The sequence below is a fragment of the Mustelus asterias genome, chromosome 20 (genome assembly GCF_964213995.1).
Source record: "Mustelus asterias chromosome 20, sMusAst1.hap1.1, whole genome shotgun sequence".
NCBI lineage: Eukaryota > Metazoa > Chordata > Chondrichthyes > Carcharhiniformes > Triakidae > Mustelus > Mustelus asterias.
In genome coordinates, this window is record NC_135820.1 from 41127349 (window position 1) to 41415706 (window position 288358).

The 288358-nt window shown below is 44.1% G+C and overlaps 1 protein-coding gene, 1 non-coding gene and 1 pseudogene across 5 annotated transcripts; all 3 read right to left on the minus strand.

Annotated features, from left to right (window-relative positions):
- Window positions 1-60642: 60642 nt before the first annotated feature.
- bcas1 (brain enriched myelin associated protein 1) lies at window positions 60643-164081 on the minus strand. Of its 4 annotated transcripts, none has more exons than XM_078236429.1 (12): window positions 164003-164081; window positions 153461-153530; window positions 141353-141412; window positions 121424-121968; window positions 101517-101681; window positions 90073-90135; window positions 86614-86781; window positions 85103-85123; window positions 83142-83315; window positions 78962-79015; window positions 64897-65139; window positions 60643-61065 (listed from the first exon to the last, which is right to left on the minus strand). In XM_078236429.1, exons 1-12 carry the CDS (start codon window positions 164072-164074, stop codon window positions 60991-60993), a joined length of 1710 nt encoding a protein of 569 aa, XP_078092555.1. In that variant the 5' UTR covers window positions 164075-164081; the 3' UTR covers window positions 60643-60990. The 4 variants fall into 4 exon arrangements, with proteins under 4 accessions (XP_078092555.1, XP_078092554.1, XP_078092557.1 ...); XM_078236428.1 differs by having other exon boundaries at window positions 153446-153530; XM_078236431.1 differs by lacking the exon at window positions 141353-141412.
- Window positions 164082-195838: 31757 nt separating this feature from the next.
- On the minus strand, window positions 195839-196037 carry LOC144508792 (U2 spliceosomal RNA). The gene has a single exon (XR_013500348.1). It is a non-coding gene; the product is annotated as a U2 spliceosomal RNA (small nuclear RNA).
- Window positions 196038-196312: 275 nt separating this feature from the next.
- LOC144508800 (U2 spliceosomal RNA) lies at window positions 196313-196483 on the minus strand (annotated as a pseudogene).
- Between the last annotated feature and the right edge of the window lie 91875 nt (window positions 196484-288358).

Sequence of the window (288358 nt, forward strand, 5' to 3'; positions counted from 1 at the left end):
TAACTGACTGGCAATGGCCCATGAGTAAATGCAATATGATTGAGCTAAGTTATGTGAGCTACTTTAACAAGATTTGCATTAAATGCCTTAAGAGAGTTTTGACTGAATAAGTCTGAACATGCCAACGCCCTATTGGGTTCCACACCGACAGTACATAGACTACTTGTTTCCCTACTAGTCACTGCTGCCTGCAGTGCCCACAAGGACAAGGGTGTGGTGATCTGGCATGAAATTTTGAACACACCTCCAACATACAAACTGGTCACAAAGTCATGCAGTTTGCTGACAGCTTGATAACTTCCCCACTGTGAAACAAAAGCAATTTTTAAAAACCAGAATCAGATCCCAGCAAAGATGACCAGGTTTGCAAATTATAATGAAGGCGTCACTGCAAAATCTGATTCAGGATCTCACTTGTGTTGGTTGCCAACATGTTATCGATTTGCAAGCTTCACTCTTGACCTATTTAAATGAGATCTTTGTGCAGCCATATTTTCAATAGAGTCAGGATCCAAAAGTAGCGAAAACAACAGCAGAGTGATTTTATTTAGGTGGGATCTGTATCTTGTATAGGAATAGGAAATAGTTTCATAATTTACAGTACAAAAGCAGCATGATGTCACCAACAAGTCAGAGCTGCATTCCAGATAGTGAAAAATCTAGTTGCCAAAACTGCGGGCTCTATTCTACTGTCACTCCTTCGTTCATTCTTCCGCCCTGTTTCCTTTTTTTTCCCTTTGTCCCTCTTTCTCGTCCTTTTTCCCTCTTGCTAATGCAGGAATGCAGTCAAAAAGTTAAACATTAAGCCTTTGTCAGTGTAGTCTAGAGGTTAGGCTGAGCAGTGTCTGTGAAGTATAGTTGCTGATATATGATCTCTGAGATTCAATCCAACACTGACATTAAAAACAGGTGCTCCTTGCCTAAAGGCAATATGCCAGTCCTCTCGTAATTCTTGTCAACATTTTAATTTACAAAAGATGTAACATGCCAGGTCTATTGCATTCATTCGAAGCTGAAACATAAAGGAAAACTTTCTGAACTTCAAAAGTTTTGGTGCGAGCTTAATGTTGACCGTTGGCGTTAACAATAAACTAAAATTCCCTGCCTAGTTGCTTTTGGGGCAAGACAACATGAAGATTCCTCATGACTGATTACATGAGATCCGATCGGATAGTTTCACCAGAAAAGGTCTTCAGTGCCAAAACACTGGGACTGTTGTTGAAGTTTCAAGAATATATTGGACCATGTGCATGTACTTAACTATGTAATACATACTAAGAATCTAAAAATAGCTAGCTGCTGTTTCAGACTCGGATCCTTTGTCAAGAAGACAGTATCCTTTTTCCTGGCCTGCATAAGCTTGTACAGTCAAGAGTATTAAATATAGATTCACAATATTCTTTTTGAAACACGAAAACATTATGTGAATATTTTACGTTGGCTTAATTTTACATTAACCAAACAGATGACAGGGAATCTTTAAATGCTGTGATGGCCACAAGCTGTAAAATTCCTTCGTTGAATAGCAGTTAGAGTCTCTGTGTTAGTCATAACACAGACGTTTCACCAAAGTGTTTGTAGAATATATGCATGTCTGAAGTTTTAAAGCTCCGTCCCTCGCAATGATAAATTGGTTATCAAGCAACTGTCTTACAAAGCTGGATTTACATTTGAAAGATACTTGCCTGATAACTATTTTAATAAGAAAGAGATATCTGATGTTTTGGGAACACCGCATGAACTTTAGAAAAATGCCAGTTCCAAGATAAGAATCTACACGCAGTGTAAAAATAGTGCATTTCAGAATCGTTTATTTGAATAGCCTCAAAGGACAGCCATAAGTTAAATATATTCAGCTTAATTATAAATGTGAACATTGTCGGATAACAGAGGCGCTCTTTCTTTCTCCATACGTTAATCTTAATGTTCAGTCTATAATTTTCCCCTTGATACCTTGTCACAGTAAAGGCTTGTTTAGTAACTAATTGGTTACAATGCTGCATTGTATAACAATAAGGCCAGTCTTTTGGACTGCAGAGGTAAGACGCAAAGCATATTTTCACCAAAATATAATAGCATTGCTTAAAGAAAAGGAACTATAAATGTATGATTTGTACAGTCGCAGACTCCGACGCAGTGAATTTCAGGTTGTATATTTGAGTTCAGGCTGTACAGCTATTTAAAAACATTACAGTGGTGCGCCAAATGAGAATGAAACAGATCTCTGTGCATGTGACCACTTTCCCTCTATCTTGGTTTAATTTAGGTTGCAGGAAAAAGGCTTTGGCCGTGGCTGTAGCCTTTTCAAAATTACTAAGTAAATTCTATGTTTTTCAATTTTCTCTCTCCCTAAGGAAACGGTGCGAAGTTCCACATGGAGCCAAGTGCCCTTTCATGCCACACCCAAGTAATTATTATTCATGTGTGAATCCTGGCACTGATTTTTGGCAAGCCATTAGAGTGTGAGAACTTCAGAGCCAAAATGACTTGGATCCTCATCTGGTATCTATACACATGCACATTCATTGTTTTTTCTCAAAAATATACCTTATTCATAAACTATCTGCAAGAACATTCCAAACATTTCAAAATGCCATCACATGAAGTACAATAATATTCAGGTTCTTTGCTTACATCAACAGGTCTAGACAGGGTAGATGCAGGGAGGATGTTCCCGATGGTGGGGGAGTCCAGAACCAGGGGTCACAGTCTGAGGATTCAGGGTAGACCATTTAGGACTGAGGTGAGGAGACATTTCTTCACCGAAAGAGTGGTGAGCCTGTGGAATTCATTACCACAGGAAGTAGTTGATGCCAAAACATTGAATGCATTCAAGAGGTGGCTGGATATAGCACTTGGGGCGAATGGGATTAAAGGTTATGGGAAAAAGCAGGGTTAGGATAGTGAGTTGGATGATCAGCCATGATCGTAATGAATGTCGGAGCAGGCTCAAAGGGCCAAATGGCCTCCTCCTGCTCCTATCTTCTATGTTTCTATCAAGTAACATTCTGAGATACTTCAATAAAGGAAACATTGCAGACATTTTACAATGGTCCTTACAAATGGTGCAACTATTTTTGAAAGTTGCACTCTGAGGTGCTTCAGCACAACTGGGATACATGTAATAGTCACTGTATACATTCAGTGAGTCAATCAGCCCGAGAGGGTTCTGCTCACCTCAGTTCACTGTGGTTGAATAGTCTTAGACAGTGATCTTCCCCATTGCGCTTCTGTGGCAGCTGCCCCAAGCTTTAGTACACCCCCAGCATATAGTCCTGTGCTTTGGAACATGCTGGTCTGCAACATTCGGTCAGGGACCGCTCCTTGTACTGGAAAACCAATCGGTTTCAGGCAAACCAAAAAGCACCTTTCACCGTGATCTACGTGTACATTCATCAGCATTCACAGGATAGGCAGCAGGACCACTGGTCAATTCCACCTGGGGCACTGAAGCTACTTGTAGGTCCTTTCTGACTAAGAGCAGCTAAAACAGCACAGAATAGGAATCAAGCCTCTGCCCTTCCTGGCCTCAGAATCTCGTTGGCTGGGGTCACTGAACATTGAAAAGAGGAAAAACAGTAAGGTGAAGATTTTAAACAATATCTTATCCACCGGCTTACAACCTGCTGAGATTCGGGATGTAGAGGACATGGAGAGTTTGAGAGTTCCGATATTCTAAGTTCCAGCAATTTAAAGAGGTAAGTGCTGATATAGTGGAATTGGCAGGGATGGAGGAGGGGGGAGGCAAGGAAAGAAAACTGGAGAAGAAGGGAGATCTATTTATCAGTGATATGCAAGTACGACTATGGGTGTGTGGGTTTCTACTTGTCAATTTGCTTCATCAGATTGAATATAAAACAAGAGACAGCGATGATGAAATGATTAAACTATGTCTGGATTATCTTGCTTCGTTGCATCATCGTAGCTGAAGGCATCAGGCTCTTTTCCATGGCCTAGACACGTTTTGGAATAGAAACCAAAGACATTATTAATAATAAATGCCACGATATCTAATGTACAATTCAGCCCTTGAGGTTTTAACTTTCCTGATAAATGCTTATTAACAATTAGGGTTTTCCCTTCAGATTAACAGCAGAAATATTGAAGCTTTTATTGAAGACTTTCTTAAAACTGGTTTCTGTCTGAAGACCAGCAGACAACTCATTGTTCCCTTTCCTCAGGTACCGCTCCCCTCCCTTTCAAAACTGATATCATCAGCCCCTCTGAAAAAAAAAACATCCTGGACCCCTGTGTCCATTCCATACCCAACTTCCGTTTCTTCTCTAAAAGCCTTGAATGTGGTGTGACCTCCCAGAGCTGTGCTCAGTGTCTGCATAATGTTTGAGTCTCGCCAATTAGGTTTCTGCTCCTACAGCCAACATCACAAATCCCATTCCCTGTGATGGTGTCCACGGTGCATTTTTCTTCCACACCTTTTGTGACCTCTCTTGTAGTCTTTAACAAGTGCTTCTCCTCTGTTGTGCTCGATCACACTCTCAGCAATTTGATTATAACCGAGCATCTCCAGCAACATCATGTCTGTGGAGTTCCCAAGGATTTCCTTCCCCTTTCCCAACCCCCTCCCCACAACACCCAGGGCTGTGCTATCAACCGCCTAGAGCCCACAAGTATCCCCCTAAACCTCTATGCCTCCCCACCTCTCCCTCCTCCTTCAAAATCCACATCTTTCTGATGGCTCTCCTTTTGCACCTCAACATTTATTTGTGTTCGACCCTTCAGTGAAATGCCATTGAATGTTTTTCTACATTCAGTTTCTACATATAAATGCATGTTGACGTTGTACTGTAGTTCATATTGGATCTAATTTCTAGTAACAGCTGTACCAGAATAACTCATACACTGAGTTGAATGAGCGAGATCTGCCATTGCACCAGGTATGTTGAACTGTACATAAAACAGCTCTTTGTAATTTTATGACTTCCTCCTAGTGGAAACATACACATAGTTCAAAAATGATACGCAATAAATCATTCATTACACATTTTGGAACAAAATGAGGGGGCAAATGCTTTCAATGTTTTTTTTTACCATAATCTTTCACTGAAGATACTTTCTAAAATATTTGAAGTGTTACATTATTTTAAAGTTATGTTTTTTTAAATGTTTCGCCCTCCTCTTGTGATGACAGAGGTTCTTGGGGGCCAACGCATCTACACACCCTCGTAACAATCTGATTTATTGATCAGGTCTTATTCTTTCTCTAAAAGATGTGTTGGTTGGGCGCATGGGCCATGCTAAATTGTCCCTCAGTGTACCCAAATAGGCGCCAGAGTGTGGTGACTAGGGGATTTTCACAGTAACTTCATTGCAATATTAATGTAAGCCTACTTATGACACTAATAAATAAACTTTTAAAAACTTTAAACTTCTCCTTGCCAGCTCAGACAACAAGTGCCAGAAAGCTGATCAACCATAGGAAGCATCAGAGGCAAAAGGTGATCCCTGCCAAAATCCAAAATTTACCCATTCTTTCCTGCAGACTGGGGACCCCCATTTATTTTATTCGCTTTCTCAGCAGACTTTTGAGATGAATGATAACACCACCACCAGATGAGGTATGCAAGCACAGCAAAGTCCAGAGATCAAATGTAAGCCTTCGTGACCTATATAATTCAGCATCACATTGCAGAAGTGTTAGAGCCTTCAAGACAAACAGCAGAGATAAAGCAAGAAACACATCGGAGGAAGGGGGACAATGGAATTAGCTGGAAGCAAAAAAAGAAACCATCGAAACAGCAGACGGAAAAGGAGCAAAGAGAAATGTCACAAAGAAAAACACAACAGGAGCGAAAAAGATATAAATAGCAAATTATAAACTAGGCCTGAAGTATTTCCTCTACACGTGAGAATTAGTATATTGAAAATAGTTTTATTGTGTCTTTACTTCTGTTTGGTTTGCATGAAATACTTAAAAATAAAAAACATAGGCCAAAAAGAAGTGGACTCAGTATATAGACTTTTGTGTAATGAAATACTTTACTATAAAATTTAAATCAATTGGCAAGGTTAATGTGTAACATGTGTTCAACATCTTTTAAAATATTTATTTTAGTATCAGTTTTTCAGCGGACTTAAATGATTTTTATTAACAGCCTCACGTAGTGTGAGGAATATACTGTTATTAAAGCGTTTACCAAATCAATTTGCAGTGAATAAACGTAGTAACAGAAACATTGCAGTGTTTTTGTTATTCTTGGGGTTATTGATATCACTTGAGCTCCAAAATTGTAACAAATACTTTCCTGTCACATTTTATGTTTATCTTTTTTTCCCTCTCATTTGCAATTCCTCTCCAACCCCCCACCGCCACCACTGCTGACATCTGATTCTATCAATGCAGCTCTGTTGCTGGGCATCAGAAAACAGCTCATAAAATCTTGGATGACACTGGGTGCAATTAGACCTGCTTGATGTGAGGCACACCTGTAAATGGATATTCAGAGTTCTTGCCCAAAACAGGGCCAAGGCTGCTTTAATTTGTAAATTAGGGTATACCAATGGTAGGGCTGTATGTGAAACTCAGAAACAACATAGGGAAGGAAGCACACTCTGCCCACATGCATTAGGCAGTAGGAAATCTAACCAACAGGCCTTAAATACATTGCTGGAAGTTGCTCCCAAAGCTGCCTGGATATCTTTCAAGGAAAATGGCATCAGGTTGATTTTATGCACAAAAAAGTATATTGACACACTGCTGGGCTCTGGGTGTTGCCCCAGCTTGATGAGCCACCCCCTCCTAACCGTCAACATCTGTCCTGATTCACTCATGGAGCTGTGATTTGGTGAACTGCTCCCTTACTCAGTGGACTGGACAGTTTACCAATTGTATTCTAACATGGTTCGAATGTGACAGCTGCGGCAGCAGAAACAGCACTGCCACCTTCACCTCTTCTTTAGTCTTAAATTTAAAACAGTCCTTACAGCAATCGATCAACCCCTGACATGCAAGTGTTATCCTGTCGGTCAAATCTAAGCGGCACAATCAAATCAGGTACTCGTCAATACTCGATAATATAGATCTCAAAATGGGGCTGTATTTGTTTCATTAGAACCCAAGTGATCATCGCCCCCATCCTTTTCTCCATCTTCATCATCACTATCTGCCACCTTGTCAAGAAGAAGCTCAGTAAGAAGTCTCACAACACCAGGTTAAAGTCCAACAGGTTTATTTGGTAGCACGAGCCATTAGCTTTCGGAGCACTGCCCCTTCATCAGGTGACTCACCTGATGAAGGAGCAGTGCTCTGAAAGCTAGTGGCTTGTGCTACCAAATAAACCTGTTGGACTTTAACCTGGTGTTGTGAGACTTCTTACTGTGTTTATCTCAGTCCAGCACCGGCATCCCCTCATCAAGAAGGAGCTTCCCAGGAGAGTGGACATCGTCTGAAAGTCACCAAATGCCAGAGGACATAAGCTGTTCTCCTCCTTTCTGAGAGTGAGAACCGACTGGTGGCGATTTAACCTGAGGGTCATCACTCCTCAGGCGAGGGGCAAGCTTGCGAAGGCACAGCCTGCATGAATAACCTCAACCAGCATAGGAACTGAGCCTGTGCTGTTGACATTGTTCTAGAAGAACCAGTTGGCCAGTCAACTGAGTTAATTGACCCTGTCTACAGGATGGATGGAGTGCTTTGCAACTTCAACCAGTTAAAACCCAAGAAGAAAACGACACTGACATCACTCATAGAACTTCAGTAGGTGGATGACAATGCCATCTCTACTCTCTTAGAAGAGAATCCCCAAGCCATGCTTGACGCCTTTGCAGAAGCATCCGAAGATCCAATCTGAACTTCAACCTTAAGAAGGCTAAAGTCCTTTACCAATCCTCCCCTGGGCAAGATCCGGTCTCTCCCTCTATCAAGACCAACGGAGAAATACTCCCAAATATGGAACATTTCTCCTACCTGGGGAACCACCTCTCATCTAAGGCTGACATTGATGCGGAGATCCAGCATCATATCCAATCCGCGAGCGCCACCTTCGGAATCTAAGGATGAGAGTCTTCAATAACTGTGACATCCATGCTGAAACTAAGATCCTCATGTGAAAGGCACTCGCCCTCCCAGCTCAGAAACCTGGACTATGTAAAAATGCCACCTCAAGGCCCCAAGTGGTACCATCAATGCTGTCTGAGTTGGATTCTCTGCATCAGCTGGGAGGACAGGCATACTAACATCAGCATCCCTGAAGGAGCCAAGAGCACCAGCATTGCGACCTCGATCATCTGAAACCAACACAGCTGAGCCAGCCATGTACGTAGGATATCAGAGTCCCGACTGTCAAAAAATCTTTTTAGCTCATTTCAAGGAAGGGTCCTCAACAAGAGGAGCCCAAAGAAACACTTCACAGACATCCTGAAGGCTGTTTTCTCTCTCTACAGATGCTGCCTGACCTGTTGAGTTTCTCCAGCATTCTCTATTGTTATCACCCTACCCACCTGCCAACCGACCCACCAACTACCCTACCCACCAGCCACTCTACCTCCCTACTACACTATCCATCTACTACCCTATCTACCTACCAGCCTACCCACCTACCACCTTACCCACCTGCCATCCTACCCACCTGCCACCCGACCCACCTACCACCCTAACCAGCTGCCACCCTACTCACCTACCACCCTATCTATCATCCTACCTACCTACCACCTCAACCACCTGCCACCCTACCCATTTACTTTACCCACACTTTCAGATACCTCATTTACCCACCCTAGCACCCTGCTCATTCATCCATTCACTGACATCCACATTGGATTTTTAAACTTACCTTATGCAGTTCGGGCCGTAAAAAATGGGTAGATCCTGTCTTCCCCTTGATGCTGCAGTCGTTCTCCCAGCTCAGAAACCTGGACTACGTACAGACGCCACCTCAAGGCCAATGCTGTCTGAGATGGATTCTCTGCATCAGCTGGCAGGACAGGCATACTAACATCAGCATCCTTGAAGAAGCCAAGAGCACACTGCATTTCTAAAGAAGCCAAGCTCAGAAGCCCTGGTCAGAAATGCAGAGCAGCATCGGGGTGGATAAATTTAGGAGGGGAGAAACATTCCAATGCTGATTGCTGCCTCTCGGAAGATGCAGGTCACAAATTTCCCAGTGACCAATGCACAGAATTGCATGACAAAATTTCAGGTTTTAAGGCTTTTACTGTTAAAAGAAAACAAAAAGCAAAGTTGAGCAAACATTACTTAGTAGGAAACAAATACACTAAAATACAGAAAAGGTATTACTTATTAACTTCTTAATTAACTGTAAATCCCACTCCACATTTGTATGTTAGACAGCATTCTCCAGAGAAATGTAATCTTGAACTTAAAGTCCCAAGTCTCTTCCAAGTTTAACAGGATCTCTTCTGCATGCCCCACCAGAATGAATCTTCCAGTGTCCCTTTAAAACAAAGTCCCTTTCACTCAATCTTCTGAGCATGCTCAAATAGACTTCCAATAGCAAGGCTACCACAAACGACTTAGGTTTTGAACATTCCACTACAAGCTTAATATCTTTGAATTAGGGATCTATTCTCACCAGCAATTCGTCTGGGGGTTAGCCTGAAAATGGTCTATTTTCGCCACAGTTTAGCACAACAGCACCTGTTGTGGGTCTTCTTCCTCAAATTTCCATGACTGACTCTGAGGGCTGGATTTTCATAGACTTGGGAAAGACGGTGGAGGGTTCAAAATGGCAGGCGGGACCTAGATCCAGACATCCTGGCCCCATTCTCATGATTCAGATATTGAAGGATGTGTGAAAGGGGCTGATTTGATTTATTATTGTCACATGTATTAGCATACAGTGAAAAGTATTGTTTCTTGTGCACTATATAAACAAAGCATACCATTCCTAGAGGGTGCGGAATGCAATGTTACAGTCATAGAAAGAACAACTTAATATAAGGTAAGTCCATTCAAAAGTCTGATGGCAGCCGTGACCTCAGATGTTTGCATCTTTTTCCCGATGGAAGAAGGTCCTTGATTGTTCTGGCTGCTTTTCGGAGGCAGCAGGAAGTGTAGACAGTCAATGGATGGGAGGCTGGTTTGCGTGATAGATTGGGTTACATTCACGACCCTTTGTAGTTTCTTGCGGTCTTGGACAGAGGAGGAGCTATACCAAGCTGAGTAAAGTGCACATGTGGCACTTACAAATCATCTGAGCCATCGAAAGAGATAGGGCTGGATTTCCACCCTGAAGGTTGGAAACAGGAGATGGGGAAAATTTCCAGTTCAACCCACCGTACTCAGGAGTAAGCACCCATTTGGACAGAATTTTCATTGCGTGGGTGGATGGGTGTGGGCTGCAGTCGGGCATGCTGAGCTGGGATAATTTTGAGGCAGCTATGGGGCTGCGAGGTGTGGAAGCGGCATGGTTAAGAGGCTCACCTCAGTGCTGTGAGACTCCGTCCCAGTTGAAATAAAAACAGGATGGCCTTCTAGTCCTCACCCCTCACCCGCTCCCCATACCACATCCATGCCACCTCATGCCACCTCCCACAGTCCAAAGATGTGTGGATAAGTTTGATTGGCCATGTCAATTTCCCCTTAATGTCAGGGGGATTAGTGGGGTTACGGGGATAGGGACTGGGTGGGATTGTTGTCAGTGCAGGCTCAATGGGCTGAATGGCCTCATTCTGCACTGTAGGGATTCCATGATAAATGGGAAATTCCCTGTGGCCACTTCAATCTATTATCATAAATACTTATTCAGAATTATGACATTTTGTATTGTAATGAATGTTAGGGCTTCAAGTGAAATAAAGTTACCTTGCTCACCGTACAGCCTATCCATAATAATTTAAATATGCATTACAATTATTTAAAGGTTACCCGATATTTTAAACAAGAGTCTGGTTACATTTTTAATATATATATTTTTAATTAAAACCATCTGCTCTATTTGTAATACTTAAGAGATCATTGCCACATCCTCTGATTCTAATTAGTTAATTGCTTGTGAATTTTCTTTCCCTGCAGGCCAGTCCTACTTTTAAGCAGATAAACTTAATTTGGTTAAAAAAGGGCAGTCTTACAATTGTAATATTTCTAAATTGTCGTCTTTTAAAGGTTTTCTGTAGCTGCAAGCACCAGTTCAGACCTTTTATTTATTATTATTCTTACATCTGAAAACAGCATGAGTTAACCTTTTGCACAGAGATAGACACGGCGTCTTGTAATTCTGCTGAGGCCATACAGAGTGAGCAGTCATTAAAGGGATAAATACACGAAAATGGGAAGTGCACAGCAGATCAATTGATATTTGAAAGAGGAAATAAAGATGTTAAATATTTGGATCGCTCTCTCCATCAGACCTCTTCTGTGTATTTTTAGCATTTTGCTGCTATGTGCTACCTCAACATGTACCCTACTTTGTAGTTTCAACAATGGGGTCCTATTTTTCTCATGCATTTCATTGAGGGTGGGGTCTGGCACTGTGTTCTTAAATCTAACCAGAAGTGGGAATGTTGAAACCATTATCTGGTGCTATTTGCTTGGAAATAACTTTGAAGCATCTGGTTGCATTCCAATGATAAAGGTTTGTTTTGGCTCTTCATTATGGGAAACCGGCTAACCCAAACACACAGCTGATCTGCTGCATACAAGTACAGAAAATTCGCAGAAGAAATGTCTGCATTGTGATCTCTTTCCTGATTTGTAAAATAGTTTTGTAGTAGTCAGGGTAAAAAAAAACATTAGCTTGTGCCTACAATACCCGCAGTGCCTTAATATCCTGGCATATAATGACGTCACTTCTAATCTTGTATTTCTCCATCTCTAGCCCATTGCAGTATCTTTTCCTGAATAGTTTCAGGGCTCTCTGTGGAGTTCTGCCATGTAGGAGCCTCACATTCCTCAAATATAATCAAGTAACAAGCATTGTTCGTGAAATTGTCTGTTCCTCGAAATAATTAAAGAGATCATTAAACAAGATTGCACACTTTCCTTGTCACCCTCACTTCAAAATAAGGGGGGGAGAAAATGTTCCAAACGCTAAAATCTTATGAAGTGCCTTCTGCAGGAAACAGATTGAATCATACAATGGGGAGATGGCTGAATGTTTTTCAAATACAGTGTGGTGTTTGGCTGACAAAAACCTTGGTTGATCTCGCTCAAAGGTGGTGGGGAAACAAGAAGATTGATTTTGTTTTATAATTAGGCGACATTTCCTTCACTCTCCGCCGCGGGTTAGGCTGAGTAATCTGCCTTTTAACTTGCTTTCCTTGAGTTTTCCGTTAGTTAGTCACTTATATGAAACTCCTCCTTTCACATTTTGAGATGCAGAGGGGAAGCTGTTCCTGCTGTGACAATGAGATATAATTAAATGGAGGGAATTATTTAACTTGTAACTGCAAAGTGATAAATGGTTGAAGAAAACAGAAATGAAGCCATGTATGTAATAAAAACAGAAAAAGATAGAATTACACAGCAGATCCATCAGCATCTGAAAATTGTAAAAATGGTTTAACATTTCAAGTAAGGTTCTGACTTGTTTGACTCGGAGGAGCAGTTATAATGAAACTTACTGCGTTTTTGAGGTAAATAGCACAGATGCATTTAAGAGGAAGCAAGATAGGTTCATGAGTAACAAATAAAAAAAATACTTCAGGAAGATGAAGTGAACTAAGTAGAGTGAGAGGAGGCTTGTGTGAAGCATAAACATTGGCATACTGATGCGCTGAATGGACTGTTTCTGTGTTGTAAATTCTACTTTCTTGTATGTAAAAGCTGGCCATTTCGGATTTCAAGCTGCATGTTTCCTGAGTTCCATTAGCAAGTCACTAAAATGTGGAATTCTGGGCCACTTCCCATGTTAGTGAGAAAGAGACTGTCCTTTGCTCACCTTCCTTCCCCCACAGTGATAAGGCCTAAATTGAATATTTTGCCATATGGAGAATTGCAGCCTTCCATTGTTGAATGACGGAACACTATGCCACATTGTCACCTTGAAGTTTGCATAATTAAAAAATTTGCTCCATCATTGGCAGCCACACCTGCCTGGGCCCCAATCTCTGGAATTTGCTTCCTCACTCTTGCTGCCTCACTAACTCCCCTCCCCTCTCCCTCCTCTATTAAGATATTCTTTCAAACCTATTTCTTTACCAGGTTTTTGGTCACCTGTCCTAATATTCCTTATGTTATGGCGTCAATTTTTTTTGCAAAAGTATACTTTATTCGTAAAAATCTAAAAGACATGTTACAAAACATTTCCAATTACTATAACAGTAATGTACGATAATATTCACATTTTCTTTAGAGATCAAGAAGCACTCTGAGGTGCTTCAGTTCAGTAATGAGGATGTTTCAATGTTTTCCTTACAGAGAGTAAAATTCTTTACAATTATATACATTTGGTCATGTTCCACTCTGGGGTACTTCAATACGTTAGCATGGAGTTAGCATTAAGCACACAGTCTGAGAAGTTTTACCCAGTTACTAGCCGCTCAGTGTATATTGGCTGAAGGCCTTACTTTGTGTCAAATTTTGTCTACTGTGAATCACTTTGGGATGTGTTACCATGTTAAGGGCATTATATAATACCAAGTTGTTGATGTTGCCTAGTCCAACCTTTGACTGCACCTAGACACTTCAGCAGTCTTAGAGGGGAACTCTTGAAAGAAACCATCCAAGGTCAAAACCAGGTTAGCAGAATTCAGAGGAACTAATAAATATAAAAGAAAGACTGTGGATTAACTAAACTCTACATAAATAAATACATTCCTGAGGCAGTCAAAGCGTATCTTTTTACACTTTCTGCCATTTACATATGGGAATCTCAGACATGCTATTGAAAACATAATAATTACTGCTATGCACTTTCACTCAGGTCTGGGTTGAATTAATTAAAATTGGATTGGACAGGAATGAAACAGTTATGCCTCCAATTATCTTATGGTTCTGGTATATATCTCACGATATGTTAGGCTGCAGAATTGTTGCAGCAGTTAAAGGTTGATGATGCATAGAAGCCTTTAGTCAGCATTTGACACTGACACTCCTGTTAATTCTTGTCTTCTGTCCCATGTTTAACTAAGGGGTCAAGGTGGCAAAGGGCAACTAGCATTCCTGGTATAATATCCCAGGAAATTGTCAGTGTCTTCAGGAAAGGAGAAAAAGGGAAAATATTCTCAAAATACAATTGTTTCAGCAATTACTGCAGAAATAGTTAGATCAACAGAATTCCTTGAAAAACAGCAGACACTTGGTTGTTGCTGATCTCTGCGATTTCTGGAAGTTTCCAATTTGACCTGGAGGATTGGAATTTTCATCCACTTCAGGGAAAGTAAACAATGTGGAAGGAGTTAATCCAGTTTTAAGAGGGTTTTAAACAGGGAGTTCCTGTACCTGATCCTCAATTGTGGTACATTGGGTGAGTTGAGGCGCACCAGTCCCCACAAAGATGCCGTCGATTCTACTGCTGAACTCCTGGCCAGGCAGTGACCCCGACCCGCAAAAACATTTGAAAGAAGTGCTACTGACATGCAACCAGTATGGCCTACTTTCTCAGAGACTGGCTGGACTTGTGCTGTGACGGAGCACGAGGTGGATAAGGCCCAAGGCTAAACACATCCTCCCCCTGGACAGTGAGAAGCAGAAATTGGGTGCAGTGCATGCCAGCAGCGCTTGTCCCATGCTAATGATGTGCTCTCCAACATCTGCATGTTGTGGTGAGCTCAGTACTGGGAGAGATCATCAGGTGCGGTCCCAGTGTGACTGGTCAAATAGATAACCGGAGCAAGTTCAAAGCCAGAATCTTCATTATTTTTGGGAAATAAATAATTAAAAAATATTTCATTGCCTTTGGGCAGTGTATACTTTCCTCCACCATATCTCAGCAATCCTTTATAGCAGTATACCCCTTATCACCTTGAGAATCATTCAGCGGATCTATTAGTTCTTGTTAAAGATTGAGTTATAAAGTTTTAATAAAATGGAATGTCCAGCAAGGCAATGATGAGGGTAAGCATTCAGGAACTGCTTCTTTAATGTTGGCTCTTCATACAATGGGCACATTATTTTCAATACATTTATGAGCATGTTTCCCTCATATATTTTTAGTCTTTCTTATTGGCAGGTGTTGGTCTCAGCAGCTGTTAAGATATGGAAGCAGCTTTGTTCAGCAAGGAGAAACACTAGATGGCAATGTCAGAGGTCATACTGGTGGCATAGCCAATCTACATGCCATGAGAAAGTGTATTATTACTGGTGATAATAGTTACTAAGCACTGAAGTTTTTAACACATATGCTAACTACAATTTAAATTTTTCAATTAAAAATGTTGATAATTAAATATCAGTTATGGTGACTACATTTCCCAAAGTTACAAAGAAAATGGAGTTTTACTAATATCCTTCATCCCATTTGATCCTACGTATGTGACAGATCTAGCAGTCACTAAGAAACAGGCTGGAAGATGGAGAGGGTCAGGCCTAACCCTCTCCTCAATCACCATTGTGATTCTGTGTGAACAGCTGCCAGGATACACACTTCTTGTTACTGACTCCAAGTTGTAGCCTGGATTGATGAAGCTCAGGCCAAGAGACTTGCCTGAATAAAAGAAGCCTCTAGATTTGAACTGACACGTTTTGGTTCAATCTTTTCCACTTAAAAAAAGTGGCTCTGTTATTTTGACTTGGTTCTGGACGCAGTTGTCATTTTCTAATATAAGTGCAAGATATAAACTACACAAGTGAACAAATGATTTGAAACCTATTTTTAAAATTAATTCATGGGACATGGGCATCGCTGGTTGGCCAGCATTTATTGCCCATCCCGAGTTGCCCGAGAGCAGTTGAGAGTCAACCACATTGCTGTGGCTCTGGAGTCACATGTAAGCTAGACCAACAAATTTCCTTCCCCGAAGGACATTAGTGAACCGGATGGGTTTTCTGACAATCAACAATAGTTTCATGGTCATCAGTAGATTCCAGATATTTTTTATTGAATTCAAATTCCACCATCTTCCACAGTGGGATTCGAACCCGGGTCCCCAGAACATCTGGATTAACAGTCTAGTGATAATACTCTTCTACACTTATTGAAGATCTGTTGGGGTGTTGCTCCTGTAGTCTAGAGAACACAATTAAAATGACTAGCTGCTCAGATGGGACCATGTTTAAAATGTCCTCCTTTACGTCACTGTCCACACACTCTCTTGGAAAGTGATATAAATGAGAAAATCCAGGTAATTATTTCTGACAGCAAACTCCTAAGTTATAGATCATGATTATGGCTGTTAATAAATTTCTGGCTCCAGGTTAGAAGAGTATAGCATATGCTGACGACACTGGGTTTTAACCTAGGGGTTGCGTCTGTTCGAGGGGGCTGTTATGAAATTGAAACATCCAGAAAAACAGGACACCTGAATGTTCTGCAAGGTTCAGCACAGGCCACAGGCTGGTAGGATGTAAGTGCAGAGGATTTGGTCATTGGTCAAGACAGAGTGATGGTATTAAATGTCAAAGTGCTATCTAGATTCTAGAGACTGAAAGGAAAAGTGCTTTTACAGATTAAAATAGAGTTTAAAACTAAAATACAAATGTGCAGAAATAGTGTGAATATGGGCAGCACAACAGTCAAATTGACTGAATTGGAAGTCAGCGTGGATTCTCCAAGGTTTTATCACATTACTGGCCAATCTCCTGTGACATTCCCCAGGAGCGCTCCGAAAGCGAATGGCATTTGCTACCAAATGAACCTGTTGGACTTTAACCTGGTGTATTAAAAACTCTTACTGTGTTTTCCCCGGGAGTCCAGTTGAAGTGCAGTCTTCAGGTGACGTCCATGCTATAGCACCTCCATCAGGGCAAATGTATAATTGCAGCCTTTCAAGTCCTTCATAGCAGCAATCAATGTTGGGGACACCACCAATTCCATGTCACATGCTCTCCCAATCTGGATATACAATGCCTTTCCTTAAATCATTACTTGGCCAGAATCCTGCAAACCCTTCGCACTGTGGGAGCACTATCATAGATTCATAGAAACCCTAGAATGCAGAAACAGGCCATTCGGCCCATCGAGTCTGCACCAACCACAATCCCACCCAGGCCCTACTCCCATATCCCTACACATTTACCCGCTAATCCCGCTAACCTACGCACCTCAGGACACTAAGGGGCAATTTTAGCATGGCCAATCAACCTAACCCACACATCTTTGGACTGTGGGAGGAAACCGGAGAACCCAGAGGAAACCCACGCAGACACAAGAAGAATGTGCAAACCCCACACAGACAGTGACCCAAGCCGGGAATCGAACCCAGGTCCCTGGAGCTGTGAAGCAGCAGTGCTAACCACTGTGCTACCGTGCCGCCCGAACATCAATGAAAAGACTTAGTGGCTCATGGACAGAATCCTCCACCATATTCTTGGAGCAACAATAAATGGGCAATGCCTGCCTGTTTCAATCACATTCCAAGAACACTTTTTAATATAAAAAAAGTTTCCATTACTAATTTGGACGTAGGAATTTACAATGGAAAAACTGATGGGTGGGCACAAAACCTTAAACATATTAATTATGTAGATAACAGTCATCATTGGAAATCCTTTGACAATGATATTTGTCTTTTTAATTCACTATCAATTTTCATAAAATCCCTACAATGCAGAAGGAAGCCATTCAGCCCATCGAGTCTGCACTGATAACAATCCCACCCAGGCCCTATCCCTATAACCCATGTAGTCACTCTGCTAAGCCCCCTGACACTAATAGACAATTTATCATGGCCAATCCACCTAACTCACGCATCCTTGGACCGTGTGAGGAAACTGGAGTACCCAGAGGAAACCCACGCAGATACAGGGAGAACATACAAACTCCACACAGACAGTGAGCCAAGCCAGGAATTGAAGCCAGGTCCCAAGCACTGTTGAATGACAATGAAGCACCACACATCGCAGGACAGTATCATTTCAGTTGCGTTGCTACTGAATGTAGCAGTGCTAGCCACTGTGCCACCGTACTATCCTTTCTTGTGGTGTCTTCTACCTTGCTCTACACTAACGAGAAAAGGAACAGAAATAAGAACAAAAGTAGCATTGACAAAGGATTTATATTTGAGACATCTATATTTTCTTTTTCAGAATTTGTACAAGTGCTGTGTTTTTACTCATTACTGCTTTCATTTCAAATCTCCATTGTAGAGTCGCTTAAAAAAAACTTTATATCTCAGTTCAATACATGAGTTGCCTAAACCAGCGCTCAGCTTGAAAAAACTATCCAACTGAAAAGACAGTTTGATTTACAGGCATGGTTCTCAACTAGTGCTGCAGCTAATCTATTATTGGATTAGCTGACATGCAAATACAGCTGGTAAAATTGGTGAGTAGATTTTGCAGAACTTCCTGCTTATGCAACTGAATTGATACTGTCCTGTGGTGTGTGGTGCTTCATTTTTACACTTCCTTATCATCCAATGTAATGGCACCATTTGGGATGTGTTAATAATGTTACTTCACAGTTTCTACAGGAGAGGCTCAAGCAAAACATGTACTTTAAAGGCTGAGGAATTTTCGCATTGACATTGCTTGCCATATTTCTCTATTTTCTCTGCCAATCTTTCCCCTCATCACCTCGACACACTTCCAGATATCACAATCAGTTACGTTGCAAAGTAATCTCAAGTGTATAAAAGAGAGAAAAAGGGAATCCAGCATTTCCTGCTGTGACCAATTGGAACTCGTTGTACTCAGGATGCGCCCAAGAAGAAGTTGTCTCGAAGTGACCTCAGGATGTGCCTAATTACGGCAATTAGATGGTGGCGTCTGAAAGGGGTGGCTCACATTGCACACTATTAACAAAGCAACACTGTATTAAATATCACTCCAGCCCTTTAAAAAGAAAGTGTGCTCACTTACTGAGTATTGCCACATGAGATCTGGTAGTCAGAATAAATAAAGAACATGTATTTGATATAACATTTTTAATGACATTAGAGCATCCCAAGGCTAATAAGAACCAATGAAGTAGCCACTGTTTTAATTTAGGAATCTTGGCAGACAATTTGTGTACAGAAGTCCCACACTATGAGATAAATGATCTTTTTACTAATGGCTTCATTAAAGGGATAAGTGTTAGCCAGAGCACCAGGAAAAGCACCACTGTTCTTCTTCAAATATGGGATCTTTTGGATCTAACTGAGTGGGATGACAGGATTTCACCCGAAGGACAGCACATCTGACAGTGCAGCCTTCCTTCAGTACTATGCTGCAGAGTCAGAATCATACATGAGTTTCTGCAGTGGGGCTTACCCACAGTCTTGTGCTTCAGAGTAGAGGATGTTATCACTGAACGCAGGCTGACACCATGAAGTGGAAATCCATAGGTTAGATAGGATAACTAATACAGAGGTTAAAAAAAGAACTTTTTTGAAAAAAGAGATAAAGGAACTTTTTTTAATAATAGTGCCTTGAAGTGATTACCTAGCCTGTGAATTGAATCTTTTTGAAACACAAAGCCTTCTTTCTGCATCCTTTGAAGTCATTCTGTTAAATAAATGCTTTGAGTTGTAAATTACTGAGAGCCATTTCATCTCATGTATAGCCAATGTGTTAGAAAATGTTATCTGTTTCATTTCTGTTGGAGAAAAAAATGAAAAGATCACTGAATTCAAAAGAACTTCAAACCATGCAAAAAAAGCTTTCTGAACAGTCAGCATCATTTTGGGGCATCTGTCTAGCAATTCCTTTCTTTTTGTTAACCTTACTGAAGTCATTAAAAGCTGTTAGGAATATAGTAAAGCTGTTATCAATAACTGGGATTTTCCGGTCTCGCCCTCCCCGAGACTGATAATTCCCGCCTGAGGTCGACGAACCTTTAAATGGTCTGTCAAATTGTTCGTCCCGCCTGGGACGATTCCTGTGGTGATCGGGACGGGAGAATTTACCCCTCCACAGACAACAATGCAATGCATGTGAAATGTGATGCCGAAAAGTTTAATGTGAAATGTGGAGAAGATAATTTTAGACAGTGCAAATGATAGCAAGCAAGTCTCCCATGGGCCAAAAGGTTCCTTCACAATAGCATGCACTGAACTGCATGAATCTTTGCCACTTGCAGTCAGAGGACAGATTCATAGCCTCGGGAAGGCAATGGCCTAGTGGTATTATTGCTAGACTATTAATCCAGAAATTGAACCAATGTTCTGGGGCCTGGGTTTAAATCCCACCACAGCAGAATTTAAATTCAGTAACAAATATCTGGAATTAAGAATCGACTGATAACATTTGTCGATTGTCGGAAAAATCCATCTGGTTCACTGATGCCTTTAGGGAAGGAAATCTGCCATCCTTACTTGGTCTGACCTACACAATGTGGTTGACTCTCAACTGCCCTCAGGCAACTAGGGAAGGGTAATAAATGCTGGTCAGCCAGCGACGCCTATATTCCATAAATGAACTTTAAAAAATCTCAACCAGGCTGCTGCATTTTCTTTCCAAGTGTTCTTCTGACCTCTCTGTTTCAAGCTGGGTTGTAAAGTAGTAAAGCTGTACATAGCCATGGAGAAACAGGGATCATGTTTCCAATTTTGTACTGTCAGCGAAGAACTTCACCCACTGAAAATGGATCTGCAAAATTGGGAACAGAAAGTCGTAGGAAATTACCCAGATGCATTCCTGTTGAAACGTGGAAGATAATTAAGGAGAAGGTTTGAGAGGAGTTAGCCTAGCAACAACAGATTAAATTAATTGCAAAGACAGGAAGTAGCTCATGATAAAAGACAAGCCCAGGCATGAAGGAAAATTACTGAAGAGGAAGCAAATATGAAGTCATGTGGCAAGGGGTAGGCAATAAGGCAGAACAAGGGACTCAGGCAGAACTCATTATCGTGTAAACAGGCTGCAATGTTTAGATTTTAGTTGTACGATACAAAATACAGGTGTAATGTCTGAATCTATTTTAGAGGACATATCGGTTTGATTGTGCTCTGCTTGTGTAATTTCTTTTCACATTGAGCTTAATAAAGTGTAAGAAGAAAGCTCTGGCGCAGAAGATCTGTGCTTAATTCAACTTTGTAATTAATCGTACATAGACGGGTTAACTCTGATCTGTTTTTTTCAAAACCTAGGACAGTTGATATCTGACTGAAATGAATCCTAAACTATCAAGGACTTGCTTCAGAAGAGTCTTGTGACAGCAGTGTTATCACGACCACCTTCCATAGAACCATACTGAGTCTGCACCAACATTCCAAAAGAGCATCCCACCCAGGCCCTCCACTTTGTCCTTACCCCATAACCTAATACATTTACCATGGCTAATTCACCTGACCTACACATCTTTGGACATTGAGGGACAATTTAGAATGGCCAATCCACACTCTTTTTATTCATTCATGGGACATGTATGTCACTGGATGACCAGCATTTGTTGTCCATCCCTAGTTGCCCAAGGGCAGTTGAGAGTCAACCGCATTGCTGTGGCTCTGGAGTCACATGTAGGCAGACCAGTTAAGGAGGGTAGATTTCCTTCCCTGAAGAACATTAAAGCATCTCCACATCATAACATTAGTGGACCAGTTGGGTTTTTCCGACAATCGACAATAATTTCATGGTCATCAGTAGATTCTTAATTCCAGATAATTTTTATTGAATTCAAATTCCATCATCTGTTATGGCGGGATTCAAGCCCAGGTCGGCAGAACATTAGCTGAGTTTCTGGATTAATATACTAATGATGATACCAATAGGCCATTGCCTACCCAAACCGCACATCTTTGGACTGTGAAGGGAAACCGGAGCAGCCGAAGGAAACCCATGCAGACACGGGGAGAACTTGCAAATTCCACACCGACAGTCATCCAAGTCGGGAATCGAACTCAAGTCCCTGGCACTGCGAGGCAGCAGTGCTAACCACTGCACCACTGTTGCCACCCTTCTATTACCCCCAGCAACCATGTAATAAGGCACTACATAAAGAACATGCAGATGTGAGTAGTAAATTGGATGGAGAAGATAAAACAAGTGCAAAGTTGTTTGGTGCTATAATGTCCTTGAGGAAACTATAAACTCATTGCACAGTTCCCAGCTTTTATATAAACTTATAAACTTATTTATATAGCTTTTATATACTATGGATGCTGGAGATCGAAAATAAAAGCAGAAAATACAGGAAAGGTTCAGCAGGTCAGGCAGCATTCGTGAAGAGAAACAGGAGTTAATATTTTAGATTGATGGCTGTTCATCACTTACTCACCTAGACATGGGGAGTTGTAAAGGCTAAAACCATTGCTGAGATTGATCTGTGTGATGAAGGGGATTTGTTGCATTTGAAGGATCCGTGAGGATCTTTGTGACCCAGAAGATGTGTTTAACAGAGAAGGTCTTTGGCTTTGAGAATCTGTGTGACTGAGACGGTGTGTTTGGCCTTGTGGGTCTGTGTGACTGAGGTCAAGAAAGCTTTACTTAAGAAATTGGAGAAGATCGGTGTGACTGACCTGAGTCCCATCCTGACCAGTGACAACGGTAAAACTTACAGAGAGGCTGAGAGTTTCTTTTAGGAAAAAATTCCAGTGAGATAGCCTGGAGCCGGCTAAAATCCGATCGGAATGAGCAGGTCAGATGCAGTCAATGGCTGTTATTTACACTGAGGATTTAAAAAAAAGAGAATTTGCAGAACTGAGCAGAGATAATGCGGCAAAGTTAATATCAGGGTTTTTACAGCATACACATGCTGTAAAGGAGTTCCTTAAAATAGCCTGGGTCAACTATTTTAGGCCGCAAATTAATTATACCCAAAAATGGGGCTCACACAATTAACCCGAACCCACTGCTTCCAATATAGGCTGCACGCAAACTGTATTGCGTGCACAACTGAGAGTCACAGAATTGTGAAAGGCATGACTTAAAAGCTACCAATTTGTCCTAAAAGTGGAGTGCATTCTGGCTGGAGCAGGCGCTGCAACTGGTTGTAGAAACCTAGAAACATAGAAGCAGGAGTGGGCCATTCGGCCCTTCAAGCCTGGTCTGCCATTCATTTTGATCATGGCTGATCATCAAAATTAACATCCTGATCCCACCTTCCCCCCATATTGCTTGATCCCTTTAGCCTCAAGAGCTACATCTAATTTCTTCTTGAAATCACCCAATGTTTTAGCCTCATCTACTTTCTGTGGTAGTGAAATAGAAGAGGAGTGTGAGCAAGAAGAGAGACATTACAGATCCAAGTTGACAAGACAGGACCCACTTTTCCTGTCTTGGGCTTGATCAACAAGATTAAAGCTGATAGGAGCAGGCATTACACCCACTTCTGGGCTTAATCTGAGCTTCATCTTAGCCAAAAGGCCTAGATGGTGTTTTTAAAAAAATACTTCAAATGAAGCCTCAGTGTAACCTCATTTACTTCAATCAAATGCAAGACCAGATTCTACACTTGATCTTAGCCAAACATTCCTTCATTGAGCAATTTGGGAATATCAGGATGAGTTTGATATTTTCAGAGGTCATAACCCATGATGCGAATCAACGTTTTTAAGGTGCATGCATATGTGAATGTCCTTGTCAATGTATGAACAAATCCCTGGAAAGGGAGACTTGAAGGAAAATTCCCTTTAAACACTTTAAATTAAAGGCATGTGGTGTGGAGTCATTTTGAATGAAATCCAAGTGCTAAGTTCACAAAAGAGTTTTCAAAGTTTGTTTTTTTTGAGAAAGCTTCTGCAAACTGTTGTGTGATTCACTCCACCCCGCCTCCACTCCCCTCCCCAACTGTTTCACAAGTGGAGTTAATTACTTGCTGTACTAGTTTTTTCTAAAGAAGTTGATCTCACACTTTTAGAGCTTCTCCCAGTTAGATTTGTTTTTGGCTGAGGATTTTCTAAATCATAATGCCTCATGCAATATGTAGATGCTGCAAAAGGTGAAAAAATAAGGAAGAACATCTCCTTTGTCGAAGTCAGCTGCTTGAATTGGCAAAGTTAGGCGAGGTTAGAATCATCATAGAATCCCTATCGTGCAGAAGGAGGCCATTCGGCCCATTGAGTCTGCACCGACCACAATGCCACCCAGGCCCTATCCCCATAACCCCATGCATTTACCCTAGCTAGTCCCCCTGACACTAAGGGGCAATTTAGTATAGTCAATCCACCTAACCTGCACATCTTTGGAGTTTGGGGGTTTCCTGGGAAACTCCGCTGGAAGGTTTGTATGAAATCATGGGTAAATTAGAAGAGACCAATCTCACATTTAGCCATTCAAAAATAGGAAAGGAAAATTCAAAATGCCGTGGAAACCTGTAAAAAAAATCTTGAGAGGCTGTTTAATGGAAGTTGCTCTTGTGTTCTCAGGTAAATGATGTCCATCAGTATGAAGAATACATGTGGAAGGAGAAAAGGTGGAGAAAGTGCTGTGAAGACAAATTTTGATTTGATTTATTATTGTCACATATATTGGGATGCAGTGAGAAGTATTGTTTCTTGCCCACTATACCGTCAAAACATAATGTTCAAAGTGTACATAGGGGTGCAGTAAAGGAGAGGGTGCAGGGTATAGTGTTGCAGTTATAAATAGGATAGCTCTAAAGGAGATAGCTGAAGAAATAGTGGAGGCGTTAGTTATGATCTTTCAAAAGTCACTGGAGTCAGGGAAAGTCCCAGAGGATTGGAAAATCGCTGTTGTAACCCCACTGTTCAAGAAGGGAACAAGAAAAAAGATGGAAAATTATAGGCCAATTAGCCTAACCTCAGTTGTTGGCAAAATTCTAGAATCCATCGTTAAGGATGAGATTTCTAAATTCTTGGAAGTGCAGGGTCGGATTAGGACAAGTCAGCATGGATTTAGTAAGGGGAGGTCGTGCCTGACAAACCTGTTAGAGTTCTTTGAAGAGATAACAAATAGGTTAGACCAAGGAGAGCCAATGGATGTTATCTATCTTGACTTCCAAAAGGCCTTTGACAAGGTGCCTCACGGGAGACTGCTGAGTAAAATAAGAGCCCATGGTATTCGAGGCAAGGTACTAACATGGATTGACGATTGGCTGTCAGACAGGAGGCAGAGAGTTGGGATAAAAGGTTCTTTCTCAGAATGGGAACCGGTGACAAGCGGTGTCCCGCAGGGTTCAGTGTTGGGGCCACAGCTGTTCTCTTTATATATTAACGATCTAGATGACGGGACTGGGGGCATTCTGGCCAAGTTTGCCGATGACACAAAGATAGGTGGAGGGGCAGGTAGTATTGAGGAGGTGGGGAGGCTGCAGAAAGATTTAGACAGTTTAGGAGAGTGGTCCAAGAAGTGGCTGATGAAATTCAACGTGGGCAAGTGTGAGGTCGTGCACTTTGGAAAAAAGAATAGAGGCATGGACTATTTTCTAAACGGTGACAAAATTCATAATGCTAAAGTGCAAAGGGACTTGGGAGTCCTAGTCCAGGATTCTCTAAAGGTAAACTTGCAGGTTGAGTCCGTAATTAAGAAAGCAAATGTAATGTTGTCATTTATCTCAAGAGGCTTGGAATACAAAAGCAGGGATGTACTTCTGAGGCTTTATAAAGCACTGGTTAGGCCCCATTTGGAGCACTGTGAGCAATTTTGGGCCCCACACCTCAGGAAGGACATACTGGCACTGGAGCGGGTCCAGCGGAGATTCACCCGGATGATCCCAGGAATGGTAGGCCTGACATACGATGAACGTCTGAGGATCGTGGGATTATATTCATTGGAGTTTAGGAGGTTGAGGGGAGATCTGATAGAGACTTACAAGATAATGAACGGCTTAGATAGGATGGACGTAGGGAAGTTGTTTCCATTAGCAGGGGAGACCAGGACGCGGGGGCACAGCCTTAGAATAAAAGGGAGTCACTTTAGAACAGAGATGAGGAGAAATTTCTTCAGCCAGAGGGTGGTAGGTCTGTGGAATTCATTGCCACAGAGGGCTGTGGAGGCCGAGACGTTGAGCGTCTTCAAGACAGAAATTGATAAATTCTTGATTTCTCGAGGAATTAAGGGCTATGGGGAGAGAGCGGGTAAATGGAGTTGAAATCAACCATGATTGAATGGTGGAGTGGACTCGATGGGCCGAATGGCCTTACTTCCGCTCCTATTTCTTATGGTCTTATGGTCTTAGGATGAAGAGAAATATCAGATTAATATATGATAGGACCATTCAAAAGTCTGATGACAGCAGGGAAGAAGCGGTCCCGTTGGTACGTGTTTTCAGACTCTTGCATCTTTTTCCCGATGGAAGGAGGTGGAAGAGAATATTTCCATGGTGCGTGGGGTCCTTGATTATGCTGGCTGCTTTTCAAAGGTAGCGGGAACTGTTAACAGAGTCAATGGATGGGAGGCTATATGAGAATATTACTGAATAAAAGAATAAATACAACTGGAAAAGAAGAAACCCATCTGTCCAATTCAACAAAGCAACCAGAGCATCAAAAGACTAGAAGGAATAGAATCTATGCTTGGCAATTGTAAGGGTTGTGCTAAACATGAGTTTGAATATGTCGACAGAATTATGTCAAGTGGTTGTTCACAGTTAATAGATAAATTGATAGGCGAATTAGTAAAAGAATTGTGAGTGAAGAATTGGAAACAGAAGCTGAGACTTGATAAAGCCTGATGGCACTAAATGGCAAACAAAATAAGGTTTGACAGAATGGCTAGAAGTGGAAGCCATGGCAGTGTTGGCAGGAGTGAATAAGATAGATGTAGAAAACATGTGAGAGCACAATTAAGTAATGAAGACAACTAAAAAGAATCTTGACAAAAATGCACCAAAAAGAGGATGTCAACCTGAGGGAGCACCAGAATATACTATTGTACACCAATAAATATAATCCAAAAAGAACACAATGATATGAAAAATAACCATAGCTGGGATTTTGTGGCCATGTTTATCACAGGCGCAAAAATGGTGATGTGAGTGCAAGATTCTTTGAGTGGCCTAAATCGAGAATCTTGCCGGCAAGACCTCGCAATGTGATCGTGGACCCCCCTGACCCTCCATTGATGTAATGAGTTTCCAGCCCAGGAAGGTGGCGAAACTCATTAAATACATTTATATCTCATTAGCAGGCTTCCCCGCTGTATCATCCTCCCACATTGCGAGCATGTCAGCAAGGTTTACAACAGGTCTGGAGCAACATGAGACAGGGGGCACACAGGAAATTACAACCCCAGGGGGTGAGGGACATGCCCGGACAGTACCTTAGCATTGCCTGAGCCAGGACTTAAAAAGAAAAACAGGAAATTCCGCCTCATATCTCCTTCATCCACAAAGGACAATTAAAGAATTGGTGGTTGGAATTATATCACTGAGTACAATAAGATGCGCCAAAAGAGAATGCCTATTTTGGTCCAATGGATGAATGCAAGGATAGGAATATTACCTCAGTGGTACTGAGCTTACCCTTCCCAATAAAGAATGGAAACCAGCTTTGCAAAGTGCACCAACTCGAGTCCGCCAGATGATAGAAGTTTCTGAAATATGTCGGATTGCAACCAATAGGTTGAAGACACACACCATTTTTTAAAGCATGATGAATGTTGGGTAGAACTAAACATGGAGACCTGTGCCCCAAAAGGAACCATTTGGGCATGTTATTTTGGTATCGTACTGCAAGGATGTGCAGGTTAGAGGGATTGGTCATGTTAAATTGCCCATTAGAGTCCAAAGATGTTTATGTTAGGAGGATTGACGGGGTCAATACGTGGAGTTACAGGGATGCTCTGTCAGAGAGTTGGTACAGACCCGATGGACCAAATGGCCTCCTTCTACACTGTAAGGATTCTAAATAGCGCTCCAGCCTGTGGGTTCAGTATTAATGAGGAATCACCTAATTGTAAGATGAATTGAGGATTCTGGGAGGAGTGACAGACTATAAAGGCTACAATCGCAAGTTTGATCTGATTTATTATTGTCACATGTATTGGGATACAGTGAGAAGTATTGTTTCTTGCCCACTATACAGTCAAAACATAACGTTCATAGTGTACATAGGGGAGAAGCAAAGGAGAGAGGAAGCAAAATTGCTTCTTTTATTGTTTCATGGGATATGGACATTGCAAACAAGGCCAGCATTTGTTGCCCATCCTTAATTGACCTTGAACTGAGTGACTAGACCATTTCAGAGGGCAGTTAAGAGCCATGTTGCTCTAGATCTGGAGTCACATTTAGGTCAGGTAAGGAAGGCAGATTTCCCTCCCTCAAGAACATTAGTGAACCAGATGGGTTCTTACAACAATTGATGGTAGTTTTGTCGTCACCATTAATTCCAAATTTTTTATTAATTAAATTTAAATTCCACCAGCTACCTTGGTGGGATTTGATCCCTTGCCTAGACCAATGACAGTGCCACTCTATACTTGTCTCCGTACCTCAACCGCCTATATGACTGTTGGATTGATAAAGTGTCGCATATTGGAACACCAATTCTGCTGAGCCCCAACTGAACAAAACAAATGGGATAAGATACTGGTGCTAGTGCACCATCATAATGCAACACATCTCCAAGTGAAACCACCTTAAAGAATGAGATGATCCAAGCAATCTTAGATATTGTATACCCTCTCTATCACCCAGCCCAAAATGCCTAACCCACAGAATAAGTGCATTGCAAAATCTTTTGCGCATATGCTACAATAAACAGAACATTCAGTTAAGAAATAATGAAATCACAAATGATGGAAGAAAGTGACAAGTGTAGAATTACATCCTTGGATTGGACTGACCCAAATTGTTAGTATGAATTTTAATTAATTATCATAATGCTTCCAAACAGAATAACTTGCATTTATATAGTGCTTTTCATGGCCACCAGGTATCTCAGTGTTTTACAGCCAATGAAGTACTTTTTGAAGTGTAGTCACTGTTGTAATGTAAAAACACTGGCTGGAATTCTCAGATCATTGCTACCGTCATATAGGCGGTTGAGGTACGGAGACAAGTATAGAGTGGCACTGTCATTGGTCTAGGCAAGGGATCAAATCCCACCAAGGTAGCTGGTGGAATTTAAATTTAATTAATAAAAAATTTGGAATTAATGGTGACGACAAAACTACCATCAATTGTTGTAAGAACCCATCTGGTTCACTAATGTTCTTGAGGGAGGGAAATCTGCCACCGTTGCTAGCAAGAACGGTAATTTGGCACTCAGCCAAATCTCCATTCACTGCAGCGGGACCAGTGAGGCCCAGCTGGGGACGAGGTTGGAGAATCCGGCTCACAAATTTGGACTACACACACTCCCACAAACAGCATAATTACCAGACAATCTGTTTTTTGTGATGTTTATTAAGGGTTGGACATTAGCCAGGACACTATCGACAACTCCTGTGCTCTTCCTTGATTTATTATTGTCACATGTCTTGGGGATACAATGAAAAGTATTGTTTCTTGCACGCTCTACAGACAAAACACAACATTCATAGAATACATAGGGGAGAAGGAAAGGAGAGAGTGCAGTTACAGATAGGGTGTAGAGAAAGACCAGCTAATTTATGGTAAGTCCATTCAAAATCTGATGCCAGCAGGAAGAAACTGTTCTTGAGTCAGTTGCTACAAGTTCTCAGACTTTTGCGTCTTTTTCCCAATGGAAGAAGATGGAAGAGGATATATCTGGGGTGCATCAGGTCCTTGGTTATGTTGGCTGTTTTTCTGAGGCAGCGGCAAGTGTAGATGGAGTCAATGGATGGGAGGCTGATTTTCAGAATAATGCCATGGGATCTTTTAGATCCACCTATGGCAGATGGGGCCTCAGCTTAGCATCTTGTTGGGAAAAAATTGCACCTCCACCAGCAGTGCAATGTTTCCTCAGTACTGTCAGAGAAATTCCCAAGTTTGGTTGTGAAGAAGACACCGAGACTAAGATCCTTTGGTGGAGACTGCTTATTGCTTGCCTCTCCACTCTAAGACCATCGTTCCAGTGCTGGCTGATTTTCCTATGTATACACATCTGAGTATAATTAATTAATCAATACCCAACATCACTTTATTACTGTAAGTTACTAGGTATTGAACATCCATCATCTGAAGCTGTTAGATACCAACCAGTACTGCACTGGAGTGTCAGCTTTGGATTTTAGCCTAATACCCTGAAACTGAACTTGAATCCACTGTGAAAGCCTTGAGACATTCAGATTGGCAACCAGTGCAACACAACAGAATTGTCAAAGAAAACAAAAGGAAAGGATAGGTTTTATTGTTGATTAACATGCAAAACAAAAATGTAAGGAATGTGAATTGCAACATTGAAGATATGAATACAGGTTGAGAGAGTTAATCCAGCTAATTTCATAATTAACAAATAATTCAACAACTCTTGACAGATGAAAATTCATGCTGGGAGCATGAATTGGTAAAGTGACCTTTTGTATCCCAGCATGAGACACAACTCTGAAAAGAGAATTTTCTTTAAAGGACTAAGAATACTTGAATATGTCCCTATTCTTGCCAAGCCTTGCCAATCAAATATTTATTCACAAACTTTTATTTTCCAAACGTGTTTTAACAAAGAACAAAGAGCAAAGAAATTACAGCACAGGAACAGGCTCTTCGGCCCTCCAAGCTTGCACTCACCATGCTGCCCGACTGAACTAAAGCCCCCTATCCTTCCAGGGACCATATCCCTCTATTCCCATCCTATCCATGTATTTGTCCAAACGTCCCTTAAAACTCATTATCGTATCTGCTTCCACTACCTTCCCTGGCAGAGAGTTCTAGGCACCCATCACCCTCTGTATAAAAAGTCTGCCTCGTACACCTCGTTAAATCTTGCCCCTTGTGCCTTAAACCTATGCCCCCTAGTAATAGACTCTTCCACCCTGGGAAAAAAACTTCTGACTATCCACTCTGTCCATGCCCCTCATAATCTTGTAGACTTCTATCAGGTCATCCCTCAACCTCCATCGTTCCAGTGAGAACAAACCAAGTTTCTCCAACCTCTCCTGATAGCTAATGCCCTCCATGCCAGGCAACATCCTGGTAAATCTTTTCTGTACCTTCTCCAAAGCCTCCACATCCTTCTGGTAGTGTGGCGATCAGAATTGAACACTATATTCCAAGTGCGGCCTAACTAAGGTTCTATAAAGCTGCAACATTACTTGCCAATTTTAAAACTCAATGGCTTGGCTGATGAAGGCAAGCATGCCGTATGCCTTCTTGATTACCTCCTCCACCTGCGTTGCCACTTTCAGAGACCTGTGTACCTGTACACCCAGATCCCTCTGCCTATCAATACTCTTAAGGGTTCTGCCATTTACTGTATATTACCTATCTTTATTAGACCTTCCAAAATGCATTACCTCACATTTGTCCGGATTAAACTCCATCTGCCATCTCTCCGTCCAAGCCTCCCACCGTTTTATATCCTGCTGTATCCTCTGATGGTCCTCATTGCTATTCGCAAATCCACCAACCTTTGTGTCATCCGCAAACTTACTAATCAAACCAGTTACATTTTCCTCCAAATCATTTATATATATTACGAACAGTAAAGGTCCCAGCACTGCTCCCTGAGAAACGTTATTTGTCACAGCCCTCCATTCAGAAACACACACTTCCACTGCTACCCTCTGTTTTCTATGACTGAGTCAGTTCTGTATCCACCTTGCCAGCTCACCCCTGATCTCATGCGACTTCATCTTCTGCACAAGTCTGCCATGAGGGACCTTGTCAAAGTCCTTACTGAAGTCCATGTAGACAACATCCACTGCCCTACCCATATCAATCATCTTTGTCACTTCCTTGAAAAACTCGATCACGTTAGTGAGACATGACCTCCCCTTCACAAATCCATGTTGCCTCTCGCTAATAAGTCCGCTTATTTCCAAGTGGGAGTAAATCCTGTCTCAAAGAATCCTCTCCAATAATTTCCCTACCATTGACGTAAGGCTCACCGGCTTGTAATTACCTGGATTATTCTTCTACCCTTCTTAAACTAAGGAACAACATTGGCTATTCTCCAATCCTCTGGGACCTCCCTTGTAATGTGGAGATGCCGGCATTGGACTGGGGTGAACACAGTAAGAGTTTTAACAACACCAGGTTAAAGTCCAACAGGTTTATTTGGTAGCAAATACCATAAGCTTTTGGAGTGCTGCTCCTTCGTCAGATGGAGTGGAAATTTCCACTCCATCTGACGAAGGAGCAGCGCTCCGAAAGCTTATGGTATTTGCTACCAAATAAACCTGTTGGACTTTAATCTGGTGTTGTTAAAACTCTTACTGTACCTCCCTTGTAGCCAGTGACGATACAAAGATTCCTCTCAAGGCCCCAGCAATTTCCTCTCTTGTCTCTCTCATTATTTTGGTATCAATTTTTCAGAAATGGGTCATCTGGAGAATTTTGATTTGATTTGATTTATTATTGTCACATACATACATACAGTGAAAAGTATTGTTTCTGCGCGCAATACGGACAAAACATACTGTTCAAAGAGAAGGAAAGGAGAGACTGCAGAATGTGGTGTTACAGTCATAGCTAGGGTGTGGAGAAAGATCAACTTAATGCAAGGTAGGTCCATTCAAAAGTCTGACGGCAGCAGGGAAAAAACCGTTCTTGAGTCGGTTGGTATGTGATCTCAGACTTTTGTATCTTTTTCCCGACGGTAGAAGGTGGAAGAGGTCATGTCTGGAGCGTGTGGGGTCCTTACTTATGCTGGCTGCTTTGCTGAGGCAGCGGGAAGTGTAGACAGAGTCAATGGATGGGAGGCTGGTTTGTGTGATGGATTGGGCTACATTCATGACCTTTTGTAGTTCCTTGCGGCCTTTGGCAGAGCAGAAACCATACCAAGCTGTGATACATCCAGAAAGAATGCTTTCTATGGTGCATCTGCAAAAGTTGGTGAGAGTCGTAGTTGGCATGCCAAATTTCCTTAGTCTTCTGAGAAAGTGGGCTTTCTTAACTATAGCATGGGGGGACCAAGACAGGTTGTTGGTGATCTGGACACCTAAAAACTTGAAGCTCCTCTCGTCTCCATTGATGTAGATAGGGGCATGTTCTTCCAGAACTTTGAAAGATTCAGTTGAGATTACGTTGTTCATCATGTCGAACAAATTGGTTAGGGTTTACTCTTGCATAGTACTTCAGTGGAATACTGTTGACAGTGTCATCTTTTGTATGGGGCATTGGTCCTATCTGCCCTCTCATGATGTAACTACTTGCAGAACAGACAAGTTCTCCCTGGTGTTTTGGCCAATGTTTATCCCTCAATGCACCATTAAAACAAATCATCTGATCATGATCATATCGCCGCCGTTTGTGCATGTGAAAGTTGGCTGTTGTGTTGCTCCATGTTGCAACTCTCTCTCCACCTCACATACTGGGATTGGCAATACGCCAATTGGATGAAATTAATAAACTTTTCAGTTGTTACATTTTTGTTGGGGTCCCATAAGGGTCTATTTCTGGGCAAACTTCTATTTCTCATCTGCATACTGTCCCTCAAAGACATCATTCCAAAACATAAGGGCCAGAATTTTCCAGCTGTCCACACCCCGTTGCCGCTGCAAGCGAGGACAGAGAAATTGGCGTTCAGTCAAATCTCCAGAAAGTCCCCCTGGCACGACGGGCAGTAAATCCCACCCAAGATCAGGCTCCACACATATGCTGCTGACACTCAGTTCGACATCACCACCATCTTTTTTTTTGGCCCCTCTGCTGAATCTGATTCATTACACAAATTTTCTGACACCCAGTAGTGGATGAACAGAAATTTTCTTCGGCAGAATATTGGGAAGTCCAATATTGGCTGGGATTTCCCGCTCCTGATCACATTGGGCAGGTTAGGTGACAGGAGTGGAAAATATTGTGAGAACAGCCAAATTGTGTTTTACGTCGACATAAATGAGTGATGTGACTGTTCCCCTCCACCCCCCCCACCCCTCGTCAGTGACGGCTCAATTTGCAGTGTTCAACATTGGGAACATCATTGCATCATTAGCATGGCATAATCAGACCCCCTATGCCTGAACTACCCTCTTCGTCAGATAATCAACTCACATCAGCATGAGGGCGCGAAAGCCAACTGGTCTCCCAAGGCGTGCACTGGGGAAGTTCAGGTGAGTGCAGCACCCAGGGGGAGAGGCCCGTGCCTAGGCACTGTCCTGGCACTGCCCACAGGCACTGCCTAAGCAGTGCTGGGGTAATGGTAATGCCAGGGGAGGTGGGTGGTGATGAACTCCTTTGCACTGGGGCAGCCTTTGAAATGGTGGTCTGATCTCCGAGAGATGAAGTTGTTGGCAGGGCAGGCTGAATCAGAGGTCGCTCCGCTAGAATTATGTCGCGGGACCCCTTGATTTTTGCTTTCTATGTGTTGGGCTGTACAGTGGCTTCCATGTCGCGTTTCCGACTTGCTTTTGGCCTTTGCTGATTTCCAGGAAGAAGTAACTGGAGGTGATCTTACCATCTCGTCTCGCCAGTTGATTGGTGAGGCAAGCCAGTAAGATTGGGCAAGAGGGGAAAAAACTGGGTTTGCGCCCGGTTTCTCGCCTCTTGAAATCTTACCGCTCCTGATCTGCTGATATATTCAGCCTTGTGCCTGGGACTGAGGCTGATGTAACTATTTATAACTTCATTTAATTGCTGCTAGTGAGCCTGGGACGCAATAGTCTAGGCTCACTTGCCTTAACGATCTCATTGGTTGAGGTCCTCACCAACGAGGATCGTGTATGATCCCCACCAATGGGGACCAGGCGTGATGGTCTTGCCAGTGGGACCAGAGGCCATTGAAGCCCCTCAGGTGGTTGGAGATAGGGTGGGCAGTGCCAATAGGGTGGGGCCTAAAGGGGCCAGAACCATGATGGAGGTAGGACCATGATGGGGATGGAGCGATGATGGCGAGGCGGAGCATGAACTTTACAATGACGATCATTCGGGGGGAGGGGGATTATTGGGGCCAACAATCGGCCGGGTCTGGTTCTCGGGGTCAGCGACCAGCTGGGGGGGGAGGGATTAGTACCAGCAATTGAGGAGCCGGCGATCGGGGGGTTGATGTCCAGGGGCAGAAGTGTGGGGGGGGGGAAATGTCCGGTGGAGTGAGAGATCTCCCAGTGTACCATATACACTCCCTGTATACACTTGTATACAGTGCACTGGGAGATCGGGACGCATGCGCAATTATGCCCCTAGCAGTCAGTTTCTGGCTTCCTTCCAAAGATGTGCAGGTTATGTGGATTGGCCATGCTAAATTGTCCCTTTGTGTCAGGGGGACTAGCTAGGGTAAATGCATGGGGGTAATGGGAATAGAGCCTGAGTGGGATTGTGGTCGTGCAATCTCAATGGGCCGAATGGCCTCCTTCTGCACTGTAGGATTCTGTGATCCTATGATTCTATAATAGGCTCTGTCTACTCCGACTACTGGCAAGGATCACACTTTGTCTCTTTTTTTCTTAAATGCCATAAGATAGCATTGGGGAGCTTAGCCAAAAAAATGCGATTCTTTCACGTTTTCACGCTCGTTTGGCATTAAAAAATTTTTTGGTAATATTTCTCCCATTGTCTTTGGTTCCTAACACAAACTTCATACCATTCACTCTCTTTCTTTCTCTCTCTGGTAGCTTCCGAGGCTGAATGCTATTATTTGCATTTGGTGTCATATTAGACCCTGATTTTGACCCCATATTCTCTCCCTCACTAAGATTGCCTCTTTCCATTGTACCACTCTGCAGATTCAAATTTATGAGAGTTTGTAATGTGTCCCTGGGTAAGCAATTGCTTTTCCATGGTCTAAGCCAAGAACTCTGGCTGATTTATACTTGAACCTGGAGGAGGATTTCCTCTGTATGTTGTTTGTAATGAAACGCTGCATCAAAAATACATTTCTGGTTCTACAAACAGAGGACATCTTGTTCAATGTACTTATGCTAGTTTCCTGATTATTAAATCCCAATTAACAACAAACATAAAATTAACGCTAAGTATCATTCTTTATTTTTCCTCTGCATAAAATTAAAGAAAAATCCTTTCACTAAATTGTTTTCGACGTAATGAGAGCTTCATTAAAGAGGAAAGAATATCCTGTAATGTGTTCAGGAGGAAATGACATAATTGCCTTACTAGTCAATGACCTGATTTACTTCTTTATGAGCCTTACTTGGCACAGGACCCCACTCCAAAGTGTACGTGTTTACCTTTACACATCCATTTGATTCTTTTGAAAGCTCTTTATCCTGGTTGATTCTGTTCAAAACACCCATGCCTTTCCAACTCCCTGTTCACATTTCAGCCTCCCTTTCAAATCTAGCTTTTGATCAAACTTCCTATGGACAATACTAATGCCTTCTTTGGCTCAATGTCTATTTCTGTGCCCATGAAGTGCCATAATGCTTTTCTAACATTAAAGATGCTACATAAATGGTTGTTCTTATACAAACAAATGTAAATAAAGGGTGGAAAAAGACCATCAAACCTGCCCCACACTCATAAGCCCTGGAGAATTATGGCCAGGATATAATGGAGTTCCCCATCCTACCATCCAAGATTCCACCTGAAGCCTTTTCACTCTCCAATAAGTGTTACTTGGCTGCAGGCGGGACTACCACCCCTGATTTGGGACGAAGAATCACCTTGGAGGGCTGGTAGCTAATCTCTGTGGGGTGTTTGGGGTGTTGGGGAGGGCCTGTGGGGCAATAGGGGGTGGGGGGGAGGGATGTCCAGTGGTTACTGAACCTAAGGGGGATTGGGGAGGGTATGCGTCCAAAGTTAAAGGGAGCTTCTGATGAAGGCCTAAGACTGATTATCTTCAGGTATCCCCCATCCTGGGAACTCCTCTCGCCAGCATAAGAATTGAGACTTGGCAGGACACATTCCTTAAGCAGTCAATGATTGGCCAATTCAGGACCTCAACTGGAGCAAGGGTGGGCCTCACCGGGCCTCACCCATCCCAACTTAAAATTGCTGAGAGGACTGGGCAGGTGGGAACACAGCAGGAAGCCCATCAGTGCTGTTTTGTGCTGCCCCCCACTCCACCCACACCTCACTTACAAACCCAACGGTGGGTGTGCTTAAAATCCAGGCCTATGAGCACTTCCTATTCCCCCACCCCATTCTTATGCAATCTCCTGGCAAGAGAATAGAAATAGAAAATCAGACCAAAAAAGGGGAAAAATATTTGGTTTATAAATTTCAGACAAGGCACATTGACTATGTTCAAGTCTACTTCTACCAATCAGTGCATGTGTCAGTGTTGGTAGACACTGTGGGCCAAATGGTAACAATTGTGTGATTCTGTGATCAGACAAGATTGGGCCTTAGTTCTTCCTGATGGCCAAATGAATTATTTAAAAGTTAATTTATTTATTAGTCACAAGTAAGACTTACATTAACACTGCAATGAAGTTACAGTGAAATTCCCCTAGTTGCTACAGTCCAGTACCTGTTCAGGTCAATGCACCTAACCAGCCAGCATATCTTTCAGAATGTGGGAGGAAACTGGAGCACCTGGAGGAAACCCACGCAGACACGGGGAGAATGTGCAAACTCCACACAGACAGTGACCCAAGCCAGGATTCGAACGTGGGTCCCTGGCGCTGTGAAGCAGCAGTGCTAACCACCGTGCTGCCGTGCCGCCCCATAGCTGAGTAATAGACCAGAAAAGTCCCATCGGTAATCCAGCATGTGTAGTAATTTCACCAGGGACAGTGTAGGGGATTGACATCAGAGATCTGAATTAAGGAGGAAAAAGATAAAATAAGCTTTCTACTCCTGATTGCTTCTCAGGGAGCCCTGCTGATGATGCTGCCCCTCCTGTGGCCAAGGGATATAAAAATATACAGCGGTGGGGGTGAAGGGAAGCTTTGGAATTGGGCTTCTTAAGGGCACACTATCAGTTTTACCTCCATGGCACATAACATATGGCATTCAGGAAGTCCAAACCACTTTCAGGTTTGGGTACTTTCATTAACATTTTCTGCCAAATTATGGTGCCAATTGGGCACCCAGTTGCAGCTTGCTGGTTTCGTCTGGAGATCTATTACCATGCAATTACACGTAGTCACATAGCAGGTTTGGGCAGAAATCACTTGTGGAACATGGAAGACTATTTCTCGTCACAGAAACTTAACCATACATCCCCACCCTTCCACTCCGACAGCCCCAACAATAAGGAGAGCCTTTGACAAAAGCCTCCAACTGTTCCATTGAGGAGCAGTGGCTAGGTTTCTCAACACCAGGAAAAGTGGGAAAGTAAGCCATTGACTTGCAATCAGAGTCCTACACAGCATGCGATTTGTATATCAAAGGAAGGGCGGCATGGTGGCACAGTGATGCCTTGCAGCACCAGGCCCCAGTTCAATTCTGGCCTTGGGTGATGATCTGTGTGGAGTTCGCACATTCTCCTTGTGTCTGCGTGGGCTCCCTCCAGGTGCTCCATTTTCTTCCCACAGTTCCAAAGATGTGTAGGTTAGGGGGATTAGTGGGGTAAATATATGGGCTTATAGGGATAGGGCAGGGAGTGGGACTGAGTAAGATACTCTGTTGGAGGGTTGGTACAGACACGATGGGACAAATGGCCTCCTGCTGCACTGTAGGGATTCTATGAATCTCTGCCCATTTTCAACAGCAGCATTCAGTGCTGATTTATGCTTGCCCTACGTTGATCCAGGTTGACAAATCATATTGCTAACCTATCATTATGGACTTCTCTGGATCCGAAATAGTGCATCATCACAAATAAAATGGATTGGGTGTGGTCAACTATACTCCAGGTAAGGCATATGATGCATGGTGATGTTCCATTGTAACTATAAGCAGCTTGTATCTTGTAAAACTAGCCTTTCTAATGAGTTACTAAATTAGCCAGTACATAGCCAAATTCTTTTTAACTATGTAACCATTCTGTTTTAAGTTTCCATCCCTATATAAACAATAACAGCAAATGTTATCAGTGACAGCATACGTATCATACTGTTTTGCTTCTAACCTTCAGAATCCCATCCAAATATGGCAGTTCAGCAACATTAGGTTAACAAATTAAGTGGAATGAAACCTCACATTGTTCATCTGGCATTCTCTTTCTGTCTCATAGATATAAACCACAGAGCTGGAATGCCAATTATTACTCTGGGCTAAGGGCAAATAACTCTGACTACTATTAGATCAGCTATTTCTGGCTTGTTTGTAATGTCCTGTAGATTGAGGGTGGTTCAAAAAAAGCCTCAATGCATTGTATATGCAAAAAATATTTTGAATAATTGAAAATGTTAAAGGAGAAGATGCTGGAAATACATAGCAGGTCAGTCGGTACTTGAAAATGGCAGAATTGCTTTTGAAGTGTCTTTCCCCAACAGACTCTTAACAGAGGATCTCAGATCCCAGCCAGAACATCAACCTGTTTTTATTCTTCAGGGGTCGACTGGCCTGCTTTTTAAAAAAAGTTTATTAGGCTTACATTAACACTGCACTGAAGCTACTGTGAAAATCCCCTAGCTGCCACACTCCGGCGCCTGCTCAGGTACATTGAGGGAGAATTTAGTATGGCCAACGCACCTAACACGTTTTGGACTGTGGGAGGAAACCGGAGCATCCAGAGGAAGCCCACGCAGACACAAGGAGAACGTGCAGACTCCACACAGACAGTGACCCAAGCCGGGAATTGAACCTGGGTCCCTGACCCTGTGAGGCAGCAGTGCTAACCACTGTGCCACCATGCTACCCCTCTATATGCTCTGTATGTCTGATAGTTTCTATGGATTTTTCACATTTATTGTTGTTACTTTACATTTCTAGCACACGAGCAATTTGCTTTCTACCCCTGCTGAAAGAGAGTTTCGGTTTTTCACCGCAACACTTTAGTAGATATGATTCTCACATGATCCTGATTTTCCACTTGACATATCTGATAGATTTGTGATATTGGCAGGTTTCAAATTCTCGCCTCGTTCTCGACACTGAAAGGCGGGGAAGTGGGTTGATATGTACCTTCCTGTCATCTGATTTTCCACTTTCTCTAGCATTAGCAAAGATAAGGTGAGACAGAAGCTGCTTTCAACATAGCTTCAATCGAGCAAGCGCTTCCTGTCAAAAGGCAGCTTTGAAATGTTCTCATTATGGTGTGAATTTGAAGAAAAACTTATAAACAGGGCATTTAAAAGTGGATTTACCAGATAGTAAATGGAGTATCCACTCTATTTCATTACGATGGATAAATAAATGCCCACTAAAGGAAGTCAGGCTGATTTGGCAGTTATGTTACATTTTTTCACACTTCTTTACTGACGATACTCCTTTGGATGGCTGGGGTGTGGCCATTGGGGAAAGAATGTCATTTCTGTAATTTCCTGTACTACCCACAGTAGGGGAATTCTATTCCATCAGAACTTAGAACACAACTTCAACAAATTGTAAAACAGATGCAAGAGTTTCTCCTGCAGTGAGGAGTTTCCAGTTAAAGGAAAATGCCACCTAGTGTCCAGAATTCAGAACTTGCCAACTCTTTCTGCTGCCGCGGCTCCTCCTGTCGGGAGATCTGTTCATCAAGGGATGTCACTTTTGTCTATCTTGCGCAAGGTTCACACATCCACTGCAGCTCATCTGCAACCATTCCCTGATGTCCGTCATCCAACTATACCCAGGTCAGCCCCTCCTTCTGCTGCTCTCCACTTTGTCCTCGAAGAGAGATCTTTGTAACTTTTCAACTCTGTTCAAATGGCCAAAATACTAACATTTTATTTTCTGGATGTCATGTTTTACAGTTGTTTTTGCTCTTGCAATTTGAAGCACCTCTCCATTTGCCTTATGGCCTATATATAGAATTTTAAGCATCCTAGCGTCCAACATTCAAAGACTTCAATTGTCTTCCACAGATCTTTACCTACTATCCGGGATTCTCAGGCATACAGGAAAGTGGTACAAGTTTGAGCTTTCTTGTTGTTAATTAACACATCCTTCATCTTCACAAAATTGCTTCTGGCTATATCGCTATCCTTCTTCTGACTTAGGCATCACATCTATCATCTTCTGCTGTCATGTATCCTAAATAGACAAACTTATACACTTGTTCCAGTTTGACACCATCTACTTCAATCTCCACTCTTGTTTCTTCCAATGTATTCCTTCAAACTACCATTGATTTTGTCTCTTTCGGTGTTAGTACTCAATCCATATTCTAAACTTCTAGATTTTACTTGATCTACAATATTTTGTGGTCTTGTGGTGCAGTGTCCCTGCCTCTGAGCCTCTGAATTTCACCCTAGGACTTAATGGCCATGGAATGTGCATTCATAACGTGGCCAAACAGGTTGAGGATTAACCTGTAAAAATCCTTCTAATATGCCAGTGGCAGTTGGTAAGAGTGGAGAGACACCTGGTCAGCCACATTTGGCACAGAGTGGCGCCCCTCAAGCTATAAGCCTCTGGCGACAAGCTAGTGACCTGTGGGGGCGAACGGGACTCCAGGATGGTAGTCTGCCTACCTGGTGCTGGGGTCACGGATGTCTCCGAGCGGATAGGAGGCATTTTAAAAGGGGAAGATAAAGAAACGGATGTCATTATACACATTGGTGGAAATAACGTAGATAGGAAGAGTAGGGGGGTCCTAAGGGAGCAATTCAGGGAGTTGGGAAATAGGTTAAAAAGTAGGGTCACTAGGGTGGCCATCTCTGGGCTGCTCCCAATGCCTCGTGCCAGTGAGGATAAGAATAGGGAGTTGGTTCAAATGAATGCCTGGCTAAAGGACTGGTCCAGGAGGGAGGGCTTTATTTTCATAGACCAATGGGAGGTTTTCAGGAGAGGATGGCACCTGTACAAGAGGGAGGGGTCACAACTAAGTTGGAAGGGCACAAATATCCTGGCTGGGAGCTTTGCTAATGCAGTTCGGGGGGGTTTAAACTAGTGTGGCAGGGGGGTGGGGATCAAACTATTAGGTCTATAAGTGTGGTGGCTGGGGACGAGCTTGGGGCTGGGACAAGGCTGGCAAAGAAGAAGAGCACTCTGGGGGAGGACGACCTCACTGAGCCTGGGGGTCTGGAGTGCTTATACTTCAATGCAAGGAGCGTAGCAGGTAAAACAGACGAACTTGGGGCCTTAATGCGCACGAGGAATTTGGATGTGGTTGCAGTGACGGAGACTTGGTTGAAAGAGGGACAGGACTGGCAGCTGAATATTCCAGGGTACAAGTGTTTTAGGCGAGACAGAGGAGGGGCCAAAAGAGGTGGGGGAGTAGCGGTATTGGTTGGAGAGCATATTACAGCGGTGCAGAGGGAGGACAATTCGGAGGAGTCGTGTAGCGAGTCACTCTGGGTGGAGCTTAGAAACAGGAAAGGCGCAGTCACTATGTTGGGGGTGTACTACAGGCCCCCCAACAGCCCAAGGGAAGTGGAAGAATGGATATGTCAGGAGATACTGGATAGGTGCAGGAAATATAGGGTTGTTGTAGTGGGAGACTTCAATTTCCCTGGTATAGACTGGAAATCGCTGAGGGCAGGGACTCTGGATGGTGAGGCATTTGTAAAATGTGTACAGGAGGGTTCGTTGGAACAATATGTGGACAGCCCAACTAGAGAGGGGGCTATACTGGACCTGGTGCTGGGGAATGAACCCGGTCAGGTCTTCAAAGTTTTGGTCGGGGAACATGTGGCAAATAGTGACCACAATTCTGTTAGCTTTAGGATAGTGATGGAAAAGGATGAGTGGTGTCCCAAGGGTAAGGTGTTGGATTGGGGGAAGGCTAACTTTATTGGGATCAGGCAGAAATTGGCAGCTCTTGATTGGGAGAGGCTGTTTGAGGGTAAATCCACATCTGGTATGTGGCAGTCTTTTAAGGAATGGTTGTTAGGGCTACAGGACAAGCATGTGCCTGTAAAAAAGAAGGATAGGAAGGGTAGGATTAGAGAACCGTGGATAACCAGGGAAATTGAGGGACTGGTCAAAAGGAAAAGAGAGGCGTATGTTAGGTCCAAGCAGCTAAAAACGGAGGGAGCTCTGGAAGAGTATAATGAAAGTAGGAAAATACTCAAACGGGGAATTAGAAGAGCAAAAAGGGGTCACGAAATGTTCTTGGCAGACAGGATTAAGGAGAATCCCAAGGCATTTTATTCATACGTTAGGAACAAAAGGGTTGTAAGGGAAAAAATCGGACCTCTCAGGGACAAAAGTGGGGACTTATGCTTGGAGCCCAAAGAGGTAGGGGAGATCCTAAATGAATACTTTGCGTCGGTATTCACTAAGGAGAGGGATGTGTTGACTGGGAGTGTCTCGGAGGGGAGTGTTGAACCGTTGGAGAAAATCTCCATTACAAAGGAGGAAGTGTTAGGTTTGTTAGAGAATATAAAGACTGACAAATCCCCAGGGCCTGATGGAATCTATCCAAGGCTGCTCAGGGAGACGAGAGGTGAAATAGTTGGGCCTCTGACGCAAATCTTTGTCTCGTCACTGGACACAGGTGAGGTCCCAGAGGATTGGAGGATAGCCAATGTGGTCCCGTTATTTAAGAAGGGTAGGAAGGATAACCCGGGTAATTATAGGCCGGTGAGCTTGACGTCCGTGGTGGGGAAGTTGTTGGAGAAGATTCTTAAAGATAGGATGTATGCGCATTTAGAAAGGAATAAACTCATTAACGATAGTCAACATGGTTTTGTGAGAGGGAGGTCATGCCTCACGAACCTGGTGGTGTTTTTTGAAGAAGTGACCAAAATGGTTGACGAAGGAAGGGCCGTGGATGTTGTCTATATGGACTTTAGTAAAGCGTTTGACAAAGTCCCTCATGGTAGGCTAGTGAAAAAGGTTGGATCCCATGGGATAAAGGGGGAGGTGGCTAGATGGGTGGAGAACTGGCTTGGTCATAGAAGACAGAGGGTGGTAGTGGAAGGGTCTTTTTCCGGCTGGAGGCCTGTGACTAGTGGTGTACCGCAGGGCTCTGTATTGGGACCGCTGCTGTTTGTGATTTATATAAATGATCTGGAAGAAGGAGTAACTGGGGTGATCAGTAAGTTTGCGGACGACACAAAACTGGCAGGACTTGCAGATAGTGAGGAACATTGTCAGAGGCTACAGAAGGATATAGATAGGCTGGAAATTTGGGCAAGGAAATGGCAGATGGAGTTCAATCCTGATAAATGCGAAGTGATGCATTTTGGTGGGAATAATGTAGGGAGGAGCTACACGATAAATGGAAGAACCATAAAGGGTGTAGAGACGCAGAGGGACCTGGGTGTGCAAGTCCACAGATCTTTGAAGGTGACGTCACAGGTGGAGAAGGTGGTGAAGAAGGCATATGGCATGCTTGCCTTTATAGGACGGGGCATAGAGTATAAAAGTTGGGGTCTGATGTTGCAGATGTATAGAACGTTGGTTCGGCCGCATTTGGAATACTGCGTCCAGTTCTGGTCGCCACACTACCAGAAGGACGTGGAGGCTTTGGAGAGAGTACAGAGGAGGTTTACCAGGATGTTGCCTGGTATGGAGGGGCTTGGTTATGAGGAGAGATTGGGGAAACTGGGGTTGTTCTCCTTGGAAAGACGGAGGATGAGGGGAGACTTAATAGAGGTGTATAAAATTATGAAAGGCATAGATAGGGTGAACGGTGGGAAGCTTTTCCCCGGGTCGGTGGTGACGTTCACGAGGGGTCATAGGTTCAAGGTGAAGGGGGGGAGGTTTAACACAGATATCAGAAGGACATATTTCACACAGAGGGTCGTGGGGGCCTGGAATGTGTTGCCGGGCAAGGTGGTGGAGGCGGACACACTGGGAACGTTTAAGACTTATCTAGACAGCTATATGAACGGAGTGGGAATGGAGGGATACAAAAGAGTGATCTAGTTTGGACCAGGGAGCAGCGCGGGCTAATTGTTCCTGGTTTCTCGTTTCAAGGCTTCATTCTACGATCATCTTGCTGGTGCCAGTACAGAGTGAGACTGCGGATAGTTGGGAACCTGTCTCGGGGGCAGGGGATTCATATGGTGTTCGTGGAAGTGGAAATGACTAGGGTTGGGAAGCATTTTCCGATCGGGGCCATTGTGATCTCCTGGACTCGTTTCGATCGCCTCAGGGGGTCGGAGAGGAATTTCCCAGATTTTTTTTTCCCCATATTGGCCCTGGGGTTTTTCACTCTGGGTTTTCGCCTCTCCCTGGAGATCACATGGTCTGGAATGGGGGGGGTGGGAGTAAGTTAATAGGTTGTAATGAACAAAGCATCGTAGCTGTGAGGGACAGCTCGGTGGATAGGATATTGGTATGTAGATAGGCTGGAAAATTGGGTGGGGATCCTGGATTCAGGATTCAATCCTGGACCGGGGAGCGGCGCGGGCTTGGAGGGCCGAAGGGCCTGTTCCTGTGCTGTATTGTTCTTTGTTCTTTGTTCTTTGTTAAGATCAAGGTAAGACTCACCATGGAAACAGATGAAAGTTTGCCTTATTCAGGACTCGGTGTGGGAAGAGAAACAATAATTTTGTAGTGCCTCTTTTGATTCTGTAAGCAGTGCTGTGCCATCAGCGTAACATCTAATTCTCTGCATTTCTTTTATTCATTCATGGGACATGGGCGTTACTGGATGGCCAGTACTTATTGTCCATCCCTAGTTGCACGAGGGCAGTTGAGAGTCAACCACATTGCTGTGGCTCTGGAGTCACATGTAGGCCAGACCAGGTAAGGATGGCAGATTCCTTTCCCTAAAGGACATTAGTGAACCATGGTTTCATGGTCATCAGTAGATTCTTAATTCCAGAAATTGGTTATTGAATTCAAATTCCACCATCTGCAGTGGCAGGATTTGAACCCGGATCCCCAGAACATTAGCTAAGTTTCTGGATTAATAGTCGAGCGATAATACCACAAGATCATTGCGTCCCCAATTTGTTCTGTGTAAGATTTAATAATTTTGAAGACAGCCTTGACGGACTCCTCTCTCCACTTGGAACAAACCTGATTGTGCATCTTTTAGCCTGATGCTTGCTATTTGGTCCCAAGGGGTGGCATGGTGGCACAGTGGTCAGCACTGCTACCTCACAGCGCTGGGTTCGCTTCCCGGCTTGGGTCACTGTCTGTGTGGAGTTTACACATTCTTCCCGTGTCTGTGTGGGTTTCCTTCGGGTGGTCCTGTTTCCTCCCACAGTTCAAAGATGTGCGGGTAAGGTGTATTGGCCATGCTAAACTGCCCCTTAGTGTCAGGGGGACTAGCTAGGGTAAATGCATGGGGTTGTAGGGATAGGGCCTAGGTGGGATTTTGGTTGATGCAGGCTCGATGGGCCGAGTGGCCCCCTTTTGCACTGTAGGATTCTATGATTCTAAGATAGACTTTTTTTTAAAGAAAAATAAAAAATAGTTCCTTTATCCATTTACTCTTTCTCTTCCATTCCTGAAGGTGTCTGTTCATGCTGGTTGCAGTTCTCCAGCTAATGGGAGCCTTCAGGTATTTTATTCAACATATCATTGCCTTTGAAAGAAATCTCTAATGCCTGGGTGGGTTTATTCAGTGAATAACTGAACTAATTTTATCAGTGATGATCTCAGAATTAGTCCGCACTGAATTTGTTAACATCACTTCATCAAAATGTTATCTGGGTTCCTGCAATTGCCTGGTGGAAGTGTGTGATGGGTGAGAATAGGATGGGCTTGTTCTGCCTGCTGCTCTCAAATAGGCTCCAATAAACGCTGGCCTATAGCTTCCCAATGATGACCATATCCTCTGAGTGAATAAAAAACACGATACTGTCACGGCTCAATCATAAATAATGACCAAACAAGAAAAAAAGAAAGTGTTCTTCCCTTTTTATTTCAAAACCCTGATTCATCAACTGTACTTCCAGGTTACAAGCCACATGGGTCTACACATAGCCACACATAGTTGCCATATTTTAATAATTTTCTTTTCCTTCTGAGCATAGCCGGCTTGTTGCCAACTAGGTCTCTTGCACAAATCTTCTAGTTAAGTTTGTAATTTAAGTACAGTCCTCTTTATCCATCTGTATCAAAAGGATCAAAGGTTTAATGCATGAAAAAAATCATACTGTATTGCTGCATACTGTTTTGAATATTATTTTAGAATGCTATGATATATTAGCTGTAATTTAATCATTATCATTCTGAAATTTAGGGCAAGAATTGCAAATGAGATACATATTCTTAAAAAATGTAATTTTATTGACCTTGATGGCCAAATTACCCTGAATTCAAGTACTGCAACTCCCCTATTGGGTTTAAGAGATGAAGAATTGCTCAAATATTCCAGGATAGATGAATCATGTAAGCTAAGTCTTTCAGGTTAATACTTGATTTCCTGAAGAACCTAAGACTCTTAATCAAAATGGCATCCGGGCACTATTTTCCTGAGGGTAATTTCATGAAACTTGAACTGTGACAGAATGCAAACTACCACGATTCACCTGTAAGAATGCAGCCTTTCAGACTTAGTTGTGACGTAGTCACTTCAACTGGTAGAATTTACACACTACATTCTGCACTTTCGCCTTTCCTTCTCTATGTACGGTGTGCTTGTCTGTATAGCATGCAAGAAACAATAAAAAAGTTTATTTGTTAGTCACAAGTCAGTCTTACATTAACACCATAATGAAGTTACTGTGAAATTCCCCTAATCGCCACACTTTGGCGCCTGTTCAGGTCAATGCACCTAACCAGCACGTCTTTCAGACAGTGGGAGGAAACCAGAGCACCTGGAGGAAACCCACGTAGACACGGGGAGAACATGCAAACTCCACACAGATAGTGACCCAAGCTGGGAATCGAACCCAGGTCCCTGGCACTGTGCCACCATGCTGCCCACTGTATGCTTTTCACTGTATGCTAATAGATTGAAACTGCAGCATATGTTGATTTACCCACACAGGCTTCGGTGTAGCAGGAACCCCAGCATTGTTACCCACTCTTCTCTCTATTACAGCTACCAGCAGGGAAAAGCCATGAGAACCTACCAGCCAGCCCACCAGCCTCAGCCTGCAGAGCACCTTGGATGAGGAGGCCGGGGTGGTGGCCAAGGAAGACCCGTCACTGCGTTCACCTGCACTCTCCACCAACTCAGAGATGTGAATGTCCTCATGAGTGGCCCCTCATTCTCACAGGAGGCTGAGGGTCACCCTCTGGAGAGCCCAGCACAGATTTGGTCCACAGCAGGCGGAGACAGACAAGGTCACTGACACTTGGAGGACTGCTGAAGGCCAGGCTCCTGCTGAGTCCAAATCCAATGATGAGCCTCTGGAATCAGCCCTCAAAGAAATGTTGGGGTTCCAAAGACAGGCAGGGGAACAGCATGCAGGTTTGTCAGAGACTGTCACCAGATTAGTACGAAGATTGGAAGAGTCCATCCCCATTTTGTCTGACATCATGGCCCCAACATGCAAGCACATTGAGAACACCATTGAAAGGGTCCACCATGGAGACCCTGGTCCAGCGCTTAACGCCCGATGTGTGGTTGGACCTGCACACCATCATTCCAGCCATGAGTGTGTCCATCAGTGGTGAGGTGAGAGAGGGATGGGACACCTCGATACCCCTTCACGTGTCCCCTCTCCTCAGGGAGGTGTCCCCAGGCACCCATAGGCAGCACCCTCGGGCAATTAATCCAAGACGCTCCAAGTTGTCCAACCATTCCAAATCCCCATAACCTGTGACTCCAGCGACTCCAGCTGCTCAGGCCAAGAAGGCTGCATCTGTCCCAGAATAGGAGACCCCAAGCAGGCCAGGGCTTTCCAGGCCTCAGGCCTCCAAAGGATGTACGCCAAGGTCATCACAGACCAGCAGGCTGCCTGTACCTCTGCTGCAGATATCAGGGATGTACCTAGATGTAGCGGTAGACTTAGAAAAATTAAGAAATACTGAGAGCACAATGGCGGCATGAGTGTTCACTCACTGTATATACTTTGCACGTGCTTTTTGCTTTACTGAAAGTCTCATCTAGTGAATGGCTCTTCTATCTGATTCAAGACCCTGAGGTCATCCAAGTGTAACAGATATCCCGCCTCCTCACATATCTCCCATTATGTCCTTCAGGTCTACGGTGTGTCGCTCAGTCTCAGTCCTGAAAGTTGCCTTTAAGTCCACAGAAATGACATGAGCAAAGCCAGTTGCTCTATCAACATGATGGTTGGGCATATCATAGAATCCCTACAGTGTAGAAGGGGCCTTCCCACCCAGGCCCTATTCCCGTAAATCCATGTTATGGGGATAGGGTCCGTGAGGCACGGTGGCACAATGGTTAGCACTGCTGCCTCACAGTGCCTGCGACCTGGGTTCAATTCCCAGTTTGGGTCACTGTCTGTGCGGAGTCTGCACATTCTCCCCGTGTCTGCGTGGGTTTCCTCCGGGTGCTCTGGTTTCCTCCCATAGTCTGAAAGACACGCTGGTTAGGTGCATTGGCCATGCTAAATTCTCCCTCATTGCACCTGAACAGCCACTGGAGTGCAGCGACTAGGGGATTTTCAAAGTAACTTAATTGCAATATTAATGTAAGCCGACTTGTGATACTAAAACTTAAACACGATTTCTTCAATATCTTTCAATTTTACAGCATCCTCTGAACTCGTTATTCCTCTATTGTTTACTCATTTGTATCTTCCCTACCTGTGCACAGTTTGGCTGCTGTCTACATTTCAGTAAATGCTCTTCAAATGTAATCCTTGGACTGTGAAGTGCATTGCCATTTTCCAATCGTGTAATAGGAGACATTTCCAGCATTGCTTATGGGTTGAGAGGAGCAGGAATGCTGGCTCCACCTGCTCAAGCTAATCTGCTTCCTCCCTTGCAATCACACAATCGGATACCCTCACACACTATCACCAACAACCCTTAATGATCACCAACTAAGACCCCACAATTGGATTGCTGCCTGTGATCACTTTCCTCTGCTACTCTCCATGCTGGACTCTCAATCACACAAGCCATACCATGCCCACTACCATTGTGATCTCTGCCCCAGCAAGAGAAAACCTACCTCCTCCTGGGCTGAGGCTTCTGTTCCAGCATTCCATTCCCAACTGAGGGCCAAGTTTGGCAATCAAGCTGGATTCTCAGCACGAATCTTGTTGAAAACAAAACTCCACGATGCTCAGGAAAAGCCAGACTTTTCCCACCTTGAGCTCCTCCACAATTGGAAATCCTGCCCCAGTAACAATTGGGACCTACACATTTAATGGGAAGGTATCTTTTTATCATATAATTAACAGTATAGATACTGGTAAAAATGAATAAAAGAAATCTGGCTTTATAACTATATGATAGCCATATGTTTAATTGCAGTCAGCTAAAAAAAATGTTTTGATTTATTGGGTAGTTTAGTTACAGCCCAATCCATCACGCAAACCAACCTCCGATCCATTGACTCTGTCTACATTTCTCGCTGCCTTGGCAAAGCAGCCCGCATTATTAAGGACCCCACGCATCCCGGACATTCTCTCTTCCACCTTCTTCTATCGGGTAAAAGATACAAAAGTCTGAGGTCACGTACCAACCGACTCAAGAACAGCTTCTTCCTGCTGCCATTTGAATGGACCTACCTTGCATTAAGTTGATCTTTCTCTACACCCTAGCTATGACTATAACACTACATTCCGCACTCTCTCATTTCATTCTCTATGAACGGTATGCTTTGTCTGTATAGTGCGCAAGAAACAATACTTTTCACTGTATGCCAATGCATGTGACAATAATAAATCAAATAAAAAAAATATACCCAATACCATGTAAATTTGGTTGAAAGCTCATTTCTCCACCCTATGCTAATCCATGTAAGCGTCTGCCGTGCTGGATGACGTCTCATACTGACTCATCTCAATATTGTTTTATTCTTTCTTTAATATAACTCTAACATAATTTAATTGTGCAGATCTTATAAATCCCAGATCTAACAACAACAGTAATTTAATCTAAATTGTAGCAGCCTTAAATCGATGACGAAATGTGTGGAAGTATCTAAAGTTGGCAACAGTCATTAGCTTGACATTATAGTGTGCAGCTGATTGAGAGGTACCACACAAATCCCCCACAGAGCCCCAAAATGAATCAGAGGTGTAGAAATTGACGCCACCAGCATGAGATGACTATCCACGTAGTTGGAGGAGATTTTGGGACCTATCATGTCACTAGCTGATGTCATCATGTCCCTGGAGAAGCGCAGCCTTCTGTGGCATTAATACCTCGAACATCTGGAAGTAGTTGGTGTGCAGTCTATTATCCTGTAAGTGGCATGGCGGCACAGTGGTTCGCACTGCTGCCTCACAGTGCCAGGGACCTGGGTTTGATTCCTGGTTTGGGTCACTGCCTGTGTGAAGTCTGCATGTTCTCCCCACGTCTGCATGAGTTTCCTCCGGGTGCTCTGGTTTCCTCTGAAAGACGTGCAAGTTATGTGCATTGGCCATGCTAAATTCTCCCCCAGTGTACCCGAACAGGCGCCGGAGTGTGGCGACTAGGGGATTTTCACAGTAACTCATTGCAGTGTTAATGTAAGCCTACTTGTGACTAATAAATAAACTTTTGGTTAGTGGTTAAGGCTTGGCCACCCTGCATCCACTGAGCCAATTCCTCTCCTCTTACAGCTCTCTGCCTGGGATGCTGTCTGTGCTCACTTTGCCCCCTCTCCCTCCTGCCCCTCTCTTCTTCCTAAGAGGAGGTCCCACCAGCAGAGTATTCCCAGTGCATCAGACCAGCATAGGACCAGTGCTTGCAAATGAGTGATGACTTTCCTCCACCCCTCAGGAAAACCTTCCAGGGAAGTCCTGAAATGCTGAAGTCACTCTTCAAATGCTAACCAATAACAAGGAAACTTAAGCTAAACTCTATTCTCACACAGCTAGGAATTCTATCATAGGGAAACTGCTACTGCTCCAGGGAGGCTTTTATCCCACCCTTGGATGAGGAAATGCAAAGAACCTGATAAGCATTCATGCGTTTTCCCCGTGCGATGAGTTAAAAATAGCATAGACGGCATGAAGTCATTGTCAATTGGACTTTTAATGGCCTTAATTGGCTCTTCAGTTATTGGCGGGTGCACATCTGATTCACATATGTGCTCACCGACCTGGAAATCGCACGTGTGCACGATGACGTTGGGAAGCACTCCCGATATCTTCTCGCAAGGTTTTACACACTTCCGGGTCAGCTGTGACCCTGCATTTAAAATTCTGGCCCATTTAATTCCCACTAAATGCTAAATTGATTGTGTACGGCACGAAGGTGATGTCTCCCTTGGTGCGATTTTGGAGCCCTCCAAAAGGGATATACCTTGCCTCGTAATCGTGCGTGAGATAGTAGGAAGCTACTGATTTTGGTAAATTAAAGCAAGATCTGCCAGTCTCTATCATGAACAATTAACAGGTCTTTATTTTTTGAACTGGTGACAACCTTATTAAAACAATTAACAAACTGAATAAACTCCCCAATAGAATGCTGTTCCAAAATACAAGACTCACTCAGGAATAATGAAATAAATCATTACAAAATATAGCCATTCTCAAATAATATAAAACCAGGCGTACGTTGGAAGCATGAACTTTCTTCTGATGCTTCGATCTGGAATACTTTCTGAGTTGGTTTCTCCTTCTATTTAGATAGTGATTTGATGAAGCTGTATATATTACTGCAGGATTCCACGTGAGACTCACCTCTCCTCTGATATAGGGCGGCACGGTAGCACAGTGGTTAGCACTGCTGCTTCACAGCTCCAGGGTCCCGGGTTCGATTCCCGGCTCGGGTCACTGTCTGTGTGGAGTTTGCACATTCTCCTCGTGTCTGCGTGGGTTTCCTCCGGGTGCTCCGGTTTCCTCCCACAGTCCAAAGATGTGCGGGTTAGGTTGATTGGCCAGGTTAAAAATTGCCCCTTAGAGTCCTGGGATGCGTAGGTTAGAGGGATTAGTGGGTAAAATATGTGGGGTAGGGCCTGGGTGGGATTGTGGTCGGTGCAGACTCGATGGGCCGAATGGCCTCCTTCTGCACTGTAGGGTTTCTATGATTTCTATGATTCTTTCCTTCAATCTGAAGAGGTGGCAAGATTGTTCTAACTGTCATTTCCCCTTGCTTGAGTTTAAATACCTGGAATGACCTCAGTATTCCTGTGATATGAGCGCCTCGAGGCTGTCAACAAACCTCACTTCAATTGGTTCTGTGTCTTATGAGTGTTTGCTTTAAAATCATTGGTTCAATTCAAAAACTTGTTTTGCTCTGCTGGACCTCTGGCTGCTGCTTTAGATGTGGACTCACCTGAAGAAGGGGCTTGGAGCTCCGAAAGCTTGTGTGGCTTTTGCTACCAAATAAACCTGTTGGACTTTAACCTGGTGTTGTTAAACTTCTTGCTGCTTTAGATACAAATGTTGCAAAGTTGGCTTCTACAGCTTGCTTTCGGCAGTTTAAAATCCCAACCACAAAGACACATGCTTTTTAAAGGGACAATGCTATATGATCTCTTTTGGTTTTCTTAGCATTTCTTTTCAATATTTACATTTGTCAAAGACCACATTTTTAATCTTATATATGCAACTTCATAACAGCTGCAATGAGCTGGATTGGCATTAGAAGGAACAAAATTGGCCAAAGTGTCTCTGGCTAGCTTTCTCACTCTTGGGCATTATTTAGAGGACTCTGCTCTAAGTTTATATTTGTGGAGATGAAGTGAAGATAGATTGAAGATCCATGTAGTTAAATATGATGCCACCAATTATGCCCAGTTTCAGACAGAAACAATGGCTGCATGGATAAGGTATCAGTAATGATTTTGTGCAATTGTGGCTCACAAGGAGGTTGGTACTGTAAGGAGAGGGGAATATTCAGGGGCATAATGAAGGCAGCAATAAAACATATAAAATATAAGCAATAACTTAGGTGTCTCTTTAAAACCTTTATCAATAGACTAGGTCAATATACACCAGTGATGGGCAACCTAGGCTAGTGAGTGGGCCTCGTGAGTGGCCCTCCTTCACCTCAGTGGGCCACAAGATTGAAATCAGGCTTGTTTGTTAACCATGAACCAAGAATAAGATTAAATACATTTAATACAAGCCAAATATTTTAAAACAAGTTATAGAAAATACTTAATTATTTATATATTAATAGAATTATCATCAAAGAACAAAAGAACAAAGAATAGTATAGCACAGGAAACAGGCCCTTTGGCCCTCCAAGCCTGTGCCGCTCATTGGTCCAACTAGACCATTCGTTTGTATCCCTCCATTCCCAGACTGCTCATGTGACTATCCAGGTAAGTCTTAAACTATGCCAGCGTGTCTACCTCCACCACCCTACTTGGCAGCGCATTCCAGGTCCCCACCACTCTCTGTGTAAAAAACGTCCCTCTCATATCTGAGTTATACCTCGCCCCTCTCACCTTGAGCCCGTGACCCCTCGTGATCGTCACCTCCGACCTGGGAAAAAGCTTCCCACTGTCTACCCTATCTATACCCTCCATAATTTTGTACACCTCTATTAGGTCTCCCCTCATTCTCCGTCTTTCCAGGGAGAACAAGCCCAGTTTACCCAATCTCTCCTCATAGCTAAGATCCTCCATACCAGGAAACATCCTGGTAAGCCTTCTCTGCACTCTCTCTAAAGCCTCCACGTCCTTCTGGTAGTGCGGCGACCAGAACTGGACGCATTACTCCAAATGTGGCCTAGCCAGCGTTCTATACAGCTGCAACATCAGGCTCCAGTTTTATACTCTATACCCCATCCAATAAAGGCAAGCATACCATATGCCTTCTTCACCACCTTCTCCACCTGAAGGTGGAGAATGACAAACGGCAGAAACTAAATAAATATCTACGCTTTGGATGCAGAAGGAGTGCACGGCTCTCACAGTCAATGTTATGCGCAATCAGCCTGCATCTCACTTCACTTGCCCTTTCTTTATGTGTGTATCACTTCAGTTATACTGGTGGGAAAAAGAACTATGCTGATGGAAAACAGCAGAATGTGGTAACCCTGTGCATGGGCAATGGTCAACAAACTGTCTCGTGAGCCGCACTCAGAACCCAGGTGGGCTGCATGTGGCTCCCGGAGCCGCAGTTACCTACCACTGATAGAATCAGGCATGAAAGTTAGGGCATAATATACATAGGCTAGAATTATCCCCAAAAATTTCGAAGTCCCCAATGTGCGGGAAAATGGGAGTAAGTCCCGCTTGTTTTCTCAGCGTGATTTCCAGAATGAATCTCCGACACACTGTGTATCACAGAGAGGCCGGCAGCATAGCGCCGAGCAGGCCACTGCACATGCACCGATCTATCAGAGATCGGCACATACGCAGTGGACCCCCCCCATTGCTGGCCTCCAGATTGCTGGCCAGGCCGATCGCTGGCCAGCTCTGCAACCCCTCACCGCTGGCCTACTGATCCCCTCACTCCCTGATTGCTGGCCTCCCGAACCTCCCCGGGCCAGACCCAACATCACCGCCCCCCCCCTCCCCACCACACCCGGCCAGCCCTGATCTCACCGACGACTCCCCCATGGACTGTCCCGACCTCAAAGTAGTCAAGGTAATGATGAAGTCAATACCATGGACGTGAAGAGTCATACAATTTTGGACCAAGGCTAGATAGGAATTTCATATGGAATCAATGGTTCTTTGTGCTGATTTGGTTTTTGCTATTGACATGCCTCACACTTCTTGACAATTACTTCAATGTCATTGTTCATACCCAGGCAATAGGCCATTTTTCCAGCAAGTCTTCTCATCTGATCTATGCCCATGTGTGAGTGATAAAGCTGTTGCAGAATATCAGGTTGAAAATATCCTAGAACGATGACCAATCTACCTTTAAAAATCACCCTCGGAGATGCCTCACTTATTCTTCCACAGCCAAAATGGTCTGAAGCATTCATGGATATGCTGAATTGAATCAGGCCATCCTTCAATGATAGTTTACCACAGTTGCTGTAATATAGAACATTTCCCCTTTTCTTCTTGTAATTGCTGACATCTGCTTGCGCAAATGTACCAGATCAACTGACGGACTTGCATTCTCCTGCAAGTGTAATGTTGCAGCTTCCTTGAAATTGACAATTTTGTCAAACATTTCTGGATGTTTTGATGTTAGATCATGAACTGAGGTGACAGTAGTTTCTGAGGTTGATCTGCCATATGAGGTCTGACTGTAAACATACCGCCGTGAGTGTGGTACAATTTAACACACTCCCTGAGAATTACCAAAATTTTGTGTCTACAGGAGAATTGAAGCAAGTAAGCACAAAGTCAGACTTAGGGACACAGAGGGCCACCTAACCCTTTCTGCTGGGAGAAAGCATGACCTTTCCACCAGAGAGTGTGCTGATTTCCAAAGCATTTGTGAACAATACTGGGGGCAGGTACATGTACATACCTTTGTGTCAGATGCACCTGGAGTGTGATCTAATTTCAGGATTGGTAACTCTGGGGGTTGTCCCTAATTTACCTTTGAATGGGGTCAACCTGTTCCTCGGGAGTGATATAGTGGGGGCGAAGTTGGTAGCTTCCCCAGTGGTCTTAGAGAGGTTGAATGAGGTCATGGAGACAGAGCAATTACAGGAGAATGTGATAGCATTTCCCGATTGTGTGGTGAACAGGTGTATAGCTGAAGAAGCTCCGTCAGAGGAGAGGCAGGCTTTTACAACAATCAATAATAATTTCATGCTCGCCATTACCGAGACAAGCTTTCATTTTTTTAATTCACTCGTGGGACTTGGGCGTCACTGGCTGGTCAGCATTTATTGCTCATTTCTAGTTGCCTGAAGGAAGTTGAGAGTCAATCACATTGCTGGTTGTTTCTGGAGTCACATGTAGGCCAGACCGGGAAAGAAAGGCAGATTTCCTTCCCTAAAAGACATTAGTGAACCAGGTGGTTTCTCCTACATCAACAATAGTCATCAGTAGATTCTTAATTCCAGATTTTTTTTTATTGGATTCAAATTCCACCAGCTACTGTAGTGGGATTCGAACCCGGGTCCCCAGAACATTAGCTGAGTTTCTGGATTAACAGTCTAGTGATAATACCACGAGGCCATCACCTCCCCCAAATGGAGAAATTGGATTTGAACCTATGTTCCAGGCCATTTACCTGGACCTCTGGATCACTAGCCCAGTGACATTACCACTATAATACCTGTAGATCTTGATGCCTGAGCCTAAACACTTAAATATATATACCTGTCAGATGAAAACAGGATCGAGTTTGGCTATGACGCCTCACACAGTCAAACCATACTCACACAAGCACACACAAAAAAAGTCACTTCTATGGAGAACCAGCGGCTGCTAGTACCTTCAGCAACGAAAATTAGAAAATAGGGGTTCTCTTAAAAAAAACCTTCTGAATGCCAAGCACAATGCTTTTGAAGAAGGAACAGTATTGGAACTAATAGTAAAGCAGCATTAATTTTATGCTCTATTTAAAATTCACCAACAATCATCACATTCGTTTGATGCTGAAATCAATACACACCTTGCAAATGTTGCAGCTCTTATGTTCAAACTAAGCAAGAAAATGTGGAACAACAGCAACTTGACTGTGAACACCAAACTACGAGCCTACCAAGCCTGCGTTCTCAGTGCTCTTCTCTACAGTGGTGAGACCGGGACACCCTCTCAGCCCACTGTATTCCTCTGCAGCAAATGTGGCACACACTGCAATGCCAGTGGGGGCTCCTGAACCACACCAGACATGTTTAACATAGAGTTGATCACCATGGCACAGACCCACTGTCTTATGAAGCAACAGGCTGCCACATGCATGTTGGGCAGGATTTTCTGGTCGTCTGCGCCCTAAGTTCTGAAACTCCCGCCCCAGGTCAACGGGCCTTTAAAATGTTCCGCCAAATTTTCTGTCCCGTCTGCTACGATACCTGCGGTGGGTGGGATGTGAAAATTCCACCAGTTGTTCCCCCATTTACCAAGTTGTTTGAAATGACAGTGTAGTCTGGAGGATTTGCTTGTTTTTTTTTTGACTTGTTCTAAAGCAAATGTTTCCTAATGCATTCTAAAATGTTATCCATTAATTCTTTAATCAGGTGTTTTAGATGAGTAATCTAGCCAGTAAAAATGGCATTCGTTACTGCCACAGCTACATTAAAATCATTTATCGGTATGCATCCAGCAGAGGGAGTGCTAGGAACAGCACTCTTGGCAAAATAACCCCCTGAAGAGTTTCCAGTTTTCAAACTGTACGTTCCTTATCAGAAACAGGATGTCAATTGAACAGTCAACTGTAAAACTCTTACATTTATTTTATCATCTATCTTCTAAGTTTTTCCTCTTAGTTTAAAATGTAGGCGGCACAGTGGTTAGCACTGCTGCCTCACAGTGCCAGGGACTCGCGTTCAAATTCCAGCGTCAGGTCACTGTCTGTGTGAAGTTTGCACATTCGCCCCGTGTCTGTGTGGGTTTCCTCCGGGTGCTCTGGTTTCCTCCCACAGTCCAAAGATGGGCGGGTTAGGTTGATTGGCTATGCTAAGTGTCAGGGGATTAGCAGGGTAAATATGTGGGGCTACGGGGATAGGGCCTGGATAGGATTGTGGTCGCTGCGGACTCGATGGGCCGAATGTCCCCCTTCTGTACTGTAGGGATTTTGTGTGATGGAATCTCTAATAGAACATTAACTGTCACTCTTAAATATTTATTCTAAAGGTGAATTCAGAAAAGATTTCCCCATTTGCATTATTTTCTGAGCAAAAGGTACACTGTCTTCCAATGCAACGTTCAAGTGTTACAGCTCAATGCAAAGATTTACACATAGTCGTGTTTCAGAACAGTATTCCTCAGCTAGACTCTGAGAAAACAAGATTAAGGAAAGCCACCAAAGGCATTCCTGGATTTGTTGCCTGGTATGTGCTGAATCAGCTAATCTCAATTTGCTCAGTATCCCTGGGCGAGGGAGGGGAAAATATATCAGGCAGGATTGCTGCACTTGATCATTATCCAGAAATACCTGTTGCAATATCTGCGTGGAGGCTAGGTGAGCAAAGGCTTCTGTTTAGCTGTAATTCCCATTATTTAAATAGGTTTCCAATGGCCACTGTTTAAAGCTCTTAATTGAAGTAGTGCGGTTTGAGGTACTGGAGGACGACTGATTCCTATGGAACACAACACCAACAAGAATTAGTACTCTCAGGAAAAGAACTAATAATACAATCTTAAATATACAAGGTATATTAAATTACTCTTAACTTAGTAATATAAGGCTTGGTAAAGGGGAATGAATTTACAAAGCATTTGAGGCTTTAAATTAAGAACAGTTTGATCTGAACTAGGCAAGCAATCAGATGTTGAACAGAACCTGCCAACAGGTACAATATAAAATCAGATAAAAGCTTGCTTTATTAGAATACAGGAACACAAATAAGGGGTTTGTACAATGAAAATATTTTTAATTGCTCTGAATAGTAATGAACTGTATACAGATGAATCAGAAAGAATGCATTCATAGCCTGAAAGGCAATGCCCAGAAACTGTACAGGATTTGTTGGCAACAATTCAGAGAACTCTGTGTGTTTAATAGCATATTTAAGACATGATGAAAACTTCAGAGCATAATTATTTTTAATGGTGAAATAAAGGTTATTTTTTTTGTAAAGTTTTAATTTCCATCAGTGTTGTTAAACTCTTGTAACCAGAATATAACTTAAAATATATTTTTTATTAACTATGGATAATAATGGAATAATTAGAGAAAATAGGATAAAGAAAATTAAGGCACATAAACTAAATTATATAAATTGCATTTATCTTTAGTCTTTCACTGACAATGTGTCAGCGAACATAATTGATCAAATTACAAATTAATTTCCAACAGGTATGAAGCACTGAAATATTGGCAAAAATATTCATGAAGGATTTCACGTTCTGAAAAGTAAAATATCAGAAACAGGTTAAGAGTTTCTATCAATTATGCAGGCATTCAACAGTTTCATTACATCATTTGAAAAAGTTAATAAAACGCATTAAAATCAAAAGCTGTCTGATTCTTCCCTTAAAAATAAAGGTTGGACGCCCTGTTGTACGGAGTTAGCATAAAATATGTTGCGTCCTTGTCATTCATTCTGGTGCAATGATGAAAGGCAGTATTTAATTGAGGGGACGGGGGTCTTGCATGCCAACAGCAGAGCTGGCAAGAGCCCCATGTTGTCTTTTCAGGGATGTCCATCCAATTAAGTGCCAATTAGGCATTGAGCTGGGTGGCGGTGAGATTTCCCTATGGTCAAGGAGCCCGGGGGGCAAAGTTATATCTGCTGAAAACTTCCAGCCAGACGCTGGCAGCAATTCATTGCTTGGAAGCGCCTCTAGGAAGGTGGTGACTGCTGCTGGTATTATACCCACCCAAGGCCCAGGATTGCCTATGGACCCAAGCACAGGTGGGAGTGCGAAGGGGCACATGAGGTGGGGGGTAACATATAGGAGTCTCTTGGTCAGGAGTGGAGGTGAGGCCTGGGGAAAGTGATTTGGGAGAGAGGGTGGCAGTCTCGATGGAGAGGTTGGAGGTGGAAGGAGCACCTGTGAAGACACTGTGGGAAGAGGGGTACCTGAGGGAGACATTCCCTCCCACCCCACACTCACTTTCTGCCTGAGGCCCAAGTGAGGCGGCCTGCCAGGCTTTCCCTCCTGCCAGCCTCAAAATTGAGGCCGGGTGAGAAGCAGCCATTAAGTGACCAGTCGGGCCTCAGTTAGGCTGCCCTAGGCCTCGTTTACTCCCCCATCAAATTGCAGACAGGTTGGGTGAGGAAGGCCACCCAGAGAACTTTACAGGCACCACCCGCCCCCCCCCCCCCCCCCCCCCCCCCCACCCGCCACCCCCCACCCCACTCCCCATCAGGTCAGCAGGATTCTTAAAACTCTGCTCCTGATGTTATTACAAAAACAATTTAAAATAAATTGTGAAAATGCTTAGTCAAATTATGCATTTCGAACAATACACTTAACTAATACATAGAAAATGGTCTAAATCTACCACATATAGTTTAAAGATCCGGAAATCTTCTGAAAGTACACCAATCAACTAACTAGAAATATGATCAGAATGATATTTTGGGGGCATGCCCTGAGTGCTAAAAAATGCAAGAGGGACAGTCAAAGCTGTCTACATTAGTGATGTCACCGAGTAGTAAGGCGCATTGCCAAGTTTCCTGGAATGAAAGGGCGAATGGACTGGCATCACTTTGCCTTCCCTGCAGGATAGATAACGACAGGATCTGTCTGCACCCCAGCATCTGCTGTCTTTTTTCCTCCCTGTAAGGCATAAAAATAAAGGTGGAAAACATTGAACAATTGCAGCATTACAATCCAGATATGAATTCACACTGGTTATGTCAAGAACTCTATTTAACATTTCCTTTCCTTTAATTTCACCCCCTCTCTCTGTTGAAAGAAGTCTCCCTTACTGGGCCACAGATGCAAAATATAGGCCACTGTCCAGTAGATTGACAGTGAATGCTGGTGCACTGCTTAATTCTGGCATACATCACAGCTGACGCTAAACTTGTCCTCCCACGCCATTCACATGTGAACACTTCCAACAGTGGATGCTGTTGGCAATTGTGATTGGGAAGTTTGATTGATTTTTATTCATCCTTATGCTAAGATGCTGTAGTCCATCATGGTACCTCTGCCATAGCCCTATTTAAGATCAGCTAACGCTGCAAAAACATATTTCTTTTATTTTACTGTTTTTCCTATTGCAGCAATAGCAGTGATACATTTGATTGAATAGAACCACTGATTAAATAGAACTACCCACGGCATTCAACCCAGGTTAGTGGACTGTGGAAAATTGCAGAACAGTTAGTTCTTTCAAAGAAAAACAATATTGTTCCTGAAGAAAAATTTATGATGAATATTTTTTTAGATGCCCGCCAAATGAATTGTTACTGTTGTACCTTAGCACAAGTGGACATTATTTTTTTAAATTTCAGCCATTTACATTGAGATTAGTCAACCGTGACGGTCAGCGCAGTCCTGCCTTCTGCACATGGGCTCTTGAAGCAAGTGGCTGTTAAATAGCAATCAGTAATGAAAATCCTTTCTGACATTCCCTTCCTAACCCAGGGTACCAAGATCAATTGTAGTGCTAAATCGAAAAGCACAGCATGCGCTATATTTTCACATGACATAGATTAAGATATGTTCAACTTCCTGAGAAGGCTTTGAGCTTTATGCAAATTGTGTAGGTTTTATATTTAGCCCACATGTTTAGACTTAACAAAGTATTTTAATTACTGTGCCTTTTTTAAATGACTATAATGCTACCCAAGTGAGATTAACAAACCTCCAGAGTGTGAAGATTAAAGCTTTAAAATAGTGCTGGTGAAATGTGAAAGGAAACACTAAAAACAGCAAGACCATGTGGATAGATGATACTAATAGTGATCCAATAATTCTGTTCGGATATCTTGGTCAGTACTTCTCTATTTCCAGACCTTGCAAATGAATATTTCAGGATTGATGTTGTATGATGACCGTGATTTCCTTCAAGGTGACATTACCGCTTTATTTTAAACATCATGATCATGGTTAACTTGCATATGAAGGCTAAAGAAATGGAGGGCGATTCCTCACAAAAGATTCTAAGTGTCACATTCGCGCCAAAACTGGAGTAAATCAGGCTGATTCTTTTCAGTGGGAGTTTCAAAATAAATTTCCCACACTCTGTGCACTGCAGAGTGCCTCAGCATGAATTACGCTGAATATCAGTGGTGGGGAGGTCGGCAGCATAGCACTGAGCAGGTCACTGCGCATGGACCAGTCTGTCAACACCAAGGTCGGTGCATGTGCAGTGGCCCCGCACTGCTGGTCTCCCAATCGCTGGCCAACTCGATCGCTGGCCAGCCCCGCAATCCCCACCTTACTGCCCACCTCCCCCCCACAGCCCGATCGTCGGCCACCTCGAACATGCCCAGGCCAGCCTAGACCCGCTCCCCCCCCCACGCCTCTGTGACCCCCCAATCTCGATAACCTCTCCCACCCCCCGTCACCGACAGCTCTGACCCAGCCCACACCGCAGTCCCAACCTCCCCCCAGCAGGCTGACCACCCCACCCCCTCGAACCCTGATGGCCACCCCTTATCGCTGACCTCCCTCACTCTGTCACTCAGCCCAAAAGCAGAGTGGCTGCGGAACCCCACCAATCCCCAAAGATCGCCTCCCCATCCCATTGGACCCCACCCCCTTGGCACTGCCCTATACCCCATGGGCAGCGCCAAGGTGCCCCCTGGGCATTGACACGTTGTCCCTTGGGCAGTGCCAGGGGCCCAGGCTGGCACTGCCAAGGTGGCAATGTCCAGGGGGCACCCTCAGCGCCCGACCCTCGACCCTCTGGGGGCCTCGATGGCCCCCCCCCCCTTCATTCCAGCGGGGCTGGGCCACCAGCTCCCCGCAAGTGGGGAGCTATAGTAAACCCTGCTGGAGTGAAACACTCATGGCAGGGGGGGGGGAGGAGGGTTGTGGTGGGGCTAGTGGGCCCAGAAATTTCAGTCCCGGGCCTGCTAATGAGATTTAACAGTGACGTAAATTACCATTACCATAATTAACACAGCTCCGTGCTGATTTCTGGCGCCGGAAATCCGGTTGCTGGAGAATCGCGGAGGACATGGTGCCCAGCGGGGAGCCCGTAAAGTGGCCTCCGCTAGAGTCTCCCGGCCCACTGCACTTCAAAAGCAGCACAGCGGGCTCAGAGAATCACCCTCATTGCAAGCATGTATTTTTATTATACTTCTATATCTACATTTCAAAATCAATAAAGCACTTTCAAAACATTTAAGTCTTAACTCTTATATCAGATAAAATTATCCATTAACTTCAGTTTTTCTGATTATTAATCATTTAATGCAACTTATTCATAAGCACATCATTCTTGACTGTGAAGTCTGAACCTACATGTAATTGCTGAAAAAGATCCTTTCCTTCACTAGATGATCTTTCAATTTTCCTCTCATTAAGCCCCCACCTTCTGTTATATCTGGTGTATTTTTCCAGACATTAGAAGCATTACCCACTGGGGATTACTACATAAAGCAGAAGGAAAATCTAAACGCAAGAGCAGCTGTGCTCACTGATCCGAGCTGCGGGCTAATCAGTGTTCGTGCTGAGGTAGGGTAGATTTTAGTTACATAGATTTATCTAAATGTTAGAGTATAGTGGCACTCTGATAACAGCTAATAATTCTACAGTATTCTTTCTGTGTCTACCTAGTGATCTGTGAATTATGCAGCTAATCATTTTGGCTATATACAATGCACCACAGTCACACTTTTGTGAGTGTAAATTCAGTTATAAGCTGATTATTAGTCAATTAATGTAAGCCACTTATAACAAGTGGTCTGCTTGGAAAGACAGTGAGGGTAACCCTGTTGGTCACATTCACGTGACGGTTCACCGATAACCTCTATTGCAACATCATGTGACTATATATGATCTTTAATCTCCGATGCAACTTTTTACATGTTAAATTCTTAGTCACAGTCGGAACGACCCAGGAAGGCATATTGCCTGAGGTGGAGTGCGGGGGGGGGGGGGGGGGGGTTAGCAAATAAAGGGAAAATTAAATTGTGAGTTAATCTATAGCACTCACTGTGCTGATTGGAATGCCAATGGCACAGGTTTGGAAAAATGTTGTGTTCTGATTTCCCAGTTGAAAGACGAGTACTGCAGCTGGGGAAACTTAGACGAGCAAAAGGAAAAGAGCTAAAAGCACAAATCAGCAAGAAAGCTCGTCTGTTTTTCCAACTAGAGCTGCAAAATAGATTGTGTTGTTTGTAAGAGTGCTTACTGATGATTGCTATTTGAATTTACCAATTATATAGTCATGAGATTTTACTTCTACACAGCTCTTCGTGTAGAAGGCAATTCTTTCATCGAGTCAGCTGGATCAACCATTCAAAGGCATAAATGGCAAGTCAGAAAAGATAAAATAGCAACGAATAGGGAACAAGCCTATCATTGCGGTTTGACAAAACCCTCAAACTCCATTATCAAATTATATGAATTTATATTTAATTTTGTTTCTAAATGCTTGAAATGAAAAGGTTTCAGAAACCTATTTGATTTGACTTTCTCTAAACATACCAATTGTTTTAGAAACACCCCAAATGATGACTTCTTTTCGAGTTTCTTCTCAGGCGTTTCTCCGGCTTTGATGTTGTTGCCATTCGGTACTGATGCTGAAACGGTGTTTGGTTGCTGTGAGGAAGGAAGGGCTTCCACAGATTTTGTTCTCTGAGGTTCTTCTTTACTGGCCTCTGATGTGGACTTCCTCTGTTTTGAACTGTCTTTGCCTTTCTTCGTTGCATCATCTGCCAAGCCTGAGTCCTGAAAAGGAGAAGGTATTATGAAATGAAGTCTTCCCATTTTCTGGAGACTGAAACAGAAAGCATGCCTTGTGTTGCTGATGTGATCTCAGTAATAGTAAAGGGGTACATGCATGGCTGGAGAGATGTGCCCGAATTTTATCGGCACGTCCGCCCAAGATTTGTAAGATCCCACCTGAGGCCAATGGAGAAAGCCATTCTGCGAACCTTGCAGGGCACGAACCAATTCCAGGGCACGCTTGCCGGTAAAATTCCAGCCATGGTGTGAAAAGAAAGCATTCCGGTTTCTGGAACACGTGGATTAATTCTGGGTACAGCATTTATGGGCCTCACCTTGTTGGGACCAATGTCCCTGCTGGCAGAGTAACATGTAGCTGAGAATTGAACTCAATATGGCAGTGTGGAGGGAAAAACAAGACAAGGGGGCAAAAATGAAACTTAAAGGGAATGATCGTGGAATATCAGTAAGGTAATTAAAAAAAAACAGGTCAGTGAATGGAAGGATTCGAATGAATAAGGTTGCTAGACAAACAGGACAGGTTGAAGTTTTACTCTTTAAGTAATATGAATAAAATCGATGAACTAGAGATACCAGTTGTGCTTGGGGTTATAGAATAGAAGCATAGAGTCCATCGAGTCTGCATTGACTCTCTGAAAGAGCATCCCACCCAGGCCCTCCCCCGTAACCTTGCACATTTCCCATGGCTAATCCACTTAATCTACACATCTTCGGACACTAAGAGACAATTTAGCATGGCCAATCCGCCTAATGTGCACATCTTTGGACTGAGAGGGGAAACCGGGGCATCCGGAGGAAACCCATGCAGACACGGGGAGAATGTGCAAACTCCACGCACAGTCCCCCAAGGGTAGAATTGAACCCGGGTCCCTGGCGCTGTGAGGCAGCAGTGCTAACCACTGTGCCGCCTTTATGATATAAAGGCATTAATAGACACATGACTGTGGCTTAGACTAGGGCATAAGTGGATTCTAAACATTTCTAGTCATGCAAGGATTAGAATAGAATAAAAAGGAGGGTGTTGCAATTAATCTAATGCAAAAACTGAATTTAGGAATAAGAAAGAAAGAATTATTCTGAATTTATTAGAAATTGCTACACAGTCCATGGAAATAGAATCCATAGTAAATTTTATAATTCAAATTTTAATGGCATGTTTGTTTTTATATATTAATAATGTACATGACAGCTTGGGTCACTTGAACTTGCATGTAAGCTTTGGATGTCTGTATTAAACAATCCTATTGCCATATTTCACTTCAAACCATTGGCTGAAAAATCAAGGTACTTTTTTTATTTACAGAATTTATTTACAGAATTTATTTACAGAATTTATTTACAGAATTTATTTACAGAATTATTAAGTCTCCGGGCTCGCTAGCCTCCCCTCACCCCAACCAGGAGTGGTTCACTCCAGCGGGTTTACAACAGCTCCCCACTAATGGGGAGCTGGCGGCCCAACCCTGCTGGAGTGAAGGGTGGCCATGGAGACTCCCCAGAGGGTCAGGGGGGGGTGAGCCTCCTCAGCATTGCCAGCTTGGCAGTGCCAGCCTAGCCTCCTGGCACTGCCCAAGGGGCAAAGTGGCAATGTTCAAGAAGCATCTTGGCACTACCCACCAGGCATCGGGCAGTCTCAAGTGGCAGGGACTATTGGGGGCAGGGACTCTGGGTGGGGTGGGGGGGGGGTGGATCGGTGGGGATGGGGATCATGAGCAGAGGAAGGGGAGGGCTGGCCATCGGGATGGGGTTCGGCCTCCTGGCGGTGGGGTCGGGACTGGTGAAGGGGTGGGTGGGGGTGGTCGGGGCTGCCATGGCCAGGGGCGAGGGGCTGGGGAGAGAGCGAGGTGGGCCGGGGGCACAGTTGTGGCTGGCCCAGAAACGTCAGGGAGGCCAGAAATCAGGGTGGTGGGGGAAGGTCGCACGGCCAGCGATGCAGGATCGCGGGTTTGGCCAGTGATCGGGAAGATGACAGTGTAGACTGCTGCACATGCGCCTATCTCCGCGCTGACAGACTGACGCATGCACAGTGGCCCGCTCAGCGCTAGGCTGCCGGCCTCTCCAGCAGGAATAGGCCCGCCCACTGATTTTTGGAGTGATTCAAGCTTGGGCACTCTGCAGTGTTCCGAGTGTGGGAGATTCATTTTGAAAATCCCGCTGAAAAAAAAACAGGATTTACTCCAGTTTTTACAGAAATTTGGCACTTAGAATGAATGAGAACTACCTCACTAAAAATCAACCTGCTCTGTTTCTGTGCTCAGTCCAGCTGTTAACTGGTTCTGCTGCAGCAATGATACCTCTGTGGCACACAATGGCAGGGAAAGCTCCATCTATTGCTAGTTTGAGAGATTTGGAATTCCTGCATATATCATTGGCTGTTTTCCCAGCAGCGTCTTCCATTTGGAGCCTAATGTGCTGGTAAGGGACAAACTGGAAAGATCAACTCTGTAGTGTGGGCACGAGAAGGGGGGGGGGGCAAAGGAAGAGAAGAAGAAAGAGGGTAGGAGCAACAAGTGTCAGCACGAACTGCAGAAGAAGAGTGCAAGTGTGAAATGTGGGGAAGGGTAGAAAAGTGTCCGAGAGAATTGGGGAGGAAAAGGAGAGGGAGTACCTGCATGAACTGGGAAGACCAACTGGAGTAGTAGAGCCTCAGGAACTAGGGAGAAGTGAGGATTAGTAAACAAATTAGCCTTCAGTAGGACAAATCAGCAACGGATAGCAACAATATGTGTTTGTAATTGCCAACAATTACTCCACAGGGTGTAAGGAAAAATCATGTTCGCAGCTATCTGTTGGAATTTTCTGGTGGCTTTGGTGATCATACAATGTTTGCGAATTCCTGAAGAACCGAACCTTTGTCAAGTACAACACATATCCTCCAAATGCCAACTTCAGACTCAGCTTTGATTCAATTACACATTTGATCCATGAAGTCAGGTAAGAAATTGCAAAACGTTTTACTTGTAACTTATATTTTAAATGCGCCCCTTCTCCACAAATCACTTTCAATATACAATTCAGAAGCAAGTCATGGGCGCCACATGGGCAAGCACTGCTGCCTCACAGCGCTAGGGACCCAGGTTCAATTGCGGCCTCGGGTCAAAGTCTGTAAGGAGTCTGCACATTCTCCCTGTGTCTGTGTGGGTTTCCTCCAGGTGCTCCAGTTTCCTCCCACACTCCAAAGATGTGCAGTTAGGCTGATTGGCCATGCTAAATTGATCCTTAGTGTCAGGGAGATTAGCGGGGTAAATACATGGAGTTACGAGGATAGTGCCTGGGTGGGATTATTGTTGGTGCAGACTCGATGGGCCATATGGTCTCCCCCTGCATTGTAGGGATTCTATGAATTTCAAAGGAGATAAAAATGTTCCATTTTCTGCATTCAAGTGCCTAGCTGATTCTTTATTTAGCTAACTGCTTGCATACAGAAACATTTATTTGCAGACAATTGAAGCTGCCTAGTTTAGAAGCTTGTTTTTACATCAGGTCACCTCCTCATCAACAACCATTATCTGGTTGCATGATTATATTCAAGGCATCAAGGAATTACACGATAAAGGCATCAAGTATTAAAAAAAGGTATTGGGCCCAATTTTAATTCCATTCCTTGGGGATTAAAATGCTGGATCTCTCTGCCTAATATCTGCGTGGCTGTACCTGCGATAGACTGACTGCAGCGTTTCATGAAGGTGGCTCACCCCATCACTTTCTCAAAGGTAATTGGGATGGGCAACTAGTTCTGATCTAGCCAGTGACACCCATATCCCATACAAGAATAAAAAGGTTCTGCGCAAGTGTGTTAAAACCGCATCCAATGAGCCTGCCATCTAGACATTAAGGAACACTGCCTGCCTCTGAATACAGTAAGAAGTTTAACAACACCAGGTTAAAGTCCAACAGGTTTATTTGGTAGCAAAAGCCACACAAGCTTTCGGAGCTCTAAGCCCCTTCTCTGCTTAGGGGCTTAGAGCTCCGAAAGCTTGTGTGGCTTTTGCTACCAAATAAACCTGTTGGACTTTAACCTGGTGTTGTTAAACTTCTTACTGTGTTTACCCCAGTCCAACGCCGGCATCTCCACATCATGCCTCTGAATAGTCAGCACCTCCTGGAGTTGGGACTTTCCACCGATCCCACTCCTTGCTGCCAGTGAGCTGGTTGGGGGGGGGGGGGGGGGGGGGGGGGGGGGGTTGTAATTGGGTTCACATTTCAGTGAACACTGCCTCACATTTTTTGTGTTCAAGTGCATTAATAATTCCTTCAATTCTCTGCGGTGTTGGGGAAGGTTTTTTTTTACACATTTGTAGATACTTCATCCTTATTTCTTGAGCAACCATGTAGCTGATCAGGTAGGTGCATGATTGGCTTTTAATTGCACCGGGGCACCCAGGAATGGTTGCAGTGAGGTTGCCACCTATTTTCCAACCAGTGATAGACTGCTGAGGCCATTAAATCCAACTCTTAATTTTTTTTCACTTTTGTAGTTTATTTGGATGCATTTGGTGATATGGGAGAACTCCTGGAGCCTACTAAAATTCTCGAGCTCCAAACTCTTTGATGCGATGGACATCTGACACTCCCCAATATTTAGCAGTTCAGTTAATCAACCCACACAAGAGATCAGTAAACAGAATTACAGAACATGGGATTGGGGCTGACATGGTTTAAGTCTGCCTCATGGGGGGTGGAGGGGGGGCGGTTCTGGTTCGAACTGGTTTAAGGGACAGAAAACAGACAGTAGGAATAAATTGATAATTTTTAGATTGACAATGACTAGTGGGGCACCCCAAGGATCAGTGCTTGGGGCCCCTGATAGTCACAATTGATATCAATGATTTGGACATGGAGATTAAATGTAATATTTCCAAGTTTGCAAATGACACAAAACTAGGAAACTAGGTGGAAGTGTGAGTTGTGAGGAGGGTGCAAAGATGCTTCTTGGAGATTTGAAGGGGCTAAACAAATGAGCAAAAATGTGGCAGATAGAATACAATGAGAGAAAGGTGAGGTTATCCACTTTGGTAGGAAAAACAGAAATATGGAGTTCTGCTCAAATGGTGAAAGGCTGGAAAGTATTGAATTTCGAAGGGACTTGGGTGTCCTTGTTCATGAGTCATAGAGTCATAGGGGGAGATTCTCCCAAAAAAGTTCTAAGTGCTGAATTTGTGGGAAAACTGGTGTAAATTACTATGTTTTTTTCAGTAGAATCTCCCACACTGTGCAATGCAGAGGTCACAATCATGAATATAGTTAAAAGCTCAAGGGAGGCGGGGCCTATTCACGCCAGAGTCTGACAGTTCTGGGTCTCTGTGCATGTGCAGGGGCCCCGAACTGTCAGTCTGCACTTTGCTAACCAGCCTGGGACCCCTGCAGTGCTGCCCCCCAGCGCCCCCCTCCATAGCCCGATTGCGGCCCCCACGACCATTCCCGGGCCAGCCTTGACCTCCCCCCCCCCCCCATCCTGGAGTGACCCAATCTCCGCCCTCCCCCCCACTCCCCAGGCAGATTCCCCCTCCCAAGAGGCAGACCCCCCCCACCCCTCAGCCTGTCCCGATCGCTGACTTCCCTCCAATCCTGCCCAATCCCCATGCAAAGTGGCAGCGAGATCACCCACCCCCACCGATTTTCCCTAAGCCCTGCCCCCTAGGCCCCATCCCCTTGGCACTGCCCAATGCCTGGTACGTAGTGCCAAGGTGCCCCTTGGGCATGGACACTTTGCCCCTTGGGCAGTGCCAAGGAGCACAGGCGGGCACTGCTATGGTGCCCATGCCCAGGGGGCACCACCCCCCCAACTGCCCGAACCCCAGGGGGGGCCCCGATTGCAACCCCCCCCCTTCACTCCAGCAGGGTCTCCCGCTAGTTCCCCGAAAGTGAGGAGCTACTCTAAACCCCGCTGGAATGAAATTGTACTGGGGGAGTGGGAGATGTTATCGAGCCTGGAGAATTCCATCCGGGCCCGATAATGACATTTAAATTACATTAAAATAAGTTTAAAATAACTTACCTGCTGTTCCCGTTGGCTTGAAGCGTGGTCCCGACTGCGCCAGATATCTGGCGCTCAGAAATGCACGTGCATCAGGAACGCATGCGCGAATCCCACGAATCAGCCCAAGCGCTATTCTCCCAGCCCGATGCGCTAAAAAATTAGCACGTAGGGTTGGGACAATCGCCACCATGGATTTTCCTAGATTGGGTTTGTAGAGCCAAGAATTTTCCACTTGTGGGGAAAGCTAGATGTCATCAATATAAGATAGTTGCCAAGGGCGGCACAGTGGCTAGCACTGCTGCCTCACAGTGCCAGGGACCCAGGTTCAATTCCAGCCTTAGGTCACTGTCTGTGTGGAGTTTGCACATTCTCCCCGTGTCTGTATGGGTTTTCTCCAGGTGCTCCAGTTTTTTGGATTTGACTGAAGACACTTTACCATATGCAGCTGTCTCCATGAACCACAGATACATAAATTAGAACCTCAATCCCTAGCCATGACAAAAACAATGGAGGTGCTGGATTTGGAGTGAGCATTTGTGTAATTGGACCTTCAAAGCTATCTTGGATAAGCAGAAGACCCTCTTCATCGTGGCAAAAATTTAGGCTTTTTTATCTGTATCCACTCGAGCAAAACCTGTCAAACCTTTGAAGAACTCTTTTAGTCTCACTTAGCCATCTCCCTTTGAGCGAAAAAAGATTCAGACTGCTAATCCTGTCCAATAGGCTATGAGGTATAATAACCTTGTATTTCTCATGTTATTCTTGCAAATCTTTTTTGCACTCTCTTCACGTTGCAAAGTAATCAGGGATACTAAGAACCATCGGTTGAGTAGGGCTGTGGCAAAATAATACAACTGGCAGCCAAACAGAGAGGGAAAATACTGCTTGCAATTTAAATTTCTTTTATAAATATAGCAAACATAACTGTATCCATTATATCAAGTGTGATCAAAGCAAGATTCAATACAAGTTTATTGTAACTTCTCTGGTTTTCAATTCTATCGCTCTAGAAATAAACTGCTTGGTTTGCCTTTATAATGGCCTTATTAACCTTACAATCTTTGCTATCTTTCCCCTACCGCAGACAATCCAAAGCTCCTTGTTACTTTAATCTAAATAAAATAGCATAGTCTGGAGCTGCAACATCTACAGATAAAGAGTGACATGTACACAGATGACCTCTCCGTTGCTTCGTCAGCCACAGAATTAACTACAAAGGTCCTTTATATTAGTATCGATGATGTAAAGAGTAAATTCATGCCAACGCATCTTCTGCCTGCAAAGTCAATGGATGAAAAGTGACCTCACTGCGGAAAACAAAGCCACAACTGTTAAATACAAATAATAGGGTGTCATGCAAGACATTTCTCGTGGTTACTGAAATGGCAGAAAAATAAAGTTTTATAAGTAATCATTAAGGATTATGCTCCAGGTAAATGACCATCTCGTGTGTATATGGCAAATATACTCACAATTTAACTACATTATTTAAATGTAAAATAAATAATTGCAAGCAGTATTTGTGCTCTCTCTTTGGCATCCATTTGTATTACCATTCCCCAGCCCTGCTCAACCTATAAGGTTCTTAGTATCTCTGATTTCTCCATTGAAAGCAATGAGTATGAGGGATGCCCAGAGCCAAGTGTAAATTAAATAAAAACACAGATGAATTCTCTAACCGGGGTGGCAAACATTATGTGGTGCCTTCTGTGTTGGGAAACAAATACACTCAGATATATTTAAGAAAAAGATTGACCGTGTAATTTTCTATGAGTGCTTGAAGGAAGGACCATGGTAGATTTGTGGCCTGGATTATTCCTTAGTATACCCTCCTTAAAATGTTAACTACAACCAACACTGGAAAAATGATCTTACAGCTCTATAATATACAATTGATTTTAGCTCTGTACAAGTGAATGGGGTTTCGAATGAGTTAAAATTGCGCCCAAAGAATCTTCATGAATTTAGGAATGTTCCTCAGGATGTTAATTTTATTTCAGTAATTCTACTTTATAAAGTTTTTGAAATTGACAATTTATAGGAGAGATGTTCCTCCTTCTTTCTTTCCTGAGGTGTTGATTCCTTGCTGGGACTTCCTTTGCTAATTCTCCAATACATGTCTCAGTGACCACGCGAGCCTGAACAGATCCTCTGACCATCATTAAGGTTGAGCATGGTCCTGTCCAGCTGAAACCTGAATGTGCATATATATATATATACACACTTGCAACCTTCCAGTGGACATTATTAAAACAGCAATTGGGAACTCAAGTCCTGATCGGATTTCTCCTCCCCAGTTCTGTGAGCTGAGGCTCTACATCTGCCCTACTGATCTCAGTTAACTCTACAGAGACAAGGAATCAAACATGAGGCCTCCTAACCTGTATGGTTACATTACATACAGGCTTTATGAACTATTACAGAATTGTTATGGTGCAGAAGGAGGCCATTTGGCCCATCCGGTCTGCACCTGCTCTCCAAACAAACATCATGGCTTAGTGCCATTTTCTTGCCTTTTCCCCATACCCCTGCACATTGTTTCTATTCAAATAATCATCTGATGCCCTCTTGAATGTCTTGATTGAACCTGTCTCCACCATACTTCCAGGCAGTGCATTCCAGAACCCAACCACTTGCTGTGTGGAAAAAATAAATTCTTGCATCATATTTGTTTTTCACACAAATCACTTTAAATCTGTGCCCTCTCATTCTTGATTGTTTCATGAGCAGCAGCAGTTTCTCTGTCTACTCTGCCTCATGATTCTATCAGATCTCCTCTCGGCCTTCTTCTTTCCAAGGAGAACAATCGCAAAATCTCCAATCTATCCTCATATGTGAAATTTCTGGAAGCAATTATAAACCTCTTGTGCAATCCTCCAATGCGCTCACATCCTTCCTATAGTGTGGAACTGTACACAATACTCCAACTGAAGTTTAACTACCATCTTATAAAAGTTCAGAATAACCCCCTTCCTCTTGTACTCTATGCCCCTATTAATAAAGCCCAGTACACGATATGCTTTAACTGCTCCCTTCACCTATCCTGACCCTCAATGATCAATGCACACATATACCCAAGTCCCTTTGCTCTTGCACCCCCTTAAGAATTGTACCTTGAATTTCATATTCATAATCTTCATATTCCTCCGACGAAAATACATCACCTCACGCTTCTCCGCATTGAACTTGATCTGCCACCTATCACTCTACCAACTTGTACGGAGTTTGCGCATTCTCTGTGTCTGCGTCGGTTTCCTCCGGGTGGTCCGGTTTCCTCCCACAGTCTGAAAGATGTGCTGGTTAGGTGCATTGGCCATGCTAAATTCTCCCTCAGGGTACCTGAACAGGTGCCGGAGTGTGGCGACTAGGGGGTTTTCACAGTAACTTCATTGCAGTGTTAAAGTAAGCCTACTTGTGACTAATAAATAAACTTTACTTTGTCTACATCCTTTTGAAGTTCTACACTGTCCTCTTCACAGTTTACAATGCTTCCAAGTTTTGTGTCATTTGCAAACTTTGACATTATCCCCTGCACACCAAGATCGAGATCATTTTTATGTATAACATATATCAGGAAAAGCAAGGGCCTCAGATTAATTCCTTGGGAGCTCCACTACAAACCTTCCTCCAGCTCGAAAAATATCCATTGACCATTACTCTCTTTTCTATTACTCAGCTAATTTTGTATCCACATTGCCTTTTATTCTATGAGCTTTAAATTTTCTCATTAGTCTGTTGTGTGGCACTTTATCAAATGTCTTTTGAAAGTCCGTGTACATCACACGGTGGGGCTGCGCTATCGGTGGGACCGGAGAATCCCGCTGGCGTGAATGGCCGGAGAATTCCGGTCTATATCTATGTTATCTTTAAAAAGGGCAAGGAAGGGTCTATGATTAGCTCAATTAATACAATTTTCAGAGAATGAGAACAAAAACATTTCTCAAATACTTTGAAAAAATAAATGAGAATGAAACTAATCCAGGACATTAACTTTTCAAATACGTCAGTGTTTTACAATATCAAGCCATGCTTCGAAATTAGGCTGATGACAGCTCTTCATAACCAGGCAACCTCTAGGCACACATTCTGGAAACACAAATCCACATCACACAGTAAATAACTTTCACCTGCTGTAGACACTGGAAATATATCAAAGTATAGTGGAACAGATTAATGTGGCAGATCCATTGCCAAGCAGATGCTCGCAGCAGTACACATTTTGTGTTTGTTTTGTCAATTCCATGAAATATAATCATGTACAAATACAACAGCTCTGATATTTATGGAGTGGCTGCAAGGGTGTGGGGAGGATTGCACTCAGCTGATGTGCCCACCAAGGCCAAGAACACAGAGGTCCGATGACAGACCACATTATCATATTAAAAATATGCTTTTTTCTCAGCAGCCGGTCAAATGGACAGCTTGGGCAGGAGGGGAGAATTCAAAGCAGAGGTAGGAGGCTGCAGCTGAAAACCCTTGTACGTGGTCCTGACAATCAGGGGTTAGTCGTCATGATGGAAATATCTACTATTGTGGTGGGATGGGATGGTAAGGTCAGCCATCATGGCATGGGGAGGAGGAGGGAAGGTCACCTATCACAGTGAGGTACAGAGAAGGTCAGTCATCATGGCAAGGGGAGGAGGAGGGAGGGTCATTGATCACGGTGAAGGATGGGGGAAGGTCAGCTATCATGTTGGGAGGAGGAAGAAGGAGGATCATCGATTACAGTGAGAGATGGTGAAGGGTGACTCTCAAGACAAGGGGAGGAGGGAGAGTTGTCCATTACAGTGAAGGATGGGGAGATTGGCAGTCAAAACAGAGAGGGTTGGGAAGGTCAGCCATCACAGTGAGGGAATTGAAAGGTCAGCCATGGCAGGGAGGGTTGGGTTGGTTAGTGAGGGAAGTGGAAGGTCAGCCATCACAGTGAGGGAAGTGGAAGGTCAGCCATCACAGTGAGAGAAATGGAAGGTCAGCCATCACAGTGAGGGAAGTGGTAGGTCAGCCATGGCAAGGGGGTGGTTGGGAAGGTCAGCCAGGGCAGGGACAGTTGGGAAGGTCAGCCATGGCAGGGTGGGAGGGAGGGGGTGGTTCGGAAGGTCAGTCATGACCTTAGGAGTTTGGACTGGTCAACCATGCTGGGGGCTGTTGGGAAGGTCAGCCAGCAGAGCTGTGTTGGTGCTTGGGATGTGGGAGTGGAAAGTTGGATTTCATGGCGCAGGAAAGAGAGGGAGATGATGGAGTGCACTGAGGCCACATTCTGTGGGGGTGGGGGAAGAGGATGACGAAGGTTTTCTCAACAAGGAGTGCAGGAAAGAGTGTTTAACCTCTGGAACTGCAGCTCCTGCCTCCCTTTCACTTCAAAGGTTCCTGACCTCCAGGAGATCTGTTCGGCAGCAGTGAGCTTTAAATCCTAATTATACTGCAAGGTCTCTTAAATAAGTTAATATAATAGACTCCCCTTCCTGACAGGGTATTTGGATGTCTCTACATTTGCACCATCAAATGACAATGAGTGTGTGCACTGTGGCTTGGAGCCATGTGCTGCACATTTAACAGTTTAACTGCTGCGCTCCCTCCCAAAACTCAGATTTCTCCTCTGGGCTCTGATGAAGGATCATCCAGACTTGAAACATTGGCTCTATTATTCCCCACAGATGCTGTCAGACCTGCTGAGATTTTCCAGCATTTTCTGTTTTGTCTCAAATCTCTCCTATCTATCTTAGTGGATCATAGAATCTCTACAGTGCAGAAGGAGGTCATTCAGCCCATCAAGTCTGCACTGTCTGACAGAATATTTTACCCAGGCCTTCTCCCCCGCCCTATCCCCATAACCCCACACAAGCACGGTGGCACTGTAGTTAGCACTGCTGCCTCACAGTGTCAGGGACCTGGGCTCAATTCCGGCCTCGGGTGACTGTGTGGAGTTTCCACATTCTCCCCGTGTCTGCGTGGGTTTCCTCCGGGTGCTCTGGTTTCTTACCACAGTCCAAAGATGTGCGGATTAGGTTGATTGGCCATGCTAAATTGACCCTAGTGTCAGGAGGATTAGCAGGTAAATATGTGGGATTGTGGGAATTGGGCCTGGGTGGGATTATGGTCAGTGCAAGCGTGATGGGCCGAATGGCCTCCTTCTGCACTGCAGGAATTCTATGAATCACCATCCACCTAACCCACACATCTTTGGGGTGTGGGAGGAAACCCATGCAGACACGGGGAGAATGTGCAGACTCCACACAGACAGTCATCCAAGGCCAGAATTGAGCCCGGGTTCCTGACCACTGTGGCGCCCTGTTTGGCATGGTGGGGGGAGGGCGGTTGCCTTTATTTATTAGTCACAGGTAGGCTTACATTCACACTGCAATGAAGTTACTGTGAAAATCCCCTAATCGCTACACTCCGGCGCCTGTTCCAGTACACTGAAGGAGAATTTAGCATGGCCAATCCACCTGACCCACACATCTTTGGCCTGAGGGAGGAAACCGGAACACCCGGAGGAAACCCACGCAGACACAGGGAGAACGTGCAAATTCCACACAGACAGTGACCCAAACCAGGAATTGAACCCGGGTCCCTGGTGCTGTGAGGCAGCAGTGCTAACCACTGTGCCACGTCTGGGGGCTAATCTCAAGGGAAACATGGAAGAAGCACACAGTGCAGCTGTGTAATAAGGAGTGACAGTGCACTGTATGATAAGGAGTGACAGCACAATGTGCAGTATAAACTGGCAATACAATTTTTACTATGCATCATAAATAGGAGTAGACAATAAGTGTGGCTCTGCCCATGTCACCCACATCCCAGAAATAAAATAAAAACTCACTATCATCTTTATATAATCAGCATTTATGATGGGAACTGGCTATAATAAACTTGCTGCACTGTAATTATATCATCCTAAAGCTGAAGTGTGGACATAGGAATGTATAATGGAGATTTAAAAACCAGGACAGGATGTGTGGCTTTGAAAGGAGGACTGAGTTACATCTGTCAACTTTGGTCCTATTGTCCCACAACCCAGTAATGCTACTTCTATTGAAGATCCCATTTGTCTTAATCCCCCTGTGTGGTTTCAAAGAAGATCGAGTAGCAAGTAAATGACTATTGAAACTTTTCTGAACACTTTCTCTGAGGTCAGCCCTGTTCTGCCACCATGTTCTGGGACCTATTTTTCACTCTCCGGTGCTTCGCGTTTCCTCTGAACACTCTCTAAAATGATTTTCCTGCCATAGCTTTTAAAGAAAAAATCTATCCTGACTGCCTTTGGCAGCTTGCCACTGTAGCTCATTCTCTCTTTGAGGAAAGAACTGCAACGCGTTACTGCTGACTGCCTTCACACTTCTACCACTGGGTGGAGCTTCACAAGTTGGAGAAGGTGCAGATCTCTGTATCTGTACCCAGAATGTCACGAGTGCATTGAGGGCAACACCTTTCCTCCAAAATCCATGGGACAGCACGGTGGCACAGTGGTTAGAACTGCTGCCTCACAGCGCCAGGTTCAATTCCGGCCTTGGGTCACTGTCTGTGTGGAGTTTGCACACTCTCCCCGTGTCTGTGTGAGTTTCCTCCGGGTGCTCCGGTTTCCTCCCACAGTCCAAAGATGTGCTGGTTAGGTTGATTGGCCATGCTAAATTGACCCTAGTGTCAGAGGGATTAGCAGGGTATTTAGGTGGGGTTGCGGGAATAGGGCCTGGGTGGGATTGTGGTCGGTGCAGACTCGATAGGCCGAATGGCCTTCTTCTGCACTGTAGGGATTCTATGGGACATCCACCAGTAATGTATTAAATCTGTGTCCTGCACATTATGGCAAATTATAAAGGCACTTACCTTTCCTTCAGAACCTTTAGCAGAATCAGCATGTTTCTCATCCTCTTTGACGGACTGCAATCACAAATACAATCTGTCATTACTTAATGATAAATATGGGATTGACTTTTAAACGAGATATGCATTCAGTTTCTTTATTTATTCGATGTACGTCTCAACTACATCAATAAGTTCAGGATCAGTAACAGCAGCAGCCAACACATCTCACTTGTTACAGGTGCTTTTTCTGCTGCTAGTCCATTGCTCTTGTTTCTGTTAAGAACAGTTACTTCCAGTGTTCATCACACTTTTACCTTCTTCCCATGAGGATATTTTGTAATATTTGTTGAAATGAAAGAGCTTCTGGAAATTGCGTGAGTTTTATCACAAACTACAGATAAAAGAGGATTTAATAAAGAATTGAACAAAGCAGATCTTTCAAGAAAAATAAAAAACAAATGTAGAAATTGCAGACATTCATATTGCATCTAAAAAGATCAAAGACAGGATATGACATTTTGTTTTCATGAAGTCATCAGAATTTTATGTTCTTAATCCAGATTTTCAGCATTTGCCGTTTTGTTTTTTTCCGTTCTAATTTACCCGTGGTTTTTTTTTTGTTTCTGTGATTACCAGCCCATTATTTGATTTAAACTGATGGAAATCACGTGTTGGCAAACCTCAGAAGCTGGAGACTGAGGTCTACATATTTGTTTCAAGGTCTTGATTGATTCCACCTAATTTTACAATCAATCGATAAAAAGAGATGATGATGATACAATGCCCGCCAATCTTACAGCCAACTTTGTAAAGACATGTCGACACGTATTTTCACAAAAAAGGATCAAACCAGATGAGAGCACTTTCTTAGTACTTCTCTTAATCATTTTTCCAAGCAATTTACTGAATTACTAAATGGCTTTTAACTTTAACAATAAACTTTCATTTCTGCATGTAAACGTTTTCTCAATTTTTCTTCCTGCCGGGAAGTGGTTAGGGGTTATTTATTGGTATTATCTCAAGTGCTTATGTGTCATTTGTCAATCTTAATGATGAGTGCTGTTCAGTTATTCTAATTTGGAAGGCAACATAGCAAATCTGCTCCTTTCTTTAACTCCTCTGTGATGTCCATTTTTATACCTTTCAGTGAGGGTCATGATCGAGTGCTGGTATCACTGACAATATCTATTTGCATAGGTTTTTTTCAGAAAGGCTTTGGGAGAATGCCAGAGGCAAAGTTCCAACTCAAATTAATCTATATTTAATGTTTCCTCGTCCCATTGCAATTTTTGTTATATAGTTCATTATTGGCTTAGTATAAAATTATGTCCTTTGCGTTGTCGTATTAGAATTGTGCCTGTTACATGCTGGATTAATAACAAGCGTGCCTACATCAATGATACACATTTCTGGTCTATATTGGAACATTACTTAATTTGTGCCACATGGCATTTGATGTGATCCTAAACAACGCTAACTACATTCTACTAAGGTCACGACTCACGAGTGTTTCTAATGAAGTAACAGTGGATATCTGTAACTGATTACTGCCTACAACCATCACATTTTCAGTTAATACATGCTGTTTCTAACAATCAGTGTTTGTAAAAAGCAGAATGTTCTCTGATGACTGGCACCACTAAATGCATTATTTTAAAAAGTATACAGCAGATGCAAAGACCTTTATTCGTAACTCTATAAATTTTCAAAAAATACATTTTTCAGCATTTTGTTATTTAGATAATCGTTGCAATTCCGCAAAAGCTTCCTGAATGCAAGCAGAAGCACTGGGAAGCATTAAATGTTTTGGCGTGCAAGTGTTTCATTTCTAAATAGGAATGGTTAACTTCAGGGTTCAGAGCTGAGTGCACTTTTGGTTTTGGTCAATACAATTAATTTGGAAAAGGGAGGGCAAATTTCAAATTTACTGCTGACACAACAGTGAGAATTTCTGCAAACATTGAGGATAAATAAACAGGTGGGCAGATTTGGGAGACAGATGGCACATACAATGTAACGTGAAGAAGCATGAGGTAATGCACTTCGGGAAGAAAAAAAAGGCCGAGTATAAAACCAATATGCAAAGATGCTGAAGGAGGGAAAGAACAAAAAAAACCTAGCGATTGAAATACAGAATAGTTGATGCAGAGACTGCTGCATCTCTTCTGGAAAGAATGAATGAGCATTTGAAAGCATGAAAGATATATGGCTAGGGGGAGAGCAGGGCAGTGGGATTAGTTTCAGATTGCTCTTGCAAAGAGCCGTCACAATAGGTTGAATGGAGTCCTTATATACTGTAAAGTTCTATGGTTCTATTATTAACATCCCATTTCTTTGTCAGCATTGTCAATGAATATGTGCCTCTAAATGTGTGTTGTTGCTCTGTTTCAAAAGGAGGCCAGTTTCCACTGCTAATGTAATCTGGCAACCACAGTTAAAGAAAGTGATTGCAAAATTCAGATGCAAAGCAGCTGGTTTTTCGCTGCTATAGGTGCCACTCTGACTCCAAAATGTCATCTGCAGCAGGCGCTCTTCTAGAGCTGGTTTTGTATTGGATATCAGCATATCTGCTCGTGCTCCCGTACTGGATGCTCTGAGGCTTGCTATTTTGAAGGTCACAGTGTTTTCACGGCTATGGCCCGCCCAACCTGATGAAACGTTTGTTCATTTGCGGGCAATTGGCAGTCAATCTGGGTATTATTCAAAGATGGGGAGGCAATGGCCCAGTGGTATTATCACTAGACTATTAATCCAGGAACTCAGCTAATGTTCTGGGGACCTGGGTTCGAACTCCGCCACCACAGATGGTGGAATTTGAATTCAATAAAAAAAAATCTGGAATTAAGAACCTACTGATGACTATGAAACCATTGTCGATAGTTGGCAAAACCCATCTAGTTCACTCATGTCCTTTACGGAAGCTAAATCTGCCATCCTTACCTGGTCTGGCCTATATGTGACTCCAGAGCCACAGCAATGTGGTTGACACTCAACTGCCCTTTCAAATGGCCTGGCAAGCCACTCAATTCAAGGGCAACTAGGGATGGGCAATAAATGCTGGCCAGCCAGCGAAGCCCATGTCCCACGAATGAATAAAAAAAATATACGATATCAAAATCCACCAATTAGAGGCTGGACAGTTCCATTGGGTCACCTTCCCAGCCTCATTGGTTAAATGTTGGTCATCATCATTTCCAGGTTACTGAGTGTGCCTCTTGAGGAAACATACTATCGGACCTGTCCTACATGATGCCATCCTCAACAGTACGTGACTATTGTCCAGCCATTGGGTAACACCAGCATCAACTCTTCAAAATCATTTCCAGTCAGTGCTCTGTCAGTGACCATACAAAATGATCCTGGTGTTTTTCTCATCACATCCACAATCCACACCATTCACCAATTCATAATGCCGTGGAGGGACTGAATCTGTTGTAAGGTGTTGGGCGTAGTTCGGTAGGTTTTATTAAGGTATTCGTAGTCTTAGGCGATTCAAAAGTAATTATTTATTAACTACTAGAAACTATACTGTAAAGGTCTAAGTTGTCTCCATGCTTTCTTCTACACACTGTTCTGACCAACACTATAGTTACCCCTAGGTGCAGGTCATGACTTCCCTGTACTCAGTCCCACATTACGTGCCAGACCTTCATACGAATCATATGCCTCTGGTCGGTGGTGTGGAGTGGGGCATGGAGGGGGGGGAGTTGGCGGGGTTGGTGGTGGTAATTGGGGATCTGGTTGGGTTGAAACTAGAGGCAATGTGATGCATCGAGACCTCGGGGGGGGGGGAAAACCGTTTGACAGAGTGCTCGATTGGGCTGTTCAGGCAGGTAACTGGATCCAGGAGGTAAGTACGAAGGCATTTAACTCTTGAATCCATCAAGACCTCGTCTTGATGAGCTGGCAGCCTCACGGCCATTTGGAAAACCCTGTCCACTGCAGTTAAAGTCAATCACCTGAATGAGAATGGACCCTCGTTATCCTGTGTAAAGTTACAGCCCGCTTCCTTGAGTTAGGTTGACTGCTTGCCCACTTGCTGTCCTCAGTGAAGATTAGAAATGGGTGGTTTGAAGGTCAGTTTAGGTCAGGAAGCAGGTTTTTCAGGCCGACCCAACGTGTCTGTTTTTTGGGTTAAAATTCATCCCACTATCTCAGTCTTGGAGGAAATATGTTAATAAAGATGCATCTATTTATTTACCATCTGTTTGAAGAAATTCAGGAAGCCCTTTTTGGCTGGTTTAACTTCCTCTTCTTCAGACTCTACTTTCTGTGCAGATTCAAGACTTTTAATTTCCTGTTTTGACATTTGTCTTTGTGGCTGGGACGTTCCTTTTTCAGATTTTGGATCTGATGTACTGGTTTCTTGTTCAACCTGGATAATAAATATAGTTCATGGTAAAATGACAATTACATACAGAGTTCAATATGCAGCACTGTCTACATGCACAGTACGCACAGGCAATAATAGGGCAGTAGTGTTACTCAATCCTGGATCCATAATGGAATACTTTTGAGCTAAGCTTCTACAGTAAGTACGCATCATAAGTCACTTCCTGACTCCCCAAAACCTGTCCACCATCTACAAGATACAAGTCAGGAGAAGCATAGAATCCCTACAGTACGGAAGGAGACCATTCGGCCCATCGAGTCTGTACCGACCACAATCCCATCCAGGCCCTATTCCCGTAACCCCACATATTTACCCTGCTAATCCACCTGACACTAGGGTCAATTTTGCATGGCCAATCAACCTAACCTGCACATCTTTGGACTGTGGGAGGATACCGGAGCACCCTGAGGAAAACCACACAGACACGGGGAGAATGTGCAAACTCCACACAGACAGTGACCCAAGGCCGGAATTGAACCTGGGTCCCTGGCGCTGTGAGGCAGCAGTGCTAACCACTGTGCCACCATGCGATGGAATACTCTCACCTTGCCTGGATGAGTGTGGCTCAAACAACACTCAAGAAGCTTGACACCAACTATCCAGGGCAAAGTGGTAGCACAGTGGGCGGCATGGTAGCACAGTGGTTAGCACTGCTGCTTCACAGCTCCAGGGACCTGGGTTCGATTCCCGCCCTTGGGTCACTGTCTGTGTGGAGTTTGCACATTCTCCTCGTGTCTGCGTGGGTTTCCTTCGGGTGCTCCGGTTTCCTCCCACAGTCCAAAGATGTGCGGGTTAGGTTGATTGGCCATGCCAAAATTGCCCTTAGTGTCCTGGGATGCGTAGGTTAGAGGGATTAGTGGGTAAATATGGAGGGATTTGGGGGTAGGGCCTGGGTGGGATTGTGGTCGGTGCCGACTCGATGGGCCGAATGGCCTCTTTCTGTGCTGTAGGGCTTCTAAGTTTCTTCTAAAAGCAGTCCACTTAATTGGCACCCTATCCACCACCTTAAAGATTCACACCCTTCACCATCAATACACAACGGCAGCATTGTGTACCATGTATAAGATGCACTGCAGCAACTCACCAAACCCATGACTTCTACCACCTTGATGGACATGGACAGCAGATGCACGGGAACACCACCTCTTGCAAGTTCCCCTCCAAGTCACTCACCATTCTGACTTGGAAATATATCGCTGTTCCTTCACTATCAAAAATCCTGGAACTCCCTCCCTAACAGCACTGTGGGTGCACCTACACCACGTGGACTGCTGTGGTTAAGCAGGCAGCTCACCACCACCTTCTCAAAGACAATTAAGCATTGTCAGGAAACCCATCCATGAAAGTTTACAGTCACACTTCCGCTGCAGCGAGGTCGGAGAATTTGGCACCCACCCAAATCTCTGTTCACTGCAGCGGGATGGGAAAATCCAGCTGACATGAATGGAGTTAATATTCCGGCCGTGGTCTCCCAAAGGGAAAATTAGAGGAAAAATGGTACTTAACGTGATATAAATTCTGCCATTACACTAACATTCACAACGGTCTCTACCATGATGGGTTTAATACAATTATAGTACAGCACAAAAGAGTAAATTCAGCGCTTACAGGAAATAATTCCTTTGAATGGAGTGCAGCTTATGGCATTGGAATTGTAGTAACTGGTCTCATCTTTGACACAAGTTTCCTATGACTGAGTCTCTCGGCTGCCTTCAGGGGATCACAGAATTTACAGTATATAATTAACTCACCTGCTTATTTTCACTAACCTGTGGCACTTCCTTGATGGTCTGAATGAAGAAAGAAGAGAGCAAAATGAATTGATCATTAAAGGAGATTTTATGTTGTTAAATGTAGAAGTAATTTAATGCCTTTGTATCTGGGAGGTGCAATGGCATTGAGCAATGCGCAATGGTCTCTGCCACAGAACAGGGATCTTTCTGAATCCCACTTAGGTCTGCAACTGAGTAGAAATAGGACAGCCACATGCAAGACTGAATATTCAACACATACTTAAAATTTTGTTCATCAACAATTACACTTAAACTTCTTGTCATGTCTTTGTAAAAGGAAGTGAATTTTGATAATATTCCAATTCTCTTCCCGCACTAAGTGCTAAGGCAGTTTTTGCTTGTAATTCCTGGAACAGGTTGCTAATCTGTCTTGTAACTTTAGGGTCACCACTCCGTATCAAGCATGGCTGACCAGGAGTCTCTCCCGCTCTTATTGTCAGCCCTTGATGTGTTGGAAGGATTTACAGGTTGACAATCAACCTGTTTGGCTGGGTTATGAATGAACCTTTCTTGGCCATCAAGTCCTGCAGTGGGACTCAAACGTGGAGCTTCTGGCTCAGAGGTAGGGACGTTACCACTGTGTCACCAGCAGCACGGTGGCACAGTGATTAGCACTGCTGCATCACAGTGCCAGGGACCCAGGTTTAATTCTGGCCTCAGGTGACTGTCTGTGTGGAGTTTGCACGTTCTCCCCTTGTCTACGTGGGTTTCCTCCAGGTGCTCCGGTTTCTTCCCACAGTCCAAAGATGTGCGGGTTAGGTAGACTGGCTATGCTAAATTGCCCCTTAATGTCAGGGAGACTAGCATGGTAAATAGGTGGAGTTACGGGATAGGGAGGCCAAATGGCCTCCTTCTGCACTGTAGGTACTCGATCACAAGACCTCCTTGATAATATTCATGTGAGTTTAATAAGATCCTCACCTTTATCAGATTTATTTGTGCCAGTGTTCTTGAGGCATGTGCAACATTTTGACCTAACTTGAACTACCACTACACATAAAGGGTAATTCATAAGAGGTAGTCCCAGCTGGGAAGCCGCGTTTGAAAGGAGTATGATTCAGCGATAGGACTACAACACTGGTGTCTACCACCTAACCCTATAATTTCAAAAAATCTGATGTTATTACTATAATTACTTTTGTTTTGAAGTGTAAAATTTTAGTGGCGGTCATTTGCTGGGTTTCTGATTGACAGCTTTTTCTACCTGTGTAGTTAATCTGTTTGTATGTATTGTGGTTAGTAAATGGGCTTGGCTTTTAGTTTGCCATTTGTTAAAGGTATCGATAATGAAAACTTGGATTCAAGTAGTTAGGCTGCTACATGCATATGGGATTGCATCAGGAAATTGGAATTAAGTATGTAAGTGAGTTGTTTCATTTGGTACTTCAGGACAGTAACATATATATGTACAAATTACAATATAGGAGATCATAGTAATAGCTGAGGGTTATCATTAAAAGTATGTTTAAAGTAATGAAATTACTGACCTTTTGTTTAAAGAGCTTTCCAAACGGACTTTGTGTTGGTGACTTTTCTAGTTTTGCTTTATCAGAGGAATCTGCACCATTTGTCTTGGATATCTCCTGTTCTGCTGCTTTTTGTTCGAATTTGTGGGATTTAGCTGCTGCTTCTTTGTGTTCACCATTTACTTTTTTCTAACAAAACAAAATGCACTCGTTTTTCATTATCACACTTGTCACTGCGATTGACCTCCAAACTGAGCTGACTGATAAAATCAAATCCCCCTTAAGATACCTTCAATCACCAAACATCACCATTCTGCTTCTGTTTTAGCTGTGTCGGCATCACAGACTAATGTCCATATACTGCCAACATTCCCATGGATAATGCTAACTAAACTAGGCATGACCTACTGATGTGTTAGTCCTGATAATGAAAGCTTTAAACTTTTTAAAATTCGTTCATGGGATGTGGCTGTTGCTGGCTGGGCCAGCACTTATTGCCCATCCCTAATTGCCCTTGAGGGGGCAGTGAAGAGTCAGCCACATTGCTGTGTATCTGGAGTCACATGTAGACCACACTAGGTAAAGATGGCAGATTTCCTTCCTTAAAAGACAACAGTGAGCCAGATGGGTTTTTACAACAATCAGCAATGATTTCATGGTCGTCTTTAGACATTTTATTCCAGATTTTTATTTTTAAATGGAAATAATTCATGGCAAAGTGATGAAAAAGTAACTCTGTAACAAACAACCACTTTTAGCAGAAGCCTCAAGTTTTTGATTTCTATCCTGAGTTATTGTACAATCATCTGTTTTGGCCATTGTTTTGTAAAGCATGGAAAACCTACCACAGGGGAGGCTGGAGAATTCCACCCTCTCTTTCTCTCTCTGTATATATCCAAAGTTCTCCTGGGTTAGGTAGATTGGCTATGCTAAGTTGCAATTAGTCCAAGGTGTGGAGATTAGTTGGATTGGCCATGATCAATGTGTAGGGCTACAGGGTCAGGGCCTAGGTAGGGTGTTCTTTAGAAGAGTAAGAAGTCTCACAACACCAGGTTAAAGTCCAACAGGTTTATTTGGTAGCAAATACCATAAGCTTTCGGAGCAGAGCTCCTTCGTCAGATGGAGTGGATATCTGTTCTCAAACAGGGCACAGACACAGAAATCAAATTACAGAATACTGATTAGAATGCAAATCTCTACAGCCAGCCAGGTCTTAAATGTACAGACAATGTGGTGGAGGGAGCATTCAACACAGGTTAAAGAGATGTGTATTGTCTCCAGACAGAACAGCTGGTGAAATTGTGCAAGTCCAGGAGGCAAGCTGTGGGGGTTACTGATAATGTGACATAAATCCAACATCCCGGTTTAGGCTGTCCTCATGTGTGCGGAACTTGGCTATCAGTTTCTGCTCAGCGACTCTGCGCTGTCGTGTGTCGTGAAGGCCGCCTTGGAGAACGCTTACCTGAAGATCCAAGGCTGAATGCCCGTGACTGCTGAAGTGCTCCCCCACAGGAAGAGAACAGTCTTGCCTGGTGATTGTCGAGCGGTGTTCATTCATCCGTTGTCGTAGCGTCTGCATTCTTTAGAAGAGTCAGTGCAGATTCAATGGGCCAAATAGCCTCTTCTGCACTGTCAGGATTCTATATGCTGCTTGGCTTGCTGAGTGTTGGTAGCATTTCCTGGTGTTATTTCTAAATTCCCACCCAGTTATGTATGGTTAATAATCTTGAAAACTCCCTCATTGCCATGGAATATCTTCAGTGTGATGCTAGCAGTATTTATTTGTCCAAATCAACATGCCTGAACAGTCAGCAAAATCAATCCCATCTTTGTTGCACATTGACTTATTTTTAATAAACTGTAAAAATTAACCACTTACTAACTTTTAAATTCATGGTGATGGGGTTGTTAAATTGGATAGCCTCTCATATAAGTGTAGGGATGGCAATGTACAATGAACCCTTGTTCATTGATTGAAATGCAGTCAGCACACAACTTCATACAATCTTTATATTACAATGATTTTTGTGGAAAGTTAGTGCTAATCTTATGTGCACTGACTGCCTGAATCAAAATAGCAATTTCCTGGCACAGCTAATTCTGACAAGCCCTGTAATGCCTAAAGCCAGACTACCCCTCTGAAAAGGGAGGTGCGCTATGGAAGTGCACTGTAATTGTGCTGAAAGTGAATCTGTCCTCAGTGAGGAATAGCAAAACCTGCCTCCGAATTCTCTGTTGCAACCCTTGGAGTTGGAGAGTTGTCCTGTTTTCTCAGGGGGGGCGTGAGGACATCCAGGCACATGGATAAAAGGCATAGGAACATGCGAATTAGGAGCAGAAGGGGGCCCCTCAGCACCTTGAGCCTGCTCCGCCATTCAATAGGCTCATGGCTGATCTGACTGTAACTGCAATCCCACATTCCTGCCTACCCTGATACCCTTTCACTCGCTTGTCACTCAGGAATCTATCTAGTTCTGCCTTACAAATGTCCAAAGAATCTGCTTCCAATACCTTCAGAGGAAGTGAGCTCCAGAGACTCAGGATGCTCTGAGACAGAGAAAATCTCCTCAGCTTTGTACAGAGCTTGGAGTCCGGCATGTTTTGCATGGAAGTGGTGGCCAACTCCATCAATACCTGTATGGACCCATGATGCAGCATCCGATGCCTGTTGTCGCAGCTTCCATTGCAGCACAAGTGCAACGCCCAATGTCCAAGTGCGGCAGTAGCTTAGGTTGCTGTTATGCAAGCCCAGGCTGCTATCACCAGAGCCGTAGATTGCAAGAGCATTTCAGGGTGTCACAGCAATCTCTTCTCCAACAGAGTACCAGGATTACTGAGACGTTACCCAGGAGGAGTGACAGTTGCTCCATTGAGCAAAAAGTGACTGTCCCCTCTCTCGTTCTCCTATCACTGCAAATGCTGCGAGTGCTCTTACTGTTGCCTTACTAGCTGAGTCTACTATCACCCATTCTGAGATGGTGCAGTGCACGGCTGTGCTTTCTGAAGCTACATCCTCCGAAACTATCAGCTATCTCCTTTACTGAAAGTCAGCAGCCATGCTGCAACCTCTGGGATAGCAGCACATAGCTGGACGAGCAGAGATAGTGCTACATGGAAGATGGGCGCCAAATGCAAAAGGGTGATTGACTTATATTTGGGAACAATATGGCAGGTTTTCATTTATAAATTTGGTTTGAAATGTTTTTTTTGGTGGTTTTTATTTTTGTGTTACAGCCAAAAAGGCATGATGATAGCGACAGAGGAAAGATAAAGTGAGAGACTGTCTGGGAATGGGGAACAGGGTTTTGGTTACTGGCTTTGCACTTAAGTCAGCTTTCCATGGACAGTATGGGCAAAAAGGGACTGAGCTCTTTTGCCTTTGATCTTCTTCATTTTCCTCATTATGCTTTTGCTCCTCAGCTGCTCACCTAACAATGGTATGTGGTACAAACGAAGGGGAAACAATAATACGAGGTTTACCTTGTCATCTGATGCCTGTTGTGAGTCGACCTCCGACTTGGAAGAAGATTTTGTTGGTGTCACCTATAATGAGAATTACACATTCTTTTATTAATTGCGCCTGGACAACCCCAAATTAGTTGAGTTTAAAGCTGATAATGACGTGCATCAGGGCTTCAGCCCCTGATGGACTGAGGCATGGGATGAGGTCAATTATAGGGAGGAAAATATGGGGTCTTTGTGATGGAGAGAAGGAGATGGAATGAGTATGGAGCTTGTAACAGGGACCAACAATAATTGTTTCTGGCTTCCCAATGTTTACCAGGAGAAAATGCATCTTCAGAACTGGGTGTTGGACAAACAGTCTGACAACAGAGAAGCAGTGCATGAATTGGGGCGGCACAATGGCACAGTGGTTAGCACCACTGCCTCACAGCGCCAGAGACGTGGGTTCGATTCCCAGCTTGGGTCACTGTCTATGCGGAATCCGCACATTCTCCGTGTCTGCGTGGGTTTCCTCTGGGTGCTCCGGTTTCCCCCCACAGTCCGAAAGGCATGCTGGTTAGGTGCATTGGCCATGCTAAATTCTTCCTCAGTGTAGGCGAATAGGCGCCGGAGTGTGACAAACAGCGGATTTCCACAGTAACATCATTGCAGTGTTAATATAAGCCTACTTGTGATTGATAAACTTTGTAACTTGAAACAGCTGGGTATTATCAGTATGCATGCAGAGCTTGAAGCCATGTCTTTGGATGATATTGCCAAGGGGCAGTGTGAAGAAGGGAAGGGAAGGGAGGAAGGTGGGTGGGTGGGTCCAAAGATTAACCCTTGTGAGTTCCAGAGAAAACAGACGAGATTTTCTGGCCTCTCCACTAACTGTTTCTCACAGTGGGAGGTGGCGCACTGTTCAGCGGCGGCAGGATCTTCTGGCATCAATGGGATTTCAAATTAACTCCACCATATATCACCGGGAAATGTGCTGCCGGCGGGACCGGAAAGGAAAGTCCCGCCGGCGGGACCGGGAAGTCCTGCCGGCGGGACCGGAAAGTCCTGCCGGCGGGACCGGAAAGTCCTGCCGGAGGGACCGGAAAGTCCTGCCGGAGGGACCGGAAAGTCCTGCCGGAGGGACCGGAAAGTCCTGCCGGAGGGACCGGAAAGTCCTGCCAGCATGAACAGCCGGAACGCTCTGACTAATGGCGTGGTTTACAAGAAAATCAATCACAGGAAGTGAGAGAATAAAAGGATATATTCCTTAACGACAAATAACAACAGAAATTGAAAGTTCATCAACCTAAAACAGTACCTCTGAGCAGGATTTTCCAGGCCCGCCCAGGTGTGATTTCTGGTGGCGGAGGCGACTTGCCATTGGCTGCTGTTGGGATCTTTTAGTCCCACAGATGTCTGTGGCGTTTTGCATGGCTCGCCTGTCCTCCTGCCAGTGAACCAGTAATGGGGAAATCACCTTCAGTAGGACTGGAAGATCCTGCTGGTGGGAAGAGGTGGAAAATCCCGTCCTCCGTTTTTCTCTCTTCAAAGACACTGCCAGATCTGCTAAGGATTTCCAATATTTTCTGTCCCTATTTCAGATCCAGCATCTGCAGTATTTTTGCTTTGGGAACAATACAAGTTTTCTGGGTGGCAAAGTCCCAACAATGGATCTCTAGGTCAACATCCATTCCTCAACAGACATCGCCTGTGAGTTTGTGTGGTCTCCCAGCGTATAGATGAACTAAAATGCTTGCCAAAAAAAAACATTGATTATACTTCAAATAAAAATTATTTGACCGTGAAACAATTCTTCTTTCTTTTTATCTAAGGGATTTAATTGAAAATTACTAGTTTTATTCCATTTTATTTTCAGGCCTTAAGTAAGGCATATCTATCAACATTATGTGTGCTCGGCGCGAAGGCAGGTTGTTGGCTCATAGTCTTCTCCATGACGCTCTGTCCTGTGTCAGTTTTTTCATTTCCCAATAACCTCCTTCGATTTTCAAGCCATCCATTATTCATGTTCTCTTCCTCTTTTTCCTTGAAATCTTCTCTCCATCATGTCTCTTACTAGTTCGTTCCCTCAAAAGATGTGTGTTATCCCAGTCTCTCTGCCTTTTCCTAATTACATTTAGCAAATGTCATCATTTATACATTCTCCTCAGCACCTTATCAGTTGTTACTTTTCCTGTCCAGCTGATCCTTTGCATTTTCCTCCGAACACACATTTCAAAGCTACACAGTAATTGGGCTCCTCTATCTGTAAGGTCCAAGTCTCATATCCATACAAAGTAATACTCCAAATCAAGCTCTTTACAAGTTGCTTCTTGAGTTTTTATTCACCTTTCTGATTAGCTTTCTCTTCTCACTAAATATAAACTTTTCCATTGCTATCTTTGTTGCACCTTCCACCTGCAGATATTATGGCTTGGTTTCTTTTGGAGCTGCCCAAGCTGGAATCTTTCAGATCCACTGAAAGTTAATGGACTTTTGGCTGGCTTGCCACACACATTGTAGCCCTCCACCTCCCATCCACCTGCCCTGGACCGGGATGTCCTCATGTATGCTTCCTAAACACTCCAAGTCTTGTACCAATGCCGATTTTTTTCCTTCAATGAATATATGAATACTTCTTGATAATTCAGAGATTACACCTTTGGTTTTGCTAATGTTCATTTTCATTCCAAAGTTCATTCCTGCAGTCACTGGTCTATCTACTCATTCTTGGAATCCTTCTCCTGTGTTTGCTACAAGTGTTTTGTCAGTTGCAAATTTATCTATTGTTATCACTCACCCCCACACATACCCACCCTAACCAATCTTTATGGCAGATTCGATGTCTTCAAACACAGCTTCTGCATAGACATTGAAGAGGACGAGTGATAAACAAAACCCTTGCTGAACTCCTCTTTCAATTACATGTGGTTTCAACTTCCTGTTGGCTACTCTTGCTGTTGCAGTGTGTCCCATATACTGATGTCTTAAGAGTCGTTTATCCCTCCACTTTACTCAAATGCCTTTCAGCACCTTCAAAAGCTTAATCCAGCCAACCAGTTCAAATATTTTTTGAAATCTACAAAGCAAACATATACTTCCTTTCCAAACTCTGAACAGTGTTCAGTCATTAATCTTCTAACGCTGATTGCTTCTCTTATCCCTCTTCCTCCCTGGAATCCAAACTGGTCATCTTCGATTCAGTTTTGTGCTTTCCCACCCACTCTCTGTGACGATTTTCAACACAATCTTCAACACTTGGAGAGTCAGACTAATTGTACTATTGGTAAAGCAGTGCAAGTACAATTCACATTGTTACTGGCACATAGTTACTGGAACTATGTGCAAGAGACAAGATACCCGAATGCTCTTCAGTGTTAATTTACAAATTTAATCCATGGACACACTGATAATGATATGGAAAACATATATTTATATAGAAACAGGTAAGATTTCTGACACCGAAGGAGGCCAGTTGGGCCATCCTGTCTGTGCCACCCAAAAAAGTGCTATAATGAGGAGACCATGGAGTACAAAGAACAAAAAACAAAGAAAATTACAGCACAGGAACAGGCCCTTCGGCCCTCCAAGCCTCCAACGACCATGCTACCTGACTGAACTAAAACCCCTTACCCTTTCTGTGGTGAACCATCGTTGGTTACCACTGGGGGTTGTTCTTATGTTACTGTTGGGTTAGGGTGTTGTCACTGTGGGGGTTGTATAATGTTGTTGGGTTAGGGTGTTTACCTGTGGTAAATGTTATTATGGCACATCCCGGTGGGGCCCCGCCTCCGGGGGAGAGGTATAAGACCCTCTGCTCCGGCAGGACCCATCCAGTCTGAACTGGTGTACTCGTGTTAGTTAGTTCCATTGTTTGCTAATAAAAGCCTTCAATAGCTGAAGCCTTGTTCCTCGTGCTTGATTGTCGCGCATCAATTTTATTAGCAAACATAAAACTCTCAACAGTAAAAAGGGAGTATGGAACAAATATTAAAACCAGAACGTCTGGCGCTGGACTCACGTGCGGTCGGTGCCGCTAACACCTTCAACCACTGGTGGAAGTGTTTCGAAGACTACCTGGCAGCCTCTGTAGCTGTTACTACAGACAACGACAAACTCCAGGTCCTCCACGCAAGGGTAAGCGACATGATTTATCTTGCGATTCGTGCGGCCACCACTTACCCGAGGGCCATCGAGCTCTTGAAGAAACGATACACGAGACCACCCAACGAGATACACGCTCGTTACCTCCTCGCTACACGACGTCGGCAGTCGGGCGAAACCATGGAGGACTACGCCAATGAGCTCCTGCAGCTTGCCAGGGGTTGAGATTGTAAAGACGTATCAGCCGAACAATATATGTACGACCTCGCCCGAGACGCGTTCGTAGCAGGGGTAGGGTCCTCGTACATCCGGCTTAAGTTACTGGAGAAAGGGAACCTCAACTTGACCCAAGCGATGGAGATGGCTGAGATGCTGGAAGCAGCGTCGAAAAGCTTGGTTCTGTACCCCGAGGACCACGTGGAGACAACGTGGCAAGAGCAAGCTCAAATCCCTCCTCGCCCCGCGGGCTCGCGCTCCCATATCGATCCGACGACGGCGGCAGCTCCAGGCGGCCAGCGATGCTATTTTTGCGGTGGGGCCAAGCATCCACGGCAACAGTGTCCTGCAAAAACGGCAATCTGCAGCCAGGGTGGTAAAAAGGGCCACTATGCTAAAGTTTGCAGGTCGAAGTCCAAAAACGGCAGTGCAGCTTGTAACCCTCCAGAGCGGAGACAATCTCCTTCGGCGTCGCAGTACCCACGAGGTCCGACCACGTGCGAATCCAGGACGGCGCCATCGTGGCTGACGGAGGAGGAGGAAGACCACCAGGAGTCGCTACGTTTGGCGCCCTCACCCACGTGCGATTCATGGGGGCGGCCATCATGGTCCACGACGACTAGGAGCGACCAGCAGGGGTCCTCAGCATCAACATCGGCTGCATGCAGTGACGCCCAGGGGCCAACGGTGGCGTCGATCTCCCTGGACCAGACAAAGCACCACAGGCTTGATAATTCCATGATGAATATCAAGGTAAATGGTCGTACTGTGTATTGTCTGTTTGACAGTGGGAGCACCGAGAGTTTCATACACCCTGACACTGCAAAAAGGTGTGGACTCCGGGTTCTACCTGCCAAGCAGACAATTTCCATGGCATCACGGTCCCGGTCTGTACCGATCCAAGGACGGTGTATGGTAACCCTAGAGGTACAGGGCACAATTTACGAGCAATACAGGCTCCTTGTGTTACCTCACCTTTGTGCGCCAATTCTCCTCGGACTAAATTTTATGGTCCACATGAAGAGTGTGATCCTACAGTACGGTGGGCCACTCCCTTCACTGGCAGTAGGGAATCAGCCGCAGCCTCCAAATTGCCCAAAGCGCCCCGCATGCAATCTTTCCACTCTAAAAATCACCACACCTTCTTTATTTAAGAATCTGGTACCAGGCTGCAAGCCCATCGCTACTAAGAGTAGGCGTTACAGCGCTGAAGACCGGATCTTTATTAGATCTGAGGTTCAGCGGCTCCTCAAGGAAGGGATCATACAGGCCAGTGCTAGTCCGTGGAGAGCGCAGGTCGTGGTAGTTAAAAGCGGGAACAAACCTCGGATGGTCATCGACTACAGTCAGACCATTAACCGTTATACGCAGCTGGATGCGTATCCTCTCCCGCGCATTTCTGATATGGTCAATCAGATTGCGCAGTACCGAGTGTTCTCTACCATAGACCTTAAGTCCGCCTACCATCAACTCCCCATCCGCCCAGAGGACCGACAATACACGGCTTTTGAGGCGGATGGTCGTCTATACCATTTTCTCAGGGTTCCATTTGGTGTCACCAATGGGGTCTCGGTCTTCCAGCGTGCTATGGACCGAATGGTGGACCAGAACGGGTTGCGGGCTACCTTCCCGTACCTGGATAACGTCACCATCTGCGGCCATGACCAGCAGGACCATGACACGAATCTCCAACACTTTCTGCGCACTGCATCTCGCCTGAATCTGACCTATAACAGGGAGAAGTGCGTATTCCGTACGCGCAGGTTAGCTATCCTTGGATACGTGGTGGAAAACGGGGTCATTGGCCCTGATCCAGACCGTATGCGCCCCCTTACTGAACTTCCCTTGCCCGCTAGCACGAAAGCACTGAGGAGATGCCTCGGGTTCTTTTCGTATTATGCGCAGTGGGTCCCCAACTACGCGGACAAAGCCCGTCCGCTCATCAAGTCCACGACCTTCCCACTCACGCCGGAGGCCCAATTGGCCTTCAAGGCTTTGAAAAGCGACATTGCGAAAGCCACGATGCACGCGGTGGATGAATCCATCCCTTTCCAGGTGGAGAGTGATGCATCTGATTTCGCCCTAGCCGCCACACTAAACCAGGCAGGCAGGCCCGTCGCGTTCTTTTCCCGCACCCTTCAAGGCCCCGAAATTCGGCACTCAGCGGTGGAGAAGGAGGCTCAGGCCATTGTGGAGGCAGTCAGACACTGGCGCCATTACCTGGCGGGGAAGCGGTTCACTCTGATCACGGATCAACGATCTGTGGCGTTTATGGTCAGTAACACGCAGAGGGGCAAGATCAAGAACGATAAGATCTTGCGGTGGAGAATTGAGCTCTCCACCTATAATTACGATATTATGTATCGTCCAGGGAAGCTCAATGAGCCCTCGGATGCCCTCTCGCGCGGAACATGCGCCATCATGCAGGAGGACCGCTTGAAGGCCCTCCACAATGACCTGTGTCATCCTGGAGTCACCCGACTCTACCACTTCGTAAAAGCCCGCAACCTGCCCTACTCGGTGGAGGATGTCAGGTCAGTGACGAGAAGCTGTCGGATTTACGCGGAATGCAAACCGCACTTTTATCGACTGGACCGGGCACAATTGGTCAAGGCCACTCGCCCTTTCGAGAGGCTGAGTGTGGATTTTAAGGGCCCCCTTCCTTCAACGGACCCGAAAGTCTATTTCCTCAATATAATAGATGAGTACTCCCGGTTCCCGTTTGTTGTCCCCTGTGCGGACACGTCGACTGCCACCGTGATTAAGGCATTCAGTGAGCTTTTTACCCTGTTCGGGTACCCCTGCTACATACATAGCGACAGGGGCTCGTCGTTCATGAGCAACGACTTGAGGCAATTCCTGCTCTCATACGGGATTGCCTCTAGTAGAACCACGAGCTACAACCCTAGGGGTAACGGACAGATGGAAAGGGAGAATGCTACAGTCTGGAAGGCTGTCCTACTGGCGCTGAAATCCAGGGGCCTTCCAGTCTCCCGTTGGCAGGAGGTCCTTCCAAATGCGCTCCATTCTATCCGCTCCCTCCTGTGTACGGCAACCAATGCTACTCCCCATGAGAGGATGTTCTCATTCCCTCGGAAGTCGTCCTCGGGGATCTCATTACCAGCCTGGTTGACGTACCCAGGACCCGTCCTTCTGCGGCGACATGTGAGGGCCCGCAGGTCCGACCCCTTGGTCGAACCGGTCCAACTCCTCCACGCCAACCCTCAGTATGCCTATGTGGCATATCCTGACGGGCGAGAGGACACAGTCTCCATTCGAGACCTGGCGCCCGCAGGGGACGTAGCAACTCCTGTCGCTCCCATACCCCCTGTCACGAATCCCCTATTACTTATTTCTTCCCCAGACGTGGCGCGGTCAGCACTGGGACCAGTGCATAACAGTTATGCTCCCATGTACAGCTTGCCTGAGACTCGGAGATCGGCGCCACCACAGAAGGTTCCAGGATCCCCTGCACCATCGCCTCACCAGGGTCAACCGGCCCGGGAGTCCTTGAGGGGACAGCCGGACGCTGTTTTGGAGAGAACACCACCGCAAGCACCTGCTCCGGTGTCGCAACCGGTGTTGAGGAGATCACAGCGACGGTGCGGTCCTCCAGACCGTCTGGACTTGTGAATTTTGTACATATATGACCTGTTTCTTTGCACCCCGCCGGCCTTTGTTTTTAAAGGAGGGGTGAATGTGGTGAACCATCGTTGGTTATCACTGGGGGTTGTTCTTATGTTACTGTTGGGTTAGGGTGTTGTCACTGTGGGGGTTGTATAATGTTGTTGGGTTAGGGTGTTTACCTGTGGTAAATGTTGTTATGGCACATCCCGGTGGGGCCCCGCCTCCGGGGGAGAGGTATAAGACCCTCTGCTCCGGCAGGACCCCTCCAGTCTGAACTGGTGTACTCGTGTTAGTTAGTTCCATTGTTTGCTAATAAAAGCCTTCAATAGCTGAAGCCTTGTTCCTCGTGCTTGATTGTCGCGCATCACTTTCAGCGACCATATCCTTCTATACCCTTCCTATACCATTTCCAGTAATGATGATGATATTGGACAAGTAGTCCAGAGGTCCAGGCCATTGCTCTGGGAACCTGTCACGGCAGCCAGTAGAATTTAAATTCAGTTAATAAACCTGGAATAGAAAAACTAGTTTCAGTCATAATGACCATGAAACTATTGTTGATTGCGGTGAAAAGCCGTCAGGTTCACTAATGTCCTTTAGGGGAGGAAATCTGCCGTCCTTATTTGGTCTGGCCTACATGTGACTCCATATCCACAGCAATGTGGTTGATTTTCAACTGACCTCTGAAATGGCCTAGCAAGCTATTCAGTTCAAGGTCAATTAGGGGCGAGCAAGAAATGCTGGCCTTGTCAGTGACACCCACATCCTGTGAAAGAATAAAATTAATCTCACCCACTTTCCAGCTTTTGGTCCATAGCCCTGCAGATTACTGCACTTCAAGTGCATATCGAAGGAATTAAAAAAATATATAATGGGAGTTTCTGCCTCTGCCACAAAAAAATTCTCAACCCACTTCGACCAACTATGTAAATTTATTCCTCTGGGTATTGGCCTCTCTGTTAATGAAAAGAAGTCTTTCCTAACCATTCACAGACCCGACATCATTTTATACACCTCAATTAAATCACCCCTCAGCATCCTCTGTTTCAAAGAAAACAAGCCCACCAATTCAGTCTTTTCCCGTACCTAAAATTCTCTGTTACTGGCAACATCCCGGTGGATCTTCTCAGTGCCCTCTCAAGTGTTTAACGTTTACATTTAAATGTCTAACTTTAAAAAAAAGCAACAAAAGAGAATTGACCCTGCATTGAAATTGGTGTAAAGTGGGCCTTGGATTCCTGAATTGACTTTATGCTCCTTATATGCCTGCAGGATATAGAACATAGAACAGTACAGCACAGTACAGGCCCTTTGGCCCTCGATGTTGTGCCGAGCTTTGTCCGAAACCAAGATCAAGCTATCCCACTCCCTATCATTCTGGTGTGCTCCATGTGCCTATCCAATAACCGCTTGAAAGTTCCTAAAGTGTCCAACTCCACTATCACAGCAGGCAGTCCATTCCACACCCCAACCACTCTCTGAGTAAAGAACCTACCTTGGACATCCCTCCTATATCTCCCACCATGAACCTTATAGTTATGCCCCCTATTAACAGCTACATCCACCCGAGGAAATAGTCTCTGAACGTCCACTCTATCTATCTCCCTCATCATCTTATAAACCTCTATTAAGTCGCCTCTCATCCTTCTCGCCTCAACCTTTCCTCATAAGACCTACCCTCCAAACCAGGCAGCATCCTGGTAAATCTCCTCTGCACTCTCTCCAGTGCTACCACATCCTTCTTATAGTGAGGTGACCAGAACTGCACACAATATTCCAAATGTGGTCTCACCAAGGTCCTGTACAGTTGCAGCATAACTCCACGGCTCTGAAATTCAAACCCCCTGTTAATAAATGCTAACACACTATAGGCCTTCTTCATGGCTCTATCCACTTGAGTGGCAACCTTCAGAGATCTGTGGATATGAACCCCAAGATCTCTGTTCCTCCACATTCCTCAGAACCCTGCCGTTGACCCTGTAATCCGCATTCAAATTTGTCCTACCAAAATGAATCACCTCGCACTTATCAGGGTTAAACTCCATCTGCCCTTTTTTGGCCCAGCTCTGCATCCTATCAATGTCTCTTTGCAGCCTACAACAGCCCTCCATCTCATCCACTACTCCAACAATCTTGGTGTCATCAGCAAATTTACTGACCCATCCTTCAGCCCCCTCCTCCAGGTCATTGATAAAAATCACAAATAGCAGAGGACCCAGCACTGATCCCTGTGGTACACCGCTTGTAACTGGTCTCCAGTCTGAAAATTTTCCATCCACCACCACCCTCTCTTCTATGAGATAGTAAGAAGTTTAACAACACCAGGTTAAAGTCCAACAGGTTTATTTGGTAGCAAAAGCCACACAAGCTTTCAGAGCTCCAAGCCCCTTCTTCAGGTGAGTGGGAATTCTGTTCACAAACAGGGCATATAAAGACACAGACTCAATTTACATGAATAATGGTTGGAATGCGAATACTTACAGCTAATCAAGTCTTTAAGATACAAACATGAGGACACATGAGGACGGCCTCAACCGGGATATTAGGTTCATGTCACACAATTTGTAACCCCCACAGCCTGCCTGGACCTGCAGAGTTTCACTGGCTGTCTTGTCTGGAGACAATACACATCTTTTTAGCCTGTCTTGATGCTCTCTCCATTCACGTTGTTTGTATCTTAAAGACTTGATTAGCTGTAAGTATTCGTATTCCAACCATTATTCATGTAAATTGAGTCTGTGTCTTTATGTGCCCTGTTTGTGAACAGAATTCCCACTCACCTGAAGAAGGGGCTTGGAGCTCCGAAAGCTTGTGTGGCTTTTGTTACGAAATAAACCTGTTGGACTTTAACCTGGTGTTGTTAAACTTCTTACTGTGTTTACCCCAGTCCAATGCCGGCATCCCCACATCATGACTTCTATGAGATAGCCAGTTACTTATCCAACTGGTCAAATTTCCCTCTATCCCACGCCTCCTTACTTTCTTCATGGGCCGACCATGGGGAACCTTATCAAACGCCTTACTAAAATCCATGTATACGACATCAACTGCTCTACCTTCATCCACACACTTAGTTACCTCCTCAAAGAATTCAATCAAATTTGTGAGGCAAGACTTACCCTTCACGAATCTGTGTTGACTATCCTGGATTAAGCTGCGTCTTTCCAAATGGTCATAAATCCTATCCCTCAGGACCTTTTCCATTAAAATACCGACCACCGAAGTAAGACTAACCGGCCTATAATTACCAGGGTCATTCCTATTTCCTTTCTTGAACAGAGGAACAACATTCGCCACTCTCCAGTCCTCTGGCACTATCCCCATGGACAGTGAGGACCCAAAGATCAAAGCCAAAGGCTCTGCAATCTCATCCCTTGCCACTCAAAGAATCCTAGGATATATCCCATCTGGCCCAGGGGACTTATCGACCCTCAGGTTTTTCAAAATTGCTAATACATCTTCCCTCAGAAGAATGTTCCTGACTACAAGATTTAAAAATAACTACATGTTAAAAACTTCAAACAACAAGTGCTTACAAGTGTTTTGAAGAAATTCATGACCGAATTATCGTCTGCAGGCGTCTCTGCTTTATTGTCCTTCTCAGACTCCTTGAAGTCCTCAGATGATTTTGATGCTGAATTTTGAGATACTTGGCCACCATGTGATGATGTTGTATGATCTTTGTTGCTGTCACCAGTTTCCTGCAATACACAGTTATCAGCACATAGGCATTGTGAATATATATTCACACATTTACTATAAAGTCAGTTGCACAGTTTGTAACAACTTCTTTCACCATTTTGTTTACCCGCACAAGGGTCCCTGTACACATGATCGCCTATTGCAGTCCCAAACCTTTGCCTTTCCTGGATCGAAGTTATTTTAACAAGGCAATTTTTTTCTGCATGTGTATGTGTGTGTCTGTGACATGGACAGGGGGAAAAAGAGATGCAGGTTAGCTGTGAATGCACACACATTTATGTAGTGATGTTTTTGTAAGCGACGCAAGGTATGTTTCTCCCAGTTGTTACAGTCTCTCTCTTTTTATACGTCTTGCCTCCTGCTTGAGCCTGGTAACCAGTGAGGGTCTCTGCAGCTTCACGCCCTTGTCCAAACAGGAGAGTGAAAATTTGGCATGTCTGCTACACCGTTCACCAACTTTTACAAATAAGAACATAAGAACGAGGAGCAGGAGTGGGCCATCTGGCCTCTTGAGCCTGCTCCGCCATTCAATAAAGTCATGGCTGATCTTTTCATGGACTCAGCTCCACTTACCCGCTCATTCACCATAACCCTTAATTCCTTTACTGTTCAAAGATCTATCTATCTTTGCCTTAAAAACATTCAATGAGGTAGCCTCAACTGCTTCACCATAGAAAGCATCCTTTCTAGTTGTATCACAGCTTGGTAAGGCTCCTGCTCCATCCAAGACTGCAAGAAATTACAAAGGCTTGTGAACGAAGCCCAGTCCATCACACAAACAGCCTCCCATCCATTTACTCTGTCTACACTTCCCGCTGCCTCGGAAAAGCAGCCAGCATAATCAAGGGCCCCTGTAGTAGGGGGTTCAGAAACCCCTGCTCTATGAGACTATTAAAACAAAGTAGATTAGTTTAAAATAGGGACCACAGTGTGCCTTATATATATCAAAAGTATCACAATGTGCCTCACTTATCCATTAGGATCAGCTGGTGCCTTCAGTAAAGGAAAGTCTCTCAGTAAGAGAGAAGAAACCCTGATTAACATCCACATTTTGGGATGGCTGAAATGTATGAAATTCACTCCCAATATGAAGTATGTTCACTATTTGCGATTTCGATCTTGGTGAGAATTCATGGGAACGCAACCCCCGTGAATGGCAGGGCTTTACTGTATATTAGTGCTCCTCCCAAAGTCTAGCTTCACATTAAGTCAAATGATTTGTGTGTTATAAAAAGGTGGATGCTTATTTATCTTAGAGGTCTATAAAATAACGAGGGGCATAGGTCAGTTAGATACTCAACATCTTTTCCCAAAGATAGGGGAGTCTAAAACCAGGGGGCATAAGCTTAAGGTGAGAGGGGAGAGATACAGAAGGGCCCAGAGGGGCAATTATTTCACACAGAGGGTGGTGAGTGTCTGGAACAAGCTGCCAGAGGTAGTAGTAGAGGCAGGTACAATTTTCTCTTTTAAAAAGTGTTTCGACAATTACGTGGGAAGATGGGCATAGAGGGATATGGACCAAAGGCGGGCAACTGGGACTAGCTTAGTGGTTAAAAAAAAGGGCGTCATGGACAAGTTGGGCTGAAGGGCCTGTTTCCAAGCAGTAAACCTCTATGACTCTATTCCATATAGAGGATACATAAAGTCCAAATGATTACTAAATCAAGTTCCACTTTTATTAGAATGCAGGATGTTTACTGATATTTTGGGGACTGAATTTCAGAAACTTGTTTACTTCATTGCAAAAATCATACAAGAGTTGCCTCAATGTATAAATTCTTATTTTTAATCACGTAGATGTTTTAAAAAGCTGCAAATATGCAGCAAGATCGTATACAAAATGCACCGAGTGGCGGTGGATGCCTGATCATTAGTAATACTGGGGAGGAAAAGGGTTGGAGGTAATCCTGAACTCTGGCAGCAATAGAGACAGACCTGGACTTTATGTGGGAAATATTTGTTCATGTAGCCCTACTTTATCACACTCCATCAATTTGCCAGGGGGCTATCATCATCATGGGCCACTACCTATGCAACCCCCCCCTGTGGGCTTCTCCATTGAAATCATTGAGGAATGGGCTGCGCGGGTAAGGGCCCACAGCGCTGTCTGCCCCAAGGAATATAGATAAAATAGCACTGTATGCAAACAGATTAGGTCCCCTCCAGCTCAGGGGGTGGCCCTAGGCTTCACTGGAACATGTAAGGTCTTGGAGTTTGACAGCACTCTCGAGGGGCCTGCTGGAATCTGGTAGTATTATTTTGGATTGCTGTGGCGGGAGGAGTTGGGCTTTGACCAAACTGTGGTCAAGTCATCATCTGTGGAGAGAGAACAGAGCTAACATTTCAGCGTCTGGAGACCCTTCGTCAGAGCTCTGATGAAGGGTCATCCAGACTCAAAACATTGGCTCTGTTCTCTCTCCACAGTAGCTGTGAAACCTGCTGAGATTTTGCAGCATTTTCTGTTTTTGTTTCAGATTCCAGCATCTGCAGTAACTTGCTTTTATCTCACGCACTTGAGTCACGTTTGGCATACTATTGTTACTGGTTTCAGCAGTGAAAGGAGGGTTTTCACCTGATTACACAGGTTGAGAGAAATGTCTGAGAAAATGTCCGAGGGAAAAGTCTGAGGACACGTACCAACCAACTTGGGAACAGCTTCTTCCCTGCTGCCATCCGACTTTTGAAATGGACCTACCTTATATTCAGTTGATCTTTGTCTACACCACAACTAGGACTGTAACACGACATTCTGCACCCTCTCCTTTCCTTCTCCAAAGATGTGCGGGTTAGGTGGATTAGCCATGCTAAATTGCCCCTTAATGTCAGAGAGCCTAGCTAGGGTAAATGCATGGGGATATGGGGATAGGGCCTGAGTGGGATTGTGGTCGGTGCAGACTCAATGGGCTGAGTGGTCTCCTTCTGCATTGAAGGATTCTATGATTCTATGACTGTAAAATACAATCTGCACCCTCTCCTTTCCTTCTCTATGTATGGTATGCTTTGTCTGTATAACGCTCAAGAAACAATACTTTTCGCTGTATGTTAATAAGTGTGACAATAATGAATCAAATCAAATTAAAAGAATGGCACACGCATGAGCAACAGTTTATGACTTTCTAAGGGACTTCCTTAAACAATGAATATGCAGATTTTGTAATTATTTCTTGATGTTTTCCTCTGTCACTTTTTTTCCCCTCAGGTACAAAGGCAGCTGCAAGAAAATCAATCTAATTACTATCAAGAAAACAAAACATATGTTGCAGTTAAAGCTTTTCAAGTTTAAGGAAGGAAGTAGTCACATGATGAAAACAGAGCTACAGCACTTACAATGTGTGTCACCAAGAGTTTGGTGAATGCTTTGAAATGAGTGACTCCAGGAATAGACGGGAGCATCATTGGTATGTGCAAATTGGGGTCATAAAAAGTTCCAATAGGTGCCATGCATTGATACCTTCTTATTCAGAGGCCATACCTTAACAGAATTGTTGTCTGCCCCTCTCAAATGAGACTGAGCTTTGGAATGTTTTTGTGGTGTCAGGAGTTGCATTGGCCCAACAAAAATCCGTTCATTACTTTGTATTTCAGTCTCTCAATCGCCTTTCCCCCCCTTAACTTACCTGACTCAACCAATTAGGATTTGCACAGGAGTGACTAAATGTCGCCCCCCCTCCCCCCCCCCCCCCTCCACCTCCTTAATCAGCAAGTTGCTTTGGATGTGTGAACAGTTCACTTTTAACATTCAATTAAGGCTGAACTACAAAAATAGTTGGAGCCTCTAACTACCTTGCCAACATCACTGAAAGAGTCACTTCAAATCACTGAATATACTTGAATGTCTGTGGTCCCAGCTTCCACAGAAACCAGGCGGGGAGGAGATTCAGTTAAAATGAGAGGAAGAATGTGCTCCCTCTGATCATACTCGGCTCGGCACAACAAAGCTCGGCACAACATCGTGGGCTGAAGGGCCTGTTCTGTGCTGTACTGTTCTATGTATACGGTGACACAGTGGTTAGCAATGCTGCCTCACAGTGGTTAGCAATGCTGCCTCACAGTGGTTAGCAATGCTGCCTCACAGCACCAGGGACCCGAGTTCAATTCTGGCCTCGGGTCACTGTCTGTGTGGAGTTTGCATGTTCTCTCTGTGGGTTCCCTCCGAGTGCTCCGGTTTATCCTCCCACAGTTGAAAGATGTACGGGTTAGGTTGATTGGCCATGCTAAATTAACCCTAGTGTCAGGGTAAATATGTGGGGTTACAGGAAAAGGGCCTGGGTGGGATTGTGGTCGGGTGCAGACCCGATGGGCAAAATGGCCTCCTTCGGCATTGTAGGGATTCTATGATTCTGTATTAACTTCTCAGTTCAAATAATAACCTATTTTTTTGGGTAGGGGAGCAGGCCAAGGGACCCAAGGAGATGGGGACCTTCTTATATTTGGAGATTGAGGTATTGGTGTCTGATGTGTTTTTATAGTCTGGAGCCTGAGCATGGATACAATGATAGATTCCCCTTTCAGGCCAAATCTGTTTTGAGGTTAATCATGGGCCAGATTTGGTGCAGGAGGTGTGTTTGAAAAATATTCTTAGGTTTCCTTTGGGCTGGGTGCATTACAGTGAAGCTCAATCCTACCCTTATCCAACATTCACTGGTGTACACACAATACAACTCCAACTGCCGCTTTGGCCAAAATTTATTAACATAGCAGAAATAGCAGACTGAACTGGAGGTATTGGTGGATCTGCACCACATCAAGCTGTACAGCTATCTACTAGACATTTGGAAAGTAACTTCAATCTATTTAGGACAAAAAATTGCATCTCTTGAGTTTGTGCCAAAAGTTAAACTGTAATTAATGATCTTGCAACTGGACTTTACATGCCAGGGCTGAGCAGATGACACATAGCAAGTTATTAACAAGAAACTTGTCAGAACCCATTTAAGTCAGATAAATGCAAAGAACATGCAAAACATTTCTGCGAACAGGCACAGCTTTTGTTACTTTACTCCATGCAAATGATAAAAATTCTCAAGTTATGACTGATTCTGTGATCTAATGAGAAATGGGGGCGATTTTCAATCATTGGCCGCATGCTTTTGGTCCGTAAACTGAGCAGGCGGCAGTTGAACATCAAAGTGAGAGGGCACATGGGCCGCTTCAAGTGGGCCTATTATTCTATGAGCAGCACAAGCACCTTAAATATGCAAACCATCACCCCACAATGGGCACAACATTCCATTTATGATTTCTTGTACAAGTATGTGTGACATATGTTCAGTAAGAAGTCTCACAACGCCAGGTTAAAGTCCATCTTCTTGCAGACCCTCTTCACTTGGAGCAGGCAGTTTGCAGTGTCGATGGTAGTCCACATCATGGTATATGTTCTGCATACCCCATTCCTTTGTGCCACGTGACAAGTAGCCTAACCAGTAATCCCTGAAAATGCAACTCAGTCATCGAGGTTCACAGCATGGAAACAGGCCCTTTGGTCCAACTTGTCCATGCCTCCCTTTTTTTATGATGTGGAGATGCCGGCGTTGGACTGGGGTAAACATAGCAAGAAGTTTAACAACACCAGGTTAAAGTCCAAATAAACCTAATGGACTTTAACCTGGTGTTGTTAAACTTCTTACTCCCTTTTATTTAACCACTAAGTTAGTCCCAATTGCTCATGTTTGGCCCATATCCCTCTACACACATCTTACCCATGTAACTGTCTAAATGTTTTTTAAAAGACAAAATTTTACCCACCTCTACTACTACCTCTGGCAGCTCATTCCAGACACTCACCACCCTGTGTGTGAAAAAATTGCCCCTCTGGACCCTTTTGTATCTCTCCCCTCTCACCTTAAACCTATGCCCTCTACTTTCAGACTCCCCTACCTTTGGGAAAAGATGTTAATTATTTAGCTGATCTAAGTCTCTGACGCTCCAGGGAAAAAAGTCCCAGTCTATTCAGCCTCTCCTTATAATTCAAAGCATTACGTCCCGGTAGCATCCTAGTAAATCTTTTCTTTCTAGTTTAATAATATCCTTTCTATGATAGGGTGACCAGGACTGTGCACAGTATTCCAAGTGTGGTCTTACCAATGTCTTGTACAACTTCAACAATGTTCTGACCAATGAAACCAAGCATGCAGAATGCTTTCTTCATTACCCTGTCCACCTACGACTCCACTTTCAAGGAGCTATGAACCTGTACCCCTAGATCTCTTTGTTCTATAACTCTCCCTCTCTTTTCATTAGCTGAGTAAGTCCTGCCCTGGTTCGATCTACCAAAATGCATCACCTCGCATTTATCTAAATTAAACTCCATCTGCCATTCATCAGCCCACTGGCCCAATTGATCAAGATCCCGTTGCAATCCTGGATAACCTTCTTCACTGTCCACTATGCCACCAATTTTGGTGTCATCTGCAAACTTACTAACCATGCCTCCTAAATTCTCATCCAAATCATTAATATAAATAACAAATAACAGTGGACCCAGCACTGATCCCTGAGGCACACTGCTGGTCACAGGCTTTCAGTTTGAAAAACAACCTTCTACAACCACCCTCTAGCTTCTGTCATCAAGCCAATTTTGTATCCAATTGGCTACCTACCCTGGATCCTGTGAGATTTAACCTTGTGCAACAACCTACCATGCAGCCTGCTGCAATGCCCCAGTGAAGATCAACACAAGCTGGAGGTGCAGCATCTCATCTTCCAGTTGGACATGTTGCAGCCCTCAGGACTCAATGTTGAGTTCAGCAACTTTAAATTTTAATCTTTCCTCTCCATCTTAAATTCCCCTTTCTTCTCTTTTCCTTTTTAATATTCCATACATGTATGACCTCAAAGCAAACCATTTCCCCCTCTTCCCCCCCTCACACCTGGCCATCTGTCATTTGTTCTTAGAGTTGCTACTTTTTGTTGCAGTTTCTTTGGCTCGAGCATTCTCACTCCCTTCAAGTCCAACGAAACGCGAAATGTTAACTGTGTTCCTCTCCTGATTGTGCTGGCAGGCCTGCTGAGGTTTTCCAGCATCCATTATTCTTGTCTTAAATCAATCAGTGGGTAGGTTTTCCAGGTTTTCCATTCATGGGTTCTTAAAGTGGTTTGTTGTTGGGAAGTATAGGGAAGTGACATAAGTCAATGTACCTTCTAGTTTGCCTTGAAGGAGGAGATTGCCTCTGAAATCCTTTGTTCTACAGTGCCACGGTGGCACAGTGGTTGGCACTGCTGCCTCACAGCACCAGAGTTTACTGGGTTCGATTCCAGCCTTGGGTGACTGTCTGTGTGGAGTTTACACGTTCTCCACGTGTCTGCATGAGTTTTCTCCGGGTGCTCCGGTTTCCTGCCACAGTCCAAGATGTACAGGTTAGGTGGATTGGCCATGATAAATTGCCCCTTAGTGTCCAAAGGTGTGTAGGTTAGATGGATTAGCCATAGTAAATGTGTGGTGTTATGGGGGCAGGGGGGGGAAACAGGACAGGGGGGTGGACCTGGTTAATATGCTCTTTCGGAGAGTCGGTGTAGACTTGATGGGCAGAATGGCCTCTTTCTGCACTGTAGGGATTCTATGGTTCTAAACAAGTTTGAAGGTAATAGAGAACACACTGACCTATCAGATTTTAAAAAAAATCTCACTAACATTCTCTCATTTCTTCTTGAAGTTGTTAGATCTGGTGAGCACTGTCATAATGAAGCAGTTAATGGCTTTAATTGCTTGAGAATAACAGTTGAATTTTAACACATCACATACTATTACATGAAGGTCTTGTGATGCAGTGGGTAGTGTTCCTACCTCTGAGCCAGAAACTTCAGATTCTCGGCGCATGTGCAATGGCCCATTCAGCACTATGCTGCCGGCCTCCCGGGCGGGAATAGGCCCCGCCCACTGAATTTCAGCGTGATTCACGCTGAAGCACACTGCAGTGCACAGAGTGTGGGTGATTCTTTTTGAGGCTGCCACTGAAAAAAGCAGCATGATTTACTCCAGTTTTCATGCAAATTCAACACTTATAACTTTTTTGGGAGAATCCCGGCCACATTTCTTCCAAGGTTTCAGCACAATCTCAGCTAGAAGTGGATTATTTCCTTTAATCAGATTTAAACTCTGTTTAAGTTTAAAGTTTATTTATTAGTGTCGCAAGTAAAGCTTACATTAACACTGCAATGAAGTTATTGTGAAAATCCCTTGTCGCCACACTCCGGCACCTGTTCGGGTACACTGAGGGAGAATTTAGTATGGCTTAACCAGCACATCTTTTGGACTGCCACCTTCCCTTCAGTTTTGTTTCAGGCTACAAAGCAGCAGATACATCTTTTGATATATTTATTCCATGAATTTCATAGAATCATAGAAACCCTACAGTACAGAAAGAAGCCATTCGGCCCATCGAGTCTGCACCGACCACAATCCCACCCAGGCCCTACCCCCATATCCCTACATATTTTAGCCACTAATCTCTCTAACCTACGCATCTCAGGACACTAAGGGCAATTTTAGCATGGCCAATCAACCTAACCCGCACATCTTTGGACTGTGGGAGGGAAACCGGAGCACCCGGAGGAAACCCACGCAGACACGAGGAGAATGTGCAAACTCCACACAGACAGTGACCCCAGCCGGGAATCGAACCCAGGCCCCTGGAGCTGTGAAGCAGCAGTGCTAACCACTGTGCTTCCGTGCCACCCTTAACTTAAACTGAAAATTAACACTAAGCATATTAATTAGCAGATCTTCTGGTGCAGTGGGTAACGTCCCTGCCTCTGAGCAAGAAGCTCCGGATTCGAGTCCCACTCAGGACTTGATGGCCAAGGAAGGTATGTTCGTAACAGAGCCAAACAGGTCTACAAAATCCTTCTAATACGCCAACAGTAGGAGGTAAGAGCAGGAAAGACTCCTGGTCAGCCAAGCTTGATGCAGAGTGGCGGCCCTCAAGCTATCTGGCAACAGGTTAGCGACCTGTTCCAGGAACAAACTGGCTATGGAAACAGATGTAAGTCTGCCTTGCACACCACTAGGTGCGGGAAGTGAAACAACAATAACAGTATTAATTAGCCAATTTAATTCCGAATCCAGCAAAACATGAAATGCCTCAGACAGCTCTATGAGTTGGGTCTGCTCTAGGCCAAACACAATGTATCTATAAGGGCTTGAAACAAAAATGATACACATTGATAACAAGTATGCATTCATGCTGGGATGATCAAAAGCATTCACAAAAGCGGATTCAAACGTTTTGCCACAAGGGTTTTTATGTAGACAGCAGACTTTGGTGCCCTCCTGTAGTACCATATATAAACAATCTTATTTTGTACATGGTTATAAAGAAGCAACATTTAAATTTCAATGATCTTAGTGTTCACACATCATGAGGAATTTGAAATAGAATACTTTCAGTTCTGCTGAAAGAAGAAAAACAAATTACGAAGGAGAAAGTTGGAAAATACTATTATTGTTTTATGGCCTTTGGAAAATAAACTGTAAATTGATGCAGTGTTGAACTTTGAGCGAACAGCAATGTCGTATTAAAATGAATCATTTATTGTTACTGAAATACTAGCTTCCAGCACAGGATAATGAGGTGCTTGTGTCGGAACCAGCAGATGTTTTGAAAAGAACTTGCAGTAGAATGGAGAATGCCAGTGCTAGGATTAACACAAAGCTTTTCTTACTGAATCAACAGTCATCTTATTATACAAAGCATTCTAAAAATGATCACTATTTATTACACACCTCCTTTCTCAGTTTTTGTTCTTTATTATTCCTTGAACTGGCACGATATTTCAAAACAATTATTTTGTTGCCAACAGCCATGATTTACTGGGGTATCGCACCACAAAACCTCAGCTGAGTAATAATCGGCAGAAAATTCTGTACATGTTGATTCTTGCTTCAAAGGCATAAAGATAGTAGTGGAGTTTCCCAAATTGAGCTTCAAATATAGGTTGCTCAAAAGCAGTTCAGAAAAAAAAAGTATTGCACACTGGTTATGTTTGGCAAGTTATTTCTACAAACCCAATATTTCTAAATGTTTCGACACTAAGTTGGCCAATACTTGATTCCCCATTTATTCTACCATGAAAATTGACCAATTTGGGGATGGCTTTCATGATTGCATGAGGCTGGGTGAGATACAATGCAGACTTAACAAGAAGTTTTGCTAGACAAGGAATCCCAGGATTCTGTAACAATCGTGGTTATTGATTATGGATGAAGTATAATTTTTTTGGCCTTCTTTGCTGCCATTGTCTTATTACTTTATGTCTGAATGCATCCTTTGATATGGCTGGATTTTCTTGCCAAGGGTGGGAAGCGGGAGGTGGGACTAATACCGCGAGTACAATCCCGCCTCCATCGCTAGGCTGCTGGGATTTTCCCAGTGGAGGGCCTCACTTTGCGCCGGAAGCTGGTCTGCCATTCTTTTCAAGAGTTCCAACAATCATTTATCACTTGGCAACAACCCGAAACCTCAGTTCCTGGCATTTAAAAATGCAAATATGAAACTCTTGGGCCTGCTATGAAAGAACCTATGAAAATTGATCCATGCCGAAAATTTGGCCTTTTATGGATTCATCCCCCAGCCACTACCCCTAACTGGCCTTCCCCCATGTTAACTTGCCTCCAATGCAACCCTTAAACCTCTAAAATTTCTCTAACTTAACTTTCTGGAGTTTATCTGGCCGCCAGTCCCACAACAATGGCCCTTCATGCTGCTGCTCACTTGGTGGCCCACAAAGGGCTTGTGAAGCCCACCTGCCTGGTGAAAATCCTGCAGGGTCTGACCTTTGGCCTTTCAGCAGGGGTGTGTGGGCTTCCTGCCCCACATCTTTTCTCATACATCACAAAATGGTTGGTGCTGGAAATGGAATCGGAACCTCCACCCACATAGTTCGGTAACCTTTTTTTGGCTTTTATTATGCTACCAGCCCTTTCTGTCCAACAGATACTGCAAATAAATAAATGAAAAAAAGCGCGCAGTATGTTTGCAACAATACTCCATGACCACCTAGAAGGACAGGGGCAGCTGATACCTGGGAACACCTCTACCTGGAGGTTCTCCTCCAAGTCACTCACCATCCTGAGTTGGAACTATATCACAATTCTTTCATTGTCACTGGGTCAAAATGCTGGAACTCCCTCCCTAACAGCACAGTAGGTGTATCTACACCTCAGGGACGGCAGCGGTTCAAGAAGGGAGCTCACCACTACTTTCTCAAGGGCTACTTGGGTTGGGCAATAAGGGCCCAGCATGGGCTAGCCAGCGACACCCACGTCCCATAAATGAATAAAGTAAGTAGCTGCATGAGGTTGTGGGATGTTGCTGTTCATATATCGCTTACAGCTGCAAGAAGGTGCAAAAGGTTTGTCCAAGACTCACTTGGCAGAAATTTCAACCCCAACAGGGCTATAAAATAGATTCTATCAGTCTGTTAAACCCCACCACTCTCCGCCTGGATTTTCCTCAATATTGGGAGCACTCATGGAATGCAATTTAATCAATATTTGGTAGAAATTTAGCTTTTGGCAAGTGTGAAAGGAGCATTCTAATTGACCATTTCAATTCACTCCCATGAAGAGGTTGAAATTGTATTATCTTCAGCAAAACCATACGGTCACACACCATTCTTGTTCAAGTCTATTAAAATCAACTAAACTAGTACAGCTGATACTTTATTGAAGAAAAATTCAATTTCACCTCTATGATCTTGAAGAACTTTCTGAACAAGGGTCATGTAAATACTTCCTATGTGTTACTGCTCCCATTACACTTAATACCGCTGTAAAGTAAATATGTTATGTGCTTCAAAGCTCCCTCAATGGTATTAAAATGGTGACTTTTTATGACATGTATTGTGTTTAAACTGTGTTGTTTTATTTGGTGGAGTATATTTTCTTAGTCTAGTTGTACAGCAGTGACCACCTTGTACCTATAATACACAGAAGCAGTGACCAACTTGTACCTATAATGCCACTCAGCATCACTGTCAATCTAACACATTGGGCTTGACTGCAATCAGGTCAACTCTCCTGAATCATCATACCTTACACTGTATTAATGGGGTAAGCAAATGTGTGACAGTGAGCTGTTGTTTGCAACTGAGCTATTGGAATAGATGATCAAGAACTGTCCATTTCTGAACAATAAATACAACCTAACAGTGTTACTAATGGGACCAGAGATATGTATTCATTTGGCCCATTGTGTATGTGTCTATTCTAGAAACTCAAATACAAACCTATGCTCTGCTCTTCCCATTATAGCCCAATATTTTTCTCTGCTTCTAATGCAGAAATTGGCATCTTCTTTGGTTTTTGATTATAGAATTTTAAGTTGTTTTCTGGTTTTATTTCATCTGTGGCAGCACAGGTGACACCGTGGTTAGGGCTGCTGCTTCACAGTGCCAGGGACCCGGGTTCAATTCCAGCCTTGGGTCACTGTCTGTGTGGAGTTTGCACATTCTCCCTGTGTCTGCGTGAGTTTCCTCCGGGCGCCCCGGTTTCCTCCCACACTCTAAAGATGTGCAGGTTAGGTGGATTGGCCATGCTAAATTGACTATTAGTGTCCATTGACCATTAGCAGTGTAAATATGTGGGGTTTGGGAATAGGGCCTGGGTGGGGTTGTTGTCGGTGCAGACATGGTGAGCTGAATGGCCTCCTTCCGCACTGTAGAGATTCTATGATTCAATGTGACAGCAATATCATTGATTCAGCATTTTAGCTCATGTCATCCAAGTTTCAAATTCTTAAGAATTAATGTTTTTTCAGTGTTAACTACCATGAACATTGTCCTCATTGTGTTTATGTGCATTTTAATTAAAATTTTGAGATTCTTCGCTATGATTCTACAAATTTCAGAATTCCATTCAGCCTCTGATTAAGGGTCATTAATTGGCCTCTTTATTGATTAAACAAGCGATCTGTCACTTGCCTGCCTAAAGGAAATGGCCTGCCTATTTCCAACTGAATGCCCACACCAACTGTTTTATGCAGTGGGCATCATGTTATAATGGTGAACTGGCTTGGTCACAAGTTAATGTGCCATAATATGTGCCCACCTACTATGTTATAGGGGACAGTTCTGAGGTAGTCAGGAGGGTGGTGGCATGGCCACCCTCATATTTTATATGCCCCTCAGCTGAAAATACATCGGGAGAGGGCTGTAAAACTTAGCCCTAATTTACATATGCTTCAATACATTGCTCATCATCAATTGGTCATTAAGGAAATAATAGGTAGTTACAATTACTTGTGATTATGTGGCTTAGGATCACAAAATAGGTTTATGAGGTATGTCGTACACAACTGCCTGTACGGCTGTGAAACAGGGACAGGAGGTCAAGAAAGGAAGTTTAACAATTTCACTGTTTGTAAGCAATCTGGACATCTCATGGAAGGACCAATGCTGGCTCAGGCACACTCACAGGAAGGAAGACAAATGCACACCTAAGAACTTTCTGGATGGTAAGGTAGCTGGAACCAGATGATCAGCACAATGCCCAAAGCTCCATTCCAGTGATGCTTACAACTGTGTCACTGAAGGCCCTTAACAACATTTCTTGCAACTGGGAGATACTAACGGATAACAGAGGAAAATGGCATGATCACCATGATGATCAGTGGCTAGGCAACAAGCAACCAGCACTGCAAACAACAATCCACCTGATAACCACTTCACATGTGGTACTTTTGGCAGAGCCTGCCCCCTCACAGATTGGTATTTTCAGTGCACTGATAGCCAAGTTCCACACACATGAGGACAGCCTAAACTGGGATGTTGGATTTATGTCACATTATCAGTAACCCCCACAGCTTGCCCCCTGGACTTGCAGAATCTCACTAGCTGTTCTGTCTGGAGGCAATACACATCTCTTTAACCTGTGTTTAATGCTCCCTCCACCCACATTGTCTGTACCTTTAAGACCTGGCTGGTTGTAGGGATTCGCATTCTAATCAGTATTCTGTAACTTGATTTTTTGTGTCTTTGTGCACTGTTTGAGAGCACATTTCCACTCCATCTGACGAAGGATCCGCGCTCCGAAAGCTTATGGTATTTGCTACCAAATAAACCTGTTGGACTTTAACCTGGTATTGTGAGACTTCTTAGTGGGATGGGCTGGGACAGTGTTCAGCTTCATTGTAATGATGCATCTGTTCCGTCCATGGTGATGCAGGGGGATAGGTGGCCTCACACAACACACACTGGACCCATTTGGCGTGTGAAAGACGCCTAAGGATAACGGTCATTTCTAATTGATGTGACATGAGCAACTGAAACATCCATTGTCTAATTGTATTTTCTAACTCAGCGGGCTTGTTCAAAACAACTGTTGAGTTCTAAGTGATATGGGATGTGGTTTTAATATTTAGAGACTGGGATTTTGGTGAAGGAGACAGGGAGCATGGGCGGGGAAAGTTCCCAACTTCGCAAAACCCATCTCTGTTTAGGAGCCCCCACCCACCATACTCTAATCCAGGGAGATGAGGGTGGGATGGAGTTGGGGCTGCTTCCTCCAGCAACAGGCTTAAAGCGGGTGGATGACAAGGTCGGCAAGCTACAAGGCCCGCTATAATTTACTGAGACATCAGCCCATTTGATATCATGACTGTCAAACACTCAATACCTCTCCCATCTCCCCATTCCCTCCCCCGAACCACCCTTCATTCCCCCTCCTCCCCCCTCATATTCATCACGTCCCTTCATAACCCCCATGTATTCTCCATATTCACTCAGCCAGTATCCACTGTAAATAGAACTCGGAAGTCATTTGATAGCTATGGGACATCTTCGAAATGGACATGAAAGAAAATCTCCAAACAATCTAATAGAGCCGTCACTCAAACATGCTTCCTGTTGATGAAGAAACTCCAGAGCTTCATAGAAAAAGTTGCATCCACTCAAGTGGTCATTCAGTTGTAAAAACAAACAAATGTCAATTTAGAAATCACTCTGAAGGCAGATAATCCTTTGATAATTTCTTAAAACTGCCAGTCACATTGTGTTCACAACGTACTGCTGAGCTAAATAGTTGAACAGCTTTTGAAACCCAGCCAAGCATTCAAAATGAGTTGTCGATACAATTATAGCTCCAGACAAAGGAGCCAATTGAAACTGAAAGTTCATCTTTTTTAAATTTCAAAGCAAATGGCCTACCAATCAAGGCCCTTGAGGAGCAGATGACAGCTTGGGACTAGGATTCCATATGGTTCAGGGATCCTCTGAGGTGCCATTGACTACATTTCTTATCATAAGGAGAATGGGTCCTAATCCATCAAAATTGTAGAAGTGGGAGGTGGGGGTGGGGTGGGGTGCGGTTCGCTGTTAAACTGGCCACTTCTGCAGTGGAGTCAGCAAGGATTAGAGTACTGCACATGGGCTGGACACCTTTATCCGACATTGGTTAAAATGGACAGAAATAGGAATGGGGACAGAATCTGGGAATCGTGTCCCACTGTCATATTAAAGATCTCCTGCCAAGGCGAAAATCCTGGCCTGGACTTCTGCCAGTGCCAGGGGGAGTTGTGCATGCTGGAGGTACTGCAGCCACCTGAGGTCCAGGATCAGGAAGCACTCCAGGCCACAGGTGAGTGAAGGCAAGATAGAGTTTGAGGGTATGTGGTGGGGGGACTGGTGCATGAGACAGTAAAGTGTGCGGTTTTCGGTGGACGTCCCTCTTCCAGATGCTATGTCCCTCAATCAGGCACAGCGTGTCTGACTATGTAGGCCGCCCTGGGAGGTTGCTAGCCAACTCAGAAGGGTTCATTGGGTGGATTTCTGAGAGCACAGCAGACCCATTTAATCCCTAAGCCACCAGAGAGTTGCTGTGGACTCGGTGATAATGCATGTCAATTGATTCATTAATGAGCATGAGAATCCCATGTCAGTCCTTTCTGTCCTCTGACTAAATTGAGGGAGGTTTTCCTACAGCCAGCAGCCTGTTGTGGGGTCTCTCCAATGATTAAGTGGGCCCGGATTTCACATCTAACCTTAATGGTGGCTCAGAAACAATAAAATAATCGAATATAGAATCTTTACAGTGCAGAAGGAGGCCATTCGACCCATCAAGTCAGCACCGACAACAAAGGCCCTATCCCTGTAACCCTACATAATCCCCCGACACTGAGGGAGAGTTTAACATGGCCAATCAACCTAACCTGCATACCATTGGAATGTGGGAGGTAACCAGGGCACCCGGAGGAAACCCACACAGACACGAGGAGAATGTGCAAACTCTACACAGTCATCCAAGGCCGGAATTGAACTCGGGACCCTGGCGCTGAGTCTACAATCTCATTTCAAACCACTTAATTTAGTCAATTATCTGCCTGGGAGTTTTGTTTTTTAATCGAAATAATAAGATTTGGTTTTTGCTTAGTTTATTTCTAATTTTCTGTTGCCGATACTTTGGAATCAGCACAGCTCATGCAAGTGATTTTTAAACTGCCAAACTAACCAAACTTGTTCCCGATGGGCGGCATGGTGGCACAGTGGTTAGCACTGCTGCCTCACAGCACCAGGGACCCGGGTTCGATTTCTGGCTTGGGTCACTGTGCATACACCGCACAGACATTCACCCCGTGTCTGCGTGGGTTTCTTCCGGGTCCTCCGGTTTCCTCCCACAGTCCAAAGATATGTAGGTTAGGTGGATTGGCCATGCTAAATTAACCCTTAGTGTCAGGGGGACTAGCTAGGGTAAATGCATTGGGTTATGGGGATAGGGCCTGGGTGGGATTGTGATCAGTGCAGACTCGATGGGCCAAATGGCCTCCTTCTGCACTGTAGGATTCTATGATTTCTCTGAATATTCTTCACTTTCTCTGTTGTCTACTAGCCCAGCAAACTGGTGAATCTTAGAGTCAAATATCTGTTTGTCTTTGCGGCCATAACAGCCGAGTCTAATTTTTTAAAAATCCAATTCAATCAAATCAAGTCCAATTCAGACTCTCAACAAGTTGAGACATTCCTGATCTAAGCTGACAAGACAGGGCTCTCACCTCCTGTCTTGGGCTTGATCTACATGATCCAAGCTGATTGGAGGAGTCATTGCACCTCCTCCAAAGCTTGATCTCATTTGCATCTTAGCCGAAAGGCCGAGATGCCGCTTTTAAAAATTGCTTCAAATGAAGCTAAAATGTAACCTAATGACTTCAACCAAGTATTGGATCAAAAAAATAGTAGCCCTACCTGTACCATGATGGAGGTGGGCTAAATTGAAACACAATTTGGGGCATTCCTGAACCTTACAGAAAGTTCTGAACCTCTGAACCATCAAAAATAATGATCTTATGAGTTCAGCGATGCATTGTTGCTTTCTGATTAACTAACTGGTCTCCTGTACCCACAACATGGTGGGCAGGAAGTCTCTGCACCTTTTGACTGGAAATCTGACACTTGATTGGAACACCATCCACAAACCTTCACTCCCTCCACCACCGATGCGCAGTAGCAGCATGTGTACCATCTAAAAAATGCCCTGCAGCAACTCACCAAGACTTGTCAGAGAGCACCTTCCAAACCCACGATCGCTACCATCTAGAAGGGCAGCAGATACGTGGGAACACCCCCACCTGGAAGTTCCCCTCCAAGCCACTCATCATTCTGACTTGTGAGCTAATGCATTTTAGAGGATCAAATTTAGATGTGTATTGTAAATAGAAGACCCCTTAGGAACATTAACATACAGGGGGATCTGGACGTGTAGGTCCACAGTTCCCTAAATGTGGCAACACAGTTGGCCAATGTGATTAAGAAAGCATATGGCATGCTTGCCTCCATCAGCCGGGGCACTGAGTACAAGAATTGGGAAATCATGTTGCAGCTATATAAAACTTTGGTTAGGCCGCATTTGGAGTATTGCGTGCAGTTCTGGTCGCTTCACTACTGGAAGCTTTGGAGAGAGTGCAAAAAAGGTTCACCAGGATGCTGCCTGGTCTTGAGGGTGTTGGCTATGAGGAGAGGTTGAATAAACTGGGCCTGTTTTCACTGGAAAGACGGAGGCTGAGGGGAAACCTGATAGAGGTCTACAAAACTATGAGAGGCAAAGGCAAAGTGGATAGTCAGAGGATTTTTCCCAGGGTGGAAGTGTCGATTACAAGGGGGCACAGGTTCAAGGTGGGAGGGGGAAAGTTTAAGGGAGACGTGTGGGGGAAGTTTTTTCACGCAGAGAGTGGTGGGTGTCTAGAACATGCTGCCAGAGGCGGTGATGGAAGCAGACACATTAGCAACATTTAAGAGACATCGGGATGGGTACATGAATAGGGAGGGAATAGAGGGATACGGATCATGTAAGGGCAGAAGATTTTTTTTAGTTTAGTTAGGGCGTCATGATCGGCACGGGCCTGTTTCTGTGCTGTACTTTTCTTTATTCTTTGACTTGGAAATATATCGCCATTCCTTCACTGAACTCCCTCTCTAACAGCACTCTGGGTGTAACCTACACAGTTAGGAGTCTAACAACACCAGGTTAAAATCCAACAGGTTTATTTGGTAGCAAATGCGTTTGCTACCAAATAAACCTGTTGGACTTTAACCTGGTGTTGTTAGACTCCTTACTGTGTTTACCCCAGTCCAACGCCGGCATTTCCACATCATGTAACCTACACTACATGGACTGCAGCAATTCAAGAATACAGCACACCACTAACTGCTCAAGGGCAATTTAGGGATGGGCAATAAATACTGGTCTAGCCAATGAAGTTCAAATCCCATGAATTTTTTTTTAAGAAGAACCTGTCATATAAAGACTCCCAGCTTGGGTCACTGTCTGTGTGGAGTCTGCATGTCCTCCCCATGTCTGTGTGGGTTTCCTCCGAGAGCTCTGGTGCTCCCACAGTCTGAAAGATGAGCTGGTTAGGTGCATTGGCCATGCTAAATTCTCCCTCAGTGTACCCGAACAGGCGCCGGAGTGTGGCAACTAGGGGATTTTCATAGTTGCTTCATTGTAGTGTTGATGTGAGCTGACTTGTGACTAATAAATAAACAACTTAAATGGGAAAAGGAAACAAAATTGTTGCATGATGCTCACATGTATAAGCTCTCTTACTTAAGTAAATAAGGAGACTATTTCATCCCCCACTGCAAGATTGGATTGTTAGCCCTGGCTTCTTTTAACAAAGTTCACATTTCCACTCCATCTGACGAAGGAGCAGTGCTCCGAAAGCTTATGGTACTTGCTACCAAATAAACCTGTTGGACGTTAACCTGGTATTGTGAGACTTCTTACTACCTTCTTTTAACAAAGCCTTGAGACTATCAACAATTCACAGGTATGCTTCTCTTAATCACACATTTAACAAATCTGAGCTGTTCCTACCATTATCTGCCATCCCCCCAAAATTACTGCATTCCCCCCTTCCCCCCCTCCCCTCCCGAACCGACCTCAAATCCCTATCAACATCTTCCTACCTCCTGACCCCACTTTCCCAATCCCGGACTAACCTGAGCCCCCTCTGTGATATTATCAGTGGCATGATCTTTATTTCTTTGCCAGCTATTCGCTCCACACTGACTTCACATTCATAAGGTCCAACACCCAATATCAGGCGTACATTGGGCCTCACAATTGAGGGACAGGAATTTTATGAAGCGCCTGTCACAGCATGCACCCAAATATAGGGGTGCTGCATTCCTACCCCTGTTATGCCTTAACTTTTCAAAACACGTCGAGAAACAAAATGCATTTGAACAATTGTAAACTTTTCTCGATTTCAGTTGTAGATGTTAGTTTAATTGAATGAAAGTACACAGTACTCACCAAAGAATATTGTGTGCAATCCAGTCTGTGAATAAGCTCTGTTGCTTCCTCTTCAGTGTCAACTTTGCCCTGACTTCCCGCAGCCTTCAGATCTCCCTGGTTCTCATTTTGCAGTTTGCCTTTATCTCCCTGTTTGAACAGTTTGTCAAAAAAGCTGATTTCTTTTTGCTTTGGCTGTTCTGTTTCTTTTGCAGTGTGTTCCACTGCGTCTGTTGATTCAGTGGAGAGCTGTTGTTGCTTCTGAGCAGAACTCCACTTTTGTGAGGAGGATGCCTGAAGATTCGCTGTATCAACTGATGCTGTGTTCACTGAAACACCCCCTTGATTGGTTTGGAGCTTCTCAGTTTCTGATATTGGCTCTGTGGAAGGGCCATTAGCACGCCCTGGTACAGAGCGAGAAAAAGACATGGAAAATCTGGATTTAGAAACTGGCTTGGCAGACTCCTCAAGTTCTTTTTCCCCTGCATTAGTATTGGCACTAATTTCCATTGTCCTCTCGGATGTGAAGGTCCCAGTGTCCTGCTTAACATCTGCCACTGAATCTACTGCAAATAAAAATATGAACAAAGATCCTGTTAATAATCAGTGAGCAGAACGTTGTGGATATATCCGGGCTTGACATGTCACAGGCATTCTTAATTTGAATATGTCCACATCTACCTGGCACACAAATGATTTTCCCTCAGACTTAATGTACAATCTGAAGCTGAGGAGAATTTAAATACCCTGACAAAAGGTAATTGACCTGATCTCTCCACAGACGCTATCTGCTCTGCTGAGTTCTTCTGGCATGTTTTGTTTTGCATTGTTCCTGCAGAATTTATAGCTGAATATCAAGGAAGAAATGTGAGATTATGAGAAAATGCAGCAAATTACTATCTTAGCACTTTGGAAGTGTGCTGGCCATGAGCAGATTATTTTGATAGTATGTTGAAAATGTCATCGATGGTTCATAGAATCTACAGTCCAGAAGGAGGCCATTCGGCCCATCGAGCCTGCACTGACAACAATCCCATCGAGATCCTATCCCTGTAACCCTGCCTATTTACCCTGCTAATCCCGACACTAAGAGGCAATTTAGCATGGCCAAATCAACCTAACCCGCACATCTTTGGACTGTGGGAGGAAACCGGAGCACCCGGAGGAAACACACGCAAACACGGGGAAAATGTGCAAACTCCACACAGACAGTGACCAGAGGCTGGAGTCGAACCCGGGTCCCTGGCGCTGCGTAACAGCAGTGCTAACCACTGTGCTCCCGTGCTGGTTGTTGGTGAAGGCGGAGAAAAAGCACAGAAAAAGTTACAGGCTGCGACAGGTTCTGTGTGAACACTTTGCCTGTATATTTGATATCTTTACTGGAGTCTGAATCTGTTCCCTTAAACTGGAAAGCGGCCAACATCATTTTGAGCATTTAATGAAAAGATAAGGCAGATCTGGCTAATCACAGGAACATTTGCTTAATGTCAGCAACAGGCAAGGTTCTCGAGAGAATAATTACGGATATAGCAAATAACTGAGACCACAGGTGGAATTTAGGACCTCCTTGCCCTGGAGGTGAATTTAGAAGCAGTGGAGGAGGCGTGCATTGGGTGGGAATCATAGAATCATAGAAACCCTACAGTGCAGAAGGAGGCCATTCGGCCCATCGAGTCTGCACCGACCACAATCCCACCCATGCCCTACCCCCACATATTTACCCGCTAATCCACGCATCTCAGGACTCTAAGGGGCAATTTTTAACCTGGCCAATCAACCTAACCCGCACATCTTTGGACTGTGGGAGGAAACCGGAGCACCCGGAGGAAACCCACGCAGACACGAGGAGAATGTGCAAACTCCACACAGACAGTGACCCGAGCCGGGAATCGAACCCGGGACCCTGGAGCTGTGAAGCAGCAGTGCTAACCACTGTACTACTGTGCCGCCCCTTAAGGGAGGGTGCAGGTATTCAACGAATGGCGGGTGGGGAACTTGCCATTTGGAAAGGCCATCCAGCAAATATTTCTGGGTTTGCCTGCAACCTTCTAGGGGCAGCTCACCCCATTCGCAGCCAATCTGTATCTAATTGAAGGACCCAGAAGGAGAGGCCCTGAAGGAAGCCATACCCTGCCCTTGTTGCTGACCCTCCCCCAACTGGCGCCCCCTCTGCCGGAATCCCATCCTGATCCTTTTACTTGACTCTGAAAGACTCATCGCCAATCCTCTACATGGGCCCCAGTGCAATACCAGATACCAGCAATAGTCACCAATTGTAAAAGGTGCAACACCTGCCCCTTTACCTTCTGCCTGCTCACCATCCCAGGTTCTAAACACCCCTTTCAGGTGAAGCAGCGCTTCACATGCACCTCTTTCAATCTGCTCTATTGCATTTGTTGCTCCCAATGCAGTCTACTCTACATCGGAGAGACCAAACGTAGACTGGATGACCGCTTTGATGAATACCTTTGGTTCGTCGTAAGCAGGACCCAGACCTTCCTGCCGCTTGGCACTTCAACTCACCACCCTGATCTCCTGTCCACATGTCCGTCCTTACCCTTTTGCAATGTTCTAGTGAACCCCAACGCAAACCAGAGGAACAGCACCTCATCTTCCGATTGGGCACTTTACAGCCTTCTGGACTGAAACTGAGTTCAACAACTTCAGAACATGAACTCTCCCCTCCACCTTCACCCCATCTCCATTTGTTTTATTTTCTTTTTTCTTTTTATCTCATTCATTCATATTTCTACTTTTCCACTTCTCAATTCTTGCTCTCCATCTTTCTCCAACCCTCCCCTTCAGGGCAACTGCCACTTTCCTCAGGTAGTCCCTTAACAATCTGTACCTTTGTCCTGCCTTTCACACATTCTGATCACTTAGCTTTCTTCATCTTCATTTACATTTCCTTTGTCCAATTACAGCTCCCTCCCATGGTCTAAATCTCATCTGATTCTCATAGAATCATAGAATCCCTACAGTGCAGAAGGAGGCCATTCGGCCCATCGAGTCTGCACCGACCACAATCCCACCCAGGCCCTACCCCCACATATTTACCCGCTAAACCCTCTAACCTATGCATCTCAGGACTCTAAGGGGCAATTTTTAACCTGGCCAATCAACCTAACCCGCACATCTTTGGATTGTGGGAGGAAACCAGAGCACCCGGAGGAAACCCACGCAGACACGAGGAGAATGTGCAAACTCCACACAGACAGTGACCCGAGCCGGGAATTGAACCCGGGACCCTGGAGCTGTGAAGCAGCAGTGCTAACCACTGTGCTACCGTGCCGCCCTATTTTCTTTGCTCTTAGCTCTGACGGAGTTCATCCCAGAATCAAAACATTGGCTTTATTCTCTCTCCACAGATGCTGTCAGACCTGCTGGCTCTCTGACTGGACTGTCAACATCAGGAGCCTGATTGGCCACATCTGGGCCCAGATAAGCAATCAGGAAGCCCCTTGTGGTAAAATTGCCTAGCAGGTCCCACTACTGGCAAGTACAGGCACAAGGCTCGATTTCTGACCAGACATCAGGGTTCTGTGCTAAAACATAGTTTTGAAAAGATGGGAAGAATGGGAAGTTCTGGGGAAAGCTTGGTAATGGTGGATGACAGAAGGACAGTAGTGAGGAAAGAGCTTGGCTCAGAAGATCTGGAAGAATAATAATATTGGTGGAGATACTGTAGCTAAAGCGAATAGGATGCTAATATGTATATATGTTAGAATGTTTATATAGAATGAAGTAGACTATTTTGTCATTGTACAAAACCTTAGTTAAATCTCAGTTTTAAAACCAGGGTGGAATTTCTACTTTGAACATAATAGGCATTCTGGTCCAATCACTCAAAATTGCACAAGCTTTCAGGAATCAAACTTTTGCCTAAGTTGTGTTTTGGTTTTCATTTTCTATCATCAGCCCTCCAAGTACTTAATCCTTTTTTAGTTTCAAATTTGATCTAATCTTGGCTCTGATAAAATTATTTTTCCTTAATGAAATGCATATGTCTATGCTTTGCCTCCTGTTTAAGTATTTCTTATTGCTGATCTAATATTTCATTAAACTAATGTCAATTTTTATTTTGCAAGAGGGTGTTTTTCTCCAAATCAAATGTGCTTGTCCTCAACTTTTATTTTTCCTTCTCTAATCTTATATAAAAATGATATTCATAGCATCATAAAATCACTAGAGTGCAAAAGAGGCCATTTGGCCCATCGAGTCTGCATCGACTCTCTGACAGAGTAACATACCCAGGCCCTCTCCCCTGCCCTATCCCCGTACTTGGGTAAAAATTTGATTCCTGAAAGCTTGTGCAATTTTGAATGTAATTGGACCAGAGTGCCTATTATGTTCAAAGTAGAAATTCCATCCTTGTTTTATAACTGAGATTTAACTAAGGTTTTGTACAATGACAAAATAGTCTGCTTCATTCTATATAAATATTACTCTTCTTCCAGATCTTCTGAGCCAAGCTCCTTCCTCACTACTGTCCCATGGCTAATCCATCTCACCTACACATCTGGGGATACGAAGGGGCATTTCAGCATGGCCAATCCACCTAACCTATACATCTTTATTGTGTTCATTTCCTAAATCTGCCAGTGAGGTTAGTGTTTTGGTGTATTCATTAGAACTGAAACAGCTGATGAAGTATGGACATCTGTTGCTCTTTTAGATACTGACCAACTTAGAAAAATAAAAGATGCTGGAAATATAAAGTATCATGACTTGGTATTCATTGAATTTACCAAAAGATATGACAGTACAGTACATGATACTGTGGCATGTAAAATGGGGTTGTCCTATCTAAATTATTCCTTAATCTTGGCAGCCTTCTCTCTCGTAGAACAATGATTTCTGCCACGTTGGTCAACTCTGTATTAAATACTGTCTGGCGTAGCTCGGGGACCCCACTCAGATGTGACAGCCTCTGCCACATCTGCTGCCAAGGAAGACAGTGAACTGAGAAGGTACAGGATTCACTGGCTTCTGTTTTCTCTGGGCCCTCCTCTCTGCCAGCTGAGTTTCTCATTGCTGCTCACCTTTTCCAATGCTCTTTCAAACCATTAGCTTCGGTCAGTGACTGTCTCCTTGTTACCTGTATAAATTACTACCATCTTAATATTTTACTTGCAGCGGAAAGGTGGATGTCATGACTCCGGAGAGGCAGTGGTGTAGTGGCATTGCACTGAACTATTGGTACAGAGATCCAGGGTAATGCTCTGGAGATCAAGGTTCAAATCCTACCATGGCAGATGGTGAAATCTGAATTCAATAAAAATCTGGAATTAAATGTCTAATGGCGACCATGAAACCATTGTCGATTGTCGTAAAAACCCATCTGATTCACTAAGGAAACCTGCCGTTCTTATCTGGCCTGGCCTACATGTGACTCCAGAGCCACAGCAATGTGGTTGACTCTTAAATGCCCTCAGGGATGGGCAATAAATGCTGGCCCAGCCAGTGATGCCCACATCCCATGAATGAATAATAGAAAAATAAAGGAGTTATCATTTTCAAGAATTCCGACAATAATAATGGTCACTTTGATTCAATCTTGATCAGGAAAAATGGAGTATTTCACTTTTATCACTAAAAGTTCATAAACATTGTTAAACAACATACACTGTTTTCATTGACATTGCTAAGAGGGAATGGAAGAGTTAAAAAGAATATTGTGCTGATGATGTACTGAATTCTTCTTTTATCAATCTTTAAACATTCATCACACATTACATCTATTTTGAAAAGACCTGGAGTAAAACACAATATTTACCGAAGTATGATCCCACTGCCTAAAATCAATAGGCTGAATTTTATCATCCTTACGACAGGCCGGAAACCCAGGAGTGATCTCACCTCAGCAATTCACTGGACTCAGGTCACATTTTTGGGTGTCAGGATACTACCAGTTGCTGTGGGGCTATGGGACTAGTTCATTAGCATTTTAACTATCTTTCATCACAGTGCTTTACATCTAATAAATATGACTCTTCTCCAAATGTTTTCCAAGGCAAAATGCATATAAAAATTCATAAACAGTGGCAGTTCCGTTGGCACTCATAATCCAGGGTCGTGCATAAAGAATGGACACCTAATATGGAACTACTGGAGAGCAACCAAGGCCACAGAACTGAAGCACCACCTTAGGAGACAAGAGGTAGTCAATGTTGAAGTGGCCTTGAAGATCAGCAATAATTATACAGATTGAAAACTTATGTAAATTGTGTTGTAAAAACCAAAATACGTATTTGCCTAACACAAGAGTGAGAGCTGGCAGGTCAGATGCTGCAAAAGGCAAAAAATTGATGGAAAGAAAAAATGCGTAGTTGTGTAATAAAATAAACAGCTGATAGAAAGCCTGTTGCTTGCACTTCAGTCACCTTGTGAAGCAGTTCAAGAGGTTTGCTATACAACTGGTTTGATGATTGAAAAGAAATGAAAAGTGAGACACCCATTTAGTAAATAGCTTTTGCTCTTAGCACAGAATAAGGAGAGGTTGGTAGTCAAAAGTTAGTTAAACAGGTTTGGCTTTAGAATTAAATAAAGTTTACTCATGAACAAAATATCCCAATTGCAGTGGGTAAATACAATTAGAATTTTCACTACTGGAGGGGTGTTTTCTTCATTTTCAGAATGCTTTCTCATTCGGACTGCATAGTAATATATGTTTGGCTCCAGAACACTACAAAATATTGCTCTTACGTCAACATCCTGAATCATAAAAATCCTATTAAGTATGAAAATGAAGCAAAAATTTCCCAATGTATTAGGCTCCCGCACTTTCTCTATTTCAACTGCAACCACCATATTCAATCTAGTTGTAGAACACCTTCCCGTCCGTTTATTAAAATATATAAAACAATTCCACGGTCCAATAATTCTGACAGGCACTTGAACAGTGTTCAACCATCTGTCAAATTAAGCCCCAAGCAGGGGGTCCCCGAGAGCTTCCAACCAATCAGAAGCTGGCAATTCTCCATTACTGGCAGTGCCAGCTGAACCGCTGGTACTGCACTTGGGGGATCTTCACCAGGGATTGACATTGGGTCCCTGCAGAGAGGTAAGTGTGGGCAGGGTGGGGGTAGCAAGGGGAGAGCACCAGCAAGGAGAAGGGTTAGGAGGTTAAAGGCAAAGGTTTTCTGTGGACTATTGCCTCCTGAGTAAAACCACTCAATTAGATGGCCATGTGAGAGGGAGATGGGAGCATTAAATTCACCCGTAGAATGGTCACAGCACAGAAGGGGACTAATGCAAGATACTGTAGATGGTCTACAGATGGCCTCATGTACTTCCGGCTGCAAAAGGCCTGTCTTTGGACTACATAATCTTGGCATGCCTCGTTGGCTGACAGACAACAGCAAGGGCACAAGCCCAGTGGGATTGGCAGGAGGAGAAATACTGTCATCCTGAGATAGGACAGAAGGATTGTGCTTGATTGGGACACTGCCAATCCCTTGGGGCAGCGCTTCAACAATCTTAGAAAGTGGTTGAAGGGCAGATTGTTGGACTGTTGTGACACCCTGTAAGCCCCTTTGAACAATCCTATCTCCAGTCATGAAGGCAACAGTCTGAGCTTCCTTGCATGACTTCAGTCTGTGCTCCTCCATTGCAGCCTCGACTCAGGGCTGTAATTTTTAAAAATTGGAAACACCATTAGCAAGAACTGATACATGATCAGCCTACAGCAGGCTTGTCCAACCTTTTCATTTGGGTCATGTTTGCATGTTTTTTTACGCTCAAGGGGCCAATGAACAAATTTCCGAACAATGAGGTTACCACAAGAATAAACTGAATTTCCAAAGAAAAGGTTGCGGTTTTAAGGAAACCAGCAATTGCTGAGCAAAAGTGCAGCAATGCTATAACAATAAATTGTTTAGTTCAAAGAAGTAATAAAAATAACCGGCGTGTGAGAGGGTCAGTGTATGTAAGTACACTGGGCGGCACGGTAGCACAGTGGTTAGCACTGCTGCTTCACAGCTCCAGGGACCTGGGTTCGATTCCCGGCTTGGGTCACTGTCTGTGTGGAGTTTGCACATTCTCCTCGTGTCTGTGTGGGTTTCCTCCGGGTGCTCCGGTTTCCTCCCACAGTCCAAAGATGTGTGGGTTAGGTTGATTGGTCATGCTAAAAATTGCCCCTTAGAGTCCTAAGATGCATAGGTTTGAGGGATTAGCGGGTAAATATGTAGGGATATGGGGATAGGGTCTGGGTGGGATCGTGGCCAGTGCAGACTCGATGGGCCGAATGGCCTCCTTCTGCACTGTAGGTTTCTATTTAAAAAAAGTGAGTGTATGCAGTGGTTAGAGAGAGTGAAAAATCTGAGATTGGGCCTGAGGCAGACTCACAATCACACCCCACACACACACTCACACCCAGCCCCCTTACTCAGTCACCCACACCCACAAACACACACTTAGTCACACCCACTCGCTGCCACCCCTACACTCACTGCCACCCAAAATCACTGCAACCCACACACACACTCGCTCCCACCAACACACAACTACACTGGCTTCCACCCACACTTACTCACATCCACACACATGCCTCACTCAATCCCTCCTACCTACACATTCACCATGATACTGTCTCTTCCCCAAGTCTGCCTAAACATCACCATCCTGGGCCCTGACTCAGGCTGAACCAGGCCAGGTCTGATTCAAACTTGCTGTCCCTGGACTTCAGGTCAGATGTACCTGGCTGCTGCCTCGCCGTTGCTTCACTTCCTTTGGCTCAGCACATTCACCAATGCCAAGGTCAGCTGCTCCTCCAATCGGAGATGGTTCCCTCCCTCATTCACTGCTGGTAGGCTCACTAGTCCGCCTATCAGAAGCAAAAGAGGGAGAAGAATAGTCCATGAATGGAGGAATAGGTCCAAGATGAGTCTAGCATTGAAACTCACCTCTTTGACTGGGATTTTGAAAATTGGTGCTTGGAGTTACAAAGAGGGGCTTCATGGGCACATATGGCCCCAGGCCATTCTTTGGACAAGCATGGTCTACAGTCTTCAGCCATTCATTGTAGTTGTAAATTTCTTATGTTTTGGGTAATATTATAGACAATTTAAATCGCTCTATCTGGATTAGAAGTGGATAAGGTGATAGATGAACAGAATTTCAAAAGAAACATGATGATGCAAGTTTGTTGGAAAGGATTACAATTATAAGTAGTCAAGTAGCAGAATGAGCTTAAGCAGCTTAAATGAGGGAAGATGTTAGCCATATTAAAACTGTAACATTCACTCTAGGGCAGAACATAAAATTCACATTGATTTGCATTTTCATCATTGTTAAAAAAAAGTAATGAATTGTTGTAAGTTTCTGATGTTTAATTTGTTGAACTAACATCTATTAAACCAGCTGACCAGTCATTTTGAAACCACAAATATTAAACTGACACTCCTAACTAATAAAAGTCACAAATTAAGCCCAGAGGTACAGAACAGTTTATGTAGACAGCATTCCTGTTACTTCATGTAAGTTTGATTCCCATGTCCTTAATGATCCATCCATAGCAACTGTGCTAGTAGTTTTTAAGTTTTGAGAGAAAGTTTTGACCATGAAACACATACAAATCTGCCAGTGTCTTTAGACTCCTTAGCTTGGTGCACTTAAAGTTTGTATTTCTAACAATATCATAGAACCCCTACAGTACAGAAGGAGGCCCATTCGAGTCTGTACTGACTCTCTGACAGAGCTTCCCACCCAGGCCCTATCCCCGTAACCCCATGTATTTACCCCATTTATTCCGCTAACCTACACATTTTGGGACACTAAGGGGGAATTTAGCATGGCCAGTCCAGCTAACATGCACATCTTTGGACAGTGGGAGGACACTGGAGCATTCAGATGAAACCCACGCAGACACGGGGAGAAAGTGCAAACTCCATACAATCACCCAAGGCTGGAATTGAACCCTGGTGCTGTGAGGCAGCAGTGCTAACCATAAAAATGACACAAACATAGTTCAGTGTAACCTGCAGTTAAATGACAGTTTCGGATACAAGAGTAACCTGATGTCAAAATGAAGAGGAAGTTCCTTTCTGCTTTACTTTGGAGACATTTTGGCCCCTGACTGTATAGAACATAGAACATTACAGCGCAGTACAGGCCCTTCGGCCCTCAATGTTGCGCCGACCTGTGAAACCAATCTAAAGCCCATCTAACTACACGATTCCAATATCACCCATATGTTTATCCAATGACCCTTTAAATGCCCTTAAAGTTGACGAGTCCACTACTGTTGCAGGCAGGGCATTCCACACCCTTACTACTCTCTGAGTAAAGAACCTACCTCTGACATCTGTCCTATATCTATCACCCCTCAATTTAAAGCTATGTCCCCTCGTGCTAGCCATCACCATCCGAGGAAAAAGGCTCTCACCCTATCTAATCCTCTGATCATCTTGTATGCCTCTATTAAGTCACCTCTTAACCTTCTTCTCTCTAACGAAAATCGCCTCAAGTCACTCAGCCTTTCCTCATAAGACCTTCCCACCATACCAGGCAACATCCTAGTAAATCTCCTCTGCACCCTTTCCAATGCTTCCACATCCTTCCTATAATTTCGGCGACCAGAACTGTACGCAATACTCCAAGTGCGGCCGCACCAGAGTTTTGTACAGCTGCAACATGACTTCATGGCTCCGAAACTCAATCCCTCTACCAATAAAAGCTAACACACTGTACGCCTTCTTAACAACCCTATCAACTTGGGTGCCAACTTTCAGGGATCTATGCACATGGACACCGAGATCTCTCTGTTCATCCACACTACCAAGTATCTTACCATTAGCCCAGTACTCTGTATTCCTGTTACTCCTTCCAAAGTGAATCTCCAAAGTATGGGGGGAGAATTTGTGATGCTCTTCCAATCTCCTGCTCTAATTTTCTCAGTAATGCATTACTGCAATCTAAATTCCGTAATCAGCTTCCTCCTACACTCTTGAGAAAATTAAGCTTACTTTGGTTTGGTCATGATTAATACAATCCACAAATCCACCTCCTCCTGAAGAAGTAGCATAAGTCAACCTTGGAATTAGAAAGTTGAGGATATAATTTTAATTGACAATGAAATTGTATTTTCACGCTGAAGTCTAATCTCAACCTAACTACAGAGAAAATGCAAGATTCTCTGAGTTGACTTAGAATTGATTTCAATGGTGTAGATATGTTCATGCACATTCTCTAAACAGTTACCTTTCAACTGCTGGAAGAGAAACTCTACAAAAGTTTGCAACAATGCATGAGCATTGAACTGCTGTTACAGCAAGATTAGAAGACTGAACAGTGCAGTTATGAGTTGGGGACTGGTAACAGCAGTATAAAAACACTATTACATTTCACTGTTACATCAAGGGTCATATTACATCCAGCACTTCTGTTTGCATTTCAGATTTCTGCCATGTGTGTTATTTTGCTTTGGTATTATACTTTAAAGATATTAAGCAGATTGATAAGAAAGAAGTACAGATTTGTGGGAGAGACCAAAGCTATAAGATGGTCACCAATAAACCCAATGTGAAATTTAATAGAAACCTCTTGGGCCAAGTCTTCCTGACCCAAATCAGGACAGACTTGGTGAAGGCTTGATGGGCCGAATGACCTCCCTCTGTACTGTAGGCTTCTGTGACAAACAGAGGGGGGAATGGAAAAAAAATAATGTCGCTGATAGCAACAATGGCTGCCGACTGGGTCAAAATATAGCCCACTTCCTCGAATTCCCGCCTCCATTCCTACCCGCAACTCCTTCCCTCCCCCACCCTGGCCACTAATTTTATTTTATTCATTCGTGGAACATGGGCGTCGCTGGCTAGCCAGCATTTATTGCCCATCCCTAGTTGCCCTTGAGGAGGTGGTGGTGAGCTGTCTTCTTGAATCGCTGCAGTCCATGTTCTGTGGGTTGACCCACAATGCCATTAGGGACCAAATTCCAGAATTTTGAACCAGCGACTGCAAAGGAACGATGATATATTTTCAAGTCAGGATGGTGAGTGGCTTGGAGGGGAACTTGCAGGTGGTGGTGTTCCCATTTATCTGCTGCCCTTGTCCTTCTAGATGGAAGTGGTCGTGGGTCTGGAAGGTGGTGTCTAAGGATCTTTGGTGAATTGCTGCAGTGCATCTTGTAAATATTACACACTGCTGCTATGAGTGCCAGTGGTGGAGGGAGTGGATGTTTGTAGATGTGGTGCCAATCAAGCGGCTGCTTTGTCCTGGATGGTATCAAGCTTCTTGAGTGTTGTTGGAGCTGCACCCATCCAGGCAAGTGGGGAGTATTCCATCACACTCCTGACTTGTGCCTTGTAGATGGTGGATAGGCTTTGGGGAATCAGGAGGTGAGTTACTCACCACAGTATTCCTAGCCTCTGACCTGCCACTGTGCTTATGTGATAAGTCCAGTTGAGTTTCTGTTCAGTGGTAACCCCAAGGATGTTCACAGTGGGAGGTTCGGTGCTTGTTACATCATTGAATGTCAAAGGGCAGTGGTTAGAGTGTCTGTTATTGGGGATGGTCATTGCCTGGCATTTGTGTGGCCCGAGTGTTACTTACCACCTGTCAGCCCAAGCCTGGATATTTTCCAGAACTTGTTGCATTTGAACAAGAACTGCTTCAGTATCTGAGGAGTTGCAAATGGTGCTGAACATTGTGCAATCATTGGCGAACATCCCCACTTCTGACTTTATGATGGAGGGAAGGTCATCGATGAAGCAACTGAAGATTGTTGGGCCTAGGACACTACCCTGTGGGACTCATGCAGAGATGTCCTGGAGCTGAGATGACTGTGCAGTAGACCAGTCTATAAGGTGCTTAACACCCTGATTCCATGAAAATCACACTTCTCAGTAGCTTGGGAATGGAGGAGGGATTTGCTCCACCTCCCAATTCCAGTTCTGGTGGGAAACTTCAAGCTCTGTGGGAAGAATTTCCATAGGGATTCTCCCAATTTCCTGCCATAATTTGAGCAGAAACCCTGAAGAATTGATCCACTCTGAGTTTATGTCATTTCTTCACAGTTCCAAACTTTTGGCAGCAGTTGGGGATAATCTCCATGCTATTCCAAATGACATTCTGGTATTTGGCTATTTGTAAATAAGTCATAACATTTTTACAGACTAATGTAATAGTGCTTAAAAGGAGCTTGCTGCATTTGTTCTCAACATACCAAATAATTGTTCGCAAACATGTTTTGAGCATTACGTGCTTTTGGGGATATATAACGCATGGAGTGTCAATGCTATGAGCTAGATAAACATTGATCAGAAGACATTTTCTCCACTCTGAGGGTGCGGTCTCAAAGGTGCCTCAACCAGATTAAAATTGAATCACCAGTTCGTTTCTTCGCAAAATCCTTTTGCTCCTCAGAAGCTTTCACTCATTTTTATCTAATCTCCCTGATCCATTACTGCTACTTGGCCACCTACCCCATAAAGCACACATCCCAGCTACAACTCAACACCGAGCAAAACACAGGTTTGATATTATTTTCAAAGAGTAGGTCCTCTATTAATCTATTCTAAACAATTTGAAAACTGTACCTTGACTCAGTTCATGTTGCCCTCCATTTGGTAGAGGGACCATAACAAAATAAATAGAGCCCTGTTATTTCATGAAATATTAGTCACACATTAGTGCCTTGTAATGTGATAATTAACTGCAGTGAAAGGAAATACAAATGACAACTAACTGCAGCTGACACCATGTGGGCTTTGTAGGACATGTCCCAGGCAAAGTCTGAAAGTGAACTCATGCAACTACTAAATCACACAATGCACAATGCAAGCTCTATGACAGAAGCCTGCAGAACTTGTGACTGGTCAGCATTTCATGACTACAATAAACCTGTTGTATAATAGATGCTGAATACATTATCTAAAATGGCGTACATTAACCGAGAAATGCACTGCTTGAATTGTATTTCTACAACCCTGTTATAGATGTGAAAGGCACAAGTTTGGAGCAGTTGTGTACTGCAGCATTAAACAATGTTTTAAATTCAGCACAACATTTTATATTTGCAGAGAAAACTTCAGTATTCAAGATACAATTGAGTAGTTTGCCGAACAACGCAAAAAATGCTGTGTTAGAAATTCTTAAATATTTAGTTGCCAACATATTTCACTGTAGAAGTATTAGGGCACGAGATATTCATTTTCAAAATGTGACTTCACATTTGAACCTTTAAGCACTGTGCTGTGAACAAGCAACCTCAGCCAAATATTCAAAGTTACACAGACAGTGGGATTTGTTTTAATATGCCCACTTTATGAGAAGTATTTACAGAACTGTTGCCAATCAGCCTCTGGGCCCTCTGTCGTGTCGGGAGTACATACCTGTAGGTGGCTTTCGAGTGGAAGACCAAGGAGGACATCATTCTTGGATCAGTTTGAGGCCTCTCCGGCTAATCTGGCCACAGCTGCTGTGGTATGGTTTCCCCTCCCATGATCATGTTCATGCAGATGTGGCCTTTTTCACTTCAAATATTTTAAAAGTGCTAAAGTGTCATCTTAACCTGGAGACGCCCTCTCCTTCTCACCTGCAACAGCAGACTGCGGCCCCTTTCTGTGCCAGAGTGCTTCCTAAATTGGATGGTGCATATGCCCTCTGGTCACTAATTGGATAATCCGACCAAATCTATGTTAAGTGGCTGCTACCAGTCTGGTGCGGGGTCAGGACCTGCTTTTGACACTGACTTCGGGGTCCTGATACACGTTGGAAACCTACTCCAAGTCTTTGGACTGGGACTTGAAATCACAACCATTTCTTTCAGAGTTGAGAGTACTATCGGCTGAAGTACAAGGCCAAATGCCCTCACCACTAGTTAAATCAATGTGAACTGTTTTATCCGGGAAGCCAGTTGGAAGGACAGAACTGGAGTCAATCTTTATACGCATATTTATTTGAGTTACACATTGCAAATATACACCTCCTACCCTAGTCAGTTTTATGGAGAATACCTTGAACCCTTTGCAGGGCACCATGCTGCTTTTGAACGCACTTTGGGTAACACTGTCTCCCCATGAGATTGGTCATTCTCTCATAGTTGGAGCTCATACAGTCAAATCCCCAAGGTTAACTCATCACCATAATGAACTTCCCCACTCGAAGTGCATGAGCTGGCATTGTCTTAGGGAACTCTGCCTTATATCCACAGATCTGCTACTAATACTCCAATTGTACCCCATAAGGTAACAGCTGAGGGCCTACCTCAATGCCTACTGGAGCATGACTGCCACTGCCCTCCCTCTTCTGAGGGGGTCTGTTCTCAGGTGGCTTTGTCGCCTTCTGCTGCACTGAGCCGTGAGCCAACCCAATACATGTGTTACATATTTCTGAAATGTATCTGTGTTCGTGGATAGTGGGCTGGTCAGGTGTGACGGTGCATCCGTGGACATCTCTTCCTCCTAATGCCCAAGGGATAAACTGGCCTTGAAAGGCTGGGTGACTGCCAATGGGATCTGTGTGAGACATGAGGGGTAATTAGAATAAGCCCTTGACATTTTGAGACACGCATGGATCCAAGCCAGTGCCTTCAACCATCTTTGCAGAACACTTATCATGAGATCCGCCTTCACACTATCCCTCATATAAATGTTCCCTTCTGCCTAACAGCATTGATACCATATTGGAAAGTGCCTCTAACATTACCTTTGGCATCTGTTAAGGCTGAATTTCCATCACTGATAATGAGCGCGGCTAAAATTCTTGCTACTTTCATTAAGATCTCCTCAATGGTGCGAACCACCCATAGCCCCACCGGCTCATCCTCCATCCAGGCCAACTTGATGTAAGTTCGTTCTATCCCGCAGACGGGAGAAAGCTCATCGATGTGGTGGTGTGGATGACAGTGGTCATACCTATGTCAACCCACAACTGCTTAAACCTACATGAGTGCCTTGGACATAACTCTCCTAAAGCATGGATCATTGTGCACGTCTGCCCCAAAGGTGCAGCATTCAGATGTCATCCATCAGAGGGGACCCCTCTGTGCTTCTGGTGAACAATTCACCTTGCCGCAGTGTAGCAGTTCATTGAACCTCTTGCAGCATGTTCATTGTTTCACCCATCGTGGATACAATCTCATGCCACGTTCTCACACTCGGGCATTCCTCTTTCCTCTGGGATATATAATCTCACTCTTGTGCAACATATCTTTGACCAGAATCCAGAGGCCCTGGTCACAGAAGCGAGGGATGGCAAACCCCCTATATTTCAGCAGCTGGTGTCCTTTGTGACAATCTGCCATGACAATGAGGAAAGCACATGGGTAAGTAAGGCTTCTAGCTTTGTTCATTATGGCACACATACAGAAACCTAATTCTCCAGCTCAGCACTGACTGATGTTGGTGGTGGTCAGAGGTGGGTGGCCTCCGTGAATGCAGGGTGTCCTGGCATATGTTCCTGTCATGACAACTTGGCATGTTGTGCTCCGAAGCATGCCAGGGCCTCCTCCCTCTGAATCACACTCATCTGCGATTACAATGCGCTGCTGTGAGGATAACAGGGAAGACGCAATGGGATACCTGCATCCTGATAGATAGGTGGTGAAGGTTTAGGTAGAAGGGGTAAGGTTCTGCATGTGGCCCCTTAGGCGCTATACCAATCTAGGTCATCACAGATTGTTGGGACAAGTTGCTGCTTGGTCTAGAGAAACTTTGCCAACTTTGAGGTTATTATCATGTGATTCTTCATAACACAAGGTCAATAGAGAGCATTGATTTTCATATTTTCCTATGGAAGCCCCATGATCTCTTGTGTCAATAGCCAGGTGAACAACTATTACAGTTAGTACTCACCTGACTTGTGATTGATGTCTTCTCCCATGATGCAGCAGCACAACATTAGCTCTGCCACTGCCCACCCCCCCTTCGCCTCCACCCCCCCTTCGCCTCCACCCCCCCGATCACACTAGTTAGGGGCCTTTTCTACTGAAGTGGGTCAGGAAATTTACTACCTCAGCTACTCACCTCAGTCGTGAAAATCCAGGCTGAAATCTCATCACTGAAATAAATATTGGGTGAGATTCTCTGGCCTCCCCTCAGCATTTTTCTCGGTGGTGGGAGATGGTGCATTGTTTGTTGATGGTTGAAGCTTCTGGTCCCGCCACTGTGAATGGGAATTCCCATTAACGCCATCCCACGCTGCCAGGAAACCCACGGCAAGGGGTGCACCACAAGTAGAACCAGAGAATCCCACGGGCATGAACAGCTGGAGAATTGCGGATATTATCCACTTGTTAATGAACTATGCAATCTCTTTTTTTTAGTTCACTTATTTGACCTTTTTTTAATATAAAGTATATTTGTACTGGCCCTCTTCCTGTAAAATACACAAACTCTGACAGATGGCATTTGATTATGTCTCAAATTGTTGGTATGCAATGCTCAATCATCAAATACGTATGGGGCTTAAACAAAGTCTTACACCAAACCTACCAATCACAATAGACCAGAGTTCCACACCCACAAGGTAAACAAGCCACATGAGACTTTTATTCAATTGTGTGTTAATTTATTTGTTGAAATTTGTGTCCACCTTAAACCTCTGATGGAAAAAGTCAACAGTGGTATAAGTAGCTGAGGAGTATCAAATTTCAGTTATATTCTCCGAGTGTTTAATTCTTTAAAAAATAAGATAGCCACCAAATGATTTTAAAATTGTAAAACATATAAAAATGAATGTGTTTTCTGTACTTTGTTTTGCAGGGAAATACCTTGATAATGTAAGATACAGATATTTCTTTTGGAATCATATCTAATATTTGAACTTAAGGTTGTTCTGTTTGTAATAGCTGGAAAATAAACCCAGTGTGTATGGAAAATATTTGCCTTTTATTGCTAATAATGAATGTGTAATGACTGCTTGTACTTCATGATTTCAAATTCTAGGATTGCTAGAAAAATCCAAGATGGCGCTGGAGCGAGGTGACTTCTTGCGAGCTGTCCCCAGCATACCCTCTAATTCTATCTTTTACTCTCAGTCTCTGCTTTTCACCCTTTCCTTTACTTCTCTCCTGTGTACTCTATGAATGGAATGCTTTGTCTGTATAGCACGCAAGGAACAATACTTTTCACTGTATACCAATACATGTGACAATAATAAATCAAACTGCTTGTTCATGAAGAAAAATTCTCAGTTCCAGCAATCATGACAAAATCTGATGAAGTTGCAGATAATAGTTAACATCGATACTATTGTGCCATAGATTTTTCTAAATTCTAGTTGATGCAGTAGGTTATTCATTGTGTAGATTGCGCTCATCCAGGGCCCACAATTTGCAGATTTTGGTGCCTGTGAGATTGCCAGAAGTTGCATTGCCATTGTAGCCCACAATGGGGCTGAATGACTCAGCATTCACCAACATTGGGAAAGAAAAATCCAAGCCAAAAATTGAACTATTTCAATCCCCAATTCTCTCCATCGCTGTCAAACCTCAAAAGAAAACACTTAAGAGCAAACACATCTCGGGAACACGCAAATGGATGCATGCATTCCTAGCAATATTTGAACCAAAGTCACCCACCTATAACACAGTTGGTGATTGGGAGATGCAGGGGTCACACCCCCAGTAGCACATGTGCAGCCAGCAGAGCTCCTTCCTATGCTGGCTCTTTATATTGCTGCCTCTCCTACTGTGTGAATAACTGCTGCTGAGGGAGGGACACCTGCTGAGAAAGGGAGGGTCCAAAGCCAGAGTGAGAGCGCGAACCCAGGAGAAGTGGTGGGAGAGAAAAAACGAGGATGTGGTGGGGGGGGGGGGGGGGGGAGCGTGCAGGAGAAAGTGAGGATGGAGGAGATGATAGGAGTGGGGGAAGAGAATGGGGCTGGGGGGTGGTGGGGAACAGAGCAAGGCTCAGGGGGTGGGAGGGTGCTGAAGAGCTAGGCTAGGTGGTTGAAGGAAGAAAGAGGCTGGGGGGGAGGGGCAGTGATTTGGATCTGATAATGCCACACCTTTCTAGGTGACAAATATCAATCCAGGGGAGGGTTGTAGCAGAGATGCAGAGATTCTGAGTTCACAGTTTTATTGACAGCTCGAAGGGACTATTAAAGAATTGTCTGTCTTTGATGTCGGGTCTGAATTGAAATATGTTTGTTATAACAAGAAATTAGCCACTTGAGGATTTAAAAGTTTTGAATAGAATCTATGAATGTTTTTTTTCACTATCAAGGGTATGAGTGATAACTCTATTAGATCATTAGATTATTATTTTAATCTTCCATTGGCTCCCGGTGTCAGCCTATGAGGGAATACTGGGTCAGTGGCTATGGAGGTGGCATGGAGGGCCTTAAGTTTGCATTGAAAATATAAGGGATGGAGGAGTGGGTACAAGGGTGTAGCTGTTTCTGAAACAACAGGAACACAATCTCAGACAACCAAGGTGGTTCTAACCAGTCAATCTTGACATTCGCTTGTCCCTGTGGGCAGCTACGTCTGCTTCCAGGGTCGGTGAGCTGGACTCCAACCCCACCCCCCACTCTCCCTTTCCAGGTGTACTTCCTTCCATGTTCAATACATGTTGGTCTTTAACTTTCATTCCCTTCATTTTATCCGCTTGAAACCATCATTGCTGATCACATTGCTACTCCAAACTTATTTTCTTACATTCTCTCAAACAGTGAGTCAGTTAATATTAGATCATGCAACACCTGAGGTATAGTTAGTGTGACACCCGATAACTTAATAGGAGCAAGCCAGTTTGATCACAGAAATTAAAAGAAAACTTGGGGGGACAGAAATTAAGCTTAGAACAGAGGTTTTACATGGGTGAAATACAACAGATAGAAAAGATGCCCAGAGGCACAGACAGCATTCCAAAAATTGGGATGGAAAGGAGGAAAAATAATGATCCAAAACAAAGTAGACTGAATGGAGAAATTAGTTAAAGATTATAAAGGGATAGGTGTGGCCAGTACTGTTAGAGAAGTGAACACTTAGTTCTTTGTACTACATACCTTTGGCACCTGCAGACTTTAAATGCAATTTCCTCATCAGGTAATCAATTCTGCAGATATCTTCAGATGGAACAAATGAAGAAAGCAAAGAGACAGAATGATGAAAAAGAAAGCAAATACAAGGGGATAACAAGAAATCGTAGGAAAGAGATGTATATATATGCAGTTTGTGTTTTATGCAACTTTCTCAACCCTACCTCACTCCTGTTCAGTAACAATGTACTTGGCCATTTCACTAACTTCTCATTTGTTTTCCTAAAATGGCAGTTTGATTTTATAGGAAAATCAGAATCAATACATTGATCACAAAATTGGCCGTCTTTGTGAGATATGATGTGTATTGTATTAAAAATCTGCAGCACAGAAGAACACCACCGCAATCCATTCCTGCACTCAGTTCAAATAGTTTGGAAATGGTAATGAACGATCTCAGAATTCTTTTCACTTTTTAGTGAGAATGTGAGGTAAAAACAGAACGCTTTGCAATGGTGTACTTGATGTACTGTAACTCACCACTGGTTAATTGTGGTCTGTTATGTATGCGAGACAGTTGTGATTGTGTATTTAATAAGTAAAAACATGTTCAAGTAAAATGATGCTTAGACCTCACCTTTTAGCAGTGGCTTTTGTATATTTTCCATTCATCAACAATCACTGGATTGTTTCAGCAGGTTTATAATGTGATCTATGGAATACAATCCCATCAGGTGACCAATCTGGTGCCTGCAAATCACAGTTAATTGATAGCATGTGTGACGACAGCGCCCTGGACTTAATCAGATCCATTCCGATCAATAAAAAATTCCGACATGAATCTATGCTGTGACCTTGAGTTTGGATCTTGCTATGTTCAAAACTTTGGGCACAAATTGCAGTCAGTTTCACAAATCTCTTTTTTGTTCATTGTTTTTGAAGAAAAAAATCCTAAAGAGCTTCAAAGTCAGAATCAGATATATATGAATGCCAAGTCCAACATTAGAAGACCATAAGAGATAGGAGCAGAAGTAGGTTATTCAGCCCATTGAGTCCGCTCCACCATTCAATGAGATCATGACTAATCTGCTGTGAGAATCCTCAACTCCACTTTATCCTCATAACCCTTGTTTCACTTGTTGATTAAAATCTGTCCATCTCAGCCTTGAATATGCTGAACGATGCAGCCACTACTGCTCTCTGCAGTAAAGAATTCCAGATTCACTACCTTCAGAGGTATGTAGTACAAAGTACTAAGTGTTCACTTCTCTAACAGTACTGGCCACACCTATCCCTTTCTTAAATGGGCAACCTCTTGTTCTGAGAATATGCCCACTAGTCTTAGACTCTCCCACAAGGGGAAACAACCTCTCAGTATTGACACCTCAGAATCCTATCTGTCTTAAGAAGGCCATCGCTTATTCTTCTAAACTCCAATGAGCACAGGCCCAACCTACTTAACCTCTCCTCATATGAAAATCCCTCAGTACCCGGGATCAACCCCAGTGAACCTTCTCTGGGCTGCCTCTTATATTTATCCTTAGATAAGGGAACCAAAACTGTTCTCAGTATTCCGCATGTGGTTTAATTAGTGCCTTACATAGTTTTAGCAAGTTTTCCCTATTTTTATACTCCATTCCCTGAAATAAAGGCCAAAATTCCATCTGCCTTCCCTATTACCTACTGAACTTACATGCTAGCAATTTGTGACTTATGCATAAGGACCCCCAAATCCCTCAGTGCTACAGCTTTCTGCAGTCTTTCTCTATTTAAATAATATTAGCTCCTTTATTCTTCCTACCACAGTGCATATATTCAGATTTTTTTACATTATGTTCCATCTGCCCAGTTTTTGCCCACTCATCTAACCTGTCTATATCCCTCAGTAGACTCTTGTGGCATCCTCACCACTTGCCTTCTCACCTATTTTTGTGTCATCTGGAAACCTGGCAATAGTACAATCACTTCCTTCGTTCAAGTCATTAATATATATTGTAAATAATTGTGGCCCTAGCACTAGAAGTGATAAATGCTTGGTCAGAGGTGGACCTTTCTTAAAGGTCTCAAAAGGAGAACATACAAATTCAGAGCAGGAATGGGCCATTCAGTCCCTTGGACCTGCTTCGCCATTTGATAAGATCTGATGATGGCCTTAGCTCTACTTTCCTGCCTATCCCCTACACCTTTTGACTCCCTTGTCAATCTAGAATTTATCTTATTCAACCTTAAAAATGACCCAGCCTCCAGTGCTCTTAAGGGAAGAGAGTTCCATACACCCATTACCCTCTCAGGGAAAGAAAAATCTTCTTTTCTCCATCTTAAATGAGGGAGCTTTATTTTTAAACTGTGTCCTCTAGTTCTAGTTTCTCACATAAAGGGAAACATCCTCTCAGAGTCCACTTGTCAATGCCCCCTCAGGATCTTGTATGTTTCAATAAGGTCACTTCTCATTCATCTAAACTCCAATAGATACAACCCTAACCTGTCAACTCTTTCCTCATCAAATAATCCCCTCACCCCAGGAATCAGTTGAGTGAACCTTCTCAAAACTACTTCCAATGCTAGTACATCCTTTCTCAAGTAAAAGGCCCAAAACTGTACATAGTACTCCAGATGTGGTCTCACCAACACCCTATATAATTGTAGTAAAGCTTCCCTACTTTTATATTCCATTCCCTTTGCAATAAGTGGCAACATCCCATTTGCCTTCTTAATCACTTGCTGCACCTGCATATTAACTTTTTCTGATTCATGAGACAGGACACCCAGATCCCTCTATTGGGTTTGGCAACCATTCTCTGTTTAAATAATATGCTGCTTTCCTATTATTCCTGCCACATTATACACCACCTGCCCGTTTATTTTTGTTGCCAATTCTTAACTTGTCTAATTCTCTTTGTAAACTCTACGTCCACCTGACAATTTACTTGTGTCAGAGTGAGGTGGGGGAGGAGGGTGTGGTGGGGTGTGGGAACAGAGGAGATGGAGAAATTCCACACCCTGTGACTTAGAAAGCAAAGACATAGCTTCCAATAGTATAGCTTCCAATAGTAAGTTAAAGCACAAGAGAGAGTGCATAAGAGGCTAGACTGGGAAGAACATAAGTGTTGTGGAGTGAGTTGTAGAGTTTGACAACAGGGCAGGGCAAGAGCAGGAAGGGATATCAACATGAGGATGAGAATATTAAGTTGGATTTTTTAAGTGGCAATTTAACCCGACACGTTTAGTGTTGAGAATATTGCTAGATCATAATCGATACTTGTTTCTTTTTTTCTCTTTAATCTGAACAGAAAAATGTATGATACATACATAAGTGTGCTGCAGCTTGGATATCTAAGAGATTAAACAGCACAAATTTATCTAACCAAATAATATATATGTTAAATAGAACAACCTGGGCTAACTTTGTTTAATATGCAATGTAAAATAAATTTGTACTTGGGGGTCAGTATTTTTATAATGTGACAGGTCACTGTGGATTTCATTTCTGTATGACTCATTACCTCAAATCCCAGGACTAAAGTAGCCAACTTTTGATGATTAAAACTTTCAATTCAGGTTAACTTATGGACTCTGCCTCTTATTTATAATGACTGATTACTGTTTAATTGTGATGAGTATTCTTACATGTGAACTGCTAATGTAACAGCATCAAACTGAGCTCAACCTCCTTCCTCTGGACACAAAGTTATTTGATACATGTGCTTGAACCTTGGGTGTCAACCTATGGCATTGTGCCAAGTGCTGCACAAAATAGACTTTAAACAGCAACATCCTGGTAATTCACTCATGCTGGGTGTACTTCTCCAGTGTTTGCATTACTAATCCATTAAACACACAATTTGAACTGATCTGAAGATCTCATATTTGTCCTAGAGCTACCAGCAAAGTCACTAATACCTTAGCATTATGGCATTCTTTGGGTTCCAACTCAATAAATTAATATTTAAATGTTTATCTTTAATGTTCAGCTGTGGCCCATGATAGAAGGAATGGCTTGTAGGAAAACCCACACTTTCAGTTTATTGGTTACAGAAAGTTGGTGTTTCAGTTAACCAAAATAATTTTGCTATGGAATGATTGAAATGTAAGTAACTCTGATTATTTAATACCTCTTTACAAACTAGTCTAGGAGGGATATTGGCAATGCAGGAATGATTTTGGCTTCCTTTGAAAACAACAGTTTACAAAGTGCACTAGAGCCATTTATTGGTGGAGAATTGGTACTACAAGTCAGAACTAGATTCAATTCCTCCATTCAGTCTGAGCTGGAACTTGTGGTGGCAAAAGTAGCGGGGGGGGGGGGCTTGCCTTCCGTTGGAAAGCTGGGAGAGGTCCACTGAGCCAATCAGTGGAGCCAGCCAATGAGAGGCCACCATGGGGCAGGCCTAACCCCTGGATCAGGACCCCCAGCAGAGGTTAAGCCTAATGAGACCTGCAAGCCAATCAGAGGCCAGCAGCTCTTCAGCAGCATGACATGGGGAAATGGTGGCTGCTATTGGAATGACAGCCACCAGAGACCCATGATCGTGAAGCAACGTGAGCCACAAGTAAGTAATGGTGGAAGGGGTTTTTGCCGGGAGGGAGGGGTCAAGGATTTGTGTAAAAGGTGTAGGGGGGATGGTAGTGAGGGTGGGGTGGTGCTCAGCAGGCCACCCTCCCACTCAGTGCCAAGTTCCTCAATCAGCCACTGCAAACCTTTGAGAGAGGGAACCACCAACCCCACCCCGCCACCCCACACATGGCGCCAGGCACAACCTCAACTGGGTTGATGACAGCAGAATGAGGCCCTTACGTGGTCATTAATTGTGCACTTAAGGGCCTCAATTGGCGGTGGGGTAGAAAGGCTAACCACAGGCCTTTCCACCCTGGACTAAATTGAGTGGAGACAGTAAGGCAGCAAGCTGCTCATTTACCATCTCCCATCTGATTAAATGCTCCCTCGTCTTCAACTATACCAACAGAGAGGTTAGCAGATTCTGCCCTATCTACCGCAGAATGAAATAAATTTCCTGTTCATCAATATGCAGTGGAGATTTTTATTTTAATACTTCTTTATAAATCAGCACCAATACAGGCTTACTGGTCTGCTTTGAAAAATTTCATGGTACAAATTAATTTTTTATTGCTTGTGTTTACTTTTGCCCTAGTATTATATAAACATCCAATAAGAGCAGAAGTAGGCCTTTCGGCCCCTCTAGTCTGCACTGCCATTCAATAGAATCATGGTTGTTCTGTCTGTGTTTCGAGTTCCATATTCCCATCTACCACCGATAACCTTTGATTTCTAACAAGAATCTTACCATTGCTTTATAAATATTCAGTGACTCTCCTTCTGAGGCAGAGAGTCCCAAAATCACAGAGCTGAAAGAAGACATTTCTCCTCATCTCTGTCATGTAAGAGTGACCCCTACTTTTAAAACAATGGCCCCTAGTTCTGGGCTCACCCACACGAGGAAATATCCTTTTTCAAGACCATTCAGAATCTTCTATACTTATATCAAAGAACAAAGAACAATACAGCACAGGAACAGGCCCTTCTGCCCTCCAAGCCGGCGCTGCTCCCTGGTCCAAACTAGACCATTCTTTTGTATTCCTCCATTCCCACTCCATTCATGTGGTTATCTAGATAAGTCTTAAACGTTCCCAGTGTGTCTGCCTCCACCACCTTGCCCGGCAGCGCATTCCAGGCCCCCACCACCCTCTGTGTAAAATACGTCCTTCTGATATCTGTGTTAAACCTCCCCTCCCCCTCACCTTGAACCTATGATCCCTCGTGAACGTCACCACCGACCTTGGAAAAAGCTTCCCACCGTTCACCCTATCTATGCCTTTCATAATTTTATACACCTCTAATAGGTCACCCCTCATCCTCTGTCTTTCCAGTGAGAACAACCCCAGTTTACCCAATCTCTCCTCATAACTAAGCCCTTCCATACCAGGCAGCATCCTGGTAAACCTCCTCTGCACTCTCTCTAAAGCCTCCACGTCCTTCTGGTAGTGTGGCGACCAGAACTGGGCGCAGTATTCCAAATGCGGCCGAACCAACGTTCTTTCCAACTGCAACATCAGACCCCAACTTTTATACTCTATGCCCCATCCTATAAAGGCAAGCATGCCATATGCCTTCTTCACTACCTTCTCCACCAGTGACGTCACCTTCAAGAATCTGTGGACTTGCACACCCAGGTCCCTCTGCGTATCTACACCCTTTATGGTTCTGCCATTTATCGTATAGCTCCCCACTACATTAGTTCTACCAAAATGCATCACTTCGCATTTATCTGGATTGAACTCCATCTGCCATTTCTTTGCCCAAATTTCCAGCCTATTTATATCCTTCTGTAGCCTCTGACAATGTTCCTCACTATCTGCAAGTCCAGCCATTTTTGTGTCGTCCGCAAACTTACTGATCACCCCAGTTACACCTTCTTCCAGATCGTTTATATAAATCACAAACAGCAGAGGTCCCAATGCAGAGCCATGCGGAACACCACTAGTCACAGCATCCAGCCGGAAAAAGACCCTTCCACTACCACCCTCTGTCTTCTGTGACCAAGCCAGTTCTCCACCCATCTAGCCACCTCCCCCTTTATCCCATGAGATCCAAACTTTTGCACCAACCTACCATGAGGGACTTTGTCAAACGCTTTACTAAAGTCCATATAGACGACATCCACGGCCCTTTCCCCGTCAACCATTCTAGTCACTTCTTCAAAAAACTCCACCAGGTTAGTGAAGCATGACCTCCCTCTCACAAAACCATGCTGACTATCGTTAATGAGTTTATTCCTTTCTAAATGCGCATACATCCTATCCCTAAGAATCCTCTCCAACAACTTCCCTACCACGGACGTCAAGCTCACCGACCTATAATTTCCCGGGTTATCCTTCCTACCCTTCTTAAATAACGGGACCACATTAGCTATCCTCCAATCCTCTGGGACCTCACCTGTGTCCAGTGACGAGACAAAGATTTGCGTCAGAGGCCCAGCGATTTCATCTCTCGTCTCCCTGAGCAGCCTTGGATAGATTCCATCAGGCCCTCGGGATTTGTCAGTCTTTATATTCCCTAAAAAGCCTAACACTTCCCCCCTTGTAATGGAGATTTTCTCTAACGGGTCAACACTCCCCTCTGAGACACTCCCAGTCAACACATCCCTCTCCTTTGTGAATACCGATGCAAAGTATTCATTTAAGATCTCCCCTAGTTCTTTGGGCTCTCAGCATAATTCCCCACTTTTGTCCCTGAGAGGTTCGATTTTTTCCCCTGACAACCCTTTTGTTCCTAATGTATGAATAAAATGCCTTGGGATTCTCCTTAATCCTGTCTGCCAAGGACATTTCGTGACCCCTTTTTGCCCTTCTACTTCCTACTTTCTTTGTATTCCTCCAGAGCTCCCTCCGTTTTTAGCTGCCTGGACCTAACGTACGCCTCTCTTTTCTTTTTGACCAATCCCTCAATTTCCCTGGTTATCAACGGTTCTCAAATCCTACCCTTCCTATCCTTTTTTACAGGCACATGCCTATCCTGCAGCCCTAACAACTGTTCCTTAAAAGACTCCCACATGCCAGATGTGGATTTACCCTCAAACAGCCTCTCCCAATCAACTGCTGCCAATTTCTGCCTAATCCCACTAAAATTAGCCTTCCCCCAATCCAACACCTTACCCTTGGGACACCACTCATCCTTTTCCATCACTATCCTAAAGCTAACAGAATTGTGGTCACTATTTGCCACATGTTCCCCTACCGAAACTTTGAAGACCTGACCGGGCTCATTCCCCAGTACCAGGTCCAGTATAGCCCCCTCTCTAGTTGGGCTATCCACATATTGTTCCAAAGAACCCTCCTGTATGCATTTTACAAATTCCTCCCCATTCAGACTCCCAGCCCTACGTGATTTCCAGTCTATACCAGGGAAATTGAAGTCTCCCACGACAACAACCCTATTTTTCCTGCACCTATCCATTATCTCCTCACCCATTATCAGATCACCCCCTCACTCTTCTAAACTCCAGTGGAAACAAGCCCAGTCTGTCCAACCTTTCCTCATAAGACAATCCGTTCATTCCAGGTATCAATCAAGTAAATCTCCTCTGAACCGCCTCCAACACATATGCATCTTTTCTTAATAAGGAGCCACCATCTTTTTGTCCAAATTATGAAGGGAACTTAGGAGTAAATGCATACGTCTCAGAAAGCTTAAGAACCAGTACTTCTCTGGTTCTGTACACAAATGAACAATTCATGGAGAATAGTTATTTGCAACTCCCAACTCATTATTCTTTGGGCTGGGGTGATCAGGAGGGGCATGAACATTGTTGGGGGCTGGGGTGAATACTGTTGGGTGAGGTGGGCATTGATGAAGAGGTGCAGCTGGGTGGGTGGATTCGGTACACATTGTCTGGGGTTCTGCAGGCTTAGACACTTCAGCTAAGTTACTTCAAGCCGTGCTCCTTAGCAGGCTTTACACCTTATAAGAAAAGCTCTAAGTAAATAGTGCGGCACAGTGATTAGCACTACTGCCTCACAGTGCCAGGGACCCAGGTTCAACTCCTGGCTTGGGTCCCTACATATGCGGAGTCTACACATTCTCCCTGTGTCTGCGTGGGTTACCTCTGGGTGCTCCGGTTTCCTCCCACACTCCAAAGATGTCCGGGTTAGGTGGATTGGCCATGCTAAATTACCCCTTAGTGTCAGGGGGATTCATAGGGTAAATACATGAGGTTATGGGGACAGGGCCTGGGTGGGATTGTTGTCAGTGCAGGTTTGATGGGCTGAATGGCCTCCTTCTGCACTGTAGGGATTCTAAGAAATAAATCTGTACAAATCAGGAGAAATATAGGCCAAACAACCCGGACGGGATCTTACTGCCTCGCTCAAATGAGACTGGAAATTCCCGCCCGAGGTCAACAGACATTTCCGTTGTCCACCCCTCGCCCGCTCCAATTTCCTGGTGGGCGGGGCGGTAGAATTCCGGTGCCCAAGTCTGTGTGGTTCTGGCCATCTGATCCCACTGTTGTAGGGAATGGGCAGCAGGCTATGAAACTGGCAATCGGCTGTTTAAATGTCACGCGTAAATACTGTGCACATGCATGTCAGCAGTTCCTCACAGCCCTGAGACACATGATTCAAGCCATCATTTCCCATGATGATAGAAACACACCAACAAAAAATGATTTGCAAAAAGATATTTTCACAAAGACAATCCTTCATTGAAAACTTTTCAATACTTAAAATAAAATGGCACTCAAAATAATTTAATGTTTATGACAACACTGACCCATCTTGTCATGACTGACTGCAAAGTACTGTTATGAGTGGAGTGGGGGCAGAGGTTGATACGTCCATCAATTTTAATATGGTTATAAATTACCCCCTCCACCCACGTGCTCTGCAAATATCATCACACTTAAGCAGTTGGCAAGTAAGGTTTAAGATATTGTAGTTCACTTTAACTGTTCCTACTGGCGGCATTTCACTGAAAAGGAAAATTGTGCGGACTGTAAAATGGGCAACCGATCAGGAGCCATTTCTTGTTTGATGGAACAGTTAAAATCCACCCCAGGACATCGTCAAAGCTTCGAGCAAAACACAGATATCATACGTGGCAACAATCGGACGGCATGGTGGCACAATGGTGAAGCACTCAGCGCCAGGGACCCGGGTTTGATTCAAGCCTTCAGTCTGTGTGGAGTTTGCATGCTCTCCCTGTGTCTGCGTGGGTTTTCTCTGGATGCTCCGGTTCCCACTCGCAGTCCAAAGATGTGTGGGTTAGGTGGATTGGCCATGCTAAATTGCCCCTTTAGTGTCCCAAGATGTGCAGGTTAGATGGATTAGCTAAGATCAAAGTGCAGGGTTATGGGGGTATGGGGAGGGGGTAGGCCTGGGTAAGATGCACGTTCGGAGAGTGGTGCAGACTTGATGGGTCGAACAGCCTCCTTCTGCACTGTAGGGATTCTATGGTTCTACAGTAAATAGGAATACATATGCACAATAGTGAAATTAAATATTCTGATATAATGTTGGAATTGGAACAGCAATACACTTTTCTCATGTAAAAAAACCTTACATTTGTATGCTGCCTTTCATAAGTGCCGGAGGTTTCAATGCACTTTACAGCCAATGCAGTACTTTTGAAGTGTAGTTACTGTAGGAAACATGATAGCCAATTCAGACACAGCAAAGTCTCACAAACAGCAATGTGATAATATCCAGATAGAGGTTTGATGATGTTGATTAAATATATGGTTGGAACATGGGAGATAACTCCCCTTCTAAAATAGGGCTATGGGATCACTTATATCCACCTGGCATGGCAGACCAAGCCTCAGTTCAACATTTCACCCAAAAGAAATATCTAAATAAATCAGTTCACTTTGTGTTTTCTGGTGGAGTGATTTTAATCTCACTTGGCCAGCAGAAACTAATTAAAATCACCCAGGTTACTTAGCTGACTAACTAAAGCAGGCAACAAGGACACCTGCTCAACACCAATTTTTTAAAATAGAAGCCAACTGCAACATCAGCATCTGACTGCCATTTAACTTGGCAGCTTAAGCAGGAAACAATTGTAGCTTTCACTAGGACCCGAGATCAGATAGCTCAGGCTTTTAAACTCTTTATGAATTTCCTGTAAGACAGGAGAAACAAGAGTGCTCCTCCAGGCCCTACCAGGTAAGCAGAGTCCTCTGCTGATGTGGACTCATCCTCTTTCTCTATTTTGAGATCCTTGCAATCCAATTCCAGTAGGTGATACAGAGCTACTTGTTGTTACTAAGTGATATCCAGGTCCTTCCCATCTGGATTGGATTGACTGTGAGATTTAGATGCACCCTGGAGTTATAATACCCCAGGCCTTATTCTTCGAGCAATGGCGATTTTCCAACTTCCACCAGTACTCACACTCCCAAAACCAGCCTAAAGATGGAAAATCAAGCTTCTAATTTCCATTCTAACTAACCTGTACGCAAAGATAGGTGATTTTTTTCTTCAATGTTGCAGCAGGCTGTATATCAGAATTGAAAACATATACTTACTTGGGTGGATTGGAATGTGTGCATGATGTTATATGTCTCATATGGTGGCACAATGGTTAGCACTGCTGCCTCACAGTGCAAGGGACCCAGGTTCAATTCCGGACTCAGTAGACTATCTGTGGAGTTTGCACATTCTCCCCAGGGCTGCATTGGTTTCTTCCCACAGTCCAAAGGTGTGCAGGTTAGGTGGATTGGCCAAGGTAAAAAAAAATGCATACGGTTACAGGAATAGGGCAGGGGTTGGACCTGGATAGGATGTTCTTACAGAGAGTTGGTGTAAACTTGATGGGCTGAACAGCCTCCTTCTGCACTGTAGGGATTCTATGATTCTAAAAAAATAATTGTTTGATAGCACAGAACCTGAGTATTGCTGACAAGAGACAGGCTGCTGAAGCTTTTCATCTTGCACTCATCAGGACAGCTATGCAAGATTAAACAACAGCAACAGTGGAGTGAACAGCAATTTGTACTGCATGAGCAGAGAGTGCTGATAGAGGTATTGCCATGGAGAATGCAGCGGAGAACAATTAACTCTTAACTGCCATGTTTTTGTTTCAAATTCAAACCAGGCAGGTTGATTTGGTCAAAGCATTGCCCTGGGGGATGAACCAGAAAATGGATGTCCCCCAAGCTTTTGTATATTTGGGAAAGGCATTGGGCATGGACATAGACAACCTTAGGCCCATTCATGAGTTTGAGCCATGTGCCCATTGTGCAAGCTTGATGCTGAAATAGGTCGGAGCTAAGCCATGCTGTGGGACAATGGCTACCCTGATCAAATCATTGCTTGCTGTATATCATGCAAACTCATGCATGGGCCTGAGGCCACCACTTTCAATCCAGAAAAGTGCCCAGTCTACCTCAGATTAACCGAGAAGGGTAAGGTGTCTCAAAAGATCTGAGCAACTGATGAAGCTAGCCATTGTTGATTGCTAATTCAATGTTAGCAGGCTTGAGTACAGATTTGTTTTAAATTTGACATTCTATATGATCAGCTTCCATGTTAAAAACTTGGAATGTGGGGAATAATGGTACAAAGGTTAACTTGAGATTTACTTCTTGAACAGTTCACACATACCAGTAACATGCTTACTTTGAACGGAGTTCTGCGATTGGTTTCCGACAGTGGGACCATTCTGCAAAATCACAGTCTTAGTTCCAGTCTGAAGAAGGAAAATATGTAGAGTTATCAAAAGATAAGTGTTACTCCATACTTTGGCCAATTGAATATTAGGCAAGTGACATCTTGCTATTAACTTAACAGCTGGACAATTTAAGAACTATATTCATGCCATGTAGAACTATGGATACACACTTTAATAACTAAATGAGGAAAGTCTGATAATTTATGATTGACGAAGTCATATGTGAATTATTGTGTTAAGGCTTTTGTTGCCAGCCTAACAAATTCTGTATTCACCAATATCCCCATGAGAGTGTTATATACACAACACACTGATCATAAATTTCTTCAGAAAAAATATTTTCCTGAGGACTATTACAAGTATACTGGGAATTGCATACACTTCAGTACATACATCTATCCTCCAGTAGGTAATTGAACTATCCTGGACATTTTCTTGCTAAGAATAAAGAACTAGAGGCCACTGTCTAAAAATAAGGGGGTCACTCATTTATTACAGAGATGAGTAGATATTTTTTCTCTCAGAAAGTCATTAGTCTCTGGAACTCTCTTGCTCAAAAGGCAGTGGAAGCAAAATATTTGAATATTTTTAAGGCTGAGCTAGATAGATTTCTGTTCAACAAGGGGGTGAAAGGTTATCAGGGTAGGCAGGAATGTGGGATTGAAATTACAATCTGATCAGCCATAACCTTATTGAATGGTGAAGGAGGATTGAGGGGCCGAGTGGCCTACTGCTGCTCCGATCGGATGTAGAGAATGCACCCCGTGGATCCAAAATTGTGCATACTGTGGCAGTGCAATAAACCTCACTCTATGGGGTCAAGATTATGAAGTACAAATTATTAATGCCAATGTGTGAAGGGCAAAAGCAAAATCTGTGCGATATCAGGAAACAAAATATCAATGCCTTTCTTTTTGATTGGATTTAGAAAAGAATAGTTAATCTCAAAAGGCAGAACAAAGGAAATCAGTTACATTGTGTCCATGCTTATATTTCACTCGTATAACAAGACTAATACTCAACTTGAAATACTCAGCAGCATCTGTGGAGAGAGAAACAGTTAATATTTCAGGCTGATGATCTTTTACCAGAACCAATAAAAGGTCATTGAGCTGAAACATTAACTCTGTTCACAAATACTGAGTTTCTTCTGATTTTAGTTCAGAGACACAATATCTGCAGTGTTATGCTTGTACTTCAGTTCATAGCCCTGTTTAACTCATTACAGCTACAGCCAACGCGAAGGCCAGAAAATTCACAACAGTCCATGTAATCCCATTCAACTTCCACACTACAGCAACTGTAAGAAAGCAGTGGGAAGTTAGCATTTTTAAAATGAGCCTGTCGCACACTAAATGCACATATTGTCTTCTCACAGAATTACGTATCTCTATTGAGGATTTCTGGGCAATTGTGATTTCATCACATTACATGGGCATTCAACCCTCGACATGACTATGGCACTGATTTCAATGGGAATAAAGCTTCACTGTCAGCGTGTTGATGTTTGGTATTGCGTCTTCGTTCTCACGTGAACTTTCGAAACGCGTTCAGGAAGAAAAATAAACACTTGTTTTCGAGTCACAATATGCTGCCATTAGTTTCTCCATTCACTCTGGAGTAATCTCAACAATGCAATGGATATAATCAGAGGCAAAAGAATACCTGAATCCATTGGAAAAATTGGTTAAGACCAAAAACACAGTAGAAGGACTGACAAAGACTGGAGGACAATGAATGGGCTGCAGTCCTTAATGGCCTGATAAATCGGTGATATTCCTTACCAATAAAGTTTTTCTACCATGTGTTGAAGTTGCATGACCTCCCAGACTTCGTAAAATCACCTTGAATCTAAAAGGCAGGCCTCTTATTGTCCAGACACCTCACATTTTATATCCCTCCTATATATTTTTTTGTTCACAGGATGTGGGTGCCACTGGCGAGGTCAGCATTTATTGATCATTCCTAATTGCCTTTGGGAAGGGGGTGGTGAGCCACTTTTACCACTGTGGTCCATGTAATGCAGGTATACCCACAGTGCTGTTAGGAAGAGACTTCCAGGAATTTGACCCAGCGACAGTGAAGGAACAATTATATATTTCCATGTCAGGATGGTGAGTAGCTTGGAGGGGAACTTGGGTGTTCCCATGCATCTGCTGCTCTTGAGCTCAGTGGCAGAGGTCATGGGTTTGGAAGGTGCTGCATAAGGAGCCTTGGTGAATTGCTGCAGTGCATCTTGTAAATGGTACACATAGCTGCCACTGTGGGCCCGATTTTACCAAAGATTCGCGCCCGTTTTTGGGTGTGAAATCGTGGTAAAGTCGGGCGTTGGGCCTTTAACGCGATCTGCACCCAAATCCGAGCAGATCGCGGCTTTACCGACACCCAATTTGTCCCAATGCTAATGCATTTAAATCGACTTAATGAACCGCGTGCCCAACTCTACCGCCAAATCTCACTTTACCATCTTCTGGTCCGTTCCGGATCCGCGCCATAAGCGACCTGCAGAATAAAAATCCGAAGCGGATTTCTATTCTGCAGGGGAACATCTGAAGCCCATCCTCCTCGACCATCCTTCACAGACCCCCCCGCTAACCACCCCAGCAGACCCCTCCCCCTGGCTCAGACCCCCCCGACCCCAGGATCAGACCCCCCCCACCCCCCGGGATCAGACTCCCCTGGGAGGCAGGGCCCCCCCCCCCGGCAGATCCCCCACCCCCCTGGGATCAGACCCCCCCCCCCACCCCCCTGGGATCAGACCCCCTTGGGAGGCAGGCCCCCCCTTGGCAGAGCACACCCCTAACCTACCTCGATCACTGGTCTCCCTCCACCATTCTTCCGACCTGCAGTCCTTCGCGAGCCTGCAGCACCTTCCTGGCCTTCCGCTGGGGTCTGCCGGAGAAGGGGGGCGGGCTCAGATGGATCTCTGGTTGGGGGGTGGGAGGATGGGGGGGAGGATGGACTTGGGAGAATCTTGCAAACTAAAAATAATGTAGCATCTTCTTTGTGCTGCCTAATTATCTATGGGGAAGGTAATTAAACTACAGTGTCCTAGTGAGCAATTAGTGACCTGTATAATACATTTATGATCTGTAACTGGATTGTTGATGTCCCTGTAGCCATGAACCAGGTGCTCAAATGTTCAGAGTCATGTGGTGAACTTGGAAGAAAATATATATCCCCCATCCATATTTTTAAATATTTTCCCAAATTTCTGACTGTCAGGTTTTTAGTTCCTGCGATTATAATTTTGATATTATCTTCCAAAGGGAATTCCTCTAATTCTGTGCAATGTTCAGATGAAAACAAGATGAAAGAAAGGATCAAAGGCTGCTCCAGAGGCAGATTAGCTGCACCCAACGTTGCCCATGCAAATCACATTCATAAGGATGCAAAGCTGGGCTGAAAAATGGCAAATGCCTGATAAATGTGAGGTGATTCATTTTGGTAGGACTAATTGAAATGTGGATTACAGGGTCAAAGGTAGGGTTCTGAAGACTGTGGAGGAACAGAGAGAGCTTGGGGTCCATATCCACAGATCTCTAAAGGTTGCCACTCAAGTGGATAGAGCTGTGAAGAAGGCCTATAGTGTGTTAGCTTTTATTAACAGGGGGTTGGAGTTTAAGAGCCGTGGGGTTATGCTGCAACTGTACAGGACCTTGGTGAGACCACATTTGGAATATTGTGTGCAGTTCTGGTCACCTCACTATAAGAAGGATGTGGAAGCGCTGGAAAGAGTGCAGAGGAGAGTTACCAGGATGCTGCCTGGTTTGGGGGGTAGGTCTTATGAGGAAAGGTAGAGGGAGCTAGGGCTGTTCTCTCTGGAGTGGAGGAGGCTGAGGGGAGACTTAATAGAGGTTTATAAAATGATGAAGGGGATAGATAGAGTGAACGTTCAAAGACTATTTGCTCAGGTGGATGGAGCTATCACAAGGGGGCATAACTATAGGGTTCATGGTGGGAGATATAGGAAGGATATCAGAGGTAGGTTCTTTACGCAGAGAGTGGTTGGGGTGTGGAATGGACTGCCTGCAGTGATAGTGGAGTCAGACACTTTAGGAACATTTAAGCGGTTATTGGATAGGCACATGGAGCACACCAGGATGATAGGGAGTGGGATAGCTTGATCTTGGTTTCAGATAAAGCTCGGCACAACATCGTGGGCCGATGGGCCTGTTCTGTGCTGTACTGTTCTATGTTCTATGTTCTATAAGTAGGGACACATCTGCCATGGAATGTGAGAGAAGAGTTGCCAATACAAACTTCTTTTCACTATGGTTGATTTCCCAGATTTAGTAATCTCCTTGAATCTTATTTCCAACCAAGTTCCACCACGGGGACAATTCTTCCAAATTCACCACATGACTCTGAACATTTGAGCACCTGGCTCATGGCCACAGGGACATCAACAATCCAGTTACAGATCACAAATGTATTATACAGGTCACTAATTGCTCACTAGGACACTGTAGTTTAATTATCTTTCCCATAGATAATTAGGCAGCACAAAGAAGATGCTACATTATTTTCAATTTGCAAGATTCTCCCAAGTCCATCCTCCCCCCCCCCCCCCCCCATCTCTGCTGTTTTTTTCTTTCGCGCCCGGGCGTGCTGCTTCAGATTTCTTTTCGAACTGCGCATGCGCAGTTCAGAGCTCCGATCGTTCTGGCAGTGCTAAGCCCCACCCACTGCGCGGATCGGACCGGAGGCGGCAAAAAGCATATGGGCGCGGTGCAAAGAGGATTCCGGGCTCAGATCTGTATTACGCCCGGATCCGGGCCTTAGACTCCAAATGGTAAAATCGGGCCCTATGTGTCAGTGGTGGAGGGAGTGAATGTTTAAGGTGGTGAATGGGGTGCCAAACAACTGGGTTACTTTGTCCTCGATGGTGTTGAGCTTCTTGAGTGTTTTGGGGGCTGCACTCATCTAGGCAAATATAAATATTCCATTGCTCTCCTGATTTAAGTCTTGTAGGTGGTGTGCAGTCTTTGGGGAGGTGAGTTACTCTGCAAAGTTCCTAACCTCTGGCCTGCTCTTGTAGCCACAATATTTATAATACTGCTCTAGTTCAGTTTATGGTCAATGGTAAACCCCAGGATGTTGCTAATAAATGATTCAGCAATCGTAATGCTATTGAATGTCAAGGAGCGAAGGTTATATTTTCTCTTGTTGGAGATGGTCATTGCCTGACACTTGTATGGCTCAAATGTTACTAGTCACTTGTCATCTCAAGCCTGGATATTGACAAGGTCCTGTTGCGTGTGTATATGGACTGTTTCAGCCTCAGAGGAGTTGTGAATCGTGCTGAATTTTGAAAACATCCCCACCTCTGACTTAGGATAGAGGGCAGGTTATTAATGAAGAAGCTGAAGATTACCCTGAGGAACTCTTGCAGTGATGTCCAAAGACTGTGATGATTGATCTCAAACAAACTCAGCAACCTTCTTCTGTGTTAGAAACATAGAAAATAGGAGGAGGAGTAGGTCATTCGGCCCTGCTAGGTATGATTTGAACCAGTGCAGTGTTTTCCCCTAATTCCCACTTCAGCTTTGTTAGGGCTCCTTGATACCACAATCTGTCAAATGCTGCCATGATGTCAAACATAATCACGCTCATCTCAACCCTAGTTCAATGAAAAGTGTAGGTGGGCATGCCAGGAGCAACAGCAGACATAAGTAAAAATGAGGAGTCAAGTTGGCGAGGCTAAAACCCAGGACTATGTGCATGCCCAACAGCGTAAGCAACAAGCGATAAAGATATGCGATCCCACAACAACGGTTCAAATCTAAGCTCTACAGTCCTGTTACATCCAGTTGTGAATAGTGGTGAACAATTAAACTCACTGGAGGAAGAAGCTCCACAAATATCCTCATTCTCAACGATGGGGGGAGCCCAGAACAAAAGATAACACTGAAGCATCTGCAAAAATCTTCAGCCAGAAGTGCTGAATGGTTGATCTATTTTGGCCTCCTCTGGAGGTCCCCAGCATCATAGATGCTAATCTTCATTCCATTTAATTCACTCCGTGTGATATCAAAAGACTGCTGTAAGGCACAAGATTTTGCAAAGATTATGGGCCCTGATAACATTCCAGCAATATTACTGAATATTTAAGCTTCAGAACTATCTGCACCCTTATCCAAGTTGTTCCAGCACAGTTACAACACTGTCTTCTGCCCAGGTATGTCCTGAACATAAAAAGCAGAACAAATCCCAGCCAGCCAATTACCACCTCTTCAGTTTGGATTTATACCTAGCAGAAAAGAAAATGGTTGTGGTTGTTGGAGATCAAGCCCCTCAGTTCCAAGACATCATTGCAGGAGTTTCTCACGGTAATGCCCTAGGCCCAACCATCTTCGACTGCTTCAATGGCTCTATCTCCAGTATAAGGTCAGAAGTGGGAATGTTTGCTGATGATCGCACAATGTTCAGCGTCATTCATGACTTTTCAGGTACTGAAGTGGTCCACGTCCAAATGAATCAAGACCTGGACAATATCCAGACTTGGGCAGATGAGTGGCATGTAACATTTATGCCACACAAGTGCCAGGCAATGAACACCTATAACAAGAGAGAATCAAGCCATTTCATCTTGACTTTCAATTGTATTGCCATCACTGAATTCTGCACTATCAAGATCCTAGGGTTTACCATTGACCATACACTGAACTAGAGCAACACTATAAATACTGCAGCGACACGAGCAGGTCACAGGCTAGGAACTTTGAAAAGTAACTCACCTCCTGACTCCCCAAAGCCTCTCCACCATCTACAAGGCACAAGTCAGGAGTGTAATGGAATACTCTCCACTTACCTGGATGAGTGCAGCTCCAACAACATTCAAGAAGCTCAACACAATCCAGGACAAAGCAGCCTGCTTGATTGGCATCCCATTGACAAAGGTCCACTTCCTCCACCACCGATGCACAGTGGCAGCAGTGTGTACAATCTACTAGGTGCACTGCAGGAACCCAAAAAATCTCCTTAAACAGTAGTTTCTAATCCCACAACTGCTACCATTTAGCAGGACAAGGACATTAGAGTCATGGGAACACCAACATCTGGAAGTTCCCCTCCAAGCCATTCACCATCCTGACTTGGGAATATTTTGCTGTTCTGTCACTGTAGCTGGAAAATCCTGGAACTCCTTACCCAACAGCACTGTGGTTGTACCAACATCACATGGACTGCAGTGGTTCAAGAAGGCATTAAAGGAGTAGCCAATGACACCCACATCCTGTGAAAAGAATAAAAAGTAGTACCGAAATCCACAAGAGTTCCTGCTTATTAGAGGCGAGCAATTCTCCATTATAGAAGTCCCTGGAGCAGTGGCCATTGATGGGAATATGCTTGGAGCCATACCAGAAATCATCGTTAGATCCCTGGCCCAAAGGTAACTGAGGGCAGGTTGGGTGTTGCAGGGAGGGGAGCGCTGGTAAGATGGGTGTAAAGGAAAGCGCACCCATCTGCGAGACATGCTATGAGGGTAAGCTTGGGGGTGGGGGAAGGTTGGGGGCTGGGCGACCATATTTTCCCTTCCCGATGCCAGGTTTTTCGATCAGGCTCCTCAATCAGGCATGAGTGACCCAACCCCACCCCTCTTCCATATGCCGCTGTCTGAACACCTATGGCAGCAGGATGAGGCCCTCAAGTAAGCATTAGTTGCACACTCAAAGTCCAGGCAATAAGCTTGACCACAAGTCTTTCTGCCCCATACTTAAACAGACAGAGGTGACTATGTAGCGTGCTTTCTATCCTGCACACCCCCACCCAATCAAACACCCCACCCATTAAATTCCACCCATGAGCTTATATGACTCATGAGTGCAATACAAACTTTGAGATAGCATCACTAAAGAATTTCAGCATTCAATAACCAACAATAGCAGATTACAGTGTTCACCCTGTGCATTACTAAGACAGTGAATTTCTGTAAATGAGGCGATTAATGAATGTTATTCCAAACTACATAAGAAAAATTCACATACTATCTAAAATGGCAGGAAAATTCTATGTGCTCTCACATCTTTTCCAAACTCTCCCTTTGCCTTCTATGCTTCCTGTTTTACTTCTCCCCAACATAATTATAAAAAGGGAGCACATTCAATTCACTGATGTGTTGAGCTACCTATCTGGGTGTCTGTTTGGCATATTTCTCAGACATGTATGTCACAAACAAGAAACTGTGTGCGTGAGCCTTGAATTCTGGTCCGACTAAAACCCCTTTAGCTAACACATCAGGCAACAACCTACAATCTCTCCTCACAAGGTACAGAATTCAACTCTTACAGATGTGCCTCCCACTCAGAAGTCCATTCCATGTATGATGAATCTTTGTGTGAAGGAGAACATCCTGATGTCAGTCCTAAATTTGAAATTCACTATGTTTGGCCTCGCCTTGCTGCAATGGAGAATTCAAAGTCATACTTCAAATATCTTTTGTGTCATTATTGCATTGTTTACCCTTAGCAGACACTCCCAATAGCTAATTTGAACATTGAAAAGCCCATGATTTTCTCACAGTTCCTCAACTGTTTGGCGTTCAGGATAAACCTCATGATTCTACTTTGGGTTGCATTATGTCTTGCTGACCTTGACATTGGCAGGGGTTGTAAAACAGATGGTAGGAGGTTGACCACCCCCGCTATACACCCCATAGAAGGAAGACCAAGCAGTGTGCAAAACAGACTGTTACCTGCTGTAAGTTCCATCAAATGCTAAATTTAAGGTGCAGTGTAACCAAAACAAAAGAGAGGGGTGATGTAGTGATACCATAATATAGTGATAGCCATAATCCAGAGATGCAGGGCAATGCTATGAGGACCTGGGTTCAAATTCCATCACGGCAGATAGTGAAATTTGAATTCAATAAAAGAAATCTGGAATTAAAAGTCTAATGATAACCATGAAACCATTGTCACTTGTAATAAAAACCCACCTGGATCACTGTCCTTTAGAGAAGGAAATCTGCTGTCCTTACCTGGTCTGGCCTACATGTGACTCCAGATCCACAGCAATGTGGTTGAGTCTTAACTACCATATAAGAACTAGGAGCCGGAGTAGGCCTTCTGGCCCCTTGAGCTTGCTCCGCCATTCAATAAGATCATGGCTGATCTTTTCTTGGACTCAGCTCCACTTAGTCGCCCGCTCACCATAATTCTTAATTCCTTTACTGTTGAAAAATTTATCTATCCTTGCCTTAAAAACATTCAACGAGGTAGCCGCAACTGTTTCACTGGGCAGCAAATTCCACAGATTCACAACCCTTTGGGTGAAGAAATTCCTCCTCAACTCAGTCCTAAATCTGCTCCCCCTTATTTTGAGGCTATGCCCCCTAGTTCTAGTTTTACCCGCCAGTGGAAACAATCTCCCTGCTTCTATCTTATCTATTCCCTTCAAAACTTTATATATTTCTATCAGATCTCCCCTCATTTTTCTGAATTCCAATGAGTATAGTCCCAGTCTACTCAGTCTCTCCTCATAAGCCAACCCTCTCAACTCCGGAATCAACCTGGTGAATCTCCTCTGCACCTCCTCCAGCGCCAGTATATCCTTTCTCAAGTAAGGAGACCAAAACTGTACACAGTCCTCCAGGTGTGGCCTCACTTTAAACTCCATCCCTATACCAATGAAGGACAAAATTTCATTTGCCTTCTTAATTACCTGCAAACCAACTCATGCACAAGGACACCCAGATCCCTCTGCACAGCAGCATGCTGCAATTTTTTACTATTTGAATAATAGTCCATTTTACTATTATTCCTACCAAAACGGATGACCTCACATTTACCAACACTGTACTCCATCTGCCAGACCCTCGCCCACTCACTTAAACTATCTATATCCCTTTGCAGACTTTCAGTGTCCTCTGTACACTTTGCTCTACCACTCATCTTTGTGTCATCTGCAAACTTTGACGCACTTGGTCCCCAACTCCAAATCATCTATGTAAATTGTAAACTATTGCAGTCCCAACACTGATCCCTGAGGCACACCACTAGTCACTAGTCGCCAACCAGAAAAACACCCATTTATCCCCACTCTTTGCTTTCTGCTAGTTAACCAATCCTCTATCCATGCTAATACATTACCCGTACCACCACAAGGGCAATTAGGGATGGGCAATAAATGCTGGCCAGCTCATGAATGATTTTTAAAAAATTGTTACATGACTTTCTCAACATTAGTTTTTTTAACTATATAACTCAGCATCACATCAGCTTTATTGGCCCATTCTGCAGTGACTGGACATGTTAAGTTATGAGCCTACCATTAGCTCTAGATCCCTTTCTATTTCACCCTAAACTATTTCAACTGCATTCCCTGAACACATGAGACCCAGTTTTCATTCTTTATAATGTCACTTGAAGGTCGCATTAATTATTTAAAACACTTACTATAGATAACATGCTGAACCTTGAATGCAACACTGCAAAAAATTAAACTCTCAAAAATACGACTGAAGAAAGATTAATTAATATTAGTATTACCGTGTTTTGTTCCAATGTTGAGGACTCTGTCACAGATTCATCTTGAGTTTCGTGCGATGTTAAACTACCCATGGTGAGTATACTGTTTAAATACAAAATCAGAATGAAGATCCATTAATTTCAAATCGCACACGATTTAAATTTTGCAATGCAAATACCAGTGAGGAACAGCAGTAGCAATAAAATGGAATAGCACAGATCTGCACATTATGAAGACTGATAGAAAACAGTGAGAAAGCTTATTTGGATTTGTTCCGAGGATTAAGTTATGTACATGTTATGAGTTCTTCTCAATGAATAGAAAAATCAAACAATGCAGATAAATTTCAGGAGTTAAAAGTCTGAACCTTGTGCTACACAATCCAGCACAACATTAGATGCCAAGCTAATTATTCACATGTGCGTATTCATCCCTAGCCCCCAGCGTCCAGCATGTAGCCCACCCCAAACTTTAATCATTTATTCTTTTCAGTGGAAGAATCATTGCACAGGATGGTTGGGAATGTCCAAGCTCCTCAAATTTGGAGCTGATTGGCTTTCCCTGCTTCAGGCTCCTGATATTTTAAAATTATCCGGGAGTCGGATGCTCGCAAATCTAAAGTATTTCAAATATTGCAAAATGTGTTTGTTTTAAGGGAAGTTGTGCAAGTGCAGCACCTGCATAAATGGCACAGGGTGTAGTTTATCCGTCACTATAGTGCACAGAGCACAGTGCCACAACACTGTGTCTAGTTCTAATGCACAGAATGCAGTGTACAGCAACATTGTACAGCTGTAATAAAAACAGAAGGTGTGAGAAATACTCAGCAGGTCTGGCAGCATCCATGGTGAGAGAAAAGCAGAACTAATTATAGAATAGAATCCCTACAGTACAGAAAGAGGCCATTCGGCCCATCGAGTCTGCACCGACCACAATCCCACCCAGGCCCTACCCCCATATCCACCCACTAATCCCTCTAACCTACGCATCTCAGGGCAATTTTAGCATGGCCAATCAACCTAACCCACACATCTTTGGACTGTGGGAGGAAACCGGAGCACCCGGAGGAAACCCACGCAGACACGAGGAGAATGTGCAAACTCCACACAGTCAGTGGCCCAAGCCGGGAATCGAACCCAGGTCCCTGGAGCTGTGAAGCAGCAGTGCTAACCACTGTGCTACCGTGCCGCCAAGATTTTTCACCCCCTGTGTTTACTGGCGGTGGAGGTGGCATACCATTGGCTGGTCCCACTAAAATAAGTGGCCATTTGCGTTGCTTACCAATGGTGAAGCCAGGAAAAGGTCTGGGATAGGGTAGCAGGTGAGAGAGATTAAATGATAAAGATTTCCTGGAACAAAAGCCAAGGAAGTGGTAATGGTTGCAGTAAAGAGACACCCCAAGAATTTGTCCAGGGTAAGTGTAAATGTCAGAATAATGAACAGTTGTGTACAAAAGCAAAAACAAGATTCAAACTGGCATGTGGCAACATAGGGGTCAGGGTTCATGGGCTGAAATTGATGGACTCAATGTTGAGTCCATAAGGTTGAAAAGTGCCTAATGGGAAGCTGAGGTGCTGTTCCTTGAGCTTCGGTTGGCCTTCACTGGAACAATGCACCAGGCCGAGGTACAAAATGTGAGTGTGAGAGAAAGGTGGTGAATTAAAAAGGCAAGCAACTGGAAGCTATGCTCGTGGACTGAGCAGAGGTGTTCCACAAAGTAGTGACCCAATCTGTATTTGATCTTCCTGACTTACAGGAGACCACATTGTCAGCAGTGAATGCAGTACGGTAGTATAATAAAACACTGCTTCACTTGGGAGGAGTTTTGGCTCTTAGGCAGGAAGGAGAGAGAAGGTAATGGGCATGTGTTGCACATGTGCCGGGGATGATGGGGGACAGCCCTGCCACCCAAAGGCCAATTGTGTCATTTAAGTAGCCAATCCAAGGCTTCTTCCTGATGCTGCTGTTTTTTTTTACCTGTGGTTGGTGGGTGGGCCCTCCATAGGGTGGGGAGACCACTTGGTAAATCCTGGCCGTCTCCCTGCAGGCTCAGGTGAGGGTCTTCCTCATTGGGCAATCTGTGATCGATGGAGGGGCCGTCCAGCAGCAATGGCCAGCCCCACAGCAACACTCACTGCCCTAACCAATCCCCACCCTTGCCACCGCACCTCAGACCCTGTATATCGACTGCTGAGCTGCCAGCCCTCAGACTGGCCTTGGACATCGGCCTTTAAGGAGACAGGAGGCCTGACAGCAACTAATTAGTTGCCAGACCACTGAAAATTGCAATCAGGGGTCCCACAAGCAGCAAAAGGTGGGGTTGGGCCTGGCTTTTGAGCTCGTCATTGGGCCTCTATAATGCCATCAACATTCAAGCTTCGAGCTTCAGGGGTGGCCCCATCGACATCCCAAAAAGTGACTGTTGCCTCGACCAGGGGTGGGTTCAGGGTCCAGATACAGCCTCGGTTCCTGCTTCCGGCCCTCAAAGCAAAAATCCAGACTGTGGTATCCATGGTGGCTGGAGTATCTTCCAGTGCTTGTGCTTTGATGATAACTTTAAAACTGAGCATTGCTTCGAAAGAATGAAGGAGAAGGGCATTAAAAGAGAGCAGGAATTACAGACGGTGGAGATGAGATAAAGGAGGAAGGAATGAGCAAGCCATCGAATGAGAAAGGTGAATGTGGGAAAAAAGTAATGAAGATATGCAATTAAGAAAGGAAGAATGAGAGAAAAAAAGGAAATGAAAGTGGCCAAAATAGCAGGAATGGGAGAAAGGAAAAGCAAGTGAAAAGGAAATGAAATAGAGAAACAAGAGGAAATTTAAATGAGAAAGTATAAGCCAGGTTATTTGTAAATCATTAGAAACAGGCATCTGAATGGACAATGTTTCAGAACTTATACAATGATACACCAGTATTTACTGTGAGAATATCAGTGAGTATACCAGGATACTGTATTCAAGCTGGCTGGTCTTAGCTGGTACATAATGTGTATTTCTGGCTCTTGAACTTAGAAAGATGAAAGTCACTCCTGTAAATTAGCAACATTTAAAATAAAACTCATCTTTGTATTGACATAATATTGGCTGCTCCAAATGAGCAAATCTAGTAACAGCACGAAGCATTCCCATATGAGGTGTCAATCAATAAATTGCAGTATGTCCTCCTCATTTCCACATTGTCCCAATTATCGATCTTACAATATGAAATGCTCCTGTTACACTAAGAGGATATTATTATCATATCTTCACACTCATCCCTTGGAGAAAAGTCTGAAGTAGCAGTAGGATGCATAGGCTAATTAACATTCTGACAGACCATGTCGTGAATGTGTCTTCCAACTTTATACCAGACCATGTTATCACTGAGAGGATGGACAGGATTTTCTTGTGGATTTCGGGAACCCAACATTAGGATCAAATGAAGGTCCTGAACTTGCACTTCCTAGGAACCAGGCTAGTGGGAGTTATTTTCTTGGCCATGTTCACACTCGTTGTCCTATTAAGATGGGCACCCGACGCTGCTGGCCCAATCAGTATTTACTGCGAGAATATCAGTGAGCATACCAGGATACTGTATTAAAGCTTGCTGATCTTAGCTGGTACATAATGTGTATTTCTGGCTCTTGAACTTAGAAAGCTCCAGAGCCTTGGTAACCCTATCAGAAAAGTGGGTGCTGCTGTGGCAAGTCTGAGAACACAAGGAGGCCTCAAAATGGAAGCCGATGATCTGCTTCCTGGTCTGTCCATGGGAAACATTCCAGGCAGTAGGAATGGGTCCTACTGTTTCCCCCACACCCCCATTTTCCCAGTGTGCCACTCTTGCTCCACCATGGGCCTGGGATGTTCAGGCCAGTATCACAATATTTGGCTTTGCAGAACTGAGTCTGCAATATAAAACTGAAAGTGTCCGATTAAATCAATACCCTAAATAAATAGGTTCTATTTCCAGAGGAATTTTAAAAAATTGTTACATTGCTCTAATATTTTTCTAATTTATTTGCTTTTGTTTTCTTGGCACCAAATCTGGAACTTCTCAGATTACAAGAATTAGTACCAAGCCATTCAATGTATTTATCCAGTGATTTCCCAGGAAGTTGGCAGAGCGACAGTTTAAAGAGAAACTTTCCAAATAGATTTTAATTAATATCTTAATAATACTATAGCAAGGTTTTGTTATTCTTTCATTGGACATGGACCCCACTGGCTAGGCCAGCATTTATTGCCCATCCCTCATTGGCCTTGAGAAGATGGTGGTGAGCTGCCTTCTTGTACTGCTGCTGTCCATGGTGTGTCGGTACACCTACAGTGCTGTTCATAGAATCATAGAAACCCCACAGTGCAGAAGGAGGCCATTCGACCAATCGAGCCTGCACTGACAACAATCCCACCCAGGCCTTATCCCCATAACTCCGCATATTTGCCCTACTAGTCCCCCTGACACTAATAGGCAATTTAACATGGCCAATCAACCTAACCTGCACATCTTTGGACTGTGGGAGGAAACCAGGGCACCCAGAGATAACCCACACAGACACTGGGAGAACATGCAAACTTCACACAGTCACTCAAGGCCGGAATTGAACACAGGGGTCCCTGGCACTGTGAGGCAGCAGTGCTAACCACTGTGCCACCGTGCTGCCCCAGGGAGGGAGTCCTAGGATTTTGACCCAGTGGCAGTGAAGGAATAGTTCCAATTCTGGATGCTGTGTGGTTTGGAGAGGAATTTGCAGGTGGTGATGTTCCCATTTATTTGCTGTTCTTGTCCTTCTTGGTGGTAGAGTTCGTGGGTTTGGAAGGTGCTGTCAAGCCTTGGTGAGTTGTTGCAGTGCATCTTGTAGATGGTACACACTGCTGCCACTGTGCAATGGTGGTGGAGGGAGTGGATGTTGAAAGTGGTGGATGGATGCTAATGAAACAGATTGCTTTGTCCTGGATGGTGAGGAGCTTCTTGAATGTTGCTGGAGCTGCATTCATGCAGGTAAGTAGAAAGTATTCCATCACACTTCTCACTTGTGCCTTGTCATTGACGGACAGGTTTGGGGTGTCAGGAGGTGAGTTACTCTCTGTAGAATTTGCAACCTCTGGCCTGTTCTTGTAGCCACAGTATTTATATGCCTGGTCCAGTTCAGTTTCATGTCAATGGTCACCACCCCCCCCCCCACCCCCCCCACCCCCGGATGTTGATAATAGGGGATTTAGCAATGGTAATGCCATTGAATGTCATGGGAGATGGTTTGATTCTCACTTGTTGCAGATGGTCTTTGCCTGGCGATTGTGTGGTGCATATGTTATTTTCCGATTGTCAGCCCAAGCCTGGATTTTGTTCAGGTTTTGCTATATTTGGACATGGGCTGCATCAGTATCTGAGGAGTCACGAACATTGTGTTGAACGTTGTGCAATCGTCAACAATCTTCAGACATGCTGGAGGAAGGTAATTGAAGCAGCTGAAGATGGTTGAACCTTGGATATTACCCTGAGGAACACCTGCAGAAATATCCTGGGACATTGATAACTGGCTTCCAACAATCCCAACCTCTTCCTTTGTGCTGGGTATGACTCCAACCAGCAAAAAGATTCCCCCTGATTCTCACTGACTCCAGTTTTGCTAGGGCTCCTTGATGCCACATTTGCTCAAATGCTGCCTTGATGTCAAGGGCAGTCACTCTCACCTCACCTCTTGAGTTCAACTTGTTTGTTCATGATTGCACTAAGGCTCTAATGTGGTCAGGAATTGAGTGGTCCTGGAAGAACCCAAACTTTGCGTCAGTGAGCAGGTTATTGCTGAATAAGTGCCGCTTGATAGCACTGTCAAGGACACCTTCCATTACTTTGCTGATGATCAATAGTGGATAGATGGGGTGGTAATTGGCCGGGTGAGATTTGTCCTGTTTCTTATGTATAGGACATACCTAGGTAGATGCCAGTGTTGTAGCTGTACTAGAACAGCTTGGCTAAAGGCACAGTCAGCTCTGGAGCACAGGTCTTCAGTACATTTATTGGAATGCTATTGGGGCCCTGATGTTCGCTCTGACGAAGGATCATCCAGACTCGAAACATTGGCTCTATTCTTTCTTCACTGATGCCATCAGACCTGCTGAGATTTTCTATCATTTTCTCTTTTTGTTTCAGATTCCAGCATCCGCAGTATTTTGCTTTTATGTTGTTATTTAATCCTTGAAACCAGTTTCTTCCACAGGCAATGCACAAATTGCACTATTATGGACTTTACCCCAATCAAAAATCTAGATGATAATCAAAAAGGAAATTTATACGCACTAAATTTCTTCCTGCTACAGACCTCCAGGAATCTGAGAGTGAAAATTACATTGTTAGTCAGCCAGGACTAATTGCTTTCCATGGTCCCTGTTCCAGTCCCACAAGAACCACTGTGTTCCATATTATATTTAATCAGCTGTTCTTATCTCCATAACCTTCAGCTCAATCCCTGACCAGATTTCTGTCCACCAGCATACTTTGCACATATTATTCTCAGTTTCCTCTATTTCTTTTATTCAGTCTGTCCACTTTACTGGAAGGATCCTAACAAGATAATGAGATTACTGCCACTTTATTTTATTTTCTATTTTTTAATTGGTAGAATTGATACTATTGTGAGCATTGCCAAAAGGATTGAAGAAGAAAACTTAGTAGCGTTATTCAACACACCCACTATATTCAGAGAAAAATAATAACTTTGTTTCAGGATAAAAAGAAACGATTTTTTCAATTATCTGCATACAAACAGAGAGTGGTGGGAATCTGGAACTCACTGTCTGAAAGGAGGATAGAGGCAGGAACCCTCATAACTTTAAGAAGCATTTACATGAACATTTGAAACACGATAGTACACGAGGCTACGGACCAAGTGCTGGAAAATGGGATTAGAACAGATAGGTGTTCGATCGCTGGCACAGATACGATGGGCCGAAGGGCCTCTTTCTGTGCTGTAAGACTCTACGGGGTAAATTTTACTGTCTCAACCCACCACGGGATTTGGAGCAAATGAGGGGCGGACCATGGAAAGATCTGTTGACCTCGGGTGGGATTTTCAGTTTTGGGTGAGCGAGGCCAGAAAATCCGGCCCTATGACTCTGGGACAATCTGTCGCAAGAGATTCATAAGTAATGCATAAAAGATACAGAGGCTGAATTTTCCCAGCCCAGAGGAGCCAGATTGGGTTGTGAGTGGGGAAGTCCTGGAAATCAAGATTCATCCTGCCCACCAGCAGAAATAAGGTGAATGAAGATAATCTCTTCTAGTGTGTTGTTGATCGATCAATATTGGCCACAACACCATGTGAAGTGGTTTAATGGTCATTTAACTGTTGACGTAAAGATGGTGGTGGGTGGAATTCAGCAGGAACTAATAACACGGTGCTGCAGAATTAAAGTCTACTTCACTGTCAGGCTTCTTCCAAATTAGTTGATGGAGTTTTGGAGAGGTGGACTGATCTTTTACATTTCCATGAAGAGGTACAAAGCATCTCAAGAGCTTGGGAAGGTGAATGGCATCTTCAACCTCCTGGATATGGAATTATATAGAATCATGCCTGTGCTGACTCTTAGAGCTATTCATGGATGTCGAAATATCTGTGTACAGAGTCGGCTCTCTTGGATGGAGAAGATTCGAGGGAACTTTTTGAAAAAGAGGAGAGTTCTCCTGACGTCCTGACCAATATTTATCACGCAAAGACACCAAAAATAGAATATCTGCTCATTCATCTCCTTGCTGTTTTTTAAAAAAAGGTTTCTATAGTTCTTCAGTGGCTAGAGGAGTGAATTGGCACACCCTGAGGTTAAGAAAGATGCAATATAAACACAAATTCTTCTGCTTTTTCTATCAGTGGTGACATTATGGCTTTGAAACAGATGGTGATTATTCCATCAACATTTTTAGGAGCAATAGACCAATGAGTCACTGAATCATAACAGCATGTATTTATACAACATTATTAGTGTAAAAAAAACAAGGCGTTTCACAGAGGCAATAGATGCTGAGTCAATGGTGAAGATATTAGGAGTAGTGACCAAAAGTTTGGTCCCAAAATCTTGGTTTAAGGTGTGGTTTTAAGTGGAGTTTTAAAGCGGTTAGTGGAGGAAAGAGAGGTAGGTGGAGGAAGTTCCAAAGCATAGGCTGAGGTGACATTAGGAATGGCTGATAATGGAAAATTTGATGGCGTTTCAGAGATAAGATGGGAAGAGAGCATGAAGGGTTTCACAAAGATGAACATTTAAAATTTGAGCCACTGATTGGCTAGGCGCTAATGTAGGCCAGTAATGACAGAGGTGAGTAGCTCTTGATGCTGAAAGAACACAGGCAGCAATGTTATAAATTAGCTGAAGTTTATGGTAGGTGAAGGATGAAATGCCCAGTTTGATGGCATGAGAATTAAAGGCATGGATGAGGCTTTCTGTGGCAAATGGCATTAGATAGAGGCAGAGGCAGGTGATTTTCCAAAGTGAGAATAGAGTCTGACAAAACCTGAACTTCGTGTTGCTTAGGGGGCCTTAAGGCAGGCTGGTCCAATGTACTGCCTGTGGGACAAATGCAGCTCATGAACCAATTTATGCAGCTTCTGGAGTCAGTTTTCAAAATGCTGGTCAAACTTCTCATGGAGTTGCAGGCTATTCCTCTGCTGTATTTGCTGCTGATTGGCTCATTACTGAGCAGAAAATGAGAGAGATAGACAATCTGTGATCAGAGGAACAGTGAATACCAGCAGTGATTTCAGGGCCTGCAGAGTCAAGGGCCAGGGGGCCAAGGATTGGGAGCTGAGGGCTGGGGAGCGTAGGATGTAGAGCTGGAAAGCGGAAGACTAGGGAGTCATGGAACTGGCAGCCAGGGATCTGGAGCTGGAGCTGAGGGCCAGGGAGCCATGGAGTGGAGCAAGACCCAAGGAGCGGAGAGGCTGGGGAACTTGGTCCATGGAGCAGAGATCCACGCTGGCTGGAATGGGCTCACTGGCATCTCAATAAGTGAGTGATTAGAGATTCTATGGGAAAGAGAGTATGAAGAGGGAGACAGTGAGTGTGTGAGGGGGCTAGAGAATGTGAGAGGGGATGAGTGGGTTTAAGAGTGTGAGGGGAGAAGAGGCAGTGAGGGGACCGAGTGAGTCAGAGGGGTCAATGAGGAGGTGTGAGGGGCAGAGACTTTAGGGGGTGAGAATGTGAGGGGTGGAGTGGGGCGAGTGAAAGAAAGGCTGTGTGTGGGGGCAGAGTATCTCCATAAGTCTAGCTCACTCCTAGTCTCAGGGTTCTCATTCACCCACGCACACCATGATGCACTCTCATCCACTATCACAGGGGTGAGGGTTAGTGAGTAGGCACCCTGAGACTGGGAGTGAGCCAGGCTTCTGGAGACACTGCTACACTATTACACTCTAGACCCATCTTTATTTGTTACTTTTTTTGCTGAGGAAGTTGTTTCTTTTCTTTCCACAGTTTCTTTTTAATTCGCGTTTAATGTTGCATCAAACTTTCTGAAATTTTCTCATTGTCCCTTGAGTGTGAAAAATGTTGAAATTGCATCCCTCCCTCCCCCCGCCCTGGAAAGGTTGGGCAAGCCTGCTTCAAGGTGCAATCAGAATCAGTCTGGTTCAGACTAAGACAAGTGGGTGGGGTGAAGGACAAAGGACTGAAGAACCAGTTCAATACTCAACCAGCACTCTGATCTGGCTACAGGCATCCTTGTAATTTATAACATGGGGTGTCAAATATGCAGAGACATCATGAACTACAGGAGCAAAACATTATCACTTCATATGAAGGCTTCCCACTAACCCTTGAAAAGGCTCAGTGAAGTTGGATTTGTGGAGAATGTATGAATTATGGGACCACCTTGGGAATCAGACACCAACAGATAGAATCTAGAGTATTTGCTTTCATACAATGTGTATATTAGACTGAAACACTACTTGGATCTCCAAGCTACAAGTGACACAGAAACTGAGATGTTGCTATGGCTGAAGTCTCTGCCTGTGGCTTATCCTTCAATAGGTAACAGTTCCTGGAGAAGCTTAGCTTGTGCTGGCCATTATGGACAAGTGGCCACATCTTTAGCTGGGAGTATTTTGTGAATGTGCCAATGTTCCTACGGCAAAGCAAACACAGTAATGTGGCTGTGCTACTCGCATGTTTACCTATCTCAGGGATGCAATAACTCAAAGTCTGGTCTGGAACAATGTGTAGTAACGGAAGTCGCTAATGAGACCAAACAGAAGACATTGCTGATTGGGGCTGTGTCGATGTCCAGTCCTTACTGACATCATGTTAATGGATGTTATTTAGTGCTGAGAATGTTAGTGTTAAATCATTCATTTTCCATTGCTTAGAGGGCTATTTTTAAATTATTTTCCCTTCCTTTAATATCAGACTTCCACTGGTGCCAGCAATAGAAACCTATCCATTGATTAAATAACAGCCTGGTACCACACTCCTGATTCTGTGCTTTTCTACTCAAAGTGCCCTCCAGCACCATTGTCTGAAAACAGTCTACATTCTCATTCTTAAAAAGTATGCACTCCGCTCACATGGTATTGTTGTCACTCCAATCACACGTGTAGCTATGAAGTTTTACTGATATTTTAAAAGCAGCTTTAAGATTGTCAATGGCAGGCAAAGCAATGCTAAACTGTGTAACACCCTGATGGGATTTCTATCACTTAAATCACTTAATTTATCCAGTTACTGCAGAATGCAGAGGGCTCCTAGCAATCTATGAGCAACAAAAAAGAAAAAAATGGGCCCTGGCTAAACACTTGTACATGTGAACAAGACACAGACTTGCCGAATACTTTGAATTATTGTACCTCGGAAAATGAAAATATTGTTCCCCGAAGATAAAAATCATTGTTGAAAGTGAAAGGGAAAATTGTCCTCACTTTTGCTTTAGCTGTGTCTAAACATCGCATTTTGAAGTTAATATATCTTCCAATTTATGAAAGAAGCTCTCTGAAAATAGTCACGTTCTGGCACTTTTAAAACATTGCTGTAATCGGACCCCTTAAGTTTGCGAGGTGGAGCATCTTTCTCCAGATCTTTATAGCTCAGTCTGCGGTGAAAAGAGGTAAGACTTGCCTGCAGTAAGCACCTTGTAGTTCGCTCGGCACAGATCCGATTGCAGTCAGGTACAGCAAGGAGAGGTCGCTCAGTGTCGCTCACTGGCCAGATCACTCGTCGCTAGTGGCCAGTCTCACCCGCAGTCAGCTTGCTACCTGCGAGCTGGAGTTCAACACGAACGCTCAAGGGTGGAGCTGTCAGTGCCAGCCACAACCTTTGTCAGATTGAGTCTGAGAGTTCGTGTGGCACTTGTCGGGGGCGGGGGGGACGACGACTCCAGAACGCAAACAATTTCTCAAGCGAACTTGCAGCAGAAATGTAGCAACAATGAAAAACATCCACCCTACCCACGTAAGGTCAACTCATGTCAACCAAAGTGGACGGTCTACTGGAGCAGCTAACATAAGCGTTGTTTTTTTTAAACTAGAAATTACTGTAAGGGATCTGTAAGGGACTGAAGAAAAAACAAAGTAATAACATTGTAATTGACGAAGGGATTTGTTTTCTATTACTATAGCGTCTAAACCTCCTTAGCATAACACATCTCACTGAACGGTTTTTATTTAGGGCTTTTCACTATTTAATAACAATTAAATAGCCACCGAAAAATTCCAGAAAGTTCAGACAAAAAAAAATCCAATGTCAAACAAATGTAAAGAATGGATAACGGAATTAGCAGCGCAACAGTATCAAAATCCAGAACGAAACATATCTTTCAAATGTGAAGGTAACACTGTCAGTCGTGAACTGAAATGATACTGTGCCGTTTGTACTCTGATCACATGGAACAGAAGCTGGCAACGAAACTTCTTTGCAGGAGTCAGATAGCGCTTCAGACAAGAAGTATAAAGATTATACAATACAGCCACTGTTTTTGCTAATCTGAACGGAGTACTGAACTTAAAATTCTGTTTGGTTGAACAACCTTCGACTTAACATTTTGGCCTGACATTATTTGGCAACAGATGTGCGTTTGGCATGTGAATGTTCTGAAAGCTGAGTTCAGGAGCAATGGAAGATGAAAGCATCTAAAATGTCACATGGATACATTTGGTAAATTGATGTGAAATAATTGGATAAAAGCAAATTACTGCGGATGCTGGAATCTGAAACCAAAAGAGAAAATGCTGGAAAATCTCAGCAGGTCTGGCAGCATCTGTAAGGAGAGAAAAGAGCTTTGACAAAGGGTTATCTGGACTCGAAACGTCAGCTCTTTTCTCTCCTTACAGATGCTGTCAGACCTGCTGAGATTTTCCAACATCTTCTCTTTTGGGGTGTGAAATAATTGACGGCTGGGGTGAATTATAAGGAGAGGCTGGATGGACTGGGACTGTTTTCCTTGGAGGGTAGGGGGCTGAGGGGTGAGCTTATAGAGGTCTATAAAATAATGAGGGGCATAGATCAGCTAGATAGTCAACATCTTTTCCCAAAGATAGGGGAGTCTAAAACTAGAGGGCATAGGTTTAAGGTGAGAGGGGAGAGATACTAAAGGGTCAAGTGGGGCAATTTTTTCACACAGAGGGTAGTGGATGTCTGGAACAAGCTGTAGTAGTAGAGTAGAGTAGTAGTAGAGCCGAGTACAATTTTGTCTTTTGAAAAGCATTTAGGCAATTTCATGTGTCAGATGGGTATAGAGGGAATTGGCCAAATGCGGGCAATTGGGACTAGCTCAGTGGTTAAAAAAAGGGCTGCATGGACAAGTTGGGTCAAAGGGCCTGTTTCCATGCTGTAAACTTTTGTGACTCTACATGGGTGCACAGCGCTGAATTGATCTTGGCTTGTCATGTGGTGTGCTTAAGTCCAGATGCAGCAACTTCTGGATTTTTGTTTTGTTTAAAATGAATCATTATTCTTTATATTTATATCTTTTCTTCCTGAAAATATCTGGCATCGCACCATCATGACGACGAAGGTGAGAGAGAGTTTTTAGTAATTAAAAAAAAGTAGGCATGTGACATTCCAGTGCCACAGCAAAGTGGAGACCAGTGGCAGAAATAGAGAACTGTTGAAAAATAAACATCATTCTGATTTAACAACCACTTGCATTTATACAGTACCTTTAACATAGCAAGTTGTGGCCAGATGCCTCACAGGATGAAATAGTGGACAGGTGACAGCAATAGGTTTTGAGGGGCATCATTATGGAGGAAAGAGAGACGGACAGTGTTAGGGAGACGATCCCAGCATTTAGGACCTAGGTAACTGAAAGCATGGATTCCATTGATAAGTGATTAAAACTAGAGATGTGTAAGAGGCCAAAAGCAGAGCAGTGCAGAGATCTGGCCGGATTTAGGGCTGCAGGAGCTTAGAGATAGGAAAGGGTGAGGTGGATTTGAAAACAAATATGAGAATTTTGAAATTGTGACCTGGAGCCAATGTAAATCTCACTAACTGTCCTGGCTGGAGACAATACACACCTCTTTAACTTGTGCTTGGCTCTCTCTCCACTCACATTGTCTTTTAAGACTTGATTACCTGTAAAGACTCACATTCCAACCATTATCTTGTAAATTGAGTTTGTGTCTGTATATGCCCTGTTTGTGAACATAGGTCCTCACTCACCTGATGAAGGAGCGAGACTCCGAAAGCTTGTGCTATCAAATAAACTTGTTTGACTTTAACCTGGTGTTGTGAGACTTCTTACTGTGTCAATGTAAGGCAGCAAGCACAAGGGTAATGGGAATGAGTTAAGATATCAGCAGCAAAATTTTGGCAAAGCTCCAGTTTATGGAGGGTGAAGGGTGGAGTAATAACAATAGGTATAATTGCTTCTCGGCCTTTTGGCTAAGATCAAGTGTGGTCTGCTGATGCTACACTTGGTCGTGGCCATTGGGTTGCATTTAAGCTTCATTTTCATATGAAGCAATTTTTTAAAGTGGCATCTCGGCCTTTTGGCTAAGATGCAAATGAGATCAAGCCTTGGGGATGGAGATGTCTGCCTACTCCAATCAGCTTGGCTCATGTAGATCAGGCCCAAGACAGGGTAAAGGGTTGCATGCTCTGTCTTGTCAGCTTGGATCGGAAATGTCTCAACTTGTTGAGACTCTGAATTGGACTTGATTTGATTGAATTGGAAAAGTATTAAAAAAATAGGTATAATCTCTTCTTCCATTCCATATTTTCTATCAGCCACTAGAATGGTGCAATCATTAGAAGAAAAGGAGTGACAGCAATAACCAGTTAGTACAAGCTATGATGATGCAAGATGTTTTGAGTTCTTTACAATGAGCTGTTCTGAATGGCATGTGTACGTTAGTTACTACACTTATGATAGGATCACTGACAGTACACATGGCAGCTGTAAGTTTCTTGTTACAATTCTTTTGTAAAGTGTAAGGTGCTATGCATTGGGGGATGACACAGATACCTGTTAAGTCCTATTGAAGCAGCTAAGATTCGATGAGGAAAAGGATCTGCAAGACTAGGCAGAATGGATGAAGTGATAAGATCTGTAGTTATTCCACTCATGATTACTCACATTCATGTGCCTATTTTGCAAATATCTATTTGCACTTAATTTCTTGCCAATCTCCCTCGTAAATGCCGGAACAGGGAAATTGGTGTGAAGAAAAGGAACTCGGCCCAAACAATTGGAACTCAAGGAAAGCATCAAATTCCCAATCTCTATTCGTCTTTCAAGTTTGAGAATTGAAATTTCAAGCAATTTAGCCATCAGTCACACACCATCAGGCACAGCATTTTTTAAGAATGTGCAATCCTAGAAGCTTCTCCATTTTTAACGTAAATCCACAAAATGCATTCAAAGAAACTGAATTGACAGTGCAGGTTTCAGTGAGGATGCATTAGAAGATGCTCCAAAACAATCACAATATAACACCAGAGAAATTACTGTTCCTAAAATTGCTGTGCCTAAAATTCTGGGCTTGATTTTCAACCCATTGTTAACTTCAAGTGGTTGCATTTATTAATTATCGGTGTGAAATATAGTATTGGTTGAGCTGTCTTTTTCTATTGTTCTTTCCTGTTTCTTTTAAATGCTGAAATGCTTGTTCTATGTTCACTCTATATATATTTGTAACCCAGTAACTATAAGTTAACAGTACTGCAAGCATTTATTATTTCTACTTTCAGTCTTAAGTTTATTTATGAGTCACAAGTAGACTTACATTAATACTGCAAAGAAGTTACAGTAAAAATCCCTTAGTCACCTATTCAGGTACACTGAAGGAGAATTTAGCATGGCCAAAGCACCTAATCAGCCCGTCTTTCAGACTGTGGGAGGAAACAGGAGCACCCAGAGGAAACCCACACAGACACGGGGAGAATGTGCAGAGTCCACACAGGCAGTGACTCAAACTGGGAATTGAACCAGGGATCCTGGCACTGTGAAGCAGCAGTGCTAACCACTAAGTCACCATGCCACCCAGAAAATACTACAAGCAGAGCACAAAGACTTAGTGCAGATTTCAGTATGAATTGAGTTATTTTGATAATATAGTAAGAATGCCATGTTGATTGGGTCATTCATAGCTTGTTTTCTGACAATTGCTTCAGTCAGCCAGCATTCTTGAAATATTTTGGTAATATTCAACAATGAATTTCATTCATTCCTTGCAGGTCAATTTAAGGGTCCAAATGTATGTTTTCATCCATTTAAACATATTTAAATACATTTTCTCCGCCTCTCTTTGGATTTTCCCAGACTATTTACCACTCCAAGCCAAAAAAGTGAAGCAGTGACCTGTTCACAACCTTGTATCCTACTGCCCTGTGACATTACGTGCTGCAGCACTACATACTAAACCACCAAGTTACACAATATTTCAAAATGAAATAAATCAGGTTTTTCATAAAATTAACCACATTTTGTGGAATTTTGTCATCAAGGATATTTATAAATATTAGTGGGAATTAAATGGGTAATTTATTACCTTTAATTTTCTGCTGGGTATTCATACATCATATTTAATTTTTATCCATTATGCGACATCTGTGCTCAACTTGGAAGAGCTGTTGTGACATATTTGAAAGTTGGGTAATAAAAGTGACAGGCATGAGGGGTAATGATTCGTGTCTTAATCTGTAACATTTCAATATAAAATTACCATTTTGGGCATGTGATTAGTAGGAAATGTATTATGCATATTATAAATGTAATATTTCATTCAGTTTGTTGAACTTGTACAAGACGTTGGTGTCCACAGTTGGAATATAGTTAATGGCACTGTATGGTGTGATTGATAATTGTTAACTATCTTCAAGAAGAGAGATAAATCATATTGTGGAAACTATCTATGTGTATTCCTCTTGTCTATACCAGGGAAAATCCTGACATGCATCCTGATGAATTTCCTGCTTCTTGTGGCTTAGGAAATCCTCTCAGAAACAGTGTGTGGTGTTAGACCTCCCAGAGGAGCCTCCGGCATGGATGTCTTTGTTGCCAGACAAATCCAGAAAAAATGTTGAGAACAACATCAGGTTCTCTTTGTTGCATCCATCGACCTGACCAAAGCATTTGACTCAGTAAATTGTGAGGATCTGTTCATTTTATTCCCAAGATTTGGATGTCCAAGAAACTTCTTCACAATCCTGCAGTTGCTGCATAATAATATGACTGCAACTGTCTAGAGTAGGAGATCGGAAACAGATGCCTCAAAATCCAGGCCAAGGTCAAGCAAGGCTGTGTGATAGCCACCATCCTATTCACAATCTACCTAACAGTGGGTATTCACCCCATCAAAAATTAACTGCCCTCTGGTATTAAATACCATCTCATGGAAAACTCTTTCACTTCAGTCGCCTCGGTACCATAACTGAACTGACTACCATAACATACATGACCTACAGTTTGCAGATGACTGCTGTGTTGCTCCCCACTCTGCACCAGATTTACAAGCCACTCTCCATCTTTTTAATTCTTCATATAAGAAACTCGGCCTTGAATGACGCCAAAACTAAACTCCGATATCAATCCACACCAATCAACCAACTATTCCACCTCCCATATATGTTAAAGGAGAAACTCTGGAATATGTTAAGCACTTCCTCTACCTTGGAAGCTCTAAAAAGGCCACCACTGAGGAGGAAATCCAATATTAGATCCGCTGTGCCAGCTCAGCCTTCTGCAAACTGCAGTTTTAAGTTTATTTATTTGTGTCAAGTAGGCTTACATTAACGCTGCAATGAAGTTACTGTGAAAATCCCCTAGTCACCACACTCCGACACCTGTTCGGGTACACTGAGGGAGAATTTAGCATGGCCAATTCACCTAATCAGCACGTCTTTTGGACTGTGGGAGGAAACTGGAGCAGCTAGAGGAAACCTACGCAGACACGGGGAGAATATGTCGACTCAGCAGAGACAGTGACCCAAGCTGGGAATTGAACCCGAGACCTTGGCTCTGTGAGGCAGCGGTGCTAACTGCTGTGCCACTGTGCCACCCTGTTACAGACACAGGTGCTGACAACAAAGACCTCCACAAGTCAACAGAATTTCTAATGTACAGTTATCATTACCGTACTCATGTACTGCAGTTGGACCTGGACTGTGGATCAGCAATATTTGCACTGGAGAAATTCCATCACCAATGCCACCAACGCATCCTTCGGATTTGACTTGAACCTTGACTTGAATCCAGCTCCACAAGCATTCAGGCAAAACTCAAATCTAATGGGTTCCATTTAATGAATATTAAACACCCAGTGCTTGAAGGCAACGAGGTGAACAGATGCTGGATGTTGCTTTGTTAATTATATTCCATAGTATATAAAGAAGAGTCAGCCACCATTTACTGCTCGGTGTGTTGGAGGAAAATTAGGTGGGAGAGTTTGTTTTGGTTCAACAGGCTTGGAAACAATCCTGAATAAAGTAAAGACTAGCACTGGATTCATTCTTCTATAATATGCCTTTATTGTTGTTAACACTACCAAAAACAATTTCACTGGACTGGACATTATGGTCAGGTGACTGAAAAAGTCTCCCCATCAGATGTTGTTTTTTTAAAACTCTCAAATGGCCAATATTGTAGGAAAGGCAAAGGAACAGCTTCAAAGACACTCTCTGAAGTTCCCCCTGAATAACTGACAATAACTGAGAGGAGTTTTGCTACCAATCATTCATAACGGCAACAACTTTTCCATCAAATGGTGTCATGCTTTGAGTCACAATGTCTGAATGATGAGGTAGGGTGCTGGTTGAGAAGGAAAGAAAAGCAAGCAAATCCTGCTCTCCTGATCCTACTATCTTGTGGGGTAGTCTTCCCTATATAATTACAAGATCAATGGGTTGAAAATTGGCCTGTTCAGTCAAATGAAGATGACCCATGGCCCTGAGTAGATTTCATCCTCAAATCTAGAGATAGCTGTTGATTGGATGAGGAGGACATTTCTCCAGTTAAGTTTAGCATTGACAGAAGCCATTGCTTTTGATCTCTGCATCAAATTCTGTTTCCTAACTACCCTCTCCATGCCTCTCCCTGGCAGCAGTCTTGGCTTGAACCAATCTGTTCACAATGTATTCGTTGCACTTGACCCTGAGATGAACCTCCACTCACATGTTACATCATCACTAAGACTGCCTAATTCCACCTCCATAACATTGTTTGACCTCATCTGCTGCAGCTCATCTGCTGCAAAAACCCTCATTCATGCTGTTGTTACCTCTAGACTTGACTATTCCAATGCACTCCTGGCCTGCAATCAACCCTCTGCAAACATCAGGTCATCCAAAACACTACTGCCTGTGCTTAACTCTCAGCAAGTCCCATTCACCTATCACCCCTGCGCTCTATATTGATTCCCAGTCAAGCAATGTTTTGATTTCAAAATTCTCTGAATTGCTTTGAAATCCCTCAATGGCCTTGTGCCTCCCTCACTATGTGAGCCCCATCAGACCCACAAACCTCCAAGATATCTATGCTGCTCTAATTCTGAACACTTGAAAATCCCCAATTTTAATCACTCCAACATTTATGGCATTTCTTCTGTTGCCTAGGCCCCAACCTCTATCTCTACCTCACTATACTTTTTAAAGGTGCACCTTGTTGACCATGCTTTTGGTAATCTGATCTAAGAACTCCTTGTCTGAACTTGGTGTTGTGGTATGTTTTATAAAGCTCCAATAAGGTACTATATAAATATAAGTTGTATCCTTTACCAATATTAAAACTGAATGCACACAGTGAAATGGCATGCAACATGCACCAGGAGCCATCCACCTGGTATTTGGCAGTGCTGAGAAGGAAAGTTGGGTTTAGCTTTATTTGTGAACTGTCCTATGCTTTGGCAGCAATAGGAATAGTGTTAGGGTTTGGCAGAAATCCTGGATTTGACAGCTAATGGGTTTGGGAGAATTGAGGAACAGCATTAAAGGAAGAGAAGGGGACCAAGGATGGATCCTGATGGATTCCATGTTTGACATTGGGAAGTGGGAAGAGAAGCCATTGCTGAAAACACTCTGGCAATCGATAAGATTCCCTAAACTAAGGGTATCTGGTTTATCCAGTCAGGATCCTGGTGAAGCCAGAAATACAACTTTTATCTCACCAATGATTTAAATTTAAAACAAAATTATACAAGCGGGTTTAAGTTGGACCTTTGCTGAGATGCTTCTCTCTCTGATTTTCAATTACTGTCCCCTGTTTTTCAGACGAGATGTGAAGATGCCGGCATTGGACTGGGGTAAACACAGTAAGAAGTCTCACAACACCAGGTTAAAGTCCAACAGGTTTATCTGCTAGCAAAAGCCACTAGCTTTCGGAGCGCTGCTCCTTCATCAGGTAAGTAGGAGTTATGTTGTGAGACTTCCTACTGTGTTTCAGACGAGAAACAGGCAGCTGGCAATTTAAAATTTTCTTGAGGTAAAAGCAAAATACTGCGGATGCTGGAATCTGAAATATGATTTAAAATTGTCCCCTTTTTTACCTGGGTTTAGAAGATTGCCTACGTTCCCAGCCTAAATCAGGTATGATTAGAATTGTAAGTTTTAAAAAGTTTGCTTTTACTATCCAACTTGCTTTTGCAAGAAAATAACACAAACTATGCAACTGGAAGCTGATGTTTTTACTTTCTCTTTGGAAGGTGTATAGTTGAGGTCTGATTAGAATCCAGACACCCTCTTGTTAATTGGATTTCATTTTTAAAATCCATTCATGGGATCTGGGTATCGCTGCTAGGCCAGCATTTATTGCCCAGCCCTAAATGCCCTTGACGGGTGATGAGCTGCCATCTTGAACTGTTGCAGTCCCTGAGGTGTAGGTCCACTCAGTGTACTCTTGGGGAAGGAGTTCAAGGGTTCCTGGCAACAGCAATCTATTTCCAAGTCAGGATAGTCAGAGGCTTGGAAGGGAATCTTCAAGAGATGATGTTCCCATGAATCTGCTGTGATTGTCCTTCTAGGTGTTAATGGTTTTGGATTTGGAAGGTGCTGACTAAGGAACTTTGGTGAGTTCCTGCAGTTCAACTTGTAGATAGTAAACACTGTTTTGCTGTGTGTCAGTAGTGGAGGGAGTGAAAGTTTGTGAATGGGTTGCCAATTAAGCAGGCTGCTTTGTCCTCAATAGCGTCGATCCCCTTGAGTGTTGTTGGAGTTGCAAGAGAGCTGGGGAATATTCCATCACATTGCTGATTTGTGGATAGTAGTTAGGCTTTTGAAAGTCAGGAGTGGAGATACTCACTGCAGGGTTCCTAGTCTCTGACTTATTCTTGTACAGTAGTTATATGGCTAGTCCAGTTATGTTTCTGATCAATGGTAACCCTCAAGGTGTTGATAGTGTGGAATTAGCAATGGTCATGCCATTGAATGTTAAGGAGCAATGGTTAGATTCTCTCTTATTGGAGATGGTCGTTGCCTGCTGCTTGTATCGCATAAATGTTTCTTGCCACTTGTCAGCCCAGTACTGACTGGTACTTAAATCTTAGTCAATAAACATCTTGGCCGGGAGTTTCTGGCGGTGCTCACCCCAAGACTGGAAAATCCCCCTCGAGGTCAATGGACGTTTGCATGGTCCTGTCCCGCCCGCTATGATTCCCATAGTGGGCAGGACGGGAAAATTCCACCCGATGTGTCAATACTGAGTGAATGTCAGATTGGTCGTTGTTGTTAAATGCGATGGTTATGTTTCTGTATCTTGCAATACACAAACCACAGAATGTGAATATCAACACAGTGGGTGGAACAAGAATCTTGATACAGTATTTGGACTCTGGCTACGCCTATTACCTCCCACACACATAGCTGTAAGATCATGCCTTATTTAGTATTAGTATCATGTATTATTTATAGAGTTTCTTGTGTATTTGGAAGTAAACATTTTATAATTAAGGAAATCAATATTTTATGACAGGTTTTAGGAATTTTAGGAATCATTTTATAAGTGCAATTGTTCTTAGCTACAAGACATGCTCATACATTGCTGGTGTAGTCAATGATGGTCATTGCACAGAATAGAGATTTGTGACTTATGTACACTGCAGCAGGTTGGATCTGGTTCTAATCAGCGGTAATTTCAAAACAAAGAATTAGAATCTACATTACATTACTACACTTATGTTGACATGTCTCAAAACTCTTCACGTACAACAAATTATTCCTTTTTAAAAAATATCCATTTACGGGATGTAAGCGTTGCTGGTTAGGCCAACATTCCTTACCCACCCCTAGTTGCTCGTGAGAAGGTGGTGGTGAGCTGCGTTCTTGAACCACTACATTCCATGCGATGTAGGTATACACACAGTGCTGTTATTAAGGAATTACCAGGATTTTGACCAGGTGACAGTGAAGGACGGCGATATATTTCCAAGTCAGGATAGTGAGTGACTTGGAGTTGAATCACCAGATGATGGTGTTCCCGTGTGTCTGCTGCCCTTGTCCTTGTAGATAGTAGCAATTGTGGTTTTGGAAGATGATGCGCATCAATTGGACACGAGGCACAAAGCTTTGGTAAAAGAAGGCTTTTATTAACTAACAATGGAACTATCAGAACTTTAACACACTATCCCAGACTGAAGAGGTCCCGCCCGAGCAGGGGGTCTTATACCTCTCCCAGGAGGCGGAGTCCGACTGGGATGTGCCACAACAGTTACAACCACAGGTGTATCAATCCCACCCTAGCCCAACAACAACATTAGAACAACCCAACGACAACATTAGAACAATCCCACAGTGGGAACCAACGATGGTTCACCACATTCACCCCTCCTTTGAGAACAAAGGCCGGTGGGGTACGAAAACAGACTAAAATGTCAACAGATTATAAGTTCAGACGGTCTGGAGGACCGCACCGTCGTTGTGACCTCCTCAATACCGGCGGTGACACCGGAGTAGGTGCTTGCGGTGGCGTTCTCCCCAAAACAGCGTCCAGCTGTTCTCCCACGGACTCACAGGCCGGTTGACCCTGATGAAACGGTAGTGCAGGGGATCCTGATACATTCTGCGTTGGCGACGACCTTCGGGGCTCAGGCAAGCTGTGCATTGGAGTAAAACTGTTAAGCATTGGTCCCGATGCTGTCCGCGCCACGTCCGGGGGAGAAATAAGGGATAAGGGATTCGTCACTGGGGGTATGGGAACGACAGGAGTTGCTACGTCCCCTGCGGGCGCCAGGTCTCGGACCGAGACTGTGTCCTCTCGCCCGTCAGGATATGCCACATAGGCATACTGAGGGTTGGCGTGGAGGAGGTGGACCTGTTCAACCAAGGGGTCGGACTTGCGGGCCCTTACATGTTGCCGCAGGAGGACGGGTCCTGGGTACGTCAACCAGGCTGGTAAAGATATCCCCGAGGACGACTTCCGAGGGAATGAGAATATCCTCTCGTGGGGAGTAGCATTGGTTGCTGTACAAAGGAGGGAGCGAATGGAGTGAAGCGCATCAGGGAGGACCTCCTGCCAATGGGAGACTGGAAGGCCTTTGGACTTCAGCGCCAATAGGACAGCCTTCCAGACTGTAGCATTCTCTCGTTCCACCTGTCCATTACCCCTAGGGTTGTAACTCGTGATCCTACTAGAGGCAATCCCGTATGAGAGCAGGAATTGCCTCAAGTCATTACTCATGAACGACGAGCCCCTGTCGCTATGGATATAGCTGGGGTACCCGAACAGGGTAAAAAGATCACGGAATGCCTTGATCACCGTGGCAGCCGACGTGTCCGCGCAGGGGACAACAAACGGGAACCGGGAGTACTCATCTATTATGTTCAGAAAGTACACGTTCCGATCTGTTGAGGGAAGGGGGCCCTTAAAATCCACACTCAGCCTCTCGAAGGAGCGAGTGGCCTTGACCAAATGTGCCCGGTCAGGTCGGTAAAAGTGCGGTTTGCATTCCGCGCAAATCCGACAGCTCCTTGTCACCGACCTGACGTCCTCCACCGAGTAAGGCAGGTTGCGGGCTTTGACAAAGTGGTAGAGCTGAGTGACCCCAGGATGGCACACGTCATTATGGAGGGCGTTCAAGCGATCCTCCTGCGTAGTAGCGCATGTTCCGCGCGAGAGGGCATCCGAGGGCTCATTGAGTTTCCCTGGACGATACATGATATCGTAGTTATAGGTGGAGAGTTCAATTCTCCACCGCAAGATGTTATCATTCTTGATCTTGCCCCTCTGCGTGTTGTTGAACATGAACGCCACGGACCGCTGGTTCGTGATCAGGGTGAACCGTTTTCCCGCCAGGTAATGGCGCCAGTGTCTGACGGCCTCCACAATGGCCTGGGCCTCCTTTTCCACCGCTGAATGCCGAATTTCGGGGCCTTGGAGGGTGCGGGAAAAAAACGCGACGGGCCTGCCCGCCTGGTTTAGTGTGGCGGCCAGGGCGAAATCAGATGCATCGCTTTCTACCTGAAAGGGATGGATTCGTCTACCGCGTGCATCGTGGCTTTTGCGATGTCGTGTTTCAATTCCTTGAAGGCCAATTGGGCCTCTGGCGTGAGTGGAAAAGTCGTGGACTTAATAAGCGGACGGGCTTTGTCCGCGTAGTTGGGGACCCACTGCGCATAATAGGAGAAGAAGCCTAGGCATCTTCTCAGTGCTTTTGCGCTAGCGGGCAAGGGATGTTCAGCAAGGGGGCGCATACGGTCTGGATCAGGGCCAATGACCCCGTTTTCCACCACGTATCCCAGGATGGCTAACCGGCGCGTACGGAATACACACTTCTCCCTGTTGTAGGTCAAATTCAGGCGAGATGCAGTGCGTAAAAAATTCAGGAGATTTGTGTCATGGTCCTGCTGATCACGGCCGCAGATGGTGACATTATCCAGGTACGGGAAGGTAGCCCGCAGCCTGTTCTGGTCCACCATTCGGTCCATAGCACGCTGGAAGACCGAGACCCCGTTGGTGACACCAAATGGAACCCTAAGGAAATGATACAGACGACCATCCGCCTCAAAAGCCGTGTACTGTCGGTCCTCTGGGCGAATGGGGAGTTGGTGGTAGGCGGACTTAAGGTCTATGGTGGAGAACACCCGGTACTGCGCAATCTGATTGACCATATCAGATATGCGCGGGAGGGGATACGCATCCAGCTGCGTATATCGATTAATGGTCTGACTGTAATCAATGACCATCCGGGGTTTGTTCCCGCTCTTGACCACCACAATCTGTGCTCTCCACGGACTAACACTGGGCTGTATGATCCCTTCTTTGAGGAGTCGCTGAACCTCAGATCTGATGAAGATCCGATCTTCAGTGCTGTAACGCCTACTTTTAGTAGCGATGGGCTTGCAGCCTGGTACCAGATTCTGAAATAAGGAGGGTGTGGTGATCTTTAACGTAGAAAGATTGCAGGCGGGGCGCTTTGGACAATTTGGAGACTGCAGCTGTTCCCCCACTGTCAGCGAAGGGAGTGGCCCACCGTACTGTAGGATCACACTCTTCATGTGGACCATAAAGTTTAGTCCGAGGAGAATTGGTGCGCAAAGATGCGGCAACACAAGGAGCCTGAATCGCTCGTAAATTGTGCCTTGCACTTTCAAAGTTACCACACAACGTCCGAGCACAGCGACAGACCGGGACCTTGATGCCATAGAGATTGTCTGTTTGGCAGGTTGAATCTGGAGTCCACACCTCTTCACAGTGTCAGGGTGAATAAAGCTCTCAGTGCTCCCGCTGTCAAACAGACAATAAATTGCACGACCATTTACCTCTATATCCATCATCGGACAATCAAGCCTGTGATGCTTAGCCTGGTCCAGGGTGATCGACGCCACCGTTCGTCCGTGAACGTCACTGCAGGCAGCTGAGGTTGATGCTGAGGACCCCTGCTGGTCGCTCATGGTCATCATCGACCAAAATGGCTGCCCCCATGAATCGCACATGGGTGAGGGCGCCAAACGTAGCGACTCCTGGTGGTCATCCTCCTCCGACTCCGTCGACCGCAATGGCGTCGTCCTGGACTCGCACGTGGACAAACCCCGTGAGTACTTCGACGATGATGGTGATGATCCCCGTTCCGAAGGGTCACAGGCCGCACTGCCGTTCTTGGGCTTCGATCTGCACACCTTCGCATAATGCCCCTTTTTACCGCATGAGGTACAGACTACCGCTTTAGCGGGACACTTTTGTCGTGGATGTTTGGCTCCTCCGCAGAAGTAGCACCGCGGGCCGCATGGGGCTGCAGCTGTCGTCTGGTCCACATGGGAGCACGCCATAACACTGCACTTCGAGCCCGTGGGGCGAGGAGGGATCTGCGACTGCTCCTGCCACGTTGTCTCCACGTGGTCCTCCGGATACAGGACCAAGCTCTTCGAAGCCGCCTCAAGCATTTCAGCTAATTCCATAGCTTGGGTCAGGTTGAGATTTCCCTTTTCTAGCAGCTTTTGACGGATGTATGAAGACCCGACCCCGGCCACAAACGCATCTCGGGCGAGGTCGTACATGTACTGCTCAGCCAACACAGCTTTGCAGTCACAGCCCCTGGCTAGCTGCAAGAGCTCATTGGCGTAGTCCTCCATGGTTTCGCCCGACTGCCGACGTCGTGTAGCGAGGAGGTAACGAGCGTGGATCTTGTTAGGAGGTTTCGTATAGCGCTTTTTTAAAAGCTCGAGGGCCCTCGGGTAAGTGGTGGCCGCACGGATCGCGAGGTAGACTGTGTCGCTTACCCTCGCATGGAGGACCCGGAGTCTGTCATTATCTGTGGTGACCGCTGCGGAGGCTGCTAGGTAATCTTCAAAACACTTCAGCCAGTGGTCGAAGGTGTTAGAAGCGCCCACCGCACGTGGATCTAGCGTCAGACGTTCTGGCTTTAGGATTTGCTCCATACTCTCCTTTCTTTTTTTTTCTTCCGTCGAGAGTTTAATGTTAGTTAATAAAATTGATGCACATCAATTGGACACGAGGCACAAAGCTTCGGTAAAAGAAGGCTTTTATTAACTAACAATGGAACTATCAGAACTTTAACACACTATCCCAGACTGAAGAGGTCCCGCCCGAGCAGGGGGTCTTATACCTCTCCCAGGAGGCGGAGCCCGACTGGGATGTGCCACAACAATTACAACCACAGGTGTATCAATCCCACCCTAGCCCAACAACAACATTAGAACAACCCAACAACAACATTAGAACAATCCCACAGTGGGAACCAACGATGGTTCACCACAGAAGATGCTGCTTAAGGAGCCTTGGTGAATTCCTGCAGTGCATCTTGTAGATGCTACACACTGCTGCCACTGTTTGTCAGTATGGCGACACTGAATATTAGTGGATAGGCTGCCAATCAAACAGACTGCTTTGTCCTGTATGGTGACGAGCTTCTTTAGTGTTGTTGGAGTTACACTCATCCAGGCAAGTGGAAAATATTCTATCAAACCCCTGACTTGTACCTTGTAGATGGTGGACAATCTCCCTTGCAAGGGAGATTGCAACTAGGGTCTCCATGATTGGGAACTGAAGTGTCAAAAATGTCAGGTTGGGCTAAAATCAGCATGAGAGGTCATGACCTGCTTCCTCATAGAAACATACATAGAAAATAGAAGCAGGATTAGGCCATTGGGCCCTTGAAGCCTGCTCCACCATTCATTATGATCATGGCTGATCATCAAATTCAAAACCCTAAATCATGCCTTCCCTCAATGTCCCTTGATCCCTTTAGCCCCAAGAGCTATATCTAATTCTTTCTTGAAATCACACAACATTTTGGCCTCAATTATTTTCTGTGGTAGTCAATTCCACACATTCATCACTCTGGGTGAAGAAATTTCTCTTCACCTCAGTTCTAAAAGTTTTACTCCTTATCGACCCCTAGTTCTGGACTGCCCCCCCCCCCCCCCCCCCCCCCCCTGCCCCCCACCCCCCCTCAGAACATTCTTTCTGAATCTACCCTGTCTAATCTGTCAGGATTTTATAAGTTTCTATGATGCCTGTGCTATCACCTGCAGCAATATGAGTTTCAGCACGGATCGTGCCGGACATATGTGGGACATGCCAATATATTGGCATCCATGGCACTAAACTAACTGTGCAGAGGCTAGTTTTCAGGCCTCAGTCATAGAGTCATACAGCACAGAAAATGCTCTTCTGCCCATTGAGTCTGCACCGACAATAACTACCACTAAAGGCACACTAATTCCATTTTTCTGCATTTGTCTCATATCCTTGAATGTTGTATTTCTAGTGCTCATCCAAATTTTTTAAAAGGTTGTAAGGTTTCGGGCCTCCACTACCTTCCCATAGAGTGCATTCCAGATTCCCACCACCCTCTGAGTGAAAAAGGTTTTTTCTCAAATCTCCTCTAATCTCCTGCCCCTTACCCTAAAACTATGCCCCCTTGTGATTGACCCCTCAATCAAGGGGAACAGCTGCTCCTGCTCACCCTGTCCATACCCTTCATAATCTTATACACCTCAGTCATGTCCCCCCCTTAGCCTTCTCTGCTCTAAAGAAAACAATCATTGTGTATTTTTATTTGGAATCCTTAAATTAATCACTGATCTGTGCTGTAAACCACATTGGCTAGTCTTGACAGGTTTCATGACCTTGTGCACTTTCTGTTGTATCCACAATTGATTGGATGAGTTATTAAATGCTTGTTATCAGTGAGTGTCATTTGTACAGTGAGTAAAAAGGGTCAACGTGTTCTGTAACAAAAGAGAAAAATCCTTGAATCTAATGGAAGCAATACATTGTAACATGAAGCATCCAAAAAAAAGGTGCGGCTCGTAAAGTTCTACAGGTTTTTCCACTTTGCAAGAGAAATGCTTGAAATAACTATTAAAAGCAGAGATGGTAGCTCTGTTTTATATCAGTAGACTACAAAAATAAACATTTAATCAAGTTTGATGGGTTTGGAAACGGTCTTTAATTATAAGTGCAAGGTATAAAATCAATATTTGTTTTTATTATTAATTTATATTAATTTGCTGGCTAGATCAGCATTTATTGTCTTGAGAAGGTAGTGGCGAGCTGCCTTCTTGGCCTCCACAGCCTTCTTTGATAGAGGTACAGGTTCCATTGAATCATAGAATCCCTGTGTGCAGAAGGAGGCAATTCGGCCCATCGAGTCTGCACCAAATCTCCAAACGAGCATCCCACCCAGACCAACCCTCTGCACTCTTTCCCCATAATTCCAAACATTTACCACGGCTAATCCACCTAATCTACACATCTCTGGACACGAAGGGGCAATTTAGCATGGCCAATCCACCTAACCTGCACATCTTTGGACAATGGGAGGAAACTGGAGCACCCAGACACAAGAAAACGTGCAAACTCCACACAGAGTCGCCCACTTCTGGAATCAAATTGGATTCAATTCAATATAATTAAGTTAAGTCATCCATTTGGAGAAACAGAATACATTGTGTTCTATGATTAATTGGAAAATATTGGAAAAATGCATCAGAAAATGGACTTGAAAGTCGTTTTAGATAAATCTCACAGGCATCAAGCCAATGTGTGACCTTCTCTGAAAAACATAATTGGGATGTTAGTTTGTATAAAAAGAGAAATAGAAATTTGATCAAAGGAGTCTATTACCTCAGTATAGAGAGTCAGTCAGGCCATACGACAAATATTCCGGAACCCTTATTATGGGTAGGATACAGTTGAACAGTAATAAGTGCAGGGAAGAACTAGAATGTTCAAACTAAGGAATAAATATGAAGATAGACTCAGAGAACCAAGAGCCTTTTTGCTGGAAAGTAGACTGAGGGGAGACTGATGGAACGGTTGCATTTGATAAGGCTAAGAGGTGAGAAAACTAGGCAGTGTTATGTAATTTTGCAACAGTAAAATAAGATAAGCTTAAAGATGGAAGACTCAAATGAGGTCTAAAAAACATCAATTAACTTTTAACGAGGTAGGTTATAAGGACATATCCCTAAGATAAAATTAAATAGGTACCTTGCAAGAAGCAGATCACTGGTTACAATTTCTAGTCATGATGTGGAGATGCCGGTGTTGGACTGGGGTAAACACAGTAAGAAGTTTAACAACACCAGGTTAGAATTCCCACTCACCTGAAGAAGGAGCTTAAGGCTCCGAAAGCTTGTGGCTTTTGCTACCAAATAAACCTGTTGGACTTTAACCTGGTGTTGTTAAACTTCTTACAATTTCTAGAACAGAAGGAAACTTGAGAAGGGCAATCTTTATCAACTTTGGATTGTGTTGGTTACAGAACATGTCTTTAAAGAAGTCTTCATAGTCTTCTGTATGCTTACAGTAAGTCTTTATTAACTACTTGTAACTATATACATATACACAGTCAAGGGTACAGACAAGAAGCTAACTGGGAGTCTAGGTCTTACCACGTCTCCGTTCAACACCACACTGACCTTAGGTCAGAATCATATCCCTTCTTACATCATTCTGTGGGCGGTAACATATTCAGTCCCACATTACTCTTGTCTGTGGTAGACCCTTATACTACATCTCCCCCAAGTCTTTATCACATGGATATGGAGTTACACTAGTTAACTTCATGTTTTACATTACTATTAATCTGATGGATTTACCTTGTTACTTCTTTAATGCTATTTCAATGTTATTGCTATTACTGTATTGGTATTATTGCAACATTCTCACTACCCTACCTCCCTCTTCAGGTCCTTGAAGTTATAGGTTCAGATTGCCTTGGGTGCCTTATAACCCTTCCACATCTCATTCACCCTTCTGTCTGAGGAATGGTAGGCTCTATTGGTTCTGGTTCTTGTTGCTGGCTTGGAGGTTTCGCTGACACTTGGGTATGCTTTCATTCTTTTTTTCCATTTCTTGGTGTTGAACAATGCTTGGTCAGTTTGGCTGTTGCACTGACCCATGGTTGCTGTTACTCTCGATTGTTTCTTGCGGGGTGGATGGTCATCGTATGTCTCCTTGATGCTGATTTTTCTTCTTCATTCTCCATGTGAACTATCTCTAAACCCTCTGAGGCTGAGGAAGAGCATTGCTATGGTGAGAATATAGTTTAGTGGTATGCTCATTTTTGTGTTTTGTTGTCAATAGTAAGAGACTGGTCCCAAGTTCCACATTTCCTTCTGGGTGTGGCATATTAGCGGGACGATGCAGTGTGTGCACAGTGATTGCTGTGTTGTTGATGGAGGTAGAGGCTTCTCAGACTGCTGATCATTCTCTTGGAGTGCTTACGTGGAGGCATCATGGTAATCGTGCGGACAATAGGTTGGGCTGGCCACTGGGGACTTTTCGGGACCTGGAATGACAATGGACAAACCTGCTCCAAGAAGAGCGAGTAAAGATGATACCCGAGTCTGAATACACTCTTCAGTACTCAGGGCCGCACTGTTCTGGTTTTTTAATAGGTTTATTTGGCAGCACAAGCTTTCGGAATCTTGCTCCTTCATCAGGTGAGCTGATGAAGGAGCAAGACTCTAAAAGCTTGTGCTGCCAAATAAACTTGTTGGACTTTAACCTGGTGTTGTGAGACTTCTTACTGTGCTTACCCCAGTCCATCTCCATCGGCATCTCTACATCCTAGTTGTTTAGTGACAATGGTAGTCTTGACCTCCTCTGCCATCTGGAGGAGATCTAGGGCTTTGCAGGTATTCCTGCTCAGGTGAGAGAAAGTCTGGTTACGGATGATGTGCATTGGCTCAAAAATGTGTTTGTTGTCATACCTCAATGGCTCCAGGACTCTCCCTACCCCATAAAGTAGTGTCCATTCTCCAAAGCCAGAGACCTTTGAGTCAAGGTTCTTTGTCTGATAGCACTGTCAAGCTGGCACCTATATCTAACTTAAAATTCATTAGCAGGACATTTACCAGAATGTCAGCATTCCAAAATGAATAAGCACAATCTTTGACCTCACCCAAAAAGCATGACTGTGTGTTTTCTAGGCTTTCGGTCTCAATCTCCTGTATTAACTTTGAGTTGGCTGTATGGTACTGGGGGTTTGACTTGCAAAGTTTCCTCAAGTGTCCCTTTCTGTTGGAGTGGAAGCATTGGGCTGATCTCTCCTGCCACACCACAGCCCTGGCAAGGTGGCTCTGCTGGGCGGTTCAGGAATTTTTTTTTTGTTTATATCCAATTCAATCCAATCAAAGTCCAATTTAAAGTCTCAACAAGTGAGACATTCCAGATCCAAGCTGACAAGACAGGCTCACCACTTCTTGTCTTGGGCTTGATCTACGTGATCCAAGCTGATTGGAGTAGGCATTGCACCTCCTCCAAGGCTTGATCTCATTTGCATCTTAGCCAAAAGGCCTAGATGCTGCTTTAAAAGATTGCTTCAAATGAAGCCTCAGTGTAACCTAATGACATCAACCAAGTGCAGGACAGCAAAACGACACTTTTGTTTTGTATTTTTATTCCAATTCAATCAAATCAAGTCCAATTCAGAGTCTCAACAAGTTGAGACATTCCCGATCCAAGCTGACAAGACAGGGCTCTCACCTGTCTTGGGCTTGATCTACAAGATCCAAGCTGATTGGAGTAGGAATAGCTCCTCCTCCAAGGCTTGATCTCATTTGCATCTTAGCCAAAAGGCCGAGATGCCACTTTTAAAAATTGCTTCAAATGAAGCTAAAGTGTAACCTAATGACTTCAACCAAGCACAGCATGTTGATACTACACTTGATCTTAGCCAAAAGGCTGAGAAGCAAAACTACACTTTTTTTTTGTTTTTATACTTTTCCAATTCAATCAAATCAAGTCCAATTCAGAGTCTCAACAAGTTGAGACATTTCCGATCCAAGCTGACAAGACAGGGTATGCGACCCTTTACCCTGTCTTGGGCCTGATCTACATGAGCCAAGCTGATTGGAGGAGGCGCAGGTCTTCCTTCTCCAAGGCTTGATCTCATTTGCATCTTGGCCAAAAGGCCGAGATGCCGCTTTTAAAAATTGCTTCATATGAAAATGAAGCTTAAATGCAACCCAGTGGCCACGACCAAGTGCAGCATCAGCAGACTACACTTGATCTTAGCCAAAAGGCCGAGATGCCACTTTTAAAAATTGCTTCAAATGAAGCTAAAATTTAACCTAATGACTTCAACCAAGCACAGCATGTCGATACTACACTTGATCTTAGCCAAAAGGCCGAGAAGCAAAACTACATTTGACCTTAGCCAAAAGGCCGAGATTTCCTTGAACTTGGATTGTCCCTGCATCTTTCTGAGCTGGTAAGCTTGCCTTCTGCCCCTTTAGTATTGTGTCATGTTGCTCATGTAGCTCAGATGGTCAGACTCTCTGATTGCCTTGTCCAAGATTTGATCATCTTTTGCTTGTAGGAGGTCATAAATTGAATTGTCTGCAATTCCCACAACTATTCTGTCTCTGAGTTCAGACTTCAAATCCCCATATTCACACCCCTCTGTCATCCTTTAGAGATCATTTACAAAACAATTGACAGCTTTCCCAGGCGATAGGACTCGCTTATTGAATTTAGCACATGCCAATATTTTGTGGATCACAAGTTGAAATAAATGTCGAAGGATTTTATAACCTTATCAGATTTGGCAGATGACTCATTAATAACCTGTCATGCAATTATAATATCTGCAATTGGCCCTATTTAGTAAAGAAGTATGTTTGCTTGTTTCTATTCTGTATTGTTATTTAAATCAAAAGTGATGCTGTATCTATAAAATCCTTTCCTCCAAAGCCCCACTTTTGTGACTGGACTGGACCTTGGGTGAGGACAAATAGAGTTCAAGTGTTGAATTGTGATCCATATAAAAGACATTTAAAGCATTGAGTACAGGTTTTCAAGATGGTGTCACCATTCACTACAGTACAGAAGATTTCCCACACGTGCCACAAAATGGTGGCAGAGTGCTTCTGGAAGAAATCTTTTTAACAACGTCTGTGTGGGTTGGCTGTCTGCTGACTTACTCCATTCAGCAATATACTATTGAATAGTGTTCAAATTCAGTGCAGGTTAGCTGTTTTACGACTTGGACAGTTGCATCATTCCTGTGAGGCTGCGTTTTTTTCTTTTACTCTGAGGCCATGTGTTGAGACTTAGTGTTGGGGATTGGCCTTAGTGATGGGTTTCGTTCAAGCAGCGCATCTGACTCTGCAGTAGTCTCAAGACTAGCTGCAGCCTGAAACTTGAGATTTAACTCACCTTTCCAGGCTCTGGCCTCTGCGTGCTGAAACTGGAATTCCAAGGGAGATTCTATGGAGTCTCCTGATGCAGTACAATCTCTGCCTTCAGCTTCTGAGCTCTTTCCTCTGGTGCTTTCTCTGGCAAATTTTCTCAGCATCTTCAGTTTCAGTTGGGAGCTTCTCTCAGGTCAGAATTTCCATTGAAGGTTTCCTTTATCTCAGGCTGGAATTTTCTGACCTCACTTGCGGCTGGGATTGTCCGTTTCCACTGCTGTGAATGGAGATTTGGTTGAGCGCCAAATTCTTCGTTCTCGCTGGCAGTGGTAGTGGAGTGTCATGGCTGGAGAATTCTGGCCTTAGTCTGTCATCAGTTTTGTGAAGTTGAGCGTTTTTGATCCTGAGCTGATACCATGTTTGGATGGTGTTGATTATAGAACGTGTCTGTTCAAGAGGTTTTTGTAGTCTTCTATATGTTCACAGCAAGTCTTTAAACTACTTGTAACTATGTACATATATACAGGCGAGGAGTCATCTCCATGTCTAGGTCTTAACATGACTTGATTCAACACCACACTGACTCTAGATCTGGGGCATGAGTCTTCTTTCATCACTGTGTGGGCAGTACAGTACTCAGACTCAGTTTAAACCTGTATGTGCCAGACCCTTATAGTACACTAGGTAGTTTCTGTATTCCCTAAAATACTGGGATCTTGTGGAATACAACACTATGGCCCTTAGAACATGACTGGTTTTCTTTCTGTTGGAGGTAAGTTTTTATGAAGTCTACTCAAGTTGCATATCAGGATTGTTGAAGGCAATTACCCATTCATTCTTACTTGCTCAGGGCACTGCTCCATCACACTATCGCACTGATCATTGTGATCAGTGTTTAAGGAGTAAATATATGGCTGTATGCCTGAGATTTGACTTGCCTGAGAACTTGACCATTTGCCTGTGTGTCAAGATTGGCTGATGTTAGATGGATGCCAAACCTTGCCCCAAAGCTCTAATATAAAATGGGCAAGATTCTCCAATCTCACCCATGTCCGCCCCACTGCAGGTGAGAATGGAGAATTTGTCATTCTAACCAAAACTCCATTCATTTTCTGCGGCACCGGATAATCCCAGCGCAAACAAGGATGGAGATTTTCGATGTGCATTCCTGGATTAAGGCTCTGATTTAGAATGCTAATGGCGCAGGACCTCTGTTCATCAAGTTCCTGAGCCTAAGGTACTGCTCCTACATCATGCTACCTGCCAGAAGTCACAACTGTGCTGTGCTCTGAATCAGTAATTGTTCTGACACCCACCCAGTTTAAGGTACTTTTCCAAGTGAATTCAGGCCACCATTGCGTTATGCTGCCTTGTTTGAGCCACTGTTCCAAGACGCTCTTGCATTCAGTGAGCTCCAGATGAGAATTGCGCCACACAACTCTACAACCTACAGACCATTCTGCTATACTCAGATCTTAACACCCTGATCTGAAATTCTTGTGAATTCAATTTCTCAGTGATGCTTGGATGTGCTATGACATTTGTAATTTACTCCCTTGAGTTTTCTCTCAGAGATGACTTGTAGGTTATAAGGGGAGTGGGTATAGAAAGGAGTCATTTATTTTTTAAAAAATCATAATATGGACCTTAGGATTTATATTTAAATTTCGGTTTGTTTCAGCGGGTTTTCTTTTTTTAAAAAAAAATGTATGGGTGGCATGATGCACAGTGGTTAGTATTATTGCCTCACAGTGCCAGGGACCCAGATTATTCCAGCCTCAGGCCACTGTGTGGAGTTTGCACTTTCTCCCCCTGTCTGCGCGGGTTTCCTCCGGGTGCTCTGGTTTCCTCCCACAGTCCAAAGATCTGCGGGTTAGGTTGATTGGCCATGCTAAATTGACCCTAGTGTCAGGGGGATTAGCAGGGTAAATGTGTGGAGCTATGGGAATAGGGCCTGGGTGGGATTGCGGTCAGTATGGACTTGAATGGCGAATGGCCTCCTTCTGTACTGTTAGGATTCTATGATTCTAAAATAATATGTTTTTAAAGTTATTTTCATGTTCTCTACTTTTCTTTCCACAGTGATTGAAAACAAGTTTCCTGAAATTTCGCAAGGATTTGCTCAGCCTGCTGCACTGTTAAAAGAAAAACAAAACCACACACAACAAGAAGGACTAGAATACGCTGACATTTAAGGACATTGAGGGCTATCCACACAATTGGAAACGAAGTTATCTCTTGGTTCCCCCAATATATGTTTTACCTGAACTCTGAATTTTTCCTCTCTTCCCAAACAAGATCCAATATAAAGTAACTCTGAGCTAAATCCAGAAAAATTCAGAACCTCAGAACAGCTATGGCCAGAATTTTATGTTGCTTGCGTGCATGTGCACTTGACCTGAAATTGCATAAAATTGCACGAGGAGACATCATGCGCACATCCCAAAGTCATCATATTTTGATCGGGCGAATCAGAATCAAGGCTGCCGGCAATTAAGGATTTCACTTCCACTCCCACCCACACCGACTTTTGGGTGGGCTCTGAACGTAATAATCAGGACCATTTCTTTGGTGGCCAAGCTATAACAACAACAACTTACATTGATGCAGCACCTTTAATGTAACAAAACATGCCATGGTTGTTCACAGGAACCTTATATAAAAAATGTATGACACTGAAGTGGGGAAAAATATACAGATGAGTACACTTTAAAAATGACTGCCTGGCACATAAAGAGTTAACCGGGAGGGAGACCAGGCACTGACTCTTAGCCCAGACAACTACTTGGAAATTAAAACATGCAGGAATTATATACTGCAGGAAGCCAGTGGAAATAGGGACAGTCCCGGGACAAAAGGGTCTGTTAAAGAGATTAGCCACAAATGGGAATGGGAATACATAAATGCAGGAAAGCCAATTATTATATGAATGAGCCAAAACTAAAACCATTGATGGTCACTGACGTAGGAAATGTATCCATTCATAAGAACAATGCGATGTTAACATGCTTATGTCTGTATCTGTCTGTATTTGTCTATAACGATGTGTTAACGATCGATCACCTACTTGATTACAACTGTGTTATTGGCTAGATGTCCGGTCCATGTATTGTGTAAAGGGTATAAAGATGGACCGCTCCTATTGTCTCATTGAGAGAAGGCAGCTGTCTAGAAGCACTGCGGAGTGCCAGTGCCTTTTCTCCACGAAGCTTCGTTAAAATAAAACTGTATTCTTGAAACCTTCAAGCCTGACTCAGTGGTACATTTTCCACAACAGACACTGAGCCACATAAGGAGGTATTTATTAGATTGGATGACCAAAGACTTGATCATAGAAGTAGGTTTTGAGGAGTGTCATAAAAGAGGAAAGTGAGGTGGAGGTGTAGGAAGGATATTTCAGAGCTTAGAGCAACTGAAAGCATGGCCGCTCATGGTGGAGCAATTGAAATTGGGGATACACAAGAGGCCAGAATTAGAGGGGCATGTCTAGCACATTTACTTATTTACACTATTAAGAATTGGGGGAAAAGTGAGATTAAAAACAAAGTCAAAGCAGGGAGTTCAGGGAGAGGCAAATTGTTGGAGAAACAATGAGATGTGAATTATCAGTGGGAATTAAGTATTTTACATATGCGACCAGAGATAACAATGGGGCTATGGAAGTGGTAACTTAAAAGTGGAGAGATAAGGAAATTGACATGTACCTGTCAAAAGCCAACTCCAAGAGGGAGGGAGGGGGGATAAAATCAAAGGGAAAGAAATAGCATAACTGTAGAGCCCTAACCACAGAAAGGTTGGAAGACTAAACATCAGAGTGGCATCAAGTTGCAGATATAGTCTCCCCTGAGAAACCGCCATTTTCCGCCTTCACTGAATCAGAGGACTTAACTTGGTTGTGGTAAATAATTTTTCTGGATTTAGCTCATAGAGTTATTTAATATTGCATCTTGTTTGGGAAAGGAGCTGTCTCAGAATTCAGGTAAAACATAGGTAGGGGGAACCAAGGGATAGTTTCATGTCAAATTATGTGCATAGCCATCGGTATCCTTAAGTGTCGTAGAGTATTATAGTCTTTCTTGTCATGTGTGGTTTTCTTTTTTTTTAAAGTTAAATTTTTTTTTAACACAATGACTGGACTGTTTTCTCACTGGGTTGTACATTGTTGCTCACATAATACCAAAAAAACACCACAATGAACCAACGTTCCAAGTTATCCTTCTGGGTTTTATGATATCCTTCCATTTAACATCACCATGATTCACAACAACCCAGTGCAGAAACCAGTTTTCTATTTTTTCAGAATATTTTCTCCCCCGTTGCTCTAGACTCCTGAGGATATTCACTGCGTCTATGACCAAAAGCATAAGTGGACAATCTGCTGACCCTCAACCCTACCGACCCTCGACCCATCCACGCCGGAGCATGGTCTGGACATCCACTGACTTCCGAAGCCAAACCGCAGCCTGACAGTGACCCAGAACACCTGACTGCGCAGACCCATCAACCAACACAGGAACTGCAACAAGGCAACAAATCCTCCATCCACACACCGACCAGAGAGAAGAGCCTCATTGGACACACCTATATCCTCAACACCGCACACTGCTCTCACCATCCCCCAGGCCCGGAAAGAAGCTGTCACTCCAGGAAGTGTGGAAAACATGCAGGCCTGCAGGTTTCCAAGGCTCCCCTCCTCAGCTTACTCCTTGTAAATGTCCAATCTCTGGAAAACAAGCTGGACGAACTTAAAGCCAGACTCGCTTATCAAAGAAAATTGAGGGACTGCTATGTGCTCTGTTTCACGGAGACATGGCTTACTCCTGCTTCACTGGACTGTGCCCTACAAGCTGAGCTTCTCAATCCATCTAATAGACTGCACAGCAACCTCAGGCAAGGCTTGGGGAGGTGGGGTCTGCCTGCCAATCAACACCTCGTGGCACCTCGACATAGCTACACTGGTGAGTTTCTGCTCCCTGGACCAAGGATACCTGACGCTAAAATAACGCCCCTACTACCATCCAGGAGAGTTCACCTCTGTTATCCTAACAACAGTTTAATCCCATCCCATGAGGACGTGAAGACTGCGCGAGATGAAATATACACCATCACAAATAGCCTTGAGACAAAACATCCCGAGGCCTTGTTCATTGTGGACTTCAATCAGGCCAAGCTCAAGAGTGTTCTACCAAGATACCACCAAAACGTCTCCTGTTCCGCCCAAATATCCTAGACACTGCTAAACAAATATCAAACATGCCTACCGCTCTATCGCTCGCCTACACTTTGGCAAATGAGTAGAGACTGAGTAGACTGGAACGGTACTCATTGGAATTTAGAAGAATGAGGGGGATCTTATAGGAAACATACAAAATTATGAAGGGAATAGATAAGATAGAAGCAGGGAGGCTGTTTTCACTGGCAGGTGAAGCCAGAACTAGGGGGCATCATCTCAAAATAAGGGGGAGCAGATTTAGAACTGAGTTGAGGAGAAACTTCTTCACCCAAAGGGTTGTGAATCTGTGGAATTCCCTGCCCAGTGAAGCAGTTGAGGCTACCTCGTTGAATGTTTTTATAGATAGATTTTTGAACAGTAAAGGAATTAAAGGTTATGGTGAGTGTGCGATTAAGTGGAGCTGAGTCCACAAAAAGATCAGCCCTGATCTTATTGAATGGCGAAGCAGGCTCAAAGGGTCAGATGGCCTACTCTTGCTCTTAGATCTTATGTTCTTATGTTAAATAGACAACAAGGATGTGCTCCTGCTCCCAGCCTTACAAGCAAAAACTGAAACGGGAGAATCTGTCAAGGAAAGTCGTGCAATGTTGAACAAAGAACAAGAACAAAGAACAATACAGCACAGGAACAGGCCCTTCAGCCCTCCAAGCCCGTGCCGCTCCCTGGTCCAAACTAGACCATTCTTTTGCATCCCTCCATTCCCACTCCGTTCATGTGGCTATCTAGATAAGTCTTAAACGTTCCCAGTGTGTCCGCCTCCACCACCTTGCCTGGCAGCGCATTCCAGGCCCCCACCACCATCTGTGTAAAATATGTCCTTCTGATATCTGTGTTAAACCTCCCCCCCTTCACCTTGAACCTATGACCCCTCGTGAACGTCACCACCGACCTGGGGAAAAGCTTCCCACCGTTCACCCTATCTATGCCTTTCATAATTTTATACACCTCTATTAAGTCTCCCCTCATCCTCCGTCTTTCCAGGGAGAACAACCCCAGTTTAACCAATCTCTTCTCATAACTAAGCCCCTCCATACCAGGCAACATCCTGGTAAACCTCCTCTGTACTCTCTCCAAAGCCTCCACGTCCTTCTGGTAGTGTGGCGACCAGAACTGGACGCAGTATTCCAAATGCGGCCGAACCAACGTTCTATACATCTGCAACATCAGACCCCAACTTTTATACTCTATGCCCCATCCTATAAATGCAAGCATGCCATATGCCTTCTTCACCACCTTCTCCACCTGTGACGTCACCTTCAAGGATCTGTGGACTTGCACACCCAGGTCCCTCTGCGTATCTACACCCTTTATGGTTCTGCCATTTATTGTATAGCTCCTCCCTACATTAGTTCTACCAAAATGCATCACTTCGCATTTATCAGGATTGAACTCCATCTGCCATTTCTTTGCCCAAATTTCCAGCCTGTCTATATCCTTCTGTAGCTTCTGACAATGCTCCTCACTATCTGCAAGTCCTGCCAATTTTGTGTCGTCCGCAAACTTACTGATCACCCCAGTTACACCTTCTTCCAGATCGTTTATATAAATCACAAACAGCAGAGGTCCCAATACAGAGCCCTGCGGAACACCACTAGTCACAGGCCTCCAGCCGGAAAAAGACCCTCCCACTACCACCCTCTGTCTTCTATGACCAAGCCAGTTCTCCACCCATCTAGCCACCTCCCCCTTTATCCCATGAGATCCAACCTTTTGCACCAGCCTACCATGAGGGACTTTGTCAAACGCTTTACTAAAGTCCATATAGACGACATCCACGGCCCTTCCCTCGTCAACCATTCTAGTCACTTCTTCAAAAAACTCCACCAGGTTAGTGATGCATGACCTCCCTCTCACAAAACCATGCTGACTATCGTTAATGAGCCTATTCCTTTCTAAATGCGCATACATCTATCTCTAAGAATCTTCTCCAACAACTTCCCCACCACAGATGTCAAGCTCACTGGCCTATAATTACCCGGGTTATCCTTCCTACCCTTCTTAAATAACGGGACCACATTAGCTATCCTCCAATCCTCTGGGACCTCACCTGTGTCCGGTGACGAGACAAAGATTTGCGTCAGAGGCCCAGCGATTTCATCTCTCGTCTCCCTGAGCAGCCTTGGATAGATTCCATCAGGCCCTCGGGATTTGTCAGTCTTCATATTCTCTAACAAACCTAACACTTCCTCCCTTGTAATGGAGATTTTCTCTAACGGGTCAACACTCCCCTCCGAGACACTCCCAGTCAACACATCCCTCTCCTTTGTGAATACCGACGCAAAGTATTCATTTAGGATCTCCCCTACTTCTTTGGGCTCTAAGCATAATTCCCCACTTTTGTCCCTGAGAGGTCCGATTTTTTCCCTGACAACCCTTTTGTTCCTAACGTATGAATAAAATGCCTTGGGATTCTCCTTAATCCTGTCTGCCAAGGACATTTCGTGACTCCTTTTTGCCCTTCTAATTCCCTGTTTGAGTTCTTTCCTACTTTCTTTGTACTCCTCCAGAGCTCCCTCCGTTTTTAGCTGTGATGCGCTATTCAGACACGAGGCTTGAAGCTCAGTAAATGAAAGGCTTTTATTTACTGTTAACGAAGCTACCAGAACTTATATACACTATCCCAGACTAAAGGGGTCCCGGCCAGAGCAGGGGCTCTTATACCTCTCCCAGGAGGCGGAGCCCGACTGGGATGTGCCACAACACTACAGTACAAAGGTGTAACAACCCCACCCTAACCCCAACAGCAACAATAGCACAACCCAACAGTAACATATGTACATCCTTGTAGTACTGGCCAGCCCCTGGCTCAGCACTATCCAATGGGAACCAACGATGGTTCACCACATTCACCCCTCCTTTGAGAACAAAGGCCGGCGGGGTACAAAAAACAGAATAAAGTGTCAGCAGTCTATAAGTTCAGATGGTCAGGGGGACCGCACCGCACCATCGTTGTGACCTCCTCAATACCGGCGGTGACACCGGAGTAGGCACTTGCGGTGGCGTTCTCCCCAAGGCAGCGTCCAGCTGTTCTTCCACAGACTCACAGGCCGGTTGACCCTGAGGTGACGGTAGTCCAGGGGATCCTGACACGCCCTGCGGTGGCGACCATCTTCTGGGCTCAGGCAAGCTGTACATGGGAGTAAAATGGTTAAGCAATGGTCCCGATGCTGCCCGCGCCGTGTCCGGGGAAGAAACAAGAGATAAAGGGTTTGTTACAGGGGGTATGGGAGCGACAGGGGTTGCTACGTCCCCTGCTGGCGCCAGGTCTTGGATCGAGACCGTGTCCTCTCGCCCGTCAGGGTATGCCACATAGGCATACTGAGGGTTGGCGTGGAGGAGATGGACCTGTTCGACCAACGGGTCGGACTTGCGGGCCCTTACATGTCGCCGCAGGAGGACGGGTCCTGAGTACGTCAACCAAGACAGTAATGAGGTCCCCGAGGAAGACTTCCGAGGGAATGAGAACATCCTCTCGTGGGGAGTAGCATTGGTTGCCGTACACAGGAGGGAGCGAATAGAATGGAACGCATCAGGGAGCACCTCTTGCCAACGGGAGACTGGAAGACCTTTTGACTTCAATGCCAGTAAGACAGCCTTCCAGACTGTAGCATTCTCGCGTTCCACCTGCCCATTACCCCTAGGGTTGTAGCTCGTGGTCCTACTAGAGGCAATCCCGTAGGAGAGCAGGAATTGCCTCAAGTCATCGCTCATGAACGACGAGCCCCTGTCGCTATGGATGTAGCCGGGGTACCCGAACAGGGTAAAGAGATCACGGAATGCCTTGATAACCGTGGCAGCGGATGTATCAGAGCAGGGAACAACAAAAGGGAACCGAGAGTACTCATCAATGATATTGAGGAAGTACACATTCCGATCTGTTGAGGGAAGGGGGCCCTTAAAATCGACACTCAGTCTCTCAAAGGGACGAGTGGCCTTGACTAAATGTGCCCGGTCAGGTCGGTAAAAGTGCGGTTTGCATTCCGCGCAAATCCGACAGCTCCTTGTTACTGACCTGATGTCCTCCACCGAGTAAGGCAGGTTGCGGGCTTTTATAAAGTGGTAGAGCCGAGTGACCCCAGGATGGCACAGGTCATTATGGAGGGCGTGCAAACGGTCCTCCTGTATACTAGCGCATGTTCCACGCGAGAGGGCATCCGAGGGCTCATTGAGTTTCCCTGGACGATACATGATGTCGTAGTTATAGGTGGAGAGTTCAATTCTCCACCGCAAGATCTTGTCATTCTTGATCTTGCCCCTCTGCGTGTTGTTAAACATGAACGCCACGGACCGCTGGTCCGTGATCAGGGTGAACCGTTTTCCCGCCAAGTAATGGCGCCAGTGCCTGACGGCCTCCACAATGGCCTGGGCCTCCTTTTCCACCACTGAATGCCGAATTTCGGGGCCTTGGAGGGTGCTGGAAAAAATGCGACGGGCCTGCCCGCCTGGTTAAGGGTGGCGGCCAGGGCGAAATCAGATGCATCGCTCTCCACCTGAAAGGGGATGGACTCGTCTACAGCGTGCATCGTAGCTTTCACGATGTCGGCTTTCAATTTATCGAAGGCCAATTGGGCCTCTGGCGTGAGTGGAAAAGTCGTGGACTTAATGAGCGGACGGGCTTTGTCCGCGTAGTTAGGAAGCCACTGCGCATAATAGGAGAAGAAGCCTAAGCATCTTCTCAGTGCTTTTGCACTAGCAGGTAAGGGAAGTTCAGAAAGGGGGCGCATATGGTCTGGATCAGGGCCAATGACCCCGTTTTCCACCACGTATCCTAGGATGGCTAAACGGCGCATACGAAACACACACTTCTCCCTGTTGTAGGTCAAGTTCAGGCGAGATGCAGTGCGTAGGAAGTTCAGGAGGTTCGTGTCGTGGTCCTGCTGGTCATGGCCGCAGATGGTGACATTATCCAGGTACGGGAAGGTAGCCCGCAGCCCGTTCTGGTCCACCATTCGGTCCATAGCACGCTGGAAGACCGAGACCCCATTGGTGACACCAAAGGGAACCCTGAGAAAGTGATACAAGCGACCATCCGCTTCAAATGCCGTGTATTGTCGGTCCTCTGGGCGAATGGAGAGTTGGTGGTAGGCAGACTTGAGGTCTATGGTGGAGAACACCCGGTACTGCGCAATCTGATTGACCATATCAGATATGCACGGGAGGGGGTATGCATCCAGCTGCGTATATCGGTTAATGGTCTGACTGTAGTCAATGTAGTCAATGACCATCATTGTTTGTTCTCGCTCTTGACCACCACGACCTGCGCTCTCCACGGACTAGCACTGGGTTGTATGATCCTTTCTTTGAGGAGCCGCTGAACCTCAGATCTAATGAAGATCCGATCCTCAGTGCTGTAACGCCTACTTTTAGTCGCGATGGGCTTGCAGCCTGGCACAAGATTCTGGAACAAGGAGGGTGTGGTGATCTTCAGCGTCGAGAGGCTGCAGGCGGGGCGCGTTGGGCAATTTGGAGGCTGCTGCTGTTTTCCCACTGCCAGTGAAGGGAGTGGCCCACCGTACTGTAGGATTACACTCCTCAAGTGGACCATGAAGTTTAGTCCGAGAAGTATTGGCGCGCAAAGATACGGCAACACAAGGAGCTTGAAACGCTCGTAAACTGTGCCTTGCACCTTCAAGGTTACCACGCAACTCCCTAGTATGGCAACAGACCGGGACCTTGATGCCATAGAGATTGTCTGTTTGTCAGGTTGAATCTGGAGTCCACACCGCTTCACAGTGTCTGGGTGGATAAAGCTCTCAGTGCTCCCGCTGTCAAACAGACAATAAATCACGTGGTCATTTACCTGGATATTCATCATAGATTTGTCAAGTCTATGAGGCTTGGCCTGGTCCAGGATGATCGACGTCACCGTTGGTTCATGAGCGCCACTGCAGGCAGCTGAAGTCGATGAGGAGGACCCCTGCTGGTCGTTCATGGTCAGTGTCGACCAACATGGCTGCCCCCATGAGTCGCACGTGGGTGAGGGCGCCAAACTCAGCGACCCCTGGTGGTCATACTCCTCCGACTCCGTCGACCGTAATGGCATCGTCCTGGTCTCGCACGTGGACGAACCCCACGACGACTTCGACGACGAAGACCCAAGCTCTGAAGAATCGCAGGCCGCACTGCTGTTCCTGGGTTTAGATCGGCACACTTTTGAATAATGCCCTTTTTTACCGCATGCAGTGCACAACACAGCTTTAGCGGGACACATTTGCTGAGTATGCTTCGCTCCTCCACAGAAATAGCCCCGCGGGCCGCCCGGGGCTGTTGCCGTCGTCTGGCCCGAATGGGAGCACCCATTACACAGCATTTCGAACCCGAGGGACGAGGAGGGATTTGCGACTGCTCCTGCCACATTGTCTCCACATGGTCCTCCGGATATAATACTAAGCTTTTGGAGGCCGACTCGAGCATCTCTGCTAACTCGATGGCCTGGGTAAGATTAAGGTTACCCTTCTCCAACAGTTTAAGTTGAATGTACGACGATCCGACCCCGGCCACAAACGCATCTCGGGCGAGGTCGTACATGCTCTGCTCAGCCGACACAGCTTTGCAGTCACAGCCCCTGGCTAGCTGTAGGAGCTCGTTCGCATATTCCTCCATCGTTTCGCCAGACTGCCGTCGTCGAGTGGCTAGGAGGTAACGAGTGTGTATCTCATTCGGTGGTTTGGTATAGCGCTTCTTCAGAAGCTCGAGGGCCTTAGGATAATTGGTGGCCGCACGGATCGCGAGGTAGACAGTGTCGCTTACCCTCGCATGGAGGACCCGGAGTCTGTCATCATCTGTGGTGACCGCTGCGGAGGCTGCCAGGTAGTCTTCGAAACACTTCAGCCAGTGGCCGAAGGTGTTAGAAGCGCCCACCGCACGTGGATCTAGCGTAAGGCGTTCCGGCTTCAGAATTTGCTCCATACTCTCTTTTTTTTTCGACGAGAGTTTAACGACAGTAAATAAAATTGATGCGCTATTCAGACACGAGGCTTGAAGCTCAGTAAATGAAAGGCTTTTATTTACTGTTAACGAAGCTACCAGAACTTATATACACTATCCCAGACTGAAGGGATCCCAGCCAGAGCAGGGACTCTTATACCTCTCCCAGGAGGCGGAGCCCGACTGGGATGTGCCACAACACTACAGTACAAAGGTGTAACAACCCCACCCTAACCCCAACAGCAACAATAGCACAACCCAACAGTAACATATGTACATCCTTGTAGTACTGGCCAGCCCCTGGCTCAGCACTATCCAGTGGGAACCAACGATGGTTCACCACAAGCTGCCTGGACCTAACATACGCCTCTCTTTTCTTTTTGACCACTCCCTTAATTTCCCTGGTTATCCATGGTTCTCGAATCCTACCCTTCCTATCCTTCTTTTTTACAGGCTCATGCCTGTCCTGCAGCCCTAACAACTGTTCCTTAAAAGACTCCCACATGCCAGATGTGGATTTACCCTCAAACAACCTCTCCCAATCAAGAGCTGCCAATTTCTGCCTAATCCCACTAAAGTTAGCCTTCCCCCAATCCAACACCTTACCCTTGGGACACCACTCATCCTTTTCCATCACTATCCTAAAGCTAACAGAATTGTGGTCACTATTTGCCACATGTTCCCCTACCGAAACTTTGAAGACCTGACCGGGCTCATTCCCCAGTGCTAGGTCCAGTATAGCCCCCTCTCGTCGGGCTATCTACATATTGTTCCAAAGAACCCTCCTGTATGCATTTTACAAATTCCTCCCCATTCAGAGTCCCAGCTCTCAGCGATTTCCAGTCTATACCAGGGAAATTGAAGTCTCCCACTACAACAACCCTATTTTTCCTGCACCTATCCAGTATCTCCTGACATATCCGTTCTTCCACTTCCCTTGGGCTGTTGGGGGGCCTGTAGTATACCCCCAACATAGTGACTGCGCCCCTCCTGTTTCTAAGCTCCACCCAGAGTGACTCGTTACACGACCCCTCTGAATTGTCCTCCCTCTGCACCGCTGTAATATGCTCTCCAACTAATACTGCTACTCCCCCACCTCTTTTGGCCCCTCCTCTGTCTCGCCTAAAACACTTGTACCCCGGAATATTCAGCTGCCAGTCCTGTCCCTCTTTCAACCAAGTCTCTGTCACTGCAACCACATCCAAATTCCTCATGAGCATTAAGGCCCTAAGTTCGTCTGTCTTACCTGCTACGCTCCTTGCATTGAAGTATAAGCACTCCAGATCTCCAGGCCCACTGAGGTCATCCTCCCCCAGAGTGCTCTTCTTCTTTGCCAGCCTTGTCCCAGCCCCAAGCTCGTCCCCAGCCTCTACACTTGTAGACCTAATATTTTGATCCCCTGAGGAATCGGATGATTTCCTATGGGACTGCTTAGAGTGAGTAGACTGGTCAGTTTTTAAAAACTCTGTGAGCAGTCTGAATGAGTACGCCATTACAGTAACTGACTTCATTAGTAGGTATGTAGAAGACTGTATGCCAAAGAAGCAAATTCCCGTGTTTCCCAATCGGAAACCACGGATGAACAGGGATATCCACTGCTTGCTGAAGTCTAGGTCTGAGGCGTTCAAGTCAGGCGACACTGACCTATACAAGAAAGCCAGATACGATCTAAGGAGATCCATCAAAGATGCCAAAAGACAGTACCGGACCAAGGTAGAGTCCCAGGCTAGCCACACAGACCCCTGCCGACTATGGCCAGGTCTGCAAGACATAACAGGCTACAAGATGAAGGCATGTAAAATCGCCGACTCCAACACACCCCTCTCTGATGAGCTCAATGCATTCTATGCCCGTTTTGAGTAAGAGGTCAGCGAGAGCATACCCTCCATCCCAGAAGCCTCGGATGAACCTGTAACCGAGGTCACCATTGCAGATGTCAGAGCAACCTTCTCGAAGGTCAATCCATGGAAAGCAACTGGCCCGGATGGGGAACACGGACAAGCACTCAGATCTTGTGCAGACCATCTGGCAGGGGTATTTGCAGACATCTTCAACCTCTCGTTACAACAATCAGAGGTCCCTATCTGTTTCAAGAAGCTGACCATCATCTCGGTACCAAAGTGTGCCTTAACTATCATCTGGTGGCTCTGACATCCATCATTATAAAGTGCTTTGAAAGGTTAGTCATGGCACAAATCAATTCCGATCTCCTACATTGCCTGGATCCGCTACAGTTTGCCTCCTGCCACAACAGGTCCATAGCAGACACCATCTCCCTGGCCCTGCACTCAACCCTGGAACACCTAGATAACAAGCACACCTATGTCAGACTCCTATTTATCGACTAAAGCTCAGCCTTCAATACCATTATTCTAACAAAACTCATCTCCAAACTCCATGGCCTGGGCCTCAGCACCTCCCTCTGAACTTCCTAACTCACAGACCACAATCAGTAAGGATAGGCAACAATACCTCCTCCACGATCATCCTTAACACCGGTGCCCCACAAGGCTGTGTTCTCAGCGCCCTACTACACTCCTTATACACCTATGACTATGTGGCCAAATTCCCCTCCAACTCGATTTTCAAGTTTGCTGACGACACCACCGTAATGAGTTGGATCTGAAATAATGACAAGACGGAGTACAGGAAAGAGATAGAGAATCTGGTGAACTGGTGCGGCGACAAAAATCTCTCCCTCAATGTCGACAAAATGATGAAGATAGTCATCAACTTCAGGAAGAGTAGTGGAGGGCATGTCCCTGTCTACATCAATGGGGATGAAGTAGAAAGGGTTGAGAGCTTCAAGTTTTTAGGTGTCCAGATCACCAAAAACCTGTCCTGGTCCCCACCATGCCGACACTATAGTTAAGAAAGCCCACCAACGTCTCTACTTTCTCAGAAGACTAAGGAAATTTGGCATGTCAGCTATGACTCTCACCAACCTTCACAGGTGCACCATAAAAAACATTCCTTCTGGATGTATCACAGCTTGGTATGTCTTCTGCTCTGCCCAAGACTGCAAGAAACTACAAAGGGTCGTGAACGAAGCCCAGTCCATCACGCAAACCAGCCTCCCATCCATTGACTCTGTCTACACTTCCTGCTGACTCAGAAAAGCAGCCAGCATAATCAAGGATCCGACACATCCCAGACCACCTTCCACCGGGGAAAAAGATACACAAGTCTGAGGACACGTACCCACCGACTCAAGAATACCTTTTTCCCTGCTGCCATCAGGCTTTTGAATGGACCTACCTTGCATTAAGTTCTTTCTTTACACTCTAGCTGTGACTGTAACACTACATTCTGCACTCTCTCCTTTCCTTCTCTATGAATGTTTTGTCTTATAGCATAAGAAACAATACTTTTCACTGTATGCCAATATGTGACAATAATAAATCAAATCAAAAATCATCCTTTTTAATATCACATCCTCAGGATATAATGTAACTGTGCGCTGTGATATTCACACATCATGTTAAAGCATGCTGTAAATGCTGTTCTCACGTGCCTTTAAGGGAAAATAATTTTATTTTTAATATTTATTCTGAAGTACTTTACAGCAGACGCATTCATTAAATTAATTCCACTACATTAGGTAACACTGACCACTAGTGCCATCTATGGATACATTTAATTATTACCAGTTTTATTTCACAAAGCATTACCACCATCAGATGGCATCCTCAGGCAAATATTTTACTGCAGCAAATTGCATGATATAATATTCTTGTTCATGCAGAAATAGGTGATATATTTTATTGATCATAGATATAATATGTATGACTTGACTCTACAATTCTAGTATAAATTTCATTCAGTATGGAACTGTTCTTTTTCTAATTATACAGCCTGCACCGACAACAATCCCACCCAGGCCCTATCCCCGTAACCCCACATATTTACTCTATTAATTCCTCCTGACACTAAGGGGCAATTCAGTATGACCAATCAACCTAACCCGCACATCTTTGGACTGTGGGAGGAAACCGGAGCACCCGGAGGAAACGCACGCAGACACGGGGAGAATGTGCAAACTCCGCACAGACAGTCACCCGAGGCTGTATTGGATCCAGGTCCTTGGTGCTGTTGGGCAGCAGTGCTAACCACGGTGCCACCTTGCCACCCACTTTCGGGAAATACTGGTATTGGCTTTCAGTGGTGATGTGGCATCAGTAAGTTTCAGCTGCATTGCTAAACTCTGGACAAAAAAACAAATTTTCAAGTTGCTATAATCTGCATGAAAAATGAAACCACAATTTAAGAATGGAAATTTTGCCAGTAGCTTCAGTTGTAAACTATTGATATATCTCAACCATCTGCTGCATAAATGCTGAAATTAAACTGTTAATCTAATCGTATCTGGACAGCAAATGTTGTTCACTGAACAGTGTGACCCTCTGCTCCATCAGATTACATCCTACCAGCCCTGCCCCAGGGATGACATTTCCTCTTAACCTTGCAAAACCAGATTATTTATGCCCCAGGATTCTATCCATAATTCTCTTTCCTTTGCCATCTTGGCAACATAATCTACACTGGCATTCTGGTGGGGTGTAGTTCTATCACTCTACCAAGCATCCTTGACTACCTGCTTCGCCAACAGGAAATTGTAATTGACTTTCTTGTCCTGTAACTTATCAGCAAGAACACTGAATGTTCATTTTCTACCAAAACTTTAGCAGCTTAATGCCTGATTCCATTGTCTAACTTATCTCACGGAGGCTGAATTTAATATATGTCACTGTTGTTTTCTGTTTATTCTGAAATACCCCTGACATTGCCACCACTCCTGCTGCTAAAACCCTCATCAGCTATCAACTAACTCCAAGTTCAACTACTCAAGTATTCTTGTCTCTGGCCTTTCTGATTTCCATCTTAATTATACTACAGTTCTAGTCTATAAAGGTTATCAACTACAAACTCGAATACTCAAAGAAAAGAATCATAGTGTAGCTACTTTTGTTTTTAGATGATTTATTAGTTTATTTATTAGTCACAAGTAGGTTTACATTAACACTGCAATGAAGTTACTGTGAAAATCCCCTAGTTGCCACACTCCAGCGCCTGTTCAGGTACGCTGAGGGAAAATTTAGTGTGGCCAATGCATCTAACCAGCACGTCTTTCGGACTGAGGGAGGAAACCGGAGCACCTGGAGGAAACCCATGCAGACATGGGAAGACGGTGTAGACTCTGCACAGACAGTGACCCAAGCCGGGAATTGAACCTGGGTCCCCGACACTGTGAGGCAGCAGTGCTAACTACTGTGCCACCGTGCTGCCCATATTTGGCTACCATGATAACAGTGAGATTAATTACACTTGCCTCTAATTCTGCACAAATGGTACAATCACTTCAGAAGAGGTCAGACGTGTAGTTAAATTCAAATGTTGAAAAGTTGCGGTCTGAGTTGCACTCCTCCATCATTCATTTCATGAAAACAGATATCTGACTCACCCTTGAAATGCTTTGAAGGCTGTGGAGTTATGGGTGGTTACAAGCTAAGTTCACCACAGCAAGTTAAAGTAACATTTTAACAATGTGATGAATGTTAATCACTGAAAATCAACCCCTCTGGCACTGAAAAATAAATATTACACGTTTGGAGTCTCATTCCTGCAAGTTTTAATTTTTCCTGGAGATTTTAAAAATGTAAAATTTTAGTTTTTTAAAATTCTCCTGTTCTGAACGTTTTTGCTCTTTAAATTCAATCTTACTTTCCATCTTTTTATTTCCCTTTCTATGTCTGTTCGACATTGAATTCCCCAACTCCAGTTTACACTTTCTTCTCAGTTCTTGCTCCATTTACTTCACAACAAAGCTTCAGTTTGATTGATTACACAATTGCTTACCTTGTTCATTTAGGTTACAGATGCTTGGTTTACCTTGCTATTACGTGATCTGCTCACATTTTCAGAAAACACACAAGAATTTGAAATCTTAAAACATGCAAGGGCAAATCTAACTAATGGCAGATGCTGTTAGATGCTCTGTTGCGGCAAAAATGTTGACTTATCTAATTGGATCCTACGATCTGGATTCTACTGGCTCAGTAATTTAGTGTTTCAAATAGTAAAGCACTTCTCAACAATTACATTGGTTTCTGCATGAAATTATTTAAATTAAGTCTACTCACTGCCTTTGTCTGCAGTGATGTAAAAAGAAATTTTCATCCGTCAGTCAGCCATATGTAATTTCACATTCTTCACATCGCTGGAAGTTATTATTCGCTTTGCTTCAAATTGACACAATGATGTCTGAAGGTTGGTTCCAATTATGGCTATCGTGTGAAGCCGTCCAACTGTTAAAATACAAATGCATTTGTTATTGTCACTGAGGAAAGAAAGTAAACTCAACACAAATTATTAAAATAATTCCAACCATTGTGTGTGCGATTACATAAAATGACTTTGCACAGGTCTCTCACCAATAATGCCCTTCAAACTTCTTCAATTCTGCCCAAATCCCAAGCACATCTCACCCTACCTTTCCTGAAGATGAGGGTCTCACTGATTACACAGGACTGGGCATTCACTTATTCTATGACATTATTTATTATTGGTCAACATTCCCATGCAAGTGACAGCTACTGTTGATATCTATTCAGTTAGACATTTTCTCAAGTAAAAATTGGACCCTTTTCAGTGTACGTTTGACTCAAGTTAAATATATTTATCTATGTTTTAAAGAGCTTTAATATACTATTTTATGTAATATCTGAGTTAGGAATTTAACATGATGAGCGTACATAATGCATACCAAACAAACAAAGCTTTGCCCACTCCCGTTACAGTTATCCGTATCTCAAAGCATTTCAGAACAAGATCAAGTTTAATTTTTATTGAATGAATGCACTGCTGCTCTGTCAGAAATGGACATGGTACAAAAGAAAATCGATACAGACCTGATAAGCATCCTGCCAGGTAAGTTCCAATGAAGCACACCAGCAGAGAGTCAATTACTTTTGTGTGTCTCTGTGCTTGCTTGTAGCTGTTTAGTGGAATATTCCGGCAACTTCGACCTTCATCATTAGCATCTTTTTTTTGGGATGCTATGGAGACCATTCTGCTGTCCAACCTGATTGGTTGGATGGAATCCCATTTGATTTTGGCTCAAATATATTGTATCTTTAGAATTGATGCACAGATGTTCAAACATTGGATGGTACAAAGTGTCTTTCAAGCAAACAAATGAATCTTAACATATGCGAACATTTTAAAATTACAAGTATATAAAAAAGCTGTACAAGGTGCAAGGCCAGATCCCCACATAATTTCAAATAATAAATAGCCTGAGTTAATAAATCCTGAGCAAAAGTAATTATAATATTTAGACAATTATATTGGTTTGTCATTTACTTTAGCCTAAAAATAACATCTATCACAAACTGACAACAGAAGTAAATGTCTCTGTTGGATATTATCTTATTTATATAATCAATGTACAGAATTAATATTTTAAAATATGCAATTGCACCTATTAAAATACAAACCTCTCGCTTACTCAATTTTCTGCTGTCATTGATATAAATATTTAGGATATGAGCAAGATATAAATAAAGGCAATTGGATGGGTATGAAGACAGAGTTGGCAAAGGCAGACTGGGAAAATAGGTTAAAAGGTAAAACAAAAGAGGAGCAGTGGCAGATGTTTAGGGAGATGTTTCGTAACTCTCAAAAAATATATATTCCACTGAGCAAGAAAGGCTCTACAATAGGGATGTACCATCTGTGACTAACCAAAGGATGGTGTCAAATTGAAAGAAAAAATGTACAAGGCTACAAAATTTAGTGGTAAGCTAGAAGATTGGGAACATTTTCGAAACTAGCCAATGATGACTGAACAAAACTAAAGAGGGAGATTTTAAAGTATGAGAGAAAACTAGAAAGAAGTATAAAAACAGACAGATAAAGCTTCTACAAATATATGAAAAGGAAAAGAGTAGCGACAGCAAGTGTTAGGCCTTTCAAGGGTAAGACTGGAGAATTAATAATGGGAAACAAGGAACTGGCAGAGACTTGAAACCAGTATTTTGTATCTGTCTTTACATAGAAGACTCAAATCGCACGCCAAGTATGGTAGAAAAGCAGGGGGGAAAAGGGAGGGCTGAATTTATAAACCATCACAATCAAAAGAAGATAGTTACCAGGAAAACTAATGAGATTGAGGGATGTCAAGTCCCCTGGACCTGGTGGCCACATCATAGCATCTTAAAGGAAATAAAATCAAAAGAGAAAATGCTGGAAAATCTCAGCAGGTCTGGCAACATCTGTAAGGAGAGAAAAGAGCTGACGTTTCAAGTCCAGATGACCCTTTGTCAAAGGCTTTGACAAAGGGTCATCTGGACTCAAAATGTCAGTTCTTTTCTCCCTACAGATGCCGCCAGACCTGCTGAGATTTTCCAGCATTTTCTCTTTTGGTTTCCGAATCCAGCATCCACAGTAATTTGCTTTTATTTTAAAGGAAGTGGCTGAAGAGATAGTGAATGCATTGATTGTAATCCTCCACAATTTCCTAGGTTCTGAGAAGGTCCCAGCAGAATGGAAAGTGCCAAATGTAACACCACTATTCGAAGAATGAGGGAAACAGAAAGCAGAAAATCCCACTTCAGTGGAACCACAAGATTGCGCTAATGGGAAGGGCTGGAAAATCTCACCTATAATGTGGGAAAGTGTGAGATTGCCAACTTCCATAGACAGAATCAGAAAATTGAAATGGACAGTGACTGCAGAATGCTGCAGTAGAGAGGGATCTCGGTACCCTTTGACATGAATCACAAAAAGTGAGCATCCAGGTGCAGCAAGTAATTAGGAAGGTAAATGGATCCTTAGCCTTTATTGCAAAGGCTGGAGTATAAAAGTAGAGAAGTCTTGCTGCAAATGTACAGGACCTTTGTCAAACTACACCTGGAGTACTAAGTACAGTTTTAGGTTTCCTTACTAAAGGAAGGATATGCTTGCAATGGAAGCAGTTCAGAGAAGGTTCATAGGTTGATTCCTGGGAAAAATGGGTTATCTTATGAGAAATGGTTCAGAAGGTTGGGTCTATACTAATTGGAGTCCAGAAGAATGAGAAATGATAAATTGAAACCTATAAGTTCCTGAGGGCTTTACAGGGTAGATGCTGAGTGGCTGTTTCCTCTTGTGGGGGAATACAGAATTAGGGGCACAGTTTAAAGATAAATGATGTCCCATCTAAAGAGCTGAGGAGGAATTTCTTCTCTCAGAGGGTTGTTTGTCTTGGAAATTCTCTCTCTGCACTACCCTGTTCTCTCCCACAGTGAGCAGGTTATGCTGGGTTACTGAATATGTTCAAAGCTGAGTTGGACAGATTTTTGATTGACAAGGGAGTCAAAGGTTTTGAGGAATAGGTGAGAAAATGGTGTTAGTGCCACAATCAGATCAGCTATGATTTTATTGCATGATGGACAGGCTCGATGAGCTGAATGGCCTATTCCTATTTCTTATGATCTTACATCTCTAATGTGCCAATGTTTGCTTTTCACTGAAGTAATTGCACTGAAGGTCAGTTTCATAGAAACGCAAATAGTTCACTTTCATAAGCACAGTTGAACACGAATGCACTAATCAGAGGCCTAGAAATTTGGCCACACAACATCTATAGCTTGGATGCTAAATGGCATCCTAATTTACCCAATGTGGGGGGCAAGCAGCAAATGCACATTTCCAATCATCCTCCATTTTGATAGGATAGACTTGATCTGCATCAGGTCATATCTTCTATTTTCTGTTACTTATTCTTTCATGGGATGTGGGCATCATTGGCAAGGTCAGCATTTGTTGTGCATCCCTAATTGCCCTTTAACAGAGTGGCTTGCTAGGCCATTTCAGAGGGAAGTTCAGAGTCAACAGCATTACTGTGGATCTGGAGTGACATTAAGCCCAGACCAGATAAGGATGATGACTGATTTCCTGCCCTGAAAGTTAATAGTGAACCAGATGAAGTTTTACAACAATCAATGATAGTTTCAATGTTCACCATTACCAAAACTAGCTTTATATTCCCAACTTTAAATTTAACTTACAACTGCTGCCATGGTGGGGCTTGAACTGTGTCCCCAGAGCATTAACTTGGACATCCGAATTAATAGTCCAGTGACACTACCACTGCATCACCCTGTTCCTCATTTCAGTATGAGAAAATGCCAGCAAGCTCTGCTGGTAGTCATCTAAAAGGTAAAATTAACCCAAAAGACTGAACAACATATGAAATGTACTTCCAAGTACACGAGGTGAGAACCTTAGCATAATCTAAGAAATCATTAAGTCATGCAATGAGGATTTAAAGGTTTTTTTCTGATGATTAATAAACTAAAATAGGCTAAATTTTCCTTCTCATCTATGTTGAAATTGTAATCCTGTGATGACTAATGCAACGAATGGAAAAATATCACACTGGTGCAAATGGGACACTCATTTGATCTTGTCACATTCTTGAGACAATGGAAAGGATTTTCCGATACCTGCAAAGGCGAGAGACATGTTGGTTGGTGTCTTAATTAGTCAGGTGCTGAAATTTTGCTTTTCCAATGGCTGGTTTGCAGTTTAGAAATTAACTTAGCGGCCACAGATACATGGGTGACTGCTGCAAAGGGCAGGCAGAGAATGCAGGAATCCCTCCCTCTCTAACAGGTATACCACTTTGGATACTGTTGGGGGATGGCCACTGCAGTGGCACCACAGCTGGCTCTGTTGTTCAGCAGGAAGGGTCAAAGTGCAGAAGAGCAATAGTCATAGGGGACTCCATAGTCAGGGGAACAGATAGGCACTTCTGTGGTCATGAAAGAGACTCCAGGATGGTGAGTTGGGTTTGTGTCAGATCAGATCATAGATCAGGTTGCATGTCATGAATATTCGCAACCGCTCGACAGTTTAAATGGCCTCTGTGCCCCCCCATCCCCTCCCACCGACGTGACCATTGCGCCAGCTCTCCGCTGATAGAGACCAGCAGTGATTCTCACCGTTATCGCATCATGCCCAAAGGCCAGAGAATTGTGAGCGCTGGGAGTTGAATTTTAAATGCTGCTTTAAATATGCTAATCAGCCTCGCGCCCTTTCTGGGTGCGATCTGGTTTGTGTCAAACGAAGGGGCCAGGAGTGGCACAAACTGAGTGGCACCAGGCACAGAACTGATTTTAAGGCCTGCATGCTATTCTCCAGGATCAGTGTGATCTGTGGCGAGGTTGGAGAATCATCCCATTGAATATATATGTGAGAAATGTAATTTAGTATTTCAGTTTTATTATTGCAATAAAGATATTTCTAATGTTTGAGTAGTTAATTGCTGTATTTTATTAATGTTTATATTTCACCATTATATGCATGAACTGAAAACAAATAAAACTGGTCAGGCCAAAGCATTTTGTCAAACTTGTGGGAGGTCTAAGGACATAGAGAATGATTTCATAATGGGAGTTTAGTTTCTGTGGTTTGACTCCAAAGTTTTTATGCCATCTTGCTTACATCATGGTCTTTAAATCAACCATGCAATAATAATATAAAGAATAACTTGCATTTCTATAGCACCTTTCATGACTACCAGATAGCTAAAAGTGCTCTAAAGCCAATGAATACTTTTAAAGTTTATTTATTCGTGTCACAAGCAGACTTACATTAACATTGCAATGAAGTTACTGTCAAAAACCCCCAGTTGCCACACTCCGCGCCTGTTCGGGGACACTGAGGGAGAATTTAGCATGGCCAATGCACCTAACCAGCACGTCTTTCTAACTGTGGGAGGAAACTGCACCATGTAGATGCGGGGAGAACGTGCAGACTCCACACAAACAGTAACCCAAACTGGGAATCGAACCCAAGTCCCTGGCGCTGTGAGGCAGCAATGCTAACCACTGTGCCACTATGCCTGATGTACAGTCACTGCTTTAAGGGAGGAAATGCGACAGCCAATTTGCATAAAGTAATTGCCGACAACAACAATGTGATAATGACAGATAATCTGTGCGTTGATTGAGGGATAAATACTACCCAGGACACTAGGGATAGCTCCCCACCCTTCTTCAAAATAGTGCCATGGGTTTTTTTATATCAATTTGAGCACACAGGTGGGGCTCAGTTCAATGTCTCACTTACATATAGAATATATATATAGAATATACATACAGAATATGTAAGTATCACTTCATATAAGACGGCTCCTCCAACAATGCAGCATTTCTTGAGTACTGCACTGGAGTGTCAGCCTTGATTTTTGTGTTAAAGTCCTGGAGTGGGAACTCATGCCCTTCCAATTTAGAGGCAGGTGATACAACTGAGTCACTTCTTTTTAATACAATACATATATGTTTTGGCTCTCACTGAGTGTCAGATAGAAAAGAGGCAGTTCATTGTAACCCTAGGTCATACATATCACAAGATTCAAAGTCAAATTCACAATGTAGATTCAGTCTGTTCAGACCAAACTACCCAATCCTGAATAATACGTAATAATTTCTGTTGGCAAATAGGGGCACGATTTGTAACTGTGATGTGTTTCATTGTCAAATTGACTGCAACATTTGCTGCCTAAACTCACATATGGCCATTTATCGACTCCTGTACAACTGGATGTCTGAAGCCATTCTGTATGTAAGTATTGGCACTCTACCACTCCACTATGTACTTACCCCGCAACCACCGACATTCTGTCAGACTGACTCTCCTCCATGAAATTATCGATAAGGCACAACTTCCTCCAATTGGACATCAAGAAATTCAATAATCTCTGTACCTGCCGCAAACTCTACTGTCTTTCCACCTGCTCCATCATCCTTCCCAATTATTAATCCGGATTAACTCAACCACGCTAAACTGTGATATTCTGCCCAACCCTGAATTGAACTTCCAACTCCATATCCTATCCGTTACCAACGCTGCTTATTTCCATTTCCACAACTTTGCTGACTTTCACCCCTACTGCAGTTCATTCACTAGTGAAATACTTCCCCATACTTTGTTGGCCTTTTGAATATGCTCCTCACTGTTTTCCCATTCTCCATAAACTCTAATAAATCCAAAACACAATTGACCAAGTCCTGGAGAATGCAATGTCCTACTCACACATCACCCTCGCTGACCTTTACTGACATCTAGTCTACCAACACAATACATTTAAAATGCTCACCCTGGTCACCATTGCAATCTTCTCCCAGTCATTTATCTTCTCTCATACCTTCAGTTCTCCAATTATATCATTCTGTGCATTCCCCTCCTCTTGTTTCAGTCACCATTAGAGGGTCTCCATTTCATCTACAGTACATCGCCAGTAAATATCAATATGGTTAATACATAATGATTAAAACAGAGCCTACATATCTTATAGGGAATTTTCCTCTTTAGTACTTGGGTGTAAAACATTTCCTGCGTAAAGCATATAAAAGAAAATCAGATGTGGAGGCTCACATGCCCAAAATGCAGCCTGTCCAAATTTCCAAATATCAGTTTAAACAGATCAAAAGTCCACACATGTTGTACGGGCATGTCTCTCTTCCTAATCTTAGTCCAGATGAAGCTTTAAATCAAAGCACTGAAGAAGAAAACTGCCCCTAAATGTACTAACATCATTTAGAAAATAGGTGAACAGTTAGTTGTGTAACATAGATGTCTCCTCTCTTTCATACATTTAAGGAGTGTATTTTGTGACGTTAATGTACCTTCAAGAGTGTTTTTTAAATTGTGTTCTTTGTAACTCACAGCTCTCATTGTGGCACTGGTTGGTCTACGATGTGTCCTTACTTTGATCTTAAGTAGCTTAAAGGGGGGTTGTTTATTTTTACTTTGGGAATTAGTTTTATGACCCTGCATTGCCAGGAGGAAAACTGGTTGGCAGGTCAGGTGACAGAAAGTCATTCATTTTCAGTTCTGTGCTGCAGGTTTTAGTTTTAGAAGGGACATCAAGCTGGAAAGAAGTCTCTCTCTCTCTCTCCCTGGTTTTGGGAGGCTCTGCTGGGTTAGCTGAAAGCCTTCCTGGAGTAGAAAATCTGCTGTTGGTGGCTTGATCAGAGAGTCTCCCTGGTCTGGGAACCTATTCTGACTTCAAACTGTTCTGAGTATTTCAAGGGAACTGCAGCAATCATCCAAAGGACTCAGTTTCAGTATCACATGAGCATTAGTCTTTGCTGTGTTAAACCTGTGAAAAGAGTTTCATCTAAAGGAAGTTTGGTTGTGATTGGAACATCTTAGATATATTTGTTAAGGGTTATACATTATTGTGGTTGTTTTGCTTTTGTTTGTAATTGATAAAAGTTATTGCTAATTTTCTTTCCATACATGTGAATTATATCCTTAAACAAACTTTGTTTGATAAAAGCTCTCTAGTGGGTTGTTTGAATCATACCTGGGGTGAACCATATCATGCTTATCCTAGCCAAATTCAAGATGCAAAACTTATGATCCAGGCAGGCTTCATAAAACATTGTGGAGTTTCTGACCTGAGCCATAACAATCTGAATTGTCTTTGAGCTGATCAGAATTTAACATAGCTTTTTCACTGAGGTGCATAATAATGAGCAACTCTTGCATGGTAATATGATTTCAGCTTATTTAAATAATTTTCTAATAAATCTGGCACGTAAGACATAACCGGAATTGGGGCCAGAATGTTAGGCGACAACATCCTGGAAGAGGTTGCAACTTACGACTCAGAGACTGGCTTCCCAGTTCTAACTAAAACAGAGCAACTAAGAAGGAGAAAACCATCCAGCAAGCAAGTTTCAGGTTTTATTTGTGGGCCACTCACAAGTTCCTGTTAGAAATTATGTTTATTCTCTGGAATGTTGCTCTGTTCTCCCACACATTTTTTTCAATTCATTCGTGAAACCTGGGCACCACTGGCAAGGAACGGCATTTATTGCCCATCCTGAATTGCCCTTGAGATGGTGAATGACCTCTTAAATCATTACAGTTCTTGTGATGTAGATACACTCACAATGTTACTATAAGGAGATATCATAACTTGCATAGACAGTATTGTCACAGTAAATCTGAGGTGTCATAGGGGCTGTCCATGAACACCAAAGCTGGTTTGAAAATGCATGGTGCCCTACCAATTTAGCATGGCCAATTCCTGGCTTGGGTCACTGTCTGTATGGAGTCTGCACGTTCTACCTGTGTCTGCGTGGGTTTCCTCCGGGTGCACCGATTTCCTCCCACAGTCCGAAAGACGTGCTAGATAGGTGCATTGGCCATGCTAAATTCTCCCTCAGTGTACCCAAACAGGTGCCGGAGTGTGTCGACCAGGGGATTTTCACAGTAACTTCATTGCAGTGTTAATATGAGCCTACTTGTGACAATAATAAAAATAGACTTTTGAACTTTTTTTAAACTTTAAAAAAATAAACTTTAAAAAAGTCGACTAGATTAGTCAAGCCGGATATGCCTTTTACAAATTTGTGCTGGCTCTCCATAACTAATGAACATCTCTGCAAGTGCTTTGACTTCTTTTCCTCTGTTTGTTTATGTAAAACCTTATCCTCAACCATTAATGTCAAACTGACCAGCCTCTTGAGACTAGGAATGCCATCACTTCCTTTTTTAAACCATTTGCCATTCTCCAATCCTCTGGAATATACCTCCCCATATCTTGGGAAGATTGGGAGATTATGGAAAGACCTTCCACTACCTCCACCTCACTTCCCTTAGCAACCTGGGATGCAAGACATCCAGACCAGGTGACTGAGCAACTCCAGACTCTCCAGTACATCCTGCCTATCAATTTTCGCCCCATCTATTCTTCCTCCCATCTTTACTTCCATTGATATTTTGTCAGCATTCGCTTCCTTATTGTGCCACCAGTTTAATATATTTAGGTGTCCGAGGCTTGTCCTGTAATTAATGATCTTCATAGAAGAATCATAGAATACATACAATGCAGAAGCAGCCATTTGGCGCATTGAACCTGTACCAACAACAATTGCACCTAGGCCCTATCCCCGTAACTCCACGTATTTACCCTGCTAGTTCCCCTGACACTAAGGATGTGATTTTCCCACTCCGCTATGCTGGTCGAATAGTGTAGCAGGGTGAGAAATGTCAGCGGGCGGCCAATAATGGGAATTGTGACCAGTGTCCGCCCGGTGTGATCTTCCCAGGCTGGGGAACGGCGCGAGGCTGATTTAAATCTTCATAACCCTAATTAAATCTCTTTTGCCAGCCTGGAACGCACCTGTCCAGACTCACTTACGTTTCTGATCTTGCAGGTGGAGGTCCACACCAGTGGGGATCACAGATGGTTCCCAGCAATGGGGACCTGACATGATGGCCTCGCTGGTGGGATCAGAGGCCATTGGGATCCCCTGGGACATCAGGGGCACGGGGCAGTGCACGTTGACACCCTGGCACTGCCAACTGGGCACCCTGGCACTGCCAGCCTGGCACCCTGGGCAGTACCAAGGGGCGGGACCTGAGTGAGTGATGCCTCCCGGCAGCAGCTGGGGGCAGAGCCAGGGGTAGGAGGGGAGGGAAGGGTGGATGCCCAATGGCCCCCTCAGCACTCTGCTGCCAGCCTCTCCAGTAAGATAAGGGCCCCCCACTCACTGACGTGAATTTCCTGACGCCCTCTGTAGTGCAAAGAGTGCCATAAATGATCAAAAGTCAGCTCGCCCTCCCGTTGGGCACTTATTTATTTTGGGAAAATCGCGCCCTAAGGGGCAATTTATAATGGCCCATCAACCTAACCCACACATCTTTGGCATGTGGGAGTAAACCGGAGCACCGAGAGGAAACCCACGCAGACACGGGGAGAATGTGCAAACTCCACACAGATAGTGACCCAAGGCTGAATTGAACCTGGGTCTCTGGTGCTGTGAGGCAGCAGCGCTAACCACTGTGCCATCATGCCGTCCTCTGTAAACAAGTGCTTCACACACAAGGGATCCCCGGTGTATTATGCTGAAACACATCATTAACATGTTGGGTTCATTATCACCCTTCTTATGTCTAAGTAGGGTGATATGACAGGCGGCATAGTGGCACAGTGGTTAGCATTGCTGCCTCACAGAACCAGGGACCTGGGTTCGATTCCTGGCTTGGGTCACTGTCTGTGCAGAGTCTGCACATTCTTCCCATGTCTGTGTGGGTTTTCTCCGGGTGCTCCCGTTTCCTCCTACAGTCCAAAGATGTGCTGGTGGTGTGCATTCGCCATGCTAAATTTTCCCTCAGTGGACCCGAACAGGTGCTGGAGTGTGGTGACTTGGGGATTTTCATTGCGTTAATGTAAGCTTACTTGCGACACTAATAAATAAACTTTTTTAAAAATTTTAAATATGGGCCTTAGTAACACAAGAATAACAATACAGCAGTCACTTGTCCAAAAGAAAGGCAACACTTGGTAATGGAGCACTACTGCCAGATTTTGGGACAGGTGGCAATAAGGAGCAACAGTATCTATCTGAAGAGTGGAAACCTGGATATTAGGAAGACATGGGAGAGGAAAGAGTGGCAGGAAGGACACAGAGGCCATTATCCCAACACAGGATTGATCTACCACTGAAGATGCCTGCGAATGAGACTGCAAGCTCAAGGGTTATAGAGATCTGTGTCTTCTTCACCAAAGACCTTTCCCCTCATAGCACTGTTAGTCATGTTCTGCCAGCAGCCTAAATCACCAAGTCCTTGACCTTTTTCAAGGATCATCTTCCAACATTGGTGGTATCTCATAAATGGCTGCACAACATTGCATTTCACTGATGCCCTCTTTTCCAGAGCCGGACAGTACATTCATTTCTCAAAGACATGGTCTAACGGGGACAGAGGGATTGGGTTTCACACTATCATCTCTGGATACCAATAAGTACGAGGGATCATCAGTTGCACCCATGTGGTCATTGAAGCCTCCAGTGATTGGTCAGTCGGGCAGGTTCATTAACAGGAAGTGCTTCCACTTAACATCCAGCTAGTCTCCAGCCATAACATGAGCTTCTCTCATATGTGCACTCAGTTTCCTGGCAGTTGCCATGGCCCCTTCATCTTCTACCAGTCCAGGCTGCTGCAATTCTTCACTCCAGCACTGCAAGAGGTTTAATGGATCCTAAGGGAAAAGGGCATGGCATGGCTTGAAGACTTGGCTGCCACATGCTCAGTTGGACAACTATTGAACAGGCCATCAGCTGAGATTCTGGTGCCTTGACTGGTAGCCTGGCACCCTACCGGACTCTCCTGGAGTGAGGGGGGAAGGGGGGCAATCGGGGCCCCCCCCAGGGGTTTGGGGATTGGGGGGGAGTGGTGGTGCATCCTGGGCATGGGCACCCGAGCAGTGCCAGCCTGTGCCCCTTGGGCATTTCAAGTAGGTGGGCCCAGGGGGTGGGGCCTCGGGGGCAGGGCCTCGGGGCTTCAAAACATGGCTGCCACATGTTCAGTAGGATAACTATTGAGCAGGCCATCAGGCTTCTGAAGCTGAGATTCATGGTGCCTTGACCGGTAGCGTGGCACCCTACGGGACTCTCCTGGAGTGAAAGGGGGGCAATCAGGGCCCCCCAGAGGATCGGGGAGAGGTGAGGGGTGGTCATTATGTTGGCCTGTTTCATAATATAACCCTCCCAAGAGGTGTGGGCCTTGAAAACAGTGAGGTCCTGGATGGAGACAGTTCACTGGGGAAGAAGCAGGAGGCGAGAAAGGAGGAGGAAATGGAAGCAGAGGAAGATGGTGATGAACAGAGAGGTTCCTCGACTGCACAATGAGATGGCTGGCCATGGCTTAGAGTGCAAAGGGCCTATGAGAGTGCGATGAATGTCAGGGCTCTTTTGATTCAGGAATGTTTCAACTGAGCCTGCAGAACCAGGCTGAGGACCACGGCATGGGAGGGAGTCTGAGATACCTGTGCAGGGTATCTGCACAGATACCTGTGCAGGGTATCTGCACAGATACCTGTGCACTTGTCCAAAGATGCAGGGAAGATGCGATCTGGATCATTAAATGGCTTCCCACCAATGAAGGGAGAACATCTGCTTTGAGACTTTGCCCTCACTGTCGAGAGCCTTGCTATCTCTTTCACTGCCTCATACACATTTCCTGTTAAAACAGCAATTAAAGGAGTCCCAGATGTGTGTCAAACTGATATAGTACAACAAGAGAAAACCAATAAATAGAGTAATAATACACCCTGGTGACCGTCTGTGTTCTGTATGATGAGGTTGACTTGCACTTGACCATTCTTACATGGTGCTCCCTTGTGACCTCAGAGGAAGTCCGAGTAGCCTTCTCACCCATCTCAGCTTGTGGCTGAATATAAAGAGGAGCCAGTTCACTCTTCCTCACGGGTCATAACGCTCTGTATCCCTCATCTGCTCCTATCCATTGGATGCTGCATGTCTCAATAGTGATGGATCCTCAACTCAATAATGATTGTGAGGAGTCAGTAAGTGCCCTCGACCTGCACCCCTTCCATGTTCAGGAGCAGCATGTTGCCTGATGCTCCCCAGGTAGTGCAGTGTGTCCTTGTTGTCTTTTGGTTCCCAGATCTTGTTAATAATCACATTTTAAGCTTGTAAAGACCAGAAACAAGGGCCTGATTTTACCATTTTCATTCTAAGGGCTGAATCTGGGCATAATTCAGATCCGACTTGGAAACATGTTCTCAGGCGCCCCCATATGCACTTAGCCTGAAAAGAAAATCGCGAGTCTGAATCGCGCTGAGGGCGGGGCGTAGTGCGCCCGGAACGATCGGAGCTCTGAACTGTGCATGAGCAGTTAGAAAAAAAGTTGAGAAAGCACGCCCATGTCAGATCCCTCCCAGGCCGCAGAAAGCAGAGAAAGCAGCCCAGGAGCGAAACGCGGGAGCGATGGCCCCCACAGACATCACTGTCCCCCTTATCCACCCACCCCCCCCCCCGCTACCCAGACCGATCGCGACCCCCTGCACCCCACCCCCCCCCCCCCGCCCACCCCCCACCGATCGTCCGCAGAGTGGCTGCGGACTCCCTGTCCCCCCACCAGAGATCCATCTGGCCTCCCAACCCCCCACCAGTAAGCGATCAGGCCTCCCCCCCCCCACCAGAGATACATTTTACCCGCCTCCCTCCTCCCCGCCCCCCCCACCCCAGAGAATGATCTGGCCTCACACCACCCCCCCACCCCACCCCCCCTCTTCCCCCCAGAGAATGATCTGGCCTCACACCACCCCCACACCCCCACCCCCCCCCTCCCCCCAGAGAATGATCTGGCCTCACTCCCCCCCCACCACCACAGAGAATCATCTGACCCGCCTCCCTCCTCCCCCCGACCACCGATCTGAGTCGGAGAGCCGTTGGAACCTCTGAACTCGCCTCTTCAGCAGCTGGAGCACCCGAACCAGACTCTTATTCAGCATGTTCATTTTGGCGCGATTCCGGATCGGCAAACGCAGTGGTAAAGGGGGAATTGCTGATAAAGTTTGGCGGGCAGTTCATTAATTCAATTGAAATGCATGCAAATGCATTTAAATCGCCGTTGCACCTGTTTCAGGCGCAAATCGGATTGGAGCCAGTCCCGGGTCTCGGTAAAGCGGCCATCTGCGTGGACGCGGGCGCGGATCGCGTTAATGGCCTCACACCCGACTTTACCACGTTTTCACGCCCGAAAACGGGCGCAACGCAATGGTAAAATCGGGTCCTTAATTTTGTCTTATAGTCTGGTACAATAGAAGGACTGGACTGAACTGTTTCTGTTCCACTTTGCATGAGTCTCGAATGATAAGCAAATGAGACAACATTCGTAACAAGTACCGTAACACCAGGGACAACATGTACAATGTCGCCTGTACAGAATGCCAACTCAACACTGACAACAATGAATGCTAAATCTACAAAATGGAGGCACAACATCCTACCAACTAACCAATACCATGATTAATATTTTAGAAAAAAATACACACAATCAAAATCTCTGAGAAGGAATTCAGTTTATTTCCAAAGGTCAATTGATAATCCGTTTTAGTTTACAAACACTAATGACTGGAATAGCTCCATTGACATGGGCATTAGATTTTAAAGAAAGAGGGGTGCTACATTTTGTTTAGCTAAGAACTGATGTATTCTGTGTTGGTGTCCCTGGTGTTACGGTACTTGTTACGAATGTTGTCTCATTTGCTTGTCATATTATTTCCCAGCTCATTTGCTTCATGGTTTCAGTGTCAATTATGTACAACCTTGGTGTCTTGATTCAGCAACAACCTTTTACTGGGCTCCAGGGTTTCAGATTAGATCTTGTATGTGTACACTTTGTCCTTTCAACAGCTCAGCTTGTTGCCCTGCTCTTTCCTTGCTTCAATGAGTTGTTCTTTCACTTCCTCCTGGGAATCTGGTGGATGTATTTTACTTGACAGAATGGCCTTACTTTTTTTTTTCCGTTCAGCAGCTCTGTGGGTGATTTCAGGCAGAATTCTTCCGTCCCCCCCCGGCAGGTTTTCTGGCGGGCAAGTCCGGAGAGTCTGGCAAGAGCGAAAGTGTTGGCAACCTGCCAGCGTAAAGTTACATTGCAATTCTCCCAGAATTCTCCCTGCTGACAGATGATGCGAATTCCATTTGCATGAATTAGCATCTCATGATTGCTCATTAAAACAGCTGCCCACTGGTGTCCCATCCGGTCTTCCAATCGTGCATCACACCAGCAGGAAATCACATCCGCGTCAAACCAGATTGTTAAAGAGTGCCAAGCACAAGCTGGTTCTTAGTTCATGTGGTGAACCATCGTTGGTTCCCACTAGATAGTACTGAGCCAGGGTCTGGCCAGTACTACAAGTATGTATATATGTTGCTGTTGGGGTTAGGGATGGGTTGTTCTACTTGTTGCTGTTGGGGTTAGGGTTGGGTTGTTACACCTTGGATTATAGTATTGTGGTACATCCCAGTCGGGCTCCGCCTCCTGGGAGAGGTATAAAGGTCTCTGCTCTGTCTGGGACCCCTCAGTCTGGGATCGTGTATATAATTAGTAGCTGCCTTGTTACAGCAAATAAAAGCCTTTATTTCCTGAGCATGAAGCCTCGTGTGTGATAATGCGCATCAGTTCACCAGAGACTTTTGGGTGAGTGCAACAAAGCATTTCTGCCATAGTGCTGCGCTGCTCTTGATGAGCTGTTCACCACCCTATGTGGGCAGACCGGTTACTGTCCTCCATCTCCATGCCGAACTGGACTTCATGGACAGCACCATGATGTTGAACCCATGGACCCTCCTGTGTCACCATCTTGGTTGAGTACCGCATTGTGGAATATAGGGGTCTCTTTCCCATCCTCCGGTGCCACACACCAGTGACTATCTGGTCAAGGCTGTGTTGTGGGGCTCATGCACTCACCGCAACAAAGGTCTGCAGTTCCAAAGGTGGAATGCAGGGTGGGGGTGGTGGTGGCCTGATGAAGACAAACGGGCAATGTAGAAGGAGTTAGGCATTGGCCGAGGACTCACGATGGCAGTCAAGAGCGGCAAAGAGGTGGATGTAGAAGCCAAGTAATGGAAGGCAGAAGGAAGACCACAGGGAGGGAAGCAGGACCCTGACAAGGACATGTTCACAAACAAGGGGGTCAAAGGGATACCACATAATTTACTGGAAGGGGATGGATGAAGAGTCCAAAGGCAGTAGGTAGAGGGCCAAGTGGAGAAAGAGCATCTCGCAGATGATGGGCTCAGTGGGGAGGGTGATTGAATCAAGGAACAAACTACCTTTTGAGGCTGCGAGCCTTTTCCCTCTGGGTTGCTGACATCCTGCACAGTCTGGTGAAGGCGGTTGGGCTGAAGAGAGTGATTAAGTGTGCTGGACTGGTTTTTAAATATGGCGCCGGGACCTTCGAACCCACCAGATGAGGGTGGGCAGATGAATCAGCTGTCGGCTTGCAGGGAGAGTCTGAGGGAACTTGCCTGTGCATAATTAATGAGGTTCACAGCGCAGAATCTAGTCCGGGATCATGCTATTCTAGTGGGAAAAGTGGAGGCACCCTCCACTGCACTCAGTCTCAAAATAGGAGAATTCTGCTCTTCATGCTGACCTTGAGAGTTGTGGGTTGGAGTGAAAGGCAATGTTTGGGTCTTCCTTTGTCTCTCGGTATTGCGCAAGGGTTCTTTTGTCCATTTGAATGTGGGGTTTCTATAAACCCATGTCCTCCACAGTTGTGTGGTGATGAGGTGATGATATTGAACCCATACTGTTCAGTGAATCCCTTAACTTCCCTGGATGTGAACTGGGTGCCATTATCACATATTTATCTTTCAGGAATTCGTTGCTCAAACGAACAGAACTCGTATTGCTGAAGTGATTGTTGTGCCCCTTAAGTCTGTTATCTTCTGGATAGAAGGAAATGTGAATAGTAGTCTGCGACAATGCAATACCATTCTTGATTGTGTGTGAATGAGTTCATTCCCACAGTATGCCATAGTCTTGGCTGTACTTCAGCAGCTATTAACACTTCTTTCAGCCATGTCTTTGTATACTTCTAGTCACATTGTACATAGACACCATATTTTCAATGTCTTTGAATATGTCTATTCAGCACACAGCTGATCTGCCACTCAGCCTATATGTCTCCATTCCCGTGTGGCCATCATGTAACTTTTGGAGAGATTCTTCCTGCATTGCTATGGGTGTTATTATCCTGGATCCAGCTGACAGGATGCCATCTCCCAGTGAGGTGTCGAGCCTGATTCTCTCGTTTTGAGGCCAAGTGCCCATGCCAGTGGGCAAACAGGAGTTTCCAGCTGATGCTGGCAGCATCTTTCACTTATGATTCACCCACCTGAAAGATGCAAATAAGCTCAATTTAATCAACCTGTCAGCCAGCCTCACTGTTCCGACACTGGGCTGCCATTTTTAAATGATGACCTGATTTTCACACTCAGAGACAGGCACCCACTCCATGCAAAAAATGAAATGGTGCCTCCCACACTGACCGGGGAGCACCACCAACCCCTCACCAAAAAGGGACTACCCACCCCCGCCCCCTCCCACAAATAATGGGTAACTCCCTCCAAATCAGACAGGCATGAGGCTGACCCGACCCACCCTTTCCCTCATTCAGGCCCGCCCCTTCCCCCGAAGACCTCCACTCAGGCCCTCTTATCCCTCAGCCAATCCACTCAGCCCCCTCTCCCCTCAGACCCTCACTCAGGCCCCCTTACCCCTCAGACAACCCCACTCAGCCTCCCTTCAGGCCACAGGCCTTCGCAGTGTCAACAGTGCACTGCCCCTTTGCATCCTGGCACCAACCGCCTTGGGCACTGAGGGGGGGTTTAGGAGATAGATCCAGTGGCCATTTGTAAGCCCCAAGACCTGTCCGAAAAGTTGGACATTGCACTCACCTTGTCAAAATGTATGAACCTTGTAAGGCTCTGAATCCAGGTTTTACCTGTTTCCTCACTGCCGCTGACAACAGCGGTAATCTGCACTTTGGCCTCTTTGGTTTCGCCTGGTGGCCTCCTCCTGTTACGTTCCTGGAGGAGGACTTCTCTCCTCTCTCTGATGACCTCTAGCATTAGATCCAGGTTAGGGTGGAGCAAGGGTCTGCCCTGTCCAATGCTGTCAGGCCTCTGGTTCTCTGACTCACTCCCATCTGATGCTGTGGAAGATTTTGGCACGGTGGCACAGTGGTTAGTACTACTGCCTCACAGCGCCAAGGACCCGGGTTCAATTCCCGGTTTGGGTTACTGTCTGTGGAGTTTGTATGTTCTCCCCTTGTCTGCGTTGGTTTCCTCCCACAGTCCAAAGATGTGTTGGTTAGGTGGATTGGCCATGCAAAATTGCCCCTTAGTGGCAGGGTGACTAACTAGGGTAAATGCATGGGGTTAAGGGGATAGGTCCTGGGTGGGATTGTGGTCAGTGTAGACTCGATGGGCCGAATGGCCTCCTTCTGCTCTGTAGGATTCTATATGCTACAGTCCACAGATTTCTCCCTTTGGATAATCAGCAGCCTGAATGATGGCTGTTGTATGGAGACGAAATCAGTCCCACACTTCACTTGACCCACCTCCATTCCTGCCCCCACCACCTCTAACTGAACAGGAAATTTGCCTCCATATCAATTAAGGTCTTATGAAAATCGTGACTTTAATCACTTTCTAACTGGCAGCAGGGTGCTGACCTGAAAACATTCTCAGCTCTTGTTTTCCCCAGCCCCCTTACCCCCGACGAGAGTTCAGCCCACTGACTCTTTAAATGTCCTGAGCTTACCATCGATTTAAAGAGAAAAATAAACATAACAAACTTGATTAAACAAAGCATTTAAATGGCACAGCTTGACCTGGCCTTCTTGCCTGCACACAAAAATGAAACTCAAAAGTACTTTTCAATACTGATGTTACAGATATTCTGCTGAAGTGCTGCCATAGCACTGAGAGAATAACCATGTCCCCGACTGTAACCCTGACCATTGATGAGTTGTTACTCCCCAAAACACTCACTGGATTACTTGAATTTCTGTTTCTGTAATTGTGCTTCCCCTGTCAACTATTATAGAGCACACACTCACGTGGAGGTCATGAAAAGGGTCGTTGTTTCTAAATTACAAACACTGGACTTGGAAATTTGGATAAATATATGTTACATCAGTCGATATAATATTTCGCATCTCACTGACAATTTTTTACAGCCAAAGTATAGTCTAGCCTGGATATTTTGATAGCTCATTGGCATGCCAGATGTAAGGCTTCAGTGCAGCTGTGTAAATAGTTCCTTGCATAACATGGCACCTTGCAGCTCATAAAACATATTCTCTGATTCTCAGAAAAAAACAATGCTGTGAAAATTATTGATGCAATTGCTGACTTAAAATGATCGTGTTACTTGAAGATTTTCAACAAAACGTGTTACATTTTGCTATGTGGTGCCACGTTTATTTGTTCTACCTTGTACTTGACCATCACTTGTGTTCTTTTGCCACTTATAAAGATTCCACTGCCCAGTGCATTCGTAATCTCAGCTGAGCTACTTATGAACCATGTCATTGTAGCCTCAGTAAAAGGAGGAAAGAAATAGAGGGGTCTATGGACACCATGGAACCAGAAATTCCTGCCTAAAGTCAATGGACTTTCTTTGCTGGTTTTCCGTCAAATTTTCTGTCCTGTCCGCAGGGTATTCCTGAGGTGGGCGGGACTGGATAATCCTGTCCAGTGTTGCTCGCTCTTACATCCTAATGGTTGTTTCAAGAGCAACAAAGCTAGTAGTTTATCATTCCAGCTAGTCGCTCTTTTAGTTTTTCAAAACTGGCATTGGACCTGTATCTTAATGTTGAAGAATGCAATGGTTGTTCCAAACTCCATCATGAATCCAAAATGGGCCACATCCATTTCAGACCCAAGCTAAATGTTAGAGCGCTGATGTGCCCTGATTATTAAATGGATAACTGGCTTCATTACTGCTTCCACATAAAATGGATATCACTTCCTATCACACCTTACAAACTGCTACAGCCAGTGACATCTTGAAGAAGAGGTTTCCCATATTTATCTCAGCATGGGGACTGCTTGATGAATACTGGAAACTCCAAGGCAATATACCAACCATCTTTCTTTAAGGACAATCCCACAATGAAACAAGCTGCCAAAATAAATAGTCACAGCCCCATCACTTTAAATCTTCAAGATCCATCTTTAAATTACTTCCATTTAAAAATTTTCATTCTTAGAATTACCATTTCAGCAGGTTTAGTTCGCACTACCATTGGGATGTTGGCAGAATACGGACATTAGCCTATGATGCCAACACAACAGAAGAGGAGTTAATTGAGAGGCTTAAAAAGAAAAGTGTAAAAAAGTCATGGAAATGTGCATTAAATGGTAGTGAATGTGGCACTAGTCCAGCAACCCATTTGTTAGGAGGTTAAATCCCAACACGGCAACTTGTGAGATGAAAGCCGGGTTATAAAAAAAATCAGGAAAGCTGCCCAATTGTTTTAAAAACTCAACTGGTTCAATGTTGTCCAACGGTGAAAGGAACTTGCCACCCTCACTGGTCGAATCAACTCATATCTCCAGTCCCATTGCTATATAATTGACTCTCTGAGTGAAGTAGCCATTCAATTGTTAGAATGAACAATTTCTATGAAGAAAACTCACCATTCACTTCCCAAGGCAATTTGGATTCGGTAGTAAAGGTGTATTGTCAGTTTTGTCAATATTGTGAATATTTTAATGCATGTCTTTTAAAAGAAATTCCAATAGTGCTGTTATTCCACCCTGGCGGTCTTTGTTTTAAATCTGTTAGGTGTAAGCCCACTTTTATCACAATGGCGTAATTGAATTTGGATAGCCAAATATAAAAGTGCAAATTTTAATGGCCTGATCTACTTGTGTATTCTACGTTATGTATGTTAGGACATAGCCTCGTTAAGGGAATGAGTTATGTGACCTGGCGTGTGGGATGAGCTGTTTGGGAACTGTTCTGAGTGGGCAGTCAACGCTTGAAGTGTGGAGTGAGTAGATTGAATAAAGAGCTGTGTTCCCTGACACCTGACTGTGGAGTAGTTCTTGAGGACAAACCTCAGTACTCACAGATTTCACATTCTATAACTGTAGGAAGGCATGGGGAAGATTTTTGACTCAAGTGATGCATTGACTACCGCTATGTTAAATGAAAAATATTCCAAGGTAGAATTTCAAGAAGGTGAAGCAAGTTCCCCTCGTGCTCAGGTTAAAAAAAAAAGTAATAAGAAGCTACATTTATGCTGCACCTATGCAGCCAATTAAAGACTTCAATCGCTGTTGTAATGTAAGAAATTCAGCAGTTGATTAGCACACAGCAAGGCCCACAGATAACAATGTGATAATTAATATATAATTCCCCTCCTCAGGATAGCCCCTTCTGCCCTCCCTCCCAAACTCACCTTATAGCTGAATCATTGGCTGGTTTGGCATTAAGAATGGCCTGGACCAGTGAGCTGTATCAAAGCACCCATTTGGCATTCACAACTCACCAACTGCATGCCAGTAAGGTCCAACTATTGCGTGAGTGTAATCAGCTAGGTGGCATAATGACAACACTTGCCCAATTAGTGCGCCAAACAATAATCAACCCTTGGATGAGAACAAGTTTAGATTTTAGTCGTGATATCTTCCTCCAGCAGCCAGAAAGCCTAAAAGCAATTGCTGTCTGTCAGGGTTCACAAATAGAAATGACCATTTTGGCAAACTATGAGGGGGCAATGGGCACCCAGGAGGCATATCCTTGTGAAGGAAGAGGACAAATAAGTAAATTCTGTGAGATTCTCAAAAATCAGTAATGTGAAATAAATGGGCCCAATTTTAAATTCCCCCAAACCCATGCACTTACACAGAATTAAAATGGGTCCCTGACAGTCAATCAGGGTAATAATTGGAGTGAATTGTATCCGGTGTCATAGAAATCATAGAAACCCTACAGTGCAGAAGGAGGCCATTCAGCCCATCGAGTCTGCACCGACCACAATCCCACCCAGGCCCTACCCCCACATATTTACCCGCTAATCCCTCTAACCTACACATCCCAGGACTCTAAGGGGCAATTTTTAACCTGGCCAATCAACCTAACCCGCACATCTTTGGACTGTGGGAGGAAACCGGAGCACCCAGAGGAAACCCACGCAGACACAAGGAGAATGTGCAAACTCCACACAGACAGTGACCCAAGCCGGGAATCGAACCCGGGACCCTGGAGCTGTGAAGCAGCAGTGCTAACCACTGTGCTACCGTGCCGCCCTCTGGTCCAAAATCATTTGGCCAGACGTTGATGAAAATCTGACAGTAAGGGTGGGATTTTCTGGCTGCACTCGCCTCAAGACCAGAAAATCCCACCCGATGTCAATGGTTCTTTGCAAGGTCCATGTCCCACCCACAACGATTCCCGTGGCAGGCAGGACAGGAAAATTACACCCGAGATATCACTTGGTGTCTCCTTCATGATTTGTTCTTTGGCAATTTGTCATGTATTGTCATGTATTTGTTATGTGTAATGTTATAGTCATGGTAACATTTCAAAGCTTTGACTCTAGTTCAACTCCAAGACAAAATAGTGGAAATCTCTTTCATGGCCTATTTCATATATAAATTTTCCAGAAACTGGATGTCTTTTTCTGATGTGCTAAAGTACTATCAAATGATTTTGTAAATACAAGGAATATACTATTAGGACAACTTACTGTAAGTATCTACTTGACTATGATCAAAATTATATTTAGTGCATATTTAATGTTAATTAATGTGCATCTATTTCACCTCAAACAGTTGGTAGTTTGTAAGGAATATTTTAATTTCCCCAGTGCTGAGTTCATCAAGGAACATTTGTTCCACTTCTGCTGCCACTTCAACTCTGCTGTTTCCATAAAATATCACCACCTCTAATCAGTACAAGATCAACTCCTGGCAAGATCTTCATGCTGGGATACTGCTATAAATTGCAGTAGTGCTTTCAGTTTTGTGACCACTTGGTGGTACCAGTTAGTCAGCTCTTTCGACTGGAATTTCTACAGGGAAAAAATACAAAGTGATTGCCAAAGAACTCTAGAACCTTTGAGGTTTTGACTATCTTTTATTGAGAAACTAAGGTGAAGGGCCAAGGCTCATGCACAGGACAGCACCAAGGTTCAAAAGATTAAAAGAGATAAGGCAAATCAAAAAGAAGCGATTGGGTGACACCAAGCTTGGGTCGGTAGAAAAGATTGAAAGTGGTAAGGAGTTCAACAGGTTTAAGGTCCTGAGGAAGAATGAGTAAGATACCATACAATGATTGCATTTCACACGGAGTGAGGATGTAGGGAGGATGAAGAGCGTAGGACAGTGAATTCACATGATGGAAGAGGGAAGATTTCAGCAGATCACTCAGTGCATCACGAGTGGTAAAATAGAAAAAAAAGGGATAAAGATGAAAAAATGCAAAGGAAATTGCAGATATGCTTTTTCTTGCCTTCTACCTGGGACTTTTAAAAAAAGTTCATGGGCAATACCAACATTTATTGCCCTTCTCTCGTTGCCCGCTGATGAAAGTAGACTATTTTCAGTGCCCAGCTAAATGACAGCACAAAGCAGATTTCTGTCGGTGAATAAAATTTACTGTGCTAAATATTTGGGAATAAATGCACAGATATAGCCTGATACTCCATTATCAGCATTTATCACAGATCTGTTTCTTTAGAAATGGACACCTGAAAATAAGTATTAAATGGACATTTGTTCTAAGTAATAAATAGAAACAGTGGAGTAAATCATCCACTGTGATGAATGCTTGTAAATACACTGTATTGGGATACCTTTGAACTTGTATAATGTTTGAAATGATACTTCAAACCTGTACATCTGATGGGCTAAGTGTAATTTTACAAGATGTAAATTTTAAATTTAAATTTTGGAGATGGTGAGCTATCTTCTCCAACCACCGCAGTCCATCTGGTGTAGGCATCCCCACAGTGCTGTTAGAGAGAGATTTCCAGGATTTTGGGCCAATGACAGTGAAGGAATGGTGATATAGTTCCAAGACAGGATGGTGTGTGACTTGGAGAGGAACTTGCAGGTGGTGGTGTCCCCGTGTATCTGCTGTCCCTGTCCTTCTAGATCAGGGGTCTCCAAACTTTTCAGTACGAGGGCCACATCGTATATTTTACACATTTTCGGGGGCCAAAGAAAAAAAATTAGTTTTATAAATGAACTGGCGATGATTAAGCCCGTGAGATCAAATGAAATTCACTGTTGAAACAACAGGTTTCAGAACGCAAGACATACCCACATATTTTCCACACAATGCTTGTTGATGGATAATGCAATGCAGAAACATGGGCTTTGAGAATCCACCAACCTCACAAGCTTTTGTGATTTGTCCAACCAAACCTTTCTTCACCCCAAACATGTTCTTTCCTCCATCAATTGTCACGTATTGCAGTTTATTCCACTCCAGGTTATATTCTAACACAGTTTTTTGCAATTCTTTGAAGATGTCTTCTCCAGTTACTGTGCTGTGCATGCTATGCACTGATGCTAATTCTTGTGACACATTAAATTCACTGTCGACGCCACGGATGAATACTAGGAGCTGTGATGTGTCACACACATCAGTCGATTCATCAAGTGCGAGAGAATACAACTGAAAATTTCTTGCTTTGTCTGCAATTTGATGAAATATATTGCTTCCTATATCCTCAATTCTACAAGCAACAGTATTTGGCGCAAGACTGATGATTTTGAACAGATTTGCTTTTTCTGGACATAACTCTTCACTGCTTCCATTAGACACTCTTTGATGAGATCTCCATCGGTGAATGGCTTTCCTCTTTTAGCCAACACATAAGCTAGTTTGTAACTGGCCCTGGTTAAAGCTTCATTTTCAGTTATCTTCTGCGTAAAAAAAGCTTGTTGGGAAAGCAACCTGCGTTGCATTGATTCAAATTTTTCCGAACGCTGTGTTCCTGTGAATTGGGAATAACTTGGTTCATGTTTGGTCTCATAATGCCAACGTACATTGTACTCCTTCAAAACTGCAACAGTTTCGTTGCATATGACACACAAGGCTTTATCACCTGCTTGTACAAAGAAGTACTTTACACCCCATTCTTCATTAAACAGGCGGCACTCACTGTCCACTTTTCTTTTCTTTTTTCCTTCCATAACTGAATTGGTCTGAATTGCCGCCATCATTGTCACTGTTCTCGCTCATTTCAGACAGATGGAGCTTACGGATTGGATAAAGGAGCTGTCACTCACTCAGAGCGGCAATTGGATAACAGTTGTCTCAGTTGCTGATTTGTTTAATGAACTGTCAGTCACAGGACGGCAGCTCTGATTGGACAATAGGCCGGTAAAGAGGGCGGGGATTCCCATGGGTCCATCAGACACCGCGCGGAGCGGCAGCAAATGTCCGGCCTGTGGCTTCCGTCCCCGCGTCCGGATCCTGAGTCAGCGGCGGGGTTCTGGACGTGGGAGTGTTTTCGGCAGCGGGAATCCCGTCCCGCCCCACTGGCTGCGGGCCAGATGTAGCCCACTGCGGGCCGGATGTGGCCCGCGGGCCGTAGGTTGGAGACCCCTGTTCCAGATAGTAGAGGCCACAGATTTGGAAGGTGTGGTCAAAGCCTGGGTGGGTTGCTGCATTGCATCTTGTAGATGGTACACACTGCTGCTATTGTGTGACCATGGTGAAGGGAGCGAATGTTTAAGGTAGTGGATGGGGAGCCCAATCAAGCAGGTTGCTTTGTCCTGGCTTCGGGTGTGTTGGAGCCACAATCATTCAGACAAGTGGAGAGTATTCCATCACTCCTGATTTATGTTTTGTACATGGTGACAGGCTTTGAGGAATCAGGAGGTGAGTTATTTACCGCAGAATTTCCAGCCTATGACTTACTCTTGTTGCCACTATATCTGTATGGCTGGTCCAGTTCAGTATTTGGTCAATGGTATCCCACAGGATGTTGATAGTGGAGTGATTTGGCAATAGTAATGCCTCGAATGTCAAGGGAAGATGATTAGATTCTCTCTTGTTGGAGATGGTCATTGCCTTGTGTGGAGCAAATGTTTCTTGCCACTCATCAGTCCAAGCTTGAACGTTGTCCAGGTCTTGCTGTACATCGTCACAAACTTGACAGTATCTGATGATTTGTGAATAGTACTGAATATTGTACAATCATCAGTGAACATTCCCACTTCTGATCTTATGACGGAGAGGAGGTCATTGAAGGAGCAGCTGAAGATGGTTGGGCCTAGGACACTATCCTGAGGAACTCCGGCAGCCATGACCTAACACTGAGATGAATGGCCTTCAACGACCACATCTCCCTTTGCACTGGGTATGGCTCCAACCAGAGGAGCACTTCCCCCAATTGCCATTGAGTTCAATTTTGCTAGGGCTTTTTGATCCCAAAATTGGTTAAATGTTGTCTTGATAGCAAGGACAATCACTTTCGCCTTACTATGAGATAAACATTATGAATGGACCACATGAAATATATTTGTCCATTTTGGCATTGAAATTGGTGTACCAAATATATAACATCCACATATATATTTAACTCAAAGTAAACCCTGAATGATTAATGAAATTAGCTCAGTACCTGCACTGTTACTTAGTTATCAATAACATATTGTTCTGATTTTGCTCATCCACAAAGGATTTAATATAATTATTTAATAATGTCCTCCAAATTCTGTATTTTAAAAGTTTGATATGACTTAGAACCATTTGAGTGGATACAGATGAATATCTAAGTGTTTAAATGAGTTCCTTGTCTCTTTGTTTTAATTTTTTAGATATAATTACGACCTTATGTTTTCTATTTTGTTCTTGATTAGGCAGATGTTGACTCTGTGAGATTGATAGAATAAGTGAAAATGCAAAAATGTAACAAATATTCATTGTCCTACACTCTTCATCCTTCCTACATTTTCACTCTGTGTGAAATGCAATCCTTGTATGGTATCTTACTCATTCTTCCTCAGGACCGTAAACCTGTTGAACTCCTTACCACTTTCAATCTTTTCTACTGACAAAAGCTTAAAGTTAAAGTTTATTTATTAGCCACAAGTAAGGCTTACATTAACACTTCAATGAAGTTACTGTGAAATTCCCCTAGTCGTCACATTCCGGTGCCTGTTCGGGTCAATGCACCTAACCAGCAGGTCTTTTGGATTGTGGGAGGAAACCGGAGCACCCGGAGGAAACCCATGCAGACACAGGGAGAACGTGCAAACTCCGCACAGACAGTGACCCAAGCCGGGAATCAAATCCGAGTCCCTGGTGCTGTGAGGCAGCTGTGCTACCACTGTGCCACTGTGCCTAATTGCTGCTTTTTGATTTGCCTTATCTCTTTTAATCTTTTGAACCTCGATGCTATCCTGTCGGCAAGCATGAGGTTATCCTTTTTGGACCTAAAATGATAAACAGGGTACTTTCTAAGTAGTGAAAGCTGGAAACATTGGAGGCCTAAAGAAGCTTGGGGAGTCCAGGTACATAAATAATCAAATTATTATGAACAGTACAGAAAAACAATCAAGGAAGCTAATGGAATGCTGGTCTTTATATCTAAAATACAAGAGGATAGATGTCAGGTATACTAAGCTCATGCGCAGGAAGGAAACGCTGGAAATATTGTGGGCCCTTATCAGACCAAAAGTACAAGTTCTAAGAATCGGAGAGATACCAAAAAGTCTAATTTCAATTGCAGCAAGGCAGGTCACCTCTGAATGCTGGAAATTACAGGGAAGATTGGCCGGTTTTGTTTGGTTACATCTGAGCAGTGTAGGCAAAGAGGCCCTGAGAGAAAGCACAGCAGACAAGGCTGTGGCTCCAACCGTGACAGTAAATCCTTGCAAATGTACTGTTGTGAATGCGGTGGAGGAGTGTTCACACAAACTTGAATTCGCTTGAATTTAAAAGTTTAAACGGTGATTTGATCTAGGCTTCTCCCCTTGACAAGATGCCACTGGAGCGAGGCGACTTCTTGCAAGCTGTGCCCAACATGCCTTCAAATTCTATCTTTTACTCTCGTTCTATGCTTCTAAAACTTCACTCTAACAATGCTTTAATGCAATTTCTTAACTACCTTCTACACTTTTGTTTCCTTCTCTATGAACGGTATGCTTTGTCTGTATAGCACGGAAGAAACAATACTTTTCACTGTATGTTAAACATGTGACAATAATAAATCAATCAAATCAAATCAAAAAAAGCTATTAACAGTAACAGATAGACTCAATATGGGGAAAGTATTTCCACTGATTAATGAATCCAGAATGAGAGGACAGAATAACAATTAGATCATGACCTTTTGGAAGTGAAAGTGAGAACCACTTCTCGACAAAAAGAGTTGTAGAAGTTTGGGCCTCCCGTTTGAAGATGGCAATTGATACCAGATCAACTGTTAATTTAAATCTGGAATTTGTAGATTTTTATTAATCAGAAATCACAAATTTAAAAAACAAATCACAGATCAGCTGTAATCTCATTGAATGCTTGAACAAACTCAAGAGGCTGGAGAGTCTATTCTTTCAATGCTAGCATGATAGAGTAAATGGTTAGAGTGAATCAACAGCCCATTCACATCTCCCCCAACTTTAAAATTCATTGATTTCTAGGCTTGATAGCTCATTTACATTCCATTTTTTCCCTCTTCCTTAGTTGCAAGTCAGTAGCTTTGGGAAATGCAGGAGATTTTGCCCACTTTCTTGGTAACATGCCTTGATTTTCAAAATAGGTCAATTAAAAAAAACTGCACAGTGACATCTCATTAGATCGAAATTAAATGTTGCTGCTAAATTAGAGCTAATGTTACAGAAATATAAATGTGGAAAATATACTTCAATTTAGAATTTGCAGTTCTTTTATGCGGTTTTCCTGCTAAAAATAATTTTCTACTGCAGTCTGAGTCTCAGAAGGCCAAACGATTGCACCATCCTCCCTCATTTACATTTGAATAGTGCACCCATCATTTCTTGTTATACACAAAAGGAGATGAAATCGATTCTTTTTAAATGGTAAGCATGAAATCTCAATTCAGTTACTCCTTTTGGCTTTTATAACTCTTAACATGAAGTCTAATAGCCCAAACCGATGTTGAAAAAGTGTTTTTCTGAGTTCAACTGTTTCCTGAACTGGGTTACATTAGTAACTAAATTAACAAATGCACCCATTAACCTCCAGAGCCCAAGATTGCATCTAGCCTATTAGAGATATTCATCTCAAAGTAAATAGGATGACTTTGCAATTATTTGCTTACTGTTTGTGAACTCAACAGTTAAAAACCTGGGAAAACATCTGCTTAGAAGATTTTAGCTCTTGAATTGGCTTAAAACAATACATTTGGTTGATTATTTTCCCAGATTATAAGTAGAAAAGAACTTATAAAATATAAATCTAACAAAATGTTTAACTTAAACAAGGTTAGCTAGTTTACCTCATGTGGTGGGCTGCCAGATAAACTGTTATCTTGATTAGAGGGATGCATAGGAATCCAGAGGACAGTGGAGTGTGGGCTGGAATTTAGAGATAGGGTGAAAAAAAAAGAGGATTCATAAACAAGGATTAGGAGGCTGGGAACCAATGGAGGTCCACAGAGAATGGGGCAATGAATAAACAAGATATGGGTTGCACTCGTGGTGCCAAATGTAAGGCAGTATCTGTGTAGGGAAAAATCTGGGAAGTGAAGTACTTCTCTATCTTTCATCCTCGCAGCCTGAGGTCATTCCAGATTAAAGGCAATTAAGATCAACAATTTTGTAAAGCTACATTGCCTTGCCTTGCTATGTGATATGTGACACTACTTCTTATAGTTGTATGTCTATAGTGGATACAGAGCACTCTAAAGCCTATAGCTCACACCTCTTTCTCTGGCAAAATTATAAATATGGAATTTGAATTTCAAATCCTGGTTAAATATAACATTCCGCTGCACACACAACAACTTGCCTGTTCTGTAGAATGGTCATTTTAGATCCGAAATGTTAACTCTATTTCTCTCCACAGATGCTGCCAGACCTGCTGAGTTATCCAGCAATTTCTGTTTTTATTTCAGATTTCCAGCATCCACAGTATTTTGCTTTTATATCACTTTTCTTTAATTTTTTTTAACGATGTGACACATGGAGAATCAAAAGAGAAAAGTGAAGAACACATACCTGAATACAGAGATTTTTAGAGTCAGATCCACTCATTTCAACAGGATGTTGAAAATCCATAATGGGCAGAATAAGGGTTTTGATTCGATTTGATTTATTACTGTCACATGTATTGCGACACAGTGAAAAGTATTGTTTCTTGCGCGCTATACAGACAAAGCATACTGTTCATACAGAAGGAAACGAGACCGTGCAGACTGTAGTGTCACAGTCATAGCTCGGGTGTGGAGAAAGACCAACTTAATATGAGGTAGGTCCATTCAAAAGTCTGGTGGCAGCAGGGAAGAAGCTGTTTTCGAGTCGGTTGGTACGTGACCTCAGACTTTTGTATCCTTTTCCCGATGGAAGAAGGTGGAAGAGAGTATGCCTGGGTGCGTGGGGTCCTTAATTATGCTGGCTGCTTTGCCAAGGCAGCGGGAAGTGTAGACAGAGTCAATGGATGGGAGGCTGGTTTGCGTGATGGATTGGGCTACATTCATGACCTTTTGTAGTTTCTTGCGGTCTTGGGCAGAGCAAGAACCATACCAACCAGAAAGAATGCTTTCTATGGTGCATCTGTAAAAGTTGGAGAGAGTCGTAGCTGACGTGTCAAATTTCCTTAATCTTCTGAGAAAATACAGGCGTTGGTGGGCTTTCTTAACTATAGTGTCGGGTAGGGCCTGGAAGGGATGTTTAGTAGTCTTTGCATTGTAACCAGTGATCAGCAAAACAAATATAATATTTCATTTCAAAACTTGGAAACCGAATAGAGCTTATTGTGACATAAATGAGATCACCATCAGAATATGTACCAAATTAATTTTGATATTTCTGTTGGTAATCTCATTTATGTCACAATAAGCTCCAATGGTCAAACAAAATTTGATCCATAAGGAGATATTAACACAGATGACAAAATAGTTGATCAAAGAGGTAGTTCTAAGGCATATTTTGAAGGAACAGAGGTGGTGAGACATTGATGCCTTTGTGGTCTATTCAGTGCTTAAGGCCTACTCGGCTGAAGGCATGGCTGCCAATGGTGGAATGATCAGGAATTTTCAAGAGGCCAGAATTGGATTAGTGCAAAGATCTTAAAGTATTGTAGGACTGGAGAAGGTTAGAGAAGTAGGGAGTTGGGTGACCATTGAGGGATTTGAACAAAATAAATTTTAAAATCAATGCATTGCCAGAACAGGAGCCAATGCAAATCAGCAAATAAAGGATGAACAAGACTCAGCGCAATTTAGGATCTGGGCAGCAAAGTTTTAGATGAGCTTAGGTTTACCGACGGTACAATATAGGAGGTTGGCTGGTTGAGCATTCCAATAGTCAAGTCCCCAGGTAACAAAGAAATGGATGAAGATCTCAGCAACATATATTACTGATGCAGGCATAAAGACCATGCTACCATCTGAATCAACCTGAGTAAGCAGCTGAGGAGGAGATGCAATCTGGAACATAGGTACAAAACATTTGAAAGGATCCAAACAAAAGGACCAATGTTGGAAAATGTTAGAATTGATGACTGTTATGAAGGACTGTTACCAGAGGGTGAGGATGAGGAGTGATAACATAACATGGGGAATGCCATTAATGACTTTGTCTCTGCCAATCCTATGCACTGTGGGTAGGGTGGAAAGAAAGTTTTGAGAAGAAATTTGGGAAGAAGTACATAGAAGTCATGAGATTTTCTCTCATCCACTGCTTCCTGCAGATGTGACTGAGTTCCACTCAACAAGATATGAAACCTAATGTAAAACTAAAATCCCTGCCATGCACTGCCACACCGGGATACCATATTTAATTTTGGTTCTAATTTCTAATTGTTTCTATGGACTTGAATTTTTATGTTGTTAAAATGCATGTTATTGCCAGAATTACTATTGATCCAAAAAGAGTCACATTTTGGAAGTATGCTCAATTCCTATGGATATAAAGAAATGATTTAGTCCAAAGATGTGTGGGTTAGGTGGATTGGCCATATTAAACTGTCCCTTAGAGTCAGGGGGGGCAGCTAGGGTAAATGCATGGGGTTATGGGGATAGAGCCTGGGTGGGATTGTGATCAGTGCAGACTCGATGGGCCGAATAGCCTCCTTCTGCACTGTAGGGATTCTATTATTCTATGATTCTATGATTTAGAACTTGACATCACAAGTACGACCAATAGAACTTTTAGCATAGTTATCTACCAAATTAAATATGGTATTCTGATTGTGATCTCAATTATGTCACATTAAGATCTATTTGGCCGCCAAGTTTCAAAATTAAATATAATTTTGCTGAACACTGCATTACATTGCAAAGACTATTAAATATCCCTTCCAGGCCCTACCCTTATTCTGCCCATTATGCATTTCTGACTACATCCTGTTGATATGAGTGAATCTGATTTTAAAAATCTCTATATTCAGGCATATGTTCTTCACTTTTCCCTTTTGATTTTCCATAAACAGCTGGCAAAACATCTTGCTGATGTGAAAATCCCCATATGTGATCAGGAAATGAATGGTCTAGAGGGGTGGAATGCTTACTTGTTTTCCTTCTCTTATGTCAACAAGTTACCTTGTCTAAGCTCGTTGCTGAACCTGATGACCCAGCCATTAATGGCAAGTCGCCATGTGAAAGAAGCCTGGAGGTAGAACTCTTCGACTTGATTATTTTAATAAATAGTTGCTGAGTACAAAATGAATGGTGAAATCTCATGTTGGATTCATGCCTACTTCTCAGCTAAAGTTACCAATAAGAAGAATTGTACCTTGAACGACAAACAATTCTGGGGTTCAACCAACACTTTTAAGTTAGTTTTGATGCGGAGTTAGACATACTCTTTTAAAATTTTTTACCTTGAAAAAAATGGTGACCTTTAAACATCTACCCTTTAAAATGTTTGCATGTAGGTTCAACCCTTTCAGAGATATTGTGAATCTAGGAAGAAATTCCTAGAATTTAACATGTACCATTGCCCTGAGATTAAACAAACAAATGAATAGAATGGTGCAGATTAGATGGTTTACATAAGATGATCCTTTTCAATAATTCAATATTTTGCCTTTTAAAGCATTTTTGTACTAACAAGATAGCTGATAGCTGAAGATAGCTGGAATATGTTTTAAGAACATTTAGGGCCTTGCCTTACAGGTTCCCTTGTGTACAGGATAGCTTGTCACTGTTATTAACTGTGATATATTTAGAGATCTGCCTATGTTGTCCAGTGTCTAACTATTGTGTTATCCAGTGCTCTGTCAACCGGAATTCTCTACTAACCGGAATTTCTGATGTTTCCCCTAAAATGAATCATATCACTTTACCAACCGGAAGTAGTTGTGAAGTTATCTGGAACTCGTACCTATCTATTGTATTGTTTTATATTTTAATTTATGTTTTAAGATTCTATTGAAGATTAGAAATAAGAAGAATATTATTCTTTATTTCCTGAATACTTGTACATTAGGTCATGCTTTTGCACTGTATTCCATTGGTAAATGAAACTCTTTGTTAATTGGCACCCATTCTCTGTACATGCCAAATTATAAAGATTTTACTACAGCTTGGAGGGCCGAAGGGCCTGTTCCTGTGCTGTATTGTTCTTTGTTCTTGTTCTTACATACAATAGCAAAACCTCGGGGCGTAACAGTGATTTCTCTCTATGATGTAAGTTGTGCATTTGTATCTTTTGCATGTGCCTTTCAATCTACTTAGTGAGGCAAATTCACATATGAATCAATGATCTATTTTGTTTCACAGGAAACAAACATACAAAGATAGTTACAATTTGGCTTTGCAGAGTGCGAGTATCAAACCCCTTATCTGGAATCCCAAAGGCCAAAAGGACCTGAAAACTGGATCTCGCCTGTTATGATGGCCATGAAGGCCATGGGGGATCATCAATATATCTCCCCTTCAGGGAGTATGAGCTGCCTTGAGCTACCGGAGGTTCACCCAATGGGAAGCGCCCACTGGGGTTTTTAAAATCTGTTACTCTATCAGGGCCATTGTTGTAGGTCTTGAGGTGAAGACCAGTTGACTGTAAGCTGCAGCTGCGGCCCTTTCCATTGGTATTGGTGATGAGAAGCTGGCGTTCGGCTGAATTACTACTCCGCCCTAGAAACCACAATGCCCATCAGGCATTGCTGTCTATTATATCTAGATCTTGGCAGGCTGATCCTCTACTCTTTGGAACACACTGTTAAACACCTGGCCGGATCCTGTTAAATTGCAAATTTCTTGCAAATATGATAGAATTTTTAATTTCCCCCCATGCCATCTCAGGACACAAAATCTGAAAAATCCACAAATCCAGAATACACTGAGTCCCACGTGTCCAGCGTATTGGGTCCACTACCTGCATAACAAAGATAATGAACAGGCAGTCCTTCCTTATATCTGTGGATTAAATTGCTTGAATGAAACTGAATGGAGGCCATTTTCACACTGTGCACAATAAATTGGTTGATAGCGAATCAGCAGTCTGTCCTACACCTGTCTTGATTTTTATTTACATTGACAATAAAAATATCAGCAGATATATTAAAAAAAGGGTTCCAATTCACTATCATTCATTCATTTGATTCTGCCTCGTTTAAGTTTGCTCTTACATCTTTCTGTTTGAAAACCTGACTGACCAACTACTGAGCCGATTTTAACCCAGAGTGCGTGTTGAACAGTTGGAAGATGGAACAAAGATAAAATGGTCAAATTTTCAATTCTTGGGTCTTATTTAATGTTGCAGGTACACTTTCCAGCTTTGGTCACCCACTAGCTAGCAGGTAAGTGGCTAAAACGAGCTTTGGGATAATCTTGTGAAAGGGAAAGGGGTGACCAGTGCAGGGGCCGGGCAGCCAGTGTTTTCTTGCAACTTTTAATTTTGTTTTTAAGTGGAAAGGCAATCTCCATTTTAATCTAGTGGGATGCATATGAGTGATATTTTGTATGGATCCTCTGTTCAAGAGTTAGACCAGAGAATGCGGGCATATTGGAGCTATGTGCTAGCACTGAGAGATGATGGCAACAATTTTTAGCACTGCCTTGTGGTTTTATTTCTATAAATGCAACATCTGGCTTTTTCAGAAGGCCTCGATTTGATAATGACCCATACAAACTTATGCTGAACTTACAGTTGTAGCTGTAAACAAACATTTCAGAAAGTACATTCTAAAACCAGAATGTATATCAAGGTCATAAGGAGCAATATTTTGAAGACTTTAGCTGTATTTGTTTATTTTCCTTCTGACCAAATGTATTTTTAAAATAAAATATATGCATCCACTGAGAATAAGTTGTTGATCGAATAAAATGGTCTCTCAGTTCTATTACTTAGTGATTTCTCATGTTGAGAACATCACCTAAAAGTTCCAATGATTCATTTATTGTTCATATGTGATGATTATTCAGTCAATCAAATTAGTGTTTCGCCACATACTACAGTAAATAAATATAAATAATATTGTTATTAAACAACCTGACCTGGTCCCCCCATGCCGACTCCATATTTAAAAAAACCCATCTACTTTCTCAGAAGGCTAAGGAAGTTTGGCATGTCAGCTGTGACTCTCACCAACTTTTACAGATGCACCATAGAAAGCATTCTTTCTGGTTGTATCACAGCTTGGTATGGCTTCTGCTCTGCCCAAGACCGCAAGAAACTACAAAGGGTCGTGAATGTAGCCCAATCCATCATGCGAACCAGCCTCCCATCCATTGACTCTGTCGATACTTCCTGCTGCCTCGGCAAAGCAGCCAGCATAATTAAGGACTCCACGCACCCCGGACATTCTCTCTTCCACCTTTTTCCGTTGGGAAAAGATACAAAAGTCTGATATCACGTACCAACTGATTCAAGAACAATTTCTTCCTTGCTGCCATCAGACTTTAGAATGGACCTACCTTGCATTAAGTTGATCTTTCGCTACACTCTAGCTATGACTGTAACACTACATTCTGCACTTTCTAATTTTCTTCTCTATGAACGGTATGCTCTGTATAGTGCGCAAGAAACAATACTTTTCACTGTATGTTAATACATGTGACAATAATAAATCAAATCATATTGCTATGGATATACAGATGATTAATGCTGATTTTTTTTATCCCTTCAAAACTCTTGGTCCTTTCTTGTCAGTGCAATTTTTGTCTTCTTACAGAAACAGGACAAGCTGACAAGCATTATAAATGGGAACCCCTGTGACAACGGACTGTGTTGAATTGTCCACTTTGATTACTTCACAATCTTTGAGATTGTGGATCACATCATTCTCCTGCATCGCCTAGAAGCCAGTGGAGTAACAGAACTCAGGAGCTCAGGGCGGCACGGTGACACAGTGGTTAGCACTGCTGCCTCACAGCGCAAGGTACTCGGTTCGATTCCCGGCTTGGGTCACTGCCTGTGTGGAATCTGCACATTCTCCCCGTGTTTGCGTGGGTTTCCTCTGGGTGCTCTGGTTTCCTCCCACAGTCCAAAGATGTGTGGGTTAGGTGGATTGACCATGCTAAATTGCCCCCTTAGTGTCAGGGTGACTAGCTAGGTTAAATGCATGTGGTTATGGGGATAGGGTCAGGGTGGGATTTTGGTCGATGCAGATTCAATGGATCGAATGGCCTCCTTCTGCACTGTAGGATTCTATGATTACTGAGAACTCAAGTTAGGAAAGTTACTATTAGCAGGCTACACCTAGTAGCAGCAGAAGCCTTGGGTTATCGTTGCACTCCTGAATACCAGGCAATATTGACTGAGGTGAATTAGACATGGTCAGTTTGATATGGTGGGCTCTATTTTAATGTGGGCTTTTGGACCTTGATATCAGGCTGAAAAACGTGTCTGATCCCATACTTGCCTGAAGAGGAACCAGCTCAATGACTTCACCACAGACAACCTCCTAATTAGTGGGCTAAAAGTCTCATTAAGGACAGCGGGAAGGCTCCAAATGCTGCTGGCTCAATTAGAGGGCTGGCAGCTTCAGCTGGCAGCTCTGAACTCTCAGCAATGCCACCATGAGAGATGAACGCTGCCGAGGGAAGTCAAAGACCTCGGAGGCACCTCATCATGGCACAGCCCTCACAGAGGTAAGTGGATATTAAAATTCAGCATAATTCGGAAGAGTAAGGCCCTTCTGATCACTGGGCAAAGGATCTCAATGGGAATATTTGGGATGGCGGGGTCAGTATATTCAGCCCATCTACCCCACTGTGGGGCATGGAGCTCCAATAGCACCCCCCACCCGCTGCCAAGGGATATTGATGACCTCTCCATGTGGTAAAGTATCCCGAAGTAGCTCCCCATTATTTTACCGGACTCTTCTTTTCCCACCGCTGGGACGGCTGTTAAAATTCTGTCCATTTAAACTAAAACTGGAAGCAAATTACTTAACTAGTTTGTTCAAAAGTGTGCAACAGTCTGAGGCCTGTAGCACCTTAAACAGCAAGTACAGGGACCAGGAGTCACCTGTCCAACTGGATGTCAACTTATTGTGTTACCCATGTAAATGTAATGATGCATTCTATGACCGTAGTGATGCTGACATCTGCTGATCTTTCTAGCCAGCATTTTATGGTAGCTTTGAAGATGGAAAGTGTGCTATATGACATACACGTATATATGGGTGAGTCTGGCATTTAGTGAAACTGATGTTGGAAGATTGATATGGGTGTCGAAAGCGGCTGAGAACAAATGGTATGGCTCCCTATCCAGTTTTCCAACCTACCTACACAAAGAACAGGAACACACTTTAACTTGGGCAGAAATTCTCAGTCTATGAAGGTGTTACTTGTATTCAGATTCTCTGTTTATTGTGAATCATTGAATGATGTTAACATCTGCTGTGCAAGTCGCTTCAAATTTCAGGCAACTTTCAAAAGCTGACAATATATGGACGGAAGCATTTCCTATTAAAAATATTTTTAAAAATTATTACAATATTAATGGTGATGATCCAAGCTACAGATATTAGAACAATTTATCAATGGTCCTGGAATTAACCAGCCTCAGTTACTGTTGAAACTAGAAATTCCTGCAATTCAGCACCATGCACAGAATTAGCAGCATTTATGATAACATACCCTGAGAGCTAATAACTGCGGGTGAGTGTGAATCATACTCCCAATGATGGAACAAAATGGCTTGAAATATTGGCATGAGTATCCATTTTCAGTGCTGCTGTTAACAAGCGAATTAGTATGGGAGCTGATGCGCGATATAACTCACGAGGCTAGAGATGCTCGAGGAAATAAAGGCTTTTATTGACTACTACAATAGAGCTACCATATATAATACACGATCCCAGACTGAGGGGTCCCAGACAGAGCAGTGACCTTTATACCTCTCCCAGGAGGCGGAGCCCGACTGGGATGTACCATCATAACTATAATACAGGTAGAACAGCCCAACCCTAACCCCAACAGTAACATGTAGAACAACCCAACCCTAACCCCAACAGCAACATATATACAGACTCATAGTACTGGCCAGACCCTGGCTCAGTACTACCTGGTGGGAACCAACGATGGTTCACCACATTCACCCCTCCTTTGAAGACAAAGGCCGGTGGGGTACAAAAAAAATACAGAACAATTGTTCATCAGTCTATAAGTTCAGACGGTCAGGGGGACCGCACCGTCGTTGTGACCTCCTCAACACCGGCGATGACGCCGGAGTAGGCACTCGCGGTGGCGTTCTCCCCAAGGCGGTGTCCAACTGCTCCTCCAATGTCTCACGGGCCGGTTGACCCTGAGGTGGTGACAATCCGTTGAGTTCGTGCACGCCTTGAAGTGGTGACCATCTCCTGGACTCAGGCAAGCTGTACACGGGAGTAAAAGGGTTAAGTGATGGTCCCGATGCTGCCCGCGCCGTGTCAGGAGGGGAAACAGTAGTTGGGGGGTCTCTAACAGGAGATATGGGAGCGACAGGGGTTTCCAAGCCCCCTGCTGGTGCCAGGTCTCGAATCGAGACCGTGTCCTCTCGCCCGTCAGGGTATGCCACATAGGCATACTGAGGGTTGGCGTGGAGGAGATGGACCTGTTCAACCAAAGGGTCGGACTTGCGGGCCCTAACATGTCGCCGCAGGAGGACAGGTCCTGAGTACATCAACCAAGACGGTAATGAGGTCCCAGAGGAAGACTTCCGAGGGAATGAAAACAGTCTCTCATGGGGAGTAGCGTTGGTTGCCGTACACAGGAGTGAGCGTATGGAGTGGAGTGCATCAGGGAGTACCTCTTGCCAACGGGAGACTGGAAGGCTTTTTGACTTCAACGCCAGTAAGACAGCCTTCCAGACTGTAGCATTCTCACGTTCCACCTGTCCATTACCCCTAGGGTTGTAGCTCGTGGTTCTACTAGAGGCAATCCCGTATGAGAGCAGGTATTGCCTCAAGTCATCGCTCATGAACGACGAGCCCCTATCACTGTGGATGTAACAGGGGTACCCGAACAGGGTGAAAAGATCACGAAATGCTTTGATAACCGTGGCAGCGGTCGTATCAGAGCAGGGAATGACAAAAGGGAATCGTGAGTACTCATCAATGATATTGAGGAAGTACACATTCCGATCTGTCGAGAGAAGGGGGCCCTTAAAGTCCACACTCAGTCTTTTGAAGGGACGAGTGGCCTTAACGAGTTGTGCCCTGTCAGGTCGGTAAAAGTGCGGTTTGCATTCCGCGCATACCCGGCAGCTTCTAGTTATGGACCTGACATCCTCCACTGAGTAGGGTAGATTCCGGGCTTTTACGAAGTGGTAGAGCCGAGTGACCCCTGGATGGCAGAGGTCATTGTGGAGAGCCTGCAAACGATTCTCCTGCATACTGGCGCATGTTCCACGCAACAGGGCATCCGAGGGCTCGTTGAGTTTCCCTGGACGATACATGATGTCGTAATTCTAGGTGGAGAGTTCGATTCTCCACCTCAAGATCTTATCGTTCTTGATCTTGCCCCGTAACGTGTTATTGAACATGAACGCCACGAACCGCTGGTCCGTAATCAGGGTGAACCGTTTTCCCACCAAGTAATGGCGCCAATGCCGGACGGCCTCCACAATGGCCTGGGCCTCCTTTTCCACCGCTGAATGTCGAATCTCGGGGCCTTGGAGGGTGCGAGAAAAAAAGGTGACGGGCCTGCCCGCCTGGTTAAGTGTAGCGGCCAGGGCGAAATCAGATGCATCACTCTCCACCTGGAAGGGGATGGACTCATCGATAGCGTGCATCGTGGCTTTTGCGATGTTGGCTTTTAGTTTTTCAAAGGCCACTTGAGCCTCTGGTGCTAGGGGAAAAGAGGTAGACTTGATGAGCGGACGGGCTTTGTCCGCGTAATTGGGAACCCACTGTAGTAGTAAGAAGCCTAAGCATCTTCTCAGTGCTTTTGCGCTAGTGGGCAGGGGAAGTTCGAGAAGGGGACGCATACGGTCTGGATCAGGGCCAATGACCCCGTTTTCCACCACGTATCCGAGGATAGCTAGGCGGCGCGTGCGAAATACACACTTCTCCCTGTTGTAGGTCAGATTCAGGCGAGATGCAGTGCGTAGGAATCTAAGGAGGTTGGTATCGTGGTCCTGCTGGTCATGGCCGCAGATGGTGACGTTATCCAGGTACGGGAAGGTAGCCCGCAGTCCGTTATGGTCCACCATTCGGTCCATAGCACGCTGGAAGACCGAGACCCCATTGGTGACACCAAAAGGAACCCTTAGAAAATGGTACAAGCGACCATCCGCCTTAAAAGCGGTGTATTGTCGGTCCTCTGGGCGAATGGGGAGCTGGTGGTAGGCAGACTTTAGGTCGATGGTGGAGAACACCCGGTACTGCGCAATCTGGTTGACCATGTCAGAAATGCACGGGAGGGGATACGCGTCCAGCTACGTGTATCTGTTAATGGTCTGACTGTAGTCAATGATCATCCGGGGTTTGTTCCCACTCTTGATCACCACGACCTGCGCTCTCCAAGGACTAGCGCTAGGTTGTATGATCCCTTCCTTGAGGAGCCGCTGAACCTCGGATCGAATGAAGATCTGATCCTCAGCGCTGTAACGCCTACTCTTAGTCGCAATGGGCTTGCAGCCTGGCACGAGATTCTGGAATAGGGAGGGTGTGGTAATCTTAAGCGTCGAGAGGCTACAAGTGGAGCGCGTTGGGCAATTTGGAGGCTGCTGTTCTCCCACTGAAAGCGGAGGGAGTGGCCCACCGTACTGTAGGGTTACACTCTTCAAGTGGACCATGAAATTTAGTCCGATGAGTATTGGCGCGCAAAGGTGCGGTAACACCAGGAGCTTGAAGCTCTCGTAAACTGTGCCCTGCACCTTTAAATTTACCACGCAACTCCCTAGCACGGTGACAGACCGGGACCTTGATGCCATCGAAATTGTCTGCTTGACAGGCTGGATCTGGAGGCCACACCGCTTCACGGCGTCTGGGTGGATAAAGCTCTCAGTGCTCCCGCTGTCAAACAGACAATAAATTGTGCATTTGTTTACCTGTATGTCCATCATGGACTTGTCGAGTCTGTGAGGCTTTGCCTGGTCCAGGATGATCGACGCCACCGTTGGTTCGTGAACGCCACTGCAGGCAGCTGAGATCGATGATGACGACCCCTGCTGGTCATTCACGGTCGGTGCCGACCAAAATGGCTGCTCCCATAGGTCGCACGTGGGCGATGGCGCCAAAATCAGCGACCCCTGGTGGTCGCGTGTCTCTTGCGACTCCGTCGTCTGGAATGGCGACGTCCTGGCCTCGCACGTGGAAGAAACCCTTGACGATGCCGACGACGAAGAACCCTGCTCCGGGGAGTCGCAGGCCGCACTGCTGTTCCTGGAAGTAAGTTTGGATCGACATACCTTCGAATAATGCCCCTTCTTGCCGCAGGCGGAGCACAACACCGCCTTAGCGGGACATCGCTGCCGATTGTGCTTCACTCCCCCACAGAAGTAACACCGCGGGCCACCCGGAGCTGCTGCCGTCGTCAGGCCCGAGGGTGGGCACGCCATCGCGCAGCTTTTTGGACCCGCTGGACGAAGAGGGGTCTGTGACTGCTCCTGCCACGCTGTCTCCACGTGGTCTTCGGGATACATTGCCAGGCTTTTGGAAGCCGTTTCTAGCGTATCCGCTAGCTCTATAGATTTAGTGAGATCGAGATTACCTTGCTCCAACAGCCGAAGTCGGATATAAGATGATCCGATTCCCACCACAAACGCATCTCGAGCGAGGTCGTTCATGTTCTGGTCTGCCGACACTGCTTTGCAGTTAAATTCCCTGGCTAGCTGTAGGAGCTCGCACACATACTGTTCCGTCGTTTCGCCAGGCTGCCGTCGTCGAGTGGCTAAGAGATATCGAGCATGCATCTCGTTTGGCGGTTTAATGTAGCGCTTCTTAAGAAGCTCGAGGGCCCCTTTGTAGTCGGTGGCCGCACGGATCGCTAGATATACAGCGTCGCTTACCCTCGCGTGGAGGACCCGGAGTCTGTCGTCGTCCGTGGTGACCGCTGCGGAGGCTTCGAGGTAATCCTGAAAACATTTCAACCAGTGGTCGAAGGTGTTGGAGGCGCCCGCCGCACGTGGGTCCAGTGTAAGACGTTCGGGTTTTAACATTTGCTCCATGCTCTCTGTATCGTTTTCTTTTTTTTTCAACGACGAGAGTTCAATTAGTAGTCAATAAAATTGATGCGCGATATAACTCACGAGGCTAGAGATGCTCGAGGAAATAAAGGCTTTTATTAACTACTACAATAGAGCTACCATATATAATACACAATCCCAAACTGAGGGGTCCCAGACAGAGCAGTGACCTTTATACCTCTCCCAGGAGGCGGAGCCCGACTGGGATGTAACATAATAACTATAATACAGGTAGAACAGCCCAACCCTAACCCCAACAGTAACATGTAGAACAACCCAACCCTAACCCCAACAGCAACATATATACAGACTCATAGTACTGGCCAGACCCTGGCTCAGTACTACCTGGTGGGAACCAACGACGGTTCACCACAGGAGCAGAGATTGATTAGTTTTCTTTGGAACTACTATCTGCGAGCATGGGCTGAATCTTAATCGGCCAGCACTGACTGGGTGTTGTATAATAATGGATGACTGGACAATGGAAATTTGAAATAAATGCTCAAATATTCAGATCATCAGAGAGTGGACATAAAACTCAAGATGCACGCCAGGACCCTACAGATGTCCTGGAATGCTGAAAGCTCCATGAGAATTGCCCGGGAAGTCTGAACTTACGAAAGACAATTCCTATACTCCCTTAGCTCCTGGCAGAAAGTCTTCAAATTGTAGTTAGGGTCAGACTTTCAGTAGTTCTGATTTACTTAACTGGACAGTTACACAGGAAATGTTAGACACAAAATCCTAGTCTGAATCCTTGGTAACTTCAAAACTGACCACTGACACCCCCGTCACTGACACCCCAGTCACTCGCATTGACACCCCCGTCACTGACACCCCCGTCACTGACACCCCAGTCACTGACACCCCAGTCACTCGCACTGACACCCCCGTCACTGACACCCCAGTCACTCGCACTGACACCCCCGTCACTGACACCCCCGTCACTGACACCCCAGTCACTCGCACTGACACCCCAGTCACTGACACCCCAGTCACTGACACCCCCGTCACTGACACCCCAGTCACTCGCACTGACACCCCAGTCACTGACACCCCAGTCACTGACACCCCAGTCACTGACACCCCAGTCACTGACACCCCCGTCACTGACACCCCAGTCACTCGCACTGACACCCCAGTCACTGACACCCCAGTCACTGACACCCCAGTCACTGACACCCCAGTCACTGACACCCCAGTCACTGACACCCCAGTCACTGACACCCCAGTCACTGACACCCCAGTCACTGACACCCCCGTCACTCGCACTGACACCCCAGTCACTGACACCCCCGTCACTGACACCCCAGTCACTCGCATTGACACCCCCGTCACTCGCACTGACACCCCAGTCACTCGCACTGACACCCCCATCACTTGCGCTGACACCCCCATCACTGGTGCTGACACCCCCATCACTGGTGCTGACACCCCCATCACTGGCGCTGACATCCCCATCACTTGCACTGAATCCCCAATCACTGGCACTGACACCCCAACTCTCCCCTACCCTTTGATTCCCTCCCCTAACTTCCCAACTTCCCCCTTGATTAAGCTAACACCCAACTTGCCAACTCTCCCCTGACCTCCAGGCTCCCTCAACCAACACTCTGACCCCAACCTGACTGCCCATCCTGACTACACCAACCCCCAAGCACCTGCCTTTCCCACCGACCAGACCTTGCTGCCCAGTACCACCCAACATATCTGCCTTGCCTAGCACTGATCTGACTACAGCTCCCATCCTGACTATCCTCTGAGCTGCTTTACCACTCTCACCTATCCACCTCACAACCCTACCACCTGCCACTCTACCCACTTGCCCTGCTCCTAAATGCCACCTCACCCATCTACCATCTTTCCCACTTACCTAATCCGCCTACTCACCCTACCACCTCGCCCAATCACTCATTCATCCATTAACATCTTCATCCATTTACCGATTCATCTATTCACCCATTCACTAACATTCCCACTCAACCTTTAAACTTGCCTTATGCCCCCTCAGGCTGTAAAAATGGGGTGTGGCTTATCTTCCCCCCAATGCACCATTTCTGTGATGATGTTCTTTATTGGACAGTTCCAAAGAAGGAGGGATCAAAAGACCCGGCCAAAAATGCAAAGCAGTGTTGGGGTATAGGAGAGTACAAGTGAGGCAGAAATCTGATGTTGGCTGATGTTCCTCCGAAGATCCAGGTAAATGTTTATGCTGCAATAATTTTGTCAAATGATAACCTACAGCATTTTCACCATTGAATTTCCCTTGTGAAACTACAAAGTCTTCTTTTCCTATTGTTCCTAGATGGTTCTACCCCTGTGGTTTCAGCAGAGCTAGAGACAGTATGCTCGTTCCCATGCTCTGAGTGTTCAGATATACGTGGTCGATGTACAGTGGGTTTTGAAGCCCTACCAAAATATTGTTTCACATCCACCTGCAGATTTGGCAGCTTACTGGGCAATGGTGGTGGTGAGGGGGGGTGGCGGTGGCCGGGATAGGTGGCAGTGGCAAAGCAAAGCAAAAGGACTGGAGTGAGATCACTTTGAGCTCTCTTCCACATGTTCTTTTTTCATCTTCCAGTCATGTGCCACTCACAGTTCCCTGATAGCAAAGGGTTGGAGAGCACTCTGCTGTAATTCAGTGAGGGGCTGAATGACCATGGGAAGGCTCTCCTCCATCATATTCAAATTGGAAGTTTGAGCGTGCAGGCCACTGATCAGAGCAAGCATGTAATAAGGTGCTAAGTTGGTGGCTGTATCTCATGATCCATGCAGATGGACACTCCCTTTTTCCATGGAGGTAGACCTCTGCACTTAGGCCTGAGACATTATAACAGTCAGGTTAGAGAGGGATTCCTCTAATCTCTGTCCATTGGTTTGCAGCGCCTCTGGATATGTGGAAGGAACCTCACACATTTCTGCTCCATAGTCCTCTGCGTTGATAACTCCTGAGAGTCAACATGTGCCTCCAGAGTCTAGAGCCCCTTGATAGGGTCTTTCCATTGTTGTCCCAGTCTACAATGCCTGCTCCTACTCACTTGTATGGCTCATCAAGTTAAAATCTAACTGTCGTGGTTGAGTTAAAAAGAACGCTACTCCACGAACCTCCAGTTCCAATCCGCTGTCAACTGTTCCCACTGCGACCGGTGCAAGTATGCCAATCTAGTCCAGTGAGTTCTGTGTTCATTTTGCTTTTTTCTGAATGATGGAAGGTTAGCTGAGCCACAGCAGGTGAAGACTGCTTATCTCGATCAAACGGTTTCAACGCTACCTGAACTTACGGACCTCTGAAGCTGAACCAAGAAGAAACCCAGTGTTCAGGCTTTTTTTTTGTTTGAGCATGTATTAGGAGCTTCATTAGCTGTAAGGTCATAAGGTGTATATCTTCAGCTTGGAATGCTTAGTTGGTGTAATAACCGTTCACTTTGTAACTAGATAACCTTTCTGCACTCTCTGACATGTGGAGTGATGTAGTAAATGAAAATGTAAACATGAGTTTGTTGCTGCAAGATTGGCAGGTAAACCCTTTAACACTAACATTGGCCAACTGTTTGCTTCAACCGTACTCATAATCAGAGCTCTTTTTTGATTGTAGCTCTGATCGTTTGGAGATGACAAAACAATAATTTGGTACTGGTCCAAATAAGTTGCTAAGTTTGTCAAGGCAGCATTCTGTTGAGTTATTATTAATAAGTAACATTCTTTTCGCATTTGGTACAGATCTTTCTTGCTATCAAAGATTATTTTTCAATTTCCAAATACAAAAGGGAGGAATGTTATTACATGTTATACTTGTTATTACATGTGACACTTCAATACTTCCCGTACCTCCACACTTTTGTCATGTTTGTTTGATGGTTTTATCAAATTTCACCGAGATGCCATTTTTTTTCAGCTCCCCTGCAAACTCTTTGACCTCAGGTTCTGCATTTTACCTGTTGATGAGTAGATGAATGTCAGAACCACCCTTGATGAATTTACTCCCAAGTGAAATTAAGCTGTTGGCAGGAAGGTTAATTCCCAAATTTGTTACAAAAACTGGGCAAATGCCATGAGTCAGTGTGGATACCATCACGGAAAATGGCCGCGCTAGAGCAGTACAAATATTAGTAAATAAAACTGCCGGGAAGTTGGACAAGGAAAGTAACGGCTAGAAAAGAATCCAGCCAAAAAAAACGATGTTCGAAATTTTACTCCCATTTTGGTACTCTGAATTTAATTGTTGACAAAAAAAAACAGGATGCATTTTAGAAGTCAGCTTTTATTTAGTAAGTAATTATATTGTGTGATTCCTCAGAATATGAACTAGTTTGGCCTTGATTTTGTTTTGTTTTCTCTAAACTGGGAAGGAGTAGGTCAGCGGTGGGACCACTTGCATTGTAGGTCAGAGTGAATAATAAAAACCACATAAGTGCAATAATACTAGACAATAGTCCAAACTTTGGTTCAGTTTTATTGAACTTCCTCACCCTTCTTGTTTTATTTTATAATCAGTAAACATTGCCAGGGAAAAGTTATTAAGATCGAGCAATGTTAAGTTAGTGTTTTACTAAAAAGAAACATTATTTTCTGGAAGATGAGGTTTGGTGAGAATGTAAATTAAATTGGGAATATTCATCCGTCACCAAAGAATAGACACGCAAAAGCGAAGCATACATAAGTTGCCACTTCAGCTTAATCATTCAGTGAGTAGCACACAGCCTGCAAAATACTTTGCTCCAACTTCCTAGATAATCATCGATTTCTCATTTTCACTTATCCTCACAATATTATACCCATAATATCAATAATAGCACGTTTGCTTCATGAATTAGTGTCTTTGATTGTTCAGTAAAACCTACTGTAGTTGACCTTGCATCTCACCCAACGGTTGAGGGCGGCATGGTGGCACAGTGTTCAGCACTGCTGCCTCACAGTATCAGGGACCCAGGTTCGATTCCCGGCTTGGATAACTGTCTGTGCGGAGTCTGCACATTCACCCCATGTTTGTGCGGGTTTTTTCCGGGTACTCCAGTTTCCTCCCACAATCCGAAAGGTTAGATGCATTGGCCATGCTAAATTCTCCCTCAGTGTACCCGAACAGGTGGCAGAGTGTGGCGACTAGGGGATTTTCACAGTAACTTCATTGCAGTGTTCATATAAGCCTACTTGTGACACTAATAAAAAAATTAATAAATTGTGTACGAGAGGAGAATATGGTACCATGGATGGAACTAATTATAGAAACATAATTAGAATAATGAGCAAAACTCAAGATAGATAAGTCATCAGGATCGGCACTCTAATCTGTTGAAGGGAGTTAGGAGATGGCACAGTTTGTGCCCACAATTTTTCAATCCTTCGTAAATAGAGAAACTGTGCTGTGGGACAAGATGATAGCCAATGTAAAACCTTTGTTCAAAGATGGGATTGGAGACTAGATAATTTGTTGCTGTTAGTGAGCTAACTCCTAGGGTAGAATCCTGTTCCTGCCAGCAGCAGAAATCGTGGCAGGTGAGGGCACTCATTTTGGCATTAATGAAAAAAAATCAGTTTCCGTCGGTGGAAAGATAGTTTGGGATTTTGTTCACCTAACGTTCAAGGCGGGTAAAAGTCAGGTTGACATTTCTATGAAGCAATGTTGAGAACCCTATTTACATTCATTAGTTTGTTCATTCAATGGCCAACTTACATTGCTCTTCCAAATTAAAAGCCCCTCCAGCGGCTAATTGGAACGTTCTGTTTTACGAATGTATAGGAGTGGCCGAGCTTCGCTTCATCCATGACTTGGAGGTCAGGCGATGCAGCTTTTGCCTACCTTTCACACCATCACTTGAGGTATACTGGGTGCTTGTAGCACATGCAGCATCCAGGCTAGGCGTTGGAGGCACAACCAGAGGGGAGGGGTGAGACAGAGGCAGGACTGGTAGGGGGACAAGGACCAGAGTGGAAGAGTGAGATGGAGGCAGCACTGGGGGAGGGGGAGTGGGGGTGTAATGACAAGAGGGGAAAAGTGAAAGGCTGTCAGGGGATAGAATTTGAAAGAATGTCCACAGAAAGTTGCTAAATTGTCTAGGGGGCATTTTCATCAATCAATCCAGGGGATGAGGCCACACACCGCAGGAGGAATGTTTAAGATAGTGACCTGGCACTATGCAGGCCATGTTAGACAGCTCTGCATGCCTTGGTCCCAGTCTTGCTCAGGGCAATGTCTCTCTGGGCAGTCACGGTTATGCAACTGTAGGGCATTGCCCTTCAATTAAGGGCTTTTCGCCCTGAGGTTAGGGTCATAGTATTGGGAAGCAGATAGGCAAAGTTATATGCAGGGGAGGTATGTGGATTCTCTAGATCGGCAATTATAAACTCATGGCGGGGTTTGAATGGTCTCGTGGGGGGACTTGGAAAGTAAAGGTGCATGTGGTCTCGAGAAGAGAAGGTGTCAGATCGACAAAAGGCATGGGGACATTAACATTGAATTGAATGGGTGGAGAACAGGAATATCAATGTGCACCATAATGTCGAGGATAATGGGGGGAGGCTGGATTGTGAAAGGAGGAGTGGAAATTCGGAGGCAGAGTCTGTGGAGGAGGATGGAAGGAATTTGATGGGTGACAGTGGGAGGTTGGAAGTTGGTCACACTCACATAGCTAAGGAGTACCTTCTTCACTTTCAGCATTCAATAACAGTTGGAAAAACAAATGTGAAAGAAGCAATATGGGAGGAGTCTCAATGCGTGTGGGAGGAATTCAGCACTACTATTTTGTGCCAATTGTAGGGGCACCCTATTACCTATCTGCTCAAGCCATGAAGATCAAGGCTCAGGTGAGTACTGGTTTTGAGGGTCAAATGCCCACAGAGAGAACATTGCTCCTTTACTAATGATGCACATTCAGGTGAAAATCCATTAAGTCTTGGGGCTGCCGTGAAGTTGGTCTGAATGGCCATCTGTTCCTGACAGAGCATGCAAAATGGGGAGGAGAATCATACACTAAAGGGCAGTGGCTGCTGGACAGAAGCTACATGCACATTACAAGCCTCAATATTTCCACTGCACTGGTCATGGCTTACAAGACCTTACAGTTATGACATTAGTACAAGGCTAGGTATCAATAGTTAGTGTCTAGACTAATGGAGGAGAGATGACAAGAGCCTGACTGAGGGTTAGAGCACATGGGTGTATTCACCCTAATCAAGACTCTCATGAATGTGAGTCAAATCTGAGGGAGATGCTCATCCATCTGTGGACCTCAGGGATGTTATTAGCCTGCAAGGGGTGGCCTGGGGATGCCATTTCCAGATTGAGAACAGGCCTAGGGCTTGATTCTTGGCACAAAGTCTTTGATAGAGCAAATGATTAGCCTCCTGAAGATGCATTTCTGACTTTTGGACCAGTCAGTCAGGGATCTCCAATACTCGCCACAGAGAACATCATCATGGTTTACTGCACTCTGCACAGCCTTGCACTGCATAGGAGAGGTATGTTGCCTGAGGGAGAAATTGAGGAGTGAGATGTCTCCTCAATGAGGAGGCTATTGAAGGGATGACTCTGAAGAAGGCGAGGATTCAGAGAAGCACATGAAGAGACTATTGCACTCTTACAGCACAGCAGGCCTGTCCATGACAACCTGATAACTACTAGATCCCTGGAGGTAAGGAGTAAATTCTCACAGTCACTATCTCTTTAGCTTTCACTGCATGGAATGCCTCAAAACTTTCATTCTCGGCTAGAAAATCTCACAAAAGTTCAATGCTCTCATAATGATTATGGAAATATCAGTGTTCACCGAGTGCCCTAATGATGGGATCCTCCTTGGAAGGGTTGACAGCATGTCTAAATGAGTAGCTTTGGCAACATGTGGCCACTGTGGAATCTGATTTGCATTCTCTTAATGCATGTTGTTCAGCGACTCCACATAATACAATCTAGTCCTTTTATTCACCCTTTCATTAAGTCAGTGTGTATTCCAAATTAACAGGGATGTGCTCCTGTCAGTATGATACCAGCTTAATATGGCAGAGCAAACGTTCATCTCACTCTTTCATGCTTAACACATAGATGGCCTCGGGACAGCTTCGTATGTCCTATTGCCAGCGCTTATCAATGCAGAATGCTGAGGCATCATCTTACTACTGCCCATCAACCCCGAATCACCATTCGCAAATCAGGAAGCAGTAATCATTAACATCTGGATGATGCAGTAAATTTGTGAGGCATGTTTGCATTGTCCTCACTGACAGCGCTTCACCAGGACAGTGGTTTGCTGAGGTGCAGCCACTCAGGACCCTGCAATTGTTGGAAGCCTTAAAAGTATCTGTCCTGGATGACCTTTGCATTAGGGCGAAACCTTGGCCAGTCATTATTGACACAACAACCGATGACAACATCTTCCCTTCATGGTCCCTGCTGAGGGCTCTGGAAATTTATATGTGCATCACTTTGAGAGCATCACGGTCCTCAACATGGTCTAGCTTACAAAGGCCAATCCTTTCTAGAGATCCAGAGTCACTGAGAGCATAACGTTTCAGATGGAGTGTGGGCAGTGCCAAGGTGCCCATTGGGCATGGGGACTTTGCCCCTTGGGTAGGGCCAGGGGGCAAGGCTGGCACTGCCAGTGTACCCATGCCCAGCGGGCACCACCTCCTGCCACCCAACCCCCTAGGTGGCCCCAACTGTCCCGCTTCACTCCAGCGGGGTCGGGCCACTAATTCCCCGAAGGTGGGGAGCTAGAGTGAAACACCCTGGCAGGGTGGAAGAGGCTAGCTGGCCTGGAGAATTCAGTCCCGGGCTTGTTAATAGCATTTAAATGATATTTAAAATACCATTTAAATGCTAGCCCCACCTCCCCGCTGATTTGCGGAGCAGACCACATCGCCCCCCGCCCTCCCCCCACCCCTCCTCAAATCTGTGCAATTCTCCCGGCCCATTGCGCTAAAAAATTAGCGCACCAGGATGGGAGAATCGCGGCCTACATCTTACTATAGAGTGCCATGGAAAGCTACGGGCTTCGAAGTTTAACATTTTTCATACAATAATCTGATTAAGTAAACACCATTCCAATTGGACATATGATTATAAAGTGAGTCGCAACGACTAATTGTGCCACCCACAAACAGCAGGCATTAGTGCTATAGCATCAAGAATATCACAAACCCCGATGAGCATTTCTCCAGCTGAGAATATCGTCTGAGAGATGCATTGGCCGACATCAGTGATGTGTATTTCCTGATGTCGGGGATGTGGGAATAAAACCAACTCACTGTGGTGAGAATTTAAGCAACTGGAGATAAAGATAGGGGACAGGATTTTCCGGCCATGCTGGCCTCAGAACTGGAAAATCCCACCCAAGATCCACAGGCCTTTGCATGGGCTTCACTCCTTGCCCGCTACGATCCCCGTGGCAGGCGAGACAGGAAAATTCCCCCCAGGATTTCATTGGGGTGCTACATTTTGAACTCTTAAATGACCATGAGATGTTGAAGCAAATTGACCATAAACTGAACCCTTGAAACTCGGAGAATATACATTTACAAAAGTGAAAAGTCTGCACAATGAATGAACACCAGTGCTATCAGTGTGCATCCAATACTTCTTAACCTTTCTAACACTTCTGCTATGTCTGGCTGACACACCCAGCAGAGGTGGAGGCAACTTGCTGACTGCTATGCTGTGCTGTCTGAGATGACTTTGGCAGGCATCCTCCAGTGGCCTGAGGTTTTGAGGATTCCAGCCTGCTAAATGTTTCCTGCTCAGGTACAGGTGGACCCTCCTTGCCTGACCAGCTGGAGGTGATGGGATCACTGCAGAATGGCAGGGCGCACTTGGAGTACCATGGGATGAAGCCCCGGGGTGCCTGTATGGTGAGCCTCCTCTCTTCGGGTGCCAGCGGGCCCTCCCTGACTCCACGAGGAAAAGGCACATCTGGAGGGAGGTCGAAATCCCCCCCTTGCCTAGCCACTGCTGAAACGCACTCAAGGTTAGAATGATAGTGTGCAGGTCCGAGCGCAAATCTGGCAGAAACTGCTGGATCTGGGTCTCTGAGGCAGCTGCCACCCTTCCTATAGAGATTTCAATGCGCTCGCATGCCAGAGCCACAACTGCAAAGAGTATGCAGATGGATTTCTCCATCTTTCAGTCAAGTTTGTGAACAGCCTTCGACAACTCTGCCTGATGTTCCCCTACCTGTCTCTGCATCTCCAAGACGTCTGTTAGGTAGGGCTGAGTTCAGGGGCTCATCATTGGACTTGGTCTCAGCAGAGGCCTGGTCTCCAATAGTCCTTCGAGTGTCACAGACCTCGGCTGTCACTGCCTCCACCAGCTGTAGGCCCGTGTCTGTGAGTTGATCACCAGACTGTGACTCCAAGCTCACTCTTGAATGAAGTCCCTCTGAGGTGTGTGCATCTGCAATGGTAGAGGATACTGGTGAACACAGTAAGTTCTTCCTTTGAGGAATCTTCTGCTGCCTCCTCAGAGGTGGCGTGGGGGATGTGGAGTCGTCTGGAGAATGACATCCTCCCCCTTTTCTTGCTGGTACTTGGACCAGAGAGAAAAGAAATTTAGTGATTGACTAAGCAGACTCATACATTAAAGATCACTCAGTCATTGCCCGCATCTCATTGATGTAGACTGCATACTTTGAAGACATATGCCAGAATTTTACCGCCCTGCCCATCACGGGATTCGCAGCAGGTGAAGGGCAGACAATGGGAAGGTCCGTTGACCTTGGGCAGGAGTTTACAGTTTTGGGACAAGCGAGACTGTAAAATCCTCCCATAAAAACCATAGAGCCTTTGCCACAGGAAGTAGTTACGTGTACACTTTTTCCTATTAGCTCTAAAGAAATAAAAGAATGTCACTTACCTTTGCAGTGCAGCCTCTGGCTAGGTCACATTCAAAAGGACAACCTGATTTCCTGTAAAGGTTCTCAGACAATTATGAGGCCACTCCTTAGGATATTCCAGTTCCAATTCTCTTCCTGCACCTCGTGGTGCACTAAGACAGACTTTTGTTTGTTTCCATAGCTAGTTGTTCCTGGGACAGGTCACTAGTCTGTCTCCAGAGGATTATAGCTTGAGGGCACCACTCCACATCAAACATGGCTGACCAGGAGTCGTTCCCCCCACCCCCCCCCCCCCCCCCCCCTGCTCTTACCGCCTGCCACTGGCATGTTGGAAGGATTTGCAGATTGACACACAATCTGTTTTGGCTGCATTATGAACACACCTCCCTTAGCCATCAAGTGGAACTCGAAGCCGGAACGTCTGGCTCAGAGGCAGGGAAGCTACCCGTTGCACCACAAGGCCTCTCATTCGGATATGCAAGCCTCCTGTTCATTGTCTTAGGCAGTTTGCAAATGCCTTAAAAATGGCCAGCTTCAATTTTGGGTCAAATGTTTTCAGATATCCCTGAAACTCAGGGTGTTATGTTCCAAATTGATCCTTTTTGTGCCTTCAACAGACACGTCAAGATTTGCTTGCTCATTCTTCATCCCTCCATTAAACACTTTGAGCTTTTTACTTATGGTTATTAATTATTTTGACCTACCTGTTTTCCTTCCAAACTCTAAATAGAGCATATAATTGTCAATGCTCTTTCTACCCTCCCCCAATCATGTTCTCCTAATATTATGTAAATTTGCTAAACAATTTACTATCAAATAAACCAAGAATGAAGAGTAATAATTTTAAAATTAAAATCCATTGCCCTTAGGATATGCAAGTTCTCTGTGTATCTTTACAGAATATAGAGAAACAATTTTTGAAGCGGTAAGAGTTCGTCGAGTTCATTGAGTTCATCTCGTCATTTGGAAATCCATTTTTGCCTCACACATCAGTTCTTTTTAGTTCACCGCTCCCCAGAATAAAGCTGACAGTCGCTTTCTCCGTCTTGAGCTTTGTTTCTCTACAGATTTCATTATCCAAACTTTGCCACATTCCAAAAAGGCTATCAGGAAAGGCATTCTGATCCACATACCCACACTTTACATTCCTTCGCCTCAGTTCTGTCTGATCATTTCAAACTGTCCCATTAGTTTCAAACATGCACTCAAAATACATTATAGTATTGTGAAGTTTTGTATGGCATTTTAGGATTTATTTTGCTCTGTTTTCTAATATTAGTAAAAAATGGTATCATGTGTGTTCAAAAGTTTTCTCTAATTTATCCTAAAAATCTTTTTGTATTATGATTAACGAATATGCCTTCACTAGTTTTTTCTGGATACACAATAGGTGATATTGAAATAGCACTGGTCACATTAGTTGCTCCAAATTAATTACTTTTTAAATGATTTTGTCTTAACTAACTACCTGTCAGTGTATGCTTAACACATTAGAAACATAGAAACATAGAAAAACTACAGCACAAAACAGGCTCTTCGGCCCCACAAGTTGTGCCGAACATATCCCTACCTTTTAGGCCTACCTATAACCCTCCATCCTATTAAGTCCCATGTACTCATCCAGGAGTCTCTTAAATGACCCTATTGAGTTTGCCTCCACCACCACTGATGGCAGCCGATTCCACTCGCCCACCACCCACTGTGTGAAAATCTTCCCCCTAACATTTCCCCTGTACCTACCCCCCAGCACCTTAAACCTGTGTCCTCTCATAGCAGCCATTTCCACCCTGGGAAAAAGACCTTCTATTAAGGTCTAGCTGAGTTACAGTTTCACAGCTACTGATCCCTTCTGGCTACTGAACCAGTTGCCCAATAATCACAGTGATAATTAGTAGGCTGTTAGATCACGGGGGGCGGGGGGGGGGGGGGAAATCCCAATACTGCAAGCCCGATACGGTCTACAAAATTAACCATTGCACGTGTGGTACTGCCCTTCTTCCTCTGCCCCATCCCTGTGACCCTGCACATTTACCATGGCTAATTCACCTAACTCACACATCTTTGGACACTAAGAGGCAATTTAGCATGGCCAATCCACTAAATCGCACATCTTCGGACTGTGGGAGCAAACCCGGGCACCTGGAGGAACCCCATGCGGACATGGGGAGAAGGTGCAAATTCCACCAAAAACTCTGCAATATCCAAGGCTGGAATCGAACCTGGATCCCCGGTGCTGTGAGGCAGTAGTGCTAACCATTGTGCCACCATGCCACCCTTCATTTGCACCTGTAATTTATATAAATGTATTTATATAAATGAATTTACATGTGTTGAATGTCAAACTTCTCCATTATACAAATGCCACATATTTTTAAAATCATGTTTTTAAAATGTATTTATTCTATTTTATCTTTTACCTGAAGTCTATTTATATATCTCAATCATTTATTGCATTATCTGTAAAACATTACAGTTAAATGAAAGCATTCAGGGCTTTTAATTTCCCAGTGTGCTGACTGTGGAAACACATCAATGTGAATGGCTGCAGACCCTGCTTTCTGACATTTCTGCAACTAGATGCCAGATGTCCTTTATTTGGGTTCAGATTTATAACAGTCCAAAGATGTGCAGGTTAGCTAGATTAGCCATGCTAAATTGTCCCTTAGTGCCTCAAGATATGTAGGTTAGGGGAATTAGTGGGGTAAATGCGCAGTGTGGTAGGCCAGGGTAAGGTGCTTTGTTGGAGAGTCAGTGCAGACTTGATGGGCCAAAAGGCCTCCTTCTGTATTGTAGGGAGTCTATGGTTCTATGATTCTATTATCAGGAGAGGGGAGTTTCTGCTGCATAATTGTTATTTTTTATGACCAGCTTTCTTCAAGATCAGTGACGAATGCCATCATTTCACCGCTGATCACAAAATACCTCTCCTTGGTTCTCTATGGTAACCTTCTCCTTACCCTTAAATGAGACAATGGATGAAGCTTGTATGTGTAATGGTGTGTTTGTTGATACTAAAATATTATTACCCATATCCGCTGCTATAAAACAATTCTTTTCGAATGCTTTTGCCTTTGCCAGTTTCCTTCCCTCCTTTCCTAAATGTGTTTGTCTAGTTCCTGGAAGATACTTCCATTCGCACTGGTCCCTGTGGCTAACATTTGAGATTTCATGATGTTTGTCAATTTGACTGCGGCCATTGTAGGCAGGGCCAGATCTATCCTTTCTAATATTTGTACAAGTGCATTAACCATGTATAGTGATCTGATGTGAGAAACATAATGGATCTTGTATTTCCTATCACATTGGCCATCTGTGAATAATTCCAGTGCTCTCCAGAGCTCTGATAGCTCAACTCAGTATGTACCAGAAATTAAGCCCAGTGACTTCCTGGTTCTGTTTTATACCAATTATTACACTTAACTTATCTTTCCTTCACATTATCTCCATTATAACCCAGGCAACCAGAGCAATCTTCTTAGATTTTACAGGCTGTTTAAAGTCCAGATGCCCTCACTTTCTCCTTAATTCTAATCTCACATTAATTATGCCCCATTTACAATGTAACTCAATCAGCACCACTGATTCATTGATTCAATCAGCACACAACTGACACATTCATTAACCTTCTGCAATGTACTCAGTGCTCACAATCTCCAGCTGAATGGCTGAATCATTCTACTTTGACCTGCTTTCAATGGAACAATAAGAGCAGAAAATATTTTGCTGTCTCCTGATCAGTGGAAACAAGGTGGCATCGCCCTAAGATAGTATGGAATGACTTACAACCCTGTTTCTTTAGCCACCACAATCTTCCTCAGGGACTACTGCATAGCAACCCAACAATGACTCGACCAGGAGACACATTTAATTTGCAACTTGGGGTTCTAAGGCATACCATTGCCTTTGTGGATAGTACTGGAGGGAATGGACACTTTGCACATATCCTGATATCAGCAAATTGGCTTACCAAAGATGAATTTTCCTGTAATTATGTGGAGCAAGGTGTTCATTCACAAAACTAGCCTAGGTTATTGCTGCTCAGAGTACATGGGCTGGCCTGTATTGTAGCATCCTGAGCTGTTCCAGCAAATTTGCCCTCTGTCCATAACCTGCCAATCAAATGCAAATGGTGTTCAAAATGGAGCAGACCTCCTGCCAATAAATCCAGGCACCTATACTTACTATTGCCTGAAGTCTGCATCTCACCTCCTCTCTCCCTACAAGGTACGAGACAGGAGTGTGATGGAATATTCTTCACTTGCCTGGATGAGTGCAGCTCCAACGACACTCTAGAAGTTGGACACCATCCGGGATAAAGCAACTCCATGACTGGTACGCCATCCACCATCTTAAACTTTTGATCTCTCCACCACCAGCGCACAGTAGCAGCAGTGTGTGCCATCTACCGGATGCAGTGCAGCAACTCACCCTTAAACAGCACCTTCCAAACATGTGAATGCTACTATCCTACTGGCTAGAAGGAAATGGGAATGCAGGTGCATTCATCACTGTTCCCCTCTACGCCATACACCATCCTGACCTGAAATCATATCACTGCTCCCTCAGTGTCGCTGGGTCAAAAGCTTGGAACTCCCTCCCTAACTGCACTGTGGGTGTACCTACATCTCAGAAACTGCAGCATTTCAAGAAGGCAGCTCACCACCACCTTCTCAAAGCCAACAAGGGGTGGACAATAAATGCCGGCTTAGCTAGTGGAGCCCACATCCTGTAAAATAACATTTTTAAAGTGCTCAAGTTCTCAGCATGACTTGTTCTGGTCTTGACATGGAGGTCAACAATTTCAGACTGTAATTTCTCTTTTCCATTTGTTTCATTTACTTTGCATGAGTCAGCCTCTATCCTATTTATCTTTCTTTGTTCTCAGACAGCAGCCATTCATTATCTGACATTCATATCTCCTCTGCACCCATATTTTGATTCTGCTTGCTCTGTCCCGCCATTTAATGTCTCCCATCTTCTACCCTTTCACGCCAACTTTCCCTTTTTTTTTTCCAGCCTTCAACTATTTAAAAGCTGTTATGTTTTCCAGTTTTGATGAAATGTTAACTCTGTTTCTCTCTCCACCGATCCTGCCAGATCTGCTTAGTATTTCCAGAGTTTCCTGGGTTTATGGTTGATTTCCTCCATTGTTAAAGCTACTATTACAAAATGTGATTTTCTCTTTTGACCAGAAAACAAGAATAATCCTGTTACAGTTTTTCTTAACTCTGATTACACCTCTGTGAAGGACTTGAGACACTCTTCTATATGAACGATGCTATATAAATGCAAGTTGTTGCCGTTAGAAATCATATCATAGAAACCCTACAGTACAGAAAGAGGCCATTTGGCCCATCGAGTCCGCACCGACCACAATCCCACCCAGGCCCTACCACCATATCCCTACATATTTTACCCGCTAATCCCTCTAATCTACGCATCCCAGGACACTAAGGGGCAATTTTAGCATGGCCAATCAACCTAACCCGCACATCTTTGGACTGTGGGAGGAAACCGGAGCACCCGGAGGAAACCCACGCAGACACGAGGAGAATGTGCAAACTCCACACAGACAGTGACCCAAGCCGGGAATCGAACCCAGGTCCCTGGAGCTGTGAAGCAGCAGTGCTAACCATTGTGCTACCGTGCCGCCATACCGGAGTACCCGGAGGAAACCCACGCAGACACGAGGAGAATGTGCAAACTCCACACAGACAGTGACCCAAGCCGGGAATCGAACCCAGGTCCCTGGAGCTGTGAAGCAGCAGTGCTAACCACTGTGCTACCATGCCGCCCATCTACAGTCCATCTCCCTATCCTGCCCATTTCGTTCCACTGATTTTAGGGATTTTCTGATGTATCGCCGTTAGTTTGGTCCATATATTTAAGAGTTTTTTTCTCTCATTTCTGCTAAAATCCTGCTTGCTCTTCTTCATTCCTATGAGTTTGCTGAGTTCAAATGGAGATGAATCTTTTTTTATTCATTTGTGGGACATGGGCATCGCTGGCTGGCCAGCATTTATTGCCCATTGCTAGTTGCCTGAGGGCAATTGAGAGGCAATCACATTGCTGTGGGGCTGGAATCACATGTAGGCCAGACAAGGTAAGGATGGAAGATTTCCTTGCCTCAAGGACATTAGTGAACCAGATGGGTTTTTCCACAATCAGCAATGGTTTCACGGTCATCAGTAGATTCCTAAATTCCAGATTTTTTAAAATTGAATTCAAATTCCACCATCTGCCGTGGCGGGATTTGAACACGGATCCTCAGAACATCAGCTGAGTTTCTGGATTAATAGTCTCATGATAATACCACTAGGCTATTGCCTTCCATCACACAATCTCCTACTCTTAATCATTCTTTCCCAAGGCCTTCAAAACAAAATCGCCATTGCTCCCTAAATCTTTCCTTACGACGATCACCTTCAGCTTTTGAAAAGCCAAGGTTGGCATTGCCTAATCAGCACTGTCTGATTTCTGTTGTCTTTTCTTTAACTGCCTCCAAATTTCATGCTGTCCTGCACTCTGGGCCTTGGCCTCTTCACCTTGGTTTCTCAATAAAAAAGTTAATGAGTTTTTTTCATGTTCACTTAATTGTGCTGTCGAGCTTCAGTATGTACAGCAGTATCAGTTAAACCAGTAACCAAGAGCACTGATTTTACATCAAATAACAATCTTTCAAACTGTTTCTCTTATTACGCACACTCTGTTTCATTTTTTTTTAAAGGCAACATATTTTAAAACTTGCGGTGTTAAAGGAAGCATGAAGTTCATTGAGTTCATCCCGACTATTTGGAAATGCATTTTTGCATCATCCATCACTTTTAGTTTGCTCCTCCCTAGAATAAACCTAACAGCCTCACTCTTTATCCTGCACTTCAATACTCGTCTTTCTGCAGTTTGTATAGTCAGAACTTTATCAAGTTTTCTTTTGGAGGTCACCATAGAGAAAGCAATAACTGCACAGGACAGCATTCTTCTCCACAAATTCTTTATTGTGCTTATTTCTTTCTAGCTGAGTTCATGGTTTTAAAGTTCACCAACATATCAACTTTATTTTAGCTTTTGGGGATTAATTTGAAGTGCAATTTTCTCTTCTTGCTGGTCCCTTGGAGCGAAAAGGGCACTTGTCACAGAATCCTAGATTAAGGAGAGGGGGAGAGAGAGAGAAAAGAAAGGGGAAGAGAAAGAGGCTGTAAGAGTTAGGGGTAAAGAGAGTGCGTGGTAAAGAATGTGGTAAAGGGAAAGTAAACTGGCTAAGGGAGACATAATATTATTTTAAAAATTCAACATCCACATCAGCAGTCTGTTGGTCAGATGAGGGGTTGCGAACATTCTTCTTACTCTCACATCTCCTACCTTTGTCATCCACCCCTGCTTTAAGACTATGTGCCCAGACAATATCTTGGCTTTAGTATTAAAGAGTTGTGCTACAGAACTAGCTGTGCCCTTAATCAAGTTGCTTCAATGCAGCTACAACACTGCTATCTACCCAGCAATGTGGAAAATTGCCCCATGTGTCCAGTCCATACAAAGCAGGACAAATCCAATCTGGCCACTTACCATTCCAGCTCTCTACTGATGCTCAATCATCAGCAAAGTGATGGAACCTGTCATCACAGTGAAATTAGGTGGTATTTACTCAACAGCAACCTGTTCACTGATGTTCACTTTGGGTTGTGCTAGGGCCACTTGGCTCCAGACCTCATTAAAGCCTTGGTTCAAACATGAACATAATAACTGAGTTCCAAAGGTGAAGTCAGAGTAACTGCTCTTGACATCAAGGCAGCAACTAACTAAGTGTGGCATCAATGAGTCCCCGCAAAATTGAGAGTAATTGGGAACAAGGGGAAAACTCTGTACTGGTTGAAGTCATATTTAGCACAAAGGAAGATTGCTGTGATTGTTGGAAGCCAAGCATTTAGCCTCTCATCATTCAGGAGTGGAGGCAGCCTGACCTGTGAGGGACAGCTCTACTGGGGCTGGCATAAATACAGTGTGAGGCTGGGGCCTTCACTTACCTTCCGGGTGTGGAGACAGCAGGACCTGTGAGGGACACCTCTACTGGGGCTGGGGATAAATACAGCGTGAGCCTTGGGGCCTTCATTTACCTTCCAGGAGCGGAGACAGCTGGACTTGCGAAGGACACCTCTACTGGGGCAGAGGATAAATACAGCACAAGGCTCGGGGCCTTCACTCACCTTCCGGGAGTGGAGACAGCCAGACCAGTGAGGGACACACAGTATGGGGACAGAAGATAAATACAGCACGAGGCTTGGGGCCTTCACTCACCTTCTCGGGAGCAGAGACAGCCGGCACTGTGAGGGACACACTGTACTGGTGCAGAGGGCTGAGTTTGAAAAACAATCAGGAGTGACTTGACAGGAAAACAGTAATTTCATTGGCTGGCAAGTAACTGCTAATTTGAATGACCTATTCTAAGTTGCTTCCAGCATCGGTAATAGGAGAAATATTATACAGATCCAGAAGCTAAAATTTCTAAAAAACAAAATGAAAAACTAATTAAATAAAAGAGGGGTGGAGGGCCAACCAATTTGTTGTACCTGCATGATATGGGAGCTAGTGGACCCCATTGTGGTTCCTAGTGACCACCTCTGTAGTAAGTGTTGGTTGCTCGAGGAACTATGGCTCAGAGTTGATGAGCTGGAGTCTGAGATCCAGACTTTGCAACACATCAGGGAGTGGGAGAGGTACCTAGACACTGTGTTTCAGGAGGCAGTCACACCCCTTAGTTTAACTACCTTTAATTCAGCCAGTGGTCAGGGACAGGAGGGTATGACTGTGAGTGAGGTAGGTAGACGGACCCAAGAGGTAGGGTTGCAGGAGCCTCAGCCCTTGACCTTGTCCAACAGGTTTGGGATCCTTGCTCCCTGTGTGGATGAAAGCAGGGACTGTAGGGAGGATGAGTAAACTGACCACAGTACCGTGATAAAGGGAGCCATTCCAGTGGCGGGGGAGAAGAGATATGTATTTGTAATTGGGAATAGTATAGGTAGGGACATAGGTACTGTTCTCTGTGACCAGGATCGAGTGTCGCGTAGGTTGTGTTGCCTACCTGGTACCAGGGTTTGGGAAATCTCATCTGCAGAGCAACTTAGAGTGGGAGGATAAAGATCCAGTTGTCGTGGTCCACGTAAGTACCAATGACATAGATAGAACAATGATAGGGGTTCTGCTGAGGCAATATGATCAGCTAGGGGTAAATTAAAAAGCAGAACCAAAAAGGTAATAATCTCTGGTTTACTACCTCAGCCACAAGCTAATTGGCACAGAGTCAATCAGATTAAAGAGGTAAATGCATGGCTCAAAGGTTGGTGGGGAGAAATGGGTTCAAATTCATGCAACATTGGCACCAGTACTGGGGAAGGCGGGAGCTGTTTGGATGGGACGGCCTTCACCTGAATCATGCTGGGGCCAGAGTCCTGGTTACTCACATAACGAGGGCTGTAGATAGGGTTTTAAACTCAATAGTGGGTTGGGGGAAAGGGTTCAGTTGCATGGAAAATTAGAAAATCGAAATTAAAGGAGAAGGTAGGAGGGCAGGTTAGTGATGAGGCAGATTGTTACCAGAAAATAAATGGAAGGGACAGAACGTGTGAATGTCATTTTGCAACAAGGTGTTATACAAGACTAAGGAAATTTGATAATAGAACAAACTTAACAGCTTTGTGTCTGAATGCACAAAACACTTGGAACAAAATTAATCAGTTAATAGCACAAACAGACAAAGGGGTATGAATTGGTGGCAAATACTGAGACATGGTTACAAGGAGACTAGGTCTGGGAACTGAATATCCAAGGGTACTCAGTATTTTGGATGGATAGGCAGAAAGGAAAAGGAGGTGGTGTAGCTTTGCTGGTGAAGGAAGGGATCAATCCTGTAGTGAGAAATGATGTAAGCACTGGAGATCAAGATGTGTAATCAGTCTGGGCAGAAATAAGAAATAGCAAATGAAATACGTTCCTGGTGGAAGTAGATTATAGGTCTCTAAACAATAGTTCCACAGTGGGGCGCAGTATAAACCAAGAAATACAGGGAACTTGAAAGAAAGGGATGGCAATAATCTTGGGTGATTTTAATATGCACATAGCCTGGATTAATCAAATTGGCAAGGGTAACCTTAAGGGAGAGTTCATTGAATGTACTGGGGATTGTTTCTTGGAGCAATATGTTGTGGAACCAACCAGGGTGCGGGTTATTCTGGATTTGTGTAATGAACAGGGATTAATTAATGACCTCATAGTTAAGAATCCTCTTGGGAAGAGTGATCATAGTTTAATAGAATTCAAAATTCATTTTGAAGGTGAGAAACTGGAGTTCCACACTTGCATTCTGGAGTTCCACACTTGCATTCTGGAGTTAAACGAAGGTAATTATGTAGGCATGAGGACAGACTTGGCCCTAGTGGACTGGACAGGGAGGCTAAACAGTAGGACAGTTGTTTAAGGAGATATTCAATTCCTCCCAGCTAAAATACATTCCAGAGTGGAAGAAAGATTGTAGGGGGGGGGGGGGGGGGGGGAACATCCACAGCTAAGCAAAGAAGTTAAAGACAAAAACTAAGGTATACCATATTGAATAGACCAATGGCAGGCTGGAAGATTGGGAAACTTTTAAAAATCAACAAAGATCACTAAAAAAGTAATAAAAAGAGCAAAGGTAAATTATGAAAGAAATCTAACACAAAATATAAAAAAGGATAGCAAAAACTTCTATAAGTATATAAAAGGGTAGCCTCGACAGAGTAACTAAAGTAAATGTTGGTTCCTTGGGGAATTAATAGTGGGGAACACAGGAATGGTGGTGATGCTAAATCAATATTTTGTCTCAGTTTTCATGGTGGAGGACAGTGGTACTATTCCAATAGTAACAGGTAATACAGTGGTAATAGAAAAGGAGGCACTTACAACAATCATTATCAATAGGGAAATAGTACTCAACAAACTATTGGGATTGAAGGCAGATAAGTCCCCAGGGCTTGATGGTCGACATCAAAGGGTATTAAAGGAAGTGGCAGCAGAAATGGTGGATGCAATGGTTATAATGTTCCAAAATTCCCTGAATGCGGGAAATGTTCCAGTGGATTGGAAAAATGCTAATGTAACACCCTTATTCAAACAGAGAGGGAGGCAGAAAGTAGGAAACAGGAGACCAGTTAGTTTAACATCTGATGTTGGGAAATTGGAAGTAATAGCAGGATATTTGGAAAGTCAAAATGCAATCCATCAGAGTCAGCATAGTTTTATGAAGGGTAATTCATGTTTGACTAATTTGCTAGAGTTATTTGAAGATGCAACAAGCCAAGTGGATAATGAGGATCCTGTAGATGTAGTACATCTGGACTTCAGGAAGGCGTTTGATAAGGTGCCGCACAGAAGTTTACTATGCAAGATAAGATCACATGGGGTTAGGGGTAATTTATTAGCTTGGATAGAAGACTGGCCAACTGACAGAAGGCAAAGAGTCGGGATAAATAGGTATTTTTCTTGTTGGCAAGATGTAACTAGTAGGGTGCCACAGAGTTCGATCCTCAAGCCCCAACTATTTACAATCTATATTAATGACTTGATACAGTGATAGAAGATACTATAGCCAAATCTGCAGATGACACAAAAATAGGTGTGATAGTCAGTTACAATGAGGAAATAAGAAATTTACAAATGGATATAGATAGGTGAGGTGAGTGGGAAAATGTGGCAGATGGAGTTTAACATGAATAAGTGCAAGGTTATTCATTTTGGTTGGAAAAATGGAAAGGCAGCTTATTATCTAAATGGAGAGAGTCTTTGGGTGCTTCGGTGCAGAGGGATCTGGGTGTCCTCGTGCATGAGTTGCAGAAAACTGGTATGCAGATACTGCAGATAATAAAGAGAGCAAATGGAATTTTAGCATTTATAGCTATACGAATAGAATATAAAAGTAAGAAAGTGTTGCTGCAACTATACAAGGCATTAGTGAGACTGTACCTGGAGTACTGTGTACAGTTTTGGTCCCCTTATTTGAGGAAGATAGAGTGGCATTAGAGGCAGTTCAGAGAAGATTCACTAGATTTATTCCAGGGATGAGGGGTTTGTCTTATGAAGAGAGATTGAGCAGTTTAAGCCTACACTCTCTTGAGTTTAGAAGAATGAAAGGAGATCAAATTGAGGTATACAAGATGATAAAATATATTGACAAAGTAGAAAGAATGGATGCTTCCTCTGGTGGGGCAATCTAGAAACAGAGGTCATAGCTTGAGAATAAGGAGTGGTAGATTTAATGCAGAGATGAGGAGAAACTACTTCTCTCAGAGGATGGTGAATCGGTGGAATTCATTGTCTCAGAGTGCAGTGGATGCCAGGACATTGCATAAATTTGAGGAGACAGACAGATTATTAATTAGTAATGTGTTGTGGGCTTATGGAGAATAGGCAGGAAAGTGAAGTTGAGGCCGAGATGAGATCAGCCATGATCGTATTGAATGGTGGCTCAAGGAGCTGAAGTGCCTACTTCTGCTCCTAGTTTCTAGTTCTTATTTGAGTCCCAGAATATCACTGCAGGAGTTCCTTCAGGTTCCTTGTCCCAACCATCTTCAGCTGCTTTATCAACAATCTTCCCTCCAACATAAGATCAGAAGTGGGAATGTTTGCTCCAGTTGCACATTGTTCAGCACCATTCAAACTCGTCTCATGTTGAAGGAGTCTGTACTCATATGCAGCAATCCTGGACAACATTCAGGCTATAGCTGAAAAATGCCAGGAAATGACCATCTCCTATAAGAGAGAATTAAATCAACTCCACTTGATGTTTAATGGCATTATGATCACTGAATCTCCCACCATCAATATCCTGAATGTAAGTTCTAGAAATCCTCCAAAACCTGTCTGCCATCTATAAGGTACAAGTCAGCAGTGTGGTGGAATACTCTTCACTTGCCTGGATGAGTGCAGCATATCAGAAGCTCAACATCATCCAGGACAAAGCATATCAACACCCTATCCACCATCCTAAATGTTCACCCTCTCCACCACAACTGCAGCGTGGCAGCAGTGTGCAGGAACTAAAAGATGCACTGTGACAATTTACCTGGCATCCTTTGGCAGCACCTTCCATGTCCCCAACCTCTATCACCTAGAAGCACCAGCCCCTGGAAGTTCCCCTTCCAAGTCACCCATCATCCTGACTAATGGACCTATATTGCCATTCTTTTCCTGTTGCTGGGTTGAAACCATGGAACACCCTTCCTAACAGTACTGTGGATATACCTACACCAGTGAACTGCAGCTTTTCAAGAAAGCAGCCCACTACCGCTCACATGCATTGAATGAATAAAAGAAAATAGATATTTTAAACAGATATTTATTATATAAATTATATTGCAAACTAACTCATCCCAAAGAAAACATGTTTGAGGTTGCAAAATTGCCTTCTAATGATGAAGAACTTAAGTATTTTATCAAGGCGACAAATTACATAGAAATGCAATGTTCACTAATAATTGCGGATCCATCGCGTATTATTGCATCAAGAACACATCAGTAACTTTGAGCCATTGAGTTATTTTGCTGATGCATACAAAATGCTACTGAGTAGAAAAAATATGGCAAAAGCTCAAAGGAAGAAGAGGAGTGACTGTAGATAACCAATTACCAGCTCACTTCCAAAAGCGATAAGGTTGTTGACCTGATTGTGATTATTTGAGAACATCATGAGATTTTTGGAAGAGCTGTCCTGTCCCTGAATTCTGTGAGCTATTTTTTTCACAACTGCGCTTCACCTGTCTGCACTCTTTAACATCTGGAGAACTTGTGCTACCCCTGTTACGACAAATGTTTTTGGAATACGATTCCAGTGCCTCACTTAAGTCCAGGAATATCCCAGGCTTCACGTCTAATTGTTGAATCTGTTGATCTTAGATGGTTATGAGGTCACTTAGCTTTGTCCATAAACTATCTTTACTGTTTCACATGCAGGTAGCCCTGTGTGTAGCTTGACTGGGTCTGTGCCTTATTCTAAGGTGTGCCTGATTCTATTCTTAGCACACCCTTCTACATTCCATACCGAACCTGGTTGATCGCCCAAATTGCTAGTGATGGAGAAGTAAGAAATGCGATTGGGCATGATATTACAGATTATGATGGTGTACAATTCTGCTGTTGTTGTGGGCTCGTACTGCATCACAAATAACTGGTTCGGTGCTACAACATTTATTCTTAGTCAATCTGACTTAGCACTACAAAAGTGCATAATGGAGCTTGTTTTTGATGTGAAGATAAAACTACTTAGTTCCGAAGGATAAGATGATTATTTATATTAATTTAATATCAGCTCTATTGAGTACAGACATACCTGGAACAACTGGATTGGTGCTCAAGTAAATTATTCCCTTTTGTTAGTTCCGTCAGGCCCTGGTGCTGGTCTTGACTGGCATCCCTTCAGGTTTCGGTCAGCATTGGTAACTCTGGATGGTGGGCAGTGAAATCTCTCATCCAGCGTTCATTTAGTGCGCTTGCTTCTTCTGACAGTGCTTCTTCCAAGTGATGCTCCATATAATCAAGTATTGATTAATCAATTGAGGGTGGATGGGGATGGGGAGGCATAGGGAATGTAGTAATTAGGATGGCATCTTTTCTTGCCTTATTCAATATGATGTCAAGAGAATCCATGGGATCTGGAATCAATGTTGAGTATTCCCAAGGACATGTCAAACCAATTATATACCACGATGCCTCCAGTTCTGGTGGATCTATTCTGACAATGATATAGGACATATTCGTGAATGATAATGGAGAAACTGAAATGTTGGTTAATACCTATGATTAGAGATGGTCATGCTGTTCTTTGAGTAACACTTCTAATTTGGGCATGCCAATGATCTTTGATCTGGAAGCAGTACGGTAAGGAAAATTTGTAATTTCTTTAAAATGTCTCTGGAATCTAATTGTTTTTAAGAATGTTCAAATAGGACTTTTGAAGAGTTTACATCAATGGTGAAGCGATCCATTGCAATGTATTTTACAATACTTACTGGTCCATGTGACCAGATGAACCTTGACCTGGAAGCAGTACCAACAGGAAGGAAGTTAACAGAGATGCACATGTCCAGACACAAAGCAAAGTTACAAACAGGAGAGAGTTGGAGGGTGAAGGCAATAAGTATACAGGTTCAGACACATATAGAAAACAGACTGAGACAGAAAGGGGAGCATAGAATTTGTGTGAGGAGAAACCAGCAAAACTCTACAAAAATGTTACTTTTCTGTTTGGCAGTAAGAAGAAAAATAGAATTCTGGAAGCTCTTGCAGAAGCGATGTCTGAGTGACATAAAAGGGACTGAATCCTAAAAAGCTCAGGCATGCGAAAGAGCTGAGAGTTTGTATCACATAATCAGATCTGTAACTATAGGTTGTGTGATTGAAAAGAAATTCTGGAAAGCCATCAAGACTGACGTGACCTGAATGAGAGAGGGTTGGCATTCAATGCTAAATGTATCCAGGGTTCGAAGATAGAATACACACACAAGTGACCTGACTTATTTAATTTCAGAATTTACTATGGCAGGGTTTAATGCCTTTGTCTCTGGATCACTCGTCCATTAGCAGAACCATTAGACTCCTGTAACTCTTGTTCAAATTGTGATGTGGGAATTCTACATCCAGCTAACCAGGCAGATAACTCTTCAGTTTAACATTGCCTCCAAAATACACCTGCTGGAATTCTGGGGCGGGTGAGGTGGTAAATTTCTGGCCACCATCTCCAACAATGCAGCACTCCTTTGGTTTTTTAATAACCGCTTAGATTATGTACTCAAACTAAAGCAGATGCAGAAACAGAAGGTCCTGGGGTAGGTCCTGATATATCACTCAGATGCAACATTTCTACCACTGAGCCAAACTAATACAGGGACTTAACATGACGAGTCATCCTGAGTACTCTGTAACATTGTCTGACATGGTTATGAGTTTGAAAGGTATGTACTTTCACCTAATTGTTAAAAGAACATGTCATGATAATTTAGATTTCATACACAAGGACTACCAATAGAACATTGCAAATTCACGTCCCTATTTATGAATTCATCACTGTCATAAATTCTTTCCTATCTGCTACCTAAGTTTAAGGGGTGCTTACAAAGAAAAATCATCGATAAGCTGCAGTACTATGATATAATTTCATATCTTTATTTACGGGATACTCGTAACGTAGGAGGGATGAGCACGTCATGGAGTTTGAGCTCTTAGATAAACCAAACCAGTTTCAGTTTATTCTGTTAATTTTATAGTTCAACAAGGACAAGGTCATTCAAGGAACTTAAATGCCCATTGCTGTCTTACGTTATAACCATGGGTACATTGAACCTTTACCATTGTTTGAACCCCATGACATGTATTTGGGTTTCCCAATAACATTTTTTTTGCAAAGATTGAAGTTCTACTGTAGTAGTCTCTAGGAAAACATACAACTGCAGTCATATAACAGCAGTTTTTAAAACATGGAAACATGCTATTTTGTCACGGTTCTGAAGTATAATACTTTCATCACCTTTGTTAAGGTCTTCTTTCCTTATTCATCATTCCAGGAGAAAAGTGGATTGCAGTTCTCTGCTTTTGATATGACTCCTCTTCATCCAGTCAGTAGCATATGAGTAAGAGTAACCTAACAATTACACTGTCGTCAGGCCTCTCTTTGTTGGTGAGTATCAAGCCGTCACTTCTCCAAGCCCTCCATTGCTCCAACCTGGGAATGGGATATTTCTCAGTAGGAATTCGAACACACAGACTTTCACGCTACCCAGTCTGATGTACTGATTCAGAATACTAAACCATTGTCTGTGTGATGATTTGGGAGATAAATTGTTCTCCCCTTCTCAACTGAGTGTATCAAGTCTGGTTGGGTTTTGTTCTATAATTGCCAGCCACCCTCCGGTACTTTGTACAAATAATGAGGGGTCTGGGCAGAATAGGCGTGGCGAAACTATTTCCATTGGTAGAAGTATCAAGAACCAAAGGACCCTGATTTAAAGTGATTGGCAAAAGAATCAATGATGCCATGAGGAAATAATTTTTTATGCAGCGAGTGGTTGGGGTCTGGAATGCGTTGTCTGAGAGTGTGGTGGAGACAGGTTCAATCGATGCTTTCAGAAGAGAATTGGATCATTATCTGAAGAGGAAAAAGTTAAAGGGCTATGTGGAAAAGGCAGGAGAATGGCGCTGATGTAAAGCCTTCCCAGAATCAAGGTAGTCAGTGTTCCTGAATTTAGTAATAACATTTTGCATGTTTGTAGTGTCACGTGCATACAGCAATGATCTTCTCAAGTGTTTAATGATCTATTGGCCCCAATATTCTTTGGTCATGATCCCAGTGGCTATGGAGAAATTGTGTCCAACTATATCGTGCAGTGCTGATCCCACCAGCAAGACTGACATCTTATCTGTATTTCTAGACAGGAACTTGCACCACTTTGGGTATACCCAATGGTCATTTGCCTATGCTGCCTGAAACTTACAGTGTCCACCTATGTGAATGCAAGCACCACCTCCACCCCAAATTCCCCCCACCCCCTTGTCCAAACCTACCATGGTAATTATCCTATCAGCTGCTTAAACAGAGGGGTCAGTTGTGGGTTTTTTAATTTAAAACTTAGCAGGAGTCTATGCCATCTGCCTGGCATGGGCACCTAATATGTTCTTGTGGAGCTCGGTGTACCTCCAGTCTCATGGGCTACCAGCTATCATTGTTATGTTAGATTCCATTGGAGAACAAAGGAGGGAACAGATGTGTTAAGTTTGTAACACAAGTGGGAACCAGTCTGAATATAGAAAGTTCAAATAGGAAGTGAGGAAGGAAAAACAAGAAGCAAAGAGAGAAGAGACTGGCAGCTAACATGAAAAGGAATCCAAAAGTCTTCTCTATAAATAGTAACAGGATGGGGATAGGATCAATTAGAGATCAAAAAGGGGATCTACACCTGGAATCTGAGGATATGACTGAGGTACTAAATGAGTTTTTCCAAGGAAGAAGATGTTGCCAAAATAATAGTGAAAGAGGAGGTAGTTGAAATGCTGGATAGACTAAAAATTGACAAAGAGGAGGTTTCAAAAGGCTGGCAGTACTTGAAATTATTAAGTCACTAGGACCGGATGGGATGCTGAGGAAAGTAAGGGTGGGAAGTAAGCGAGATGGTGGCATAGTGGTAATGTCACTGGACAAGTAATTTGTTAATATACAAATTTAATAATATAAGTCATTTGCTTATTCAAAGCAAATCATCTCAAGTTGATTAAGATCTTTGATGAGTCAACCAAAAGGGTTGATGAGGGTAAAGCATTTGATGTGGTGTATATGGCCTTCCAAAAGCTGTTTGATGAAGGGGCAGATAATAGGCGTATCAGCAAACTCGAAGCCCATGAAGCATAGGGACAGTAGTAGCAAGGATACTACTCTGATCTAATGCTCTGGGGACATCTGTTCAAATCACACAGCAAAGTGGTGGAATCTTAACTGCACTCTGAAATGGCCTGGTAAGCTGTTCATTTCAAGGGCAATCAGGGATGGGCAACAAATGCTGGTCTTCTATATCCCATGAAAGAATAAGAAAAATATTGCAGAGTTTCTGATCATAATTATGCAATTCTCCTTCTAGACAGGTGTGGTGGGAAGCAGTGGGAATTTGCAAGTATCACACCCTTGTTCAAAAAATGGTGTCAGGTAAGCCCAACAGCCACAAAACAAACAGTTTAACCCTGGTGATGGGAAAACTTTTCGCAGTGATAATCCGGGACAAAATTACTAGTCACTTCGACG

Coding starts and splice junctions, on each gene's coding strand:
- bcas1 (XM_078236428.1), bottom strand. CDS start 164,074: ATGGGTAGTTTAACATCGCACGAAACTCAAGATGAATCTGTGACAGAG. Junction 141,413..153,445: donor TCAAAGTAAGCATGTTACTG/GTATGTGTGAAC, acceptor TTCCATCTGAAG/ATATCTGCAGAATTGATTAC. Junction 79,016..83,141: donor TGAATTTCTTCAAACAGATG/GTAAATAAATAG, acceptor TTGTGATTGCAG/TCCGTCAAAGAGGATGAGAA.